The sequence below is a fragment of the Panthera pardus genome, unplaced genomic scaffold, assembly GCF_024362965.1.
Source record: "Panthera pardus isolate Hobbes unplaced genomic scaffold, ASM2436296v1 HiC_scaffold_11, whole genome shotgun sequence".
Classification (NCBI taxonomy): domain Eukaryota; kingdom Metazoa; phylum Chordata; class Mammalia; order Carnivora; family Felidae; genus Panthera; species Panthera pardus.
The window spans coordinates 10,980,171-11,267,327 of record NW_026526666.1 but is presented as its reverse complement, the minus strand read 5'-3'; the positions used below and the strand labels follow the sequence as shown (position 1 = coordinate 11,267,327).

The window sequence follows — 287,157 nt, the reverse complement described above, 5'->3', positions numbered from 1 at the left end:
TGCTGTTGACCACCTCAGCACAGTCTTGCTGTCCTTTTTTTTTTTTTTTTTTTAATTTTGTTTTTTTTAACATTTATTTATTTTTGAGACAGAGAGAGACAGAGCATGAACAGGGGAGGGGCAGAGAGAGGGAGACACAGAATCTGAAACAGGATGCAGGCTCTGAGCTGTCAGCACAGAGCCTGACGCGGGGCTCGAACTCACAAGCTGTGAGATCATGACCTGAGCTGAAGTCGGACGCTTAACCAACCAAGCCACCCAGGCGCCCCAGTCTTGCTGTCCTTTAAATAGAGATGACTTTCTCAGGCCTACAATCAATTGGGCAGGCAAGCATGGAGCCTTTTTCTAGCTCTGATGGTGGTTTTATAGTCTTTCAGGCCCATTCTCTGGACCAGTCCTGCTTGTAAGAGTCAGTGTGCGGGCAGCAGAATATGGCACAGGTTTGGAGTCCCTACATCCCTGTTGGAAGTTCTTTCTTTGCCATTTACTAGCTCTGTGACCTTATTTGATTTCTTTTAATTTCTATCTTCTCAGGGAGATAGGAAAGATTTATCATATAGTGGTGCAGATTAAGTAAGATATCATAGGAGAGTATCTGCCACTGTGATGACATGATAAATTCTGGCTTTCTTCTTTCAAACTTCTCTGTAACTGCACAGACTGACCACATCCTCCATCAGGCTGTAGACTGCATAAGAGCTGGACTGTATCTGTCTTAAGGACTAAGTCTGCCTACCCGAATACTGATGTGGGAAACAAAGGCAGAAGGAAATGGCAGATAAAATTAAATTTCCTTATAACCTGCAGCCCACTGACAAATACTGGAGGCAGGCAGAGCGAACTGTTTCTACAGGAACTCCCTGCTATCTTGATGCTAATACTTTGCTAGGGGGTGGGAAACAACCTTAGCTTGACAATGGCCAGGCCTCCAGTATCCTAAGAGTCTTCTTTAGCATATGAAAATCTCACCGGAAACTTCCCCTGGACTTTACCTCTCCGACTCCAGTGTATTACCAGCCTCTCCTCTTGGTCCCAGGGCAGTTCTTTCTGCCCACAGGTCCTGTCCCCGTGCTTTAATAAAATCACCTTTTTGCACCAAAGACGACTTCAAGAATTCTTTCTCGGCCGTTGGCTCTGGACCCCACGAGCCCCACTAGCACCCCAAAAAAACCTCATCAAATTCTATTTCCCTAATAGTTTCTTGCTTAATAATCGTTGTGAATAGGAATAATGTATTAAAAGCAATACAATATTCATGCATTGCAAATATTTAACTGTATCGTAAGTATTTATTATATTGTATTTTAAATAATGTGGTTATTATTAGGGCACCTGGGTGGCTCAGTTGATTAAATGACCAACTCTTGATTCCGGCTCAGGTCATGATCTCCTGGTCCCTGAGATCAAGCCCTGCATCCAGCTCTACACTGACAGCAAGGAGCCTTGCTTAGGATTCTCTTTCCATCTCTCTGACCCTCTCCCGCTCACTCAAAAATAAATAACCTTTAAAAATAATATGATTATTATTTTAGCCAGCTAAATCAACCTGTGAACTGGAGTGCAGTCTATGGAAAAGGAATCTGGAAACCTTCACCTCAGGGATGCATCCTATTCCTTCTCTGGGTTATTTGGTCCTAGGAGGGCTAGCTGCTACCAGCAAGATCTGCATTCCTGTGTTCACAAGAAGGGACAGACATTCCTTGCATCCTCTACACCGTCCTTTGTTCCAGCTTCACTGCAAACGCCATTGCCCCACAGTATAATGGGGCCAAGGACACAAAGATGTCCCCTCATCTGACAGGCACAACCTGGAGAGACTAAAAACCTCGACAGACTAATTTGCAATTACTCGACTTCTGCCTGGAAGGGAGGTCCCACTGGGTTTTGCTCTCCCAGGTGCTACCCAGTATCCCCGCGCCGGGGGCTCCAGTGCCAGTAGTTCTCTTCCAAACGTAATGTGGGAAAAGAAGGGCAGGGTGGGGCGGGGACTGTCTCCAGGTTTACCATCTTTGCGCTCTAGCTTCTAGCACCACACCCACAAGCTTGTCCAAGAGAAAGAAAAGCCACGTTACCGGCTTTTCAACAACTAATTCTAATGCAGACACCAAAAGGACACTTTATTGATTAACATTTTGGATAAAATGAAGCGTTAATATGCCCAATCAATCTGGGCACCCAAAGCCCGCCATTCCTAAGCTTCCCAGACCAGTAGGGTAAAGCACGAAACACTCGCCACCGCGCTGCCCTGAAGCCGCACGCAAGGTGGAAAGTTGCAGAAGCGGAGCCGGGAGGGGCGCGAGCCCACCCCGGAGCCCGGGCCGGAGGAGGGCGCTTCCTCCAGGAAGTGACGCGAGCTCAATCCCAGCCTGGCTCTCCCCAAACAAAAGGGATCTTGGGGCCCCGGGAGGAGCCAAAATGACATTGGAGAAGCCCCTCCTCCAGCCCGCGCGCATTGGTGCCTGGGCTGAGGAAGCGAGGTGACGATTGGCCCTGGCGAATGCCAGTGCCCCCGCCTGGCGGTTGAGGGGCGGGGTCTCCGGGGGCTGTGGATGGGAGCGGGTGGCGGAGGCGGCGGGGAGCGGAGCCCGGAGCGCCGGGAAGAGGTAGGAGCCGCCGGGGCTGGGGTTTGGGGGTGGCTGGGAGGCCGGGTTCCCGAGAGAAAAGCAAGGGTAGGACTACCGGTGTCGTCCCGCCACAGTCCCAACTGGCGCTCTCTCCCATCCCCTGAGGGGGCGGGGCCCTCTCCTCCGCCTCCCGGTATTCCCCGAGGAGGCGGCTCCTCATCCTCCGAGGGTCCTCGCAACTACTTATTGTCCCCGGTCAATCCCAGCTCCGCAGAAGGGGCTTCCCTCCTGACACCCCTCGCTTAAGGGATCCTCTCGCCCAGCGCCTCAGTCTTGGGGAGGGCGCAGAGGTTTCCATTCTCTAGGCTGCCGCCGCCCCCGCCCCCATTTTGTACCCCCGGGAGGCCAGACATCTCTCCCTACACTTGTCCCTGCTCGCTAGAGTGGGATCAGAGCTAGTTTCATGCGTAAAATAAAATCACTGTTTTCCAAAAAAGAGAAGTGAGCGAAGCAGAAATCAAGATCCGACCTAGACAACCAGCTCTGAGAGACGAAGCGGCCTTCCCCCACTTCAGTTCTTCCCATCCCCCATTCTCTGATCCTCAGCCCTCCTCCTGAAGCCCCTCGGATCCTCTGTTCCCGGGGTGGGGGTGGGGGGCGCAGGGGTCGAGAGCTCACCCGCTTTGGGACTGTTCTAGACTCTGGAGGAAGGAGAAATAGTAACTCCCCACTTCCCCATCACCCTTAAAGGTACCTTCCCTCAGTGGAAGGTTCCCTCAGTCGGTTCCTTGAGGGAGAACCTAACTTCCGAGGGTTTTTTAGGTTTGGGTTGCGTTTCATTTTTGCTTTCTATCCTGTATCTGCCCTAGGAACTTGAGGAAAAACCATCCTTTTATGTTTAACATTGAGGTGGGTGTGTTGGATATCTGCAGAGTTGGCCTTTCGTGGGTAGAATGCAGTGTATATTGTTTGACTGTCAGTGAATAGGAGCGTGTTTTCTGTTAAAACAGTGTCGATAAGTAAATAATGAGCATTGGATTAGGAATGAGTGTTTCCCACTCTAGGGTGGGCTGGTCCATTGCTCAGGGAGACTGCAGTTAACCTTGAAGGTGTAGTTCTGTTGAAACAAAAGACAGGAAGTGTTTGAGGAAAATTCAGGTTCAGCCATCTAGGTTTATGATTAATCCGGTCCCTAGGCCTTTGGTTACTCTCTAGCCCTTCTTTTATGGTGGGTTTTTCCCTCCAGGGGAAACTGATACATACATGATGTTGTTGATTGGTTTTACAAGACCAGTATCACCTACCAACATTTAGCGGATGAAAAGTAAGAGCAAGTTTTAAATCTCAGAGATCAGGATAAATAAAAGCAAGGTTAATTCCGGCTATTTACATACTTGTAACTACCAAGAAGTGTCTCTGTATTGTGCTGATAAAGCCTTTGTCAAGTTGACCTTCATTTCAGCAGGTGCAAAGTATTGATGATTTTAGCCTGATGTTAATGACCATGAATCCCCAGTAATCATCTATTGGTAGCACTTCCAGGTATTAATATTTGCTGTATTTTTTAACATTGTTTTGCTCTCATTCTGAAGTCCATCTTACTACTGTACTCTGTAGCCAGGCTCATAGCAATGAGATGCAAGGAGTTGGAATCATAGCAGGCAATTATAACGCCGTCTCTTACCTTCCTGATTAGACTTTCTGTAGGTAGACTTCCGGAAGATTATTAGTTTTCAATAGTTAGATTCGAAGTTTTCAGAGCCACTCTTAGTGCTCACAGATCTGTTCCGTGATTGTTTCCAGATCTCCAATAAAAAAGCACAAAGAAAAAACTGTGCGGTAGGTCTCCCCAGCAAACACAAAGTGTACTGCGATAGGAGGGTAAGACACGGGCCCCCAGCAATAGCAGCGGAAAAAGCTAAAAGCAGAACAGGAAATCCCAAAAAGATATATCTTATTACATGAGTGGAGAACAGAAAATAAACTAAGGTAAGAGACTAAAGAAACCAAAGCAGGGGTGATTACCAGGGCCTTAATGAGCAGAGAGAAAAGAGCAAATAATTCTCTTTGATTATTTGGCATAATAAGCAAGACCCGTTTGATACATGTTTGGGTCTTGGAAATCCTTCCTCTGCCTTTTTCAACAACTGTTTGGTCATTAGGTGAAGAAAAACATTGTATGCAGAGGATATTTATGTATATGTCCAATCTGTGTCACTAGATTATAAATTATTTGAGAGCAGGTAGTAGTAATTTTTTTAAAAGCTTTGAGTCTTTCCCTGTGCCTGGGACATAGTTTGACTTAATAAGTGTTTGTTGAATTTAGTTTGAAGCAGTCCCCTTATGGTAGACTAGAAAGACAAATTACTGATAAGGTATAAACTTAGTATAAGCAGCCCATTTCTTTTTGCCTTGATGTAACTTTATTTTCCCTATCTGATGTCTTATGAAACTCCAGTATCTTAAGTGACTTTAAAATGATGAATTTCCTGTACGAAAATGTCTGATGTTTACATGTATAATTTTGCTGTAATGAAATTTGAAGCAGACTTGCTAATGTAATCACTGCTAGTCATTTTAGGGTTTTATTTTTCTAAGAATCTGACCTGAGTGGAATGAGGTAAATTTAAGAGAGCACACTAGGAACTGATTGCTGTTTTTTAAGAACAGGTTCTGAGTGTTTGATTTTGACAAGTTACTGAGCTACTTTGGGAATTTTTTTAAGTGAATTTTTAGTTGATTTTGTGCTTTTCTGAACTAGCCCTAAATACATGAATAGGGACACAAATAGTATTGGGTTCCTGAATGGAAGCCTGCAGACTTGGGTGCCTGGGTGGGTGGCTCAGTCAGTTAAGCTAACCGGCTGGCTTCAGCGTAGGTCATGAACTTGCAGTTCGGGAGTTTAAGCCCCACATCAGGCTCTGCTCTGTCAGTGCAGAGCCTGCTTCGGATCCTCTGTCTCCCTCTCTCTGCCACACATGCGTGTGCTCTCTCTTAAAATAAATAAGTAAATAAATAAAAGAATCATGCAGGGGTGCCTGGGTGGCTCAGTCGGTTCAGCGTCCGACTTCGGCTCAGGTCATGATCTCGTGGTCTGTGAGTTCGAGCCCTGCGTCGGGCTCTGTGCTGACAGCTCAGAGCCTGGAGCCTGTTTCAGATTCTGTGTCTCCCTCTCTCTCTGACCCTCCCCTGTTCATGCTCTGTCTCTCTCTGTCTCAAAAATAAATAAACGTTAAAAAGAATCATGCAAACTGATTATGGTGGGCATAATGTGTTCAGTCTACAGTGGATTTTTGTCTTGGCAAAATCAGGTTTGCAGTGCTACCAGTTAATTTGCAGAACAGGATTGGAATTCTTGGCTTTTCTGAGTGGAGTAGAGTGGTGTTTCGAGGGATTGCCATTGAATTGGTGTTTGGTGGCATGATATGAGAAGCAGAGATTTATTTGTTTGTTTCTAGAGGAAATCTGTCCCGTCTGTGGTGGTTGACCCGGGAATGGCTTGTCAGCTTGTTTCTAAAGGCTATTTTTTCTTATTTCCTGAATGTTTGCTGCTAATAACTAAAGATCACATCTTCTAAGTTTCAGTTCAGAGCATTTCAGTGAGAAAATGGCTTATTTATTGTGAGGCCATGGAGTATGGAAATTGACAGCACAGACTCCAAAGGCAAACCTGGGTTCAAATCCCAACTCTTCGGCTCTTTTACTATGTGACCCAGGCAAAGGCAGAGTTTTCTATCTCACCATATCCCATTTTCCTCAACTGCGACATAGAAATAATTTTTAGAGGTGTTTTTTTAAGGTTTACATGAACTAATTATATATATATATCATATACATATGTATCATATGTATCATATATATATATGTATGATACATATGATATATATATATGATACATATGATATATATATATATATCATATGTATCATATATATATCACAGAGCAAGGTCCCTGGCATGTAGGAAGCACACAATATTAGTAGGTGTTATTGCTGTCGTTTTTAGCACTTTCCTGTGAGTTACAGAATTTAATATTAAACATTCTTTTACTCCCTTAGCATTTTAGCAAAGACGAAGAATTTGTGTATGGTTTTAGTTTTCATTCGGTTGGTTTTAAGTATTTCAATATATAGCTAAGATTCCTGAGTTGAGGAAAACAAAGCTTATACATGTCGTGATCTCAAACATCTGATGCAAGGATTTTTAGGAGAGTGTGTGTGTCTGTCTCATAGAGTGTGGGTTTCATAATTTTGTCACGCAAATTACCTTTCTTGAGTTTTTCTGGCCCGAGAAAAAGAAAGGCAAGGGATTCAACCATCTGGTGTCTTCTCTGAATTGTCCATTGTCACACTCCAAACTCTACAATCTTAAGTGCCTCCATCCTCAGAGTCATATACATGGTTTTGTGGACATTGTGACGATACAGGGTTGTACCTTCTGTGAGATTTAAAGGATTTTCAGTGGTAATTTTGATCAAAAGTGTTTTTTGCCTTCTGAAGACAACTTCCCCATTGTCCCCCAAAGTAAGGAGCAATCCTAGGAACAGGTGAGAAGAAACAATGGATGGCAGTTAAGAGTGGAGGTGGGGGGAATCCAGGACAGGGGTGTGTGGGTTGAGGAAAACAGGACTACAAGCAGGCATTGAAGTAGAGAATGCAGTAATATGGTTCCTCCCTGCCAAGTATTTCCAAAGTCTGTATTTCAGGTCCAAAGCCAGAGTTCCCAATCTAAATGTATCCCTTCTGCTCAATGAATCCTTTCTGACTTGCCGAGCCACAAAGAATGTTATCCTTAATTGTTACTGAGTTCAGTAGAAACTAGAAAGGAAAATAGGACAGCACAGGATGACAGGGTTTATACACACCACCCCCCCCCCCCCCCCTTCTGACCCTGAGCCTTGAGAGCATCTGCTTGGGTCCTTTGCATAAAGCTGCTTGGGGAGGGTGAGGCTGAAGAGTTCTATGGGTCTGCCATCCCAGGACTGGCGAAAGCCAGGAGGAGCCAGGAACTCTTTTAACAAGAGATAGGAACTGTAAGTTATAAAGGAGAGAAGAAGGAAGGGTAAGTGACAAGTAAGTTGCAGAAAGAAGAGAGAAGCACTAACTTTGTTGTGGGGAGGTGTGGAAGGTAGGGGTGCCCCATCTCTTAATTTCTGCTAACTAGTCCCTACTGTTGGGGTAGATGGTACAGGAGTAACGACAGAACCAATCTGGTTCTTCAGTGATCTAATATTTGGGGGTACAAAAATGATCAGGTCTAGTCTGATGTATCAGTTTCTTCCTATTGCCTCTTGTTCTTAAATTGAAGGCACAGAAGAAATTCTCTTAAAAGGCATTACCCCCTAAAGACTTCACTTCTAGACCTTTAGCTTTCACCACACTGACTCTTAACGCATTTGTTCCTCTTGGGAAGTTTACTGAGTAATTAACTTCTTATTCAGCATGCCTCATATCAGTCATCATTTTCCCCCAAAACCAGTTCCTTTTCTAACATCCCTGTTTGTGTTAATGGCGTCATTATTGGAGTCAGACAGTCTACAAGCTCAGCTGATCTGGGATTATTTCCCCTCTCAGCTCCTTAAATGGAGCCAGTACCAAGTTACTGTAAATTCTGCATGGAGTCTCTCGCATCGGTATTTCTCGTGCATCCTTACTGCTACCATCCTAGTTCACACATTTTAGCCTCATACCTATGCTGTTACAGTTTTCTCCTGCCTACTTTTCCTGTTTCCAGTTTCCCATACATCAAATCAGCTCTGTCCTTCAAGCCTTAACCTTCCTAAAACTATGCTTTCACTATGATGCTCACCTGGTTAAAAATGTTTACTGGCTTCTCGTTTGCTAAAAGAGAAACTCCAGTCTTGTTGGCTGTAATTCAAGGTACTATGCTGTACATTTCTTTTCCAACTAGCATTTTTTGAATACCCCTGAGAACCACACTGCTAGGTGCTAAGTTTCATCAAGTTGATTAGGACAGAGGATTTGTCTAAGAGAGCAAAGTCTTAAGAAGACAGATATATAAACAGAACAGCTGAATGTGATAACTGCTCCTGGACTATGGATATAGATACATATGCACTATGCATTTAATATAATGTAAAAAATAACTGTGATATGTTTAGAAAATCAGTTTCTCAGTCATTAAGTTAAAATTGTGACTTGGTTAGGGGAGCCTGGTTCAGTCAGTTAGGTATTGTCTGACTCTTGATTTCAGCTCAGGTCATGGTCTCATGGTTCATGAGTTTGAGCCCCACATCAGTTTGGGATTCTCTCTCCCTCTCTTTTTGCTCCTCCCTGCTTGCTCTCTCTGTCTCAAAAATAAATAAATAAATAAACTTTTAAGAATGTATTGTGACTTAATTAAAAGCTATACAGATTCTGTGGAAGCAAAGATATGGTTTTCACCTGTGTCTGGAAGTCACAAAAAGCTAGTGTAGGCAGAAGAATGTCCTTTTCTTTGCCCAAGTATGGAGATAACCATTGGCCTGAACCGTGTCTCTCCCAGACTTTCCCAGAAACTGGCCAGGCCATCTCCTTCCTGGAGCAAATCAACCTGCCAAGTCAGGAGTAAACTTGTTTTTGATTTCTAAATTAGACAACACGAATGATAGAAACTGGCAACTCATCGCAAAAGGAAAACTTCATTATCCTTGCTGATGAAACCAAATATGTACTCCAGGGATGAGAACTGACTAGTCACTCATTTTAACTGTTCAGTATCCTGTTAGAGTCGGTGGTGTCATCCCATTTTATAGATGAAGAACAAATTCAGAGGTTAAGTGGATCGAGGTACTATGAAGTAGCAGAGCCAGGATGTAAACCTGGGCGTGTCATATTCCAAAGCACATGCAGCTTTTCATTGACATGCTGCCTCTTAGGAGAATTACTGTCCCTGAAGAACTTTGGAGCAAAGAACAATTGCTCGGTCTGTTGTTGGTAATTTTCAGCTGATACCAAATTGTTAAATTTTTTAACCCCCCCCCCAAAACAAAACAAAAAACAAGCAAACAAAAAAATAAAATCAATGATCTCTGATTTAGAAGACACTTTAAGGGGTGCCTGAGTAGGTCAGTCAGTTGAGTGGTCAACCTCAATTCAGGTCATGATCTCGGGTTCATGGGTTCAGGCCCCACTTTGGGCTTTGCGCTGACAGTGCAGAGCCTGCTTTGGATTCTCTGCCTCCCTCTCTGCCCCCTCCCCTCTCTCTCTCTCTCTCTCAAAAATAAACATTAAAAAAATTTCGAAATCAGAATTTAAAAAGTAAAAAACCACCATCAGTTATAATATTCATTGTGGGATTTTTTGCAGTTCCCAGAGAGCCGGGTTATGAGCATGGCTACAACACAAATCCCTTGACTGTTTTCTGGTTCATCTTCCATACTATACATTCTGTTTCTTTCCAGTGTGGAATCCTGATGGAGTCCATAACTTCCTTCTACATTGACATATGAAGGGTTTTTGCATTTCAGGCTGCTCCTGGAATTGTGGCCCATGAATCATTTTACTGGGAAGAAAATCAATCTATATGTTATTTTTCCTTCATTGTGGTATTTTACGACTCAGGTGGCATTATTTCAGAAAAACAAAAATTTAGGGGAATGATGGACATAGATAATACAGACAGATACACATACATATGTCAATGAAATCATGTTATAATTTCATTTTAACTAAAGAAAGCCAACTGACATATACTTACAAATATACAAATATACTTCATGCTTCTGGTATTTTTCTAATGTTAAATGACATACTTTTTAATGCAAAATATTAACATAAAATCTATTATTCATTTTCATTAACATACATTCCAGTAGCTTAACTAATGTAGTTCTTCTGGTTTGGTCTTGTCTCAGACGAGAGTACTTGAAAGGGTGTAAACAGATATCCAGGTAGACAGACTTGTTTTTAATAGCCTTGTGCTAAATGTCCTCATTTTGGGGAAGAGATGTTTGAATGTTTGTTTATGGGCATGAGCCACTTCCTTCTTTTCCTCAATATACATATAAATCTTGTTGGCAACAAATAAGAGAGACAGTGAGAGAAACAGACATATACACATAGTGAGATAAAGAGACAGACATTCACACACAGAGAGATACAACTAGAGATGCCTAAGTCTTAGAGCTAAACAAAACAAAAACCTGATATCATCATGGTGTCCCAGAAAGTGGATTAGACTGGATCTTAAAAAGACGTAAGTGTTAGACCTAGTTTTACTGTGTAACTATAATCTTCAGTAAGTCACTTAACAACCCTGGCCTCAGTTTTCATCTGTAAAATGGAGAATGCTGAATTAGATTATTTCTCAGGTCCCTTCCAGCTTTGTGAATCTCGTTTTAGCTGAGGTTTTTCTACCACACAATTCCTAAAGCGGATAAAATGAGATCAGATGTGAATGATGGTTACCAAGTAGCAGTAGTTTACTAAGGAAGGCTTTGAAATCCAGTTACCTTGGTTCAAGTCCTATTTCTGCCACATACTAGATCTGAGACTTTGAGCAAGTTATTTAGCCTCTGTGCCTCACTTTTCCAATCTATAAAATGGGGGGGTTGGCGATGGTTATAGCATCTGTCATCCAAGCTTGTTGTGAGGATTGAATTAATTTGCATCAAGTACTTGCAACACTGCCTGGAACACATTAATGTTTATCTTTTCTGTTTTGTTTTTATTTAGCTCAATAAATGTTTGTCTTTTTTGTTATTACTATTCCTGCTTGAATTCTTCTTAGAAAACTATGCTATAAAACTCTGAGGTGGTGGTGATCAACATAATAGGCTCAATTATATCATTCATTTCTGTACCAAGCATAAATCCAGAAAATCTGGTATCCTAGAATCTGCTTTGAATAGAATGTGTTTGAATAGAGAACTGAAAGTATATTTAAATGTTGACCCAGAACTGGTTTCTTGAGGCCTGCCTCAAAGTCTATATTGACAGTATTGGATACACAAGCATCTTGATCCCTTAGCACTGTTGCAGTTTCTAAGTGCGTTATTCATATTACATTTCAGGATCCTGAAATTTGTAATTTCTGAAACTGTGTCAAAACCATCCTGTTTTATAGAATACTGTCTATAGTGTGGCTGGAAAAAGCAAATTGATAGCAATAGGACAAACAAAAGGCATTCTGAGCAATATGTTCCAGCACTCTCCCAGTAAGGGGAAGTCTTAGATCTAGCTGTTCTAATAGCGTTTAAAAGTGCATGTTGCAGTAGTGTGCTCAGGCCACCATAGCAAGGTCCCACAGACCAGCTGGCTTAAACAATAGAAATTTATTGTCTCACAATCCCAGAGGCTAGAAGTCAGAAATCAGTGTGTCAGCAGGATTGGTTTCTTCTGAGGCCTCTGTCTTTGACTCGGAGATGGCCATCTTCCACCTGCATCTTCACGTGGTCTTTCCCTGTCCCATGTTTGTGTCCAAATTTCCTCCTCTTATAAAGACACAGCCCTATTAGATTATGGCCCACCCTAATAACTTCATTTAAACTTAATTACTTCTTTAAGGACCCTATCTCCAAATGCATCACATTCGGAGGTGTCTGGAGATCAGGACTTCAATATATGAATGAGGGCAGGCACCCAATTTAGTCCAAGCATTTAAATTGTAACACATAGACACGTAAGGATCCAAATAGTCCAGAATATCGTTTATCTTCAACTGAAAGATTGATTTGACATATGTAGTAAAGCTTATATTGCTTAGTGCTATAGAATTCAATAAAATGAGATTTGTTTTTATGCCTTGGTTTTAGAATCTTTGTAAATAATAATAGCAAAAACAGCTCTCTTAGGTAAATGTACAAAAGATATGCTTTCTAGGTCAGAAAATTATCTTCTGATAGTATTTTGACATGTTTTTCTCCCCTAGCCTAATCCTAAAATGCCAAAAGTGGAATGAGAGGTATCACACTCTTATCCCCAGATGCATAACTAACGCTTCTAGAAAACCAGAAGCGCCAGAGGCTGGAGAAACCTCAATCTTTTTGAGATAGTCAAGGTAATATGTCAACGCCTTCCACCCCCAGATAATAGGATGCTTTGGATACATTTTTAAAAATAGCAGTGCATTTTTGTCCATATTTAGATTGAATGTTTATAAATAGGACATGTTTATTTGATTTTTTAAATTCCATATATTCTGGGTTTTTAAGGAAGTACATTATCTAGTGGAAAGCTGTCAAAAAAACACCCATTTTGTGTGGCGGTGTTGACTCTGAATTTTAAGAATTAATTGGCCTCCTTGGCCTAGCTGATATGTATGTGAAAATCCTTACATAATTGAAGCAAATTTGCTTTATATCTTTGCTCATATCTTATTGCTAATACTAAAAACTTACTAAATGGCCTGAATCCCAGTCAGTTGTAGCCCAAGTATAAATTTCTTCAATTTGACATCTGAGTATAAAATAAAGAAGTGATTTTTATCCAGTGTTGCAAGCATGATTTTCTGGGTAAAACAACTGATTTGTTTTTTATACTAGACAAGTTGACTTAAGGAAAAAAAAAAAAAGAAAACAGATCTGTGTAGATTTTTTTAGGTGTTTCTATATCCAGAAATATCTAAGACTCATCCAAAAATGTTGTTTTCCCTCTTTTATGCCCCATATCATTCACCATTTAGAAATCAAGTCTTCGGTTCCACATAAAGACATACACACGCCCTGATACTAGATAGACAAACATCCCTCTTGTGTTCCACTCCACCCTGCCCTACTGCTTACACAGCTATAGAGATTGTTTGGGGTGTTTCTTTTTCTGCCAACCAATCTCTGTGGTGAAGAGGCAACAACGCCTGCTCTCCTGGAGGATTCATTCAGAGTTCCAGAGCAAAAGCTGGGACCTCCTCAAGAAGGAGAAGGAACGACCAGAACTAGAATGAATGGAGCTTGAGCATTATCCAGGGAAGGGAAAAGGTCAGAATAAAATGAACAGAGCCTAAGCCACGGCAATGCACCTTCAGGGCAAAATTGGCAGTGCCATTTAGGAAGTTCAGTGGTGGATGAGGGTGCCCTTCTTGAGAGCCACAGCCCTTGTGACTGTTGGCACATAAAAGTTTGTGGAGAAGACTCCTGCACTCCTGTTGGCCCTTACTTGATGGAAAGTAGCATGTGAACAGACCGAATGGTCCTCTGGGCAAAACTGATGTTTGCAATCACTTATTGATAACCTAAAAATAAGTTTCGTACTTATCCCATGAATAGGCTTATTTTTCCAGGGTCTTAAAATATGTATCATTTATCTTTTTTTCTTATATATATATATATTTATATTTTTAAACTTATTTTATTTTATTATTTTTTTTAAGTAGGCTCCTCACCCAATGTGGGGCTTGAACCCACAACCTTGAGATCAAGAGTCAACCCTGAGATCAAGAGTCACATGCTGTATCAACTGAGCCAGCCAGTTGCCCCTGTATTTATTTTTTAATTGAGAAAACTATAAAGCTTAATATAATAGCTACAGCTAGTATGCTGTACCACAGCATATGATAATGTATCCAGACAACTTGTCCACCACTGGTTTTTATTTCAAGTTTATAGACTGTAGTGTTCCTTAGACAAACATATCTGCCACTAAACTCTAAGGAAAGTTGCATCTTGGAGAGATTCAAGTGGAAGGAATGAGCTGAGCATCTGGTTGAAATGATCTTGTCTTTCAAAGTCACTTAATGGATGATGACAGTGACAAGTAACAGCTCATTTAGAAAACAAGTAGAGAGCATGTCTGTAGACTACAATATGGCATGCCAAAAATCTGGCAATCATATTTCTGATGATTAGTTTGGAGCTAGCAGCAGCAGCCTTTTTCTGAAAGTCTCGGGCCACGTAATTTATATATTAGGCAGAAACTGGAGTTTCATTTAAGACTGAGTGCCGTAAAGTTCAAGACAAAAATTATGGTTTATCAAATAAAATTTAAAGCCTATCATTTTTTTTTAAAAGCTTGCTGGGTCTGATCTATTAGGAAAACATACACCAAAAGTTGGCATATAATTCAACACCTAATGTTGGAAAAAAGAAACGGGGAAAAGTAGGAGCTGGGATGAGTCATTAGCCTTACAGACAAAGTCCAGGTGGTGACAGGTTGATTTGTTTGTTCACTGATTAGCAGGAGGTGAGGGGATAAGCGTGTACCTTACACAAATTTAGCAGTTTGAAAAGTTGGGTTGTAATTATGTTATTTTTCTCTGAGCATATTGTGCATAAATCATGGTGATTTAAGCAAATAGGCTTTTGTCAATTCAGGGAGACTGTCTTTTCTCTTCTAGGACATTCATAAATTAGTCCTTGAAACAGCATTGGACATTTTAAAGTAAAAAAGATTTTGAGGGTGCCTGGGTGGCTCAGTCGGTTAAGTGTCTGACTCTTGATTTGGGCTCAGGTCATGAGCTCATGAGATTGAGTTCCCCCTCCCTGCGTCAGCAAAGAGCCCTCTTCGGATTCTCTCCCTCATTCTCTGCATCTCCCCCACTCGCGTGCACTCTCTCTCAAAATAAATAAACATAAAAAAAAGATTTTGAAAGCCCTCACCTTCCCTAATGATAATTGCAAAAGGGAAGTGAGATTCATGGTATGTTTCCTATATTACTCAGCCTCAACTTGAAGAAGTGGCTATTTTCTTCTTTCTGTGTCAACCTACACCTGTCAGGCCTTACCAGCTGCAATGACAGTTGACATTCATGGGATTTATCAAATCGTTTATAGTATGGTCACATAGACAATAAATTTCTTATTATTTTGCAGCATTGGACACTTTTCCACCATGCTGATGGCATTTTGAGTATATTTGTCAATTTTCCCAAATTTTAACTGAAGAAAACCTTGAGAATTTATACTTGAGGACTAAAGTGTGACTACCGATTATCAGGTCAGTATCACCCCCCCCCCCCACTCCCACTTCCGTCCCCACTCCCAGGAATATCACCATCATCCTGCAACAGTACGGTTTTACTATCTTTCATATATTAAATTTATCATGATGTCTTGTGTATTGAGATTAGATTCAAATAATAAAGAACAGCAAAGAACTGTTGAATTTTAATATTGATAAAGAAAGGTAATGGGAACATGTACAAACAGACCTATTGCTTTTCAGTCACATAGCTGTGGCCCTTTTCTTCCTCCTGTGTCAGATTTGCATTGTCTTCACTTCATGTAGACACTAAGCTGGGTGAATGGGCACATATTGGCAGGATGTGCCAGATATTGAAATTTGTGTGCAGAAGTGATTTATAAATGTAGATAACAAGAATATTATTCTTTATACCATTGACAAAGAATGGAATTTTTTCTTGTCAGGGCTGGACTCCTTTATAATTAAAGTGGCTCTAAAGAGTGTTTCAATTTTACTCCTTTATGAGGATGTGTGTTTATTACAGCAGATACAAGACTTTGATTTAGGTACAGTCGGTTTTAGTTCTTTGTATATTCACTTTAGTCTTAGTTCATTGGATTCTCTAACAATTCTTGATTTTTACCCATGAAAGCTTAAATGGAACCAAGAAGGACTTTAGAGATTATCTAGGCTGATTTTACCTGTGAGGAGGCTGCGTGCCAGTCTAACTGGGTACTTTTTGTCCTCAAAGTCACAGAGTTGCTTAGTAGCAGAGCTCAGACTAAAATTCTATACTCCTCACCCCCCCGTCTGTCATGCTTTACTCACATCACATTGCTTCCTTAAGCCCCAGTTTTAGATCTCTAAATAAGAGTATTTAAGGACTACAAAGATACTGAAGGAAAAAAGAATATGCCTGAACACCATCATCTTTACTTTGGTGCTTCTCCATCCAGTTGATTTACTCAGTATGGTTGGTATTTACAGAGTACCTTCATAGATGCCCATTATTCTGCTGAACATCATGGGAGGGAAGAGGATGGGCTTAAAATGATGAGATTTTCCCTCTGCTTTATAATTTCTGAGATATTAAAATATGAAACCTTCAGGAAGAGGGGGAAGGGTTTTATCTAAGAAACCAGTGTGACTCAACTGATTTTTGAGTTCGAGCCCCGCGTCGGGCTCTATGCTGACAACTCAGCCTGGATCCTGCTTTGGATTCTCTGTCTCCTTCTCTCTCTGCCCCTGCCCCACTTATGCTCTGTCTCTCTCTTGTCTCTCAAAAATAAATAAACGTAAAAAAAAAAAAAAAAGAAAAGAGAAAGAAATCCCACAACTAGAAGATGCAGACCTGAAGATGCAGACCTGACATCCATCTGTCTGCAAAGCTGCATGCTCTTTCCAACATATCTTTTTTTTTTTTAATTTTTTTTAATGTTTATTTATTTTTGAGAGAGACAGAGACAGAGTGTGAGCCAGGGAGGGGCAGAGAGAAAGGGAGACAGAATCCAGAGCAGGCTCCAGGCTCTGAGCAAGCTGTCAGCACGGAGCCTGACGTGAGGCTCGAACACACAAACCATGAGATCATGACCTGAACCAAAGTCGGACACTTAAACAACTGAGCCACCCAGGCGCCCCTCTTTCCAACATAGCTTAAATTAAGTGTAGCTTTATTAGGTGTGGGGTTTTGTTTTTGTTTTTATTTATTTGTAAAATACCTGTTGTGAGATGTCTTCTGTAATGCTGAAGTGAGGATCACTCACTAGTTGCTAAAACTCAGTAGTTAGAAAGTCAGCAGAGCTGAAGTTTGATTGAACATATTTTGCCATGTGGCAAAAGATTTGTACAGCATGTCCTGGAACATAATCTGACAACACAGTGAAGTGTGCCTTTTCTACATGCTTTCCTGCACTTAGAGGCAGTAGGTCTGGAAGGAATCAATGACTCTTTTGTGTGCCTCCTAAAATTTAATGTGCTCATAAGAGTTGGGAATTACGGGAGGGTGTGTGAACTTGTCATGTTGCAATTCCCTTTAAAGAAAACTATATGGAAGTGACAATTTGCAAGTACAATACAGGAGAAGGAAAGGAGTATTTACTCAGCTTTGGAAGTTCAAAAATGTATCTCACTGTGCACCCTGTCAGAAGACCCTTTGAAAATTGTCTGGCAATCTAACTTCTGTCTATATGTGGCTTTTGAAAAATTAATCTTGTGGAAAGGATTGAGTTTGTGCTATGCGGTTTGCCATTTAACATGTCTCAAAAGATGCAGGACTTCATAGAAACGGGAACTTGGGGAGTCAGATAAATTCAGTTAGTAGTAGCCTGTCCAATGAAGATGTTTAAACGACAATATATTTTTTAAGAAACTACGTAAAAGTATATTTGTATATGGTTGCATTGAGGTTCCCTGTGAAAGTAGACAGACAGTTTAAAAGAAAAATTTCTCCCATACTGCCACCAGACATTCTCTTTGCTTAAATTTCATTTCAACCAACTTCAGAGGGATGCCAGAATGTTTTATATACAGTTTAGGAATTCGGTTATCTAAAACTGAGAAATCTTTTCATGCTCTAACAATTTTTCGGTGAAATAGTGTTCACTGTAACACAATTTTACCTGCACTTCTGGTGAACAAAACTAGTGACTAATTCTTTCTGAGACCTCCCAGGATGTTTGTAAATATGCCTGGAGGAAAAATGATGGAAAATTAATCTTTGTGAGTGATGACGAAATTCATACTTAAGGTGAATTTTATTTTCTCTTACTGCTCAGTTTGTGATTAACATCAGAAAGCTCCCATTTTTTTTTAAACTTAATTCTAACCATTTGCTGCCTTAAGGCATTTTATGCTGTGATTGTGGCTCTTTCCTTGTGTGACTCACTTTATTTTTTTTCCTTAGCCGTATCAAACCAACTCTGTCTTCTGGAGATTGTCTGATCATTGTCTTTGTTTTAGGCTTTCAGGATGAATCTGGAAAAGCTCAGCAAGCCTGAACTCCTAACACTATTCAGTATTCTTGAAGGAGAGCTTGAAGCAAGGGACCTTGTGATAGAGGCTTTAAAGGTACGTTAAAAGAAAAAAAGAGGTCATCGTATGTTTTGAAAGTCGTTGCATTGGTTGTAATTTCTTTAACTAAGGTATTTCTATAGCCCCTGTTGAAGTTAGAGGCCTGGATATACACACTGATACTTGCTCCCGCAGCTACCTTGCGTGGTATGATTTTAGGGACACTGGTAAAGCCTTTCCGACTCCAAAATATTTCCTTTAGTCTGGATCTTGAACGTCATTTTTTTAGCTTAGAGGCCTTAGCCATTTTTGAATGCCAACTGCTTCAGAACCTGATGAAACCTGCTTCCTAAAAACATATATATACAGCCATATACCAAAATTCAGTATATAATATCTGGGAGATCAAGGACTCCATGAAGACCATCTCTGGATTTTCTAGACCCCTGTTGAAGGATTCGTTTGTTTTAGTGTGTGATATCTGCTAAGACACAAGGGGTGGGGGAAGTGGGTGTGTGTTATATGGAAACTCTACTTTCCACTCAATTTTTCTGTAAGCCTAAAACTGCTCTAAAAAACAAAGTCTAATTGAAAAAATACAAGGGAGTATAACTCAGGTATTGTGAATCCCTTACACCTCTGTAAGAGTGTTTCCCAGTCTGTCCTGAGATCAGACTTGGAGAGGCGAAGAAAAGACAGTAAGAGTATCTGAGCAGCAGGAAGAGGAGAAGGAGGACAAGTGACCAAAGGAGAGAGACTTGAGCATGCTGGAGAGAGCAGAGCCCCTGCAAAATACACCCGGTCTAAGGATCTAACAAGATTTTTGTAGTTTCCAGTTTTAGTTAGAGCTTGTATCGATATACATCTGGTTTTGTTTTGTTTTGTTTTTTCTTCTCAAGTTAGTTAACATACAGTGTAGTCCTGGCTTCAGGAGTAGAGCCCAGTGATTCATCACTTACATATGATACCCAGTGCTCATCCCAGCAAGTGCCCTCCTTCATGCCCATCACCCATTTGCCCCACCCCCACCAACCCTCAGTTTGTTCTCTGTTATCAGTGTACATTTTGAAGCTCACTGGTAAAAGGTTTATTAAGTACTTTGTTGTTTTCCCTTTTCAAAATTATCCTAGCTCCTTCTTAAATATTGCATTAGTATTTCGTATGTGTTCATATGACCCTCCATTGTTGAAGACATTTTTTATAGCAACAAAGATAATTTCCTCATTGCCATTCCAGGAGGCTCAGAGAATCAGTGATTTCCTGAGTAGCTAACAATAACCACTCAGTCGAGTTCATACAAAAAGCTATAGCTTTTCTCTTCTCTAGCTTGCCTTTTCCCTTCCTGCAGTGATAGAAGAGTAAATGTGTTCATTTAGTCAAACCTGGGTAGTCTTTTCTTGGATTACTCTGAAATTATAATTGTGATAAAAATAAAATCTAAACCGTTATTTCTATATGCTGTTAAATTTAAAGTGACGTGCTAGTTTGTCTTTCAAGGCTGACCGAAAAAGACTGACATTTCTGTCTAATAAATATGCCTTAGGGTAGTTTATCACTGAAAACTATTGGATTTTTGTTTGATGGCTTTCCCTCGTAGCTTTGTAACGTGTGATAAGTAATTTCCAGTGGTTTCCCTCTCCAGAGTGCATGAGGTGATTCCCTTCTGATGTGGGGGGATGGAGTCGGTCATATTTTCTTCCTTTCCCTGCTTACTTCAGTCTTGGTTTGCGTAGCTTCCCAGGGAATCACATGTTTATGGCTTCGACACGTGCCAAGGCACATACGTTAAAGGTCATTGCCTGAGTCTTTGCCTTCCATACCAGTAATTAGAACTATGACTTTGGTCAAGTCATTTAGTCTCTCTGGAGCAAAGCTTCCTTCTCTGAGATAAGAATAAATGATTAATAACTAGTATCTGTGTGTAACACTGCAAGTATTTGCCCGGCATTGCAAATACTCCCAACGGTGTAGGATTCATTTTTTTTCCCTTTATGTATATTCTTTCAGTGCATATAGTATATGCCATATCCAAGGAACGGTCATTGGTCGCTAATAATATGAATGGATGCCTCTAGTGTGCCCTCAACAGTGCCTAGTTTTTTAATGACTCCCCTGCCAGCACATATTGCATATAAATATTCACTCTGGCTGGTGATTCATTTTTGCCACCTCCACAGGCCTTCCCTTTTGTCACTATTGGTGAATTTTCTTTCTTTCCCTGTACATCGCTGGAAACTATTCTATTTTTCATAACCCTATCCCATTGTTACCAGTAGTCCTAACCTGGTTAAACCCAGGACACCCTCCCATTTTTTATCCCGGGTTTATCTGCTCAATGAAGAGAAGAGAAAAAAGAATCGGGGAAAATTTGAGATCGTTCCTCAATCCTCACTCCTATAGCCTGTTGTTTTCCCACTTCTTTCTCTTGGTTCTCATCTGTGACCCTGGCTCTCGTGTGGATAGGCGTCATCAGCTTAGAACCCGAAGAGTTCACTGCCTGGGCTGCACCAGGAAGCTCTTGGTTCATGGTGATGGCTCCTTTTAAAACCCAGAAAGCATTTTCTAGGAGCCATTATAAATAGCAATCAGATTTTAGAAAACTACAATAGTTTGGTAATGTGTTAAACAGACTCACCTGAGAATCTACTGCTATGGGCAGGAGGACTCCGGGAAGCGGTTCCCCCTACAGATTACAGTTGACTTTTACAGAAACTTGTGGACTTCAACCCTTCCACAACTGAGGTAGGGGTGGGGGGCTGGCTGCCTCTAATGGAAAAATCAGGCTGACCTTACCTTCTCTTTGCTTTTCAGCCTCAGAAACCACACAAACCTGTAGAGCTTTTGTGTGCCCATTTTGCTAATCATTATACCCTCAGCACCCAGCTTAGTGCCTAACATATAGACACTCAATAAATATTTGTTGAATAGAGGAAATGATGGTGCCATTGTGATTTGTTGCTTTAAAAGATTGCCATAAGGGGCTCCTGGGTGGCTCAGTCAGTTAAGTGTCCAACTCTCCATCTCAGGTCATGATATCAGGGTTTCCTGAGTTCGAGCCCCACATCAGGCTCTGTGCTGACAGTGCAGAGCCTGCTTGGGATTCTCTCTCTCTCTCTCTCTCTCTCTCTCTCTCTCTCTCTCTGTCTCTCTCCCTCTCCCTCTCCCTCTCCCTCCCCCCCTGCCCCTCCCCCACTCACACTATCTCTCTCAAAATAAATAAACTTAAAAAAATTATAAATAAATAAATAAATAAATAAATAAATAAAAGATTGCCATAACATTTTAAAGTGAATGTTGTGAATTGCTAAATTTTACAGCTTGTTCTCATGTGGCCGCAACACACTGCCTTCTGGTTTTAACGTCAACAGATGTGTCGGTCCTTGTTGCACATGTTTTCCTAAAATATATTTTTTCTGCATAGATCCAATGTTAGTGACTTTAGGCAGCTTCTGACAAGTTGAAAGAGCAGCTTGAGAAGGAAGAGCTATAATTAAGGGAACTTTTGGATATAAGATACCATTCAGAATCAGGCACAAGTGTTGTGTTTAGTCTGCATATGGCTTGGAGGTGATAAAGTTATCTTCTGAGGCTTGAGCTATATGCAGTTTAAGTTGAAATGAATAGCTTGGCCAGAAGTGATACGTCTTGAAGCAGTCTATTGTTAGATAAAGTAAGTAGCAGCTGGGGTCAAAACTGTTTCAGGCCTTCAAGAAAAGCAACTGCCATACAAGATTCTTAAAGTTCAAATGAACTCTCTTTTTACTTGTAGAGTAGCTTTTTGTTTTTTATTTTTGTTTATTTGTTTGGGTTCTGTAACCTATACAGATTTTACTGTTATAATTTCTATAATTCTTGTTTGACAACTTGTTGGACTTCTTGGACTAATAAGGCAGCTTACTAATTTTCTTCCTTTATTATTCTTTAGTAATTCATGCTTAGTGGGTTGAAAAGGTTTTGAAATAGTTATGATGGGTTTTTTTTTCTTTCTGTTTAAGTAAAAGAGCTTACCTTTGTCTTTCCCTCTTTACCTTCAAAATAGATTTTTTTTCCTGGACATAAAATCTGTTCTTCAACCTTGCATATCTGAATAAAACCATATGGTTCACTGTTGCTGCTAAATAAATAGTAGGTCACATTGGCAAGGGTTGCATTTATATAGGGTTATAGGGTTATATTTATTATAAAGTTCCCAGATCCTACATACAGAGTTATAATTATAAAGAGCTTCATTCATTTTCCAGAATTTCTGCTAAAGTGCCAGATTGCAGCTACACCCTTCTAGAGCCCCCACTGTGGTTATGTTCTTTTTCTCCCCAAGATATAAAAGCCTCCTCACTCTTCTGTTGCAGCCAAGACATGTTTGGCATGGAACCAGGAAAGTCAATAGAAAATAGTGTCATATTCAGCTCTTCTGTATTTCAAGTCTAATTGTTACAGAGGCCATTTATACTGTATTTGGTCCTAATTGAACTTTTATATAAAGTGATTTTCTGTTTTACAAGGGATTATGTCAGAGAAAAACATTCTTTATGAAAGTCTTTCTCTTTGACCAGTTTGTCTTCATGAATAAGAACACTATAGGAATCCCTTCCACATCAAAAGCAAATTACATTGCTCATGAACCAACTGTCTAGGGGAAGCTGGGGTAGAATCACACAGTTGAGCAAGAGAGCCTCAGCTCATTAATTCCAAGCAGATCTGGGAGATGGCTTCCCAGCAAGGACTGACTACTCCAGAAGAAGACAGAGGACATCATGGCCATTTAAAAATTTTGGAAAATAAGGGCACTTGGGTGGCTCAGTTGGTTGAGCATCCAAGCCCCATGTCGGGCTCTGGGCTGAGTGTAGAGTCTGCTTGGGATTCTCTCTCCCTCTTTCTCTGTTCCTCCCCCCCCACCAAAATAAATAAATAAACTTAGAAAGAAAAAGAAAGAAAGAAAGAAAGAAAGAAAGAAAGAAAGAAAGAAAGAAAGAAAGAAAGAAAGAAAAGAAAAGAAAGAAAAGAAAAGAAAGAAAGAAAAGAGAGAGAAAAGAAAGAGAGAGAGAAAAAGAAAGAAATCAGTGGGCTGTTTGGGACATATTTTATTATTTATTTATCTATTTATTTAGTGGATTGGCTGATATTTTTAATTCCTACTCTCTCTGAGTAAAGTATATAAGTGAAATCCTAGCTTTTTAAAAAAAGAAACATAAAGATAATTACTAGGCAGTCTACAAAGCTATCAATTAGAATATTCAGTTAAGTGTAGCTGTTAAGAGCATGAAGCTTTCAAATCAAAAGGTTAGCACACTACTATTTAATCGTGTACATTAAGCCAGTTATTTACCCTGTAAGCTTTATCAGTAAAATGATACGGGTTTGGGGAGGATTAAATGAGATACCAAATGCTATTTGAGGTGCCCAGTGTTCATTTACTCTTCTTATTATTAGAACATAGGTTTTACAGTCCACCCATTTTGGAACAAAAGTATATTCCATAAAGCAAGAAATACTGATAATAATGCTGTTCTTCATAAGAAAGATTAATCTTTAGATTAAGTCTTTGTTGTCAACAGGGCTTATACTTTAGCTTGTGTTTCTTTTAGGAATTGTTGGCTTTGAGATGATCTATCCCTACCCCCACCACCAAAAGTGTGTATTTTCAGACAGCAAGGGTTAAGGGTGTGTTCTGGGGCATTAAACAGATGTTATGTTATATCCCCCCTCACCCCTATAATGAAAACAGGAAATACAGGGACAATGTGGAAGCCTTTTTAGAATCGATTTTTTTCCCATTGATTTCTTTGTGTATTTTTCTATTGTTTGATTTGGCATACTGTTGTTATACTTTGTTGTTCTTTTTTTTTTTCATTTTTTTAATGTTTATTTTTGAGAGAGAGTGAGAGAGAGCCAGTGTGCGCACAAGCAGGGGAGGGGCAGAGAGAGGAGGAGACAGAATCCGAAGCAGGCTCCAGGCTCTGAACTGTCAGCACAGACCCCAACACAGTGCTCAAGCTCATGAACCATGAGATCATGATCTGAGCTGAAGTCAGACTGTCAACCAACTGAGTCACCCAGGCGCCCCTATATTTTGTTTTTCTAAACAGCTTATTGAGGTATAATTGACATACAGTAAGCTGCATATATTTAATGTATATAAATTGATACTTGTTAGATGTATTCCCTCATGAAACCATTACTACAATCAAGATAATGAATATATCCAATCTCCCCTTGCAAATATTCCTCTGTAACCCTTTTACCTAACCATCCCCACTCCTTCCTACATCCTCACCCAAACCACTAATCTACTAGAGATTAGTTTACATTTCCTAGAATTTTATATAAGTAGAATCCTATAAAATGTACCATTTTCTGTCCTGTTACTTCACTCAGTGTGATTATCTTGAGATTTATCCATGTTTTTTTTTTAATTTTTTTTTTTTTTTTTTACATTTTATTTATTTTTGAGAAACTGAGACAAAGCGTGAGCAGGGGAGGGGCAGAGAGAGAAGGAAACAGAATCTGAAGCAGGCTCCAGGCTCTGAGCAAGCAGTCAGCACAGAGCCTGATGCGGGGCTTGAACCCACAAACTGTGAGATCATGACCTGAGCCGAAGTCGGACACTCAACCGACTGAGCCACCGAGGCGCCCCAAGATTTATCCATGTTTTTATTGTATTAATAGTTCATTCCTTTTATTACTGAGTAGTGTTCTATTGTATGTATGCTCCACATCGGTTGATGAACATTTTCATTGTTTCCACTTTGGGACTTCTGCAAATAAAACCGCTTTGAACATTCACATACCAGGGTTTATATAGACATATGCTTTCATTTCTCTTGGATAAATACCTACGAATGGAATGGCTGTATTACCTAGTGGGTGTATGTCTATTGTTGCTGTTGCTGTTGTTGTTGTTGTTGTTGTTGTTGTTGTTGTTGTTGTTGTTGTTTTAAGAAACTGCCAAACTGTTTTCCAAAGTGGTCATGTCACTTTACATTCCCACCTGTCATGTATGTCATGTCTAAGTCTCGTTGCTCCACACCCTCATCAGCACCCTGTATGGCCACTCTTTTTAATCTTAGCCTTTCTCATAGGTATATAATATCTCACTGTAGTTTTATTTTGCATTTCCTTTTTGATTAATGATGTTGAGCATCTTTTCATGAGCTTTTTCACCGTCTATATTGTTCTCTGATTTGTTCAAAATTTTGGCCATTTTTAAAATTGAGTTGTTTTTTCATTATTGGGTTTTGAGGATTTCTGATCTATCTAGATCCAAGTCATTTATTAGATACATATCTTGCAAATATTTTCTCCTAGTTGGTGGCTTGTCATTTCATTCTCTTAACTATATCCTTTGAAGAGCAAAAGTTTTTCATTTTAATGAAATCCAATTTATCAATGTTTCTTTTATGGATTTTGCTTCTTTTCCTAAACCAAGGTCAGAAAGGTTTCCTCCTATGTTTTTTTTTCTGTAATTTTATAGTTTTAAGCTTTACACTTAGATCTATGATACAACTTCAATTAATTAATATATTATATAGTACAACATATGGATCAAAGTCTTTTCATATGGATGTCCAATTGTTCTAACACTATTTGTTGAAAAGACTGTCCTTCCTCTGTAGAATGGCCTTGGCATCTTTGTCACATCAGTTTTCCATATATTTGTAGGTTTGTTTCTGGACTCTGTTTCGTTCCATTGATTTACCTTGATGCCAGTACCATATTTTCTTGATTACTGTGGTAAATCTTAAAATAAGAGAGTGTTAATCTTCCAACTTGTGGGGTTTTTTTCAAAGTTGTTTTGGTTATTCATGCTCCTTGGCATTTCTATATGAATCTTAGAATCAGCTCATCAGTTTCTCCAAAAATCATATTGGGATTTTTATTGGGATTGCATTGAATCTATAGATAAATTTGGGGAGAATAGACATCTAACAATATTATATTTTCTAATCCATGACAATGGTATTTCTCTCTATTTATTTAGGTCTCTCAGCAGTGCTTTATAGTTTTTAGTGTATAGGTCTTTCCCATCTTTTGTCAGATTTATCCCTAACTATTTCCTATTTTTTATGATATTATAAATGGTGTTGTTTTTTAATTTTAATTTCTGACTATTATTGTTATACAAAAATAAAATTGATTTCATATAGATTCATTATCCTGCAGACTTGCTACACTCACTTAATAGTTCTAATAGCTTTTTTATAAAAAGCTATTTTATACAAATAGTTGGATTTTCTACAAATAATCATGACTGCAAGTAAAGACAGTTTTACTTTTTTTTTTTCTAATCTAAATGCTTTTTATTTTTCTTGCATTATTGCATTGGCTAGAACCCCCAGTACCATGTCAGAGTGGTGAGAATACCGTTGTCTTGTTCTTGACAAGGGGAAAGGGGGAAAATGCTCAGTTTTTCATCATTAAATATGATGTTGGCTGTAAGTTTTTCACAGATGTTCTTTATCAAGTTGAGGCTATTTCTTTCCATTCCTAATTTGCTGAGTTTTTATCAGGAATGAATATTGGATTTTGTCCTGTGCTTTTGCTGTATCAATTGAGAAGATAATTGGTTATGTCCTTGCTCTGTGTCTGAAATATTATCTGAGAAAGAGCTTCATCCCCTTATTGACCTTCTCTTGACCAAGTAGTGTGATGTGTAGTAGCTTTTTCAGCTTTGCTCTACTACTTTTTAGAAACTATAATTCTGTAATTTAATTTTTAAAATTAAATTTTAAAGTTCAGTAATTATTTTTCCAATGGCAAAACTTAATAGTAATTTAAAAATCATAAACATCTCAAAAAAAGAAACAGAATACTTCTGTTGCTTTATGCACTGTTCCCTTTAAAGCTGCTTTTGTCCTTTGTCTTTATTAGTTTTAATAGTCTATTACCTTCTTATTTTTTGATAAATAATTTTATTTATTATTTTGGATAAATAATTTTTCTAAAGAGGCAAAAACAAACATCATGTTCATTTTTCACCTTCTGATAGAATATTATTATCTCTTTCTTAGGAGTAACAGAAGTAATCTAATTGAAGATTAAAGATTATCTTTTCATGTTGAATGATTTAAATTGTATTTTAGTATGTCATATGACTAGTCAGGAAATAGACACCCAAGTATACTTGGGGTGCCTGGGTATCTCAGTCGGTTGAGCTTCCGACTCTTGATGTCGGCTCAGGTCATGATCTCATGGTTCATGTTCGTGAAATCCAGCCCCATGTAGGGCTCTGCACTGACAGCATCTGAGCCTGTTTAGTATTCTCTCTCTCCCTTTCTCTCTGCTCTAACCCCACTTGTACCTGCATGCATACACTCTCTTAAATCAACATTTAGAAAAAATATATATACCGTTTCTTTATTATTTCCTAATTATTTCTTAATTTGGACCACAGGAAGATAATTCATTTTAAAGAGGATTTATTTATAGGCAACAACCCTACATCTGAATGCTGCTCCAGAGTGAGTTATTGCAGAATAGGTAGACATAGTATTACTTCTCTGTTATGTTTTTGAGTTAAAAATTCAATACTGGTTTCTTTTATTAAATTTACTAATCTCAGAACACCTATTTATTGAGGAGAGTTGCTGTAGTCTAAATGGCTTTATGTAAAAATCTACTTACAGAAAAAAATTTCTATAAGTTACTTCCAATTACCTTCAAACAGCTCATGATAACATAGTTATATTGATCTAGTTCCAATTAATTCTTTATAAAAAGTAACCCTTGGTTAATGGCTACATGAATTAGTAATATATCCATGTGGTGAACTATTACACAGCTATTTTAAAACATGATGCATATGAAAAAGTTTTAATGACATAGTAATAATGTTCCTACAGTGTAATGCTAAATTTGCAAAGCAGGTCATAACATTAAATATATCCTTTAATCTTGATCATAACAATTACATGTGTGCATGTGTGTATACACAGAAAAAGGACTCAAACAAATAGATTGAAATTTGTAGTTGTGGTGTTAATAGTAGTTGTCCCTGGGTAGTGGAATCATATGCAAATTTTACTTTTTTTCCTTCAAACTTCTGTATTATATGTAAATTACTTTAGAATTAGAAATACTTGCTTTTAGGTAGCAATAGTTTTATACAACAGCTTCTTGTTTATTAATAGTTATGCCCTAAGAAAATAATTTAGTCACATATTATTCACTTTGTAGGGAAAGATACTAGAGCTAATTAGAACTACAGTTAAATTCTTCCCTGTTTGTTTTTCCTGATATTGTTGATATTATTCTTTTCCAACCCACTCTAAATAACTCAACTGTCTCTGCTTGAAAACCAACCTAAGCTCCCAAGCTATGCAATAAAAAGATCATAGAGTTTAAGGGAAGAAGAAAGGAGGCTATGATAAAAATACCTTTTCATCATACCAGAGTCTAAAGAGGTATCTTTTAAACATTTTGAAATACGTTCCATCATTTTGTCACAGTTCAGGACGTCCATACCCACCCACATATATGTATCGATTAAAACAAAAATTTCACTAAATATATAGTAACTCTATGTCTTACTATAATATTTATACCATGTCATACTATACTACACTATTTTCTTTTTTTTATACTTTATTTTTCATTAAAGGCAGATTGTGATCCTACTAACCTAGTTTCATTATCTACTTTTAGAAATGTATCCTACAGATGTACTTAGGCCTATATAATAAAGTGTATGTGTAAGGACATTTATTGCAATATTGGTCATAGCAACAAAATGCTGGAAATAACTTGTGTGTGTATTAGTAGGGTTCTGACCAAGTAAATTATGGTATGATTACACAACAGAATACTATGCAGTCATTAAAGAGAATGAGAAATCTTTATGTATAACATTCTCTAAGATATAGTAAGTGAAAAAATAATGCACAGAAAAGTGAGCATAGGGAAATACATCTCACAAAGCCTCTTCTTTGCTTCCCCTTGACTCGGTTCCTTTGAGAATGGTAGGAGCTCCCCAAAAATGTTCTGCCCCGGAAAGGGAATGAAATTACTAAAAGGCATGTATGTTACCAGGTTCAGTGGTGGGTACACTAGCAGAGAAGAGCCAAAAGAAGCAGGAAAGGCTGGTCATATATATGGGCTGTTTATGAGTCGGGTATTTATAAAAAAAAGTAGACTGCATTCTTAAGTGATTAAGTGTCTTTTCTTGCATCAGAAAAACATTGTGGGGTGCCTGGGTGGCTTGGTTAAACATCTGACTTCCGCTCAGGTCATGATCTCACGGCTCACTTATGAGTTCAAGCCCCGCATTAGACTCTCTGCTGACATTGCAGAGCCCACTTCGGATCCTCTGCCCCTCTTCCACTGGTGTGCTCTCTCTCTCTCTCTCTCTCTCTCTCTCTCTCTCTCTCTCTCTCAAAAATAAACATTAGAAAAAAAAAAAGAAAGGAAAAGAAAAGAAAGAAAGAAAGAGAGAAAGACATTGAGCCCCATGTATAACAGCTCTTAAGAATAATTATCTGATATCAGCTACTTGCTATACAACTTTTTAGCACATGCCATCATTCATATTACAAATTATGGCATTTAGCAGTTCAAGAGTGAAGGTTCCAAAAAATAAGCAAATTTCTCATTTAATTGACATCTTTCTGTGGCCTGGTTTTTGTATGACTTTGAGGAAAGAAAGGGGGAATTTAGCTTGGAAAATGCTACCTATTTAGAGAACACATCGTCTGTAGCCATTGGGGAGAGGCTTCAGAAAAGATTATAACAGTGGGGGATTTCATTGCATTTATTCAGCCTGAAACTAAAACAAGTAAAAAAGGGAAACAGCTTATTCCTGTTATTTCGACTTCCTCTTATTGTGTCTTCTTTGCATGTGTTAGCCTTGTGATTTGGGATTAATCAGAAGTTATTTCTAGTGGCTCCCCTTAAAGAGAAGAGAAAGAAAGACAAAGAGGTTGCTTGTAAAATTAAAGCCTGTGGTCCATCATTTAGTATTTCAGTATAGCTAGTTATAGGAAAAATTTGAAAGACAGAAGGAAACCGTCTTGTATGTTTGCCGAAAATCTTTATGGACAGGGAGCATATATAGAATGAAGCAGGAAATTTTATTATATGGGCATTTATTTCCTTAGAAAAGCAGAGTAATGTATCTGTTCTACCAAACTATTCGCATCTATGCACAAGGAGGCTCATTGCAGTATTGTTTAATGCAGGAATGGAAAATTATAAACAACCTAAATATCCGTCAGTAAAATATATCAATGTAAACTGTTACATCCTTACTATGCCATATTATGTAACTGCTTTATTTTTTATGAGAAGAAAACAAGCAGTGTACTGACTTATTAGATCTCTAGACACAATAAATGAAAAAAGTACACATATACACATTTATGGATATGCTTGGAAAAGGTCTGAGACGATACTGATTATACTGAGGACTCTTGAGGTAGAGACATTGGCTTGTATTCAGGAAGGAATTTGGCTTTATCTACATAATTAAATTTTTTTATGAGAAAATATTCATTTATGATGAAATTAAAATAAAAATTAGGGGCACCTGGGTAGCTCAGTTGGTTAAGTGTCCAACTTTTGATTTGGGCGCAGGTCATGTTCTCAACGTTCGTCAGATCGAGCCCCTCGGTGGGCTCTGTGCTGACAGTGCAGAGCCTGCTTGGGATTCTCTCTCTCCCTTTCTCTGCCCCTCCCCTCTCTCTTTCTCTCAAAGTAAAGAAATAAAATTTTTTAACTATATTTTTAAGAAATAGAGTATGAAAATAAGAACAACATCGGGGCTCCTGGGTGCCTCAGTCGGTTCAGCGTCCAACTTCAGCTCAGGTCATGATCTCACAGTCTGAGTTTGAGCCCTGCGTGGGGCTCTGTGCTGACAGCTCAGAGCCCGGCGCCTGTTTCAGATTCTGTGTCTCCCTCTCTCTCTCTGCCCCTCCCCTGCTCATGCTCTGTCTCTCTCTGTCTCAAAAATAAATAAAAATATTAAAAAAGAAAGAAAATAAGAACAACATTTACTTTGTAACTGTCTTTATTTCTAATTGGTTTATCCTCTCACATAAATCTATATTAATTCTAAAATACAGTTAAGGGGATAGAGACAAGCCTAGCATGCCTAGGTAAAGCATGAGCTTGTTAGCATCACATCCCTGATTGTCTCCCAAAAAAGCAAAAGTAGATTTCCCACGAATTTTCAGATTCTGCTTTTGAACAGGACACCTAAAAGTTCTTCCTTCAAAGCAGATTCTTTCACAGGTGATGGACTCAAATAGAGCTGACAGTGTATGCATGAGCAACTACGTGATGAAAATTTCAAGAAATGTTATTATCATAGCAGGAGACCTATAACCCTTCAAAGTATTTTTTCCTGGCTCTGTTTCATATCTGCACTTCATAATATTCCATTGTTTAACAACAACATAAAGTATTTTCTGCATCAGAAAGCCAACTCCACCTAGTGAGTTCTAAGATAACGCATAACTTCAAAAAATTGTTTTAATCTAATTCAATAGCTGTCTGTTCCACAAAAGACTGAACTCGTTGGTAGATAGGAGTATGTGACCGTGTTATTAAATTTGGAAGGTTTTGTTCTTATTGCCTCACATTATTTTACCAATAAAATTTTTGTAGAATTGAGTCAGACTTAATGTGATTTCTTTTTCTTTGCACTGGATTATTGATAATATGGAAATTTATGAATTCATGCTGCTACGCATCACAGATGATAGATTTTCACCTCTCTCTTCTTTAGGCCTAGTATTTCTCCTCATGGAGGGGTGGATACTTAATCCTCTTCAGCACTACATCCCAAATACCTAGAACCTCAGAAGTTCTTCAGAAATATTTGTTATATGACAGAATACGTTCAGGCTCTTTAAGTCTAACTTCAGTGTATTGAAGGTTCAAAATAGATTACCACTTACTAATTAATATTTTTGAGAAGAGAGCCTTAACTATAGTAATATAGTTTCATTACTTTTCCTGTTGATGATTTCCACTTGGTGACATTATTTACATTTCAGCCTGTACTGAGAAGGAACAATTTGTTCTTCAGACAGGAAATCATTGCTTATGTTTGTTTCTGTATTTGTAGTAAAGGATACCAAATAATTGGGATGTGTACCTTTGCTCACTATGCACATGTATTCATCTAAAAAAAAGACCATATTTTATTGGTTTGTTTTTTGAAAAACCATATTTTAGTTTTCAGCTGACATTTTACCGTGGTGTCCTTTCCTATCAAATTGAGATGTGGTCATCTGCATTCCCTGACTGATTAGTAACGGGAGCTTTGTGTGCCTCATTGAAAATAGTATTTTTTTTTTAAGAGTACAGCTTTGCTTGTCTTTCTTTATCTGTCTAGATATATACAAAAATATTGTTTACCAGACTTTCAGCTAAGGACCTCCATGGGCATCTGTCTAAATTACACATATCCTCTCTCTATCTTTCAGAATATATTCACTTATCTCCCATTTCTCCAGTGGGTTTTTGTTCTTGCTTTTGGCTCCCACAGAATCTCCCTCATCCCCCCTTCTCTGGTTGCTTTCCAAATGGATCACTTTTCCCTTTAAAAATCTTCCTTTCAGAGGCACCTGAGTGGCTCAGTCGGTTAAGTGACTCTTGATCTCAGCTCAGGTCCTGATCTCAGGGTCCTGATTTCAAGCCCCACGTTGGGCTGCAGGCTGGGTGTGGAACCTACTTAAAGTAAAAAATCTTCCTTTCAGTCCCTTATCCTTCCTTTCCTGGGACAAATGACTACCACATGAGGCCAAGAGAAGTCATTTAAGGAAGAGCACTGAAGCAGTCTTAGAGGCTTAGAATGGAGCCAGTTGTTCTATTCCCATTGGGATTAAAATGGTAAAGGGGTCTTGGTTATCCCATTCTTGTCCATGGTGACACTTAAAGTTCCTGAAAGGTGTTGCTACCCCATAGAGTAAAAAGGAAAAACTCTTGTATCTCCAAAGATAACTCCTGTTCTTCCCATCCATGCATAGTCTAAACCCCTCAGTAGACTTTTATTATGAAGACAAAGGCAGTCTCGGGTTAGGATTACTTGGAATTAGTAGTAATTAGTGGTCAACTTGAGCATGCTGGGTTTCACCATGTATTTATTCAATACCTTACTGTAGTGATGAGCATTGTCGGTTCACATTTAAAATTGTCATTAAACACCCATACCGCACTTAGAGCCCACCTTTTACTTCTCGGTCCTGGCTTCTTTACTCCTCTTCCCCTTCTGTTCTCTGAAGAAAAACCATCCTTCCCAACTGAATAGCTAGCTGCCTCCCTCCACATTAGTCTGCAGTGACAATAGAAGTTGCCACCCTTCCAGCCTCTGACTTGGGACATAGAGCTTGATCTCTCTTAATATGTCATCCTAGATACTCTGTTCTACCTTCTCACACTAGGATGTATAATTAGCACGGTCCCTGCTTCTGTTTGCCTGCCCTGACATCTTGCTCTCACTGTGTGTGGCTCTCAAACCACACCTAGTCCCCTTTTTCATTTGACCCTGTCTGTACACTCCCGCCACCCTCCTCTACCCCCACAAACTTCTTATTCCTGTTTACTTGCTACACTTCTCAATGTGAACACTCTGTACTTCTCAGCTAGGCTAATCAGGACCCTCTTCCTGCGACCTTTTCTCTGAGTAGCTTGTTTCTTGCCACGTTTCCTTGCAGTATCAGACTGTGTTTGTGATTTAAGAATCTCACCTCGAAAAAATGTTTAAAGTCTCATCCCACAATCATACAGCTCCCTCCATAGAATCCCCTAACTAGAAGAAGAAACCCTTTCAATCTTATTTATGAGCTCTTTTTAACTATGTTAGCCTTGAAGTAGTTTCTGCACTGTTAATACATTGTGAGTTAAAGAGGCTGAGCACACCTCGAATGAAGTTTTTCAAGTTCATAGTTACTTAAAGTATCACACTCAGGTTATAGTCTGCGGTCTGGGTCTCCTTATGCAATACTTCAGAGACAGTTTTTGGATTATATGCCCCCCTCAACCTCATGGTGTTTCCTGTGATTCATTAAGTTGCTGATGGTCCTATTGATCTGCCAGCACCCGCCCACTTCCAGGATTGGTCTTTTCCTTCCTGTTCCTTCTGAGTGTAAGGTCTGAGGCTTAGAAAGTCCTGATCAAATAAATTGTACTTGGTGTTCCTCTAAACATTAATGATACTGTTTAGAAAACATTTAAACAAGCAGAGGCAGTGTGTTTATTTCTGCTCTCAGGCCTTAAACTTGTCTGGCAAATTCTGAGCTCCTTAAGAGCAAAGGACTTCATCTTACTTAGTCAAATCTCTCTTCTCTTATCATTGCCCACATCACTTAGCATTTGTAGTACCCAGCAAACATTAAGTGTTCAATAAAAGCATTCAAAGCATGTGCTCTTGTGAATCAGCCATATGTCCAAAAATTTTCCCAGACTTCTCCAGTGCTGTTTTGGTTGTCTAACCCTAATAACACAGATTTTTTTTTTGTTAACATTTTTGTATATTTGATGTTAGGCCAAACATGTCGTGGTTTGTAGACATTTATAACATTCATTAGTTTAAAATAAAGCAGTAAGATTGATTTCTTATTACTTCTTTTAGAATTTATTTATGACAGTTTAAACTGTTTAAATTTTTTTTTTAAGGTTTATTTATTTTTGAGACAGAGAGAGACAGAGCATGAATGGGGGAGGGTCAGAGAGAAGGAGACACAGAATCTGAAACAGGCTCCAGGCTCCGAGCTGTCAGCACAGAGCCTGACGCAGGGCTCGAACTCACAAACCGCGAGATCATGACCTGAGCCAAAGTCTGCCGCTCAACCGACTGAGCCACCCAGGCGCCCCGAAACTGTTTAAAATCATAGCTTCAGGAGTCAGACTAATTGGATTCTTTATTTTAGTGTTTTTCATACTTTGACAGGGACACATAGTAAAAAATAGACTATATTGTGACCCAGGGAACGAACACACACATACACACACACACGTACATATGCATATACATATACACACCCCTATATTTTTAGATCAGAAGAAAAGTTTCTTGAAACATTACTCACAACATTCAATGCTCTACAATGTTTTCTGTTCTATTTTATTTTTAAGCTACTGACAGACCCCTACTAAATTGAAATTAATTCCTCCAAAGTCCTAGGGAATATCTGTTTATGTATTACTCATTCAGCTAACAAATGCAGTACTCACTATATACCATTTATTATACCTCTCCACTACTAACTTTGGCTTTGTGACCTTGGGACAGAGGTTCAGTTGTGTTCAGTTTCTTCTATAAAATGGAGATATAAGTGACGTACACCTCCAGAGGTATGTTGTTAGGATTAGATTAGATGTGTAAAACACTGAGTACAGTGCTTGGCAGGTAATAAGCACTATATAGTATTAGCACCTCCTTCATTGTTTCTGTTGTTATTAAAAATTACTTTGGTTGGAACATTCCATGTTTCTGAAATACTATATATAAAGCATATAATACTATAACTTCATTTTCCCTTTAACTCTCATTATGTGCTTTTATATTTTTGAACTAGAGATATAATTTAGGTATAGTGAAATGCACAGATCTTACGTGATGATACACAGATCAATAAGTTCCAACAAATGCGTACATCCTACATCCCCATCAAGAGACAAACATTCCCATCACACCAAAAAGTCATCTTGTGCCCCTTCCTGATTCCTTGTTCCCCTACACCCAGAGGCGACTGCTGCTGTGATTTTTTTCACCATGAAATTGTGGTCGTTTCCAGTTTGGGGCTGTTATGAATAAAGCTGCTTCAGACAGCTATGTGTAAATCTTTTTGTGGATTTATGTTTCCATTTCTTTTGGATAAATACTTAACTGCAGACAGGTGTTTTTCTACCATTATAATTAATTTCCAGATTAACGTCCAAAGTAATTACACCATTTATACTCCCACCAGCAATATGGTGAGCATTCTAGTTGCTCCATCTCCTTCCCAACATTTGATGTTGTCCGTCTTTAATTTTAGCCTTTCTAGTGGCTTTAAAAAAATTTTTTTTAGTGTTTATTTATTTTTGAGAGTAAGAGCACACATGTGCGCACGAGTGGGGAGGGGCAGAGTGAGGGGGAGACAGAGGATCCAAATTGGGCTCCTCGCTGACAGCAGGGCCTGATGAGCCCAGGGCTCAAACTCACAAACCCACGAGATCATAACCTGGGGTAAAGTCAGAGTTCAATCGACTGAGCCACCTAGGCACCCCTCTAGTGGTTTTCTAGTGTTATTATTGTTTTAATTTACATCTCTTTGATCACTAATGAGTTGAGCACTTTTTCATGTGCTTTTTGGCCATTTGCATTTTATCTTTGGGTCTGTGATCCATCCTGTATATGGTGAGATAGATGTCAACTCTCATTATACAGCATCCTGAATAAAAGAGATTAGGATCTAATGTGCCATTAGAGTTATATTCTAAAATTCTAATTTATGTTCAAGAGCATTAATTTGTTCAGTACTTATTGACTGTCTTTACACATTTTCTTCCCCAGCTCAGAAACTTATTTACATAGACCCAGTCCAGAATATAGATGTAATTTGTTCCAACCACACACATAGATTCCCCACACACACAAAAATAAAACAGAACAAAGACCACAAAACTGAATACATTTATTTCAATTTCACTAGGAGTTTTCATAAGACTCTTTGGAATTTGAATGTTGAAGCAGCTACATTAAGCTGTTTACCCATATTCTATCAACAAGCAGCCTACTAGCTAGAAGTATCACACTTAATATCTGTTTGTACTAAACTTACCATTTTTAGTCTTCAAAAGAATTTAGTGCACTTTAGTCAAATAATAATAAATGGTCATCTGTCCTTATGTAAATAGTTGATTTTATAAACATCTGCGGCTGCAAGCTGACTCCAAAGGGAATCTTTGAAGCTCATTCTACTTTAAAGTCAGTTTGCTAACTGTATAAATTAATATTACCTTAAATGATTACACTAAGTAAATCATAGATTTTCTTAACAGCGGAATAAAATATTGACCTCACTAACTATGATAAGAGTAAGGAGAAGCTGAGACATCAGGAAAAAGCTGGAAAGTGAACATCTGTTCAATGTTTTGGGCTTGAGTGGAAATATAGGATATAGGAAGAAGAAAGATGTATGAGGAATGCTTTTTCCTTTGAGTCATTACAGTCTAGGCAGGAAGAAAAAAAAGACAGAAAAATGAGAAATGTTTAATCATAATGCAGAAGATAAATACCAACTGACAATATTACATAAAATGTCACATAGCAGTTCAGGATTAATTACTAAATAAATACTGTTAATGGTTATTCAGGTTCCCAATATATTTTTGGTGATGTATTACTTTGGAGTTATCTGGGGATTGGTGAATTTTGTTTTGCTTTTAATGAAGATTTCCTGGCTTAGTCCAGTTTTACAGAATCTTAAATCTCCAGGATTTAAAACCTCCAGGAGTGGGTTTAGTCATTGGGTCTAAAAGGAAAATCTATACTCTAAACTTGGTTATTGAAAAATTAATTTCTATTTATAGTATTTACTATGTGCCAGGTACTTACAGGAAGCATTCTGTATTACTCATTTAATTTTTATAATAAACCTATAGGTAGAATGTTGCCCTTATTTTACAGATGAGGGATCTGAGGTACAGAGAAGTTAAGGGAATTGCTGAAGGTAAACAGATAGAAAGTAGTAGAGCCCGGATAACAATGCCAGTTATGTTAGACTCCAGAGCCAAACGTTATTAAAGAAAATAAATGTGTAGAAAGGCTAGATTTGAGAAAATAGCATTTATGGTTAAGTGGATTAATGGGTTTTCAATAATATGTCAGAAGTATTTTTTAAATCATGAAAGTTTTCATGTTAAATTCTGTACCATTTTCCAAAAATTAAAGTTTAATTCAAATGTGGCTAACTTCTCTTTTATTAATATTGTCAAACATTGAAATCCAGTTTTCTTTCAGTAAGTAAGAGGAACTTCTAAAACAAAGGGTGTACTTGTAATGTTATCATCTTTATCCAGAATGGTTTCTTTATTTCCAGTTATTCATGCAGCTACTTATAATTTATCAGGGACTCCAGAGTATAAATTATTTGAAAATTAGTAGATTCAACTTAAATGTGAAAAGGATAGCTTTTTAAAATATATTTTTAATGTTTATTTATTTATCTCTCTTTTTTTTTTTTTTTTTTTTTTTTTTTGAGAGAGCAAACAAGCAGAGAGGGGCAGAAGGAGAGGGCAGGGGAAAGAATCTCAAGCAGGCTCCACATTGTGAGTGCAGAGTCTGACATGGGTCTCAATCCCATGAACCATGAGACCATGACCTGAGCTAAATCAAGAGCCGGCTTAACTGACTGAAGTCACCCAGGCACCCCTGAAAAGGATAGTTTTAACATGCTTTTGTTGTAGCATTAATTAAAACCATCCTGGAATCATGTTCTTTGGTCTTTCTGGTCTCTGGCAATGGAGGTATTCAGATATTTTTAAAGGCACAAAGTTTATATTGCTGATCACTTCAGAATTGGCAATAAATTGCAAAGATGTATCCTAATCCATTTAGGGTTCCAGCCTGAGTCTTAAATAAAACTCATACTTGAATGTAAACCCCCAGTTAAGTAGGCCTTGTCTTCACTTTTCGATATGGAACCATCCTTTATGTTGGTGATTATCATCCAAAGAATAATGATTTCCTATTTTAACATTGGAAAAAAATGTATAGATAGATAGATATCCACATACACACTTATATATTACTATAATAGTATGCTATTATGCTATATATATAGTATTATTTTCATGTGTTATATTATACTATTTATGTACATTATTATATATGATAAAATGTATAATATATATATTTAAAATAGTATAAATAATCTTGGGGAGGGGAGAGGAGGTGACTGCTTCATATTTCTTTTTGAAGTTTATCATAGCAAAGCTGATAATTTTAGAGAGCAAGCATGGCAAGCTCCAAGGACATTATATGATTTTACTTTAAGCTTTCAGTATTGGTATGTTTCATTCCGCCTATGACAGGAAAAATGAGTAACAGATGACTGTATGTTTTGTCTGCTGTAGTAATACCTTTTATCAGTGAATCTGTCTAACCAGCCAATTATCTTCCTGTTGTCTGAAATTAAAGACCATTATGTTTTCTGAAAATGTAGAAATTTCTCTTCAGTTAAAATACATGTTGTCAGTGAAGTGAAAATAATGAAATTGCAGAAATTGATTGATTTTAGCTATATTACTGAATTCCTCCTGCAAAAACTCCAATCCAGATCATTTAAAATTTCTTATAAAATAGCTGACATATCATTAGAGTATTAAAACTCAGCCTTGACAGTTTTTAGTACTTAGTAGATACTTGGTCTCTAAATTTTGACTTGAGATATAAACAATAGAGGTAGCATATCTAGTCATTCCCCTTGTGGTAGCCAGCCTCCAAGAGGGCCCCCAATGACCCCACCTCCTGATATTCATACCCTTTGTGCAGTCTCCTCCCACGTGTACCAGGTGGGTCTGTGTGACCAATGGAATACATCAGAAGTGATGGTATGTCACTTCTGAGGTTAAGTTCTAAAAGATACTCGCATGTCCATCTCTGTCTCTCCGTCTCTCCCTCTCTCCCTCTCTCCCTCTCTCCCTCTCTCTCTGTCATGTCACTTGCTCTGTGGGAAGCCAGCACACTGCAAGGAACCAAAGCCTATGCCAACAGCTTGACTACAACCTCATGAGACACAGAGCCAGAACCACCCAGCTTAACCCCTTCCAGATTCCTGACCCTCAGAAACTGTGTGAGATTTAAAAACAACAACAACAACAACAACATTTACTATTTGAGTTGCTACATTTGGGAGTGGTTTGTTAGGCAGGAATAGATACCTAGTACACACCTCCAGTAAAGCTGTTTCATTCTTCAATTCTTAACATCTATTTTTGGTTAATTGTTCTATTAAACCTGTCATCCATACCACTTACCTGACTGAGGCATTGAGTTGGCTGAAAAAGACCGTATTCCCCCATTTTCTACTCCAGTGTTTGGTATAATAAATACAGACTTCGAATTCACTTTTCCCATATCTGGGCCCCATAGTAGAACTTGCCTACAAGAATTGTTTTGTGACAAGGAGGCTTTTTTAGATTATTCCACAGATTCTTTTCATTTATGTGCAAAGCCACCAATTTTGTATAACTTGTAATTACCATGCAAGCGATTATGGAATTACTGGGAAGTACTTCAAGAGAAAACAGACAGGGTAACAGCTGTTCTCAGAGAAGTCTGAGACCTTACTAAAGAAGCTCCTCGTCTAGGACTTGTAACTCAGTGATGCTTATTAATTATACTGGATAATAACAGTGTGGGTTTTTTAAAGTCATGTTTTCAGGGATTAGTTAACTATATACTCAAACCTGAGAGACAGCTTCTCAGCAAATCTGTCAAGGTCACGAATCGTACTCCCAGCTCTGCTCTCCCATCCCACTTTTTCTTCTCTGTGCTATTCTGAAAAGGAGAAAGCCATAGAAATATTCAGGTTTACGTTTGCCTTTCTGCCCTGCTAAACCAATTTCAGTACTAATAATCATTTCTTTACCATCACTAATCAGACAGAAATGGAAATCATGAATAAAACAATGTGCAATAAGAAGAGTGGAATTTCAACTTTTTAAAGGTTTTTTCCTCTTCTTTTGTCTAAATATTTTTCTGAACCTGGATTTGCCTTAGGACATTAATAGCTAGGTTGTCAATCTCAAGTTTGAGGTATAAAACTCAACACAGATATTCTTCTTTTTCATTTTTTTAATGTTTATTTATTTTTAATGTTTATTTTTGAGAGAAAGAGACAGACAGAGCATGAGTGGGGGAGGGGCAGGGAGCGAGAGGGAGACACAGAATCTGAAGCAGGCTCCAGGCTCTGAGCTGTCAGCACAGAGCCTGATACAGGGCTTGAACTCACGAACCTTGAGATCATGACCTGAGCCGAAGTTGGACGCTCAACCGACTGAGTCACCCAGGCGCCCAATGTTTATTTGTTTTTTTTAGAGAGAGATAGTGCGAGCAGGGGAGGGGCAGAGAGAAACAGAGACAGAGAATCCAAAGTGGGCTCCGTGCAGACAGCACGGAGCCTGATGCAAGGCTTAAACTCACGAACTGCAAGATCATGACCAGAGCCAAAGTCGGACACTTAACCAACCGAGCCACCCAAGCACCGCTCAACTTAAACAGATGTTCTTGGTGAAAGGAAAACATTGATGAGTCCCTGCTGTTTGACACTATTTCTTTTAAAAGTGTAACTAAAAACTAGCCTTTTCTGTTTTGTTCTCACCATGACTTAAAAAATAAAAATAGCCAGTTCAGGAATTGGTCTTGTCTTTCTCCATCCTAAAATGGTAGAGAGACTATTTCAAAATTTTACTGAGGATTTGCTTTTTAATTGGGAGCTGAAAAACTAGGATTCTGTCTCGGACTCAATCTTTCAAATCTTTACCCCTTTAATTCACATGCTTACACGCGCACACTCGTGCATGCACACAAACCTGTAGTATGGTCAGGAAGGTGGTTATGGTTATCTTGAGATGGTACCTTAAAGGAACAGGATTTATTTGGCTCTTCATATTTTCAGTATACCAGTATTATCCAAATACCCCAATAATGTCATCATTTAAAATGGTTGTAGTCAAGCTAGAAGTAAAATACAGGGCTTCTAACGCTGCTTTGAACAGTTGCCACGTGACACCAACACAATTTAGAGCATAAGGCTAAGTGATTCCTGGATCTTGATCTTGGATAGTCTAACGAAGGAAGCATCACCTTTTCAGCACTGAAACATTCTTCTGTATTAAACCCCGTTTTGCTTTATTGTCGGTGGGGGAGGGGGTTGTTCTCTGTTTTGTTTTGTTTTTTAAGCATAGCCATTGAATTGTGAATTTCCCTTTTTTTTTCAAATGATTTCCTCTTTGTGGATGATGGTGGTAAGAAAACCTAGCTCCTAAAAATAAAGAAGAAAAGAGAAAGAAAACCTGCTTCTGATGAAATAATTTCTAAACATTGATAAATGTCAGTCGTTTTTATGACTAGACTTCATTTGAAAGCTTAAATTATATAGTACTTTGCTGTGGTTTTTGAAAAGGTTTCCTCAATGCTGTATTAACACCTCATTTTTGCTTTTGGTTGTAAAATGTCCCAGGAAACGTTTCCAAGTCTGTGTAGTAAAGGAATTGTTAATGTCACTCTGTTACCTGCATGTAATCTATGATGCTCTTATGAAGTAATTACTTCAGGTCCCTCCTAGTAAAGCTGAGAGAATAGGGAAGCCAAAGACTTCTCTTTCTACTCCCTTCCTGATCCTTGGACCCAACTTGACAACCCAGGCCCTAAAGCGGATTTCAGCCCCCATTCCCTACGCACCTTCTCTCTCAAGCCTGAAGCCCACCAAGCCTGAGGGGCACAAAAAGGAAGGTGGCAGATAGCAGCTGAACAGAGACTAGAGGAAAGGGTAGAATTTGGCAGCAGGTAGAAGGGATTTTGTCTGCACCTGGTTGTGAGTGCCTCCACCCTCCTGACCCACCAATAACTGAGTGTTCAAATCACAAATAGTCATAATGCGAAAACACTTTTAGTGTCCTTTACTTATCTACAACTGCCTTGTTACATCCCTAAATATGTAAACTCATAAACTACCTGCTGGTAGTACAAGCATTCATAAGCAGAGGCAGTAGCGTGGTGGTTAAGGACATAGACGTTAGAGCCAGGCTGCCTGGGTTTAAATCCTACTGCTTTTAAAAAAAAAAAAAAAAATTTTTTTTAACATTTACTCATTTTTGAAAGACAGAGTGTGAATGGGGGAGGGCAGAGAGAGAGGGAGACACAGAACTCAAAGCAGGCTCCAGGCTCCAAGCTGTCAGCACAGAGCCCGACATGGGGCTCAAACTCACAGACCGTGAGACCATGACCCAAGCTGAAATCGGATGCTTAACCAACTGAGCCACGCAGGCGCCCCTAAATCCTACTTCTGACCACTTGCTAAATGAGTAACCTGGAACAGGTTACTTGGCCACTGTTTAATAATTTTCTCACCTGCAAATTGAAAATGATAGCCCTACCTTATAGGCTTATAAAATTTAAATAATCTAATGTGAATATAAATGCTTACAACAATGTCTAATACATAGTTAGCTCTACATAAGTAATTGTCCTTGTTAATGTTATACCGTGCTCCCTCTCCACTGTTGTTTCTACGTTCAGATGGCTCAAGCACCAATGAGATCTGTAGTCAGCAGGTTCCATTCATACTACCACCACCACCTTTAATGTGTAACAACTAGCAATTCTCCCTCCGCAATAGTTTTAAAAAGCAAAATGCTGATGTTTTTCTCTTTCCCAGGCCCAACACAGAGATACTTTCATTGAAGAACGCTATGGAAAATACAACATCAGTGATCCTTTAATGGCCCTGCAGAGAGACTTTGAAACACTGAAGGAGAAAAATGATGGCGAGAAGCAGCCGGTCTGCACAAACCCACTCTCTGTTCTTAAGGTGGTGATGAAGCAATGCAAGAACATGCAGGAACGCATGCTGTCCCAGCTGGCCGCGGCCGAGAGCAGGCACCGGAAGGTGGGTTCACCCAGCTGACCTGTGCCACATAAACTCTTAGGAAGACTTGATAAATAATACCAGATACTTTCTTGTCAGCTGCCAGTTTCCACAGTAAGTCAGCTGGGAGGTCTCCCCGGTGTCAAAAGCCCCGCAGCTTGCCCCGGAGCCAAGAGATCAGAAAGAAAACACAAGTTATTCAAAATGTTAAATTTAGGGAGGATGCCAGACACAGTACTAAAGACGGCATTCCTTCTCGATATGACACTCCAAAACACTGGCTATGTTTTTTCAGCTCTTGATCGTCCAGACTTTGGCAACAAACTGGGGTCTGACCAAGCTTGTAGGTGAACAGAGTGTTCCCTATTTGCTTACTTAAGTGATAAATAACAAGATGAGCAGGTATTTGGGGAATGCTGGATGAGGGAGAGAATTTACCTGACTATAAACATGGAAGCCAATAGATTATTTTCACGTGTTCCTACTTTTGAGTTTCATTGCATTTTACTTTTCGTAAAATGATAAACAGTCCCTAGGATTGTTTACTTTAAAGCTGTTCGAACCTATTAGGAAAGAGTGTGTGTGTGTGTGTGTGTTTGGCTCCCGGTCTTACAGCCCCGAGCTAGGAAGGCAGACCTGTGCTTTCCTCTACCTCATCTCATTGGAATTCTAATGCTTATGATTTTATTCCCTGACCTGTCATTTACCGCTGAAATCTGGCCTGTAAAAGGTGCTTGGCTAAAATCTACATTTTCTAAAAGTATTGGTTTAGATTTATACCAGCAAGGGAGACATCAACACATCTAGCAGGAAACATTTTATTCTGAAAAATGGGGTCAGTGGCTGCAAATTGATGAACTTTAGTTTACTTTTATGATTGCCTGCATTAGAGAGCCATCTGCTTAAAACGCACCTGACAGATTGCTTCAGCATGGGTCTTGCCCATGATTTTTCTTAACTCTTCACAGTGTCCAAATGAAAGGCCAGAGTAGAGATTCTTAACCATGGATGGGCCTCAGATGTTCCATGATCCTCCAGAAAATATACAGAATGCCAAAAGTTTATGCATTTTTGTAGAATGTGAATTTTTTCCCATATCTTTAATTGAATTCTCAGAATTGTCCGGGACACAGAAGAGTTTAACCTCTGGTCTAGAATGAAGTGAACTAAAGACATTTATGCCCAATTTAAAATGTATCAGTGGCGGGGGGTGGGGGGGAGCGCCTGGGTGGCTCAGTCGGTTGAGTGTCCGACTTCGGCTCAGGTCATGGTCTGTGAGTTTGAGCCCCGGTCGGGCTCTGTGCTGACAGCTGGGAGCCTGGAGCCTGCTTCGGATTCTGTCTCCCTCTCTCTCTCTCTGCGCCTCCCCCGCTCATGCTCTGTCTCTCTCTCTCTCTCTCTGTCAAAAATAAATAAACAGTAAAAAATTTTTTTTTTAAATGTATCAGTGCGTTTGGGTTAGTTGCCTAAATTTGGGGGGCTTTTACATAATCCTCTACGAAAGGCTTCACAGCATCCTTGTCTGATAGGCAGGCCTTTTTCCCCTTTCCTCCATGAAGCAGTTGAACTGTGCTGAATGGCTGGCTGGCCATGATGCCCATGAAAGGTGTAGTGTTGAGATGATTTGTGGCTCTAGGTGATTAGGGAGAGAAAGAAGTTAAAAATAATTCAAAATTGTTTAATACTATATTTCAACGTAAGTTCCTTTAAGTGAGTGTCAAATATTTTAAATCAACCACCTGTCTTTTTTAAGTGTTTTATCAAAGTAAAACACTGACTTTGTTACAAATTCAGTAGTACCTAGGGGCTTATAATTAGAGTGTTTATTGGCCCTGTTTGCCTGAGAGAGTCCCAGTTGTTGTCTATCGCCTTGGGATAGTCATTAAGAATACCCCCTTTGACTCTCAGAAGTGTTGTGGTTTGAACAGTAAATTATATGGTTACTCTGCTTATTATGAAACACAGAGTTCCCTGATCCACCTCTCCCCATTCCTTCTTCTCCTCAATATTCAGAGACAACCACTTTTTTCCTTTTGACCATTTATTTTGGTTGATAAATTCCATATTTCTAAATGGTATACCATTCCCCCCTTATCAATTCTTTTTTTTAATGTTTATTTATTTTTGAGAGAGTGAGAGAGAGAGAGAGAGAGACTGGGAGCGGGGCAGAGAGAGAGGGAGAGGGGGAATCCCAAGCAGGCTCCATGCTATCAGCACAGAGCCCAATGCTGGACGTGAACTCATGAACTGCAAGATCATGACCTGAGCCTAAATCAAGAGTTGGATGCTCAATCACTGAGCCACCCAGGCACCCCCACCCCCTTATCAATTCTTGACACTTAAATTGCTTCCTCTCATTATAGGTGCAGATTTATCTTGCATCTTGCCTCCCGTTCCACCCTACCACCTTCCCAAAACAAACAATGCCCTTTCCTTACTCACTCTCGGTCGTATCTGCTATTCCCAAATCCTGAGACTGTCACATTCAGTTTCCTCTGAGGATAAACGTCTGCCTAATGCCTGGTCAGTAGACACCTAATACTCTTTGTACAGGAATCAGGTGGAAGGGACAAATAAACTCCTGGAAAATACAGATTTTGAGCCAATCTTCTTGTTTCCTATCCTTCATCTGACCTCTCCTCAGCAGCACCTGCCGCCTCCAGGTTCCACACCTCTTTGGGGCCCTGCAGGGCGAATCAGCTTCCTCCCCCACACCAAAGGAGCCACCACCTCTTGCCTCCTTCCCTCCTTTAACATTTCTTGTCTGCTCCAGTCTGTCTTTGTGGGTGTTTATCTTTTCATTCCATTTCTATAATTTTAGAGGGCTCTCCAAAGGGAAAGGAGATGATCTACCACCCGTAGCCAAAAGCTTATCTTTTTACTAAATTGAAAAGTTAGAAGTTGTTTTTTAATTTTTTTTATTAATGTATATTTATTTTTGAGAGAGAGAGAGAGACATCAAATCTGAAGCAGGCTCCAGGCTCTGAGCTGTCAGCACAGAACCTGACGCAGGGCTCGAACTCACGAACTGTGAGATCATGACCTGAGCCAAAGTCGGACGCTTAACTGAGCCACCCAGGCGCCCCTGTTTTGTTTTGTTTTATTTTTAGGTAATCTCCACACCCACACCCAACATGGGGTTCGAACTTACAACCCCAAGGTCAAGAATCCAATGCTCTACTGACTGAGCCAGCCAGTTGCCCAAGTTAGGGTTTTTTTTAAATTGGAAGGAAGTATACTAAGATGTTTTCATTTTGGTAAACGAAAACATTTTGTGTTTAAAGAGGAGTTTCATGTGCCAGAAACTTTTCTCCCTCCATTAGTGAAGAGATAGGATGAGAAATGGTCGTGGGGAGGACAGTGCTCTGTCTTAGAGGAATGGGCCAAGGCACCTCTGAAGGAGGAGCAGAAGCTGCTAGGAAATCCCTTGCCTTTCAGAATATTGCAGTTATAGGTAGGATTATGTGGGAAATGTCCCTTTATTTTTTTTTTCCTCTGTACTTTATTTTTTTTTGTTAATATAGTTTATTGTCAAGTTAGCTAACATACAGTGTATACAGTGTGCTCTTGGCTTTGGGAGTAGATTCCCATGATTCATCGCTTACATACAACACCCAGTGCTCATCCCAACAAGTGCCTCCTCAATGCCCATCACCCATTTTCCCCTCTCCCCCAACCCCCTATCAACCCTCAGTTTGTTCTCTGTATTTAAGAGTCTCTTATGGTTCACCTCCCTCCCTCTCTGTTCGAAACTATTTTTCTCCTTCCCCTCCCCCATGGTCTTCTGTTAAGTTTCTCAGAGTCCACATATGAATGAAAACATATGGTATCTGTCCTTCTCTGGCTGACTTACTTCACTGAGCATAATACCCTCCATTCCATCCATGTTTTTGCAAATGGCAAGATTTCATTCCTTCTCATTGCTGAGTAGTATTCCATTGTATATATAAACCACCCACATCTTCTTTATCCATTCATCAGTTGATGGACACTTGGGCTCTTTCCAGAATTTGGCTATTGTTGAAAGTGCTGCTATAAACATTGGGGTACATGTGCCCCTACGAAACAACACTCCTGTATCCTTTGGATAAATTCCCTAGTAGTGCTATTACTGGATTGTAGCGTAATTCTATTTTTAATTTTTTGAAGAACCTCCATACTTTTCCAGAGCGGCTGTACCAGTTTGCATTCCCGCCAACAGTGCAAGAGGATTCCCGTTTCTCCACATCCTTGCCAACATCTGTTGTTTCCTGAGTCGTTAATTTTAGCCACTCTGACCAGTGTGAGGTGGTATCTCAATGTGGTTTTGATTTGTAGGGAAATGTCCCTTTAAATTTGTGCAGTATTTGCCTCCAAATTGGGCTTAATCCTTTGGTGCCAGGATAAGTGGAATGGGGTAGGCAGGTTAATCAGAGGCCTTGTGAAAAATCTACACATAAGATCCCAAGTGTTGAGCCTTTTTACATGCAGGAAGAACTCGGAGAGTCTTTCCACCTCTTAGCTAACTGCATACAAAATGTGTATTACTGACTAAGCAAGGCACAGTGATTTGAGCTTGAGGGAAAGATCTCAGCTTGCAGCTTGCAGCTTTCCATGGTCCTGCCTTGCTTTGTCACCCACACCCATCCCCTAATCAGAGCAAACTGCATCCTTGGAAACCTTCTCAATCCCTATAGCTAATTAGGTGCTCTCTTCTATTTACATGCCATTTTGTGCATGTTGAAGTAAAGCATAGATCTTACTGTTTTCTAGCACATAGCTTACATCTCTTTTACCCTGCTAGATAATGTGATCCTTGATGGCCCTGACTGGGATGGACTGATTGATCTCTAGAAGTATCTTAAGTGCTTAGATAGGCACTTAGTATTTAATTGTATTACAAGTGTGTTTCCCTGCTATTTGGATATTATTATTTTTTAATTCTTTAAAGGTGATCCTAGACCTTGAGGAAGAAAGGCAGAGGCACGCACAGGACACAGCTGAAGGAGATGATGTCACCTACATGCTGGAGAAGGAGAGAGAGCGGCTGACCCAGCAGGTAGTTAGGTGGAGGGGCTCACAACACCATTTGCCTGGAATAGCATTTCTCAAAGATCGTTCTGCAGGGTGGAAATTAGTGTTGCTCAAAAAGAAAGGGCTTTGTGGTCAAATCTGGGAATTACTGGATTAAACAAAGTTAAATAGATTTCTAATTCAATTTGTTGGACCCTGTAGTACAGAAAAGCACATTGTGAGTCTTAAGAACAAGATAGGGTATTCTGAGTTTAGCAAATCTATGTTTTCATAGAATCTTGTTTTGACATAGATCACTCACTGTGGGACTGTCATTCTATAAAATGTACTCTGGGAACACTAGCTTCAAACTCTCAAGTATTTTGACCTAGGAATCCTAGTAAGAAATACATTTTATATCACCGCCCAATATATATACATACATAAACACATGTCTAAAACAAAAATCTGATGAAATCCCATATAACCCTTACTGGTTACAATAACCATTCTTTTTTTTTTTTTTTTTTTTTTTAAATTTTGATCATGGCTCATGAGATTAGTTTCCTCATCCACTGGGTCTCAGAGTTTGAAAAACACTAATAGTGTTCCATCAACACTTTCCCTCTAGGTCAGAGTTTCTCTGCCTTAAATAGGGGGTTGGGATGATAATTAAAATAGACTGCATTTGCATAACAAGTAGCGTTTAAATGCAACTATTCATTTTTAAGACCAGAAAGAATGATTACCAAAGCTTTCAAAGTGATGAGCCCCGAGTAACATGTAGAAGTGTTGAATCGCTATGTTGTACACCTGAGACACACAGAACACCGTGTGTTCACTCTACCAGAGTTAAAATCAATAAATCGTTCTGTTTTCATCAGCATTCAGCACGAAACCTGGTGTATATGGCTTCCTGTTTTCTGTATCGGTGGGTTCCAATCTTCTGAGCGCTCCATAGACCTAAAACACAGATGATGGCTCATATTCCTGCTGATAACAGTACAGGAAGCAGAGGTGCCTCCTCGACCATCAGGGAAAGATTAAGCCGTAGCATGTCCATTTCCATGGGAGGGACTGTAAGACTTCAGAAATACTGGAGCTAAGCACATGGCATCCATGGCAGACCACGTGCCAGAGAAAAGCTAGCCAGGACACTCGCCTGGAGAGTAGTTTTGCAGTGTATCTCTTCATTTTCTTACTCTAATCACCATGTATGGCGGCCTTCTTTTCCAGCTGGAATTTGAGAAGTCCCAAGTGAAAAAGTTTGAGAAGGAGCAGAAGAAGCTGTCCAGTCAGCTGGAGGAGGAGCGCTCCCGCCACAAGCAGCTCTCGTCCGTGCTGGTGCTCGAATGCAAGAAAGCCACCAGCAAGGCAGCCGAGGAGGGGCAGAGGGCGGGAGAGCTGAGCCGGAAACTGGAGAAGGAGAAGAGCCGGGTGAGCCAGTTGGAGGAAGAGCTGGCCGCGGAGCGGAAGCGAGGCTTGCAGACAGAAGCCCAGGTGGAGAAGCAGCTGTCTGAGTTCGACATCGAAAGAGAGCAGCTGAGGGCAAAACTGAACCGAGAAGAGAACCGGACCAGAACTCTAAAAGAAGAGATGGAAAGTTTGAAGAAGATCGTGAAGGATCTGGAGGCTTCTCACCAGCATAGTAGCCCTACTGAGCAATCCAAGAAACCGGTAACCGTATCTAAGGGCACAGCGACTGAGTCTCCTGTGCTGGTGTCTGTATTTTGCCAAACGGAAGGTTTCCAGGCAGAAAGAACCCACGGGAGCAACGTAGCCAAGGTGCTGACCACTGGGCTGCCTGGCCCCACCACTCCTACTTACTCTTATGCAAAAACCAATGGCCATTTGGAGCCCGAGATACAAACTGCCAAGGAGTCGGTTACAGGCAGCAGTGTGGAAAACCAAGTGCCTCCACGAGAGAGGTCTGTGGGGTTGGCCCAAGAGAAAGCAGTGGAGAATGGCGGGTGTCCTGTGGGAATTGAGACTCCTGTCCCAGCACCTGGTCACCTCCCGTCCAGCGGGGGCTCGCTGTCTCCCAGCAGCACCGCCTCCTCCTCTCTCACATCCTCTCCTTGTTCTTCCCCAGTGCTAACTAAGCGCTTGTTGGGGTCCTCAGCCAGCAGCCCCGGCTACCAGTCATCCTACCAAGTAGGGATCAACCAGCGGTTCCATGCAGCGCGGCACAAATTTCAGTCCCAAGCAGATCAGGACCAACAGGCCAGTGGTCTGCAGAGCCCTCCATCCAGGGACCTGTCTCCCACACTCCTAGACAACTCCGCCGCCAAGCAGCAGGCCCGCAACACAGTCACTCAGGTGCTCTCCAGGTTCACTAGCCAGCAAGGGCCGATCAAGCCCGTCTCCCCCAACAGCTCTCCCTTTGGCACAGACTATCGGAATCTGGCCAGCACTGCCACCTCGAGAGGGGACACCAGCCATTCCCCTACTCCAGGGAAAGTGTCCAGTCCACTGAGCCCTCTGTCTCCAGGGATCAAGTCCCCCACCATCCCCAGAGCTGAGAGAGGACACCCGCCTCCCATCCCACCCAAAAAACCGGGCCTCACTCCCTCTCCATCCACTACCACTCCATTGACCAAAACCCCTTCCCAGGCCTCCTCCTTGGCTGCCGCAGAAGACCTAGCCGGCAGCTGCTGTTCAAATGCCGTTGTGGCTAACGGCAAGGACGTCGAGATCCTTCTGCCTACCAGCAGCTAGTCCCTAGCGGGAGGCTCCACGTCTGACATTCCACCAGATTTTGTCCAAGAGCTCAGAGTCAAACCGTTGAGTCAGATCATGTTATTTATTTTGATAGTAGCTGAAACCATCTGTATAATACATTTAGTGTGTTTCACCTTTTTGTATTTTTTTAAGTAGAAACCAAGTAGTTTGGATTTGTATGACTCACACCTTTGTACTAACGCGGGAAGGGCACCTCAAAGACATCTCCAGCTCGGCAGTCACCAACCTGTTGTGATGGAGAAAGCTAATTGAGTACCAGGTGGTGATTTGCTATTTTGGGACTAGAATCACTCAACACTCATTTTGAATTATGCAGAAAGTGGTTCGTGTAAATTTTTATTCCAGATGAACGTGTTTAAAAAGTGCCTGAAATAAGACTGCCATATGAATGTGATTCTGCAGCGAAAACACAAAATGGATCATCTAATTCCTCCGTGAATCCTGAATGTTAAAAACCAACACTGCTTTTAACCCTCTTTTGCTGTTTTTAATATAAGCTCTGTGTCCAGAAACAAGGCTGCATCAGTAGGATGGGAATCCTAAAGGTGGTTGTGGACTCCCCACAAAGCTGAGCTTTATAGAGCCCTTGAGAAACCCTCCTGAGCAGTAAGCAGCTGGGGTGCCGATTTTCTTGTACTTCTGAAAAATTAAGTCACTCCCAGTTTCCTGCATAAATTCTTGAATGGAATGAAATCACATCTCCTTTCAAAAAATGTCTTCGGGCATCTACTGTTGTGTAAGGAACTTCTGATTCCAATCGCTATTACTTGAATAGAAAATGGCTACTCATTCTGTATAAAAGTTTTTCAACAGAATGAGATCTTTATTCTGTAATCAAAAAGCAATAACTGAAAAGTCACTCTCTTTGTAATATTATAAGTCAGAATTATACAGGTTTTACCAATATTACACTTCTTCTCCGAGCTGCCAACACTTGGTGTCTATATCTGTGGAACCAAATTAACTTTTCCCTAAATGGAAGAATGTGTGTGTGTGTGTGTGTGTGTATACACACACACACACACACACACACACACACACACACATACATATATACATATATGTATAGATACACACCCCTTTACGTGTTTAACATACACACACTTAAACACATAAATATTAGCGTGATTATATCTTTGGAGTTTGCAATATAGCATAAAGGACGAGTAGACATGCACATTAAGATTACCTGTCACAGCAACTAGATGCAGCTGGGACCCAATCAGTCAAAGGAGGAATCTTGTCCACAGGGACATGGGGAAATTCCAAATGAAGTCAGGTCTTCAGCATCACGAAAAACCAGAGCCAAACTCACCCCAGCATCACAAAACTCCACTGGCCAAATGAATGAGTGAAACAGGTCACTCAATCAAGCGCTGTAAGACAGCCAGGAGAGGGGGAGCTGTAGCAAACGGAAGTGCCCAGGCCCCCTGTGAAAGGAAAGGGCCACCCCTGTTGAGCTCCAGCTGCTTGCTGCCGTGCGATAGTGTTAGCCCAGGGTTACCAGCTCCTCAAATTTGGGGGAAAGCCAGATTTTCATAGAAACATTCTCATTTTTAAATATCAAAACAGATTCAAAAACAATTTTAAACTTCTGGTTAAACACTTGTGCAGCTGGGTTTAGCTCAGAAGCTGACAAGTTGCAACCTCATTCATTCTAGAAACTTCCATCATTTGCATCGTTGTTAGTTTGTGAGGACAGACACCTCCACTCTCCAACTTGTAGGCTAGTACAGCTGACAGAGGCTATAGAATATAATGAGGATCCTCGTCTTCCAAACAAGACTTTGCAACCCAGCTCGAACAAGGTGGTTATATGATTTGTCCATGGATGGAGAGGCCTTGGTGTCCTCACATACATTCTCCCAAGCCAGTGTCTACCCAGAAGCCCTGCCCTGCTATAATTTAAATCTACTTCTTCCCAATCCAATATGAATTGATGGGGGGACAGGCAGGTGATGGAAATCAATGTATAAATCACAATTGGTGTCTCCAGGGCTTACGATTTGATTAAGGCCAATACAGAAAAAATTAAAATACTACTAATGGCCCAGGGCATCTACCAAATGATGAAGGTGGTATCTTAGAAATCGCCCAAAGCGATCATGCATGAAATTTTATTCCCACGCATAGCCAAATGAAGTGTTGATGATAAAATAGCTGAACTTTTTAAACAGGAGAGGGGGCTATAGCCCCAGAGTTTTATTACCTCTCTTGCTTTAAATGGTAATCTTAAAAGTTGCATTGTGCTCTTCCTTTGTTTTGGCATAGATATATATATAGAGAGAGAAATACTATAAGGAGGTTTATTTCTTAGGAAATGCACTGAATAATGTATTTCTTTTACAGTGTAATATGGGGGTGGGGGAAATGCAAAAGAAACGTGTATTTTTGCTAGTTGCCTATCTTCTAAGATAAATAAGCACAATATTGCAATGGATCCAATACTCCAGTTAGGTATTCTAGATTAGTATTTAAATTTGCTGTAGATTGTGTGTGTGCTAAGTAAAAGTTCCATGATTCACAATTTCGGTATTAACCCATGTTGTGAAAGCTGTGTTACTACTCAACAGATTATAATGGATGTGCGACACATAACACAAGCATTAACTAAATCATCGTTTGTAAAGCCAAATGTACCATGCAGAAGTCTTCATCCACTTTTATAGCAGACTACATTAAAACAAGTTAAATCATTCTGTCTGGGGAAAATCTAGTCTTGTTTGTACAAAGTGAAGGATGTTGCACAACAAGGCCTGTTTTGTTGGGGAAGGAGCAGGTGGTGTAGAGGAAGCACTCGTCTGTGGCTTTCAAAAACCCAAGTGAAGTCAGTGACCCATCCAGGTTAGACTCCAAAAGGAGCTGGCATATTGGTTTTCTTTAGAACGTTAGAGCTGGAAGAAGCCTTGGCAATAATCCAGTCTGTACTTTTCAAACCCTGGGGTGGGGGCGGGGGGGGGGGGGGGTTCTGGACCTGAGAATCTGAAAAAAGCTAGGCACCATCCCCAGACAAATGGATATACTAGTATGTAGAGTTTGGTTGATGGCTTCACAGGATCCAAAGACCCTGAAGCCATCCATGATTCACGTCCTCTAGCTTAAGAACGCCTGATCTTGTCGTGCCCTCTCATTTTACAGGTGACTATCAAATCCCTCATCGTTCCTCTTAGTCCAGTGCTGTTGTGCTACATCATTAGCAAGTGAGAGCTGTAGGCAGACAAAAGCACTTGAAAATCTTGTGACGTTCAAACAATATGGATGTTTACATATGTTAAGTTTCTAGCATTTAAGCCAATTAATGATCATTTCAACAAACACTGGGTATGTCTTCCCGGAACAGCCTCACTGTCAGTAATGCTGCCTTGTCTTCCCCAGGTGGTCCGTCATGCCTTGGGTGGGGTTTGCTCCTATCCCCTTTCTACACCTAGAGCATCCCTCCCTCCCACGGACAGTCCTGCAGATCCTGCAGGTCTGTTTGGCTCTAGACCGTGTCTCTACCTTTCCTACCCTCTTGGAGGTGGCCTCTTCTCTGCATTTAGCAGTGGAGAGTATTCTGCCAGTCTTTGGGTCCTTTTCTGGGTTATTTATACTGCTATGGGTGTTATCTAGGTGTATCTGTGGGACGAAGTGAGCCTTAGGACCGTCTTGCTCCGCCATGTTCCCCAGAAGTAGCAATGCTGCCTTGTCAATTTATAAGCAGCTCTTCTGATGCTTGGTCTTTGAAACAGAACTTTAAATGTCTTGAAATGCTGGCTTCAAAATAGGATCTGTTCTCATAATTCTGAGTCTGATGTAAGCAATGAGCATTGTTTCATGGGAGTAATTTTCATGTAATTGCTGTAAAGCCAGTTGACAAAACTTAAGAGCACCCATCTGCTGCTTGCACATCAATGGCCAATTCATTGGTAAAAGCAAAGGAGAAAGAAGACTGGGCTAGCGGTTCCCAAACCTTACTGTAACCTGTGAAACCTTCTAAGATAAGGACTCCTGAGGATTCAGCCTAGGGGCCTGCTAATGCAGGTGGTCTGAGGCTCGATCTTGAAAAACAGTGCCTCATTGCCCTTACCTGTTCTTTCACAAGAACTTTGCCTCTGACCTGAGGTGATGTCTTAAACTCCTGAATCTGGTTTGCCAGAATGTCAGTGATATTCAGAGCCAAGAGTACTTACTTGGGTCCCAGCACTGTGTTACCGCCCATGTGCAGATGAGGTCATTGAGTACCAGAGATTGGTATAAGGGCCCTTGGTGAGTGACAGCATGGATTAAGCCCCTGGTGCTTCCCACTTTCCACTACTTGTGTTTCCCAAATGAGTATCTCCTGAGGTGCTTGTTGGCCAGGCCCAGGCCCCGCCCGGGGAATTCTGATTCAGTAATCCAAGGTGGGGCTCTAAGATGAGTGCCTGGGCTGATTCTAAGGCTGGACCAGGTGGAACCCTGCAAGACACCACACAGCTCTTCCCACTGGCCCTAACAACCCCCACCCCCAGGAGTGGATTCTCAGACCTAACCAACGCCAGGAGACCTTTCTCAGGTCAGATATGCTGAACAAAAAGCATCTTTCTTGTTAATTCCCCTCAAGCAACCAATGTTTCTTAAATATTTAAGATGAGCCAGAAAGGTAGCTATTATGGAAAACACACGTTGAACTGTGTTTCCTGCCCTCAGGGTACTCATCTTCTAGTTGGGCAAAGCAAAACATTAACACATGAAATGTTAACAGAGACAACTGAATTATGTAAGTGGGGTTTAAATGCCATACAGGGTTATTGAAGGTAATTCTGGCAAAAGCGTTATGGTAGCACACAGAGCTCTTTGTGGGCAGATAAAAAGTTAACTAGAAAAGGAGCAAATGTCTTTTCTCCTCTCTCCAAAGCCCTGGTTTACCTAGGGTTCTGCAGTATCTCCCTGTGTTTGCATGATGCTTCAGTTGGCTTGTCTTAGTCTTAGGACGTGGTCACAGACAGAGGCACTGGAAGTCCCCAAGAACTGAGTCCTGTTTCAGGGAGACTGACAGACACCAGTGTGGTGTGCTTTCTGCAAGGACTTGGGGCTGGTGTAAGAAGGAGCCCCCAGGGCACAGCATCTGCAAAACATTCCCAAGTAACTTGTAGGGAAAACCTAGGAAAAGGCAAATAGAGAAAGGACCTCCTTGCAAAAATCCTGCATTACCCACAAGTGTTCCCTCTTACCCTCAAAATCTCCATAAGCAAAAGAGAGAAATGAAAACCAAACTTTGAAAAGAGCCAAATGACCTGTGCCTGGGTGGCTCAGTCAGTTAAACGTCCCGACTTCGGCTCAGGTCATGATCTCACGGTTCGAGGGTTCAAGCCCTGCGTCTGGCTCTGTGCTGAGAGCTCAGAGCCTGGAGCCTGCTTCTTATTCTGTATCTCTCCCTCTATGTCTCTGCCCCCTCGCAGCTCATGCTCTCTCTCTCTCTCTCTCTCTCTCAAAAATAAATAGGGGCGCCTGGGTGGCTCATTCGGTTGGGCGTCCGACTTCAGCTCAGGTCACGATCTCGCGGTCCGTGAGTTCATGCCCCGCGTCGGGCTCTGGGTTGATGGCTCAGAGCCTGGAGCCTGCTTCTAATTCTGTGTCTCCCTCTCTCTCTGCCCCTCCCCCGTTCATGCTCTGTCTCTATCTCAAAAATAAATAAACGTTAAAAAAAATTTTTTTTTTAAATAAACATTTGAAAAAAAAAATTTTTTTAAGTCAAATGAATCCTTCTGGGACACCTTGCAAGTGACTTCTTGCCTTGGAGGGATATAAAAGCAACTTCTCCTCTTCTCCCCATAGCGTGAATGTTCATGCTGCCATCACACCGGAGAGCACGTGGAGTATCATGTGGCTCTCTCCGCGCCGCTGTGAAATGGTTGCCTCTGAGAAATTACTGAGAAGGTTGGCCTTCTCCCCGGGGAATCAGTCCCCTACTTAATTTGCCAAGAGTCCAACTGACTAACTCAACATGGTAGCCACTCAGGTCCCCTTCAGAAATGAAGGATTTATTGCCTGAGCTGCAGGAAATGTCAGAAAAGAGCCCTCGGGTATAAGCCCCTCAGGAATTGCCTGAACTGAAAGGAATCGGCTTGACCAGGGTCACCTCTCCTGTAAGGGGCAGCTGCTGTCCAAAGACTGATTGGCATGGAGTATAAAGACCTGGCCCCCCCATCCCAAATCTAGACCACTCTGCCGGGTCGTTCCCTAGTTCAAAACCCCTGTAGGGTTGGCTGAGCCCTTTATTGAGACTAACGCAGCTCAGCCTTTCCTCCCTTCTTCCTCCCCCCTCTCCCTCTCTTCCCTTCCTGTGCATCCCAAAGGTGTGTAACCACCCCCCACCCAGCCTCCATCTCAGACTCTCCTCTGTCCCTTTAGGTCACGATCAAGTCCTCCAAAGAAGGGCAGGCACATTTTCTGAGTATTTTATTTGGTGCCAGGGCATCTCCTATGTTACCTGATTTAATCGAAGCAGGGATTCCTTCTTGACCCACAAGGTAATTAAGGCCGACTGAGGCCCAGTAAATTGCCTCCGGCCCTGCAGCAGAGCAGGGCTGAGATTCAACGACACAGGTGGGATTCAAACCTTCGCCTGTTTGGCCTTCGAGTCCACTCTCCTTCCACTGGCCACACAACAGTCAAAACAGTAATAATAGGGGCTCCTGGGTGCTTTAGTCAGTTAAGCATCTGACTCTTGGTTTCTGCTCAAGTCACGATCTCACAAGATTCATGAGTTCCAGCCCAGAACCAGGCTCCGCGCTGATGGCGTGGAGCCTGCTTGGTATTTTCTGTCTCCCTCTGTCTCTGCTCTTCCCCCTCTTGCACTGTCTCTGTCTCACTCAAAATAAATAAGTAAACTTAAAAAAACAAAACAAAACAATAATACATTTGGGGAGTTAAGAATACTAGCCTATTGTCAGTCACCCACCTAAGTATGAATCCACTGCTTAGCCAGCTTTTGAGACTTTCAGTAGGAACGAGATCCTGAAGGAATGAGCGTTTTGGTGAAGAGAAAGCAGAGGGATGATTTGCCTACACACATGAAGTCCTCAAATGTTAGAGCTGGCAGGAAGCTTAGAGACCCTTGATGCTAGCTAGCTCTGTCATATTACAGAGGAGAACGAGGCCCAGAAAGGTCAGGTGAGTTGCTCAGGTTTCCAGGTCTAGTTGATGGCAGAGCCCAGACTGTCTGTAGTCAGGCCCCCCACTCTGAGCCTGCACTGACTGCTCCTCCCTGAGCTGACCTGGAAGCAGGAATCCCTGGCCCAGCCCTGGCTGCTCCCTCCGGCACTCCCTCCTTCCTCTCACCTGCTTCTCCACAGTGTCTGGGCTTTGATCTTGTTCACCTGGGCTGCCCCATATTCCAAGCTTCATCCTCTGCCCACTGGCCTAGGGCTGCCTGCCATACCTGTTGCCACAGAAATCCCGTCCTCCTGCCCCTGAACCGGTTTGACAGCTGAGGTGAGGCCGGGAGTGGGGAGGATGGTAGAGCTTCTGTTCCCAGGCTGTGCTTCCATCTGTCCAGCATCAGTTCTGAGAAGCACTTGCTCACAAGGCATGTGCTCTCAGGTATGGACAAGAAGCCACTGAAGCCACAAGCATCTATCTCCTTGTACCTCCTGCCACGCCCGCTGGCAAAGGAGGGCAGCCGACTGCTAAGGGAGAGAGACGCCTCTTCCTCTAGGCCTCCTTCCCCACCTGAACTCAAAACCCACGGCTGGCTCTCCTGGGAAGGGCCTTTTGCGGGCTCAGAAGACTTGCCCATCTCCCTTCTCAGCCAGGCCCACTCTCCCGCTCCCCCAGTGCAGCCAGCCCAGAGCAGAGCCTTCCAGGACCGTTGGGGCCTCAGAGCAGACAGGGTGTCCTCAGGGTGGCAGGGTGGTTTAGAGTGGCGACCACAGCATACAGGCCCCTTCTTCATCCCTAGCGTGTTTTCCCTCTCCTGAGTCTTGGTGAGTCAGCAGCACCGGGCCACACACAAGGCTCCCATTCAGGCCTCATGTTCCTTCTGCTCTCACTCCCTTCCTCTCTCTCTCATTCTCTATGTGGGCCTTATTCTCACCATGGGAAAGTTCTGCTCCCTGCCCTGTGCCTTCTCCTCTCCACCCCAACACCGGGTGCACTGCCCACCCCCCCAACACACACGCCCACATTCCTTATCCCCACCTTCTGGGAGTTTGCAGTCCCTGCTGGATGCAAACATAAAGAAGGGAGAACAAAATGTAAATGTCAAACTATTAAGTCCTCAATCACATATTTTCAACCGGTGTTTGTTGCTGCTGGCTCTGTGCAGGCTCTGAGCTATGCTGATCACACACACACACACACACACACACACACACACACACACACTTGCTGTGTGTGTCAGCCATTTATTCACCGTATGTTTATTAAGAACCAACTCCGTGTCAAGCCTCATGCTAAGGGCTGGAATTTACACTCCGATGGGGGAACGAATCTAGCAGATGGGACATCTCAGGGCAGGGCTCGGAAGCATGCAGCAGGTGTCCCCGAGAGAGCGGGAGATGGGGCCCAACCCGCCAGAGAAGTTCAGCACAGCAGGGAAATTTGTGGGTCCAGAGGCACACAGAAGGGAGAAGGATCCCAGTTTGTAACGACAGGGGTGTGCGTACATTGTGTGCCTAAGATAAAGGGAGGCAAAGGCTTGACGGAGCAAGAAAGCAGCTTAGAACGAGAGCTTTGCCATTCTGGGGTAGCCTTGGGCAAGTCGATCAACCTCTGCTAGCCTCCGGGTCAGCATCAATACAATGAAGATCTGAGCACCTCCCTCTTAGAGTTTTGTGAGAATTCGGTGCGATGAAGCAGGCAAGTGCCCGGCACACAGTGAGTGCCCGGCGGAAGACTCGCTGCCTTTATGGCGAGAGGCAGCGGGTGGAAGGGCGGCCCGCGGACTGCGTGTCTGGAAGGGAAGCTGGGTGACTCCCACGCAAGGCGGCTCCGGGCGACGGGCAGGCCCGCCCTCGGTCCGAAAGCTGAATCGCTGGCGCCCCCTGGCGTTTCAGTCGCTGTGATTCTCGGGGCAAAGGCAGGGTCTACGGTCAGAAAGGGACCGCCTGGGAGACGCTGCGGGAACAGGGATACGTCCCCTCCCGGTGCTGGCGCTCAGCCGCCTCTCTGGGGGGACGTGCGCGGCACACAGCGGCAGTCCCCCTCGCGGGGCACGCGTGGAAGCCCGAAGTAGTAAAATGGGAGAGAATAATGGAAGCCACCCTGCACGACGGTTGTGAGCCTTAAATGAGCAAATCCAAGACTTCACACACTAGTCGGAGCAGAAGAAAACCCTCAGCAAGAGATAGCTGTTAGGATTATGTAAATCCTAGAACAGTGACTGGCACATAATAGGTGCTCCATAACTATTTGTTAAACAGGGGTCAGGATGACTCTATCAACATTTACTTATTCATCCATTCATCCATTTAATTATGCTTCCAAAATGTTTACTCCTCCTATACGGTCGATGCTATAAAAAACAAGTCCTTAATAAGGAGCCCAGTAAGTAAGCAAGAGCCAGCGATCGATGGAAGGAAAACAAAGACGTTTCATTCATTCAGACATCCTGCTAGGTACCACACTCGGATAGGCACTGGGATGAAGAAACCAGTGAGTTACAGGACTTTAGGGGGGTCGAATGCTGGCGAGAGAGACAAACGTAAAGTAACGTGTTATGTGGACTATGATAAAAACAGGAAGAATTTAGACTCTCGTTGGTGAGCCACTAGGAGCCTGAATTGAGGCATCATGAGTAAGAAGTAGATTGACCATGGAGCTAATGGTTTAAGCTTCAAGGACCATCGCTGGCATGGCACCTTTCCAACCCTGAAGGGCACAAGGAATGTGTTTGTATGGTCATACGTTTTTATAAAATTTGCAAAAGTAAGATATCTTCACTGCAATCGGTTAAGACTGCTGTCTCTCTTCATTCTGACTTCTCCTATATCATACTTTCCCCTATACTGGGTAACCTTGGAATGGTGGCCACAAGCATTTTTGGAATTCAGCTAAAGGGGACTATTTTTGAGTGAAATACATTTATGTGGTTTGCAATCGCTTGCATGTATGGTTGAGTTTTTGCCATCCCAGTGTCGGAACGACTTCCAGAAATGCTCCCGTTAGTCACCATGCTGCCTTGCTTTGCATAACGACATGAAGAAGTAGCACCAAAGGTTGTATTGCTATTGACATATTCTATAGCACCTGGCACTAAAAGTAAAGTGAGAAGTGGGGTGGAAACAAGGTTTTAAATGAATGGAGCTAGAAGCTGGTCTCTAGAAATTCAGTTATTCTGTGTGTAAAATCATAATGGGTAATTAATTTCTCATCAATCTCTAGTCAAAAGAAAAGTTTTCTCTTGCCAGGGAAATATTTAATAATGCAATGCACACAATTATAAATGCACCATAAATATGAAGATGTAATCAAAGAGTATGGAGTCAAAAGATATGTTTGGGTGTTTTTAAATGTTAAAGAGTCCTGCTTCTTTTTGTTTTAAGTTTATTTATTTATTTATTTATTTAGTAATCTCTGTACCCAATGTGGGGCTCAAACTCATGACCCCAAGATCAAGAGTCACGTGATATTCTGACTGAGCCAGCCAGGTGGGTGCTCTAAAAGTTCTGCTTCTGACCAAGATGGAAAAATGGGGAGTGGATTTAGTCTCTAACCTAAACCAACTAAACACTGAGCAAAACATATTGAACAACAATTTTCAAGACACTGGACTTTAGGCAAAAAAGGACTGAAACAGGAAACAAAGTGAATCCTATGATTGTCCCAGCAGTGAGGGGTAATCAAGGCATGGCCGGGCAATCTCCCTCAGTTGAGGTAAAGCTGGGAGTTGGGAGGGAAGAGTATTGGAGATAAGAAAGCTATAATGACAGACATCTCCAGAGATCTTCAGAGCTGGCCCCCACCCAGAATCTTCAACTGAATACTAATCAGCACATGCATGTGAGGAAACCACCCCAAAGGAGAAGATAGAACAGTACTCAGAGCTCACATGACACTAGTAGTTTCTGTCCTCCGCAGCCAGACTGACAAAGCTCATAATTCACAGAACATTGAATAGAGTGCCCAGAAGGTTTTTGTCTCTATGTGGGCCATAATTAACCCTAGACTTAAGTGCTGCTCTGCTCCCATCTAAAAAAAAAAAAAAAAAAAAAACAACAACAAACTTTAATAGCCAGGACTCCAGTGCAGCACATGTACTAAAAGCAAGACTCAAAAGAATCAGACTATTTCCCTGGGGCCTGGGTCGCTCAGTTGGTGTCCGACTCTCGATTTTGGCTCAGATCATGATCTCGGGGTTCATGAGTTGGAACCCTACATCGGGCTCTGTGCTGGCAGTGCACAGCCCGCTTTAGATTCTCTCTCTCTCCCTCTCTCTGCCCCTCCCCCTCCTGGTACACTTGTGCACGTGCACTCTAACACTCTCTCTCTCTCAAAATAAATAAATAAACTTAAAAAAAAATTGCATCCCAGAACAAAGCTTAAGAATTTGTATAGAAAATCGGGAGTGCCTAAGTGGCTCAGTTAAGCAGCCAACTCTTGACTTTGGCTCATGTCATGATCTCACAGTTTGTGAGTTTGAGCCCCACATCAGTGCTCTGCACTGACAGTGCAGAGCCTGCTTCGTATTCTCATTTTCTCCCTCTCTCTCTTCCCCTCCCCCGCCAAAATAAATAAATACATTTCAAAAAAAAAAAAAAAGAATTTGTATAGAAAAATAAAAATTTGTATACCCAAAAGTTAAAATTTGCAATGTGTAGCATCCAGTAAAAAATTGAGAGGCATGCAAAGCAGCAGAAAAATATGGCCCATAATTAGTAGAAAAATCAATCAACTGAAAATTAGCCAAAAATGACACAATACTAGAATTATTAGACAATTATATTAAAACAACTATGTTAGCTGCATTAAGTTTGTTAAAGATATTAAAGATATAGAAAAGATCCAAATCAAGCTTCTAGAAATTAAAGCCACACTATCTGAGATGAAAAAAAAAGTTGGATGGTATTAATAGCAGATTATACATTATAGCAGAAGCAATTGGTAAACTTGAAAAAATTAGCAATAAAAACCATCCATAGTGAAACATAAAAACAAGTTTTTTAACAATGAACAGAATACCATTTAAGACAAATTCAAGTACCTAATATAAGTTTAATTAGAGTTCCTGAAGGAAAAAGAGCATAAAGTTTACTCTCAGTGAAAATAATTTTTTTGGAATGTGGCTATTGTAATTACCCATCAGATTCAATGTCTGATGCCACTGGTTGTGTATAATCATGTCCCAGCATTTGGTTTTGAAAAAAATAAATTCAGAATTTTTGAGTGGAAAAAAAAAAGATTCAGAAAAAAACATCTGACAAAATTCAACATCCATTTCAGGTAAAAACTCAATAAACCAGGAATAGAAAGGAATTTCCTAAACCTGATAATGGACATCAAGAAGAAACCTACACCTTACATCAAATTTAATTATGAAAGACTAATGCTTTCCCCTAAGATTAGGAATAAGGCAATAATACTCATGTTCTATAATGTTCTATTCAAACATTACATTGGAGGTACTAGCCAGTGCAGTAAAATAAGAAAAAGAAACAAAAGCTATCCAGATTGGAAAGGGAGATATAAAACTGGCTTTATTTGCAGACATAATTTTCTAAGTATAAAATCTAATGGATTCTATTTTTTTATTCACTTTTTTTTTTATTTTAAGTAATCTCTATGCGTAACATGGGGCTCGAACTCACAACCCCAAGACCAAGGATCACATGCTCTACCAACTGAGGCAGCTAGGCACTCCTAATGGATTCTATTTTTTAAAAAAAGAAAAAGAGGGGCACCTTGGGGGCTCAATTGGTTGGGCATCCAAGTCTTGATTTGGGCTCAGGTCATGATCCCAGAGTCATGGGATCAAGCCCCACATGGGGCTCTGTCCTGAGCATTGAGCCTGCTTAGGATTCTCTCTCTCTCTCTCTCTCTCTCTCTCTCTCTCTCTCTCTCTCTCTCCCTCTTGCCTGCTCACATTGTCTCTCTTTCTAGAAAAAAAAAAAATACTAGAACTAATAAGTGAGTTTAGCAAGGTTGCAGAACAGAAGATATTCTTTATACTAGTAATGGGAATAGAAGTTAATAATCAATACCACTTATAATAGCATCAAAATTTTAAAATACTTAAAGATAAATTCAACAAAATATGTGCAATACTTGTATTCTGAGAACTACAAAACATTGCTGAATCTGAAGAAGACTTAAATAAATGGAGAGATATAGTATATTCATGGATCAGAAGACAATATTGCTAAGATGTTAATTCTCCCCAAATTGCTCAGTCGATTCACAATGCAATCCCAATCAAAATCTCAACAGCCTTCTTTTGTAGAAATAGATAATTCTAACTTTTTTTAAATGTGAAGAGCTTTATAGTCAAAATAACTTTGAACAATAAGAGCAAAATTGGAGAATGTCACTACTTGATTTTGAGACTTCTTATAAAGCTGCAGTAATTCAGATAGTGTGGTACTGGCATGAAATAAACAAATCAATGGAGCAGAAAATAAAGTCTAGAAATAGACCCTCAAATATGTAATCAGGTGATTTTTTTTTTTACAAAGATGTAAAAGCAATTCAGTGAAGTAAGGACAGTCTTTTCAACAAATGGTGCTGGAAAATTGGATATCTGTATGCAAAAACCAAACTTTGATCCATACTTCACACCATATACAAAAATTAGCTCGATATACTGAATACCTAAATGTAAAGCCTAAAACTATAAATTGTCTAGAAGAAAACACAAGAGAGGGGCACTTGGGTGGCTCAGTCAGTTAAGCATCCGACTCTTGATTTTGGCTCAGGTCATGATCTCACAGGTTTGTGGGATTGAGCCCCACGTCAGGCTCCCTGCTGACAGCATGGAGCCTGCTCCCATGCTGCTTCCCTCTCCCTGTCTCTCTGCCCCTCCCCTGCTCATGTGCATGCATGTATACTCTCTCTCAAAATAAACTTTAAAAAGGGGCGCCTGGGTGGCTCAGTCGGTTAAGCGTCCAACTTCAGCTCAGGCCACGATCCCACGGTCCGTGAGTTCAAGCTCCGCGTCGGGCTCTAGGCTGATGGCTCAGAGCCTGAAGCCTGCTTCCGATTCTGTGTCTCCCTCTCTCTCTGCCCCTCCCCTGTTCATGCTCTGTCTCTCTCTGTCTCAAAAATAAATAAACGTTAAAAAAAATTAAAAAAAAAACTTTAAAAAAAAAGTAGAAGAAAACATAAGAGAAATTCTTTATGCCCTTGGGTTAGGATAAGATTTCTTAATTTTTTTTAATTAATTAATTTATTTATTTTAAGAGAGAGCCCGAGAATGAGGGAGGGGCAGAGGGAGAGGGAGAGAGAGAGACTCCCAACAGGGATTAATGTGGGGCTCAAACTCATGAACCTTGAGATCATGACCTGAGTGGAAATCAAGAGTCTGAGCCACTCAGGCGCCCCAAGATTTCTTAATGTGATGCCAAAATCACTACCCATACAGAACAAATTGTTCCATACAGAACAATTAAAAGCTTCTGCTTTTTGAATGATATTTTTAAGAGAATGGAAGAGGGGCACCTGGGTGGCTCAGTTGGTTAAGCGTCCAACTTCAGCTCAGGTCATGATCTCATGGTTCATGGGTTTGAGCCCCGCATTGGCTCCGTGCTGACAGCTCAGAGCCTGGAGCCTTCTTCCAATTCTGTGTCTCCCTCTTTCTCTGCCCCTCTCCCACTCATGCTCTCAAGCATAAATAAATAAACGTTAAAAAATAAATAAAACGTTAAAAATAAATAAACGTTAAAAAAATAATTCTTTCTCTCAAAAATAAATAAACGTTAAAAAAAAAAGAGAGAGAGACTGGAACAATAAGTCATTGACTAGGAAAATATGTTTTCAAGTCTACATGTCTAATAAAGGACTTATATCCAAAATCTATAAAGAATTCTCAAAACCCAGTAGTAAGAAAACACAACCCAATAAAAGTGTGGAAAATATTTGACTAGATACTTCAAAAAAGGAGATATACAAGAGGCTAATAAATAAATGAAAAAATCTGCACACTTATTTTTTTTAAGTTTATTTATTTATTTTGAGAGAGACAGAGACAATGCGAGTGGAGGAGGGGCAAAGAGCTAAGGAGACAGAGAATCACAAGCAGGTTCTGCACTGTGAGCACAAAGCCCAGTGCGGGGCTCAAACTCACAAAACCAGTAGTCATTAGGGAGATGCAAATGACAACCACAGTGAGGTCCCCTACACACCTATTAGAATGGCTAAAATTAAAGTGAGTCTCCACTGGGCAACTGGAACCGCTCATAGGAATATAAATAGTACAACTACTTTAGAAAATAGTTTGGTAGTTTCTTTAAGACTTGAACTTACATGTGCCTGTCATATGATTCAGCCATCCACTCCTACATATTTACACAAAAGAAATGAAAGTATATGCCTGTACAGAGATAGTAAACTAATGTTCATGGCAATTTTATGTGTAGTAACCAAAAACTACAAATTACCCAAATATCTATCAACAAGTGAATGAAGAAACTGTGGTATATCCCAAAAATGAACTACTTCTCAGCAATTACAAAGAATGAAGAATCAATAAATGCAACAACAGGGATGAATTTCAAAATAATTATGTTGAACAAAAGAAGACAGGTAATAAAAGGGGGGTGGGGTAGAGACAGAGAGAGGAACGAAGTGGAAATAAGGTCCTGAGAGGCAGAGAAGGCAGAGCTTGTGAGGAAGTATGGGGCTTGCTTCAGTGGTGTAATAAACTATAGGAAGGTCAATCAAGGCAGATATGGAATGAAAATAGGCCATAAAACCTGGCAATTAGGAGGCATTTTGTGACGATACTGGGAACAATTCCAAATATACTTTAGGGTCCCGAAACCAGATTGTAGCAGATTAAGAAATAAACAGGAGTTACAAAAAATAAGATAGAAAAAGTATGGAGTTCTTAATGGAGAGTGTAGACTGTGTTTTCATGAATTTTGGAGGTGAAGGAAGGACAAGGAGAATTAGCTTTGAAAGAAAGTTTTAAAAAATAGAGTTTACTGGGCCACCTGGGTGGCTCAGTCAGTTAAGCATCTGACTTCGGCTCAGGTCATGATCTCACATTTGTGAGTTTGAGCCCCGCATCGGGCTCTGTGCTGACAGCTCAGAGCCTGGAGCCTGCTTTGGATTCTGTGTGTCTCTCTCTCTGCCCCTTCCCCACTCACACTCTGTCTCTCTCTCTCTCTCAACAATAAATAAACATTAAAAAAAAATTTTTTTTAATAGATTTTACTTATAGACCAGGAGTACTTGGATAAGGGATAGAGACAGGTTGACTCATGATACGGAATAAAGTAAAAGATCTTGAACCATTACATTCCAATCTAGATGGAATAAAAAACTGAAGTATAACATTAAACTATAATGCTATCTGAAGAAAATGTAAGAAAATACTTTCATGATCCTTGGATAATGAAGACTGCTCAAGTAAAACCCAAGATAAATAATAATAATAATAATAATAATAATAACAACAATAATAATAATAACATAAAATAAAAATAAAAATAAAAATAAATAAATAAATAAAAATTTAAAAAGGGGCTCCTGGGTGGCTCAGACAGTTGAGCATCTGACTTCAGCTCAGGTCATGATCTCGAGTCTGTTGAGTTCCAGCAGTACATTGAGCTCTGTGCTGACAGCTCAGAGCCTGGAGCCTGCTTCGGATTCTGTGTCTCCCTCTCTCTCTGCCCTTTCCCCACTCACAATCAGTCTTTCTCTCTCTCGAAAAATAAATAAACATTAAAAATTAAAAAAAAAAGTAAAACCCAAGAAGTACAAAACTATGAGGTAAAAAATGATAGGTCTGACTACATCAGAATTAAGGATTTCTGTTTGAGAAAGAACACAAGAGATAAAATTAGCAGACAGTTGCACTCAAAGGAGATAAATGCAACATCTAAAACTGTCATGGAGATATTAAAATATACAAAAAGCTTCTGCAAATCAATAAGAAGACAGCTGGAAGCCAAATACAAAAATGGACAAATGGGAAATTCACAGAAAAGAAACCCCAATTATGTATACAGTCACATTCACTGATAAGATGTATGCCCATTAAAACTATAATGAGATGCAACTTTATGAAGTAACTAATATCAAGCAGATGAAAAATATCACCTGTTGTCAAGAACAAAAGAAAATGGGAATTCTCATTCACCACTGGGAGAGTGTAAGTTGTATAAGCTACAATGTACAGCTGTAGTGAAATTAAGCATCCTGAAACCCAGCAATCCTAGATAGATCTGCACACTTGTTTTTTTTAAGTTTATTTATTTATTTTGAGAGAGACAGAGACAATGCGAGTGGGGGAGAGGCAAAGAGCTAAGGAGACAGAGAATCACAAGCAGGTTCTGCACTGTGAGCACAAAGCCCAGTGCGGGGCTCAAACTCACAAAACCATGAGATCGTGACCTGAGCCAAAACCAAGAATCGGATGCTTACCCGACTGAGCCACCCAGGATCCCCTAAATCTGCACACTTAAAAGTCATGTATGAAGATGTTTTAGAAGGCCGTCATTGTGATAGCATGGGCTCAAGGTACTTAGATGTTCATCACTGGGAGAATGGCTAAGTAAAATATGATGACTTCATTATGGAATATAATGCAATGCTTAAAAGCAATGAACTACATATGTCTATACAGCAACACAAATGATTTTTTTAACATAATAGGATAGAAATAAATAAAAACCAAAGAGGTCTAAGATTAGCTGTTCTCAGTAATTCACTTGCTTCACAGTAACAGGATTATACATCCCACTTATTGGATGAAACTTGCAGTGCTGATGTTCCCAACAGGAATACTTCTTCATCTCATTGTTAGGATTGGCTATGACTTGACAGATGCCAAGTCCAAGCTGAAGTTTTAAGAAGCATCACAATTTCTTCCAATTCTTTTGCCTTTTTCTTTTGCAAGAGAATAGCATGTCCGTCAAAAGGGTTCGTTCTTTCAGCCCAATCCTAGAGTGAGAATATGGAGGTGGAGAACTTCAATCTCCAACCCACAATTACTAACATGTAATGTGAGCAAGGAATAAATGTTGTCATAAGCCACTGAGATTTTTAAGATTGTTTGTTACGTCTCCTAACTGACTAATACAAGGTCTTTATTGTGTTACAATCTACAAAAATTAAAAACAAGGAACACATACACAAACAACACATAAGGATACTCATATGTGCAAGGGCATATTCCAATCACACTAGAGTGGATGCCTATAAAACAGGGGAAGGGAACAGGAGTGGGGAATGGGATAAACAAACAAAAAAGAACCTTTACACAGTTTGATGATGGTATTGTGATGTATTAAGAACTGAGGGGTAGTATCAACCCAACTCTGTGCATCTGAGGCCCAAGAGACAATAAGAGGCTCTGGTCCTGGGAGTAACTGTTGGAGGAAGGTCCCAGGGGGGTTGGGAGAGAAGGGAATCTAGAATGCAAGTAGAGAAGATCAGCCTTGGGATCACCAGCTTATTCTGAGAGAGATGCTGGAAAGAAAGCTTTCTAAGGGATTCTGTTCTCAAGGTACCTGTAGCAAAGGTGTTCTGCCAAGTGTGAGTGAGGAAGGGGGCTTCAAGAGAGAAATAAGAGAATAATAAATTCCTTTGTTCTCAAAGAATTTATATTCTAGTGAAAAGACAATATTGACATTCTCCAGGCCTGATATGTTCATTTCCCCATTTTTGTATATCCAATCCTACCCATTTCTTAAGGCCAAGGTCAAAATCTACCTCTTTCAGAAAGACCTTCTGATCTCTAATACCCCTCCCCTAAATAAACCTAGAAATCACTCTTCCATATGCTGAATATCCATAGCACACATGTTAAGTTGCATTTGTTTTTCTTCCTCCCAGTAGACTGAAGGATCCTTAAGACCAGTATTATCTGGCAGGTAAACTGCCTTACACACAAAGGGTATTCAAAAACTGTCTGTAGAGTAAGTGTAAATAGTAGTTAAAATGTCAGACAGCAAATTATATAAGTGATAAATCAATGAGCCAAATAACCAATGTGACAGAATTTCAGAAGAGGCCAAAACATTTTGAGCATATCAAGAAAGGCTACATGGAGGGGCACCTAGGTGGCTCAGTCGGTTGGGTGTCCGACTTCAGCTCAAGTCATGGTCTCACGGTTTGTGAGTTTGAGCCCCGTGTCAGGCTCTGTGCTGACAGCTCAGAGCCTGGAGCCTGCTTCAGATTCTGTGCCTCCCTCTCTCTGACCCTCCCTTGCTTGTGCTCTGTCTCTCTCTGTCTCTCTGTCTCTCTGTCTCTCTCTCTCTCTGTCTGTCTCTGTCTCTCTCAAAAACAAATAACCATTTAAAAAAATCTTCAAAAAAAAAAAAAAAAAAAAAGGAAATGCTACATGGAGCAGGGCCTTGAAAGATGAATAAGATTCTGCTAACTAGGTAAACACAGGAAGAGTATTCCAGGCTAAGGGAAAAGTGTAAGCAAGGGTGAAGAGTTAGGAAGATATGGGAAGATATTTAAGTTAGACTCCTAACTCACATAGCATACCAAAAATAAATTCCATATTATTAGAGATTTAAGTGAAAGAACATAAGAGTATTGGGGAAAAAATTAGGAGATTAGTTTCATAATTATAGGAGTAGACAATACCTTCCTGTGTAAGATAGTAACCTTGAAGTCACAACATAGTTTTATGACAAGTCACCATGAGCAAAATTGAGAGAAAAAGAAAAGAGTAGGGGAGAAATTTGCAACATATATGACAAAGATTTGTATTCCATAACATGTAAAGAAACTTTTATAAATCAATATGAAAAGGAACTCAAGACTTCTGGTTTCTGGTCTGGCATGCAAGAAGCTTGGAAGCTGTCGCTTGGTCCTAACAAGTAAAAAGTTGAACACATGGAAAAATCCACAAATCTTAAATCCATCAGAAAAGTGAGGTCACAGGGCAGACCAGTGCCCATGAAATTGGACAGGCAGGTGAATACAGATAATCAGATAATACAGATAATACAGATAATCAGACCTCCACAGGAAACAGTGCCAGGGAAACCTAAATAGGTAAGCTTAGACTATAATTGACAAATTGCTAGAGGTTGTCAGTATGACAAGTCTGAGACTTAAAAACTCCAGGAGAATCCAGTGATAGGGGAACCCTCCCCCACCCCCCACACTTTTGTGAGTTTTACCTTCAGGAGCTTGACCTGATTCTCAGAGTGAATATTAGAGAAAGATCCCCTCCAGTTTCCAGCAGGGAGAATGAGAAAGTAATCACTTTGAAATACACCAGAGCATTTTGTTCTTAAGAAAGCCTTCCCTAAGGAGAAACTATTTTACCAGAGCCTAAACTGCTGGTGTTTTCAGACCCTAACAAAACTGGGGAAAAGAAACTGAGGAAATGAAAAATTCTAGCCCACTCTACTTTTCCATGTGGAAGAAGGGAAATACCCCATTCCAACCCACTCTATCCATTCTTTCCCACCTAAGCAGAGGAAGAAAACCATGAGAAACACTTGTAAAGTTCACAGTCTAGAGGAAAAGGCTCATTAAAAGACTGCAACCTGATCAGAGGACTCTCAAATGTTTCTCCATACCCCACAACTCACCACAACCTTACTGAAGGCTTATTTACAGAAGTTCCTTTTACCTCATGTCCAGCTATTAAGAAAAAAATTACAACATAATAAAAGGGTAAGAAATACATTTTGAAGAGACAGAGATTCAAAGATTCATCCAAGACAGACTCAAGCATGGCAGAGATGTTGGCGGGGAATTTAAAACAACTAGGATTAATATGCCATGGGCTGAGGGGCACCTGAGTTTGTGAAGCATCCAACTCTTGACTCCGGCTCAGGTCATGATCTCACAGTTCTGAGATGGAGCTCCACATCTGGCTCCGTGCTAGGCATGGAGCCTGCTTAACATTCTCTTTCTCTCCCCTCTGGCCCTCTTCCACCCTCAAAAAATATCCTAAAGGCTCTAATGGATAAACAGTAGGCAATAATAGATGGGCAATGTAAGTACCTAGGTATATAATCTTCCAACTGCATAAAATCAACCATACAGAAAACATCTTGAGAGAAGTCAGAGGAAAAAACCACCTTACCAATTGAGGAGCAAAGATAAAAATTACATCTGACTTTTTTTTCAGAAACTATTCAAGCAAGAAGAGAACACAGTGAAATATTTAAAGTGTTGAAAGTAAACAACCCACCAACACAGAATTCTCTACCCTGTGAAATTATCCTTCAAAAATGAAGGAGAAATGAAGACTGTCTCACATAAACAAAAATTGAGAGAATTTGTTGCCAGTAGACTTGCCTTCTAAAAGAAGTTCTTCTTAAGCCTCCTGGGTGGCTCAGTTGGTTAAGCGTCCAACTTTGGCTCAGGTCATGATCTCATGATTCGTGGATTCAAGCCCCACGTCGGGCTCTGTGCTGACAGCTCAGAGCCCACTTCAGATCCTCTGTCCACCCCTCTTTCTGGCCCTCCCTGCTCTCTCTATATATATATAAAAAATAAAATAAACTTTAAAAATTTTAAAAATAAATAAAAGAAGTTCTTCTAAAAGAAATTCTTCAGAAAAGGGAAATGATATGAGTCAGAAACTCAGATCTACATAAAGAAGAGTATCAGAAAAGAAAATAGGTGAAAGTCAAAAATTTTTATTTTTCTTATACTTAATTGATCTAACAAAAGTTTGTTCAAAATAATAGCATTAATGTATTTGAGTATGTCTGCTTAAGTACATACATATGCTTATGTACGCTTAAATATAAGTGAAATGAATGACACAATGATGCAAAGGACAGGAGGGAAGAATGAGGATGATTGTGTTATTAAAAGATACTCATATTACCTGTGCAGCCAAATTGTGTTATTTGCAAGTGGGCCTGGATTAGTTGTAAGTGTATACTGCAAACTCTAGGGCAATCATAAAAAAAGTATAATTGATATGCTAAGAAAGGACAGAGAATGGAATCATATAAAATGCTCAATTAAAACCACAAAAGGCAAGGGGTGCCTGGGTGGCTCAGTTGGTTGAGTGTCCGACTCTTGATTTCGGCTCAGGTCGTGATCTCATGGTTTGTGAGTTTGAGCCCCACATCGGGCTCCACACTGACAGCACGAGCCTCTCTGGTATTCTCTCTCTCCCTCTCTCTCTGCCCCTCCTCCGCTCTCTCTGTATCTCAAAATAAATAACTTAAAAAAATATTTTTAAATAAATAAATAAAAATAAAACCACAAAAGGCATAAAAAGAGCAGAAGACAAAAATAAGAACAAAGAACAAGGCAACAAATAGAATACAGAAGCAAATATCCAATTATATCAATAGTCACTTTAAATGTCAGTGGTCTAAATATACCAATTAAAAGACAAAGATTGCCAGAATGGATAAAAAAAGAAGACCATCTGTATGTTGTCTACATGAAATCCATTTTAATTATAAAGACATAGATGAAAAGTAAATGGATAAAGGGTGTACCTGGGTGGCTCAGTCGGTTAAGCATCCGCCCTTGGCCCAGGTTATGATCTCACGGTTCATGGGTTCCCGCATCAGGCTATGTGCTGACAGCTTGGTGTCTGGAGCCTGCTTCAGATTCTGTGTGTGTGTGTCTCTCTCTCTGCCCTTCGCCTGCTCGTGCTCTGTCTCTCTCTATCCTAAAAACAAATAAACATTAAAAAAAAAAAAAGTAAATGGATAAAGAAAGCTATATCATGCTGACACTAATTTTAAAAAGCAGAAGTTGCTACATTGATTTCAAACAGAGCAGACATCAAAGTAAGAAAAATTACCAGGGATAAAGAGAGGTATTACATAATAATAAAGGAGCCAACTTTCCAAGAAGACTTAGAAATCCTTAATATGTGTGTGCCTAACAACACGGCATCAAACTACATCAGAAAAAATTGATAGAACTGCAAAGAGAAATAGATCTCAAATCACAGTTGGACATTTCAACACCAGACTATCAGAAATAGACTGATACAGCAAGCAGAAAATCAGTATGGACATAGTTTAATTCAACAGCAATATCAATCAATTGGTTATAATTGACATCTATTGACCACTTCATCCAACAACAGCAGAATATACATTCTTCTCAAGTTCACATGGAACATTCACCAAGACAGACTACATTCTTGGGCCATAAAACACACATCAAAAAAATTTTTTAGGGGCACCTGGGTGGCTCAGTAGGTTAAGAATCCAACTCTTGATCTTGGCTCAGGTCATGATCTTACGGTTCGTGAAATCGAACTGCACATGGGCTCTACACTGACAGTGCAGAGCCTGCTTGGGATTCTCTCTCTCCTCTCTCTCTCTGCCCCTCACCAATCCCTCTCTTTCTCTCAAAATAAATAAATAAACTTTAAAAAAATTTATTTATTTTTGAGAGAGAGAGAGAGAGAGCGTGGGCAAGGAAGGGGCAGCGAGTGAGACACAGAATCTGAAGCAGGCTCCAGGCTCTGCACTGTCAGCACAGAGCCCAACACGGGGCCTGAACTCATGACTACAAGATTGTGACATGAGCTAGGTCGGACACTTAACCAACTGAGCCACCCAGGTGCCCAAAATAAATTTTTTAAATATAAATCATGCCTGAAGCAGTTTTTTTTTCCTAGATATGTCTCCTGAGGCAAGGGAAACAAAATCAAAAATAAACTATTTGGACTACATCAAAATAAAAAGCTGCATAGTAAAGGAAACAATCAACAAAACTAAAAGGCAACCTACTTAATGGGAGAAGATATTTGCAAATGATATATCCAATAAAGGGTTAGTATCGAAAATACACAAAGAACTTATAAAACTCGGTTCCTAAAAAATGAATGATCCAATTAAAAATGGACAGAAGATATAAATAGACATTTCTCCAAATAAGACATCCAGATGGCCAATAGACATATAAAAAGATGTTCATCATCACTTATCATCAGGGAAATGTAAGTTGAAGCCAAAATATCATCTCACACCTGTTAGAATGGCTCTTATCAAAAAGACAAGAGATAGCAAGTGTTGGCAAGGACTCGGAGAAATAGGAACCCTCGTGCACTGTTGGTGGGAATGCAAACAGGTGCAACCACTGTAGAAAACAGTGGCGGTTCCTCAAAAAGTTAAAAATAGGACTACTCTATGACCCAGCAATCACACTACAGGGTATTTACCCAAAGAATACAAAAACACTAATTCAAAGAGATACCTGCACCCCTATGTTTATAAGCAATTTTATTTACAATGGCCAAGATACGGAAGCAGCCCAAGTGTCCAGTGATTGATGAATGGATAAAGAAGATGTGGTATATATACAATGGAATATTATTCAGGCATAAAAAGGAATGAAATCTTGCCATTTGCAATGATGTGGAAAGAACTAGAGAGAATAAGTCTAGCCAAATCTGTCAGTCAGAGAAAGACAAATACCATATGATTTCAATCATATGTAGAATTTAGGAAACAAAACAAATTAACATAGAGAAAGAAAGAAAGAAAGAAAGAAAGAAAAGAGAGGCAAACCAAGAAACAGACTTAACTATACAGAACAAACTATGGTTACTGGTGGGGAGGTGGGGGGGGGGGGGAATGCGTTAAATAGATGATGGATATTAAGGAGGGCACTAGTGATGAGCACTGGGTGTTGTATATAAGTGATGAATCACTAAGCGCTACACCTGAAACTAATATTATACTGTATATTAACAGACTGGAATTTAAATAAAAACTTGAAAAAAAAATTTAAAAATAAACCTAAGTGTAGATGCAAAACAAAAACAAAAACAAACAACAGAAAAAGCACAACCCTATGCCCACAAATCCAATAGCCTGGATGAAATGGACCAACTCCTTAAAAGATACAATCTGCCAAATTTACATTCAAAAAATAGATGTTCTGAATGGCCTATATCTATTAAAGAAATTTAGTCAATGATTAATAACCATCCAACATAGTAAATACCAGGCTTTGATGGGTTCACTGGTGAATTATACCAAACACTTCAGGACAAAATTATATCAGCTCTCTATAATCTCTTCCAGAAGAAAGAAACAGAGGGAATACTTCCTAAATCATTCTATGAGGCCAGTATTACCCTAATACCAAAACCAGAGAAAGACAGTACAAGAAAACTACAGACCATTATCTATCACGAACATGGATGCAAAAAACCGTAATGAAACTTTATCAAATCAACAATGTAGAAAAAGAATTACACACCATGACCAAGCGAGATTTATCCCAAGTATGTAAGGTTGGTTTAACATTGATAAATCAATGAGTATAATATGTCACATCAACAAGCTAAAGAAGAACGATCACATGATCATATTGATAGATGCAGAAAAAACACTTGTCAAAATCTAATACCCATTCATGATAAACAATACTTTCAGAAAATGAAGACTTCACCAAGACATATTATCATAAAATGGTCAAAAACCAAAGACAATGAAAAACTTTTAACAGAAGCAAGAAAAAAAACAACTTGACTCATACAAGTGTACCCCAATAAGGCTATCAGTGGATTTCTCAACAGAAATCTTGCAGACTAAAAAAGAGTGGGATGATATGTTCAAAGTACTAAAAGAAAAAAAAAAACTGCCAACCAAGAGTGCTCTACCCAGCAAAGCTGTCCTTCAGAAATGAAGGAGATAAGACTTTCCTAGACAAACAAAATCCGGGGGAATTTATCACCTCTAGACTTGCCTTATAAGAAATGATAATAGAAGCTTTTAAGCTGAAATGAAAGAATGCTAATTAGTAACATGAAAAACATCGAAGTGTAAAACTCACTGGCAGGGGCACCTGGGTGGCTCAGTCAGTTAAGTGTCTGACTCTTGATTTGCGCTCACATCATGATCTCATGGGTTCATGAGTTTGAGCCCTGCTTTGAACACAGAGCCTGCTTAAGATTCTCTGTCTCCCTCTATCTCTGCCCCTACCCCACATATGTGCATGTGCTCTCGCTCTCGCTCTCTCTCTCTCTCTCTCTCAAAATAAATAAATAAACATTAAAAAAACCTCACTGGTAAAAGTAAGTATAGAGTCAAGTTCACAATACTCTATTGTCTATTGCAATGGTGGTATGTAAAGCAATTAACTCTAGTATAAAGGTTAAAAGGTATATTATTAATAACTGTAGCTAAAATAATTTTTTAATGGATACATGTAAATTGTGACATCAAAAACATAAAATGAGGGGCACCTGGGTGGCTCAGTCAGTTGGGCGTCTGACTTTGGCTCAGGTCATGATGTCTTAGTTCATGAGTTTGAGCCCCATGTCTGTGCTGACAGCTCAGAGCCTGGAGCCTGCTTCAGATTCTTTGTCTCCCTCTCTTATGCCCCTCCCCCACTCGCATTCTCTATCTCCCTCTGTCTCTCTCTCTCTCTCTCTCTGTCTCAAAAATAAATAAATATTAAAAGAAAAAAGCATAAAATAAGGGGGCTATGAAAGGGTAGAATTTTTCTCTGTGATCAAAGTTATTAGTTTAAAATAGACTGTTACAACTATAAGATGTTTCATGTAATCCTAGTAATAATGAAGCAAAACCTACAGCAGATACATAGAAGATCAAGATACAGAAAACAAAGCATACCAGTATAACTATAAAATCACAGAGGAAGACATCAAGAGAGGATAAAATAAAGGAATGATAAATAGCCAGAAAACAATGAACAAGAAGTCAATAATAAGCCCTTACCTATCAATAATTACTTCAAGTGTAGGGGCGCCTGGGTGGCTCAGTTGGTTAAGCATCTGACTTCGGCTCAGGTCATGATCTCATAGTCTATGAGTTCGAGCCCCACATCAGGCTCTGTGCTGGCAGCTCAGAGCCTGGAGCCTGCTTCAGATTCTGTCTCCCTCTCTCTCTGCCCCTCCCCTGCTCACTCTGTGTCTGTCTGTCTGTCTCTCTCAAAAATAAATATACATTAAAAAAAATTTTTAAAAATTACTTTAAATGTAAATGGACAAATACTCAAATCAAAAGACAGAGTGGCTGAATGGATTTTTAAAAAACAAAAAAGACCCAACTATATGCTGCCTTCAAAAGATTTCAGCTTTAAATCTTTATATTGGCAGCAAGTAAAGGGATAGAATAAGATATTTTTGCAACTGGAAACCAAGAGAGAGTAAAGGTGGTTATACTTTTATCAGACAAGATAGACATTAAGTAAAAAACTAACAAGGCACAAAGAAGGTCATTATATAATGATAAAGGGAGCGACTCATCAAGAGGCTATAACAACTATAAATATATATGCACCCAACATCAAAGTGCATAAATATATTAAACAAATATCAACAGATCTGAAAGCAGAAATAGACAGCAATGCAAGAATGGAAGGTGACTTCAATGCTCCACTTATGTTAGTGGATATATCATCCAGACAAAAAATTGATAAGGAAATATAAGACTTGAAGTACGGTTTAGACCAAATGGATCTAACAGACATATATATATATATAACATTCCATCCAACAGCAGCAGAATGCTCATTCCTCTCAAGTGCACATAGAACATTCTCCAAGATAAATCATGTGTCAGGTCACAAAAAAAGTCTTAACAAACTTAAAGTTGAAATCTTAACAAGGAACTTTGATCACAGTGGTATAGCACAAGAAGAAAACTGAAAAAGTCACAGATATGTCGAAATAACATGCTCCTGATCAGTCAATGGATCAAAGAAGAAATCAACAGGGAAATCAAAAAATATTAAAAGACAAAAGAACATTGAAACACAATATACCAATATGGGATGCAGCAAAAGCAGTTCTGAGAGGAAAGTTTGTCACAATAAATGCCTACATTAAGAAAAAAAGAAAGACCTGAAATAAACAACCTGACTTGACACCTTAAGAAACCAGAGGAAGAAGAGGGAGAAGAAGGAAGATGAGGACGAGGAGGAGGGGGAGGGAGGGGAGGAGGAGAAGAAGAAGAGGAAAAGAACTAAGCCCCAGGTTAGCAGAAATAAATGAAATAGAGATTACAAACACAACAGAAAAGGTCAGCAAAACTAAAAGTTTTTATTTAAGATAAACAAAGTTGACAAATCTTTAGCTAGACTAATGGAAAAAGGAGAAAAGATTCAAATAAATAAAACTAGAAACTAAAGAGGAGACATTACAGGGGATACCATAGAAACACAAAGGATCAGAAGGGACAACTGTGAACAATTATATACCAAGAAATTGGATAACCTATAAATAATGCATAAATGCTTAGAAACATACAATCTACCAAGACTGAATCATGAAGAAACAGAAAATATGAATAGATCTATAACTAATAAGGAAGTGAAATCAGGAATCAAAAATCTCCCAACAAAGAAAAGTCCAGGACCAGATGGCTTTACTGGTGAATTGAACGAAACATTTAAAGAACTAAGGCCTTCTCAACTCTTCCAAAAAACTGATGAGGAAGAAACACTTCCAAATTCATTTTACAAGGTTATGATTACCCTGATACTAAAGCCAGACAAGGACACTGCATGGAAATTACAGGCCAATATTCCTGATGAATATAAATGCAAAAATCGTCAACAAAATCTCAGCAATCTGCATTCAATGGCACAATTAAAGGATCATATCTCATGGTCAAGTGGGATGTATCCCTTCGTGGCAAGAATGGTTCAACAGGTGTGAATCAGTGTAATCTCATGATTACACTGGCATTAAGGGGAGGGAAATCACAGAGGAGTAGTGTCATTCTCATCACATCATATCCAGGGTACATATTATCAACAGGACTTTTCGCTGTTGATGTTGACTGTGATCACCCAACTGAGGTTTGTCAGCTTTCTGCCCTGTGAAGTTACTCCCCACCACTCCTGCCCTTTTCTGTTCTGTACTCTTGGAGGGAGGTCACAACCTGGAGGCCACACTGGAGGAGTAGCTACATAGATTATTTGGAATTCTTCTGCATGCGGTATTTGTCTCTCCTCCCCTTGTATTTATTTATTCATTTATTTATATCAGTAGGGATCCGTGCATGTTTATTTATACTTTAGGTTATAATCCAAAACGATTTTGTTGCTCCAATTGTCCAGCTTTGGCCACTGGGAGCACTCTCTGCTGGCTCCTGTGTTCCTTGTCATTTTTCACACGGATGGCTATAACCTCCATAAATAAAAGGTCTGTGGGGTCCTTAATAATTTTTGAACGTAAAAGGGATCTGAGAACAAAGTTTGAGAACTGGAGCTCTAAGGGACCCTCCACTTGACCCCAACACCACGTGTGGGCGTGGCTCTGCAGGAAGGGTAGGAGCAGAGGCCACACTCGCGCACCCACGGGGACATCGACTTCCCCGTGCCACGCACTCCGTCCAAAGGTTTTCTCCCAGTCTGCAAACGCACGAGCGCCCACTCTGACGAAGCTCATCCTGCCGTGCCTTTCTAGAAAAGGCCACTGCGGGGCGCGCGGCCCACAGTGAGTCACGCACCAGCAAGTCGGGAAGGGACAGGCATGTTGGAGGACTCAGCGCTTTCCTCCGCGGAGCCGGGGCCCTGGCCCGGCCGGCCCATCGGTCTCACTCCCCTCCAGGCTCAGCCGGTTTGCGCTCCCGGGCCACCTAAGGCGTGCAGGTGTGACGGCCGCGGACAAGAGCGCTCCTGCGGCAGTGGCGGGGCGCGTGAGGAGAAGCCGCCGGGTTCCTCGTCCTCGCAAGGGCTCCCCAGTGCCCTCCACCTGCCGGTCCCTGCTGAAAGCAGCCGGACAGCTCCCGGGCCGTGGCCCCGCTTCTGCCCTTTCCTCTGGGGCCCGGCTGGCTGGGCCCGGCCGACCCTTTCTTCAGCGAGCGCCAGGCAGACAGAGATAACCGGCTGCAGCTGGAGACCCGGCTAATTGATACAATAAGTTCTGTAATTGCCTCGAAAATAAGGTAATGATTTGGCAGAGGGAATGCTTTGATCTTATCAGCCAAGAAAGACCTCTCCAAATGAAACTTCAGAGGGACTGGAGGCCTCCAACTTGGAGTGTGAAACCCAGGGACCGTCTACTCCCCACCCCCAACCCGCCCTTGCCCCTATGTCCCCTGTGCCCTGCCTTACACTCCAGGCTTTCCAGGCTTTTCAAGAAGGAATGGAAGAAGCAGACTTTTCCTAGACTAAAATATAACATTCGCACATATGCCAGGGGTTACGTATGGAGAAGGAAGGGGTGGCTTCCAGCCCTAGGGACGCTGTAAAAAGGATTGGGTAGGTGGGGCAGACTGGGATTATGAGAACCCTGATTTGGCTCAAGCCTGATGAGGTTTCTTATAGAGTGAGGGCTGCTGATTTTGAGCTTTTCAGGCAGGAGGGGGTACCCAGAGGGAGAAGAACCTTAGTCTTGCTTTCTCCAAGAATCTGCACACACACTCACACACACACACACACACACACACACACACACACACACACACCCTTGCTCTGCACTGTGGGTGTCCCTGTCTGGCAGGGGCCCCAGCACAAAGAGGATTAGAGAGATGAGCTAATCTGGTTTGTGTGCCAGACATGGCCCCAGAAAGGGCCCTTGTCTACCCTGATGTTTGAGGGGGTGAAGGAGTGAGGAGTCCTCCTCCTTTTGGGGCCTGCTGGCTGACAGTATCAAAGACTCCTTCCCACTGGGGGTCCAAAGGATGCTGGAGTCCTAACTTCAGGGTCAAATCTAGGGAGCAAAGCAGCAGAGGCCTTGGAGAACAGGGTGGGCTGTCCTACAAGAAACAAGAGAGAAAGAGAGAGACAGAAATTGGCCCCCACAGAGGGAACTAGATGTCCACCCCACTTGTCTTGCCAGTGAGGAAACTGAGGCCAGGAGTGCAAAAGTGACCTTCGGAATCATGGAAATCAAGAAAGCTCAGGAAAAGCGTCTCAGGGCTCCTTGTGCACGCAGCAGGCTCAGAATCATGCATGGCTGGGTTGAGGGAAAACGGTTTTTCTGATTTCTTTCAGTCCAGTGTGCTTTGCACCGTGTTGCAGGGCCTATGGGGGAAGGTGTGAGAAAGAGAAGAACAGAGACAAAGAGAAACAAAGATACACACAGAAAAATACAGAAGGGAACACAGACACACAGAGGGAGTCAGAAAAGACATGGAGAGTGAAAGACAAGAGAGAGACATAAAGAGAAAGAGAGATTCATAAAGAGAAAGATGGAGAGAAGTTCAGACAGCGGGCAAAAGGCCAGCAGACACAGACACACAGAGAAGACAAACGAAGACAGACAGAGAGACAAACATAGAAAGACAGGAATGGACACAGCATGATAGAAATAGGAGCCAGACGGAGACAGACCTAGAGAAACACAGAGAGGACATGGGGAGAGCAAGAAGCAGAGCAAAGTGAGGAAGGCAGAGTGGGAGGGAGGAAGATAGTGGGTTCCGCAGATTTGGGTCCGCTGGAAGCAAACCTCGCTTCCAGATCATTCTAGGACCCAGAACAGGTGGTGGGGAGAGAAAGAGAGCTCAGTGTTATTTGATACAGGCAGATTGGGAGAGGGTGGCTGGGGGCAAAGTGGGAACCACTCTCCCTTGGGGTTAGGCTGGTCAGTGACCACCCAGAATCCCAGCAGCACACCCACTGGCCTCACACAGAACCTGGGCCACCCGCCCAGGATGGCTGTGAGCCCGCCTACCGCCTGGCTCCAGTCTGATTACAGCCAAAACACTAAAAGGCTCCAGACCCCCTTGCCCCGCCCCCATGGTCCCGCCTCCCCAAGCCTCTGCCCTTCCTTCCCCTTCTCCCCTAGCTCCCTGTTTCTCCCAGGCCCCCTGGGGGAGGAATCTACTCTCCTGTTTGGCCACTGGCTGGGAGGAAGAGGGTCCCTGTCTCTGGCCTGCCCCACCAAGCCCCCTTCACTGGTTTGGGCTGGATGCTCCTTCCCTCCAAAGCCCTCTTGGCCTGGCCTCTTTGAGACACGTTCCATGCCTCGCCTGGGAGCTCATAAATACCAAGGAGAGGCCAGTCAGGCGGTGTGCAAAGTGTAGATTCCCCCACTCCACCCCCCTTAAAAGCCCCTGTGTTCTTCCCAAGCTCCCTCCTCTTCCCTAGACACCTGCATGGGGTGGCTGGGGAGGGAGAGACGAGGTGGGGGCACGGAGGCCTGTGTGAACCTGGCCCCATTTCAAATAAGACTTGCCTCGGTCTGCAAAGAAAGCTCAGGAAAAGCGTCTCAGGGCTCCTTGTGCAAGCAGCAGGCTCAGGAATTCCTTGACTCCCATCCAAACCTCCCCCCAGCCCCTTCTCGGCCTTTCTCTCTGCTCATTACCATCCACACCACCTCCCACCCACCAGGAAAGAGAGAAGGTCATCACCAAAGGGGTCCAGGGAAGGGGGAGCCTCCTCCTCGGGGGTCAACCAGGGTAGAGTAAGAGCTGTTTACCCACACCACCCGAACTCCCCTTAGCTCATCTCCACTCTCATCCAAGGGCCAGTAAAAACTCAAAATCATTCAGCCTCACGCAGCTGAGAAGAGAGTGAAGGAAGTCCCCATGGGGGAGCAGAGCGTGAGGTTAGATATCAAGGGTGAGGGGGGAGACCCTTCTCCTTTGGGCAGCCACTTTTGAGAAGGCAGGTGGCTACGGTGCCACCCTGAGGAAGAAGGGGGACTGGCTCTGCTGGTTGCCCCAGGGAATCCAGGATTCTCGGGGAGGTGGGATTCTTCCCTAAGGCCTCTGTTGTCACTGCCCACTAAATCTGCGGTATGCAGCCTCGAACAGCAAAGCCTAGTGAACCACTCCTCGGGTGGCTTTATTGTATTTGCAAGAAAACACCTTGGAGTAAGACCCTTTGTCTCCTTCTGTGTCATTTAGGATGCTCTGGCCAGTGCTGGGCATACAGCAGGTGTTCAATAAGTGCCAACCTGACTCTATGCAGTGCCCTCCAGACGAGAACTTGACTCCCAAATTAGTGACTCCTCCCCTGCCTCCCATTAGGGTGGAGTGAGGGTAGGGGTGGGAGGGAGGAGCAGGTCAGGCACTAGCCTGAGCCTCTGGCCTTGACCCTCGGCCTGGAAGCCCCACAACAGGCCCTCGCGTGAGGAGCTGAGCTCTCCAGTAGCGTCTAGGACCTTGAGACTGAAAGTTTATTTTGAGATATGAAGTCCAAAGTGGCAGATCCCAGAAAACCTCTTCTCTGGCTCCGTATTTGTTCTCTAGTTAAGTGGTTGAGTGCAGCTCTTGCAGGCAGCTGGCTCCTGCAGCCTGGGGTTCCTCCTGGGGAGCCAGGGGGCTCGGAGGGGAGGGGAGGAAGAAAAGGAAGGAGCAGAGCCTCATCTTGGGTTGTCCACTCTACAGCAAAGGTAGCCTGTAAGCACTAGGGAGAAGTCTTGTCCCCTCATCCACTGCCCTCCCTCTTCGAGCTGCTGATGTTTCTGGGGGCCTCCTTAGCTCAGCAACATGCTTTAATAGTTGAGCATCTATGTTGTGCCAAGACACGGTCCCACTTGACTGTGAAGACAGCTGAAGCCAAAGAAGGGGCCTCAGAAGTGAGTCTGGGGCCCAAGTGGGTGAGTCCGCACGGTTAGGGCTGATGTGATCATCTCCAGCCCACCCCACAACCTCGGGCCCATATGTAGAAACAAACACAGGGCCAGAGTCACACCCAGGCCTAAGCACACAGGGGAGTCTGGGAGAGGCTGTCCCAGCTTGCAGACCTTATAGACTGCTGCCCAGCACCAGGGTGGGGCTGGGCTGGGAGGAGGTGAAAGAGTGGTCCAAGGAGAGGGGCCCGGCCAGGAAGGAGCCTGGGCCCACTCCTTTCTCACCTGTCCCTCTCAGGGAAGCTCGGCAGAGAGTCTGCTTTTTGAGAGTCTTTTTGATGAAACACAAGGGCTGCTGGATACTTTCAGACTCAGGGAAAGGAGAGAAGGGGAGGGAAGGGTCAGCTGGTTGGTAGGGAGGGATGTGGCTACATGCTGGCCCTGCTTGGTCTCTGCAGTCAACCCTCTCCCACTCCTATGCAACTCCAGTCCAGCCCCCAATTTCAATTCCAGCCCCCACCCTGGCTACCTAGCTGAACTCCTCTCCTTCCCCCAGCTCCTTGCTGCCCCCATGCCACCCTTTGCACACCAGCGCATACCCACCATAGTGTCTCTGTGTTGGCTGTACCCTCTGCTGCGAATGCTCTCCACCAAAAATCTGCCCGGCTTGTTCCCTGGCCTCCTCAAGTCTTTGCTTGAATGTTGCCTTAGTGAGCCTACCTTCATCATCCTAGTTACAACTCTGTCCTTCCCACTGCTCTTACTCCTTTCTAACATACTATATGTTTTACTTATGATGTATACTGTGTATTGTCCATGTTATCCCAGTAGAAGGTAAACTCCATGAGGGCAGAAAGTGTTTTGTTTTGCCTTGTTCACTAGCAGACTGTTCTAGCACAGTCTGGCACTGGTAAGGAGTAGATAAATATTTGTTGAATTAATGAAGGCACTTTGGCCCCTGCCACAGAAAGTAAGGTAGAGAGGTAGGGAGAGGGGATAAAGGTCCTTCTGAGCCCTTCCCGCCCCCCCCCCCCATATCTGCCCCTGGGATGTCTGCAGCTGCGCGATGTCCACTCACACTCAGGCGGCTCTAACACCCCACCCCCAACCCCACCCCACCGGCAGGCCCCCCAACCAAGAACTGACAGTGAGTTTGGGGTTGAGGAGGATGGGCAGTTTCCAGAGCATTGTTTACACCAGGGCTTTACAGTTTAGATAAATCATGGGGACAGGCATAAAGACACTTGGGAATGAGGGGTTAGACAGGAGAAACTGAGGCTGGAGAAGAGGTCAGGCCACTTCCCAACTCTCCAAGTTGGAAGGCCGGGGCCACTCTGATCCCAAAGGTTCTACCAGCCTGCCTGGTAAGTGCGGGGAGAGAAGAGGAGTGTCACCGTCAGCAGTCAGCCCCTCCCCACCCCTTCCTGATTTACCACGCCCCGGGGCGGTGTGCAGGGGTGGGATGGGTGACGGAGGGGGTGAGGGAGCAGTAGGGAGGAGGAAAGGCGACGGAGAGAAATGGCTCCGGGTCTTCCACTCTCAGCAGGACCCCCACCCTGGCCTCTGGTTCGGGAAAGCCGCCCAGCTGTTTCTGATTCTTTCCTGCTTGCAGCCCCGCCCGAGGGGGTGGGGGACCGAAGCACTGGGGTAGCCGGGAGAGACTAAGTTCTGCTCAGCCGGGGCGGTAAAGGGCGGGGAGTCCTTGTCCGGTCCGCAGGTGTGCCCCCTCTGCTTCTGCCATCGATTCCCGGTCCACAGGCCAGAGGGGAGCATCGGGGCTGGCAGGCGGGCGTGAACCAGGTCTAAACATTGTTTGCGTGCAGGGGGTGCGGTGGGCAGTGGGTCGGAGGAACGAGGAGCGACAAGCCCTAGATGAGAGAAGCCTCTACCTGAAGCCGACTGTCCAAAGAGCCCCAGTTGGCAACGTTGAACGGGAGTTAAGATCCTCCCGCAACTCCCCGTGACAGAGGTTCTACCCATTTCCCAGAAGCGCAAGAACCGAGAGAGGACCGAGGAAATGAGTGCATGCTCAGTGGCTCAGCTCCGGTGTCACTGTAGGTTAGAGAACAGAGGGGAAGTGTCTGCGGCCCCCTCACTCTGCGCTCCTGGCCATCACCCACAGAAGTTAGGGTTGCCAATTGAAGGGCGCTAGGACCCGGTGGCGCTGCGTCGGCCAGGATTGGGCGCTACGGGTTCTGAAGGGCTCCCCCGCACCCCGTCGCGGCCCGCCGAAGCAGGTGAGGGCGCGGTGCGGTGCTCCGCGGAGAGCCGAGGGGCGGAGGGGGCCGCCACACCTAGGGCGCTGCGAAGCGCCCGGGGCTGGCGCGGGCGGAGCCGCCCAGAGGGCCGCGCGTGTCCCCGGCCTCGGCCCCGCCCCGCGCCGTCCAATGAGAGCCCGCGGCCGAGGGGCTGTCCGCACACACTCTGCCCGCAGCCCTACTCCGCGCCACCGACCCCCTGACACCGCGCCCAGCGCCGGGGCAGCGCGTCCCAGACCCGGGGCTCCGCGCGCCGCCGTCGGCTTCCGGAACCCGTTCCCTGAGCCCCTCTCCGGGGCCCTGCGCCCCGGCTCCCGGACTCCAGGTGCCCCTGGGTCCCCCGCCGCCGGGCCCTATGGCCCCCCAAGGGGGTGAGGTAGGAGCAGCCTGAGTACCCCGAGCCGGTGCCCCGTCCACGCCCCTCCGGGTCGCGCGGCGGGAGTCATCGGGGAGCTATGCTGAAGCCGGGTGGTGCGGAGGAAGCCGCACAGCTCCCCCCTCGGCGCGCCCGCGCCCCTGTCCCCGTGCTCCCGCCAGGACCCGCGGCCCCCGACGGCTCTCGGGCTTCGGCCCGCCTCGGTCTTGCCTGCCTGCTGCTGCTGCTGCTGCTGACGCTGCCGGCCCGCGTAGACACGTCCTGGTGGTGAGCATGGCTCTCGGGGTGGGGAGGGTGAGGCGCGGGGTCAGAGGCCGAAGGAGCCCAGAGGAATTACGCAGCTCCTGGCACCGGCTGCACAGGAGACCAGGCTTTTGCTTCGACGGAGTTAGAGACGATCCGAGCCGGACTGTCACTTAAGTCTCGGAGTAGGGGTGGGGGTGGATAGGTGTGCTGCTCACCCAGTGAGGTGGGCCCTGGGTGTTTGGAGCAAGGACGCCTGGTGGTCGAGGCTTTCCAGATTCCCTTGTGCTGTGCCCCATTTCAGCTCTGACTTAGGGGGAATGCTCCCTTCCAAGTTTTTCTCAGGGTGGATTCAAGAAACCAATCGTCCATCTGGGGCCTTCAGTGGCCCTCCAACAGAGCCCCCTGATCGCCTAACGTCGACCCCCCCACCCCCACCCCGGGAGGTGGAGAAAAGGGCATTTGGCGAGGGCGGACGAGGCTCGCGCTAGTCTACCCCACCGGGTAGGCAGTAAGACTTTGGTGTTCACGCTATAGCACCCAGCGCAAGGTTTAGAAATGGAATCAAAGCAAAAATACTCCATTAACTCTCACAATTAAAACAATTTTGCATAATTGCATAATTTAGTTGTTTGTCTTCAACTTCAGCTTTGAAGATGTCACTTCGAACCCAGACATCCCTCTCTCCTTCTTCTTCCCAGATGACCCTGTGTCTCCCATCTCTTTCCCGTCCAAGAACTAGAGGCTTCTGGAGGCGCAAAGCATTGAGACCCTCCCCTCAGGTTTCTTGCAGGCCTTAGGCTCCAGACACCTCACAAGAGGGCAGATGAGGCAAAAGGCATTAAAAACCCACTGGATATCTGCTCTTTTCTGAATCCCCCCCTGCACCACCCCCAAGCCCTGGATGGCATTCATCCTTTTCTCTCAGGAGAAAGCTGCTCTCCCTCCTCCCCCACCCTCTGGGGGGCAAAGGGGGGAACTGAACTGAGAAAAGACAGTCTTCTCATCTTTCCTCTTCACTGCGCCCCCCGATCAAACTGGCTTCAGACTGCACTCTTGCCCCTCCCTACCCAAGCAGTGCCTCCTTCCTTTCCTTACTTTGCTCCTTCCTCCCTCCCCCTTCCCACCACACAGAGTGGTCTCTCCTCCCCTTGCACCCTGTGGCTTTTCTCCTCTAGACTTGGAATCTTGGCTAGGAAGGGTGAGGGGTAGCTGGCTGAGGGGCCAGCAAGCTTGGGCTGCAGATTCCTATCATTTCAAGATGCGTCGCTCTCCATCCCCAATCCCCACCCCCCCCCCCCCCCATTTTCCTGTTTCAGAAAAATCTCTCTTTTGGATCTTTTTAATCTCTGCAGTGTTGGGGAAGGCAAGGGGGGGTGGTTTGTTCTGGATGGGGGAGAAGGGAGGCCCGTATCTTACATCTGGCTTGAAACATTCTTTTAGAAAGGGAAAGAGAAGAGGGGACAGAGGAGAAAAGCCTTTCAAAGTTCAGAGGGAGATCAAAGCCATCAGGGACTCAGTTTGGCTGGGGACTTGTGTGTTCAGTGGCCGGATGGAAAGACGATGAAGTGACCACAGTGGATCTTTACCCACCCCAGATAGCAATTTGCTTTTAGGGACTCTTGATTGCTTCTTACCAGTTTGGGAGGTAGTTTTGGGGACCACTTGGTGTTTAGGTGAAGAAGTGTCACTCTGATAATTGCAGCATCCTGGTAGTGCTTCCTAAAGACCCAACTAGGGTGTTTCCTGGTCCCCAATTTGTCCCTTGGCTACTCCCTCTTCTTTTCCTTTCTCCCTTCTACTGCTCTCACCCCCACGTGGTTCACATTTTGGAAAAACTCTGGGTAGAAGAGCCAGAGAGGGGGCAAGCCGGTGATACAGTGATAGGGAGGGACTCGGCAGTCGCTGTGAAAGGTGGCAGTGGAGCCAGGATGGGGAGTGGGTGCAGAGGTTAGTTCAATCTCTTTGCCTCACACCTGTCACAGCTGTAGTCCCCAGATGCCTGCCTCAGTGGTCATCACTTCTGAGATACAGTGGAAAGCTGCTTTCTAAAGGCAGGTCAGGCCCCCAAGGTATCTCTCTTTCCTTTAGGGAAAAAACCCAGCAAGACTGATACTCTGTCCAAACCCTGGAAGAGATGCCTGTTGACCCTGTGTGTGTCCGTGTTCCACTCTGGAGCAGAAGGTCATCACTATCACCAGCTAACAGTCTGATCGTCCCCCCAGCCCTTCCCTTACTCTCCAGTCACTCCTTCCCTCTCCCCACTTCTAACTGGAGGAGGAAACAGATGGTCTCTTCTTAATCTGTGACAAACAGAGCAAGAAATAGGGGGCTCCTCGCATGTGCTTCCCTGTTCCATTTTGCATTCTGCAGGGGGCTGGATGTAGGGAATCCTGTGAGCAGGACATCGTGCATGGATTCACGAAGGGAGAGGAACAGAGTTGATATCATAATAATAGCATTATTGTCACCACCACCAAGTGTCATTCAATGAATTTTTACTAAGCTTTGGACACTATAACTAAGTACTTTATGATCATCATCTTCTTCAATGCCCAAAGTAATCTGGTGAGGTAGATACTATTATTTTCTCCATTTCACACATGAAGACAGTGAGGGCTGGGAGGGGAGTGGTATGAAACTTGCCCAAGTTCACACCAATTTTGGAGCTAGATTGCTCTATTCCTGGTTAAGCATTGTATGCCTCTCTTGTTCTCGGAGTGAAAATGAGCTTGGACTTTGGAGTCAGATATCCTTGGTTCACCCTGGCTCTCCTCTGACTAGTCCTGATAGACAGAGTGGGTATTACCACTTAATCTCCCTGAACCTCAGTCTCTTCATCTGTAAAATGGAGACCTGTCTCATAGGATTTTTGTTTAGAAAAATGTTTCTAAACAAACATTTAAAGTGAACTGTAAAGTACCATATAAATGATGTTGTATTAAGAGATTCAGGGAAGGTAAATACTTTTATTCCTGTGTTCAAAGCCCTGTGTGGGCTGGGCTGAATTGTGTACACTAGGGACTGCAAGAGGGGAAATGAAAAGAGCATCTCTGGCCTCATTAAAAAGACACAAATATAAAACATCTGCAAATAGGCTGGCAATGTCAGCAGGAGTAAAGCTGTAATTGAAATGAAGTTTATGGCTGGCTAGGGGGAAAAGAGAGTTGGCGGTAAATCAGAGCGGTTAGGTGTTTATTCAACAAACAGTTATTAAGTATCTACTATGTGCCAGACACTGTTCTAGGTTCTGGGGGTAACCAAGTGAACAAAACAGACAAAAATCTCTGCCTTCATGGAACAGGGTGTCTGAATCACCTCGTGATGTTGGTGAAAATGCAGAATCTGATTCAGTACGCCTGGGGTGGGGCCCAAGGCTCTGCATTTCTAACAGATCCCTAGATGATGCCCATATGGCTGTTCTGGGGACCACACTTTGAGGAGCAAAGGGCTAGAGTAAGGTATGGGTCACTTTGTCAAAGGAAGGGATGTGAATTGGTCAAAAGCAGGTGAAGGGAGCATTCTGGGGCAGGAGGCTGGGAAGGAAAGGAAAACTTCTGAAAGGGAAAACAGAGCTGGAGTCAGGGGCATCTCTCCCCCTCTTACCAGCCAATGAGATGCAAGGTGCCTTAAACATCTCTGTGCCCTAACAGCTGAGCTCAGTGCTTGGCACATGTAGGCATTTTGCAGGTGTGTGTTGAATTGAGAGGGGGCTAAGGCTCAGTTGTATTGGAGCCCGCCTCCCCCACCAACTACAAGGGGCTGACCACTAGCCAGCAGGCAAGTGCCCTGCTCTTCAGAATCACACCAGTTGGGGCACTTAGTGCAGCTACTTAATGGGGTCTGGGTGGTAGTAGAGGAACGTAATTATCTTCCTGTCTTAGGTACTAAATGTTCCCACGCTCAGTGAGGATGTAACAAGAAGGACCAATGTGGGCTGCAGCAGAATGGATTTAAGTCATACCACAGGAAGGACTTATTGCCAGAGTTTGGCCTGCCTCACTCCAGACTGTCTCATGAGGGCTGGATTACTGGTCTCCCATTCCCATCCAACCCCCCTCTTTCCAAGCCCCAGTAAAAAAAACAAACACCCATTGCTTAGAGTAGTACTTGGGCCGAACTGGGGAAGCAAAACGGTGGTGAGACAGGGACGAGCTCCAACTGCAATGGTCTTGATTCTCCAAACAAAGCACCGCGGCAGTGGGTGTAACTCCAGGCTGTGCGTCAGGCGGCCTTTTCCGGCCTGGCCCAGCCCGGGGTGTTTATTTTGTTTGTTCCTGGAAGCTATTGCCCTGATGGACGGTGCTGCTGGGGACGCTGATTCCATGGGATTTGTCAGTGGTGGGCCAGCCCTCTCACCCCTCCCCCGGGGACAGATGGGCCCCATCAGCCCCGCTGAGCTCCAAAAGAGGCAAGCATCAGCCCTCCTTGAGTCTGTCTGACTTGGTGTCACCAGCGGTGATCTAGTTTGTGGGTGAGGGCCAGGCACAAGGATGTGGGCAGGGCACGGTGAGGGGACATAGAGCCCAGGGCGGTCCAGCTTTTCCTCTCTCCCCACTGGCTGCCTTCTGTTCCCCTCACCCACTTCTAGGCCCGTTTTGGGATCTCTCCCAAACCACAGGCTCATTCACAGCCCAAACCAAATCTTTTCAGCCCGTAGCAGCAACTGCCCCCTTTGACCCCCACCTGTTCAGAGAAAGAGAGAGAGGTATCCATTTGATGTGTTAGGATAGGAGAACAGAGAACTCCCAGAGGGCCAAGGAAGGTGCTAGGTGTTGGAGAGACAGCGAGGGAGTGCAAAGTGGATGAATGGGTCAGATCTCATTTAGTGACCTCATGGAGAGAAGAAGCTAAGAATGTTCGAGTGAAGAGAAAATACTGAGAAATTTGAGAGTGACTCTAGCAACCCAGCTAACTTTTAGTAGCCCACCCCAACTGATCTTCTTAAAATTGTTTGAATTGGGCAGAGTGGGGACTGGAATATGGGGAGTGTCACCCCCCTCGATTTATCTTGGCTTTGGCTTCCCACTGCTAACAGCCCTCTGCCCAAGCAGGTTCATCCAGGACATCATGCCTCCAAGACTCATTTGTTAAGAAAGGCTGTGGAGCCTGGAAATGAAGGGTATAGGGAGGAGATTTGGGGGTGGGGTCTTCCTCCCCAAGACCTCAAGTTTGGGAGTGAGGAATTTTAGCTACATGGGTCTGACTAGACCTGTAAACATGACTCCAAATTGCCCACTGAGTCTCTTCCCACTGGTCCCTCCCTGTCTCCATCCTTCCTCCCCCAAACTATGTCTTCATGGACCAGCTACGAAGGACGTGCCTCTTACATGTGGGTGTAAGAGTGTTGTCTCAGACTCTTGTTTTGTTAGTTTATTTTTCTCTGAGGCTCTTAATGTTTATTAAATAAACAGGGAATGGGTTTGTGTGACATGCCCAGGGCTTCTACGTATGTGACACATGCCTGGCCCGTGTTCTGGGAGTGTGTGTCACTTGGACCTTTGGCTGGGGAGCGGGTGATGGTGAGAGACCACTCAATTACTCTCTGCAACTGTGTAACCATTTCTCCAGGCTTGTGGGGAAAGCTGTACCCGTTGGCCTCAGGGAATGTGGGTTGGAGGAGGGGAAGGAACCTCTTCAAGTTCTGAAGGCCAAATCTCTCTCCTCCCCTTCCCCCTCCTTCTCCCCCTCCTGAGGCAGGAAAAGGGCCAGGATGCTCTGACAGGGCCATCTCCACCTTGCAGGTACATCGGGGCACTGGGGGCCCGAGTGATCTGTGACAATATCCCTGGTCTGGTGAGCCGGCAGCGGCAGCTGTGCCAGCGTTACCCAGACATCATGCGCTCGGTGGGCGAGGGTGCCCGAGAATGGATCCGAGAGTGTCAGCACCAGTTCCGCCACCACCGCTGGAACTGCACCACGCTGGACCGGGACCACACTGTCTTTGGCCGTGTCATGCTCAGAAGTAGGGAGCTCTTCCACCCTGCTCCAACTGCTTCCCTGTCTGTGCCTGGGGTGGCAAGTGGGTAGGGTAGGCATGATCCTCCTCCCCTCTCGGACACACTGCCTCATAATCAGATAGACAGTTGAGGGCAGTGCCCAGGATACAGTTGGGAACAGACCCTCAGTACCTGAGATATGTAGGCAGGGACCCCTCTAAATGCCAGTGTTGCTGGGATGATACACAAAGGTACAGTGTCCCCTGCCACCTCCATGTCTCGTCTTCCCTCCCCCTTTCCTCCCCAGCCCCAGCGTGAGGGTTTCCACGCACTGTAAGGCTGAGGACTAGAACGGCTGCTCTGTACTCACTGCCACCATCACTACCCTCACCCCAACACTCCCAACATCACAGTAATGGCAGCAAGGGATAAACAGAAAGGTGATATGTAAATATTTGGAGAGTTGGTGGCTTGGCCCCAGCTCAGCAAAAAAGCTAAGCAGAAGTGAGACAATAAACTAGGAGAAAGGGAAGGAGATGGGAATCGGGAGGTGTCTGGGGGACAGGGGTGATGAGTCATCAATCCCTGAGAGCAGGGTAAGAAGGAAGCAGGCCCTGGAAAGTAGCAGGTCTCCCCAAACAGGCTAACCCCTGGGCTGGGGTCTCTATTGTAGGGGAACTGTCCAGCAGAGTAGGTCTGAAAAGGCCTGGAATGTGGACTGAGGCAGGCTTAGCTGAGCTAGGATTGGCACTCGGTGGGAGGGGATGACTCACTGTGAAACTTTTCAATGGATGGATCCAGGGAGTTTGGAAGGAAGCAAGAGTACAGGTCAGCCCAAGAGGTCAGATGTACAAAGAAGCGGATAGAGAGTACTGAGGGCCAAGGGGAAGAGGTCAGATACTCTGGGGAATGCTTTTGGAAGAGAAGGCCACCTTGAAAAAAGCAGGTGCAGGAGTTGCTCTGGGAAAGACAAGAAGAGAGGAGGTTTCAGAGTGGGGGGTTGTGTGGACAGAAGACAGGGACAGACATAGGCCTCTTTGCAGAAATGTACTTCTACCTTTCTCTCTCCAGGTAGCCGGGAGGCAGCATTTGTATATGCCATCTCGTCTGCAGGGGTGGTCCATGCTATCACTCGTGCCTGCAGCCAGGGAGAACTGAGTGTGTGCAGCTGTGACCCCTACACCCGTGGCCGACACCATGACCAACGTGGGGATTTTGACTGGGGTGGCTGCAGTGACAACATCCATTATGGTGTTCGCTTTGCCAAGGCCTTTGTGGATGCCAAGGAAAAGAGGCTTAAGGATGCCCGGGCCCTCATGAACTTACATAACAACCGCTGTGGTCGCACGGTCAGTACTCATGTCTGTGCATGTACGTCCATATCTGCTGGGGGTGACCAGTACATGTGATCACAGAGTGAATATGAAGGTGGAAGTGCTGAAGGCTCCTGGATCACTTCCAGCAGCCCCAACCCCCACGGGATAGGAGTAGTGAATGCAAGGGAGCTTGGGAATGCCTAGATTCAACCAGGCGCATAAAGTGTCTTCACAGAGGTGGAAAGTAGGGAAAGAAAAGGGAAGTAACTTTTTAAGAAGGGGAAGGACCACTTCCATAAAGACTGAGGAGGATAAGAACCTGCTCTGGGCAGTTCACTGGTTTCTGAGCACTGCCAATGTGCCTAGTACTGTGCTGGGAAATGACATGCTAGAGAAGCAGAAGGCATGGCACCTTAAACTCTAAGAACATGTAAAAGTAGGGCATGTGATGGCAAACTGTAATCATGAACAGGATCCTGTGGCTCTGTGTTTGAACACACTATCGTGGAAAGAAAGCACTGGTGGTCTAGGGAGGATTCATGGAGGAAGAGGTTCTTGAATGGGTGGGTTCTGACGGGGAGAGAACCCACTGTCCAGCCTAGGCCAGATGTCAGAGCACTCATGCTTGTAGCCCTAAGGATGACTGAAAAGTGCCCTGACTGGCTGCCTCTCCCTCACCTCCCAGGCTGTGCGGCGGTTTCTGAAGCTCGAGTGTAAGTGCCATGGCGTTAGTGGCTCCTGTACTCTGCGCACCTGCTGGCGTGCACTCTCAGACTTCCGCCGCACAGGTGATTACCTGCGGCGGCGCTATGATGGGGCTGTGCAGGTGACAGCAACCCAGGATGGCGCCAACTTCACAGCAGCCCGCCAAGGTTATCGCCGTGCCACCCGGACTGACCTTGTCTACTTTGACAACTCCCCAGACTACTGTGTCTTAGACAAGGCTGCAGGTGAGTAAGGAAAGCAGGTAAGGACAAGGAGCTCCAGTTCTTGGTGCACGCACCCCTGGTCAATCATAGTCTGTTCAGCCACAGGAGTTAGGGAAGTGGTACTTTGCGAGGCATCAGTCTCCTCTCGACATGAGCGTCTTATAATAAGATTGATAATGAATGCCTCAAGCCACCAGTCCCAGTGCTACCCAAGCAGAGGAGAGGTCATTTCTCACTCTTTTATATCCCCAGCATCTGGGGTACAGTAGGTATTATTCAGGGATTGTTTAAATGAGTCACCCGTTTTCAATACCAAGCAATGTATGGGCTGTACACAAGCATGAGGTGGAGGAACCCTAAGTCTCGGACTCTTTATGATCTGGCTAAAGAAATAAGGTGTAATCAATCGGTGGACATAAGCAATTGCAGAAGACACAAAGCTGGAGAAACCAAGAAAAGCTTATTGGAAAATGTGGAATTTAAGCAATTTCTCGAAGTGTAGGGATCACCTGGACAACCTAGAGAAAAGAGAAGGGCAATAAGCAGAGTGGTAGGTGGGAAAGTACATGATTGTTCTAGGAACCGAGAGGTATGATGAATCTGACTGAGTGAAGGTTTGGGATGAGGAGACTAGAGGTAGAAAGAAAGGTGAGGATCAGACCATGAGTGGCTTTGAAAGACTATATCCAGTCTACCACTGGAGATTCTACAGTGGAGTTGGGAAAGCAAGGAAAGAGATCTCAGTAGGGCTAACCACTAGCAGAAAGCAGCAAATTGTTTTTCAATCTGGTCCAGATATTTGTGGTGGAATTCTTGGGGATGCTGGAAAGTGATATGTTATTGCCCCCAAAGAGTAGAAGTCACCATCTTGGCTTGGCTCATATTTCAGGTTCAGACAGGTTAGACTAGGAACAACCTTTAGTGCAAAAGAACTGCTCTTCCTCTGGTTACTATCATGGGCTTGCAGGCTCTTCTCTGCAGACTCAGCACTCAGGACTTGGGTGAGATAGAGCCAGGAACCACAGCTGTCTTTGGTTCTGTTTGTTTTCAGCCATCACTGTCATTCCTGGAGAGTCAAGTGGCTCGGAGCAAATCTGGGCATAGAAACAGGGTGGGGCTCCACCTAAGTAACACAGAAAGTAGTTTGTGCCCTTTGGAGGGTGCTAGGAGAAAAGCAGTTAAAAGAGCCCTTTCTGATTCTCTCAGTGATTTCCTGCCACTAGGTATGTTTTCTTCCCACGTGGTATAATTCAGAGGACTACTCTCTGAATGTCTTGAAATAATTCCATAGCAGCCGAGGTGTAAGCCTATGCTGTTATACCTAAAATGCACCTTTGGGGAAGGATCTTTGGAGTCAGAAGGAAGGGTGAGTCAGATGTGTTGGTTTTTCTTGGAGGCATAAAATTAAGTCTCATAAAACCCAAAGTGGGGCCTGGAATTCAAAGGGTGTAAGTCATCTCAGAATCGAGTATGGAGCCACAAATTTCCACCAAAGCAGTCCTGTCCGGTGGAGCTCTCTGTGATGACAGAACTGTTCTACATCTGTGTTTTCCAATAGATAGCCACTTAGCCACATGGGATTACTGAGCATTTGAAATATAGGTATTGTGCCTGAGAAATTAAGTCTTAAATTTTAGTTAATTTATAACTAAATGACCACGTGTGGCTGGTGGCTAAACCTGGACAGCTCAGCTCTAGAGTATAGAAGAGGCTTTCGGTGCACAAAAGGACTTAAGATCCAGCCCTTGGAGTTAGAGGAGAGTAACACAGATAGTAGAACTAGTTAGCCCACACTCTGGAAGAGTGGCCTCTAACAATTTTGGATTGCGTACTCTTTCATTAAAAAATTATTTGAGCATGTACTTCTAATATATGGATATTTACCTTAAAAAGATACCTATGTTCCACTGTATTGATATGTACTTTATAAAACATACAAAGTAGGGATTTTAAATTTATGAGATGAAAAACAAATGTAGAAGTTCTAAGATCTAGCATTTTTTTTAAAATTTTTTTTTTGAATGTTTATTTTTGAAAGAGAGAGAGAGAGAGGCAGAACGTGAATGGGGGAATGGCAGAGGAAGAGGGAGACACAGAATCTGAAGCAGGCCCCAGGCTCTGAGCTGTCAGCACAGAACCCAATGCAGGGCTCGAACCCACTAACCATGAGATCATGATGTGAGCTGAAGTCAGTCTCTTAACCGACTGAACCATCCAGGTGCCCCTAGCATTTTCTTTCCATATCGCAGTAGGGTGTACAGACTACTGCAAGAGAATCAGTCAATCTGTTCCCCTTCCTCAACCTCCAGGTCAGTCCCTGTCCCATCTCTGGGGAAGGGTTAGAATAGACAGATACTTTCTAGGGCCCATCCCATCCCAAATTCTGTGTTTTTATATCTGTCAGCAGGATCTTGCTAAAGTTGGTCAGGATGAAGTCCTAAGCATTCTCTGTGCAGGGGGATAATATCATCCCTACCCTTCAAGAGTTCCTACTGTAAAGGGTAAGGCAAGGGATATTCTGTAGCAATTCCACAGGGATATGCCTCTGGGCAGTCACACTAACCAGTTCACCTCCTCATCTGAACAGAGATGATAGATGTAACAATCCACTGAGTTACATGCTATTATTATGCCTATTTTCATATGAGAAGATTAAAGCCTAGAGAGATTAACTACCTTGTGAAATCACATAGCTAAGATGCGGCAGGCCTGGAACTGAAACTTGAACAATATGACAATAAGGCCCATGCTTTTAATGGCCATCCTATATTACTTCCCTGTATGGTACAACTTAAAATGTAAACTAAGGCCCAAAATACTAACAAATGGTAGCTGGATCAGAGTTGTGGCATGACTTCTTGGAAAAGATAAATTATAGGCTAAGTTGTTTTTTTTGTTTTTTTTTTAACTGTTTAGTATGGAAAATTTCTAACACAGAGAGCCCTTACCCAGCTTTAACAGCTAGCAGCATTTTAAGGCTAGGTTTTGAAGGAGACACAGAGATGTGTATTGGCAGGGACGGCATAGAAGGTGAAGTCAATGGTCTTTGGGGAGCCTTTATGGTGGGAAGAAGCCAGAGTGGTGCAAAGGGAAGTAAGGAGATGGTCATTTTGGCCAGTTGGGCATATTTTCAGGAAAAGGGATTCTTTATGGTTTCCTCATGAGGATGTGGGTAAGGGAACCCAGAGCAGCTGAAGTAAGAGGTAACTTGGTTCTCATTCTCTTCCCCAACCCAGGTTCCCTAGGCACTGCGGGCCGTGTCTGTAGCAAGACATCCAAAGGGACGGATGGTTGCGAAATCATGTGCTGTGGCCGAGGGTACGACACAACTCGAGTCACCCGTGTCACCCAGTGTGAGTGCAAATTCCACTGGTGCTGTGCAGTGCGGTGCAAGGAGTGCAGAAACACTGTGGACGTCCACACTTGCAAGGCCCCCAAGAAGGCAGAGTGGCTGGACCAGACCTGAATGTAGAAATACCTCACTCATCCCTCTACTTCAAAACTCCTGGCTCAAAAGCACAAGATCTTTGCATGCACGCCTTCCTCTACCCTCAGCTCTGGGCTGCTACAGTTTCTATTTAAGGACTTGGAAAGCAATCCAGAAGGACTCTGGTGTCCTGACTGGTTCCTTAGCCCTGGGAAGGAGTTGACAGGGGATGTAAGAAACTGAACAGCTCCCTGACTGCCCCCTCTGGAGGTTAGAAGGGAGAGGGGAAGAGGTGGGGTCTTCAGAGTGATATAAGTTGCACTAAAGCACATGGTCAAGGCTCATTTTTCCTTTCCTTTGCACTGGCTTCCTGACATTTCTTGTGTGTGCAAGAGGAAAGGTACCTGGAGAGAGCTTCTTTGTGTTCCTACCTGACTAAGGGTAGATGGGACAGAGATGGAACCACATCTCTTCCCTGGGTCAGTTTGAGCAGACTGCCTGGTACCCCAAAAGAAACTCTCAGGCTACAACCTTCTTCAATTATCCCAGAGCCTGGGATTCCTAGGTAAGAGTTAGCCGTAGTGGACAAGGTTCCATTCACATGCTCATAGGTTTATAAACTGCTGTATTTTGTAGGGGAAAAAATTATATAACTATACAAACATACATTCTCTTCCAACCTCCCTCTTCTTTTCAACCTATATCAGATAGCACTGCCCCTTGCTCACTTGCTGCCTGTTCAAACCAAGTGGCATGTAGTGGTTCTTATGCCTAATAGATCACTAGAATACCCTGGAACACTCCTGAGAAAGAATAATTTAGTAAGCCTGCCTAGGCCTTTGGGGTTTTATTTTATTTTTTTAAAGTTTCTATGCATTCTTCTGGAGGTCAACTAGGTTTGGGAAACACTTAGTAAAAGATATGTGACTCATGGAGGGTAGGAAAGGGTAGCAGGCCTGATCTCAAGGGCCCCACATGAGGCATCAGTGTATACTAGTCAGGTAGGGATCTCTGGCTTTGGCAATTTTTAGGAGAGAATCCTAGTCTTTGAAGTTGGGCATGGAAGCCAGTGGCTACAGAGGAAAAGAGAGCTGGGGCTTTGGGGCCAAAGTGGTAAACAACTTAAAAAACAGCCTTTCCCCATTTATTGAACAAATTTTTATTTAGTGGCTCTCTAAGTTCTGGGGATTATTACTGTTCACTCCATGTTTGGCTTAAACAGGGGAGTTCCTTCTATGCTACTACCTGCTGCCTAACTAAGCTTGCAGTAGTGGAGTCTCCAGAGATAGCAGGCTTTGTAAGCTACAAGCTAGGATATGGAGTCCCAAAAACTGTGATGTCCTATTTTTAGGTGACTTAGACAATGGCTATCTTTCGATAATTTAAGAGAGCAAAGTGGTATAGAAATTTGCAGTTATGACACACCTGGGTTGAAATCACAGTTGTGCCATTTACAGTTTTTGATATTTTGAGCAAGATACCCAAATTCTACAAGCCTCTATCATCTCGTCTGTAAAATGAGGTTATAAACCTATCTCAGATACTGAGTTTTAATTGTGCCCCCTAATTCCAGCCAACAGACACTCTTACCAAAGTTCCTAACTGGTCTAGCCCATCATGACTTCTCTTGAAACCTTCCGTTTACAATTGCAAAGTATTGACAGCAGGCTGTTGATTAAAGGGCCTACACAAGGAATTCTGAACATAGGCGCCCACCCCCCCCCCCAAGTTCCTCTCCAACATCCCTTGGGGTCCTCATGTGTTTGTAGAACAGCTTCACTCTGCACAGGCAGCAGAAGGATAGGGGAGCCAGAGCTCTGGGCCATGGGGGCAGATTTATTTGGATGATAGGACTAATATTTGTGTAACCTGCTGAGACCTGTGTGGGAGAGTTTAGGGTGGTTTTTCTTTTGGTGAGGGGTTTGCTCCGGTTTCACATCCATTAACACAAAACATGAGCTAGTCAGGGCCCTTGTGGTCTGCGGTGAGGGGATTCCTGTGGAGAAATGGGACTGAGTGAGTCAGGCCAGGGGAATGTCTTCCTTGCAGAGTGGAGTCAACTGGATAACTGATGAGCCAATGGTGGGATTAGGGAGGGGGAAATGGGAGGGAAAGAGAAGAGCTTCTGACATCTTGAGCTGGGATTAGGAGGAGGAGAGCCTTAGCATAGTGGGAAGGTAAGGGGGTCAAAGTCAGTCTGAATCAAGAATACAGCTGAAGGAATTTACATCAGGGTGTTTGGGTAGAGCCTCAGGTCCCAGTCAGCCCCTGCTCTCACAAGAATGCCCAGGTAACCACATAAATGATAGCTAGGCCTTCCTGGGACTTCAACCCAAGTTCAATCTGCCTGTGCTGTCACCTATTCCTTTTCAGTTCTTACCCTATGAAGGAAATTGAGCCTCTTCTGGCATCTCGTACTGCTCTGGACTTCCCCTGGGCTCCAAATTCTAGTTCATAAAGACCCAAGTTTTGTAATTTACTATAAATGGTTAAGAGAAAAGCAAGCTGTCCAGAGAGTGAAAAGTTTGAATAGTGGGGTGGATAGCGAAAGAAAAGAGGTCCATGTGAGCCCCACTACAGAGGCAATGTGGTCCCAAGAAGGGATGGATGATGGCCAAGCAATTAATTTTTCCTCGTATTTCTTAGCTTGCCTCTGCATTGTGACTGGCTTTGGACAACTGGCGTCTATTCTGCAATAAAACAAACAGAAACTAATTTATTTGGAACAAGCAGCAAAAGGAGAACTTTATTTGGTGCAGTCAGGGCTCCATTTAGTCCTGCTGCCACCCACTCACAGCGTCTAACCCCTCTCCAGACCCTCCTCTGGTCAGGAGAGTTCTGTGCCTCCAGCAGCGGTCTCTTAGCCCCTCTCTGACACTCCTTCCTGTCAGTCCTCATTTCTTCTAACTTTTAACATTTAGGTAGAATGCGTTGCAGAAAGTGCTATTTGGGTACAAAGTTAACTTCAAAGACACAATCTCTATCCTTTAAAGATCTTAGACTGTTTTAGAGAAGGCAGGTGACTGAAGTACCTCAGCTGCACAGCCCGTGGCCAGTTTTTCTCATGTAGAAGTAAGAATGCCAGCCTTAATCTAGTCCTGCAGATAAGAGCCAACTGCTATTATTGCTAGCCTTGAATAGTAGTGCTCGCCCTTATGCTTTCTTAGAATGATGCTGGAAAATGAAATCAGGGACTTCAGATTATTTTTTAAAAAATTAAACACTGCCTGGCCCTGAACGTCTGTTTGCAAAAAGTCTTGTAGGTCTGACTCGTGACCACTTACGGCCTCATTTCTTTTCCTCCCTGTTGCAGAGGGTAATCTCTTCTCCTTTTTCTCACCTCCCTTAGCAAGAACACCAACCACTAAGTCTTCTGCCAAATTCTCAGACCCACTCAGGACACTGGTTTCTACACAGTTTAATATATGAGAGTTAATCGGGATTTTTTTTCCCCCTCAGCCTGAGGTTTTTAAACACCCTCAGTGGTCACAGGGCAGAAACCCAAGGGAGGACGCCAGGGAGAGTATGTTTCTCATCCCTGGGAGGCCGTCAGCCTAGCTCCTGCAGCCAAATTACAGCACCAGAGAATAATGTGATGCATTCCTGGGCAGGTCGGTGGGACCCTGGGCGCCTGGGCCTTGTGGAGAGAGGTGCCAGACACAGAGCTCTCCGTAAGCAATCCTGCAGAGCCGCCCCCTGGGTGCAGAAATGAAATACGGGAGAGCTTCACATTACACGGAGACCTGTAGCTCACACCTGGTTATTGATGGCCTTGGTGGAAGCCTCTGCCCCCTCCCTCCACTTGGGAACTGCCTGCTACTACGGGGGTTGGGCACCTTTGAAGCAATGTTGGAAAACAAGAAAGAGATGCTTCCTTTCCACTCCTTGCTCTCCCTGCGAGCCTGTGCACAGCCATGAGGATACGCGTGCGTGCACGCGTGATATGTGTTTGCGTGGACATGCACGCAAGCTTCTCTCAGGCTGCAGCAGAGTTCTAGTCGTCCCCGGTCCCTAACAATAAAACAAACAACTGGATTTCAATCACATCCTTCAAAATTCCTGCCATTATCAGGGGTTCAGCCGTAACCAAGTAACATTAAACATTTCCATTCTCAATATGCAAGCAGCTGTGTGGTTTGGTGACTGGTATTCCCCCACGAGGTGGCAGGGAAAGGATGCAGAGAGTGCATGGAGAGGGGAGATACTACCACCCACGCCCAATGGCTAAGACCATGCTGGAGACAGTGCAATTTGTGCCCTGTGTGCTACGGATATGGCACACAGCCTCCAGGACTGCACCAGGTATAATCACCAAGCCTGCGGCCCATGACCTGTCGTTCTTAATTTCTATTAAGTTAGAAAACAGGATAGCTTTGGGTTCCAGGGATAATCTCCACAAGAGAGAGGCACTGGAGGGGAGCAAGCAGTGACTTTACTAAGGTAAATATGTCACAGTTGCTACAGTGAACTGAGCTTTCCCAGAAGCTGCTCTTCTCGTTGGGTGACTGGCAGGTTTCAGGTAATAGTCAGTGGGGTATCAGTAAATGCCTTCCCCTGACCCCAAAGGTCAAAGGGATTGAAGAGAGGGGGAGTTTACAAGTACATTTTTCCACTTCCCATTCATGGTTTAAATTATCCCTGAGCATCTTAGTGGCTCTTCCACTTACTTAAGACGTATCAGTCATCCTGGAGTAGAGACAGCAAGGAAAGCATTCTCCCCTTGGCCCCCTGACTCTGAACTACCCTTTGCTCACTTCCATTCTGCCTATGAGTCTATGCATGGAGCAGCTGGACATGGAAGTTCTCTTTCTTTGACCAAAAGGAGCTGAAATCTGGTGACTTTACTTCACTACTACCAGCCCCTCTAAGCAGGCCTGAGCAAACAGAAACGTTAAGCTGAGTGAAGAAAATGGGAAGACCATTTAATCCACAGCTGTCCTTTTTGACAACTCAAGGTAGGGCTTCCCTGAGAATAATTATGATGTCATAAGAAGCTTTTTCAGGTACAAAATGCTTTAACGCAGACTAATTTTCACACCAATTTTCCCTGTGAGACAGGAGACACTCTCACTGCACAGGTGCTATTCAGAAAGGCTCAGTCATTTGTCCCAGGTCATGTGATACTGAGTGGTTCAGACAGAACTCAAATCCAGGGCTTCTCACTTCAAACCCTGTGTGCTCTCCTCAAAGACTGACAATACACAAGCCTGCAGAGGCCAGAGTCCCAGCCCCTTTAGGACAGAAATTGATACAAAATATTCTAGGAGAGTATATCTGAGCAGAATTTTCAAAAGGAAAAGCCTAGGCCTTCCCTAACTACATCAGCACATCCCCTTTTGGTCATTTCTGCCACTATTTCCACCACCACAAAATGATCACTATGCCAAGTAGTCCACCTTCAATCAACTCTGGCTCCTAGAGCTTTCTATGCCTTTTTTTCTTCATCAGATTAACACTTTTAACATTTGCTTTAATTTTATCTATTTCTTTTAAAGTGATGCTAAGTGCATGGAATACAAGTAGTCCTGAGAATCCATGAGAAGAAATTATTAAGGCTTTGGGCTTCTAATGTATGTATTAGAATTTCCTTTGAGATTTCACTCTGTTTTTAAATGGCTGTCAACCCCTGGGCTAGGAAAGTAAGAACAGGGAATGAGAGTGCTAAAAAAAAAAAATGTCTTACCCCAGGCCAGATGCCTACTCATGGCCTGGTAAAAGTCCTGGGACCTCTAGCTGAGACAGGTAATTTATCTACACCAAGGCAAGGAGAATCCACCCTGCAGAGAAACCCCTACAAGATGAGGCAGACAACAGATTTTTACTTGATCAAAAACTTTTGCTCCTTTCAACCCCTCCTCCCACCCTCATTCAAAATCTGGACTTCTGTGTGGGTCCAAGACAGTGAGACAAAGCAGCTCTAAGAGAGGATGTGTGCAAGGGGAACCCTTCCCTGTTCAACCGTGGAATGCATTCCTTCAGAAACAGCATAAGCCTGCACATACCCTACCTATCCCACTCCCGCACCCCAACTGTGAAGGCAGAAGGGAAAACTGCAGGAACACAATGTTCATCCATCATAGACCCGGGCCCCCACTTGAATTAGGGGAAGGACACCTCATGAAAACAGCCTACCTATAGTTAGGATCTGTCCCAGAGCAAACCTTACTTTTTGGTCCATCGATCTTGGCTCTCACTGCTCTCCCTGCTCCCCACCCCCACTGCCTCCGCATGTGGGCTCAGAAGTCATCATCTAAAGAATTCCACTGCTCACCTCCTGCATAGCAGCACAGCCCCATGAGGCCGCACACCAGATGGAGGGGATAAAAGTACGAGGTCATGGCTTCTAGCAAGAGGCTTTTTCTTAAACTAACCCTGACTTCTGGAAAAGAGGCAGAGCAGGAGAGTGTCGGGTGAGCTGCTGACGACAGCAGCTTCATGGGTCTTATGTAAAAAGGAAGGAAAAAGCATTCATTAAAAATTTCCCTACTCCCATCCCCAGACCTATTTCTGATCCCACATCTACTTCGTGAAGGTGTCTGAGTAGAATGCAGAGACGTTGAAACCAAAGGGTTAGATCCTTCCTATTTGTAGGGACCTATTCAGCAGGCTGCCACACACATGCTGAGGTGGAGGCCAAGTCCTGAATGTGTCCTGTTTCTCCAGGAATTTAGCTCTGATGTCAAGGGAAAAGGTATGGAAGGTGGACTAGAACTCAGGGAAAACTGAGCAGGCTGTTAGCAGGCCTCCAAAATGTTTGTGTGTATTAAACAAAGACAAGAGGACAGAGGAAAATCGTCATTCCTAGTATCATCATGCTCGTTGGGTGACAATGTACACAAGCAACAATCACAAAGGAAAACCAGTCTGAGGAATAGACCGAGAAACAGAAGTCTCCGAATAAAGCAATCAGGTGGAAGAGATTAATCAGACTTTCTCCAGGACTCACTTTTGAGTTGGAGTCTTAAAAGATAAGGTATGGACTGGTGGAGGGCAGTCAGAGAAGGCGTTCTAAAGCAAAGGCCCTGGTATGTGCTGAAACTTAGAAGCAAGAATGTGCAAGCAATATATAAGGAATTTCAAGCAAGTACATATTATATACACTGGGGACTACAGAGAAATCAGAACGCTGAGATAAGGGCTTAAATAATGTGAGCTAGCGGCATATGCCTAGACTGTCAGATGGTGCAGAGCCCCTTAGGGCCACACAGCATCTTGCTCTAGGTCAGTAAACACGGGGGTACCTATGGGAAAGCACAAGGATGAGGCCATTTGTTACACATACAGGGACAAAAAGAGAGCTCCGCTGTAAAGCCTCACAAATGCTAAGTGTTAACTACAACTCACTACCATTTGAGATTCTAGGCTAAATAAGAGACATGAAGTATTCTATCCAGAACTGTGATGCATTCATGTAGGCTTCCAAGCCCAGAATCTGACATAAATCAAGCCAAATGCTTAAGAAATTAAAATTTAAAAAAGAAATAATATGAAATTAAAAATATGTGTTTCTTTCCCTCATTCCCAACCTTAGAGCTTGACTGGCCCCTATGTACCATTTGACATACTGGACTTTTTGTGGCTAGCGGATTCATCACCTCCAAGGCCACAGCGAATAGAAGGAGAGCGAAGAAAGAACTTTAGGAACTACAAAACCAGCTAACTGATAAGTGAGAAGATAGTTCTTGTGTGCTACAAGCTGCCAGATAAAGAGGCTGCCAGACAAGAGACAAATTCCAATTTCCTGACTTTCAGTTAGGTCTCTGGCTTCTTGCATTTGTGAAGGTAAAAACAGAGCTATTTACCAAGCTCCTGTCATACTTCCTAACTGAGCTTTCTCAACTTCTGGGGACAAAAATCACAAGGGCAACCTGTTCTTCCACAGCATTTTCCTTGTGCTTTTTTCAGAAAAAGAATAAGCTGACCCTTGAACAACACTGGTTTGAACTGCATGGGTGCAGTTATATGCAGATTTTTAAAATAAATACAGTCCAGTACTGTAAATGTATTTTTTTCTACCTTATGATTTTCTTAATTATAAGAATACAGAATATATATACAATATATGTGTTAACTGTTATTTCTTAATATATATTTTTTTTAAATGTTTATTTATTTTTGAGAGAGAGAGAGAGAGAGAGCACAAGAGGGGGAGGGGCAGAGAGAGAGGGGGGACAGAGGAGCCAAAGTGGGCTCCGTGCTGACAGCAGAGAGTCTGATATGGGGCTCAAACTCACGAACTGTGAGATCACGTCCTGAGCCAAAGTCGGATGCTCAACCAACTGAGCCACCCAAGGTACCCCCATTTATGTTATTGATGTGGGTTCCGGTAAGCAGTAAGTTTTTGGAGAGTCAAAAGATGGATTTTCGACTGCACAGCAGGTCAGTGCCCATAACTCCTGTGTTGTTCAAGGGTCAGCTGCATTAGAATACACACACACATGTATGTACACATACACATACACTGAATAAGCCCACAGGCGAGCAGTATCCTATGTTTTTGCTTTACTTAACTGGCACAATTTGGTGCTGGGAGGCAGCCACTTAACAGTGTCGGCATTTTTTGGTATCATCTTAGTTTTTTCCTCCTACCCTAGGCAATTTATAAAAAGTGATTTCTGAAACCCTTCACGACAGAAAAAAGCTCAAGGGTTTCATTCAACTGTGACACCACTATGAATTCATTAAGAAGTGTGTTTCAGGTTGCACTATAATTTCCCTATGTAACATAAACCCACGGAATCTGCCATAAGCTGATTGCTCATGCTGCTTATTTTATTTACATTTCTGAATGGAAGGGATTTCAGTACTCATAAAATATCTAACTGACTTATTATTTTTCATCTGCTCTCTCAGGGCAGCTATTATAAAATAGACATAGAGATAGAAGTCTTAACTTGTACGACCGGTTAAGCAACCAAAGAAAAAGTTATTGCTCAAAAGCAATTAAAAAAATAATAATTCAAGGCACCTGGGTGGCTCAGTCAGTTAAGAGTCCAACTTCAGCTCAGGTCATGATCTCATGGTCTGTGAGTTTGAGCCCTGTTTCGGGCTCTGTGCTGACAGCTCGGAGCCTGGAGCCTCCTTTGGATTCTGTATCTCCCTCTCTCTCTGCCCCTCCCCCACTCCCACTCTGTCTCTCTCTCTCTCAAAAATAAAAATAAACGTTAAAAAAAATAATTCAATAGGGAGCTTGACACCAAACAAAAGATACGGTTACTCTCAATGCCATCTGAAAGATCGAAGTTAAAAAAATTTTTTTAAGTAACTCTATTCATTATCTTTGTCCAAGTCCTAAGGGAATTGGTGGCGGTGGGAACTCAGGGGGCCTGGAATCGACTTAACTCTTTCTCTAGAGACCTAGCATTAGCAGACACGGTCTAGGATAAACGAGAACACAGGTGAATGGATGAGAGTGGGCTCCTTACAACCCAGAAATATGAATGTGACTCCTTATTAGCAGGTTACAAATCAGACTTCTGAACTGGAAGATCCTGTCATGCATCTAACTCACTATCCAGAGATACATTTTCTGTTAACCTACCCAAACACTAATAATTTCTACTTATTCCATCAGATAGAGCAAGCTCAGATGGACTCTTAGAGAACAGTCACCAGTAAATTCTGAAGCCTGATCTGCAGTCTTCTGCCTCTAAAGTCATTGTTCAAATCATCCCACTTCCTTTCTTCTGCTGCCACACTGAGTTAAATCAGTATATTCTTTGACCCCTAGTACAACCTTAGGCCTACTCTTCCACTCCATATACTTCCATCATATTATCATATTTATTGATTACACGCCTAATTAGTATAAGCTCCCCAAGGCATAGCTCCCCTGTGCCTATTCTGAAATATGTATTCCAAGGTCATCCCTAATGACCTAGCCAGCACATATATTTGATTGAGCCCAATGAAGATTGGAAATATTTTTTAGTTACTTGGAAAATCTTGGTGGCTCTCCTTATAAAAAGACAGAATTGTCAGGATGCAGAATTGATTGGCAAAATTCAGCTTGGGGAATTTTGGAACCTTATTTCAGTGCCTACCCCAATATCCTTTTATGATTTTTTAAAATTAACATGTGCCTATGTTCAGAATCAGTCACTGCAGGATGCAGCTTTAACATTAATGGTAGGCTCTGGGAAATTTGGAGTGGCTCTTTCCCATCTTTCCCACATGGCCACAGACCCAACTAATTTTAGTCCTAACTCTTGTTCTCCCATTTTGCTTCACAATGACATCATACTGTTTCATATTCTAAACCAGAATGGCCTTTAACCCTTATCAGTCTGTCATTATTAGCAATGAGAGGTTATAAAAGAGGATGATGGAAGTGTAAGTATGAGAGAGGTCTCTGTCTTATGCTACTATGGCGACTACTATGTGACTCTTGAGGCAAGACCTTTCTTATTTCAATTTTGAATTGTGGAGCACTTCACTTTTTGATGAAGTTTAAACTATTCAGATAGACATAATGAGTACCACAGTTTATAAAGACATGAACTTCATCAGTTAGATGTAAAGATGAAAGTCCTATGTGTCTCCTGTTTGAAAGAAAATAAAATAGAGACTCCCTTATCTGCCTTGTTTGACTGAAAGGACCCCTGACTAAACAAAGCCTAGATCTAAAGGGAAAACTCCTCTCTGAGTCTCAAATGACTTTTTAGGTCACTACATCTTATGTGAGGCACGTGAAAATAATTCCTCAGCCACTTCCAGTCAGATGAATAAACATGCAAGGGTGAGCTAATCTATCGCTGTGGCAGCAGCCTCTGTCTTACACGAATGCATCCCTTGCCGGTCTCAAACCCCCTACGGCTAGACTACGAGTTACTTGTGAACAAGTTGTGTTTTATATTTCATAAAGGTACCTGATAACACATTTGTTGACTGAATGAAGAAACAAGTTCATTAGTAGTAACATCTTAAAATAATGAAATTGAATGTGGAAAACTTGGGAGTATAGTACAGAATAATCACTACCATACTATAGCATGTTATAGGACAACAGTTAGCATGTTTTTAAATGCTGAGGCTCTTTAAAAACTAAACTTTGAAAACAAACTAAGATGAGCCCTATTGGAGTCCTTCCAGTCAATAAGCCAATACTGAAAGAAGAATCTTCTCAGAGTATCCAGGACTCTGAACTGCATGTTCTTAGTACAGCTGTTGTTGCTGTTGTTGTTAAAGGCGGTCTTAACAATAGCTAAAATACAGCAAGAGCAAATTAATAAGAAAAGTCTACACAGCTAGGACTTAGCTGAATTACAATCCCTAGGCTCCCATAAAGGGCTAAATCCAAAGGGATCAGAGTCAAGTAAATAAAAAATCCAGCTGAATTTTATCAGAGGGCAAAGTTTCAACTCTGAGTACCTCAGCAACCAAAGATGAATTATGCATAAGATTAGTAAAGTGCCTTCATCTACACCCCAGCCAGAAAACATTTTTCTATCTCATTGTGACTGAAGGAAAAACAGCAATGTCTTTGCTTGCCAAGAATAGTCGTCGCTATACTCTAGATAAGAGTCTAACAAACACTAAGGGATTAAAATTTAATTGTAAAGCTCCTGCTACCTGGGCATAAAAGCTTGAACTCTGGCTTCAGAAAGAAACTGGGACTCTGGCATATTGAACACATGAAAACAAGAGCTGGCGTGTTCCTAACAAAGGGTGTGAGAATATGCTCCCTTTTAAATTCTTCCCCAAACTGCTTCTCTCTCTGTATATCCTATTGGTAATATACAAGTACTCAATAAGAATATAGCCTTTTCGACACTTTGAATAACACATTTACATTTCATTTTCAGAATGCCTGAAATTACAGGATGAGATTGAGAGGGTAATTATGTGGTCTGAACTCTCTGAATATCAGTTCTCTTAATTTTGTTGAGCATCACCTAAAGCCAAAATAATTTCTTTTCTTGAGGCTGGCTTCAATCTAATGCCACTATAGAACTAAGGCAGATAATTTTATTTTTTCCTCTAATTTGGAAAGAGCACCATTAACACCCAATCTTGTATTGAGGCCTTATCAGCATTAAAGAACACACCCAAGTTCCCTATTTATTTTTAAATGTTTTTTTAATCTTTATTTATTCTTGAGAGAGAGAGAGAGACATACAGACAGAGTGCAAGCAGGGGAGAAACAGAGACAGAGGGAGGCACAGAATCCGAAGCAGGCTCCAGGCTCTGAGCTGTCAGCACATAGTTTCTGAGCCATAGTTTCATGCTTAACCAACTGAGCCACCCAGACACCTCCCAAGTTCCCTACCTATTGATAACAGCTCCTAGAAGTACCTTTACTATCTAAAATCCCCATGTTAGCCAAAAAATACCCACAAGTTAAATTTTAGACCAAAAGTTTATTCTGCTCAGTTAAACTTCCCTCCCTAATCCTTCACAAACTTATTTGATTTTGAAAGAACAGTGATATTGAAACATAGCGTATATATTTGTACTTTGTATTAAAACTTTTTTTTTTTTTTTTACCATTTCAGAGAGTCAAATTCCCTCTGAATCATTACAAACCAGCATCTACTGTTTCTTTAGTATTACTGCACATTTCCAAAAGTTAGAAAGACTTAAGTTCTTTATACGGTTGTCTGAGTATGTGATGTAAATAACCAGTGTTCTTCTTTCTTAAGTGACTTACTAGCAAGAAAAGGAATGAAATGAAAATGAACCAGTTTGAAGACAGAAAAGCAAATGGGCATTCTTTATTTTAAAGCATCAGAGTTCATCAAATAGACTAATACTGTGATGAGTGAAGAGTTCCCCAGGCAGTTTGTATACTTATATTTTTATTTTTGCAGGAAGCATTTTTGCAACCTAAGTGTCCTTTCTATTTTCTGAAAATCAGTATCAGCCTTTTCATTTAAAACTCTGTTTCACTATATGCTAATTTGGATGTAAATTTTAAAAAATAAAAAATAAAATTAAAAAAATGCTGCAATAAAAAAAAAAAAACACCTCCAAATTCATCTCCTATAGGAAGACTTCTCTAGCAAAACCACATTACTATCACCATTCTATCATTCTATATCCCATTACCATTACTATATTTAGTTTGAAATTTATTCTTTTGTACTTGCTTTGGTGTGAGTTGTGAACTGACATATTATTGAAACCAAGCATATATATCATGACTAAAGGGCTATCTACTGTATGACTTCAAGCAAATTGCTTAACTTGAATGACTCAAACTTCCCCATCTATAAAGCTAGAAAACCACAGTCTGTCTTGCAATGGCTCAGGTAAGAATAAATGAGAATATGTGTACACACTATTGAGAGAAGAGATAACAACTAACAGAAATCTAAATTACTCCTGGTTTAAAATCATAATATATTATGTAGTAGTACAAATTTATTTCCTTTGAGTATTAGTAATTTGATTGGTGGGAGAAGGAGCAAAGTTCGACTCAAGAAACAAGCCAATAAAAACTATTCCTCAAGATTATAATTTTATTCTGCATTACCATTATTCTCTCCATTTAGAGGACTATGCTGGGTCTGCAAAAAACAAAGATGTTTTCTGAAAGAAAAATCAGTAGGTTTCCTAACATGAATTTTAATATCACTCATGTAATGGGTTTGGAGTGAGCAATTTACATCAATATTTAGGCGCAGCTCTTCCAAAAACTGTTATGCAGTCCACTTTGCCCCAAGTGCTAATGATTAAGCAATCAATAGATCAGCAACAGTTAGTGACAGGATGTTCTAAACTTTGGCATTGAGATGTTCACTTTCAGGGGGAAAGGATGATTAAATATACTGCCAAATAAATTCAGGGTGAGCTTTTGTGAACTTCATACTTGACAGGCACATGTTAATTGGGAAAGAGAGTGCTTTCCATAAACTTCAAAACTGAATTAAACCCTGGAGAAAGGAATACAGACATGCATTAAAAAGCACATTGCCAGGGCACCTGGGTAGCTCAGTTGGTTGGGCATCCAACTTTGGCTCAGGTAATGATCTTGCAGTTTGTGAGTTCAAGCCCCGCGTTGGGCTCTGTGATGACAGCTCAGAGCCTGAAGCCTGCTTCAGATTCTGTGTCTCCCTCTCTGTCCCTCCCCCACTCACGCTCTGTCTCTCTCTCTCTCTCTCTTAAAAATAAATAAGCATTTAAAAAAAAAAGTACATTAACTTTTATTCTTTTTTTTCCTGCCTTTGAAAAGAAGAATTTAGTACTCAGAAAATATGGATAAAGAAGAACATCAGTGATTTCACAAACTTCTCAGTCTGGTTCTTTTTGAAGGGGAGCAATGAGAATGAAGCATGAGAAATGCCGTTAGTGGAAGTAGAGAACATCTTTTCCCTTGCTAGAAATACCCCTATTTATTAAGAAAATCAAAATTGGAACATGCTAGATTGCCCAAATAAAGACTTCAGTGGCACTAGCAAAGAAACAAAAATATAAACATTTAACATTTTTTGACCTGTCACACAATGGGCTCCTTTATTATCAGTATAATCTCTGGGAAATACCTCAGATATATTACTGTAGAAATAGCATGGTTACAGAACAATATTTTATGCGAATATAAGCTTGGTTACAATTCAAAAATGTTTTAAAAGCTATGTCAGTTCTTAGGAACGAAAGAAGTCTCAAAGCTTTGAAAAATAATCCATTTTCAAACAAAGTAAAGAGACTTATTTTCCTTGTCGGTTGAATTTCTGAATGTGACCCTACTTAAGAAAGAGGGATGTAACTATCATAGGTTTTCATTATGAATGAAGTCAGATGGAGAATATAAAAAATTACTTTCACCTATGAACAGATTTCATGTCCCTTGTTATGACAATGGAGAATTAGGAACCTTTAAAAATAATATATTTTTTTCTACCAGTATGTTTCTCAATATAAAGTTATAATTATCTACCAACTTCCCTAGTTACGAAGATGATCTTTGCCCTGGAAAAAAACATGAGAATAGTGTACAAACCTCCAAAGTTTTGATCACTATTCAGTAAAACACACTTGGCCATTTATTTCTGCTTATTATTCTTAAAAATGTAATTTGGGGAGAAAAATATTAATTATTTTTGGGAAGGGGCTGAAGAAATCCCAGTGAGACATTCTGTAGAAAGGTCTTTTGTTAGTATAACATCTGACCTTCTATATCTTTGGAAATCATGCAACTTGGCTAATGTAGTCCTTAAAGAATTAATCAAGCAGATTGTTAGGCCCTAGTTACAGTGGAGCCAGCCAATTATGAGTTGCTCAGAAATTCATCACTGGCATGTCCAACCACATTTTCCCACATAAAGATTAGTAAAAATATGTGGAAACAGGGCCCATTCCCACCTCAGCACAGCTACAATATGTGTTCAGTGAAACAGATTTCAACAGAGGTTTGCTTTAGTGAAACAAACAATTTATTTGGGAATCTTTTTTATTCCTGTCTTTACCCACTAACACCTTTTTCTGCCAAGTTGCAAAGGCTATCCTATTTAGTTAAAACCCAACTAGGGATTTTTATATTCAAACACACTTCTGAATTCAAAGTACTAAAGTCACATGCCACAAGCCTGAATTCATCAGCAAGTTAGTGAAATCCCCAAAGACCATCTTTAGTCTTCACTGCTGTGATAACGCCCTCCCAAGGCTTACTAAGAAGAAAGCTTTTCTTGCAAGAGAGAAATGAAAGGGGCCAGAGTAGATGAAGATTGGTTCTCTAAGGAGAGGGCAGTGCTGCTCTTAAATAAAGAAGCTCCTTTCAGATAAGCAGAATCAGATTCCAGTTCATTTGGTTTGCTGGCTACCCTTACTTTGAACTCTCATATTTAACCCAGCAGGCTTCAAAGCAGGTGAGAAAATGACCTACCACTTAAAAGCAATTTTTCCTTTTTCAGGAATTCTGGCCTTGGAGAATATCAGCTCTGATATCAGCACATTCCACATCTCCAGGGACTTATGCATTTTTTTATTATTATTATTGCTCTATGTCGAATGTCAGGCTTGGTTTTCATCTCAGCCAGGAAAAAAAAACAAGAAAAAAGTCCTAACTTGCTGACACTGAAGTCTTATTCCGTATAGCTTTATACCATGCAAAAAAAAAAAACAAAAACAAAAAACAAAAAACAAAACAACAACAACCAGGCACTAAAACCACTAACCATTCTAGTTCATTCCCTTCCATTTATCTCAATCTGATGTACAGTGGGGTTATTAAAAATCATTAATCCGTAGTGCCTTGCTTCACAAAAAAAGCAATTTTTGTAACAAATGTATTTTAACAAATTCAAAGTAAATTACTCTAGCATGTGAGCTAAAACAAAAATATATATTAGATGAGGAGGGGACCATGACAACAATAGAAGAAATTTAGGAAATTTTCTTAAATTGTTTTGCCTTCCTAAATAGATTGAGTTCCACTATATTTGGCTATCAAATATGTGACTTAATTGAAAACCCTAACATAGGCAGTTTGCAATTGACCAATAGTTTCTGTTCTACGAGGCAGTTTGCGAGCTCCTAGAATCTGAAACATTTCTCCCCTTTTGGTGGTACAAATACACATAGTGTACCAGCAGTATGGTACTGACAGTCTTGTTTAAATGACATATAACCACCATTTATACTACAATTTCTGTGGGAAACACATTTTGAATGTACTATTGGGACATGGCTCCCACAGCGTGAAGGGGGTAGTATTCTTCACTACAGCTGCACTTTGGTGATAATGATGACCATGACGGGTGACAACAACAGTAACACTCCCCTTTAACCCTCACAAAAACCCATGAGGTAGTACTACTCTCATTTCACGATGAGGGGGAGAAATGGTTAAGTAACTTATCTGAAGTTGCACAGACAGTAAATGTCAGGCTGGAACTCAAAGCAAAGCAGTTTGGCTCCAGAACCTATGCTCATCACCATTCTGCAATGCTGCCCCCCTTCTCTACCTCAAAAAAGTGGCACTATCCAAGCAATCTACGTTCCTCCTATGGGGGTAGAGGAGAGCAGGGCTTCTTAGATTTTAAATGTGCATATAGGATCACCTGGGGGTCATGTTAAAAAGCAGATTCAGGACGTGTGGAGTGGTGCCTGAGGCTATATCTTTCTAACAAGCTCCTGGGTGATGGTGATGTTCCTACCACATAGACTACTCTGGGTGATGGTGACGTTCCTACTCCATAGACCACACTATATTAAGAGGTGAAGAAGTAGAATTTGAGCCTCCAGCTCCGTTGCTGGCTGATTGGCTGTTCGGCATTTATACGTTGTGTTCATAAGATGGGGATGGCCCTTATATAATAATTTTCCATAAAGTCTTCAATGAAACCTGACTTTGATACTGCAGCATACCAAATATTGATTTCCAGGTACTTTCAGTAAATAGTTAGCTTTTAGGAACTTAAAATGTGCATGTAAAGGCCAGAGGATAAAATGTGGCTATAAAAGTTTGCTGTGAGGCACATTTTTCACTATATACCACCAACCATACAAATATCAAAAGATAGTAAATAAATGCCTGTTTATTGTTCACTAACTAGAATCACAGTAAATTAATAACTTTTGGTCTAAAAAAAAGTGTCCACTTTAAAATACATAATTATTCATTCTCAGACTCTTCTAGAAGAGTGCTAAGGAGCTTGTGCTATGTAATCTTAAAGGCTCTTCCGGTGCCATCAGCAATGTCTCAGGTAAAGACAGACACTATATACTAACATGAATGGACAGAACAGATAGTGAGTACACTCCACATTATTTTTAGCTGGAAGTATACTACTAACAATTGCTACCTATCGATTCCAGATTCTAGATCTTGCTCCTCACTCAATTTTATCTTTTCCCCACTGCCCTGAGAGAAACCCAAGGAGTTTTCCACTGCTCGCCTGTGATCTCAAATACACAGCTGCATATATTTTTCCAGTTGTTAAATGGACAGGATTCCTTTTCTAGTCAACTTTTTCCATGCCAGATTACACAGTAAGGTCATTTCAGTTTGAGATGCACTCACTCCCTAGGCAGCACCACTGCGAATAACAGTTATGGTATGATCACTACACTTCCCTTTTACACTAAAAGGAAATAGTCCGTTTCCAACCCAAATATCTATACTCCCTGAACAACAGTGGGGAGTCATTCCCCTTGAAGACTGACCCAGAATCAAGTGCAGTCGCAGACTCCTAGGCCTACAGCCAGTGGCAAGTTAACACATTATACAGTTGACCTTCAGGGAAAAAGGGAAACCAGTGCTTTTACTACTGGTGCCAAAAGAAAACCAACTGATCTTTAAGGCACAAAATAAACTGTTCTTAAGGCAGAAAAAGAAATTGTGAGGAAACAGAGAGTCAAAATGGAGGCATATAGAGAAAAATATAGAAATTACATTACCGAGTAAGGGCCAGTGTTTCTACAGTTCTCAATGCTTTTTGATCTGGGACTAGAATGAATTAGCATTTTCCTTTTGGGTTTGAACTATTATTACCTGGTAAAAATGCCAAGATGTACAAGAGAGACACATTTTTTTAAAGGCTCAGAGACTCAAAGGGACTTATCTTTGGTAATTTTACTTTAAGCCAGTGCCACTAATTACTAACTTTATGTAGAAGAGTAAATAATCATGGGATACTCTCTCTAATATCAAGTACTTTCTGGACCTGGGTCAGGAAATGGGGAAGTAGTTCAAAATTGAAGGACAAAAATGAAACTAAAGGTCTATACACGGTTTTACACCCAAGATTGGGGAAAGTCAATAAGAACATGAAGATACAACAGGGAGAAGCTTTGAGTAAAGAAGCGTATTCTGTACTCAGGGCAAATGTCGCATCTGTACCATCTTACCTACTTATTCTCCATCAGCAAAGCTTACAACTGATGATTTCATTTAAATGGAAAAATCAAAATTTGTTTACAAAATAGGGAATTTTTTTAAATGCCAAAAAGAAAGCATTTAAAAGAGTTGGATTATTCCTCAGCTAGTAACAAGTGCTGTGTCTACCACCAAAAGTGATCTACAAAGACCAACTGTATAATGTTACACCATTGTAGTCTTTAAATTTTTAAGCAACAAAAATATAGCTCAAGTCACCAAGAAACTTATGTTTGACATATTTATGGCAGCAACTTTACAAATCAGTTCCTGTAATTTACTATAACAAACATCTTCCACTGATCAACTGGCTTAGCACAAACAGATCAGAGATGGTTTCTTGTGTGTTTTACAAATACTCTACACAAGTCCTTGAGATCATACTTACAGCTTTAGCAAAAACACCCATGATTTCAGGAAACTGGTGTGTGAGAAGAGCTATCATTGCTGTAGAAGAACACAGTCCTGCTGTGAAATGGATGAAAAAAGGAAGCTCCTTCTTTGGGTAAACAGAAACATGATGAAAGGCTGCAAGGGAGAAAAGGTTGAAATGGATTTTATTTAAGAATACAGTGTAAGCCAGTTTTAATGTTTTCAAACAAAGTTTATTTTTTAAAACTAAAAAGGAAAATCATTTTTTTTTTAAAAGAACAAGGCATCTCGGGGTAGCAAGATAGAAGAGAGTTATTCATTATTTATTCCAGCATCAACAGCCTATCTACGGAGCCAGATGACTGTGCTGGGGACTAAGAATAGGATGGCATCGTGGGAAAGAACATTAATTGTAAAGTCATGCTGAGGTGCTTTTGAAAAAGAGCTTTGTCACTTATTAGCTGTGTGATCTTGAATAAGTTGCTAAACCCTCTCATAGTTGCTATGGAGTTGTTATGATGAACACTGTAAGTCCTTACTAAATGTGAGTTGTTATAATTCTTGTTCTTTAGGAGCTCAGAGACAAGTACAGAATCGAGAGACAGATGTGTGGTTGTAGATTTCCCAGAACCACAATTTTACCCAGTTATTAATAAATGTTCTATCTGTAGCATTTCATAGAGCACTATAAAACCTGAACTAGAACACCAAAGCCCTAGGATTCTGATCATAAACCAAGTACCCTGTCTTCTTTTACCACATTCACAGATTAAATCAGGGATTATTTTTCTAAAGACTGGATATTTCATTACTAACAGTATTCAAGCATTTATATCTTATTTGAAATTTGATTGAAAATACCTGCATACCAATGCTGATGAGCCTATTACCATGCTTGGCACATAGTAGGTGCTCAATAAACGTCTGTTAAACTGAGAGCTATTCTGGGACTTCATTAGTCCAGTAAGTTGACTGCTCAGGGCTGGACACAAACCCAGGAATTCCTGATGTAATATCCTACATAAGTAAGGGATGACTAATTCAGTGCTGAATCAAGGTCAGCTATAAATTTCACTTTTTTAAACATAATGATTCACAGAGAAGATTACACCTAAGTTTCCTTTGGTAGCCATATTTTTTATGTCTTATACTATACTCTGAAAGAATATGCCAAAAACCAAACTCATTAAAAATCCAGAAAATTTCCAGAGGCTTGAATCACTTTTAAAGTAGAAGCACACCAAATCTGAACTTTTTAAAAACGTTAGAAACATTAGAAGCTACGGACAACATTGAACTTTCAGCACCCAAAAAACCAGCAGTCCCTTTTGCCCTGTCCCTCAGCCATGAGAAGACAACTTCTTCCAGCAAACCAAGAGAGGCAAACCATCATACTTGCAAAGACAGGGAACACTTAAATATACCAATGGTCACTAATACTCTTATTATGTGACAGATGGCAACATTAATAAAGTTAATTAAACTGTATGGCATTTTATGGCTCACAAAGTGCTTTAATTTACATTAGTTTGATTTTTTCCCAATTTCCCTAAGAGATAGATATTATTTCCACTTTATAAGGCAGAAAACTATATAGCTTTAGTAAGATAATCTCCTAAAATATGAAATTTTTATACTATAGGAGAGACTTAAGTTTTTCTTTTTGGATGGCTTTCTGTAGATTCACTTGTCAGTCAATGTTTGGCTAATACATCAATATAATGGATGACTAGTACAGAAACACTCCCTTGGAAGTAAAGTTCAAATTTCATCACTGGCTTGTAGAGAAGAATTTATCAGGAGGCATAAAAGACAACTAAATAGCTATGTGAACTAAGGGAATAGTTCAAGTCTGAGCTTATGAGGTTCATAAGCAAATTCCAGAATGTTGTAAGTCATATCAAGGTTGAAGGAGAATTGAAAACAAAAAAACATTAAGTACTCCTGGGTATTAGAACTCCACATTATTAAAAATTTGTTCATTCTACCACAGTCAGACACAGACAAATATTCTCAGAACAAACAATATAATCAAACAAAGACCCCAGCATATCCCTCTTCTCCTACCTCCTGGAATTTGCAAATGTCTAAGTACCCTAGAAATAATCAAGGCCTGCCAAAAAGCAAACTCTCTGTTCTTATAAGCTGGGACTCTGGCAACACGTGCGAAAAACCCTGACTTTATTCATATTACTATGTAAAATTGGCCTTATATCAGGCAACCTTTATAATTTTGGGGAGGGGTATTTCAGGCTAAATGTATTAACCTAATATAATATACTATTGCATATTGATGTTCCATAATCAAAGATTTATTCTTTTGCCTTATTTCTGTTAAAATGGAAAACAACAAGAACAACTACTACCAGCACCATCCTAGGAAAGAAAATAAAATTTCTCTCACTAATGACATTCTAATTGCTGAAGTCAATGGATTCTTCTCAGTAATCACCTTCCTTGGTATCAGATACTCCTCCTCACTTGGATTTTTTCCCCTCTTTTTAGTTCCTAGCCTATCTAGTTCTGGTTCTTGTCCTGTCCCTGACCACTACTTCACTGAATCTTCCAGACTCCTTATCAGCCACCCATTCCTTCAACATTTTTGTGCCCCCATGGTTCTGCTCTTAGCTTACTTCTCACTCTACAGTTTCCCTTAGTGATCTCATTCATAGCTAGGAAATGATGACTACCAAGTTGGTTTGGTGAGGTAGAGAGATGTCAAGAGAAAGGTATCAGAACCCCTGGCAATTTTGTTTACACAACCTGACCCTGTCCCTAGCCCACAGCTAAATGAACCAGGAATAAACACATGGATTCTGATTCTGTCAGCATCTGATTCTGTCTCCCAGAAGTTTTACAGGCAGGATTGAGTTATTATTCATACTGTACTATTTGCCTGAACTGATGACATGTAAACTAGAGCGATGTAGGGGCATCAAGTTTGGCTACATGAGTGTCTAAGAAGGGAAAGCCAAACTACAAAGAGAAAGATATAAAAATGAAGCAGACACACTGAGAGAAGCAGAAAGGAGAGCTCATACAAAAAGGAGATGGCATTGGGGAAGGAAAAAAAAGAAAAGTGAGAATAGGAGAGCCTGAAAAAGGCAGCCTGAGATAAAGATATACAGATTACTGACTCCTGGAAATCTTTATAGCCTTCTAGTTTCTGGTTCTAGTCCCTTCTGAGGTCCAACTGTAATTGCTGCCTTGGGATTCTTTGAGATAATCCAGTCTTCTAACAAATTCCCTTTAAGTTTAAAACAGCTCTCTATTACTTTTATCTAAAGAATACCTACAACATTTACTATTTATATAATATATATTTACTATATGTATATTTCTTATAAACATATCTTAGAACCATATATTTAGAAATATAAATATGTATATATATAATGTATGTGTGAAACAGATTATGTAATAAGATATTTAAGCATGCATACACATATGCACACACACGTGTGTGTGGGCATGGGTGAAAGGTTACACATACAACATATTCAAAGCCTGAATTTATTTACTTTCCCGACTCTTGTTCCCAAACTTGCTCCTTGTGCTGTATGTTGGATTTACCATTCTTCAAGTCATTCAAGTCAGATTTAGGAATCATCCCTGACCTTAGAGAGATAGGCACTCCCCATTCCAGCTTCCTTAAAATCTATTCCATACCCACAGCACTAAACACATTGTTTATCAGTCTTTGTATTAACTCGTAAGCAGTTCAGGAGTTTGGAGTAGGATAAAGAGGAAAAGGTGCTAATATTTAATATTTTTGTTGAGTACTTACAATATACTTAGCATGTTTATAAGAATGCATTAACAAATTTGACTAATTAAAATATTTACACAATTTTCACGATGAACATTATAGAAATACCCAAAGAGATGATAAAGAGAATCCTGGCCTTCAAGTTTACAATCTAGAAGGGGGAGGTTAAGAAGTTCACAAAATACTTTGAGAGTTCAAAGAAAAGACAGGTAAATTATCTCAGAGGACAGAAGAAAATAAAAGACCCTGGGAGAAAAATATCAGCATACTCAACTTCTATAATCTCTCCTAAATTTTCATCTATTTGTTTGAACTTTTCAGTTCCCTAAATTTGGCGTTTGTAAAACTGCAACTTTCCTTGTTAGACTTGAGCTCTAACAGCCCCAGAACTGTAAAAACTATGGCACAGGTTTATATCACATAAGGAAACATGGTGCTAGTGTTTACACCCTTCAGCATGCTTATTTATTGGTTAAATCATAAAAAGAAAAGTTAAACAGAAATTTACCAGTTCACAGAAAAAAAGTACAACTCAGACAAATAAATATAGACCATTCTTTTGAGAAGTTTGGCTTCCTGAAAGCAGGGACTCAGTGGGACTTTCAGCAATCATAACCCTACATATTTCTGGTTCTCTTCCTAAGTCTATGACTGCTCTTCTTAAAACTGCAAAGTGTAGTCTCTCCAATTTCATTCTTTGTAAAGACTGTTTTGACAATTCTGAGTCTTTTACCTTCCCATATAAATTTTGGGATCAGCTTGTCAATTTCTGCAAAAATCTCTCCTGGAATTTTGATAGGGATTGTATTGAATCTATAGATCAATTTGGAGAGAACTGTCATATAAATAATATCGAGTCTTCCAATCAATAAACATGGAACGCCTCTCCATTTACTTAGATTTGTCTTTAATTTCTCTCAGCAAATTATGTAGGTTTTTTTTTTTAGTATACAAGCTTTGCACTTCTTTCATCAAATTATTCCTAAATTGTTTCTTCTTTTTGATGCCACTATGATTAGAAATGTTTTCTAAATTTCATTTCTGGATTGCTTATTCACTGCCAGTATTTAAATATGCAACTGAGTTTTATATTCTGATATTATATCCTGCAACTTTGCTGAACTTATTAGTTCTAATAGTATTTTTATGAATTTCTTAGGATTTCCTACATAGACGATGATGTCATCTATGAATAAAGATTGTTTTTCTTCTTCCTTTCCAATATGAATGCCTTTTATTTATTTTTCTTGCTTGATTGCACTGACTAGGACCCCTAGTACAATGCTGAAGAGAAGTGGGAGGGGCAGACATCCTTGCCTTATTCCTAACTTAGGGAGAAAGCATTCAGTCTTTCACCACTTAAGTATGACGTCAGTTGTGGGTTTTTTGTAGATGTTCTTTATCAGGTTGAGGAAATTTTCTTTTATTCCTAATTTTTTCAAAATTTTTATCATGAATGGGCATTGGATTTTTATCAGACCCTTTCTCTGTATCCACTGTCATTTATTCTAATAACATGATGCATTGCCTTTTCAAATGTTAAACCACTTGCATTTGTGAGGTAAATCCCACTTGGTCATGGAGTATAATCCTTTTTATATGTGGCTGGATTCAGTTTGCTAATATTTGTTGAACATGTTTGTATCTGTATTCATGAGGGATATTGTTCTAGAGTTTTCTTTTCTTGTAATGTCTTTGGTTTTGGTATCAGGGTCATACTGGTCTCGCAGAATAAGCTGAGCAGTGTTCCCTCCTCCTTTATTTTCTGAAAAGAGTTTGTGAATGAATGGTATTATTTCTTCTTTAAATGCTTATTAGTTGACTGTTCTTTTAAATATCTTCAATTTTTGTGTTCTTTATCACATCTAACACAGAATTTTACCCCCAAAATACATGGGAATGAACTGAATTTTGCAACTACATCCAAGAAATGGCTAAAATAGTATTTTAAACAGTATCCTGAATTTCAACCAAAGGCACTTTTATCATGAGAAAATACTATGAAAAACAATCTCACAACTACTTTTAAGTTTAGGAAAACTAGAATATTTACTTACTAGGTAATAGCTCTCTATCAGCAGTCTCTGTGCAGCTGGGATAAGGGTAAAATAGATGGCCTTTCTCTAAAGGGTATGGAATCATTCTAAAAGCTGAGGAAAAAAAATATATAGTTTGACATTTAATTCAGACTCACTTCCATCCCATACTACAGATCAAAGCTACTGTGGATACATATTTTTATAAAATTTTCATACAGCATTTATTAATTCCTTTAGAGATATCTTTTAGATGAAAGACACAAAGGAAGCAAAAGAAGGAATAAGGGGAAGAATAAGATTTATTCAGAGCATAGTGAATGGTCTGGTTGAAATAAAACTAAAGGGAGTAGTGGATAACAAGGTTGCTGAGTCCCTCTTGCCTCTGTCTTCTCACTACAAACACAACAGACTTAACTCTGTGGGTGTAACTTCCTTTTCTTCCAGGAACCTTCATAAAATTGCAACATGTATCACTGTTGTTACCATGACTGTTGGCAACCCAGAAAGAGTTCCCAATGGCTACTAACTTCATGTGTTAGATGTCACCAAAGTTTTCTACAAGCAGAATTTAATTTAGTTCTGAGGTCACCAAAGTATGGCCCTTTGGCCAGATCTGGACCACTATTTATGTTTGTAAATAAAATTTTGTTAGAATACAGATGTTAAAACTGCTTGTTAATTTATATATTATGTTAGGCTGCTTTCATGCTACAAGAGTTGGGTAGCTGTGACAGAGACTATGGCTCACAAAGACTAAAGATTTACCATCTGCCTTTTTACAGAAAAAATTTACCTATCCCTGATCTAGATTATCACCAACTCTTGAAGACTTCTTAAAGGGGGAATCTTTGTTTACCTACTTAACTAGCTAAGTATTCATCAAAACTGTGATTAAGTTTTGTTTTTCCTTTAGTGCTTAGCTCTATAAACTTTTGTCAAGGGGTGCATAGGTGGCTCAGCTGGTTAAGTGTCCGACTCTTAATTTCAGCTGAGGTCACAATCTCACAGTTCGTGAGATACCAGGATCAAACCCGGTATCGGGCTCTGTGCTGACAGCATGGAGCCTGCTTGGCATTCTCTCTCCCTCTCTCGCTGCCCCTCCCCTGCTCACACTCTGTCTCTCTCTCTCTCAAAATAAATAAATAAACATTTAAAAAAACTTTTGTCAAAATATGAATTTTGTTCTGCCACAATAAAAAGTGGGGATTTGTCCAAAGTCACAAAGCAAATCAGTGGTAACACTAGAAAAATCATTCATAAAGAAGACTATTTATGAAATTCAGTGTAAGTCACATCCTTATTCAAAACCTCTTATGTGCCAGGCAGACCATTAGGCACTGAAGACACATACAGGATCAATGAGATAGAGTACCAGGCTTTGAGGAGCTTATAGACTACTAGAGAGACAGCAAAAAGAAGCCTAATGACACAAAGACATTGTGCTCCTCAGTTTTATTAGTCCCAATTTCATTAATCTGCATATTGTCAGAGGTAAGCATAGTGTCTGACTCTTAGCAAGTAGTTAATGCATAGATTCCCAAATTCTCTTTGCCTCAAGGATACATGGTGCCCTTCATATCTCAGTAATTTTTTATGATGCCCCTAGGCTGAAAGAAACATAACAATTCCACTTAAGTAGTGGATCCAAACAACTTTAAAGGTTTGTGTGCTAACAACTTAACAGTGAATTTAAAAAAAAAAATTTTTTTAATTAAAGGAAAAAATAATTATTCATTTTTAAAAAATATTTTAATTTTTTAAAGTAATCTCTACCCCCATGTGGGGCTTGAAACTACAACCCCAAGATCAAGAGTCACATGTTCTACTCACTGGGCCAGCCAGGTGCCCCCAATTATTTCATTTTTAAACAACCATCTTTTCTTACTAGTGGGATGTATGTCCCTGTTGGGCGCTGCATACCTTTTCAAACCTTGGAATCAGATTGGACACTGCCATCGTACTTTCCTGTTCCACACTGATTTTTGTGTGTGTGTGTGGTACTTCTTTTAATCACAGCAGCTAATAAAAAACCAAGCTTTGCAAAGCTATGACAGCATTAAAAGAAAGAGACAATGGAGAGCCACCTAATGGTGAAACCTTGAACTACATGGAACTAACAATGATGCCTGACACATATTGAGTATTACTGTTGTTTCCCCTGAAATTTTTAACTACGCCATGGCACTCTTATGAATTTGCCACAACGCCCCCAAGGTGCCTCAGTGCAAAGTTTGGGAACTGAGGGGGATCAACCAACTCTAGTTAATGAGTATTGAATTTATTTTTGAATTTTTAATGGTAGCAGAAATGCACTTTCCAAGACAATTATTATAAAAATTCAACTGATAAAACATTTTGATCAAGCTTTTTCATTTTCTAAATGATTTTAAGAAGTTACAAATAAGAGATCTGGTAGTTCACTGAAAAACAACCTAGTTCTCCAAAGAAGATATACAAATGGCCAATTAGCACATTAAAAAATGTTCAACAGCGCTAATTATAAGGAAAATACAAATCAAAACCACAATGATATACCACTTCACACCCATCAGTGTGGCTATTAAAAAAAAAAAAAAAAGGCAAGTGTTGACAAGGATATAGGGAAAGTGAAAACCTATGCATTGCTGGTGGAACGTAAATGGGTGTAGCTGCCATAGAAAATAGTATGACAGTTCCTCAAAACATTGAACATAGAATTATATAATCTACCAGTTCCACTTCTAGGTATATACCCCAAAAAACTGAAAGTAGGAACTTAAACAGATATTCGTATACCCATGTTCATAGCAGCATCATTCATAATAGCCAAAAGGTGGAAACAACCCAAATATCCACTGACAGATGACTATATAAACAAAGTATGGTGTATATATACAATGGAAGATTACTCAGCCCTAAGAAATAATGATTTTTTGACACATGCTACAACATTATGCTCAGTGAGGTAAGCCTGATTTAATGAGACAAAAATTGTACAATTTCACTACAGAAGATACCTAGACTAGTCAAACTTATAGAGACAGAAAGCAGAATAGTTACCAAGGGCTGGAGAGGAAGGAAGAATGGGGAGTCATTATCTAATGGGTATAGAATTTCAGTCTGGGATGATGAAAATGCTCTGGGAATAGAAGATGGTAATGGTTGCACAACAATGTGAATGTATATAATGTCACTGAACTATACATTTTAAAATGGCTAAAATGGGGGCACCTGGCTGGTTCAGTGGGTGGAGCATGTGATTCTTGATTTCGGGGTTGTATGTTTGAGCCCCACGCTGGGTGTAGAGATTAATTAAGAAAAATCTTGCCGGGGGGGCGGGGGGGCGCCTGGGTGGCTCAGTCAGTTGAGCGTCCGACTTCGGCTCAGGTCATGATCTCACAGTCCATGAGTTCGAGCCCTGCATCGGGCTCTGTGCTGACAGCCTGGAACCTGCTTCGGATTCTGTGTCTCCCTCTCTCTGACCCTACCCCGTTCATGCTCTGTCTCTCTCTGTCTCAAAAATAAATAAACATTAAAAAAAAAAAAAAAAAAGAATAAAATCTTGGGGCATCTGGGTGGCTCAGTCGGTTAAGCATCTGACTCTTGATTTTGTTTCAGGTCATGATCTCACAGTTTGTGAATTCGAGCCCCACGTCAGGCTCTGCACTAACAGTGAGGAGCCTGCTTGGAATTCTCTCTCCTCTCTCTGTCCCTATCCCACTCACTCTCTCTCTCTCAAAATAAATAAATGAGCTTAAAAATAAAATAACATCTTTAAAAATTTTTTTAAATTAAAAAAATAAAATGGTTAAAACAGTAACTTCTATGTTATGTGTACTTTACCACAATAAAAAAAATAGATTGAAAAAAAGAATAGATTTGATATTAGTTGTGAGGAAAATAGTTTCATGATGTATACATCTGAAAATAAAAGTCTAACTTAAAAAATATTAGAACAATAACTCAACCACATTAAAAAGCTTATAAACCAAGGGATGTAAGTTTTCATTTTCTTTCCTTACAAATATGTAATTTAAATGAACATGACAATACCATAACGACTTCTCATTCTGCTTTTCCTAAATATGGCAACAGTATAAGTACATTATGCATTTCTCCTACAAATAAACCAAATAAACACCTCTGAGTTCACTTTGAAACCAATCCTTAGGGAAACGCAGAAATCTCATTTAAAAGGGCTGCCTGTGGATGCAATGAATAGTCTGAGAGATTAGTGGGACATTTGGAGAATACTTACTGCCTTCCCACGTACACTGTAACAGATTCAGAGCACCTTCTATTCTCTTCCAATGCTGAAGATGGAAGAAAGCATAGGCAATTGCTTCACTATCACCTCGTTTCAGAATGTGTTCTGGAGGTAAAATTAGACTCTTCATCTCTAGTAAATACTAGAAAAATGACACACAGAGAAACATACCACAGAAAAGAGAAAAATTAAATTATGTTACATTCAAACAAAAAATGTAGACTCAAATTTTATAAAGTCCATTTGGTTAAAAAAAAACACACATTAAGCTAGTTGAGATGACAAGAAGGTCATACTGATAGTATGTGTATAAAAAATGCTTGTATATGCAAATTCCAAAAATCAGAATATCCCTAAAGGCATAAATAAGGAGATAAATGGCTTATGTATGACCTTGCTAAATACAAAATAGAAACTCAAGCTGAGGAAATAATGTGAAAGCAAATATCTATTTTTCCAAAAGAAAATTAAGTATAAAAATGATAAAATACAATTTTGGAAACATTTTGTGGTGACACTGAATTCTTTTTTCTCTTATTCCCATTTTACAAGTGAGGAACTTAATTGTGAATAAGTTCAATTAAATTAATATTTACTGAGTGCAAGCACTATATCTATTAGGAAACACTATATTCTCTGGAATTTCCTAATGTAATGAGAAAGACAGATTTTTTTAAGTTAATAACTATAACAAGACTATGCTTTATTAGAGATATAAACAGTGTATACAGGAATTTGGATTGAAGGTATTCATGTTTTTTAGTTTTTCTTTAACAGCTTTATTGAGACATAATTTACATACTTTACACTTCACCCATTTAAAGTGTACAACTCAATGGTTTTTAGTATATTCACAGATATATATAACCATTACCACAATTTTAGAACATTTTCATCACTTCAAAAAGAACCCACATCCTCTTTAGTTATTACCCTCTAATCAAGCAATCATTAATCTGCTTTGAATCTCTATACATTTGCCTGTTCTGGTTATTTCATACAAAAAGAACTGCATAATATATGGTCTATTGTAATTGGTTTCTTTCACTTAGTATAATGTTTTCATGGTACATCCATGTCGTATCATATACCAGTACCTCATTCCTTTTTGCAGCTGAATGATATTCCATTACATGGATATACCACACTTGTTTATCCATTCATTATTTGATGGACATTTGGTTGTTTTCACCTTTTGGCTATTATGAATAATGCTGCAGTAAACATTCACATACAAGGTTTTATGTGAACAGAAGTTTTCACCTCTCTTGGGTATATACCTAGCAGTGAAAGTGCTGGATCATATGATAACTCTGTTTAGGAGGTATTGGTTATGATTTAGGTGGTGAAAATAAACCACTTGATGGCATTTGGGATTTGAGCTTATAGATAAAGATGGGTAAAATATGGATGAACAGATTGGGCAGTGGGGTGGGAAAACACAGGGGCTGGAGTACAGGCCAACCTGAACAAGGCCAAGAAAGTACAGTGCAAGACACATTTAAGGAATTAGTGGATGTGCCTATTAAAGAAGTTATAACCTACCAGTTCTTATTCACACATTAAAATTAAATGCTACCTTAAATTCTTAAAGAAAATACTTGCCTTAATATTGCAATCCACAACAAAAGCAGTATAATCAAATGTACTAATTACATAAAGGTGCAAATTTAACCACCTGTTTATCATCTTTACTATTAAAGTGGTCAACTTAAAACAAAACCTTCAAAAATATTTAGTTAGCTAAATACTTCCTCCAAAGACTAAGACCAGAGTATACTTCCCCTACGAAAACAGTTCGAAACAACCTCTTTGGTTCTATATAATTTGATAGCAAATTATGTGTCATAACGTCTAAACCACATTAACTTCTGTTATAAAAAGAGAAACACTCCTGAGATGTGTCATAAATGATACATTCTCACACTTGGGCTGTTATACAAACTAAGGAGATGAACAACACAAAGAGCTGAATTTGTGGAACATGTTTCAAAACTGCTATAAGCAGGAAGCAACAAAAAGGTGTAGTGACTTCAAAATTTAAGCCTTAGGCTATTAATCAACATATATGTATACATTGTATCAATATATCTAAAATAATTTTTTTTTGTTTATGAAATGTGCCTTTCCAATACTAAGTTTAATGCCCATCTTTAATTACTCTTACTCCTATACCTCAATAAAGCTGGGGGGAAAAAAAGCTCCTCTTAATCTTGATGTCTCTGGCTCTCTCCTAAAAGTGTAAGAATGCAGTCTGCTCATCAATTTATTTTAGCAGATGTCACAAGCTATGAGATTATTTACTAATCCAGTTTGGGGACTTAACATTTCCCATTCAGTTTCTTAAAGGAATGCAGCAGAGGTTGTGTCTTGGTCAAGCAAAGCCCATTTGCTGCCTGGTTGGGTTCTCTCCCCTTAGTGCCTTGGGCCTATATTCAGGAGGGTAATATTCTTTCTAATCCCCTCTAATCCTTGCCCATTTTTTTAAAACACAGTAAAAGATCACTCGCACCAGGCGGCTGTGGGAAAATGGACTCAAATAGCTGACCTCTGACATGACTCCTTATGTTCTTAGCAAGTGCGCTAAGAGCTTCTTCAGTAGGAAGCAAAAAAAATGCAACAATCACAGTGGAATCTCCATCATAAAAAGAGTATCTCATTTTCAGAAGAAAACTGTTTTAATAAATAAACCAAGCCCTTTCTATTAAAACTCCGCTTCACTTCACAGGTAGAGGAGATAAAATATCCCAAATTATTTTCAATGAGTTTTAGAACCCTGAAGTTTTAAAGCTTTACACTAAACCCTATCTTGGTAGTCACATAGCAAGTGGTAAGCAAAAGATATTCAGTTGACAATTATCCAGGAGATATCAATTTAAAACGTTAAGAAAATACTTGAACAGCAACTATATATCTGTATTTTCACTGTTTAATAATCTAAGTGACAATTCTGATAGTAATCAAACACATATGGCACATATATTAGGAAATGATACTTAAGTTTATATTTTAAAATCTTTGCTATTTAATCATGAAAAAAATCTCTTTTGCTATCTTATTTTTCATTATCATGTCTTACCTACCACCAAAGGTCCTTTCCAATTTGACTTTAAGGCAAAGCAATTTTTATTTTTCAGCTTCTAATAAACTACTGAATTAAAACTGCACCCTCAAAATATAAGGGAAAATTTTCAGTTTAAGGAAAATATATTTAAAATATGTTAAAGGATTATTACTTATTTTATATCCTTCACAAACTGCTACTCAGCAATTCCTGCCCCCCAGTATAAGCTGTAAGTTACTACACAACGGAAATTACATCTTTCGTATTCTACTATAGCACCTAGCACACTACACTAACCAAAGTAGGCATTTAAACACTAACTGACTGACTTGATCTCATATATATAGTTAAAATGTCTTCACACTCATACTTCTATTTCAGTTTTTACTTAAAGATATTGTTTAACTCTCTAGCCAAACTAAAAACAAAACAAAACAAACTTCTACCTAGACTTTACTTTTCCATGAATAAAAATAGGAGAGGTTGAAAACTGAAGAGTGGTTGGTTTGGTTTGGTGTTGGTCTTTTTTTATGCTTCTGAAAGTACATGCTTAGTGTTCTAAAGTTCAAACATTGCAGAGTTACATAGGAGAAATAATATATTAATAGATTAGAGGATAAAAGAGTAAAGAAAAAAAGATAATCCAAGTTATATTTGTCTGGATTTCTTTAAGCGTAACATCCTTAAAAACAGGATCAAACTTTTATATAACTCGCTTTTTACTTCACAATACATCTTTACATCTCATCCTGTCTCTAACAGATCTAACTCATTATTTTTAATTGTTGTATAGTATTCCATTAAAAACTGAGTTATTTTATAAGTTAAGAAATAAGGTCATGCTGAAATTGTACTATCATTCTTAAAAGGTCAAAAATAATAACATTAAGCAAAGCTTATAAAAATATTAAGTAAAATGGCTTAAAAATTCCAAAAAATGATGGGATCTAAAATTTCACTTTCTTTAACTTAGACAGGTCTTTATAGCAATGTAGGTCTAAAACACAGACATGTCTACTTACCAAACATTTACTGCATGTCCGTTATGTTCTAAGCAGCATTTCAGACATAAAATGGTAAGTAAAACAAGAATTCTGTTTAAAAAGCTCATAGGGAACTAAGGAAGAGACATACAAATAGACCAAAAAACAAGGAAAACAAAACCCAAGACATGATTAAAGCATTGAAGGAACAGAGAAAAGAGAGTCATTATCTCTGCTTAGGAAAAATGATAAAAGATACTTCTATACAGGAGGCAACAGATGAGCAGAATCCTGAAGAATGAGTAGGAAAGTTGCCATGTAGAGAAGAGACTGAGCATATATACAAAGGTAGGGAGACATGATGAGACCAATCTCAGGAATAACAAGATAAGGAGCAAAGCAGAAGTAGCAAGGAGTAATGTTGGAGACAGATATCCGGCCCAGACTGGGAAAGGCTTCTGTATATGCAATACTAAGGGATTGGTCCTTATCTGAGAGATGATAGGGAATAAGAAGGGCTCTTCAAGCAGAGCAAGTTTTGCTATTTAGGTAGATAACTATGGCAATGGCCAGAGTGGAGATGGGTTTATAGCAGGGAAACCAGTAAGAAGTATGTTTTAGTCATCCAAGTAAAAGATGGAAAGTATTTGAAATAATTTCTATATCTTTATCTGTATGTTTAGAAATGCATAGAAAGGGCACCTGCGTGGCTCAGTTGGTTGAACATCTAACGTGGGCTCAGGTCATGATCTCATGGTTCCTGAGTTCAAGCCCTGCATCGGGCTGAGTTCGAGCACTGCATCAGGCTTGCACACGGTCAGTATAGAGCCCACTTCAGATTCTCTGTTCCCCCCTCTCTTTCTGTCCCTCCCCTACCTGCACCCTCTCTCAAAAATAAAGAAATGCATATAATATGTCTGGCCATCACAGAACCAAACAGAAACAGTGGTTGCGTGAGAGAAGTAGAATTGGGAGAGAAAGAACAGGAATTTTTATTCTATAAACTCCTAAAGGGTCTGATTTCTTTTTTAAAAAGCACTCATTACTTTTATAACAACAATGATAATGTTTTAAAGAACAGGTAGTGAAGACAAACACTGGTCAGTGACAAAGGGAATGGAGTAGGTGACTAGATCTGAAAGACATTTCAAAGGTTATAATATGAGTTAGTAATGTGGAAAGGGCAGAAGTAAAGATTAATGATGAGAAGATGATAATGAAGCCATAAACCAAATTATAATAATAAGTTAGGACAGGCAAGTTGGAGAAGAAACTTATAAATAAAATTTTAAAAATTCAGTTTGAGACATATTGAAGAGGCTGACGTACCAACCAGATATCCAGGTAAAAATTTCCACAACCAGATAGAAACACAAGTTTATAGACAAGGAAGGAAGCCAGATTTATAAGATACAGGTTTGGAAATTATCAGCAAATAAAATATAATAAAAGACATAAACCAAGGCCGGTACCTACTATACTATGCTGCAGGACCTTCCATATTACCTTGGAGTCACCTTACTGTTCTATCTGGAACAAATCAGAAATTGTAGGAACAATTTGTATTCAACTATTGACAATATACTCAGATGACTATTCAAGTCTCTTGCTTTTTCCTAAAAATGAAAATAAAAAATTAAAGCTACTTTGGAAAATAGCTTATAAATAGCTATAAATAGTTAAAAAAAAGACATAATAATGTATGGTTTTTTTAAATCTAAAACCATACCTATGCTTACACTCAAATTCACTTTAACTTTGAATTGCTTTGATCTTTATAATTTATCTTTAGATTACTTTGTTTCTATTACTTTGTAAATCTTACAACAGCTTTTGACCAAAGCAATATAATTCTGACCTGAAGTAATGATAATGCTTTATAATCTTCTTCTTAAAAGCAGAGGTTAAAGAAAAATCTCTCTGAAGGCATCTGAAATTAAGGTACTTTGCTCTTGATCAGTCATGCACATCAAGAACCAATTTATCTCTGCAATTAGTTTTCTCAGTGCACATTCTATGAGATTGGACAGGCAGGCTGAATGCAAAGAGTCCACATTGATGTGTATCGGGGGAAGACTAAAGACAGTTCCCAGATAGAAAGTAAACAGAACAGCTGTATGAATAAACTGAAAGAAAATATAACACTCCTAGCAGTCTCAGGAGCAAAGGCAAAGTGATATTCTATTGAAAGGAGAGGGAAGGGAGACTAGAGAGGGCATTTGCCATGGGAAAACTTCTTTCCACATCATCCTACAGAGCAGTACCTCTAGAGAGAAGTGTTTTCTAGATCAACTCTTCCACCTAGACCACACCATAACATAACAGAAAGGCAAAGCCTTCACTGTGCCCTAACTTTGGGTCATGGACTTCAACACCACTTCCCCATTTCTCCCTTTACTACCGCTATGCCACTCAGTCTCAATCAAGTGCCTGTTTCCCTCTCATCTTTTGTATATGCTGCTATAATATAGGTAATCTGACCAATGAAATGTAAGCTTGAGGGGCGCCTGGGTTCAGTTGGCTCAGCGTCCGACTCTTGATTTCAGCTCAGGTCCTGATCCCAGCTTCATGGGATTGAGCCCCACATCACACTTCACCCTGAGCATGGAGCCTGCTTGAGATTCTCTCTCTTTCTCTCTCTCTCTCTCTCTCTCTCTCTCCCTCCCTCCCTCTGTCCCTCTCCCCTGTTCATGCTCTATCAAATTAAAAAGAAGAAGCAGGAGGAGGAGGAGGAGGAGGAGAAGAAAGAGGAGGAGGAGAAGAAGAAAAAAGAAAAAAGAAATGTGAGCTTGCTGCTAAAGAGCTGGTATCTTCTATTAGTGGATGGGACTCAGAACATCCTACATGCTTCAATTTCTGATCAACCAAAATGAATTTTACCTTTTCTGTATCAATTTATTTTTAAAATTCCCCTTGCACTTAAAGAAGCCTCCAGGCATGGTCTGGTTTCTTGAAAACACAAAACAGCTTTTGTTATAAAATAAGAACTAATAACTTTTCAAAGCTACAGATAACATATTCTGAAACATGTACTCAAATTGTTATTGTTTTGTTTTTAAATGTTCTCTTCCCCCAAGAGCTTCTACTACAAGATGCAAATTATCTTCAGGGTATTAACTAATTCAAATTAGTTAATGCTGTCTCAATATCTTCACTTTTACCTCATCTCAACAAAAGAATCCCCAAATCTGACACATGCTAAGGCCATGAGCACTAAAGTAATACTCCTAAGAAAAAGAGTTCATAGAGGAACAGCTTAAACAGGAAGCAAAAATGGTAATGGAGGTGTAATAAAGCAATAATCACCATGATCAGTACTGTTGCCTGACACTCAGACATTGTGTTAAGTGCTTCATATATATCAACGCATTTAATCAGAAGGCATGATACTTTGACAGTGCTTTCCATGCTGAGTCAGATTCTTTTACCTTTACTGATGTACCATAAAATGCACGTATCTTAAGCATGCAATTTGATGAGTTTTGACAAATGTAGACAAGCCACACACCAATGAAGACACAGAACATTTCCATCACCCCAGAAAGTTCTCCTTTCCAGTTAATTCCCTACCTTGACTACCTGAGGCAACAACTGTTCTAATTTCGACACCACATAAGTAGAATCATTCAGTATGTACTCTTTTGTACACATTATATTCTTGAGATTTATCCATAGTTTACTTGTATCAGTTCTTTCTTTTTGTTGCTGAAAAGTATCCCAGTGAATAAATATATCACAATTTGTCCATTTACTTGTTAATGCACATCTGGGTTGTTTCCAGTTTGGGGCTATCATGAATAATCAGAAGGTATGAAACGTGTTCCATCCTTAAAAAAAGAAAAAAAAAAGCCTGACATTTTCTTTTTTCTTTTTTTTAATGTTTATTTATTTTTTGAGAGAGAGAGAGAGACACAGAGTGCAAGGTAGGGAGGAGCAGAGAGAGAGAGGGAGACACAGAAACCGAAGCAGACTCCAGGCTCTGAGCTGTTAGCACAGAGCCCGACACAGGGCTTGAACTCACAGACCATGAGATCATAACCTGAGCTGAAGTCAGACACTTCACCAACTGAGCCACCCGAGCGCCCTTGACAATTTCTATAGTAGCTGAAAGATACACAATCTTTTTCTTGTTTGGTAACTAAAAAAAATTTTGAACCAAAACCATAGCTAAGTAATAAAGAACAAGTCAAAAACCATGAAAACACATTGTTTTAATTTTTTGCTATTACTATCATAGTTACTGTACACAGAAATTCATTCAGTAGATTAAAAAAATCTGTACAATCAATATTAATGAGATATCTAAAGCAAATGCGTAGCCTGAAGAGATTTATGTGATCTCTTTCTACTGCGTTTCTAATAGTTTCCAGCTTTAACAAACTGCACACTCCGAGACCTACAGTCATTTCTGTTGTAGTTCTGTGGAAAGTTGCCCAAAAATCTTTCCTGCTAAAACAGCTTCATCCTATGTCGTCTTACTGGTAAAAGTCATATAACATTTGGCAAATTTGCATAACAAATTTTTAAGAATAAAAGATTAATTAATTTACTTAGTTACTTACAGGTCATTGTTCATTAGGGTAAATAAGTTATTACAACCCACAGCTTAAGTTTGAGGAAGAAAATTAAAAAAAAAATTTTTTTTAATGTTTATTTATTTTTTTGAGACAGAGAGAGAGCATGAACGGGGGAGGGTCAGAGAGAGGGAGACACAGAATCTGAAACAGGCTCCAGGCTCTGAGCTGTCAGCACAGAGCCCAACGCGGGGCTCGAACTCACGGACTGCAAGATCATGACCTGAGCCGAAGTCCGACGCTTAACTGACGGAGCCACCCAGGTGCCCTGAGGAAGAAAATTTCTAAAGCCTTTATTTTTTTTTTTGGCTTCAGGCTGAGAGGCAGGGATAGAGAGCATAAGTGGGGGTGGAAGAAAATCTGAATCTGTACATACTTCATAACTTGTAAATCCCTCACAAAAACAGCCTTAAATACCAGAGCTCTTCTAGTTCATATAATACTAATGTTATTTAAGTGGGATATTATCCAAGTTGTTGGACCTTAAAATTTCTCTAAAAAAAAAAATAATAATTATCCTGTTTGAAAATATCCAGGTTAAAGTGTATATCCACAAACAGTAATGTAAGGTTATAGCACCACTCTACTTAGGTGGATTTTTTTTAAGTTTATTTATTTCTAAAAAATTTTTAACGTTTATTCATTTTGAGAGATGGAGGGAGACAGAGCGTGAGTGGGGGAGGGGCAGAGAGAAAGGGAGACACAGAATCCGAAGCAGGCTCGAACTCACAAACCATGAGATCATGACCTGAGCTGAAGTCGGGCACCTAACGGACTGAGCCACCCAGGCGCCCCATTTATTTATTTATTTTGAGAGAGACAGGACAGTGCAAGCAGGGGAGGGGTATGAGAGTGAGAGAGAGAGAGAGAGAGAGAGAGAGAGAGAGGGAGAATCTCAAGGAGGTTCCACAATGTCAGCACACAGCCTGATGTGGGGCTCAAACTCCTGAACCGTGAGATAGTTGGATATTTTGATAGAGTTGGCTTTGACATTTAGTTGAGGGGACATATGTAAATTTCTACCTACAGATAAAAATGACTTAATGTTAAAGTATAGGGGCATCTGGGTGGCTCAGTCGGTTAAGCAGCTGACTTCAGCTCAGGTCAGGATCTTGTCATTCATAAGTTCAAGCCCCATGTCGGGGTCTGTGCTGACAGCTCAGAGCCTGGAGCCTGCTTCAGGTTCTGTGTCTCCCTCTCTATCCCTTCCCCACTTGCACTCTGTTTCTCTCTTTCTCTCTCTCAAAAATAAATAAACATTGAAAAAAAATTTTTTAAAGGTTAAAGTATATACACAATATATACTAGTTGAATATGGTTATATTTAAATTATACATTGTAGTTTTATTGAGACACAAAATTCATCATTGTAAGTATACAGTTCAAAGATTTTTAGTAACTTTGTATGGTTGTGCAATCATCACCACCAAAAGTTTCCTCATGTCTGTGTGCAGTCAATCCATACTTCTACTTCAGCTCCAGGGAAATACTGATATGCTTTTCTGTCTACAGTCTTCCCTGCTTGAGAAATTTCATATTAATGAAATCATATATGTTGTCTTTTGTGTCTGGTTTCTTTCACTTAGCATGAAGCACTTGAGGTCCATCTATGTTGTTATATGTACTTATAGTTTGCTCCTTTTTAGTACTAAGAAGTGTTCCATTACATGGAGATACTACAATTTACTTGTTCATTTACTTGTGTTTGACTGTTTCATGTTTTTGGCTATTGTGCATAATACTACGATTAACACTTGCACACAAGTCTTTGTGTAGACCTAGGTTTTCCTTTCTCTTGGGTAGATACCTAGGAATGAAATGGATGGGTCATATGGCAAGTGTATGTTTAACTGCAAAATTGTTTCCAAAGTAGCTATACTATTTTATATACCTAGAAGGAATGTACACAGTTTCTTCATATTCTTGCCAACAGTTGATTTTGTTGGTCTTTGTGAGTATAGCCATTTGAGTGGGTATAAAGTAGTACCATATTGTGCTTTTAATTTGCATTTCCCCAATGACCCATGATGCTATCTTCTGATGTGATTATTAGGTATACATATATCTTCTTTGGTGAAGTGACTATTCAATCCTTTACCCATTTTTTTTTCCTTTACTCATGTTTTAAATAAGTTTTTTGTCCTCTTATTGAGTTGTAAGAGTTCTTTCTGAGTTCTGGATACAGAACTTCAACAGTATATGACTTGCAAATGTTTTCCCCCAGTCTTTGGCTTTCCATTTTCTTAATGATGTCTTTTGAAGAGCAAATGTTTTAAGAAGTCCAATTTATCAATTTTTTCTTTTATGGAGCATGATTTTGAAGAAATCTTTGCCTAACCTAAGGTCACAAAGCTCGAAGTTTTATAATTTTACCTCTTATATTTAGATCTATGATCCATATTGAGTTCCTTTTTATATTTGGTATGAAGGAAGGGTCTGGGTCCTTTTTTTCCTCCATATTGATTGTTCCAGCACCATAGAAAATACTATCCTTTCCCACTGAATTGCTTGGGAACTCTCGTTGAAAATCAACTGATCATTATGTGAGTTTGTTTCAGGATTCTCTATTGTCTTCTATTGACCTACATTTCAATATTTATGCCAATATTATACTATTTTAATTACTGTAGCTTTAAAAATGTCTTAAAATTGGGGCACCTGGGTTGGGCATCCAACTTCAGCTCAGGTCATGATCTCACAGTTCATGAGTTCAAGCCCTGCCTCTGGCTCTGTGCTGACAGCTCAGAGCCTGGAGCCTGCTTCAGATTCTGTGTCTCCCTCTCTCTCTGCCCCTCCCCTGCTTGTGCTCTGTCTCTCTCTCAGAAATAAATAAACATTAAAACAAATTTTTTTAATGTCTTAAAATTGGATAAATTTGGGTGAATTCCAACTTTTTTCTCCTTTCTCAAAACTGTTTTGCCTATTTTAGGTCTTTTGAATTTTCATATCAATTTTAGGATGAGTTTGTGAATTTCTACAAACAAGCCTGATAAGATTTTAATAGGAATTAGATTGAATCCATAGATCGATTTGGAGACAACTGTGGTCTTAACAATACTGAGTCTTCTAATCCATAAACATGGAACATATCTCCATTTATTTAGGTCTTCTTTAATTTCTTGTGTGTGTGTTCAAGATAAAAAAAAAAAAGTATCCCCTAAAAGCATTATAGATTATCTAGAGCAGATTCAATCTGGATATATTATCTATCCAACAATTTAATTTAACTAGGGCAATGCCTAGGATTTCTACTACCCTCCCTTGTACCCAAGTGCCTCCAGCAGTAGTTTTGAAGACCAATGCACAATGCACATCATCAGAATTGTTACTGCTGAGAATACACTTTGTATGAGAGGATTTGTGAAACAGAAACCAAGTCCACAACTACAGGGTATACATGGTCCATATTTTGTTATTCTTAGTGAGAATTAAATAAAATTTTTATACATCTTAGTGATGTATTTAATTTGAATAGTTCGGTTAATAACAATTGCTTATCTTCTCACACAGGAAGATTTCCATTCCATCCTGGATAATAACGATACAAATCACTTCTGAAATGTTTACTGTGTGTCAGGCCTTCTTCTAAGCTCTTGAAGGATATGAACTCATTTAATCTCAATTAATAACTCTGAGGGATAAGAAATATTATTCCCATTTTACACATGAGGTCACTCGAGAGAAGCTGAGTAACTTGTCCAAGGTTATACAGCTAGGAAGTAGTGGAGCCAGAATTCAAACATAGGCAGTTTAGTTGCAGAATCCATGCTCTTAACCACTCTGCAGCATGAGAGAACAGAGCATTTCATTTGGAGTTATTTTCAGACCTCTGCTTCCAGTAATGGAACACTGGGTAATTCAAATCAACCCTCTCAGACAACTAGAAAAGCTGAACAAAATATTTTTAAAAATCCAATCAAATGCATCAGAGAATTCACAAAGGGTAAGGAATTAGCAGCCCACAGTCTAAAGAAGGCAAAAATTGGAGAAGTAAACCACATTTGGGGCTTCTTTTACCATAGAGACATTTGCCAATTTTGGACAAGATGGCAAAGAGGCTGTTCAAACTTTCTGCCAGTTTTATAAGGCTAAAGGAACAAAAGTCAGGAGTTCAAGGTATGTCAAGAGTGAAGGCCCTGGTAAAACTCTCAGGGTTGGATTGGCATCCAGAACGGCTGCATCCTAGGAATAGGGGTGAACCAGATACAAACCCAAACTTTCACGGGCTACAGCCCAGTTTCTAGTCATCTAGGTAGACCAGAAAATATCAATCCCTGAAACTGAATTAAGGTGATTCTGTCCTGCTAATTACTTCTCCTAGGCATCTAAGAGCAAATAAAATCCTCTCCAAAGGAAAATATTATTATCTGAGGTTTCAAGTTATTTCTACAATTTTTTCAGGTAAAATATCAGATACATAGTCAAAGAAAATCAGGCATAAGAGAAGACAAGAAGAACATAATGTAGCAGAACAAAAAAAACACATTATAGAAACAGACACAGAAGTTCCAGATATGGGGATTATCAGAAAAAGACTTTAAGATAACTACTTTAAACTATTTTCACAGAGATAAAAGACTATACTTTAAATTTTGGCAGAGAATTAGAAACTATAAATAGCAAAGGAGATGTGAAAAATAAACAGAAATTCAAGAACTGAAAAATGTTTCAAAGGAGTGAAATCATACAGAGTATATTCTCTGGACACAATGCAGTCATGCTAGAAATCATTGATAAAAAGATAATCTTCGCATGTTTGGAAATTAAGAAATAGCCAAATGGAATAAATGTATCTCTAAATCAAAGAGGAAATCAAGATGGAAATTAGAAAATATGTTGAATTAAATTATACACAAAATATTACTATAGTATGCAGTTAAAATTGTACTTAGAGGTTTATAGACTTGAACAAATATATTAGAAGGAAGAAAGACTGAAACTAATGAGTTAACTTAAGTACCTATATAAAAAGATACAGGAAATAAAAAATAATAAAATAGAGCCAAAGTAAGTTGAAGAAAGGCCATAAAGAGCAGAAATGAATGAACCAGAAAATAAACAGTAGAGCAGATTGTCAAAGCCAGAGCTTGGTTCTTTGCAGAGACTAATAAAATTCATAGATCCCTGGGGAATCTGGTCAAGAAAAAAAAAATGGTAGCCAGTGTTAAGAACTAAATAGTAGATATCACAACTGATCCTGCAAACATTAACAAGATAATAAAAGGATTTTATGAAATCTTTATGCCAATAAATTATAATGAAATAAATTCCTAGAAAAATACAACTTAACAAAAACCAACACAAGAAGAATGAAGAAATTTGAATAGTTATGGAATACAGAAACTAAATTTATAATTCACCTATTAAAGAAATGAAATTTGTAATGAAAATCCTTCTCACAAAGGAAACTCCAGAATCAGATGGCTCTATCAACAAATTCTCTCGATTATTTAAGACAGAAATAATTCTAATTTTACACAAATTATTCCAGAGAATTTAAAAACACAGAGACCACTCCTAACTTATTTTATAAAGCCAACAATGAAAAGTATAGGCCAAAAACATAAGAAAAAAAGAAAGTGAACATAATTAATGTCACAACAGTGGTTACCTTTAAGCAGGAGGGAAGGAAGCATAGTTTCTGGGGGATGGCAAGGTGGTTCTTGACCTCAATGGTAGTTTTCACTCATTTGCTTTATAATAAATCATTAAGATCCACATTTCTGCTTTTTACACTTTGATATATATGTAATACAATTAAAAATAAAATTTAAATTTATGGGACCAGTGTCACTTAATAAGAGAATGGTATGAATACTTGTTGACTGTCATTCTTAAATTTCAGTAATTTTCTTAACTCTATACTTACTCTAAGAGACTTACAACTTCAATTTCTTGGAGATTATCTTTTAGAGATTAATCTCTTTAATGTTTACTTGCTTCCAAATTCCATTAACGTACATTATACTGGAATCAACAGTTATAATTACATTTGGCAACAGATGCATATATTCTTGAATATTCTATAGTTCCTAACATGGAGCATTGCTTTTAAAACCCCAAATTTAATCTCGGGTGATAAGACACAAAGATTAACCAATAATCTGTATGTCTGCAAGGTGTATAATATAAAGACAAACGAGATGGGTATAGTTTCATCTGGGACTAAATAAACATCAACTCAGCAGTTTTTCTGGGAACTTCCACATCTGTTTCCTATCATTGATTATTTTAATCTATTTGTCTTCAGTCTTTGTCTATCCCTAGTTCAAAAACCCAGGCATCTGTCTAGAAGTAAAAAGCTTTTACAGTAACAGGAAATTTGATTTAATGATCTGAAAAATGAATGATCTTTTATTAAGACCATGCCATTTTATTTCTTCTCTATAACTAAAGTAAAAGGAACAGCTAGGTGAATACATTTCAAATTTTATTTTGAAAGCAATTACAAAGCCTAGAGTGAACTCCTGCTCCTATTCACCTTGCTAAATGCCTTTTAACATCCCCCTTATAGTGACTATCAAAATATAACAGACTAAAACAATTCTGACTCAAATTATGGAGACCCAAATTTGGTCTACATACTTTCATGAATTTGATAAACTTAAATAAAAGTAGTAGTTTCATCATAAAATTTCTCACTTTTGGAACATGAGGATTAAATTCCACAGCTCTATGAATTGCTTCCACAGCATTAATTTCTGCCATGCTTAGCCCTCTTCTGGAGGCTGTTTCAGGACAGAATCTATAAGAAAACCACGAAATGAACAAATGAATGTAAAAATCCATGATTTTGATCATAATCTAACTTCCTGGATCAGGGGTTTCTGGTGATGGCCAAAGACAAAGCCAAATAACTAGTAAACGTGAAAGTAAAGCCTTTATTTAGTTTAACATATAAAGAAAAGCAGCATAAGCAATGGAAATCCTCAAATTTAGGTAAGGAAAGCCTTCGAAGTCCATTGAAGGCACACTCTGGGAAAGGCAGTAAATATAAAATGCTACACAGGGACATCCAGAGAGTTTCATGAAATGGAAGTACATTGTTATTAAATTTTCACTGAGAGGAAAGAGTAATATTCCATTCTAATTTATATCAAGGCATAGTAATCTAAGGTGAAAAAAATGGTTGCCATTTGGTTGGTTTCTGAAAATTTTATCTGTGGAATAAAGAAGGGCAGCCCAAAGGATAAAGATAAACAGAATAACTTGAAATTATAATCTCAGAACAGATAGTATGAAACTATTTCCCCACCACACACCTTATCAGTACCATTATAACTACTCTCTGTACTTTCTAGCATTGCTTTAAGCATTTAACACACACAATCCTCACATACCCATGCTTTATTCTCACTTTACAGAGAGGAAGAGACTCAAACTGATTAACATGCCCAAAGTTCCACAGCTGGTATGCAGTAGACTTTGAATTGGAATCCAGGTTTAGTATAGCTCTAAAAACCTTGCTTTTTCCACTACACTAGTAAGAAGCCTCATAAGATCAAGGGTTATTCAAAAGGAAGTAGAGAGGAAAAAGCATTGTTTAAAGTCGGTGGTGAAAACATAACACAGTTTCCCCTGCTATCTGCGAGTGTTTCTATCAAATCTTTCCTTAAGCTGGAATGGCATAAAGTGAAGAAGCAATTACCTTTTCATAAAAGTGAGAATCCTGTTTGGATTTCTTTCGGTTAGTGAACACATATATTAATGCAGGTCTCTTGTAAAAGGGAGGTGGCATAAAGTAAACTTTCAGACAGCAGGAGAACCCATGTTGAGTTTAGCAGTCTTTCTAAATTACTGTAGTTTTCATTACTTACTTATCTGAAACAGTCCTTGTCTTCAATAGTGCTGCTGTGTAACAGATTGCTGCTGACTTTGGAAGGCTTATATCTGTAATTGTAATTTTCAACTCAGGTAAGAATTATAAAACATATCTTAAGACAATTTTTAATAAGAATAATTCATGATACAAAATCAACAGATGCAACATAGTAGTAGGAGCATGTGGACATGTAGTTAGACATGCAGACCTGAGTTTTAATCCTGATTCTAGTATTTACTAGCTATGCATCCTTGAACTAGTAGCAACTTCTTTAACCTTTAACCTTAGTTTTCTCTTCTCAGAATAGAGAAGTAATACTTTTCCGGCAGAGAGTAAATTAAATTATGTCTGTGAAAGCCCTCACACAATGGTGAAAAGCACTCAACAAATGTTTATGTTATGCTTACATAGGAGTATTCAGGGAAAAAGATTTAGTTATAGCTGGAAATACTGAAAATTCCACCTTTCACAGAGAAAAACTAAGATTAAAAAAATAGAAATACTTAATAGTAGTTAAATCCAGGTAATACAACAGATGATTTTAATTCTTTCTCCTTACAATATTTCTGTATTTTCTACATTTTCTTAAATGACTTTTTAAAAAAAATTTTTTAAATTAATCAGGAATTATAATATAATTAGTTATATAAATCCTTTCTTAAAGAATGCACACAATAATGTTATCAGGGAAGTAGGACTTGAGGACCTTGAGTTTTATTTTATTTTATTTTAATTTTTTAAAAATTTTTTTAGCATTTTTTTAAATTTATTTTTGACAGAGAGAGACAGAGCATGAACGGAGGAGGGGCAGAGAGAGAGGGAGACACAGAATCCGAAGCAGGCTCCAGGCTCTGAGCCATCAGCCCAGAGCGCAACGTGGGGCTTGAACTCACAGACCGCGAGATGGCGACCTGAGCTGAAGTCGGACGCTTAGCCGACTGAGCCACCCAGGCGCCCCAAGGACCTTGAGTTTTAGATTCCAGAATTATACCAGCAAATAGAGAACTAAAGAAATAAATCTGTAGAGTGCCTGGGTAGCTCAGTTGGTTGAGCGTCCAACTTTGGCTCAGGTCATGATCTCATGGCTTGTGAATTCAAGCCCTGCATCAGGCTTGACAGCTCAGAGCCTAGAGCCTGCTTCCGATTCTGTCGCCTCAATCTCTGCCTCTCCCCTGCTTGCACTCTCCCTCTCTCAAAAATGAATAAACATTAAAAAAAGAAAGAAAGAAAGAAATTTGCCTTTAACTTCTACAAGATTCTAGAACAGTAAAAACTCCGGAATCATAAAATCAACTGAAAACACAGAAGCATATCTAAGTTGTTAGTTTTATTTTGAATGAATCAGGTCCTATCTGATTTTTAGTATTTGGTTCCTAAGCTTGGTCATGTAAGTATCAAAAGCAGGCCATGTACCCGATAAATTACATATGGAAAGAATTTCTCACAAATTTCTTCATGAGCCTACACTATTGTGAAGCACTTCCTAAGAATTCCAGATGTTTTAAAGAAATAAATTTCTCTTTCCAAGGGTAACACATTTCAAACTTTCCAAGTCATGGGGATTCTCAAACTAATGGATAGGAACTTATAACAGAACAAGGATGAATAAGTGACTTGTACATGCTCTGTTACAGTAAAAGATATGACCAGAAACATTATGCTATGCTTCTTAAAAATTCTCCCAACTCCATTTGTGGTGAACTGGCACTGTTTAGTATAATAATAAATAGCCAATACATACTGACTTTTTACTGTTGGAAGACTAGTAAACAAAGAAATGGAACACCCGGATTTAAGTGCAGGCTTACCACTTGCTGGCTGGGAGACCTTACCCAATTACTTACCTTCTTCAACTCCAGTTTCCTTGTTTCACTAACAAGAGTAAAAAAAAAAAAAAAAAAAAAAAAAAAAAAAAAAAAAAAAACTTGTCCTACCACCTCACAAGAGTATTATACAGATATGAAATAAATTACACTTTGTAATCAAAAAGCATTTTAAAAATGTTATTCTGAATTACTCATACAACTTGTTAACGGTCTCTGATACTCCAAAACAAATAAGGCACCATCCTATGTCTATGGCACCCCATACTTTTCCAATTATCTCACCTAACACACTATGCTTCAATACAACTACTATTCATTTGTCTGTATGTTCCTTTGCTAAACTGTAAATCCTACAAGGACTAAGTCCATGTCTTCTCATTCACCACTGTATTCCAAGTGCCTCACTCCTATTGGATGCTGAATAAACAAATGACTAAATCTTTACAGAAGAAAAGTTCCTCCCTGCAGGCTTTTGCTCCCAAAAGTCCTGATAAAGAAAGTACTTAATATAACTGTATCCATGGATTCTAAATACTGACTGTTTAGAATAGGAAGAGAAAATCAAAGAAATACCAGAACAGAATCATATTTATGATTACATAATTGAAAAAATATTTTAACCATGCTATCAACTAAGTCAATTATCACTCACCATCATATTTTGCTAGGACAGCCTGAACATCTGCATATGCCTGTAATTCTAAAAGTGATTCTAGGAGATTCTCATGGATGTTCAACATGGTAAGAGGAGGAAATTCTTTCATCAGCTGTACATTAAAAGGAAAAAAAGATTAAACTTATAGCAAAGGAACTCAACAGAGCTGAATCTGATTCATTAAAGTAGAAATTCTTTAGTGTCTTAACAAAACTGTGAAGACTCAAGCCTTAAGAAATGTACGTATACTAAATAAATATCTTGTTATAAAGACTACCATTTAAAAAATAATGATTTTGCATTAAAATAACTGGCAACTTAAACCACATTTTCAGTTTTTCAAGGAAAAATTATAAACATCCAATCATCAAATTTACTTACATCTCTCATTATTTTTACTGCTTCTCTTATTCTTCCTAATTTTCTTGCACACATCGCTAATCTTCTTTTAATATATACCAGTACATTCGTATCTCTTCCTATTTAAAAAAAAAATGACACAACTATCACTTTGTATTATGACCTACTATTTCATTAACATATTATCCATTAATTTTATTGGCTTACCCTGGAAGCTTCAATTAAAATTAAATTGTTTCCGAATGGAATGATTATTGAATTTGGGTGATGAACATTGAATGAGAGTTCATTATGCTATTTTTGTGTATGTGTGAAGTTTTTTTATGGTAAAAGCTTAAAATCTTTCTATATATACAGAATTACTTTTGCCTCTAACAGTAAGGAATCTGAGTACATTATAAATTAATTTGTGTATACTCGACAAGTATATTTTAATATTAACATAGAAGAAATATATACATTAAATAGAAAAAATAAATCTAACCTATTGAGTTTCTGCATAAACAACCTATTATTTTAACATTCTCTATTGTTTTAACTGATAAAATATGTTCAAAACAAAATTTCCATGGCTAGAGTGAACTTTTGCTCAACAGCTAGTAACTAACAAACTATAAAACTATTTCTAGAAAGAGCTAACAAATATTTCTGTAAGTACCTCATAATCATATTTGAGATTATACAAAGACAAATGGCATGGCTTTTTCACAGATGTAGTTTCATTAGTTCCAGACTGCAAAATTATATATTCCCACAGTTGTGTGCCATAACAACATACATTAATGAAACATACTGTATACATCAATATTTAGTTTGGAGAGAAAACATTATCCAAATTTTAATTTCCACAAACAAAAGATTTAGAACTTAACTGCTAGCAGATAATACATTATGTAAACATATTTCAATTTATTGCCCATAATCTGCCAAAATCATTAAACTAAAATGCTCTGGCCACAAAAAATAGCAGGAAGCAACAGCACTACAGATTCTAACATCTTTGGTGGAAGTATCTCAATCACAGCTGAGAGAGTATCCCTAAGAGTGGAAAGAATTTCAGTTGCTATGGCCCATATGCTCTCAAACACATCATAGAGAAAAGTCAAAGAAAGAATCAATGCCAAGGGTAAGGCTGAATTTTTATACCAAAGGGGTGACTCCCTGGCACTCTGTGGAGATACATACAGTCTGAAGAGCAAACCAAATGATGTACTTTCACCATTGCTTGGGGTAAGGGTGAGGATAAAGGTAATACCTGCTTATCGTTACTAGAATGGTCTCCTGAATCTTGAATATTTTTGAGCTGTATTTCTCCAATGACCAACCCAGTTTTCACATGAAATAAATTACTGTTAAGTCTAAGAGCAGCACATCTCTCAATAACCAGAGCACATCTGTTCCCTTCTGTAAGCATTCTCTAGCTAATGCATATTTGTCTTGCTGGCTTGTAGACATTATGAATACATTAGCTATCTCTTCTGAAAAGAAGCTAACCTCGAAATAGTAAGGATTTTTTTGTGTGTGTTTTTGTTTTTGTTTTTTTACTTATTGTTGTTTGTGTCTTAAACATAAATGAGCCAATTTCAGGAACTAAAAGGTAAAATCAGTTCAGATTTGCTTACTCAGTTGAGCTTCGTGCTGAGGACTTTGGTGCTGGCACTGCTGTGACCGCCTGTAAATTGTCTCTCCTGCCTTGAGTGCCTGTTTAAATAACCTTTCAGCATCCACAATAGTTGTTGCTTCTTCCTCAGCCAGTAGAACATATGCAGTGGCACAGCTATGAAGAAAGCAAGTAAGGCAATTTTAAGTAAAATGGTTAAGGCAAGTATTTTCTCTTGGATATGTCCCTTTGTTCTGCATCACATTTCCCTACCTTTACCTAGACTTTCCATCTCTTGGAGGAAAAAAAGAAAACTTCACTCAGTACTTTATAATTTATTAGGGGTATATTGGTATATTTTTTGTGTGTTTCTGCAATTTTTCTCCTTTCCTACCTTTCTCCTCTTTATTTTCTATTTTACTTCTATATCCATTCTCTGTTTGTCCCATATTTTTCTTTTGGGAAAGGGGTAAGAAAGTAAGATATATAAAGAATTATGTAGAAAGCAGTTCAAGGGACTATGCATTCTAGTGGTCATGCCTACTCTTAGCCACTCTATACTGTTAATATCGATCTAATGAGGGCAGGTATGGAAGATGGTGAAGATTGAGAAGAAAGTCCCACAGTCAACTAGGCACTTTTAACATATGATTTAGAAACCGATCATTCCAGAAATAGCCCTTTTTCCCAACCCTGAGCCTTCCTTCTGCATGCTACCCCCATCCTCTCTTAGACTTAACCACAATCATGTTGTGGCAAAACTCCCTTGGTCTGAATTCTAGTCTTTCCTCCTGCACTGTTGCTCATACTTGTCACACCCACACTCACTCTAAGTTTCTTCACCCTACTGAAACACAAAGATTTCTCTTTCTATCAATTAAGTCAAAAGCTGGCTAATAAAGAGAAATTAACTTGTTTGGGGGCAAAAAAAGAGAAAAAGTTTCCATTTCCAGAAACAGCAAGTACATCTCTCCTGGAGACAATATGCTAGTTATCTAAGCCTGCACTGTCAAGTACTGTAGTCATTACCACATGTAGTTACTGACCACTTGAAGTGTGTCTAATCTGAACTGAGATGGGAGGTCAGTGCAAAGTGCACAATGGCTTTTGAAGACTTGGAAGAATATAAAATACTTTAAAAGTTTAAAAAATATATTGATTATACATTAAAATAATATTTTAATATTTTGAATACAGCTTAAGAAGATATATTATTTAGGTTAATTTCACTTATTTCTTTTTACTTTTTAAATCTGGCTACCAGAAAATTTAAAGTTACTTATATGGATCATGTTATGTTTCTATTGAACAGTATTTAGGAAGAGAAGAGAAATTGTTGGTAAAACTACAAGACCAGGCATAAAACAAAAATGATGGCAAGGTAACTATCAAACAACTGGGGACAAGAAGGATCTTTTGAACGTATCAAATGGAAATTGGACTATTTCAGCATCCTTCAAATACTACACTAAATTGACTATATGATAATTTCACTCATCAACAGACATTTTGCTATTACATTATATTAGATTTCTCTGAAGCGTTAGATATATTGCTGCTTTAAACGCTAGGCTCCCAAACTGCCATTCTAAACATAATTCAAATGCTTTTAAATAACAAAATAAAAGCACTTTTAAAAGATCTAGATAGGTATAAATTGATGGAGTAGAATCAAAATATGAATATAATTTTAAATTATAGCATAGCTATATGATAAAAAGAAGTTCTTTCCTCTCAGAGCTTTCTTGTATTTGTTCAAAAATATTTTTAATGGACATGTTAATACAGAAATTAACTTTATGAATATTGAAAGAATTATTAGGAGTGTTGCTTTTTTTTTAAATTAATGTAAAATTCACATCACAAAATTAGCCATTTTAAAGTATGTCATCCACAGACTTTCAATATATTTACAAGATTCATTCATGTAGCATGTGGCTGTATTTCACTACTTTTTGTGACTGAATAATATTCCATTGTATAGATACACCACATTCTGTTTATCCATTCATCATCACCTGATGGCCATCTGGGTTGGTTCCAGTTTGAGGCTATTATACTGCTGGGAACATCTGTTTAAAAGTTTCTGTTTGAACACCTGCTTTCAGTACTCTTCAGCGTATGCCTAGCTGTGGAACTGCTGGGCATATGATGGTTCTAGTTTTATCTTTTTGACAAACTGCCAAACTGTTTTCCACAGTGGCTATACCATTTTACATTCCTACCTGCAATGTATGAGGGTTCTGATTTCTCCACATTTTTGCAAACATTTGGTATTTTCTGGAGGTTTTTGTTATACCCATCTTGTGAAAGGACATCTCATTGTTGCTTTCATTTTAATTTCCCTAGTGATGAATGATGTCAACCACCTTTACATGTGCTTATTGGTCATTTATATATCTTCTTTGAAGGAATGTCTATTCAAATCCTTTGTTCATTTTTAATTGGGTTATCTTTTTGTTATTGAGTTGTTAACAGCTCTTGATATATTCTGAATGCCAGACTCATCAAATATGGCTTGCAAACATTTTCTCTCATTCTGTGGGTTGTCTTTTCACTTTCTTGATAGTATCCTTCAATGCACAAAAGCTTTTAATTTTGATGAAGTCTAATTTATCTAATTTTTTTTTGTTTTTGTTTTTGTTGCTTGCGCTTTTGGTGTCATATCTAAGAAACCATTGCCAAATCCAGTCTTAAAATTTGCCCCTGTCTTCTTCTAGGAGTTTATAGTTTTAGCTCATAAATTTAGGTTTTTGATTAATTTTTAATTGTTTACGATGTGATGTAAGGGTTGCTTTTTTACGTAGTTATCCATTTGCCCAGTATCACTTAATGAAAAGACTATTCTTTCCCCCACGCAATGGTCTTGGCAACCTTGTCAGGGGCACTGGGTTACTCAACTGGTTAAGTGTCAGACTCTTGATTTTGGCTCAGGTCATGATCTCATGGTTTGTGAGAGTGAGCCCCACATTGGGCTCTAGGCTGACAGCATGGAGCCTGCTTGGGATTCTCTCTCTCCCTTCTCTCTGCCCTTCCCTGCTCACTCTCTCTCTTTCTCTCTCAAAATAAATAAATAAACATTTTTAAAAAATGGTCCTGGCACAAAAATCAATTGGCCATAAATGCATGGGTTTATTTCTGGACTCACAATTTGATTCCATCAACCTAGATGTCTATCTTTATTTAATTACTGCAGCTTCATAGTAAGTTTTGAAATCAGGAAGTGAGTTCTCCAACTTTATTCTTTTTCAAGATTGTTTTGGCTCTTTGAGGGCTCTTACAATTCCATGTGAATTTTAGGATTGGCTGGTCCATTTCATAATCATGGCTACTGAAATCCTGACAGGAATTGTACTGAATTTGAAGATCAGCTTGAGGAGTGCTGTTATCTTAACAATATTAAGTACTCCAATTCATGAACATGGGATGTCTTTCCATTTACTTAAGTCTTCTTTAACTTTTTCAAAAATACTTCATCATTTTTAGTGTACAAATCTTGCACTCCTTGGTTAAATTTAATCCTTAAATATTTTACCATTTTTGATGCTATTATAAATGGAATTGTTTTTCAAATTTCTTTTACAGACTATCTACTATTAGTGTATAGATATATGACAGACATTAAGAAGGACTTGTTTCTGCCATTTCCTATTTGTTTTCTTTATGTCCTATAGACAATAACTTTGTTGAACTCTTTTGTTAGCTCTACCAGTTTTTTTGTGTGTGGATTCTTTGGGATTTCTATGCATAAGATCATGTAATCTGTGAATAAAGTTTTACTTTTTCCTTTATGATTTGGAAGCCATTTCTCCCCCATTCTTACCAAATTGCACTGGCTAACCCTTCCAGTCCAGTCCAGACCTTAAATAGAAGTGGCAGGAAGTGGCAGTTTAAGGAAGTTTCCTTCCATTTCTGTCCTTTTTTTTTAGTGTTTTTACCATAAAATGGTGTTGGATTTTGTCAAATACCTTTTCTGCATCAACAGAGATGACCATGTGGTTCTCATTCTTTTTTCTATTAATGTGGTATCTTACATTGACTGATTTTCATATTTTTTAAAAAAGTTTATTTATTTTGAGAGAAAGAGAGAGGGAGAACAGGGGAGGGGCAGAGAGAGAGGGAGAAAGAATCTCCAGCAGGCTGTACACCATCAGCATGGAGACTGACATGGGCTCAAACTCAGGAACTGTGAGATCACGACCTGAACTGAAATCAAGAGTTGGATGCTTAACTAATTGAACCACCCATGTACCCCCATATTTTTTTAAGTTTTATTTACTTAGGTAATCGCTACACCCCACAAGGGGCTCAAATGCATCATGAGATCAAGAGTCACGTGCACTGCTGACTGAGCCAGCCAGGAGCTCCTGATCTTCATATTTTAAACCACCCTTGCCTTCTTGGGATAAATCCCATTTGTTCATGGTATATAATTCTTCTGACATGCTGCTGGATTTTCCGTGCTAGTATTTTGGTGAGGATTTCTGCATCTGTATTCATAATGGACATTAACCTATAGTTTTTGTTTCTTGTGATGTCTTTGTTTGATTTTGGTATGAGGGCAATACTGCCTACACAGAATGAGTTAGGAAGAGTTACTTCCCTTCTATTTCTTTGAAGAGTTTAAGAACTGGTGTTATTTCTTCTTCAAGTGCTTGGTAGCATTTGCCAGTGAAGGGATCTAGTCCTGGTTGCCTTTGTTTGGAAGTTTTTAAATTATCGATTCCATCTCTTCACTTGTTACAGGTCTATTCAGATTTTCCATTTCATCTTGGGTCAGTCTTGGTACTGTGTTGCTAGAAATGTGTCCATTTACCTAATTTGTATGCATATAATTGTTCACTGAATTCTCTTATGTTTTTCATTTCTATAAGGTCAGTAGTAATGTTCTCAGTTTCATTCTTAGTTTTAGTAATCTGAGTCTTATCTCTTTTTTAGTCTAGCTAAAAAGTTTGTCAATTTTGTTGATCTTTTAAAAAACCAACCTCTGGCTTCATTCTTTTTTTCTACTCTATTTTGTTTATCTCACTCTAATCTTTGTTACTGCCTTCTGTTTGTTGTTTAGTTAGCTCTTCATTTTCTCATTTCTTTTTTTCATTTTTTAAATTTTTATTTATTTTTTAAATTTACACCCAAGTTAGTTAGCATACAGTGCAACAATGATTTCAGGAGTAGATTCCTTAATGCCCCTTACCCATTTAGCCCATCCCCCATCCCATTTAAAAAATTTTTTTTAATGTTTATTTAATTTTCAGAGAGACAGAGGAGTGGGGAAGGGGCAGAGAGAGAGGGAGACACAGAATCCAAAGCAGGTTCCAGGCTCTAAGCTTTCAGCACAGGGCCCCACACAGGGCTTGAACCCACGAACTGTGAGATCATGCCCTGAGCCGAAGTCGGTTGCTGAACCAACTGAGCCACCTAGGCGCCCCCATCTTCTCATTTGTTACGGAAGGTATAAAGTTTAAGTTATTAATTTGAGATCTTTTTTCTTTATTAATGCAAGTGTTTACAGCTATAAATTTTTCTCTGAGCACTGCTTTCTCTGTGTCTCATAAGTTTTGGTATGTTGTGCTTTCATTTTCACTCATCACAAAGTATTTTCTGATTTTTTTCCTTGTGATTTATTCTTTGACTCATTGGTTAAAACTTGTCTAACTTCCACATATTCCAATATTGTGGAATTTCCAGATTTCCTTGTTATTGATTTCTAATTTTATTAGAAAATATGGTTGCAGTGAATAGTTTATATAATTTCAATGTTTTGAAATTTATTGAGAATTGTTTATATCATAATATGTGATGCATCTTGGAGAATGTTCCATGTACACTTGAGATGAACATGTATTCCACTGCTGTTGGGTAGAGTACTTACTATACAGATGTCTGTTAGGTCTAATTAGTTTATAGTGTTCTTCAAGTCTTTCATTTCATTGTGTATCTTTTGTCTAATTATTCTATCCATTATTGAAATTGCATGTTGAAGTTTCCAACTATTATTGTTGAACTGTCTATTACCTTCCTTCAATTCTGTCAGTTTTTGCTTCATATATTTTGGGGCTTTGTTATTAGATGCATGTAAGTTTAAAATTGTTGTGTATTCTTAATAAACTGAACCTCTTTTATCATTAGATAATGTAATTGTCTCATAAAAATTTTGTCTTGGGGCATCTCAGTTGGTTAATTGTCCGACTTTGCCTCAGGTCACTCATGGTTCATGAGTTCAAGCCCCACATCGGGTTCTCCGTGTAAGCACAGAGCCTGCTTTGGATCCTCTGGCCTCCTCCCTCTCTGTCCATCCCCTCCACTCTCAAAAATAACATTAAAAAATTAAAAAAAATATTTTTTGTCTTAAACTCTATTTTGTCTGATATTGGTTTAGCCATTGCAGCTCTCTTTTGGTTACTATTTGCATGAAAATCTTTTTCCATAATTTTACTTTCTACTTCTCTGTGTCTGTCTAAAATGAGTCTCTTATAGACAGCATATGATTTAACTATTTTTTAAATCCATTCTGCCAAAAAATGCCTTTAACTGGAGAGTTTCATCTATTTACATGTAAGTAGTTAATGGAAAGGAAGGACTTGTTTCTACTATTTTCCTATTTGTTTTCTATATGTCCTTTTTTGTCCTTATTTCCTGAAGTAATTGTGTTAGGTATTTTCTAGCATACCATTTTGATTTCCTTGTCACTTCTTTTACTATGTTTTTTAGTTACTTTTAGGTGATTAACAATTAACAATTATATTTAACTTTTTTTTTTTTAATTTTTTTTTTTAACGTTTATTTATTTTTGAGACAGAGAGAGACAGAGCATGAACAGGGGACGGGCAGAGACAGAGGGAGACACAGAATCGGAAGCAGGCTCCAGGCTCTGAGCCGTCAGCCCAGAGCCCGACGCGGGGCTCGAACCCGCGGACCGCGAGATCGTGACCTGAGCTGAAGTCGGACGCTTAACCGACTGAGCTACCCAGGCGCCCCTATATTTAACTTCTTAATTTACAGCAATCTAGTTTCAATTAATACTAACCTAGTTTCTATAGTATACAAAATTTTGCTCCTTCCCCCCACCTTATGCTGTTATTGTCACAAATGACATTTTTATATACTGTACGTCCATTAACATAAATTTATAATTATTTACATTGTTGTCTTTTAAGTCATATTGAAAAAAAAAAAGAATTGCAAACCCAAAATATATTAACTTTTATATTTGCCTATGAAATTATTTTTACTGGTGTTCTTTGTTGCTTTGTGTAGAGTCAAGACTGTCTAATGTCCTTTAAGTTCAGCCTGAAAAACTCCTTTTAGCATTTTGCATAATTACAGGTCTACTAGCAATGAACTCTCAGTTTCTGTTCATCTGGGATTGTCTTAATTTCCCCTTCATTTTTGAAGGACAGGTTTGTTGGATATAGAGTCTGTAGTTAGCAGTTTTCTTTCTTTCAGAATTTTGACTTTGTCATCCCACTGCCTTCTGGCTTCTATGGTTTCTGATGAGAAATCAGCTGTTAATCTTATTGAGGATCCCTCATACATGATGAGTCACTTCTTTTTTGCTGCTTTCAGTAATCTCCCCTTGTCTATGGTCTCAATGTGAATGTCTCTGATTATATCTTACTTGGGGTTCACTGAGTTTCTTGGTCTTTGTTTCTAGATTTATTTCTACTTTTGTCCCTAGATTTCTTTCTAGATTTCGGGATCTTTATTGATATTCTCTAATGGTGAAACATTCTTCTCATGATTTCCTTTTGTTCTTTGTACATGGCTTTCTCTACCTCTTTGAGCATATTGAAAATATTTGATTTAAAGTTTTTATCTAGAAAGTCCAAAGTCTGGGTTTCCTCAAGAACAGTCTCCATTCCTTTCCTTTCTTTTCTTTGTATGGGATATATTTTGTTTCTTTCTATGTCTGGTAATTTTTCTGTTGAAAACTACAAATTTTGAATATCATAATCTAGCAACTCTAGAAATCAGATTTCCCCCTCCTCCCCGTGGCTTGCTGTTGTTGCCTGTTGCAGTTGTTTACTTGCTTAGTGACTTTTCTGAATTTTATGAAATTTGTATTCTTTATCATATATGACCAGTGAAGCCTCTGCTCTGTTGCCTGATTTATCAGCCAGTGATGTGATAGAGACTGCCTTAAATACCTGGAACCAAAAACAAAACAAGAAAACCAAGTCTTTGCAGATTGGTTCTGTGTGTTGGGGCACACCTTCAACATTCAGTCAGGCATACAATTCTGCCTTAGCCTTTACTTTCTGTTTGTGCAGAACCTGAAATTTAGACAGAGCTTAGGGCCTTCTTAAGTCTTTTCTGAGCATATGCCCAACCTTAGGTATATGTGGGACGTTTGAGATTCCCAGGAATATGTGAGAGCTTTTGAAAGCCTTTACTTCCTAAAGTATCTAATTCCCCAACCTTTCCTCACAAGCTTTCTGATTTGTCTATTGTTTGCCCCAGCTGTTATCCCTTGCCCCCAGGGCAGCAGGGACTAATGCATTTGCCTTTAAACGTTTTCAACAAATGCCCCCCAGTGTAGCTGTGTCAATGCTGGGAGAGTTCAGAATTAACCCAAATAAAGACAAGCCTTTTAAGTTGGTCCTTCAGGGAACACCAGACAGGTCAAAATAAACAACCACAATTTTTTAAGAATAAAATCCATTCCACTTCCTCTGGTAGTTGGAACCTATACCCAAAATGAAGACTTTTTGTCTTCAAGGCTGCCCCACTGAGCTACGGAGTGGGGGATGGGGTCAGTGTAAGTTAAAACACCACAATGCTCTCTTATAGAAATTCGGCTGTTTTTTTAAATTGATTATGCATTCTCCAGGATGTTATAAACTTTTGATTAGTTTCTAGGGTTTCAATAAAGCTGATTCACTGCTTTTGGAGTTCCCCACACTGTGATTTTGCTCCACCTTGGAAAGGTCTTCTTAATAAGGATAATATATCTTGTTGCAGGATACAGGGGACAATGTTAAATTCACGTTATTCAGGAAGCATTTCTTGATTAACCCTGACTAGGGCTGTATTTTTATTCCTGGCATTTATTCAGTATCAGATTAACACTTACTGATCTGCCCCACTTAAATATTATGATTTTACATTTTGCCTTTTCAAAATGTAGAGTTGATACAAAGAGCTATAAAAAATAAATGTTCTTAACATGAAAAAAAGTTAGAGCTACATATCATTTATTTTGAATCCTCTTCTCATGCCTCCAATCCCATTAGCAACTAAAGTTCTCAGGACTGAATGAATGCTTTAAATGAATGACTTAAATGAAAAACAAAATTAATACAGGTGGCATAAGTATTTTAGTACTCTTTAACTATCAAGTATTATAACCAATTAGTTCAGCATTCTCCATTTAAAAAGTATTTCTAGGATAATTTCTATTCAAAAGCATAGATAAGCTTGTAATTTAGGAAGCAAAGTACAGATGTGAACACTGCAAAATTTCTCTCTAGTATGCAAAATAAGGGGACTGGTAATGACTCCAAGTGTTTTAGGAACAGACAAAAGATAACATAAAATCATTTGCCTGGGTTTCCTTCAAAACAAACTTACTTTCCATATATTTCAAACTTACTCATTGTTTAATTCTAAAGCTTGATAGGCTGCTTTGATTCGAGCTGGAGGATTTCTTTCCCTCCATGCCTTCTGCATAACTGTAGGAAAAATATTTCAAAAAGCAGATGAGATGGTAAACATAAATAATCTTACTCAAAACATATGAAGAATGAGCTATGAAAGTAAACAGAACTTTAAATAACATGTTCTTAAACATAAGAAACAAGAAATTGGGGTGTTAGTTCACATTAATCTTATGAGAAATTCGCATTAAATTTGGAAGCTTCACATACAATAAAAATATATTCTTTCTCTGATTTAAGTAACAACATATAAAGTGTTTAATCCATTTGATTGCATCATTATTATACATGAACATTTATATTTCTAAATGCATATTGAGTCTGAGTGACATCAAATTATAATCAATATGAAATATTCTACTTTTTAAATCACTTTGCAAAGAGTCTATGGAACTGTTAAAATATACAAAACACTTAAAAAAAGGCTTTGTCTAACCAATGACTCAATGCAGGAACAATGTTTGAATTTGCATTTTGTATAAAAAGGTGGAAAAAGTAATTAATTTAGAATATTGTCCATTTGTGGAAAATGTCAGTCTCTACCAAGATTCAACAAAGCCTAAATGAAGATCTTTCTAGAATAACAATATTAGTTTTGCTACCAATTACTGTACCAAAATGAAAATTTCATAGTAATAAATACCAAATAAGATTTCATGCTAAAAAAATAAGTTTCCTAAAAATTAAATAAACAAATAAACAAAGTAGATTCATGAAACTATCTGGCCTATTTCAAGTTTGATAAGAAAAATAGAGAATCTATGAATGTTGCTTTTGGAACAAAACCTACAACTGTCCAGAAAGAATAATGTGGAAAATGTTTGAGTTTTCCTTTGGAAACAAAATATTAGTCTTGGCTTAGAAAAGAAGACAATATATTCTACTTGTGTAACAAAAATACATTTCTCATATCAAATATGTCACCATCTGGCTGACAGCTAATGTTTCCTGAACTTGACAAATTGATGCAAGTCAGCACCCATCTGATAATAACCAGGTAAAGAATAGCATTTTGTTGGGGGGCCAGGGTGGCTCAGTCAGTTGAGTGACCGACTTCGTCTCAGGTCATGATCTCATGGTCCGTGAGTTCAAGACCCATGTCGGACTCGGTGCTGTCAGTTCAGAGCTTGGAGCCTGGAGCCTGGAGCCTGGAGCCTGGAGCCTGGAGCCTGCATCGGATTCTGTGTCTCCCTCTCTCTCTGCCCCTCCCCCACTCATGCTCTGTCTCTGTCTCAGAAATAAACATTAAGAAAAAAAAAATTTAAAAAAAGAGAGAATAGCATTTTGTTGAAACATTAAAATATTACATAAAAATAAAAATAAAGACTAATATTAGACTTGCCAGTTTTAATGATGGGGCTTTCTTCTTTAAGTTACATGATATTTACAAGTCAAATTTTGATGCTGAATCTTTATTAACATTTTAAATGGTTATTTGATATTCTAGTATACTGGAACTATTTAAGCAATTCTTTTGATTATAATTATAGAAATGTTGTAATAACCATCTTTCAACATCTACTTTTGCATACCTGACCAAATATCTCCTTTCTAGAAGTGGAATGGTTGGTTAAATGGTTGGATATACACTCCGAAACTCTTCTCAATAAGATTGTATTAAATTACATTCTTTCAGGCAGTGGATGAGAGAGAGAGAGAGAGAGAGAGAGAGAGACAGTTTCCCTGCTTAGCAACACTGAGTAGTAACAATTTTGCTAATTTAATATGTGGAAACTATCTCATCTTCATTTGCATTTCTTTGCAGGGGGAGGGGCAGAGAGACAGGGGGCCAGCAGATCTTAAGTGGGCTCTGGTGCCGACAGCAGGAAGCACAACCCGGGGCTCAAACTCATGAACTGTGAGATCAGGACCTGAGCTGAAGTTGCTTACCCGAATGAGCCACCCAGGCGCCCCTGCATTTCTTTTATTTCTAGTAAGGTCATATGATCCACCTTTAAGCATTTGTTCTTATTCTTATTATGTTTTAAACTGCTCTACCCAGCCTTTCAAGATTAATCCTCACAACCAATGCAGTTCCAAGCTAAAAGGGAAAGGGGAAATAAAGCATAAGAAGAAAAATGTGTATTTCTTTCTTTAAAAAAGGCTTAGGAATAATTTAAAGGAAAATATTGATTTAGTATTCAACTGTTCTCTTTAAGAGATCTTGACATGCTCAAAAAAATAACACAAGCAATTAGCAATTCAATCAATTTAATCTATTTTTTTAAGTTAAATAACATTCCAGTATACTATCAAGCAGAAAAGAGAAGAGCCAATCTCAAGATCAGGAGTCATAAATGTAGATGCCTACAAAGACCAGGCAGAAAAAAATATGTAAACTAAAAGGTCTAACTGATTATTGCCAAGTGGACATGCAGGTCCAGTTTTGCCATGTTTTCCAACTTGTAACAAGTGTACACCTGGGTTTTAATATCAAATCTCCTGATTGTTAAGTGTTGAAAATACCATGAAAACAAATTATTCAAAAAACACTGCTAGCCAGGCTCAGTCAGTGCAGCATGCAACTCATGATCTCAGGATTGTGAGTTTAAGCCTATACTGGGTGTAGAGATCACTTAAAAATAAAATCTTTTCAAAAACCAAAACAGTGCTGGCTGGCCCTGAGAATATATTTGTTTTCTGCCTTAAGTAAACAAGTCAATAGGAAGAGAACAGAATCTACTAACTTAGTAACTGATGACAATAGTCAAGAGAAATTTGTCACATCACATATGTACATGTTTTTTTAATGTAAAACTACAGATATAAATCATTACCTTTATGTGAATGTCTGAAAAGATCAATATGGATCAATTCACAGATAAAAGTCTGTCCTTGAGCTCAGCATTTAGCTGGGAGTATGCATACCTCTAGAAGTACATGAAACTTTGCAAGGACCAAAATAGGATGCATGGTTTTAAGAGAATCAATTTATAAAGTCTCAACTTTATATGACTCTTTTCTAGAACTGATCTACTTGAAGAATGTTTCTGAGTGGTCTGTACATCATGCTGGTTTTCCTTTCCTACCCAACATCTGCTTCCCCACTCCCCAAAAGATGTATTTATTCTCTTCTCTTTTACAAAAGAAAGGCTTTTTTCACCCATCCTGAATTTTTCTAAGGTGCATTCTCTAGAGTATAAACATCTGCAAGTGCCAAAAAGGACAATTCAAAGCTTGGGTTTAGGGGCAGCCATTTTTTGTCAGGGGATTCCTTCTACTTAACAATGAAGTTAGGCATTAGAAATAAGTGTACCCCTGGGGCACCTGGGTGGCTCAGTCAGTTAAGCATCCCACTTCAGCTCAGGTCGTGATCTCACCATTCGTGAGCTTGAGCCCCGCATCAGGCTCTGTGCTGACAGTGCAGGGCCTGGAGCCTGCCTCAGATTCTGTGTCTCCCTCTCTCTCTGCCCCTCCCCTGCTCACACTCAGTCCCTCTCCCCCTCAAAAATAAATAAACATTAAAACAATTAAAAAAAAAAAAGAACTAAGTGTAGTCTGGCCCCTGGATGCTCTGAATTCAAGTATATTGTAGTGGGGAGAGAGTGAAAACAATTTTTATCAATTCCATTTATCAGCACTGCTCTCCCCTTACTATCAAAGAATGTGCTGCTCCTAAGGGGAGGTCTCCTCACAGCAAGCAAAGGGGGCACTAGTAAAGGATACTAAAGGCACTGGAATCTTATTTTGGCCAAGTGATAGGCTCTAGGCAAAGCTCCAAGACTTATCTATCTTTCTATCTTAGAATCTAAATTCAGAAGAGAGATGGCTGTCATAGGGATGCATGTTAGCATGTTTATTTGACTTGAAAAATGAAGTCAGACTTCTCTGTCAGAAAGTCAGTCTGGTTTGGTTGATAGAATTGATAATGAGAACTCACCCAGCCAATTAGGTTATATGGAGGACATTTTCCAAAGTTAAAAAAGCCAAATATGTAGCTCTAAGGATTTGACAAAAAATATAATTAAAGTACATGCTATCATTTAGAACTTAGGATCAAAGGAAATTTAAATTTTAAGAAACTTATGCAAATAATTTTTATGGTGGAAAAGCATGTGTGATAAATAAAAGATTCTCAAATATATAATAATTATAAGAAAATTATATTAGAGGTGTAAAATGGATGAGTTCAAGAAGAAAATGGACTTTACAAAATTTTCTACTGCTAAAGAGTATTAATTCATGTCTTTTTCAATGGATAATGGTGGGTATCAAGTCATTAGATTACTTGAGATATATCCAAATATAGGGTAATCTCGTTTTATTTTTAACTGTCTGTAACATGTCAAAAATTATATTCTTTACAATTATTTAATCTTATGATATCAAGTTAAAAATGTGTGAAAGGATACATAGTTTCTCAAAATTCCTTTAGGAGGTATGTGAGCAAAAATGTCCTAAGAGCACAGCTTTAGTGGATAGCCATGGTTGCTATTTGCAAAGCCCACCAATGTCTATAATTCTTCTTGTGAGAAGGAGGTGAAGCCTTCATTTCTCGAAGTCTTTAAAGTTAACATAAAATACTAGTTTCCATTTCTGTTATTCCCCCAATATGACACTTTTGCCATTAGTGTAAACACTAAGCATATAAACATAAAGCAATTTCTTTTTCTTCTATTTGCAATTAAACCACTTTATGTAACCATTCCAAAGATGCTTGGCTTTCCTGCTATTATCTACCCTTAGTATATTTAACCCAGCAGATATAGATCACAAAGAACTCACTTTAATGCTGGAAAACTGGCTATTTTTCAGACCCTTGTTGTTGTTGATTTTCATCTGCCTATCACTGTGGTGAATAGAAGCAGCAGTAGTATAGTGGTTAAGAGTCAGATATGCATTTGAAACCCAACTTTACCATTCATTAGTTAGGTTACTTAGAGCATGTTACTTGATTCCCTTTGCCTCCATTCCTTTATTTCTGAGGCTGATAAAAGTACCTAACTCATAAAATGATTGGGAAGATTAAGTGAGAACATTTATACAAATTGCTTAGAACAGTGCTTGGTGCAAAATAAGTGCTGTACGAGTGTTAGCTATTACTAGTGAAATTGCTTAAGACGTCTGTGACACCAAGGTCATTCATTCATATTTTCATCAAAGAATAAATATTAATATTTACAGTATGCCAGGCAATGTGCTAGATAATAAGGATTCAAAGATGATGAGAATATAGTCCCTGCTTTCCAAAGTTTCATACCCTATTAGGGAAGATAAACATTGAAGCAACATGACAAAATTAACAAGTAAATGTTTGTGGTTGAATAAATTCACTAGAATTGTTTCAGTGAGGCATGGACTATAGAACTACAGAGATTAAAGTGTTTAACTTTGGAGTTGCCAGAGAAGGGTTCTTCTAGAATGTGACTTTTAACTGGATCTTGAAGGATAAAAGCAGGAAGCATAAACGTAGGAGGATAGATAAGAAGGGAGAGAGCATTTGAAGTAAAAGAATAGTTGTGATAAAGGTCCCTGTCTTTAACCATGCATTTAAGAATCTCAATACTGTCTTCTATAGAGAAGACTGAGACACCTAAATATAGACATTTCTATGATCTTCCACTACTTTATATGCACCCCTAACTAATGACTAGAGTAAAATATACTCCATTCTAATCCACATGCCATGCCCCAGTGTTTGCACTTTGTCTTACTCTTCCTTTATGTATATAATTTCATGTGTTAATTTCCCATGAGCAGTTGCTGTATTTGATCTGAAATGTTTTTTAGGTAACAAAAGAAGCAATTTCATATTTTTATAAAATATTTTAAATTCTTTATAAGAAGGATAGGTAGTGTAACAAGTTAATGTACACTCATAATTCGTTTCAATTTAATCTGGGTCTCTTATCAATGATGCAAACAACCCAAGCCAAATAAATTTGTATACTCTAATAAGTAACTCTAAAGGGCTTTTAAAACAATTTTCATTACCACTGTTTACCCCATGAACAGATATGACACATACCTGTGTCTGAAGGACGTAAAAAGTCCGTGTCACAGGTGAAAAAGGTCTGATGGTCCTGAGCTGACAAATTCATGTCATAGTAGGTAAGTGGCTCTTTACCAGTCACCCAAGTGTATCTTTACCAAAATACAAGAAAATATGTAAATTGAACATGAGAGAGCCTCTATCTGCTACAACAAACACTATTTAAAATGCAAAAATATATTGCTACAAATTCTATTGCAGAATGTTTTAAAAGTTTATTATAATCAGAAAAATAAGAGAAAACTTATACAAACTACTTTGATTATGATAATAAAACATCAAAAACCAAGAGGGGGCAATCAAAAAGAATGAAATCTTGCCATCTGCAACTACGTGGATGGAACTAGAGGGTATTATGCTAAGTGAAATTAGTCAGAGAAAGACAAATATCATATGACTTCACTCATACGAGAACTTTAAGATACAGAACAGATGAACACAAGAGAAGGGAAGCAAAAATAATATAAAAACAGGGAAGGGGACAAAACATAAGAGACTCTTAAATACGAAGAACAAACAGAGGGTTACTGGAGGGGTTGTGGGAGAGGGGATGGGCTAAGTGGGTAAGGGCATTAAGGGGTCTACTCCTGAAATCATTGTTGCACTATATGCTAATTTGGATGTGGATTAAAAACAAAACAAACAAAAAAAAATGGAAAAGGCTAGACTATTAGTGCTTCTAAATTAGATTTGAAGGGATAAAACAACTTGACTTAAGATACATACCTTACTAAATATACTTAAATTTTCAGTGAATTAGAATTATTAAAAGTAAAACTACAAAGAAACTAGAAGAAAACATAGGTGGATTTTTACGAGATTATCAGAACAGCAAAGGACTTGAAAAGGATAAAATAAATAGAAACTTTTTCCAGATTTTACTAAATTAGAAACTTAAACTTTCCTATCCCCCTGAAACCCACAATAATTAATAGCAAGTTACCAAACTGGCTAATAAATATATTTTTAAGGGTCCAATCTCCTTAGTAATGAACAAATAGTGAATTAAATTTACAAATTTTTATTTTTCACCTGTTAAAATAAATCGGAAAATACACATTGTCAAGGATGAGATGGAACATGGACTCACACATATTCTGCTAGTATAAATATAAATTGGCATATACATTTCTCTTTCCAAAAATGAATTAGGTAATATCTATTAAGAGTCTTAAAAATATTCACATCTAGCTAGGAAATGGGCATATGGAATTCTATCATACCATTCTTTACTTTTTTGTTTTTGAAAATCTCCATAATTAAAAAAAGAAAATACTAAAGAAGAGACAGGAAGACAACCTGTTCACACCCTTTGATTCAGGAACCCCAGTACTACAAATCAACTCTAAGGAAATAATCATAGGTGTTTAATTATCATAGGTTAAATATTTATATATACAGATATCCTTCTAATGTAAATGTTGATAGTGAAACATAATCTGTGACCCAGATAGGGAGCAGTAGGTAAGGTATGGTACCTCCATGTAACAAAATAGAATAAAATCATGTTTTTGAAGAAATTCCTGTATAAAAAGGTTCTGTGAGAAATTCATATGCTAGAAAAAAAGGATGTAAAATTATATACACATTGTGATGTTCAAGTTTTGTTTCTATACATGCATATAGAAGAGAGACTGAATGGAAATACTAATTGCATTTATCATTTAGTGATAGGAAAAGGTGATTTTTACTTTCTTTTTTATGCATCTCTTTATTTTCCAATTTTCTACAGTGAATATGCATACATTTTAAAATGTAAAAAAAAAACAGTTTAAAAGTACATTATAAGTGTTATTTATGTGTAGATGATCAAAGGTTTTAAGTAATTTAATAGTATAAATTACATTGCTATTTAAAGTTTTTAGCTATTTTTTGAGAAATTATCATAAAGGAAAAAGAAAAAGTAGATCCTTGTTCACTTAGCAAAGTTGTTTTTGTTTGTTTGTTTGTTTTTCAGAGAGTGCACGTGCCCAAGCAAGGAAATGGCAAAGGGAGAGAGAAAAAGAATCTCAAGCAGGCTCTGCAACCAGCACAACGTCCAATGCAGGGCTCGATCTCACCACCATGAGATCATGACCTGAGCTGAAATCAAGAGTCAGACACTTTAACTGACTGAGTCACCCAGGCACCCCAGCAAAGTTTTGCTACTTATTGTAAAATCATAAAAAAATATTTATTAATGATCTACATTATTCCCAAAATGATTTAAAGCAGTTAAAATATAATGTACAATATTAATAGCCCTAATTAGAAGCACATAAAAAAGACTCAGTAAAAGCAAAAATTGGGCCATACAGTGGATTCTGGAATGAAGCTAATTGAAATACATACCAGACTTTTGTACCTTTGCTAACGGTTGGCTACAATAGGACTTTAAGCTTTCTAAATTCACACAATGATCATCAATACAGTTTAGACTTTAAGAGAAACTAATCATTCAAAAAGAAGCACAATGGGGCACCTGGGTGGCTCAGTCAGTTAAGCATCCAACTCTTGATTTTGGCTCAGGTCATGATCTCACAGTTTGTAGGATCAAGCCCCACATTGGGCTCTACACTGATGGTGCAGAGCCTGTTTGGGATTCTCTATCTGCCCCTCCTCTGCTCATGCTCTCTTCCTCTCAAAATAAATAAATACACTTTAAAAAAAAAAAAAAAGCAGCAGCATGGAGTGCTTGGGTGGCTCAGTCAGTTGAGCACCTGACTCTTGATTTTGGCTCAGGTTATAGTCTCATGGTTCGTGGGTTCAAGCCCTGCATCATGCTCTGCGCTGATAGTGTGGAGCCTGCTTGGGATTCTGTCCCCCTCTCTCTCCTCCCTTCCCCTGCTTGTGCTCTCTCTCTCAAATAAATAAATAAACAAATAAACAAACACTAAAAAAAAAAAAAAAAAAAAGGGAAGCATAAGTGTTCCTGATACTAAGATAAGAAATTTCTTGGGGTGACTGCTGGCTCAGTTGGATGAGCATGCGATTCTTGATCTCAGGGTCACGAGTTCGAGCCCCATGTTAGGTGTAAAAATTACTTAAATTAATAAAAAAAATCTTTAGGGGCACCTGGGTGGCTCAGTCGGTTAAGTGTCTAACTCTTGATTTCGGCTCAGGTCATGATCTCATGGTTGGTGAGATCCAGCCTTGTGTTGGGCTCTGTGCTGACAGTGCAGAGCCTGCTTGGGAGTCTGAGTCTCTCTCTCTCTCTTTTCTCTCTCTCTCTCTCTCTCTCTCTCTCTGCCCTTCCCCTGCTCACATTCTCTCTCAAAATAAATAAATAAACTAAAAAAATGTAAATACAGTGAAGATGCTGCCAACTAAACCTTGGGCTCATCATTTTACCTTTTTATGTATCAATGTCTCCAACTAGAAGAGCTGTGATATATTTATAAAACAAATGTTTCCATAATACTTTTTAGTCTAAGACTAATGCCATAATTCTACTGAAAGCAAAATGTAATACCTCCTATATTCTGCTCCTCTGAAAAGATTTAGAGGGTTCCTCCATACTTTGCATTCTAAAAAACAAAGGTAAAGAAAAGGGAAGTTAGGTTAATCAAATGCAGTTAAATCTTACTTTCACCAATATTAATTGTATAGTCATTGTGTGCTATGCACAGTGCTAGCCAGTTAGCACAAAGATGAACACGGCCTGGATCACCCCTGCTGTCATGCAGCATACATGACATAGTTCATAGTTCATAGTTCATACATGACATTAGTTCATAATTCAATTATGGCATTTACCATATTACAATGTGATTATCCATTTGGTTTTCAGTTTTTTTTCATTTTAAAATATGAACTCTGGGGCGCCTGGTTGGCTCAGTCGGTTAAGAGTCCGACTTCGGCTCAGGTCATGATCTCACAGTCCATGAGTTCGAGCCCCACGTCAGTCTCTGTGCTGACAGCTCAGAGCCTGGAGCCTGCTTCAGAGTCTGTGTCTCATTCTCTCTCTGCCCCTCCCCTGCTCATACTCTGTCTCTCTCTGTCTCAAAAATAAATAAAAACACTTAAAAAAAATAAAGAAAAAAAATAAAATAAAATATGAACTCTTACAACTTTATTCATTTTTGTATTCTTGGAGCCTAGCGCAACATTTGGAACTAACTTGTTTAAATGAATTGAATGTCACATCAGAGTCCAGTCATGTAAACTACCGTCTAAACTGTGTGATAAGTGCTATAGTAAAGATATGTTTTGTTCTAAGAGAAGAAAAAAAGAAAGTAATTAAATTTTTCTAATAAATTAAAAAAGGCTTTAGAAAGGAGGTGACATTTGAACTGACATTGAATTATGGTAAAAGATGAGTAGAAGGCTGCTGGATGAAGAACGTTCTAAGAAGAGGAAATATCATAAAACCACACAGAGTGCAAGGTAGGGAGTGTCTTCACTCTCCATATGTAAAGATATACTCAATCCTACAACAGGGAGTAAGACTATATAATATATTATTGTTCTAATTATTTACATACTAGACTTAGCTTCTTGAGGACAGATCTATGTCATATTCATCTCAATATATCTCATTCTTAGGAGTTCTGTAATTATTTTACGAAAGAGGAAAAAAGGGGTCAACACCCACCCACCCACTATATGAATTTTACTGATACCAAATTAAAGGAACAATAATCCAAAAAATATTATTTCTATCTGGCCCTCAAATTTTTACTTTAATAATTGTATATCATTAATGATATTTACTTTGTATTACTGGTTACATATAAAAGAACAGCCTACAATTAAAGTATGACAATGGGGTATCCATATGTGAATAACTGAGATTTTGATGTCTTTTTTTCTTTAATTTTTTTTTTTAACGTTTATTTATTTTTGACACAGAGAGAGACAGAACATGAATGGGGGAGGGTCAGAGAGAGAGGGAGACACAGAATTGAAACACACTCCATCCAGGCTCTGAGCTGTCAGCACAGAGCCCGATGCAGGGCTCGAACTCACGGACCATGAGATCATGACCTGAGCCAAAGTCAGACGCTTAACCGACAGAGCCACCCAGGCGCCCCTGATGTCTTTATAAATATATCAAGAAGAAAAAGTATTTTTCTAACTCTGCTATGTTGGCAGAGATGGCTAATTGTTCTTTCCTTTATGTCATAAAATCTCCTAATTATTAGTTGAGCATATGTACACTGAGAAAACGTTTAACAATTTCTCACTTGCCTTATATAGCTACTTGTGGCCAGCCATTTGGCAAAGGTCTGACCAATAGGAAGTAAGTTGAAATAGTATGTAACACTCTGAAGAGTATCCTTGGCTGCTGTGGGGTTGAATAGGGGGAAAAGGTGGCCTACTGGCCTAGTCTCCTTTCTGCTGATTGGAATGTGGATATGATGGTAGAAACCAGAGCAACAGTCTTGGACCACAAGGAAAAACTTCATTTGGAGATGGCAGGCTAACAAGATGGGAGACTGAGTATCTGATCATTGTTCTCCATATCAGACACAGATGACCTATATTTTCATGAAAGATAAATTTCTCTCTGTTGTGAGTTTTCTGTCTCCCATAGACAAACACAATCTTAACCATACGGTTCTGAAAACATATTAAATAGTTACCTGACAAATTCTGTCTGCTGGTTTCACTTTCTCTGTTGCTAGAAGGAGAACCTGGCTCTGAAATGCTGCTCTCCGTTCCTCCCATCAGAGGTCGCAAATGGCTCACAGATACTTGCTCAATAAAAGACGTGCCATGCTTATGGAAGTACCACCATTCAAACATCTATAACAAACAAAAAAATCCTTAAAGTAGAACTGATCACCAGAAATATGAGCTCAAATTAAAATATCTTTCAAGATGTTCCCATTTAATTCAGCACACTAAATGCACTCTCCCTCCAAAAAATAAGCCAAACACAAGATTCTCCAATAATATATGTCAGGTAAAAGTACAACTTCGCCATGAAATTTAGACAAGCTTAGGCAAAACTATAAGAAATATATCTATAAATGAAACATTAAAAAATAAGAAACAAGGGTGCTGGCTCAGTTGGCAGAGCATATGACTCTTGGTCTCCAGGTCATGAGTTTAAGACCATGTTAGCTATAGACATTACTTAAAACACACACACACACACACACACACACACACACACACACACACAAGCAAGAAGCATTTAATCTGTAAGTAATCTAATTCTGATATGTCACATTGTCATTTTATTCTATCTGTAGCATAATGAAAAGAAAAACAATTTTGAAACAATTAGCATGGTGGATTAAGCATTGGACTAAGGTTAGAGAGACCACATTGGACTCCCAGTCAACCTGTGTGCTTTGGGCAAGTCACTTAACCTCTAGCCCCTCAGAACCTCAATATCCTATCTATTAAATATGGTTAACAAGAATTTTAAGTGCCTTTTGAACAATGAAGTACTACTCAGTATTTGGCAGTATAATTAATGTAGGTTGAGGTTGATTCTCCTGTTGAACCATTTGAAAATCAGGATATTCACTTCTTTCTGTTTTCATGGTTTATCACTGTTATAAAAAGAGTAATCAAGGGGTGCCTGGGTGGGTCAGTCAGTTAAGCGTCTGACTCTTGGTCTCGGCTCAGGTCATAATCTCACGGTTTGTGAGTTCGAGCCCGCATTGGGCTCCGTTGCTGACAGCGTGGAGCCTGCTTGGGATTCTCTGTCTCCCTCTCTCTCTGCTCCTCCTCCACTGTGCTGTCTCTGTCTCTCTCAAAATAAATAAATAAACTTAAAAAAAAAAAAGAGTAATCAAAAGAAGCTCTCTGTGGGGAGGGGTGCCTGGCTGACTCAGTCAGTAGAGCATGTGGTTCCTCATCTCAGGGTTGTGAGTTCAAGCCCCACGTTGGGCTAGAGATTACTTAAAAAAAAAAAAAAAAAGCTCTCTGTGCTGAATTAACAGAATGTTTCATATTTGGACACTCTAGCGTTCTCAACTACCTTTGCCTGGTTCTTCTGGGTTTCAGCTTAAATGACAGGTCCTCAAGGAACTTTCCTTGATTCCACAGAACAGAAAGCAGTATTATATGCACTCTTACTGGGTTTTGTGTTTTACTTTAAGAGTAATCTTTACACTTGTAAGAATTTGTTAAACAACCGGCTTCATTGCTATTCTTCAAGTTCCCAAGCACATGACCTCCTACCTCCTCAGGTGGAAGTAACACAAACAGCATAGCTAGCTTCCTCATTTCAGTGGGTAAGAGAAATTATAAACCTAATAATCTTTGCTGATAAAAACTCATCAATATTATAAGGGTAATGACAAAGTTTAACCTTGAAAATGTTACTTGAATTTCCTATTTTTTTAAAAGTATATTGTTATAACCACTCTATTTTACTATTAGTTACTGTTGTTAATCTCTTACTGCACCTAATTCATTTATTTAAAATTTTTTATTTGAGCATAGTTGATATACAATGTTTTATTAGTTTCAGGTATACAACTTAGTGATTTGACTTCTCTATACTATGCTATGCTCACAAGTGTACATCTGTCACCATACAATGCTATTATGATATGAATTTCTTAATTTTTGTAAATTTAAAACTCTTCAAAATAACAAATTTTAAGAACTACTATATATATAATATATATGTTAATTTATGTGTTTCATGCTTATATAATATATATATAAGTTTCCCCCCTCTTATACATGAGGAAATTAAGACTTAGAGAATTTATGTGCCTTGTCCAAAGTTATTAGCTAGTAAGTGGCAGAGCCGAGACTTAAAATTACATCTTCTAGTTCCAAGACTAATGCTTTTCCCACTCATCAGTTATTTAAAGACCGTTCATTTCCTTTATTTAGACTTTTATATGCTACTGACTAAATATGTTAAAACATGCTTAACAACGAGTCAGCTTTATAATCAGTAAATTTTAACTAATTTACCTATATTAACACATAGTTTTCATCCTTAAATTCCTCAGTAATTTTTTTAAGTCAAGATACAAAAGTCCCTTTCTTGGCCAGCATTTCACTTAAACAAAATGGCCAAGTATCAGTTCCTATTAAAACAAAACAGAAAACACTCCAATACACATGCCATTATTTCTACTATAATAGAAGAGCACCATCTAGAGATGAGAAAAAAGCATAGAAAAATTCATTGGTTATGCATGCCATACTTCCTAAGATTTTAATCTGTAGCAGTGTTTTTCCAAAGTTTATTCTAGGAAACTCTAGTTCCCAGGGATGTTTAATAGAGATTATACACACAGATTTTAATTTCTTAATTGAAAATGATAGCTCAGTCAAATAAAACAAGGGAAAGCTGAATTAAAATTAAATATGTTTCTTTATCATGACACTTTTCTGAATAATAATGGTCAAAATTCATTAAGTGCTTACTGTGAGCTAGATACCATGTTATTGCAAGCTTTTACACACTTTATCTTATTTAGTCTTCATGATCCTATGAAGTTGATATTATCATTCCCAGTTATTAGATGAGGAAATTAAAGCTTAGAAAAGTTAATTAACTTGCTCAAAGTCACACAACTAAAGAGATCGTTATGAAAACTAATATAATATTGTATGTCAGCTGTTTACTCCAATTAAAATCTCCTGGGGCTCCTGGGTAGCTAGGTTGGTTAAGTGTCCAACTCTTGATCTGAGCTCAGGTCACGATCTCAGGGTTTGTGAGATTGAGCCTGCCATCCAGCTCCATGCTGAGTGTGGAACCTACTTAGGATTCATTCTCTCTCTCTCTCTCTCTCTCTCTCTCTCTCTCTCTCTCTCTCTGCCCCTCCTCCCCTCAAAAAAAAAAATCTCCTCTCAGTTAAAAAATAAAAAAAGTGATGGTTAGCTTGGCTCCAATACTCTGCCCTTAAACACTCCAGAGAAGATAATTGACAACCTATAGGCTGAATTCAAGACACACATTTTTAGTCTGTCCAACATTGCCAAGATTAAAGTATTGGGAGATACACTTGTTGCATCCAGATGTTTTTGAAATCATATGAAAAATTGGAAGATCTCTTAATGGTGGTCTGCAAACCTATATGGCAGCAACTAGCTTTATCCCCTTTAGAAGGGGCATGCATTGTCCAAATTACCCAGTCCTAAAATAAATAAGGAATTTAATTTTTACACTCTGCCCATTTCATTCATTTTTGTTACTAAACTGAGCCCTGCAAGGATTTAGTTGGCAACCCACCTCTAACCAATGCCCCTTACAGTATACAATACTGTTTCATATGCAAATGAATACTATGAATACTGCCAATCTCTAAAAGTGGAGAGGAAGATGCAGTGTTTTATCAAATGCTGAACACATGTTGAGAATCCTGATTCTATAAGTATTTACAATTATTGTAACCATATAAAGAGATTTGATCTTTAGATAAATACCAAAACATGAAGGAAATGGAAACTACTTACAAATATTAGTCCTGATATCAAAGAAGATGTTCCTGTAAGTGCCACATAGAATTTGGGCGTCAATGAATTTAAAAATACTGTCACTGCCAAAAGGAAAACAAAATACCAAAGTTTAAAAAAATGTAAATTCAAAGTATTCAAGTTACAAATAGGCAGGTGTCTTTATGAGTGGAGGAATATAAATAGTATTGATATCTAGTATCAGATTCATTTGAGAAAGTTGTAGTTTTTAAAAAGCTACTTTAAATTCCCATTCTATCGTAACTTAAAAATTCTATTGGGTGCTTAGGTGGCTCAGTTCATTAAGCATCACTATTGATTTCGGTTCAGATCCCGATCCCACAGTTCAGTTTGTGAGATAAAGCCCAGAGTCTGCAGTACAGAACCTGCTTGGGATTCTTTCTCTCTCTCTCTCTCCCTGCCCTTCCCCTACTTGTGTGCGCGCACACACTCGCGCGCGCGCACACACACACACACACACTCTCTCTTTCAAAATAAATAAACATTAAAAAAATGCCTTAGAACATGTCAGGGTAGCGTAAAAAAATTTTTTTTTACATTTATTTATTTTTGAGAGGCAGAGACAGAAAGAAAGCACACACAAGTGGGGATGGGGCAGAGAGAGAGGGAGACACAGAACCCGAAGCAGGCTCCAGGCTCTGAGCTGTCAGTACAGAGCTCAACATGGGGCTTGAACCCACAAACCCTGAGATCATGACCTGAGCTGAAGTCAGACGCTTAACCGACTGAGCCACCCAGGCACCTCTGTAAGGGTAGCATTTTAAACTGATGATTTGTTAAATAAGCAAATCAAAATGAGATAATTTAGTTTACTTTTGAGAATAAAATTAAGAACTTATAAATCATAACTTCGACAAGAAGTTTTACAAATCTTTAAGGATTAACTAAACACTCTGTTACAAATGAGGTTTAAAACCACTCCCTAATTATTTTGGTGAGATACAAACCAGTGTTTCAAATTAGAGGGAAGGAAACAGCATGTAGACGTGTTTGGTATGTCAGCTAGAGAGGCAAAATAAACCAAAAAGAATAACAGCAAACTGAGAGCTCCTTGCACCTGACTCACTGAAAGCCTGGACCAGACTCTTCACTTCAAATAACTGTCTCATAAATAAATAAAAAATAAATGGGTTTCAGAAATAAATAAAAATCTATCATAGTTAACTACTCTCACCTACGTGGTGTATCTCGTTAATATGTAGAAAAATAATTTTTCTATGTTGACAAAGTCAAATTCAATTAGCTCTTTCAAACAGTCTAGGAAGGCCATTTTTTTTTTTGTTTTAGTGTGTTAGTTATATCTGACTGAACTTACATAAAACCTAAGTTCGGAAAAGTCCAAAATATTTCAGAACATTATCTCACAGTATTTCATGTCATCTGGTGAAATAGAAAAGGGGACATTTGCTTTGCTACAGAAAATAAACCACAAGTGCTGCTAGCCACAGTCATCACACAACAGAAATACTTTCATCTTACTCATAGTTTGAGTGAAAATATTGTAATGACATGGTAAGAGGGCCTGGCTCCCATCCACTTTGTCCTGGCTACAGGTAAAGGACAGTATTTGCAGCATCCACGGGGATCATCACTTCTTCCATGTCTGTATCTTCAGCTCAGACTACATAGCAAGCTCTCTACAAATGTTTAAAGCAAGAACTAAGAACCCACTACTGTTTGTGGCTCCCTTTCCCTTTACTTCCTGGACTATTCTATTACTCAAGCCTAAAGCAAAGAACAGACAAAAATACCACGAAAAGTATTTCTTGACAGAACTATCTTAAAACATGATAATGGTCGGCTAAGATCATGGCATTTTCCCCCTTTTAGGCCTTTGAATAGAGAGCGCTCATCTTTGTTGTCTAGGTGTGGGAACGCTCAGCTAATCGGCGAGACTCAAAGGAATGGTTTTCAAGGGATCCTACCAATGGTGGGGTGTATATAAATTCTGCAGCCAATCTGGAGACGCTCTCATCTGTTTCACTACCTGAAGCTTACAGCTTGTCAGGTGGCTTTTCATCGGTAAACGAAGACAGAAGAGAAAGGGCGGGTCTTAAGAGCTCAAGGGAGGAGCCCGTATCTGCAGCTCAGGTTTGACAATCAGCTGGGGAGTTGCGGCCCAAGAGAAAAAGAACCCACTAGGTCGCGCACCACCGTCTCAATCTCCGAAGCCCTCCAGTGACTGCAGAGAATCTCTGCCCTTCGCCCCTTGTCCCCGGCCCCTCTCCTGGTTCCCCCGCCCATCCCCAGGGAGGTCTGGGCCTCTCACCCGCTGCCAAATTCTCACACAGCCTCAGCGGGACCCTCAGAACGTAAAGCAGTCCCAGCCCCGCCACGAACCACAGCGAGGCCCCAGTCCCAGCCAGCCCAGCCCGTAGCCGCTCCCTCCAGCCCAGGGACAGGCTTTGGCCGGGAGCAGGTGCGGGAGGAGATGCCGCAGCAGTCGCTGCTTCACCTAAGCCGTCACCGTCCGCCATCTTGCTGCACCCGCAGGCTCTGGGAGCTGGGAGGGGAGAAGGGCAGGAAACCGGGAGGCGGGAATCCTGGGATAGTGGCGGACCTGAAGTTGGCCTCTGTGAAGGCTGTCTCAGGGAACGCGGACCAAGAAAATTTGGAAGGTGGAGGAGCATCCCAGGGCTGCCTCTTCCTTCGAAAGGCGGGAAGGGGTGGTTAGCGGCACGTTTTCTGGAGGAACTGGACTGAAATGTGATCTCGGAGTGAAATGTTTTTGCTTCCATACGAGTGAGGGTCACCTTTCACCCTATTCTTGGGTTTGGAAAAGCCACCGACCGTTCCAGGGCCCGAGCAGCACTTAGCCCTTTGGACTCGGCTGCCACGGAGATCACTGGTACTGGGAAAACCTACAGTAACAATTGCTATTTGGTCGGATGGAGCTTGGGCGTCAGGAATAGTCGAATCACGCTCCCATCGTCTCATAGATGAATGGGGAAATGAATGTAACTCCGTGAGAAAGTTATTAGACTTAAAATCATTTAAAGCAAAGCCTTGAGGCAGCCGGAGACTTCTGGAGTACCCGCGCTCGGAGCCACCACCCCCGCCCGTAACTGACATGGCGCCCTCTCGGTCGGCGTTTCCGGGCGGGTCCTTCCGACGGCCCCCGCGGTGATTCCATCATTCGGCTTCCTTCCCGGCTTGCCTCGCGCCCGGGCCGGGCTGGGCCAGAGCAGCCCAAGATGGCCGACTTCGAGGATCGGGTGTCGGATGAGGAGAAGGTAAGGGGTCCGCCTCTCTCTCTTGCCTCCTTCCGCGACAGGGAACAGGGGCCCGACCTGGCTGTGGTGGGAACCCCGGCAGTGTCCTCAGGAAAAAGAAGCTTCTTGGCCCGTGCTGGCATACGCTCTGCAGTTGGGACGCTTCGCTCTTGAGGGGCTTTCCTCTGCCTCACGGTGGCCCCAGTTCCCCATTCCTTAACTCTCTTTTTCTCCTGCGGGGCCTGAGGCACAGCCCAGTGACCTTCCTGCAAGAGACGAGATTTTGCCTTATTGAATCATGACTGTGGACTCTTTTCTGTAATTAAGAGAGGGGGCGATGGTGATGTCTGGACGTGTCAGGAAGCAGTTATTTTACCGCCTTTAGCTGTCGGGGCTCTCCCCATCCCCCCATTTTTAGATATGATTGAGGCTAGTTTAGGGCGAGTCACTTCCTGGTCAGAGTGGCCTCTTAACTTCCCTTTTGCTCCTCCTTCCTCAGGAAGTGATTTTGCTGTCACGACTCTTCGACAGGGAGAGGTCCCCATGTGTTGTCCGTCCCTCCACTCTTTTCTCGCTTACGATCTTCTGAACTAATTCTCAGTTAATAATTGTGTAAGCCTCAGGACATTTGCTTCAGAATTTGAACACCACTCTTCTCTGTAGACAGTCCCTTGATTGATCGTGTGCATGTATGTAAGCCCGCGATGACTCCATCCCTTGCGCCTTACATCCTATTAACGGTAATTTTTGAAAAACAGTTTTCTGTTTCTTAACAAATCGAGAATAGCCAGAGGATTTTTTTTTTTTTAACTCTGTAAAGGTTTAATATAGCACATAAACTTCATGTTAACACATTCAAGTTTGGACAAAGCATCGTGCCTTCTTCGATGCTCCACTGTGTGGTCTTTGATTATAGTTAAATTTATCAGCGTGTTAAGTGCTTATTTACTTCTTAAAAAGTATTTGAAACATAAGAGCATATTCTGCGTTAGGTAGAATAACTTTTTGTTGACAACTGCACACATTTCTTAACACTTTTCAGGCTTTTCAGTAAATACTTGATTTTAGGGTCTGTAGAAATTAGAATGATTTCACTAGGTGACTTGTTATAGGACAAGAATTATGTCTTTTGTTTCCCACATTGGCTGTTACAAAATGTGCACTCTTGCATGCTCTGTAAATATATCTGGGCTCTTTATTTTTTTAATAAGAGAGATGGGGATGACAGAGGGGTGACTGTTTATGATCCAGGAGTACTCTGTACAGAATAATTTGATATGTCATACCTACGTATAGCATGTCATTTTGAAATACTGGAGAATGTGGTAAACGTTCACAAGCCATTGAACAATACTTTAGCATTAAATTTTCTCGTTCTTGAAAATTCTCGTGTAAAACTTAGAGAAGAAAAGAGCATCTTACATATGAATTAACGCTGAAGAGAAGTCTATGATAAAATGTCTTGGCTAAGGTAAATAGTTACGATTCGGATGAAATTATAGTAAAAATCGGGAATAACGAAACATTGTTAGCCCAACTGATGGCCCACTTATTTTAAGGAAAAATATTGTTACAGCAAAATTTCACTAAAAATTTAAATAACAATAAACTTCAAGGTTTATGGTGTCCAAACAATACTACATTTACCAGTATTGTGGGTTTTTGTCTTTGAGGCTAAGTTAGAATGCCCTTTTAATTAAACTTGGGAAAATATACCTGTATTTTAAAGTGCAAATCGAGATGCCTTTGGATGTTGACAATGTTTAATAACATCAATAGTCTTAATTTTGTAACAGCAAATTTGTGAAGTGTCATCTTATCTCCCAGCATACTTCTTTTGTTGCTTAATATTAATTAATAATGAGACAGCAAGCAAATCAAAATTAGTACTGTAAATCTGCCCAAAAATGCTGATAAATTTCATATTTCATGAACAGTTTTTAGATTAGCCACGTCTCTTTATTATTGTGAACAACTAAGAATAGCTGATACTTAGAAGTCTCATATAATCCATACGATTTGAAATTACTGAAATTTTGTTAGGTTCTTATTCCCAGACAGAACTTGATCTTTATTTCTCTGTTGTGAATCTCTAAGTAAAAAGAAAGGGCCTTGATATCTAAGATTACCTCAGTTTTCCTTTAGCTTCGTACCTACACCGAGCCCTTTTCCTCCAGGCTTCTAATTCCTTTTAACTGAATTCAGGAATTGAAGTATTTTTTCAACAAGGCTTGTTGCTATGAATATCTTAGCATTCATAAACAGTAAGTAACCCTTAAGTGAGATCTTGTCCTATAAAATTTTCACAACCAAGGCACTATTACAAATTTTTAAAATCAAGATATTTTCAGCCATAATTTGTATAGATTCTTCCTTGAAGGAACTCTAAAGTTTCCATTTTTTCCTCTTTTTAACTAAGATCTCAACTGCGTTTTATTTGAGTTTTTTTTTCAGGCGTATATGTCATCACATGGAATATATTTTAATATCACTTTTTATCTTTGTTGCATTTCCTGAAAGCAGTGAACCCAGAGATGAATTTGGTGTTGATAGTCTCTGATTTCCTTGCAAGTATTTCTATAAAAGCTAGTAAGATCAGCCATTCTCATAAGTAACTGCTTAGGTTTTTATCACTTTACAAAGAGGAAGTTGGGTTTTTTAACTTCTACATTGTTACCTGAAATGGTCATGATGAGCTGCCTAAATAAAACAGGAAGCTGAAAGTGTAATAACTTGCAGAAATAAATGCTTTTAGTTTTGTCCTCAAGTTCAGTTTCTGAGAATGAGCTACACTCTTCTAGTCACTGACTCTTCAGTTCCAAACGCTTAACAGGACCAAAGTGACAAGATACCATAATTAGGAAATTTGAAATATGAGAAGAATTACTTGTTTGGGCTCATTGCACTGACTGTTTCCTTTATTTCATGATTCAGCATTTAAAAAAAATAATTGCAGAGAGAATTTTAAGGCTGAAAAAAGTGCAATTAGCATATTTTCCCCTTCAGCTTAACTATTAGAATATTTGTGAACAGCCTCAAAAATGCCATAAGAGAGAAATGAATGCTTAAAGCTTAGGCAACTATGTCATCTTTAAGGCACTTTTTGGAACAGGTTTATCAAAATTGTTGAGGAAAGATGTGAAAAAATGGTGATTTGAGGGCTCAGAACTTATGAAAAATACACCTTTTTAAAAAATTAATTAGTTAATTAATTTTGAGGAGGTGGGGTGGAGAGAGAGGAGCCCAGTGCAGGGCTGGAACTCATGAACCGTGAGATCCTGACCTGAGCCGAAATCAGGAGTCCAGCACTCAACCAACTGAGCTACCTAGCTGCTGCATGAAAAATATACTTCTAAACTGTATTTTTTTGATTATCTATTACATCCTTAATTTACTAGATGAGTTATTATCCTTACAGGATAAACTCTAGAGCTTATTTGCTATAGGTATTTTCTAAAAGTCATTAATTAGTATTAATACTACTGTTCTTTTATGTTCTCTTTTTTTCAGTTAGCTTTGCTGAGTAGTATTTATAGAATCTGTCACAAAATCCTTGGACAGGAGCATAAAGCCTAAACAGGTGCAAACTCAGATGCCCAATCTTTGGTGTAGGTTTATAATTTCTTCCAGAGTATCTAGCTCTTTTATTAGGACCAGCCTTAATACTAAGCGAAGTAGCGTAATTTGTCAAAAAATCAGGCCCCAGGTTTGTCTGATTCAGAAGCCGTGCTTTTTTCACTTTACTATTTTTCCCATTTAACCATGAGTGAAAAAAACAAAATAGAGGTATCCATTTAATGAATTATAACTGAAATATTGTGATGTAATGGGAAAGAATGATTCTGAATGTTAGGAGATTTGGCCTCTCTTTGCTGAGCTTATAGCCACCAGTGTGATTCTAGAAACATCACTTATCTCTGTGGGCCTCAGTTTTCTTGTAAAATAGGTAAGGAGAAATGGATCAAGGTAACCCAACAAAGTTTAATGAACTTCTACAAACTGTAATAAAAAAAAATCTTTGTTTTAAAAATTGAAACGTTAAAATGTTTCAGGACTTTCTGTCATTGTCTGCTTTTGCACATTTGCCCTGATAACAGAACTGTGAATTCTTTGGTAACTGAAAGCATATCTTCTTATGCTAGTACCTAGGATAGGACCAGGTACATAGTGTAGGGACAACGTTTTGATACAAAGGAGACCAATCACACCTTTCTTCATTCTCATATTTCCCCAGCTCGTGCTCCCTCATCCCACCTCCCAATTATTTCTGGTAATCTCTAGGTATTTCTTAAGTTCAGGAACGTGTCCACACTCTGGGTTTTTCTTTGGGCATTCATTGTGTCTAAGTATCTGCTGCCATTACTGATGATCTGCCATGCCACTGCTGGGAACATTAGATCCCTCTGGAGCCGTTTTAGTAGTAAATCCCATAAAGCTACAAAGCATTATGCATACCAAAATGACTATGAATATATACATCTAGCCTTGCAGAACCCCTAATAGAAGTGTTTCCTTCATCTGCTTTAAGTTCTCTCCTTTAGAGCTCAGAAAAACACACGCTATAAGGTTAGGTATCATTTGTGCTTTTCTCCTCAGGTGCATGAGTTTTTCTCATTTTCTTGCATGTCAAAAAAAGAAAAAAACTTCTTATGTGGATCAGCTCCTGAAAATAAAAACCCTGGGTAGGAAAAATCAGTCATGATACTGAAGACAATTTAACTACTTGGGGATTTCTGAACTAGGTGATGATTTTAATATGCACTTAACTGTTATTTTCCCTTTTCCCTTTATCAGAACCTCCTGCAGATCCTTTGCATTTCAGTTCATCTCATCATTGTTCCCTTGTAGTCACACAGGCTCAGAACATTAGCATCATTTTTTTCCTTCTTAGCCTCTTCTCTCGTGTTCAATTAGTATTCCAGTTCTGTAAATTCTTCCTGTCATTAGATTCTGTTCCTCCAATTCCATTAGTATTTTTGAGAAAAATTATTTTTTGGTGTATAGGAACTATAATCAGATTACATGCTTAAAATTAAAATGTAGGACAAAGCATGAGTAAAAAGCCCCACCACCCCTGTTTTCCAGCCACCTAGTTCCTGAGAGGCAGCCAGTATTCTTTTGTATATTTTCTATTCTATGCGTATACAAATATACTTCTTACTTAACATTACATCCAGTCAGTCCACATTCCTTCTGTTAATCTTCATTTACGACCTTTTCTGATGCTTGAATTATTTCTAACAACATTCTTAATTGTTCTCTTTGCCTCTTACTCTCTACATTTTTCATTGATTTACCACAGTTCTTCACACTATTAAGTTTTGAAGTATGTGTAAAATTTGTTATTGCTATAACTGCACTTACATATTGTTAAGCAGTGTCTATGAGATGGAATATTCATTTGAATGGATCATATGATGTAGTGTAGGTCAATTATAACATAAGCAAGAAGACTGCATAATGCCAGACTTCACCAAAGAAAGGTGGTAGGTTCATTGGAACATATGAGAACTTTGTCTTGTGAATTCTTTGTTTTGCATCTAAGTAACATTTAAGTGCTTATTATGTGTTAAGTATTTCACGTATTAATGTGTATTTGTCTCAAAACATTCCAACAGGATAGATATTTGTATTATCCACATTTTACAGTTGACTAAACTGAGGCACATTTGACATTAAACAAAACTATGCACCAGTGTCCACAATTAGTCGAGCAGATTCGGTGTTGATAATCTGCTTCCACACCTGTGGTCTTACCCACTTTAATCCCTTTGAATAGACAGTAGGTAGTAAATTAAGGTAGCAAACAATTCTGAAATAATGACACAGCCCTAAACAGCAATCAAGTTTAATGGTATAGTGACATGGATAGTTCTACAGATACTAAAATACTGATGTTCTTTGGTTGTGACTACATTGTAATTACTGCTAAATTAGCTGGGTGCTCTTTTGAGTTTCTTCAAGTGTGCTACCAGTAGTATTTGAAATGTCTTATAAACTCAGAGTGTTAAGATACTTGATTTTAGAAGTTTAATGGTCATAATAGTCCTCATGACAAGGTGAAGAGCATCATCCTCTTAAGAATGTTATCATATAGGGGCGCCTGGGTGGCTCAGTCGGTTAAGTGTCCGACTTCGGCTCAGGTCATGATCTCGCGGTCTGTGGGTTCGAGCCCCGTGTCAGGCTCTGTGCTGACAGCTCAGAACCTGGAGCCTGTTTCAGATTCTGTGTCTCCCTCTTTCTCTGACTCTCCCCTGTTCATGCGCTCTCTCTCTCTCTCTCTGTCTCAAAAATAAATAAATTGTTTAAAAAAAAAAAAAAGAATGTTATCATATAGCAGTACCTTGGAACATTATTGCCTACAGTAGAGTTGCTGGTGTGCTGCTTTCTTTTTCTTTCTTTTTTTTTTTTTAATGTTTATTTTTGAGAGGGAGAGAGAGAGAGAGAGAGAGAGAGAGACAGCGTGTGAGTGGGGGAAGGGCAGAGAGAGAGACACACACACACAGAATCCGAAGCAGACTCCAGGCTTTGAGCTGTCAGCACAGAGCCCAACACAGGGCTCAAACCCATGAGCCATGAGATCATGGCCAGAGCTGAAGTCAGATGCTTAACCAGCTGAGCCACCAAGGTGCCCCTGGTGTGCTGCTTTCAAAAGCAGATTTCTAGGTTCTATCCTAGACCAACTGAATCAGAATCTGGGAGGATCACTGCTCAGGATCTTTCTTTTTTCCCCTAAATGTTTATTTTTGAGAGAGAAGCACAGAGCATGAGTGGGGGAGGGGCAGAGAGCGAGGGAGACACAGAATCAGAAGCAGGCTCCAGGCTCCAAGCTGTCAGCACGCAGCCCAACATGGGGCTCGAACTCAGGAATGGTGAGATCAGACCTGAGCTGAAGTCAGATGCTTAACTGACTGAGCCACCCAGGCGCCCCAGGTATCTATTTTTAAATAAGTTTCCCAGTAATTCCACTGCAACTCCGGAACCACTATCCAAATCTTAGTCTTCTGCCTTTTAGCTCAGAAACTTGATTCATCAGGATATTAAAACTAAATCTCTCAGGAACAAACTTATATTAGCTAGGCCGATGAAACTAATGTATAAAAGTAGCAGAACAACTAATTTAACAAATATAGAAAGGGGGCGCCTGGGTGGCTCAGTTAAGTGTCCGACTTCTGCTCAAGTCATGATCTCACTGCTCATGAGTTTGAGCCCCACATCGGGCTCTGTGCTGATAGCTCAGAGCCTGGAGCCTGCTTCGAATTCTGTGTCTACCTCTCTGCTCCTTGCCCACTCATGCTCTGTCTTTCTCAAAAAATAAATAAACATTAAAAAAATAAATATAGAAAGGACTAGAAACTTTCTTTCAGGTAGGTCAGGGACATGGGAGATCAAATTATAGTTCTTTCACACTTGAAGTGTGGAGTTGGAACGAGGGAAGTTAACGATACAGGTTAATATTTTAACTATATAGGTGAACATTTTAATGGCATTTTCCTCCTTAATAGGGATATATAGCCAACACAAGACCATGTAGGATCTTTGGGCAGAGCACCCTCTAACTTTTAACAGCAGCAGACATTGTTTTTACATAGCTGGAAGGAAACCCTTAAGTATCAAAAATTTGCGTATTACAACTTCTCCTGCAGTCTTTCCCCTCTTAATGACATACTCATCCTTTAGTTGTTCAGGCCAAAAAGTTTAGTGTCATCTTTGACTCCTGTTTCTTTCACAATACATATAGTCTTGTAGCAAATCTTGTAGGCTCTGCCTTTGAACTATACCCAGAAAAAGACGGTTTCTCACCACCCCCTTATTCCAACCACTCTGGAAGAAGCCACTGTGATTTCTCCTAGGTTATTGCAGTAGTCTTCTCTCTGGTGTCCCTGCTGGTACTCTTGCCTCCTCCTCCTCCCTGCCCAGCAGGCTGTCTGCAGTGCAGCACCCAGAATACACTGGTTGGAGAATGTAAGTTGGAACATGTCACTTCTTTGCTCAGAATCCTCCATTGGCTTCCCATCTTCTTCAGAATAAAAGTTCTTACTGACAACAAGTCCCTCTGTCTTTACCGCTTACCTCTCTCACCTCATCTCCTTCCTATTCTCCCCTGGTCCTCTCTGTTCTAGCCACACATTCTCACCTAAATGGTCTTTGTGTTTGCTCTGTTGTCTGGAGTTCTCTTCCTTCTTCCCTTAATTCCTCCAGCTATTTCATCAAAAGTCATTTTCTCAGTGAAGTCTTCTCTGGTTACCCTATATATTGCCAAATCCTAACATTTCATTATCCCCTTAAGTTCCTTTATTTTTTAGCATTTATCACTGGCTATTTAATGTAGTTTATTTAATGTTATCTCTGTCTGTTATTTAATGTTGTCTCTCTACCCATTAGAATGTAAGCTCCACAAGAACCATACACTGGTGCATCACCATTGCCTAAAACAGTGCCTGACACGTAGTGCACTATCAGATATTTGTTGAATGAGTGAATAAATCTCACTTTAATAGCATCTGACTTGATTTCATAGCTAACTCTTAGAGGACAGACTGATTTCCAGGTTTTGTGAGGCCGTATTAAGGATTCCAGTACTTCCGTATTACTAACAGTTTAATTTTATTAATGGCGCTTCCCACTCAGAAAGCTTCAGCACTTCTCCATTACCTACAGATACAACCAGACTTGATATTAGCATAACTACTGCCATCTGACTCATCTTATTCTACCCTTCTCTTTTATTATCTCCAAATAAATCCTCTGTTTCTACCAAACTGGTCTGCCTGCAAAAGACTGTTTTCCCCCCACCTCTTTTCATTTTACTATTCCCTCATTTGTAACACCCACCTCCCTCTCTCCCCCCTCCCCAACCCCGCCTCCTAATCTAAAGCACTCTGTAGAGCTCAGTTTAGATCTCACCTGCCCCTTCCTTAAAGTGTCTTTCCCCAACCCAGCCCACATCTATCCCATCCTTCCTCTTAAGTAAGTTGTTTTGTTTTGAGTGAATGGACAAATTGGTAAACACAAAGATCTGAACTTTAAAGAAAACATATTACTCAAAATTCAGTAACATGTAGGCATTTGCTTAGGGAAAGAAAGTTAAGTATCTGCTATGTATTAAGTCCGTCTCCTGTTACCTCACTGGATCCTTAAAACAGTCTGATATGAGCAGGTATTATATCCACAAATGAAGAAACTAAGACCCAAGCAATGAAATATTAAAGCTGGCTTGTGAAACCAAGTCTGACTTCAAAAGTTTTTGAAGATAAAATTGGTAAAAAGACATACCTTTGAATTAGAATGCCATAACATGCCAGATATGCAGTGGATCTTGAAGGCTGAAGCTTCCTGTTTCCCAGTACTTTTGTTTCTATGTGGCATAGGTTCTCACCACCAAACTCTACCCTTTTGGACTTCAGTCATTGCTCTCAAGCATCTGAATCTCAAAGTGTATGGTGTGAATTTTTCCCGAGTTTCTTAAATTGGTCTTTTTGTTTCCAAAATGATGTCCATTGTATATCTGGCACTTGGAACCCTTTACCTGTCTGCCCAGTAACCTAGAATAAGGGATGAGAGTGTGTGTGTTTTAACACATTTAAGCTTCTAAACAACAAGTTGCTTATGTGATTTTTTTCACACATTTTTATCTTTTTTTCTGACTCATTAGAACATTATATCTCAGACTTTTCTACTTCCTCAGTTCTTGATCTAGACATTTTGATCCTATAATTAAAATGAATAGGGCCTTTTGGGGCACCTGGGTTACTCAGTCGGTTGAGCATCTGACTTGATTTCAAGCTCAGGTCATGATCCCAGGGTCATGGAATCGAGCCCTCGTCGGCCTCGCACTGAATGTGGAGACTGCTTGAGGTTCTCTCTCTCTTCCTCTGCTCCTCTCCCCAGCTTGCACTCCCTCTCTCTCTTTCAAATAAAAAAAAATGAAAACAAAAAACAAGTATTGTCTTTTACCTCCTTCCATATGAATATCAGTGCAATTTTGGATTTAAGGTAATTCAAATTTTTAAATCTTCACTGAGAATGAGTCAGTACTTAAAATTTTTTCCTGTTCAGTAGTTAATGTCTTAAGGCTTACCACTGACTTTGAACTTCTAAGTGGACACTAAGATGTATACTTGGAAATCTTTTTACCAGCATTCTGATGTTTTATATTAGAAGAGTCCAGAATAAGAACTAATGGATGATTTCCTTGTAACTTGGTGCATAGAGGGAATGGTTGGGAAAGATTAACTATAAAATAGATAAGAGCTGGTTTTTGGTTCTTGTCTGTTGTAAATTTTATGCTTAAGTTTGTCATATTTATATACCATTATACTAGGTGACATAAAATATAATGATGACCCTGTTAAAGAAAAAATTCTTCTGATACTTGTTAAAATGACTTGGGGTGTCTGAGTGGCTCAGTTGGTTGAGCGTCCAACTTTGGCTCAAGTCATGATCTCGCAGTTTGTGAGCCCCATGTGGGGCTCTATGCTGACAGCTCAGAGCCTGGAGCCTGCTTCGGATTCTGTGTTTCCCTCTCTTTCTGCTCCTCCCCTGCTCAAACTCTGTCTCCCTCTCTCTCAAAAATAAATAAACATTAAAAAAAATAATAAGACGATTTTATTCAATAGTTTTGTGTTAGGGGAGAGAGCTAGAGCTCAGCTCCAGATGAAGCAAAGACAACTGGGGATCTATAGCCAGCAAGCAGAATGAGGGGGTCAGTGGATGGAAAATTACTAAGAGGACACATAAGGGTAGAGGGATTCTTACTTAACTGATTTAACAGGATCCTTACTAAAGACAGATTGAGGACTTCTGCATCAAAGGTGGGGGATAAGGAACTTGATCAGATACCTAAAGTGGGGGTATTCTCACTAAAATGACAACAGGTTCTTGCTAGGATTAGGTTAGACAGGACATAGGATGGAGCCAAGATCAAGGCCTAGCTGAGAAGAGAGGGCTCAGAGGAGCCTGACTAAAGTTTGGTTAAGGAGAGACTTTGACATTAAATGTATGTTATATAATTACTTTAATAAGTTTTCGAGCAATTATTCCTTAGAGTTGATAAAATTTTTAAAATGTAATTGCTGGAAGCTCCTTTCTATTTGCATGGGATGCTGCCCAATTCATGAATCATTTAATAAAGCTAATTAGATCTTCCATGAGAATGAATGTGAGTGAATGAAATTGCTGTACTTAAAAAAGCAAACTTGCCTGCTTTTCCCACCTATTGTCTATATCTGACCAAATTTGTAATTGGTTACTAATACAGAAAACAGTTTCTTTTTTTTTTTTTTAATGTTTATTTATTTTTGAGACAGAGAGAGACAAAGCATGAACGGGGGAGGGTCAGAGAGAGAGGCAGACACAGAATCTGAAACAGGCTCCAGGCTCTGAGCTGTCAGCACAGAGCCTGACGCGGGGCTTGAACTCACGAACCGCGAGATCATGACCTGAGCAGAAGTCAGATGCTTAACTGACTGAGCCACCCAGGCGCCCCTAGAGAAAACAGTTTCTAAGAGCTACTTTAAAATAACTTTTAAAAGAGTAAACAAAGCAAAATATTCGGAAGTGCCATCTTTTGTTTTATATAATATTGATCCTAATTTAAAACATATCTTTATGCTTTTAAGCCTTAGCTATTACTGAAAATGATAGAATATAAACTGTATACAGCTAAGTTTTTAAGTATATTCTGAGTCTTTGTAGTGTCTCTAGGTCAAAAACTGGGAAACTGGGAAAACAATAGTTTATTTGGAATTTTAAAAAGCTACTGGGGTGCCTGGATGGATCAGTTGGTTAAGCGCCTCAGGTCATGATCTCACTGCTGTCAGCACTGCAGAGCCCTCTTCAGATCCTCTGTCCCCCTTTCTCTCTGCTCCTCCTCCATTCGTTCTCTCTCTCTCCCTCTCTCTCTCCCTCAAAAGTAAATAAACATTTAAAAAGTAAAAAAGCAGCTAACAATAAGTTTTAGTTAATGAAACCAATATTCCATTTGGTCCTAGACATCACTAAGAATATATTTTTCTTTTAGAATTGCAGCCCCAAATTAAATTCTCACTAGCCTCTGAGAACCCTCAGCCAGGACGGGTTTTGTTTATTTGATAAGGGCACTGCAACTGAAATTCCAGGGCTTTGATACTATTATATATGCATGTCAACAGCTTGGAACTTGTACCTATTAAATTATTGCCCCAGATAGTTTATTGTTAGTTCACTGAAAGCTTTAGAACCAGATGAAAAAATGAACCACACTGAGGCAAGATGCATTTTTAAAAAAATTCTTCCTTTTTAAAATAACATACTAGGGGGAGGGAAGAAAGAGTAGGCAGAGAACAGTAAATTGTTAGGGCGGTGAAAATACTCTCTATGATACTATTAATGGTGGATACATATTGTGCATATGTCCAAATCCATCAAATGTACAACACAAAGAGTGAACCGTAATGTAAACCATGAGCTTTGGATGATAATGATGTGTCAGTGTACGTTCATGAAATGAACAAGGAACCACTCTGGTGGGGGTGTTAATGGAGGAAGTATGCATGTTGGAGGGCACAGACCCTATGGGAAATTTCTGTACCTTCACAGTTTTGCTGTGAACTTAAAACTGCTCTTAAAAAAAAGTAAAGTCTTAAAAAAATAACAATATCTAAATGTCTTCAAACAGCAAACAACCTGTTAGGAAACAGTATTGAATTCCATGCAAATAGAACTTACTGTCTTAACAGGGTAAGAATAAGGTAAATCTCTTTAGGAAGAAAAATGTAGCTATTTATCCTTGAATACTTCTGTAATGACGCAGGATAAAAGTAAGGAAAATAAACATATACAAAAGTACAATTGGTTACTATGCTTTTTTTAAGTATAGCCTAGTTGAAAACATAGGTAAACTTTGGAAGATGTGTTTAAAAAGGGAAGTGAAGCAGTGATATTTTGGAGAACTTTTGGTCAGCACAAAAGTTGCCACTATTTATAGTTCACGATAAAGACTGTAATGATGGGGAATATAAGGTTACTAAGACCCAAAGAATTTCTAGAAAAGGGAAATTATTTTCTTAATAATATGAGGGGGTTGTTTAGTTTAATAATTTAAAGCAGCAGTTGTCTTGCTAGGACCAGCTAACAGTAGCTGACATTTATTGCACCTATTTTATTTTATTTATGTATTTATTTTTAAGATTTTATTTTCAAGTAATATTTACACCCAGCATGAGGCTCAAACCCACAACCCTGAGATCAAGAGTCACATGCTCTACCAATGGAGTCAGCCAGGCACCCCTATATTTTAAATATACTGTGAAATTTAATCTTCACAACAATTTAATCTTCACAACAATTCTAAGAAGTAGATACTGCCCCACTTTAGGCTGAGGATATGATTTAAAGACCTTAAGTGATTAAAATTCAAATCCAGATCTGTCCCAACTCCAGAGCCTATATCTTTCCATTTTGCCATAGTATCTCATAATCTGAAAAACTAAGAACACTTCCATATTGTCATTTTATGTAGAAGGGGTTTTGTAAACCTTTAACTAATTGCCAGCTATGTGCCATTTACTTTGCTAGACCCTGTATAATAAGGAAAAGGAAAGCAAGGCAGTTTGCCCAAAGAAAACTAGTTTTTAGGGACAAAATGGTATCTATAGAACTAATTATCAATAGCAGTTATATTTTAGGTGCTATAATAAATGGTCAAAGTATGGTAAAGTAAGGTTTAATGTGGTAAAGGATTCTTGCAATTACAAGTACTGGGAATACTTTTTGGAAAGAAACAGAAGAACCCAACCTTAAAAGACAGGCAGAGTTTAGACAGGTAAAGATAAGGAGAGAGGCAAAACTTTCAAGGACAGTGTAAGTCAAGCCCAGAAGCAAAGTCTTTAATACAGGCAGTAGTCTAATGAGGGAGGTAAAGATTTCGGTAGACACCAGGGAGACAAGCTGGCGGAGATTTGACTCCTGAAGTATACAAAGTTTGGGCAGTATAAACTGACCTGGGCCTTGCTGATAAGTAGAATGTGGCTATTATCTAGCCCAGAATTTCTTCCCTGCTTGTTTAGAGTTATCCACTGACATTCAAACAGAGCTGCAGTTGTTAAATACTCAACTTGAATCCTGTTGTATGTGATTGTCAAGAAAATCATTTAAAAAGGTAGTTATGAAGAGATGTAATGTTGAAATGTGTGACATCTGTTATTAAAAGATTATTTAATAAATAAAAACCTAAGTTTTATAAATTTTCCAAGTGTCTTTTAATACATTTTCTAAAGTTTCTTACTAAAATACAGTATATCAAAATTAACAAAATTAAGCAGCTTCTGGGGAACAATAAGGTATATTACTTTCTCAGTTTGATGTTTAAACTTTCAGTACAGGTATTACTAATAATGAAATTTTGAGTCTTTCAAGGATTAGGTTTTTTTTTTTTTATTTCCCTCTTGAAGAGGTGAGAAGATACGGAGAAGGGGAAGAAATTGAAATCTAGGAAAATTATCTTTAACTGATGCTTATAAGGTCCTAAATTCCACCTTTTTAGGTCAGAAACGTAATACAGTGGGTTCCATGAAATTAACATTATTGGAATATTTAAATCTATGAAGGATTGGAATTGTGTATAAGGCCTGAGGTATTCTCCCTTTAAAATATACATGGAGTTATACCCTTCAGATACTATCTGATGAATGTTATGTGCAGTGAAACTATTACTTTATGGAATAGGGATGTTTTTTAAAAGCCTTTTTTGTTGTTGTTTTTAAAGCAGCAATTAAGTTTTTGTTACACCAAAACCTCCATATCAGTGATTCTCAGTTACACTGGAGATGGCATGCCTCTCCTCTATGGGACATACTTGCTTTCAACTTTGTTTCCCCACCCCATTCTAAAGAATGACTAAATCACTGTTTTTAAAAACGTCATCCCTCATTTGTATTGCAGCAAAAATATTTTTGCTGTCGCTACTTAGCCATCTCTCTCCCCTTTTACTTCTGCCACCAATTCTTACCTCTACCAAATTTCATCTTGTTTTGACCCAGTTTTGAAGCTAGATGAGAAAATACTGACTTTTAACATTACTATTTATCATTGTATTTATTCCTTCCAACTTTGTTTCAACTGTAGCTTTCATAAGCAAGGTTTTGACTCAATTCCTGGATAAAAGAAAAAAAAATTCTAAAAGGACTAAGCTAAATCTATGTGACACCACACTAAAGATAATCCTCCTGAATTTAAATACCTGTTACTAATGCACAGTATAGTTGATTGAATAGTTCTAGGCCCACCTCTGTATAAGTTTGTGACCTTTGACAAAGCACTTTCTCTGAATCTATTCCTTTTTTAGTGGGGATACTAGTCTCGCCTACTTATTAAGCTGTTTCAAGATCAGAAGAGAAACAGGTTATGAAAAAGTTTTGTAGACAATAAAATAGTCGTCATTCATTTACATTGCTAGCATGTGCCAGGTCTCAGTTCTGGGTGTACAGCAGTGAACAAACGTTCTATTCCAGGGTTTGGCAAATCTGGTCTACCGCATGTTTGTATGTAGCCTACAAGCTAATGTTTTTTGAATGGCTGGGGGAAAAAATCAGAAGAAGATTATTTTGTGACATGTGAAAATTACATGAAATACAAATTAGAGAATCCAAAATAATGTTTTAATTAACTTAGTGGGGCTAATACTTTTACAACGTATATCAAATCACGTTGTACACTTTAATATCTTACGAGTTTATTTACCAATAATACCTTAATGGTAAAAAAAAAAAAATAAGGGGTGCCTGGGTGCCTCAGTCAGTTGAGCATCCGACTCTTGATTTCAGCTCGGGTCATGATCTCAGGTTCATGAGATCAAGCCCCACATTGGGCTCTGCACTGATAGCACGGAGTCTGCTTGAGATTCTTTCTCTCCTTCTTTCTCTGCCTCCCCCCCCCCCCACACTCTCTCTCTCTCTCTCAAATAAGCATTCAAAATAAATAAACAATTAAAATCTTATTAGAACACAATTGTGCTAATTTGTTTTCATTTGGGACCGAGACCATGTGGCCCATGTAGCCCTAAAATGTTCACTGTCTGGCCTTTTGTATTAGCAATTTGCTCACCCGAGCTCTATGCTCTTGGACTTCTTTTGGAGTGTTGAGCAGGAAACATAAATATCATTCAGTGGTGACAAGTTCCTTGAAGAAAAAGCGAGTAAATGGGCTAGAATTGTGAAGGATGCAGACTGTATCATGGCTAATTTGTAGATAGGAGTCAGGAAGTCAGAAAGTGACATCAGGAACTTGAATGAAGAGAGATGCTCTGATAGAAAGCGTTTCTGGCAAAAAGGAATGAGAAATGCAATAGCCCTGAGGCAGGAATTTAGCCGTGAAGTCTAGCAGCTAGGCAGTAGGAGGTGAGGGTGAGGGAACCAAATTTTGAAGGACCTTGGAGTCCATAGAGTAGACTTTAGATTTTTATAGAGAATGTGTAAATGTAGCATTAAGATTTCAACTACTGTCTCAAGGAATTTTTATGGTATTGTTATAGTGACAAATCAACTTATCACTTCAAAATCTGTTGTCAAAGATTGCCAAATATTTAATACTGAGTGGTCCACTTTTTTAGTACCTCTCAGAAAATAACATGGAGATTGTTGACAATGACCATGTTTTGGGATCTACCTTTGGCATCTAATGATGACTACATTCTTTTTAATCACTCATTTAGAATTTCACCCTTGCTGTTGCATATATATGTCTTCACCTCTTACCAGCTTTCATTTAAAAACTGGGAGATGTTTTTGTTTCTTTAATTGGACATTTCTCCTGTTCTTGATATTCTTAGATTTACGGGTATCACTCATTTGTTTTTCCAGCACTTTAATTAGAATTCTTCTGCACTTAAGCCTGAATTCAAATATTGCTTACTTGTTATTCCTCCCTCTCTGACTTATGTGTACTTTGTGTGGTTTTTTTCCCCCCTTTAGGAAGTGGAAGCAGTCTTTTAGTTTAGCTCATTTTTTTTCCTATATAATCCCTTCATTTAACCAATTAACTATCCCATACATTCCAGCATAAGGCACTATGCAGCCAGGAGGTAAATAAGGCTAAGCTTCTGGTCAAGAAGCATATGCAAAGTGTAACTTTAAAAAGTTTCCTTGGGGTGCCCAGGTGGCTCAGTCAGTTAAACGTCCAAATCTTGGTTTTAACTCAGGTCATGATCTCACGGTTTGTGAGATAGAGCCCTGCATTGGGCTCTGTACTGACAGTGCAGAGCTTGCTTGATGTTCTGTCTCTCAGCCCCATCCTCACTTGCTCTCTATATCTCTCTCAATATAAATAAAAATAAAAATAAACTTTAAAAAAATCTTCCTTGTTGCCTTTGCCAACCTCCCTTTTTACTCTGTCCTTTAGCTTCCTTGACCTGTAGTTTCCTTGATCCATCGCTTTCAGTTTTGATGTCACTCCATAGCCTTTATCTTGTTAATGTCCTTTTTTATCTTTAACAAAATTAATTTATTAGATGGTAGATGTTGTCATGATCCTCTTTGATTTTTAAAAATTTAAAAATTATCTTTAACATACAAGTAATAAAGTAGTGGATGAAGTAGAATAAAGGGGATTAAGAGGTACTAACTCCCAGAAAAAAATTACAAGTAATTTATATTCCTTATACAACTTTTTGAACAGAGATAAGCCAAAAAAGGAAAGAAAAACTTTTTAATAACTACCACCAGAAGAGTCCTAATTAAAATTAGTAGCTATACATATATGTAAGTGTATTTACTTTTAATAAAACAGGAATATATCATTGTGTGAACTTTTGCACTCAATGGCATATGATAAAACATCAACCTGTATCAACAGAGCACTTCTCAGACGTTTTTGTTTTTTTGTTTTTTTTTTTTAAATTTTTTTTTTCAACGTTTTTTATTTATTTTTGGGACAGAGAGAGACAGAGCATGAACGGGGGAGGGGCAGAGAGAGAGGGAGACACAGAATCGGAAACAGGCTCCAGGCTCCGAGCCATCAGCCCAGAGCCTGACGCGGGGCTCGAACTCACGGACCGCGAGATCGTGACCTGGCTGAAGTCGAACGCTTAACCGACTGCGCCACCCAGGCGCCCCTCAGACGTTTTTGTTTTCAGGACCCCTTTATACTCTTAGGAGTCAACTTTTTATGTAGTTTATAGCTATTGTACTAGATATTAAAACTTAAGAGTTCTTAAAGTATTAATTCATTTAAAAACATACTTAAAAACATTTATATGTTAACAAATAATTGGAATTTTGTTTCTTGTTGTTTTGTAGTTTATTTATTTTGGAATAGAGAGAGGGCACGAGTGAGCCAGGGAAGGGGCAGAGAGAGAGGAAGAGAGAATCCCAAGCAGGCTCCAGGCTGTCAGCCCGTTGGAGGGCTCCATCTCACGAACTCTGAGATCATGACCTGAGCCAAAATCAAGTGTCTTCGGACGCTTAACTGACTGAGCCACCCAGGCGCCCTGGTATTTTGTTTTGAGGAAAAAAAGAAAAAAAAAAAAATACCCAAACTTTATTTTCTAAAACAAAAGAATTAGTGGGAAAAATAGCACTGTTTTACATTCTGCAAATCTTTTAAATATCTACATTCAATTTGTTGTGTTATAATGTCTTAGTTTGTGCATACTGTTTCCTCTGACTGGATGCGCTCCTTGGTATTTACTCATTCTTCAATCCAACTCAAACATCACTGTATCTAAAGGCCACTCCACCACTCCTTATATACATATATAAAGTTGACTGCATCTTCCTTGTGCCTCACCGTGGCCTTTAATACTTGCTTGCTGTATTACTATCTGTGTGTCAGGTCCTTGAAGACAGTGACCAAATCTTACTCAGTGTTTAATCTTTATTTACTCTTCTTTTCGTATGTGCTCAGCAAATGTTTGCTGAATGAATGAACTATTACTTTTTTAATATGCATTGTCAGTTCATTGATTATCCAAATACTTGTTTTAATTATGCCAGATCCATCAGATTTTATGACTTTTAAAACCTCAGGGATAACTTCAGGAATACTAGTATCTTGAATTTTCATTTTGGTAGCCTTTACTATTGCATATTCAAACATTATGTTATATATGTAGTATGTAAAATATATAGCTTTATTCTTTTTAGGGAATATGCTTTTTGGGTTGTATATTTTTGAACCACACACACTTAAATTTGTTTGACTAAAGGGACTTTCACAATGATGTAAGGATTATGGGAGATGCACATTGACAAGTGGGATAGATCATAGCCCCTCAGCAGATTTGAACAGACTAAGAAATAGGTTTACTATCAAAGTAGGTTTACTAATTTCTTAAATAAATGATTGACAGCAACAGTTGATGAGGAAAGAAATATGATTAACTGCACATGCCAAGGCAAATATAAATATACCGAGTTGTAAATCTATATGGGAACTGTTAAGTCCTGTGTAGTGTAATTTTCATGAGTTGAGCAGCATTTCTTACTTCCTAATTATTTTCTTTTTATTGTTGTTGCTTGTTAATATAAGAGTTTTATGGTGTATTCCTCTTAGTCTCCAGCAGCTTTTATTCCAGAAAAGTAATGTATTATCTATAATTATCCTGTCATGACAGATGGATTCCTCATCTCTGCTTCCAGGTAATCCACATACAGGTTTTGTATTCTAAGGTTAAAAAATCAGGTAGAGCTTTACAACTCAAAGAAATTTTGCAGAACTTCTCATCTCTTTTAGGAGTTGGCTTATAATGAGGAAACTCAGGACCAAAACAGGTTAGTCATGCTTCTAGAATTACAAACCTAGTTAGTTTATGGACCAATAGAGCCAGTAATTAGAATTCAGGTTTTCCAATCTACCTTGCTCCATCAATCAGTAGGCCTTTCTTGACTGAAGATGTAAAATTTGTCCATGGAGCTTTTCTTTTATTCTTTTTAGAATGAGTGAAGTCATATATAAGATCTTCTGTATAAACCTGAAGTTGTAAAGTATTTTTTGTCTTTCTAATTCTCTTCTCAGTGCCCAGTTGTATTTTCAAAGGACTCTTGAAAGTCTTTTTTCTGCTTAAGAATGGTTTGGCTTTGATGATAGCCTTGATTTGAGTGGGTCAACAAGAACTTAACGTTGTTTGAAGGAAATGAAGAGGTTAATGGAGGATGCCTACTTGGAAAGCAGGGCTCAGTTTATTGGTAGATCTACTGTGTTCCTCTTTGCCCCTCATCAGTGAGTTGAATCATCTTCGTACTCATTATCACATCAAATATTAGGGAATTTTCAACATTCTTTCTGTCATAGTGTTAGAATTATACTGTGAGGGGCGCCTGGGTGGCTCAGTCGGTTAAATGTCCAACTCTTGATTTTGGTTCAGGTCATGGTCTCACAGGTTTGTGAGAACGAGCCCCATGTCCAGCTCTGCACTGACAGCATGGAGCCTGCTTGAGATTCTCTCTCTCCCTCTTTCTCCACACCTCCCCTGCTCACACTCTCTCTCAAAATAAATAAACTTTATAAAAAAAAAGAATTGTACTGTGAGACTGTCAGAGGTCAGTCCTATTATCGTTGCTAGCATCATAATTATATATGTATATTGCCAAATGATACTCGAAATTATTTTTTCTTTTACATAGATTTTTACATTCTTTGTATTTCACATCTTACTTGATAAAAGCGAAGAGATTAAATTATATGGCAGACTGAGCACATGGTTTCACCTCATCTTTTATGCCAAACCTTAGTAGAATGAAAAGAGTAGGGAAAACACATTGAGAAGAGAACTGAATTAGTAACAGGGGTGCTTGGGTGGCTAGGGCAGTTGAATGTCTGACTCCATGGTTTTGACTCAGGTCATGATTGCATGGTATGTGTGATCAAGCCCCATGTCAGGCTCTGCACTGACAGCACAGAGCCTGCTTGGGATTTTCTCTCTCCTTGCCCCTCCCCCTGCTCTATTTTCTCTCTCTCAAATAAGCTTTTTTTTTTTTTTTAAGTGAGAGTGCCATTGTTGGACCAATGTTTTGTAGCAATTCTTTTGATAGAAAGCAGAATGGTAAATACACGAGGGAAAAAAAGTGAGATCAGAAGATAACTGTTGTGGAAGTAGGAGCCACTTGGAGGAGCTCAACTTAAGGAGCAAGAAGGAAAGGACTCAGAACAGTCTTGGAGTAGATTAATTGCAGAATTAAGCTAACTGTAAGCTAATTGCGGTAAGCTAACTGTACCATTGGCTCCTCTTTTCTCTTCCATTGGGGCTGAACTGCAGACAGAAATGCATTTGTCCTCAGAATATAGCATTGAGAATGAGCACTAAGAGCAGAGAGGCAGGGCGATGCCCCAGGTAGCCTCTGGCCCTTATGAGGGTTACTCAGAAATTAATTGGCTCATATCCACTTCACAGCAGCAAGTCTCCTCTCTCCCTCCCCTACAATCACTAGAGACAAACTGCTGGTAAACAGAACAGGCAAGCTAAATTAAATTCAAGGAGGAATACCAAATATTTGTGGAAAATGGGTACTATGAAAGAAAAGCATCAAACTCAACAAACAAGTAGATCTAAATTCTTAGGGAACAGTCAATAGAGCAATACTTTAAAGTAAGTATAGTTAATACCCTCAAGGAGACTCAATAATTCTTACACACACACAAATAAAAGTCTTGGAAATGAAAAATAGGTTTTAAAATAACTATCTGAATAGCAAAATAGACATAAATGAAGAGCATTTTAAGTGAATTGAAAAATGGAGCTCTGAGGCCTTCTCCCCAAATAAACTACCAAATGACAAAAAGAAGATAAAAATACAGGAGAAAAAGGGATATGCAAGTTAGATCTAAGACTTCAGTGTCTGTCTATAAAAGGAGATCCAGAAAAGTAGAATGGCAGTAGGGGGCAGGAGAGGGAGTTAGAAGGAAGAACAGAAGAAGTACTGTCTATAGCATTCTTTAGAACCTTTAGTACAGTGTTTAATAGTAGGTGATAGCAGTCATCTTTGTCTTGTTTTTAAAATTAGGGACACTGCTTGCAATGTTGCATCATTATTAAGTATGTTGTAGAATTTTGGTAGATAATCCTTTATCAAGTTAAAGAAGTTTATTCCTACCAAAAATTAGTAGTTTTGTTGTTTTATGATACTTGAATGTTGAATTTTATCTTTTTTTCCCAGCATGAGTTAAGAGAATCACAAGGGTTTGCTCCTTTAATTTGTAAATTACACTGATTTATTAATACTGAACCACCTTTGCATTGGGATAAACGCTATAAACACAAATTGGTATCCTACCAGTTTACTACTCTTTCATTTAGTTTTGCTTAAATGTTCATAAGTGATTAGGATCATAACTTTCTCTGTTTGTGCCTGTAGTATACTTTGACCAAAAATTGATTATTCAAATTTTTTTTTAAATTTTTTTTAATGTTTATTTATTTTTGAGACAGAGAGAGACAGAGCATGAACGGGGGAGGGCTAGAGAGAGAGGGAGACACAGAATCGGAAGCAGGCTCCAGGCTCTGAGCCGTCAGCCCAGAGCCCGATGTGGGGCTCGAAATCACGGACCACGAGATCGTGACCTGAGCTGAAGTCAGACGCTCAACTGACTGAGCCACCCAGGCGCCCCTCAACTTTTTAAAGAAGAATTAAAACTTAAAGCCACATGTAGATCTCAAAATCAGGACAAACCTCTATTGATGATAAAAGCTTTGGGATAGTTTGTGAAAAAAATCTGAAGTCTCCTAAATAGTAAAGGTTTGAATAGGAAGTTTTGTCTCCATGAATGTGATGAAAATTTTGTAATCTGTTAATTGCTTCTTCCTTTATATATTACTCTTCTCTTATTTTATTTCTTTCTCTTTAGGTACGCATAGCTGCTAAATTCATCACTCATGCACCCCCAGGGGAATTTAATGAAGTGTTCAATGGTGAGTAAACATTAGTATTTTAAGCCCTCCATAGTTATGTATAAGTATTTATTGAGTGTTTCTTATCTCTTCTAATCCTTACAGCACATTATAGCTATAGCTAAGGAAATCAAGATTAAAAGAGGTTAAAATAATTTATTTAATGTCATCTAGCAAGTAAGTGTCAGAACAAGGATTCAAACCCAGGTCTGAGTTAAAAGCATACTCTTAACCCATAAATTAGGATACCTATCTTATGTGAGAAAAGATTTAAAGTAGCTTAATATGAATATGGAAACAATATTAAATTATTTTCATAGTTTTGTATCACTATAAATCATAGCTTCAGCTTCTTCTGTGCTTTCACTCAACACATGCTTGTAGTATATACAGGACACTTTCAAGAGCCATTGGGGCTGAACTAACTACATCTGGGAAGCTTATTACATACACAGATTCCAGCCTTACCATCCTCAAGTTCTCCCAGGTGATTCTGAGTCACAGCCAGTTTGGGAACCGCTATTCCAATACATTTATAAATTTCTATTCACTGGCTTAACATATAGAATGAAAAATGTAGATGAGGCATCTTAAGCTTTATGATAAAATCAATCATTATAATCCCATTTTAAGTTGTTAAATTCATCTTTAAGTCCTTTGTGTATCTTGGTTCATTTTAGCAAGCATTTATTTTGAAATTCGAGTTTTACATTAGAGGGCTATGTACTTGAGAGGAGCTATGTGATACTCATCTGCAGTTGGCCCAGAGCCCCACACATCATAGAACAATCACTAATCTCCAGTGATAAAAATAATTAATGATGCAGAGAAAGAGTAACCAGGAGAACATATAATAATTTAAGGAGTAAATAATACAATAGAAATAAATCAGAACATGTATCCTTATAGACTTGTTTGTGGATTTTGAGCACTAACAGCAAGAGAAACAAATAAACAAATGCAGCCTTATTTTCCTAGTCTTTTTTGCATTTTTACCAAATGTAAATTTTCAACAACTGAGCTTTTAGGAAATTTTCCTTCGACCTGAACTTTATCAAGGTGATTAGCTCAAATAAATTCTTTTTTTTTTAATATATTTTTTTTAATGTTTATTTATTTTTGAGAGAGAGAGTGAGACAGAGCATGAGCTGGGGAGGGCCAGAGAGAGGGAGACACAGTATTGGAAGCAAGCTCCAGGCTCTGGGCTGTCAGCACAGAGCCCGACGTGGGGCTCAAACCATGAACCATGAGAACATGACCTGAGCCGAAGTCGGACGCCTAACCGACTGAGCCACCCAGGCACCCCAGCTCAGATAAATTCTTAACAAAATTAATGGCCTTTGTAGTTAGAAGTCCCTGTTTGATTTCTGACAACTGAATGGACTTTACAGGAATATCATGAGAATAATTGATATGAAAGAATTAGATTAAGAATTGGCAAGCTACTTATGGCATGAGGACTAGTTTTTATTGGCATGCTACACATTGGCCTCTGCCAGCCTCTTTCAGAAGCTCTAAGAGTCAATGGCCTTTGGCTTATAATTAAATTAGTCTTTCCTCTTGGAGTTAATGAATGCTTAATAGTTTCTTCTATAACAAGGACCCTCCTCTTATAAAAGAAGAATGACTATAGGGGTGCCTGGATAGTTCAGTAGGTTAAGGGTCCAACTCTTGATTTCGGCTCAGGTCATGATCTCACGGTTTGTGAGTTTGAGCCCCCCACTGGACTCCGTGCTGACAGTGCAGAACCTGCTTGGGATTCTGTCTCCCTCTCTGCCCCTGCTCTGCTCACTCTCTATCTCTCTCTTTCAAAATAAATAAGTAAACATTAAAAAATAATAATTAAAATTTAAAAAATAAGAGTGACTAGACTCTTGACATACAGCTTTTTAAAAGCACGTAGGCCCCACGTTCGATCCTTCGTGGAAAAATATGTTTGGCAGTTTCACTGCCACTGGCTGAATTTTGCCCAGCTTTCTTGGTCTGATGTTATAGAAAAGCCTCCAGTTCTTAATCTTATTTTAAAGGATTCTTTAGATACAAAATTAACAGTTCTAATTGTAACTTTCTTTAAACCATGCTTTTTATTTGCTATGAAATTCCTTGAGAAGTTGTTTGATTATTGTACTGCAAATAATTACATGAAAATCTATGAACGTGAGCATCTGTTCATTTGCATATAGGATATCTGAAGATCAACTTTGCAAAGCCTGACTTGTTAAACATTTCTGAAGCTTATCCTTTACTGAACATTTGAATTTTAACATCTTTTAAAGGTGTGGTTTATTAAAATGTTTATTTTGAGAGGGGTGAGAAAGTGTGCGCACAAGCAGTGGAGGGGTAGAGAGAGGGAGACAGAATCCCAAACATGCTGCACACGCTGTCAGGGCAGAGCCCAGTGTAAGACTTGATTGACCCCACAAACTGTGAGATCATGACCTGAGCCGAAATCTAGAGTCGGATGCTTAACTGACTGAGCCATCCAGGCGCTCTATTTTTAACGTCTTTTAACATTTTTTTTCCTCTTCAGATGTCCGGCTACTACTTAACAATGACAATCTCCTCAGGGAAGGGGCAGCACAGTAAGTATCTTTCAAAATCCACTTACATATATTTTTTTCACTTCTATATTATTTTAATTTTGGATGAACTATATTGATAGTAAATTTGTGCCCTGGAAACTAAGTCTAAAATACTTCAATATAAAGCAGTTGGTTTTAGCAGTTTTAGTTGTTTTTTTTTTTTCTTGGAGAAAACATGTTCCCCCCAATGTTGTTTATTCCCATAAAGCTTATTATATATGACCTTATTTTTTATTTTTTATTTTTCCAGATTTCCCCTGTAAAAGCAGAGTTTAATACGAGTGGTTAGGGTTTCTTCTATACTCCTTTTAGTTCACATTGAATTTTTTTAAATTGCTAGCTATAGAAAGATAAGGCTGCTATTGAGGAGTGTTTCTTAAACTGCCACAAAATAGTAGATATTCATAAAAGTGCCCTAATAGAATTAACCATAGAATAATAGCATCATTGTTCAACCCAGTCATGGATTCCTTATCACCACCATGCTAATTAATCTTTCTAAAATACCATTTTCCTTTTATCCTTGTCCTCAAAAACATGAGAGTGATGTGTGTTTTGTTTTCTTCAAATCTAAATACTGTCAGCTTTCAAGGCCCTCTGTTATCTGGCTTTATCACTACTCTCCTTTACATACAAAATTCTATTTCAATCACTGTCTGTCTAACTGACCCAGAGTTCCTTTGTAAAGAGGAAACCAGAAAAGGATAATGACTGGGTAAAGGTGGGGTAGAGAGGATGGAACAAGGATTTTGACATAGAGCAACAAATAATTGTCATAAAGGCATTTGGTATGGTATACAGTTGGTTTAGATTTTAGCTATAGAAAACTTTTAAGAGTTGCTGCCTGAGAAGCAATCATCTTCTTCTGCCCTGTCGATGCTGCTGTTTTGGAACTCATTCTGGGACCAAATTCTACAAACCCTATAATTGTCATCATGATTGATATTCTCATTATACATTGATTTAGGCACACACTGAAGATACATTCTAATGCTGGTTTCTCTTAGTTGCATAAAATGCCATAGAAAAAGGCATTCATGATTTGCTAATTCAACCCCTGTCTATCCTCTGCCCTGTCATTGAAAGAATTTCATCTATATTTTGTCAACAGATGATTATCCAGTCTGAATGCTCCTAATAATAAGGAATTCACCATCTAACAAGGCAGGTTCTTCAACTTGCCTGACATATATTGGTCTTAGTTTTATCCCTGAGAGCTACTCACAATAAATCTAGTCAGTACTTCATTTGATAATGTACTGCTGAAGAGGAGATGGGGAGTGGAATGCCAAGATCCAAGAGTGACTACATCCTAAGCCTGTTGTCACGTTTTTAATTAGGAGTAACAGTAGAATTTGGTATTTAATAGTTCAGATGCTTTAATTGCACTGACAATAAAGCTTTGTTTTTATAAATATTCTGGTTCTTATAGACTGTAGCTTTTCAGAGAACATTCTTCCTAAAGGACAGCTGTCTTATGCCCAAATATTTGCTTTTCTAAAGGGATAAAAAATTCTGTTTTTCTTCCTGTAATAAGATGCTTCAGTCCCTTGGCTGCAGATCTCATAGTAAGGGCTCAGTGAATGTTGTTTCAGTAATCATCATTATTGCCTTCTATATAAAATGAAGGAGGACTGAACAACCGAGAATTTAACCCTATTTCCTGGATTTTCACCTATGCTTCTTGACCACTGTAACCATTCTCTGTTAATTCCCAGTACTTCCAGACTAAGTAGGGAGATGTAGGCCATGTTAAAGAGAGGATTTTATTTCTGAAAGAGAGGGGAAATTATTAGTATTATGAGCAGAGAATGACTCGATGAGATTATATTTTAGAATAATTACTGGCTACCATGCAGGGGGGCAAATATTGAAGTAAGAGGAGTAGTTAGAAGGCTTATTGCAGTAGTTCAGAGATAAATGGCGGTGGTTTGGACTAGTGTAAGGGTGGTGGGAAGAAGTCAGATTCTGAATATGTATTCAAGGTAGAACCCATATGATTTACTGATGGATTGGATGTGAAATGTGAGAGAAAGAAGAATCAAGAAGGATCTCAAGTTTTTGGTCCACACTGCTGGTAGAATGAAAATACCATTTTCTTGAGATGGGATTAAATATTAACCATCTTTGGTATTTGTGTTTGTAATCTGTAATCTTAGGACGTATCGTAGAATGGAATACTTACTACTCTCCTTAAGCTTTTCTAAAATAATAATAATAATAATAATAATAATAATAATAATAATATTTAATCCACTTTGCATGAACATTTAATTTATCTTCCTATCTGAAGAACCACCATGTTTAAGACTCATTTTGCTAATGGGGATGTATAATGATTTATAACACCATAGAAATGATTTATCTAAAAACATAACAATAACCTAAAATGAAAAGACTGAGGATTAGCTTTAAATGTCTGTTACTTTGGTTTCTTTTGAAGAAAAGTTTGATACTTTGCTTAAAAACAGTGTCTAGCAGGCGTTTTAGCAGGTTAAACTTGGGCAGAAGAGGTGTTTAACTCTTCCCTTGGCCAGTGGGTGAGAATACTGATATTTTGTGTGTTACGCGTTTCTTACACTGCAGTTTACCTCAGGCTTCTTTCCCTTTACCTTTTTGCTTACTTAGATGTACTAGGGAGCCATTGAAAATGCAGTTTCACAAATCTAGCACTGGACAAGTAAATGGTAGTTAATAGGCATGTACTTTGATTATTCATATCTCCTTTTTAAAATAATCTCTTCTGGGGCGCCTGGGTGGATCATTCAGTTGGGCGGCCAACTTCGGCTCAGGTCATGATCTCGTGGTCTGTGAGTTTGAGCCCCACATCGGGCTCTGTGCTGACAGCTCAGAGCCTAGAGACTGTTTTGGATTCTGTTTCTCCCTCTCTCTGACCCTAACCAGCTGATGCTCTATCTGTCTGTCTCTCTCTCTGTCTGTCAAAATAAACATTAAAAAAAAAAAAAAATCTCTTCTGCCTTAAGCTCTCCTCTGAGACTTGACTCATGCTCCGCTCTTGCCTCACCCTCTCCCCATGTCAAATGCCTTCCAGTACATTTAATTATGATCTCTCCTGCCTGCCCTGCCTCAGAAAGTCCAGAATAAAGAAGGCAGCATTGCTAAAATAGTGCATCAACTGAAGGGTTTTTTGTTTTTTCTTTAAACTACTGAAAGCCTCTATCTAAAAGTTGGTAATTCACAAAAATCAGATTACTTAAAACTTCGGAATTGTCTAAGGGGAGTTCTGTTGGAGCTTAGAAGTGGAGACAAAAAGGTAATTTCAGAGTTTAGGGCACATCTGAGATCACTGTGAAGAGTTCCTTCAGAAAGTGGGAAGGCATTAGGATAACACTAGTTGCCTGGAGAGAGAAAGGGAAGAGCACTGGGGAGTGTTTTCACATTCTCTTTCACTATTATGTGAATTACCTTTGGTGTTTCTTTATGTATAATTCTCTCCCCCCCAACCCCCCCCCCTTTTTTTCCACTTGTTAAAATACAGTGCTTTTGCCCAGTATAACATGGATCAGTTCACGCCTGTGAAGATAGAAGGATATGAAGATCAGGTAATGACTGTTCTTTTTAGTAGGCTGTGCCTGGGTGGTAGTAGAAATCCTATAAACCAAAGCAAATGTCTGAAGATAAGATGCTGAATAAATTCATGCTGTAGTTATCATAGCTTTTGTAAATGTTCTATATAAGAAAATTCTTCCCCTCTCTGATAATACCAGGAGTTTCTTGGACAGGAAAAAAGAGCTGCCCCTAACAAGAATAGTGAAAATTAAAGAATTGAGTTTTATACAGATTTTATAGCTGTATGTAATTCTCCTTGGTAAGAATAATAGGAGACATTATATTTGATATTCTATAGAAAAACAGACATTTCTATTCAAACAGAGGAACAAAGCAAATATTTCCATTATTGTCATAGTTATAAACATTGTCTGGCAGGACTTTGCAAATTCATTAATTGCACTTCAAAAGCAGTATGTCACTAAATACCAAATCCTTGTTAAAAAAGTCTGAGGGACACCTGGGTGGTTCAGTTGGTTGAGTATCCAACTCTTGATTTTGGCTCAGGTCATGATCTCATGGTCGCGATATCAAGCCCCATGTAGTGTGGAGCCTGCTTGGGATTCTCTCTCCTTTCCTCTCTGTCCCTCCCCCACTCTCAATGTCTGCACTCTCTCTCTGTCTCTCAAAATAAACTTAAAGAAAAAAGTCTGAATCTTCTTTGAACCCACAAATCCGTAAGATTTATCCTAGGAAAATAAGTATATAAATGTATTAAAAAGATTATAGCAAGGTTTATGACAGTGAAACAAGGTTTATAATAGTGAAAAATTGGGAACAATCTAAATGCCCAACCAACATTAAATTAATTATCTATAGACCAAAATACTATGACTACATTGAAAAGTGATATAAAAACTGATCTGGGAATATACTCCCTTTAGTAACACATATGCTAAAGTATTGATCTAGAAAGATTTTTGTGATATATTAAGCTAAAACATAAAAGAACATATGTAGAATTGTACTAGTTTATTTTTCAAATAGATATTTAAATGAGCTGTATTAGAATTAATGCATTTTAAATTCTTTAAAAGATGCACCATTTTATGTACCACTAAGAAAAAACACTGCCAATTTTAATTGGCAAAGTCCTAAGATGCCATCAAGTATAAGATGTATCCCATTTTATGAAATGTTAAGTGATGGGGGGACATATGCATCTTTTTTTTTTTAATGTTTGTTTATTTTTGAGAGAGAGAGAGCACCTAAGGGACAGAGAGAGAGGGGACAGAGGATCGGAAGAGGGCTCTGTGCTGACAGCAGAGAGCCTGATGTGGGGTTTGAATTCACGAACCGTGAGATCATGACCTAAGCCTAAGTCAGATGCTTAACTGAGCCACCCAGGTGCCCCTGGAGGGACATACACATCTTAGGAGTCAAAGGTATAAAGTATATAGATGTGCATAGGAAAGGAAATGTAGGAAAATATACACCAAAATGTTAACTCTGTCTTGGAATTACAGGTTTTTTGGAATTTGTTTTGCTTGTTTTCTGTTTGTTTTGGTTTATATTTTTGCTTAATTTTCTTAATGAAAATAGATTAATTACAAGTATAAACAATAAACAATACTGGAAAAAAATGATAAATATTGCTTGCAATTGATATTGTATAATTTAATGTAATATAGACAAGTTATTGAAATAATAAGATCTGTGTCCAGATACATGTTATAAGACCATTCCCATATACCAGTAGTAGCCAGCTTAAAAATGTAGTCAGTGGCGTTCTTAGCCGTAACAACAGCAACAAAAAGCTATTACCTGGACATTAAAATAAGGAAAGATACATGAGTTATTAAAGAAGATGCCATAGGGGAGCCTGGCTGGCTCAGTTGGTAGAGCATGCGACTCTTGATCTCAGGGTTAGAAGTGTGAGCCCCACATTGGGTGTAGAGATTACTTAAAAATAAAATGTTTTGAAAAATAAATAAAGTAGATGCCATAAAACGTCACACACACAAAGGAAAAAAATTAAAAAGACAAAACCAAAGTAGATGCCACCCCTGCATATAATAAAAATCAACTACAGTGGGTTAACTACGTAGAGATTTTTGTCATGTAAGAAATCCGGAGGTAATATTTAGAGCTGTTATGAGCTGTTACATGGTAGCTCCATGATGTCTTCAGAGACCCACGTTGCTTCCAGCTCTCTATTCTGCCTTCCAGGTGTTGTTTTCATTATCATGCTCTTAAGAGAGCCGCTCTATTTCAGGGCACTAAATCCATAGTTGTAGGAAGGAAGAAGGAGGAAGTTGGAAAAGGTGCTGGCCATTCCAGAAGTAACTTTCACTGATAAGTTATTGCCAGAACTCCTATCACTTTGTCATTCCTACTGGGGAAGTATCATTTTTGTATTTGTATACACAGTATTTTTGGAAACTTTTGGGGTTCTGTTAGTAAGGGAAAAGGAAAGAATGGATATTGGATTGGAAACTAGCAGGAGTCTGCTATACAGTTCATACACACACTTTAATCTGGGAAGTAAATGGGAAATTAGATTTAAATACAGTGTTTCTGAATAAGAAATATAAATAATATGGAAAGCTTATCTGAATAAGAAATATAAATGAGGGGCACTTGGGTGGCTCAGTTGGCTAGGCATCCGACTTCAGCTCAGGTCATGATCTCACAGTCTGTGGGTTCAAGCCCCACTTCAGGCTCTGTACTGACAGTTCAGAACCCAGAGCCTGCTTCTGTGTCTCCCTCTCTCTCTGCCCCTCCCCACCTTACGCTCTGTCTCTGTCTCTGAAAAATGAATAAACTGTAAAAAAAAATAGAATAAAAAAGGAAATATAAATGGTATGGAAATTTTGTTTTTCAAATAGATTTCATACAATTCCTATGAAAAATAGACCATACAGGATTATTCTGATCAGGAACAACAATGAAAAAAGACCAATGCTAGCAAACAAAGACACAAGGCAAGAATCAGAAAGCCCTTAAACTAAGTATCATAAAACAGAAAGGAAAAGGAAACAATTGATAAAATTTATGAGATTACTCTAACTTTGATTTCCAGTGCCAACTATACACTTAGATTAATTCCAGGTGGAGATTAAAGGTTAAATATTTTTTAAAACATAAAAATTTAGTAGGAAATGGAAAGAGAATCATAACTTTTAAGTAATGATGAAACATTAGAAAAGTTTATAAAAGAAAGTGACCTTTGTATAATGGGCTTAAAATAAGATTTTAAAAGAAGAAAATATGTGCCTCAAGCATAGTAAAGATGTTATTCAAATACCTAAGGATGATGCCAAGAGTTCAGTGAATAAATGAGCAACAGAAATGAACCATTTGCACCCAACTGCAAAATACAAAGCAAACTTGGAAAAGTGTTACATCGCCCAGAAATAATAATTAAGGTAGTGCAGATTAAAATTTTAATGTGAACATATTTACTTTTTAATTACAAAAGTTGCAGGATTGTGATGAGAAAGCTTTATGAGAGTAAGACTAAGGAAATAATCAAGCTTTTAAAGGGTAGTCTGATGATAAGGACATGAATCTCAAAACTAGGAATTCTTTCCAAAGAATTATTTTTAAGCAGAAGACTTTTTGTGGGAGAATTTATAGTGGCTTTCGATAGTGGAAATGGTAAGTAACTTAAACCTGCTTCAATTCAGGAGTGATTAAATATATTATGGTATGTCAATATTGTGAAATTATATGTAATTATTAAAAATGGTAAATGTGTCAAAAGACAAATGGCAAATTAGGGAAAAAATTGTGAAACTCAACACATGCAGAGTTTTATCTGCCTAATTAATAAAAAGACTTCAACTAGAAAAAGACCAAATACCCAATAGAAAAGTGGGCAAAAGGTAAGAATAGACTGTTCACAGAAGGGGAAATACAGTAAATGACTTTTTAAAAGGTGAAAAGAAATTGCAGTTAAAATTTCTACTGATAGTGTGTTTGTAACTTGGTACCACACCCTATCTCTGATATAGGGCAGTTTGTCAGTCTCTAACAAAATTATGAATACGTTTACGCTTTGATCCAGTTGTCCCCTTTCAGAGAATTTACCTCACATGAGTACATGGCACATGTACATAATTGATACATAATGAATGTACAAGGACATTTATTGCAATATTGTTCATAATAGTAAGAGATTGAAAACAACCCAACTATCCATTAATAGAGGACTGGTTGAATAAATTTTTGTATAGCCATACAATGGAGCAGTATACAATTATAAAGCAAAAAACAAGGAAGTTCTCTGAGTATTCCTATGGAAAGATTTTCTAGGTATATTAAATTTAAAAAGTAAAAAGTGAAACACAGTATAGTATGCTAGTTTTTGTGTAAAATAAAAGGGTGGGTGGGTGCCTGGGTGGCTTAGTTGAGTGTGCGCGACTCTTGATCTCAGCTCAGGTCTTGATCTCAGGGTCGTGAATCTGTTGGGTCTGTGCTGGGGGTGAAGCCTACTTAAACAAACAAGTAAATAAATAGAATAAGTAATACATTCACATGGTTCAAAAATGGAAAAAAATACATATATATATATGTATATATATATATATATATATATATATATATAGTGAGATCTTTTTCTCATCTTTTTCTCATATCCACCAAATTCCTAACAAATGTCCCTTTCCTCATAAGGCAACTGATTTTTATTAATTTAGAGCAAGAGTCAGCAAGCTATGCATGGCAGGTACCACTTATTTTTGTAAATAAAGTTTTATTGAACACAGCCCTGCTTGTTTGTTTTTTGTATTGTCTCTGGCTGCTTTCCTGCTAACAGAGTTGAGTAGGCACAACTGATTCTATGTCCAGAAAAGCTGAAAATATTTACTATCTGGCCCTTTACAGAAAAAATTTGCCAATCCCTGATATATTCTTCCAGGGTTTCTATTTTACAAATATTACCTATTTTAAATGCTAAGTATAATGACTAGAAAAGGTTTATGAAATATGTGAAAAAAAGGATATTAAAATGTATAGAGAAGTTACTGTTGCAGCTATGTATAAAGTATATACATTGGCAAAACATTAGACAGAAACCAAGAAATTAAGGATAGGTTGGAGAAATGTGGTTTTAGAGCTGATTTAACCCTAAACATAATATTTTTATAAGAGTAAAAATGTGACTTAAGGGGTAGCTGGCTGGCTCAGTTGGTAGAGCATGCTGCTCTTAACCTTAGAGTCATGAATTCAAGCCCCACCTTGGGGGTGGAGTTTACTTAAAAAGTTAAGTTTTTTTAAAATGTGACTTGATTGAAAAATCAGTATGAAAGAGAAATCTGAGTAAATGAAAAGTTAACTGTCTTCAGAATTTTTATTTGTTTTGTTAAATTTGACAAGAACTTTTTTTTACAGAGTTACTCATATTTATAATTATTCTTTGGAAGGTCTTAATTACAGAACATGGTGACCTGGGTAATAGCAGATTTTTAGATCCAAGAAACAAAATTTCCTTTAAGTTTGACCATCTACGGAAAGAAGCAAGTGACCCCCAGCCAGAGGATGTAGATGGAGGTCTGAAGTCTTGGAGAGAATCCTGTGACAGTGCTTTAAGGGCCTATGTGAAAGATCATTATTCCAACGGCTTCTGTACTGTTAAGTATCTGCCTGCTTCATTATTAGAGATGTTTTATTTTCTACATTTACCTTATCCTTTGTGGGCTTTGGCTAGCCAAACATCACTTCTTCTTAGAGTCTCCTCTGCATTTTATTCTCCTCTGCATTTTTGAAGGGGTATAAATGGACAATTTTATATGGAAAAATCTTTAACATCTTTAGTTTAGACATAAGTAAATAAATTTAGATTGTCAAGACAGCTATTGCCACATTCATGACTTTTTAGTATAGGCCTTTTTACAGAAAGCTACTTACATAGTTTAGATGCTTTCACTGGATCATCAAAACTATTTGAATTTTTTTTAATCAAGAGTAATTTGACTTTTTTTTTTTTTACTAATGTTAAAATTTGGCTCTATCATGATTTTTCCTTTGTAAGGTTGTGAATACGATTAAGAAAAATGTCTGTTAGAATATTTTCAATATTTAACGATGATGAGTTAAATGGCGATAATAGAATATTGGGTAAGAGCCCTTATTTTGAAGCCATACTAACTGGTTTGATCCTAGTCTTGCCACTTAATTAGTTCTGTGACTTTGTTAACATGTCTGCCTCAATTCTTTTCACCTATAAAATGGAAATAATAGTTCTTACCTCATAGGATGTTGTGAGGATTGAATGAAGTAATTACTCATATAAAATGCCTAGAAAATGTCTGGCACAAAGGAAGTTCTGCAGAAGTGTTGAATATCATTATTATTACATGTTTTTTATTTTTTAAATGATGGAGAAAACCCATTATGGTGGATAATTACAGTTGATATTACAAAGGAAGACATGGCATACTCTTTTAGAAATTGGCTTTGCAATCCTAAATATACTTTCAACTTCTCATTTGTTATGTATTTAAAGTTTGACACTACTCATTCTTATTTTGGAGAGCCTCCACACCAAGTAACCTCACGTGCCATTTTCTCACTGTCTCTGCCAATAAATGAGCTACAGAAAGCCATCAAATTGTTCTGACAGTGTCTGTTGTACCCCAAATGTCCTATATCCTCAGAGCTGTCCTGCTTGGTGGTAATTCTTGATTTCATCTCAATATTTCCCATAATGTTTTCAATATAGTATGTTCCAATTCATTCCCATTGTCCTTAGGCATCTGTCTGATCCCCCACATATTAGTAAGACTGACATGAAATCTTTCTCTGCTTTCCACACTCAGCAGTGTTCCCTCTCTTCCACTGTACTTGAATCTTAGAAAGGGGGATCCTTATTCTTGATCTTATACTATCCTATCTGATACATATCTCTTTAAATATTTTTATTTCTCTTCTTAAGGAGAACAAACTTTTCCTCAGTCATAATTTCTATCAGTTACTTTTCTTCTTCTCTTTCTACCTTGCTCTTCCTCCCTCTTCTTCACTTCCTTTCTTCCCTCATCTCTCTCTACTATGTAACCAAACCTGGGAGCATTCTGCTCCTACTAGTGTCATTTCCTCATTATGTATCTACTTCTTAACCCTGTGAATTTTGGCTTCAGTCTTTAGTCTATAGAAACTGTTCTCTGAGTTTACTAATGGTTCCTGAATTGCCTCAGTATCTTTTTCTTCGTCCTTGACTTCTTTATGGCATTTCACACTGAGACCATCCAACTACTTACTTTTGCTTAGACTGCTCTGTCAGCACCCTCTACTCGTTCTCAGTTTGTCTCTATTTCTTTTCTTCTCCCCTACCTTTGTAAATGTAGGCATTCCCCACTGCTCTACTTCTCTTTCTTGAAAACTCATGGTTTATTTAATATAGGGAAAGTAAACATGTGGAAATATTTTGTGGACTATAAAGTTCTTCTATTTATTTTTTTTCCTTTTCCTTGGGATTGCATTTCTGTTCACCTCTCCTACATTAAGGAACAGTTGGGGCTTCTGACTACTAGCTACACATCTCTATCTGAATTTCCCAATTTGTTAATGATACTACTGTCTATCTGGTCATCCCAGTATGCAAGCACTTTGGCTCTTTCCCCTTTTCTGTCCTTCACTTGCAGTGTATTGTTAGACTTGATTATGCTTTTGCACCCTGATACCCACTGATACTACCCTGACTTATTGCCTAGATTAATGCTCTGGCCTCCTAACCAACTTTAGCTTTTCCTCTACTTTAGCCTGTATACCAGTATTAATTATTCTCCCAAAACAATAGTGCCTGGTATGTTGTTTTGGTGTCTGTCCTGTAGAATAATGTCCATACTTCTTACCTTCTATCTATTACTGTGGGATTTATATCTTCTGTCCTGTATTGTCACCCACTTCAGTTAGTCCACTTCACATGTACTGTCTAACCTGAAAGCACTAATTGCCATTCACTGAACAAGCCCCCAGTTTCCTGTCTGAAGAGTTTACTCATCTTTCCTCTCAGTCTCTGCCTATGAGAATCTCACCTGTCTTGTAAGGCCCAGTCCAACTGTCACCTCCCTTGTACCCCAAATCAGGAGCAGTACTGCCTTCTGCAGTCATTGTACCAGTGTCTCCTGTGGAACTAAACATGTTCTGCTCTGTGTTTGTATCCCATGAAGTCTTGTGAGTTACCTGATTCTTTGTCTCCTCCGAGGATTTAGCATGCTGTTTTTGTACGGTGTTTGGCATTTAGGTTAAATGTGTTTTCAGAGGCTAACTTTTTTTTTTTTTGTTTAACAATAGGTTTATGCTAAAACTATAGATGGGCAACAGACCATTATTGCGTGTATTGAAAGCCACCAGTTTCAGCCTAAAAACTTCTGGTAAGAAAGTAGATGTTCTCTTCTATTTGTGTCTTAACTTCTGTTGGGAAGAAAACAAACCAGTAGTTGAAACTTGGTTTTTAATCTAACTAGTTTAGAATAAGTTATTTGACTGAAAAGCTTCAGTTCCCCATCTGCAAAATGAGGGGTTTAGACGTGAACATTTAGATTCCTTTCAATTCCAAGATTTTATAATCTTGTCTTTTTAAAAAATGCTCTTCTATTGAGTGAGAGTAAGTGATTGGTTAAGAAAGTGCCCAGTGGAAAATCTGAGTTTTACTTGGGTTTAGTTAATAATACTTGAGTTAATTGCAAAACTCAGCAGCCCATCTAGCTGTTTGTGGAAGAGCCTACCATGAATAGTATAAGCATGGTTTTCTGTTCCATGATTGAAAAATGAAAGAATAACTTTAAAAAACTTATGTTTAGGGGCGCCTGGGTGGCGCAGTCGGTTAAGCGTCCGACTTCAGCCAGGTCACGATCTCACGGTCCGTGAGTTCGAGCCCCGCGTCAGGCTCTGGGCTGATGGCTCAGAGCCTGGAGCCTGTTTCCGATTCTGTGTCTCCCTCTCTCTCTGTCCCTCCCCCGTTCATGCTCTGTCTCTCTCTGTCCCACAAATAAAATAAAAAAACGTTAAAAAAAAAAAAAAAAACAAAAACAAAAACTTATGTTTAGACACTTGGATACAAACTTGTATTTGAGTAGACAGAGCCTTGGATTTGTCGAACTAGAAATGATTTGTTTCTTTTTGGTTTTGTTTTTGTTTTGTTTTCTCTTTCCCAAATTCTCTCCCTCAGCAGCAAATCACCTCTTTGTTGTGCTTATTGCTAACTCTTCAGCCTTGTGTGTGTTTTAATAGGAATGGTCGTTGGAGATCAGAGTGGAAGTTCACCATCACACCACCTACAGCCCAGGTGGTTGGAGTACTTAAGATTCAGGTGAGATCCCCATGTGTTAATAGGCCATGTTAAAATGTCACATCTTCAAAACAAACATGCAAGTTGGTATTTGTTCTGGTATTCGAAATAAGGAACAACTATATGTAGATGCAACCTGATGGTAGTAAATAGAAATAGAAGCCTCCTTCATGGGGAAATGGTTAAGCAGAGCTATTCTGGGTTGATAAAGGATAGTCATATGGCATGTACTGCTTGCTTATTATTTTTCTCTTTCAAAGATAACAAGATTTTTCCAGGAATTATCAAATAGTAGTTCTAGGAAAGAAGAAAATAAATGATTATTAAGAAGTGACTAAATAGCATCTGCTGTGACTTACTTAGGGTCTCTCGTATATGTTAGCCCATGTAAGTGTGTATGTACGTGTATATATAAAACATAATTCTTAACTTTGAAGACAGCTACATGAATGGGATTGTTTTGTTTTTTTACAATAATGACAGAAGGTTGTATTATCAAGTAAATAAAACAGAGGAACTAGAGTGAATGACCAAGTGTCATCGTGTATGGAATATAAGTAACCAAGCAGAGTAGATTTCTAGTGCTGGTGTCAGAACAGATAGGCAGGTGAATAAGGAGCTTGTGGATGCCTGTCTCGATCGGAGTCTTCTGATATCCTAGCAGAGGTTTGAAATTCAAATTCAGGGTGATTGAATTCTTAAGCCCAGCCAACTCTCAGGTAGGATTAAACAGTTACTGATACCTGAGATCAGTACCTAATCATACTTCTATTATATTGTGTTAAGTCTTACTTTCAAAACAATTAGCAAGAGCTGCCTTTCTTAATGATATAATTTAATCAAAATATATATGGTACATGTCATCTGTACCCACTCTTTTCAGGATAGCTTCCTGCTACAAGTAACAGTAACTTGTTTCCTGGGAGCTTTTCCTAGCCACAGGAGCATGCCCAACTCAGATGAGGCAAGCTGAAAATGTTAAGTTCACAGCTCTGGAGCAGCCCTTAGTGCCATACAAGAGTTGGTAGATAAATATGTCAGTTTCCTCACCCATCAGGTGGGACAACTCTGAAGTATGTTCTCCTTAGTCTTCCAGAGTCCAGGACCCACAGCTGTCTGTGGGTCATTAATGGTCATCTCTGGGTTCATTAATGCACCCATAACACTTTCCTCCCTTCTGTGTCTTACTACCTCAGCCCTTACTAGCCTTTCTTGAGATTACCTCCCAAGTAAACCACCTCCTCTTAAATCTTAATCATGGGGTCTGCTTCTGGGGGAGCCCAAGCTAAGACAACATATATTGTTCTATATATATATGAGTAGCCTAATGCTTTAGATCTCCTGTAACTATGGCATCAGCATTAACTTGGCAGCTTACTATAAATTTATGTAGGTAACTTGATTTTTCTTCCAGAAGGAGATAATTACTTGTGTTTCAGCTTTGCCAATGCAAACCTAAATTAAGAGTACATATCATAAAGGGTAATAGTTTCTGATAAGGCTTAAAACAAGGGCCACTACCCGGACCTCATGTATACCTTTTAACCAGATTGTCTGATCACACCTTGGAGAAGGGCTTGCTTCTTCTACAGATCTTTTAAAAATCAGAGTGAGAATTACTTGGAAGAGTCACTAAGATATGTAGACCTTTGGTTATTCTGTAGGCAAAAGGGTAGTTCTGGGAAGTTAACAGTTTCTGAGGATTTATGTTGATGATAGTCATGTTGAAATTTTTATTAGCAGCTGAGACCTAGAAAGGTTTTTGTTGCTTTTGGCAACTTTGAAGCTGGGGAGATCCTGGCCAAGGCAAGGAAATCCGATCTCATTGTCCTCCCAGCCCTTGACTTCTCCCCCAAGCACCCCAGTAAAATGGTTTGTTCCCTTGCCTGCCCCCTCCCCCACCACAAAAAGAGTTTTTGTTTTAAAACAGAGTTTGGGGCACCTGGCTGGCCCAGTCAAGTGGAGCACACAACTCTTGATCCTGGGGTTGTAATTGAAGCCCTGCATTAGGTATAGAGATTTATTTAAAAATAAAATCTTAAAAAAATTTTTAAATTAAAAAAGATAAACAGAGCTTAAGTTTATCATTTATGTATTAGATAATGAAATCAATATTTTTAGAATTTTCAATTGAGTTTATAAACAGCAAGACTTAGTGGTATTCCTATTCATGTCCTGGTTCTTAAGAAACATGATAAGGGGGCGCCTTGGTGGCTCAGTGGTTAAGCCTCCGACTCTTGATTTCAGCTCAGGTCACTGTCTGATGGTTTGTGATTTCAAGCCCCAAGTTGGGTTCTATGTAGGCATCATGGAGCCTGCTTGAGATTCTCTCCTTCCCTCTCTCTTTCTGCCCCTCCTCTGCTCGCGTGCTCTCTCTTTCAAAATAAATAAACATTTTAAAAAATTTTCAAAAAAACTATGATAGAAATTCAAACCAATTGCATAGTCTTTATTCTTGGACAAAAAAGATGTGCCCTGCATAATTCCTTCCTTCAAATGGGTTCTGAGATGCCTGTCTCAAATATATAAGTCCTTGTTTCTTTTCTGGACAGAGCTTTGTTTTGTTTAAAAAAAAAATTTTTTTTAATGTTTATTTATTTCTGAGAGAGAGAGCATAAGCAGGGGAGGGGCAGAGAGAGAGGGAGACACAGAATCTGAAGCAGGCTCCAGGCTCTGAGCTGTCAGCACAGAGCCTGATGCGAGGCTCAAACTCACAAACCATGAGATCATGACCTGAGCCAAAGTTGGACGCTTAACTGACTGAGCCACCCAGGTGCCTCCCCATAGAGCTCTGTTTTTTAAATATCCCCCATCTTGTTCATATTCACTGCTCTTCCTAGTGTTCCTTTCAGCCTCTGGACTTTTCAGTTTCTTAGTTTAAAATGATCAAACAAAATAGTGTTTGGGTGTGACCCACTTGTGTTTTGAACATCCTTGTCCAGGTATTGTGGGCAGGCCAGTACTAGAGACCCTGAGGGGGTCCCACAGGACCAAGAGAGTTCTTGGCTTCCCATAGGACAAAAATCAAACTCTAGCCAGGAGAAAGTGAGAGCAGAGTTTATTGAATGACATAAGTGATACAGTATAGCAGATGGAATGTCTGGGAGACTCAGAAAAGGAAAAGTGAGTCTCCCTATCACTTGGGGTTAGGGATTTACATTGGAAAGGGATCACGTTCCCGGGTACATGTTCCATCAGGAATCCAGGGTAGGGTCCAATCAAAGGTGAGTGCCAGGTGAACAAGAGGTGTTAGTCCATAAATCACCGAAGGTAAGAGTGTATTGATGCCAGTGTTGACCAGAGTTTGTTCAAAGGTAACGTTCTGGAACATGCTTCAAATCTGGTTCTTCTTAGATGTTAGTAGCTGTTTGGGGGCCTACGATGGAACTTAGAGAATGATTAACTGTCTTGTTTCCCCCTCGGAGTGGGAACAAAGCTTCTTTGGTTTACTCAGATGCAAAATACAGAACATGAGTGAGTGGAACTTAAAGAAACAGCAGAAATGGAGCCTTTCAAGAGTGGAATCCCTTCAGTTTCCCTATCTCACTTGTCTATTGGAACTTTAACCTTTATATGTCATTATTAATTAGCCAGGTCTTTTTTTCCTCAGATCTTTGCTGTTGTGATTCTTGTGTGTAGGTATTATAGGCATTTATCAACTCCCTGCTTCTCCAGTGTATTCTTAAATTGTCTTTTTCTCTTCAACCTCCTTTAGAAAGCCAAAAGATGAAATTTAAGAGTTTGGAGAGGGTATGGAAAGTCTGTGGTTTCTCTTGCCCATCTGGACAGAGCCAGCTATTTTTGTTCCCTTAAACAAGTTTCTGTAGTCGATTCATGTTGCCCAGGGAAGTCCTTTTGTTGCTAATAGGATCATGGTTTCTGCCTCGATGAAGGCTTGGCTGTTTTAATCCCCCTCTAATGATATTTTAGAAGAGTTAAGTCCCTAATGAGATACTTTATTTCTCCCTGGATGAGGGAATTTCTAATTTTTTGACAAAACTTAACAGTGGGAGGTATTAGGCATGTTAGATATGGTTTTAGTTCTGGAATTCGACCTAATTCATATTCTAGCTCCTTTTTTTACTAGATATGTGAACATGGATAAGTTATTAAACTGCCTCAATGGGAATGCAAGCTGGTGCAGCCACTCTGAAAAACAGTATGGAGGTTCCTCAAAAAACTAAAAATACCCTATGATGCAGCAATTGCACTACTAGGCATTTATCCAAGGGATACAGGTGTGCTGTTTCGAAGGGACACATGCATCCCCATGTTTATAGCAGCACTATCAACAATAGCCAAATTATGGAAAGAGCCCAAATGTCCCATCAATGGATGAATGGATAAAGATGTGGTGTATATATATACAATGGAGTATTACTCGGCAATCAAAGTGAATGAAATCTTGCCATTTGCAACTGCGTGGATGGAACTGGAGGGTATTATGCTAAGTGAAATTAGAGAAAGACAAAAATCGTATGACTTCACTCATATGAAGACTTTAAGAGACAAAACAGATGAACATAAGGGAAGGGAAACAAAAATAATAAAAAAACAGGGAGGGGGACAAAGCAGAAGAGACTCATAAATATGGAGAACAAACTGAGGGTTGCTGGAGGGTTTGTGGGAATGGGGATGGACTAAATGGGTAAGGGGCATTAAGGAATCTACTCCTGAAATCATTGTTGCACTATATGCTAACTAATTTGGATGTAAATTAAAAAAATAACAAAACAAGTTTAAAAAATTAATTAAAAAAAATAAAGACATTCTTTCAGATTGAAAAAATATATATATTAGGAAAGAAGGAAACAGTTAAAAGTTTTACTTTTAGAGATACTCTAGGTGCTACTGGATTTCATCTTTCAGACTTGCTTTCCTTTATGGATTTGTTAGTTATTCAGTAAATCCCATCAGTCTATGTAATATTTTAATTGTATAAAATTCCTTTGTGACTTTAAAAAAAAAAATCTTCTTCTAAAAATAATAATAATCAGGGCACCTGGGTGGCTCAGTCGGTTAAGCAGCCGACTTCGGCTCAGGTCATGATCTCGCGGTCCATGAGTTCGAGCCCCGCGTCGGGCTCTGTGCTGACAGCTCAGAGCCTGGAGCCTGTTTCAGATTCTGTGTCTCCCTCTCTCTGACCCTCCCCCGTTCATGCTCTGTCTCTCTCTGTCTCAAAAATAAACGTTAAAAAAAAAAAGTTTTTTAAAATAATAATCTATTTTTTTCTTTCCAGTCTGCTATGTTCTGAATGTTTGTGTTTCCCTACAATTCATTATGTTGAAATTATAACCCCTACAGATGATGATATTAGTAGGTGGGATCTTTGGGAGGTGCTCAAGTCATGAGGGTGGAAACCTCATCAGTAGGAATGGTGCCTTATAAAAGAAGTTCCAGAAAGATCCCTAGCCCCTTCCATCATGTAAAGATACAGAGAAAAGAAGCCTGCAATGAACCACCTGATCATGCTGGCACTTTGATATCAGACTTTCCATCCCCAGAACTATGAGTATTAAGTTTCTGGTATGTATTAAAAAAAAAACAACAAAACTGTCTCAAGCTTCAGTTTTCTCATCTGTAAAATAGGAATAACAATGGTCCCTATTTCAGAGTTTTTGTAAAGATTGAATAAGATAATGTAAGTAATAACTAAAACATTTTGCATAGTGTTTAACATGAAGTAAGGACTCAATAAATAATAGTCATAGTAGTGCAGGGTATATAGTTCCTTTCTTCTTTACTTCTGCTTTATCTCTAAAAACATTCCTTTTTATCCACATTATCTCCTGTTATGGGTGCCTGGCTGGCTCAGTAGGTAGCACATGCGACTCTTGATCTTGGGGACTCTTGAACATGGGTTCAAGTCCCATGTTGGGTGTAGAGATTACTGAAAAAAATAAATAAAATCTTTAAAAACAAAAACAAAGCAAAACCAAAATAGCTCCTGGTAGCCTGGACTAGATGAAGGAAACAGGCAGTACCTGGACTACTGTTCTAGCATTATGCCCCCAGTTTCGGCTCCCTCCGCTTTATTTTCTTCATAGCACAAATGGTAATCTTTTTAAAACATTTCCTTTTCCCTGAGTCCCAGTCACCTTTAAATAGGATAAAGTCTGGACTCTTAACATGGTTTATAAGGCAGTTTGCTTCACAGTCTGTCTCCAGCTGGCTTCATAGCACTGTCTCTTGCCACATTCCCCTCCACACTTAAGTCATTTGCAGTGAGTTCTTTGTTCTTTCCTAAACCATTCTCTTGTACTTCTCTTATCCCCTTGCTAGATGCCCTTCTCTACTTGTCCATTTAGGTGACAACTCCTATTTTCAAAACCTTGTTCAAATGCACTTAACAAAAGGAAACCCTCATCCTATTTTATATGACCAGTTTGTAGCCTTGTTAAGGTGACTGGAGCTATCTTGTAAGTTGCCAAAACTTCCTGAGTCTTAACATCTTTGCTTAGTCTGTCTCTTATGTATCCCTCCTTCTTGCTAATTGGTCTCATAATTGTAGCACCCCACTTTACCTTATATCCTCAGAACTGCTTTTGTCTTGCTTTTTTGTAAGCTAATTTACTAGTAGGATATTTGTTTTTTCAATTTGTCTTTAACTGTCAAGTAAGTTTTTCCTGCACTTGGTCAGATCTGCTTACCAGTATTGATGATTATATATATGGAGAGATGTGTAAGGAATTAGGATCCATTAAAATTCCTTGGTTTTCACAGAGAAAAACTAATGTCCAGTGATTTTATTTGAATTCTTTTAATCTTTTAATACTGCTAAGAGTGGAATCTTATTTAAGATCTTTGTATTTACAATACTTAGCACAATGCCTGGAATGCAATACGCACAAAATAAATGTTTGTTGAACTTAATAATCAGTTTCCCCTGCTTAAAAAAAAAAAGGGGGAGAATTCTTAAAATTTAGTGTTCTGTGAATTTTAAGCAACATTGTAAGTTACAGTTGATCATACTAATATTTTTTTCGGTGTTGGTAAAGATTGGTGATGACGTAAAAAAAAAAAAAAAAGATTGGGAGTGGCTTAAGGCATGGATATGTACCTTAGCAGTGGGTTTTTATATGAACTACACATAAACTTGCTCAACCATTGTCTCACACAGGTTCACTATTATGAAGATGGCAATGTTCAGTTGGTTAGTCATAAAGATGTACAGGATTCAGTAACTGTTTCGGTGAGTGTGGAGTATTTAATGTGTCTCACTTGTGTCTTTTCTTTAAAAAATTGATTTTGATCCTGAGATACCTGGGTGGCTCAGTTGGTTATGTGTCTGACTTCAGCTCAGGTCATGATCTCATGGTTCCTGAGTTCAAGCCCCATATCTGGTTCTGTGCTGAGAGCTCAGAGCCTGGAGCCTACTTCAGATTCTGTGTCTCCCTCTCTCTCTGCTCTCCCCCACTTATGCTCTGTCTCCCTCTCTCAAAAATAAACAAACATTAAAAAAAAAATTTTTTATTTTGATCCTGAGTACTGATTCTGCCACTAGAAATTCAGTTTGTTTTCAGTGCTTTGATTTTGGCAGCTTATAAAAGCATGTAATCAACCAGCTATATTAGTTCACAGTCTTTGACTAAATGTAATAGAGTAAATAATTACATAATATAAAACACAGTGTAACATAACATGATATAATGCCAAATAGTGATAATGGCTTTATTCAAACATCTTTCACTTTCTCTGTTTCTCAATTGTGAGATTTACTCAAGGACAACAATGTCTTCAGTCAGTAAATACTATGAGGAAGGAAAGTTTGCCAACAAATCTTATAGGGCTACATTTATATCACTAGAGAAGCCAAACATTTTTAGGAATATTCAACTAAAACGTGTTGTTCTGGAGTGCCTGGTTGGCTCAGTCAGTTAAGCATCCGACTTTGGCTCAGGCCATGATCTCCAGGTTCGTGAGTTCGAGCCCCACGTCAGGCTCTGTGGTGACAGCTCCAGCAGTCTGGAGCCTGCTTCGGATTTTGTGTCTCCCTATCTCTCTGCCCCTTCCCCCCACCTCTTTTGCTCTCTCTCTCAAAATTATAAACATTAAAAACATAGATATTATATTATATATTTGTGTATATTTATATATATACACACACACACATATATGTATAATTTGTTCAGATAATAATACTATATGTATATATATATAGTGTTCTATACCTGGAAAGAAGGGACATAATTTTTTTGCATTCTCAGTGCTTCTTTTTATTCCTAGAAATTATTGAGCACCTTCAAATAGCTTTTGTTTGAGGTGCCTGGCTGGCTTAGTATGGCATGCGATGCCTGATCTTGGGGTTGTGAGTTCAAGCCCCACATTGGGTGTGGACCTTCTAATAAAAAAAAAAAAAAATCATAAAAACAAACAAACTAGCTAGCTATGTTTATGTATGTTGTATCTACATTTACTTTATTAGAAATTAAAACTGAGAGGGGAGCCTGGGTGGCGCAGTCGGTTAAGCGTCCGACTTCAGCCAGGTCACGATCTCGCGGTCTGTGAGTTCGAGCCCCGCGTCAGGCTCTGGGCTGATGGCTCGGAGCCTGGAGCCTGTTTCCGATTCTGTGTCTCCCTCTCTCTCTGCCCCTCCCCCGTTCATGCTCTGTCTCTCTCTGTCCCAAAAATAAATAAAAAACGTTGAAAAAAAATTAAAAAAAAAAAAAGAAATTAAAACTGAGAAATGTTAAATATATTTGTTAATTTAAAATAACAGTAACAAACCCATTACTTGTTGGCCTAAATAGCATTTTCATGAAAAAAGAACTATATTTTCCAAACCAAAAAAAAAATAGTGCAAAGAATGGCATTCACTTACAGTTTTACAAATTGTATAGTGTCTGGCTTAATAAAAGACCACTGGATTCCCATATGTGCCCACACATTCCATTAGCCCTCAGAGTGATGAAGCCATCACACATCTTGTAGCTTCTGTGGACCTGCATTATGCACACTCAAGAGTGTGAGTGGGAAAGCAAATGACTTGTCTTAGCATTGCTGTGAAAACAAGATAGTTTTTACCATTTGAAAGAGTCTGGGAACTGCTGCCCTAGGCAGTAAATCTTAGCTTTTACCTATATTTTTGTTGTACCTAATGATGAAAGGAAGAGAGAATGAGAAATGAACCAAAGTGAAAAGGATACGTTTAGTTAATATGGTACCTGAATCATGTAAAGCAAAATGTATTGGTTGATTTAACATCACAAGTGGCAGATAGAGGAGTATATGAGTTTAACATATATGGCTGATATTGGTGAGGGCATTGTTTATATCATCTTAAACCAGAGATATTTTCAAGGCATAAACATTTCAAGATGTCGTGATGATGTCTTTGGGGCATACTGTGGTAGATTGAAAAGAGCGTGGGGTCTTTTGGCAGAAGACTTGGATTCAGATCCCATCTTTCAAGAAGTGTGTAATTTTGGTCTAGTCACTTATGAGGATTCTGTTTTCTCATCTGGAAAATGGAGGTAATGATAACAGATCAACCTCACAGGGCTGTTGGGAGAATCAAAGAAGGTGATGTGCATGGAAACACTTGATAAACTGTAAGTTGTTATACAAATGTTAGTCAAGATGATCTTTTCAGTATGTTTTTATTTATTGTTTATACTTTTTAAAAAATTCCTATTTCCCCTTTTCCTCTGTTAGAATGAAGTCCAAACTGCCAAGGAGTTTATTAAAATCATAGAGCATGCAGAAAATGAATATCAGGTAAGAAGATTTGGAACTAATTTCTCTAGATCTCTAGAACATTATTATTTTGCTGTTAACACATTTTGTTAGAACTTCTCTTTGTCCTTTCAACATAAATGTATGTGTTGTTCATTGTAACTAAGTGTGGAAGCTGCAGACCTTGCAACTTGGCATTGTGCTTACTGTCAAGGTTTTGACACTGGAAGGGATTATAGCTCTAGTTGTAGAAATAATATAAGTGGGCTTCTTAACTTCAGAGATGGGAGAGGAGCTTACTAGGAATGTTATATCCTGTTGTCCTTCTTAGAAGACTCAAACATGTCCTTTGACTACAGAGTTACTTTCCTAATCACAACTATCCATTTCTGTTCAAGCAACTTATCTTCAATTATCTGTTGCAGACAGCAATTAGTGAAAACTATCAAACAATGTCAGACACCACATTCAAGGCCTTGCGCCGGCAGCTTCCGGTTACCCGCACCAAAATCGACTGGAACAAGATACTCAGCTACAAGATTGGCAAAGAAATGCAAAATGCTTAAAGGCTGAATGTAGGATTCTTCAGTATGTGGAAAGAAAGGATTCAACATGCGGTCATATGATAAATAAGTGATTTATAAACAAGAGTGATATTTTGCTAGGGCTTTCAAAGTTAACAGGTTTTCTAGCCTCATGGAATACTGTTGAACCTATAGCATCATCTTGATTCTTTTGTGTTCTCTGCCTTGTAATTTTCTGTTTTCACTATCTCTACTTGTAAATTTTTTTTTTTTTTTTTTAATTCTGCCACATTTAATGATGGAGAGAGATCTATCCTGGAGTCATTTTACTGTTTAGAAAATTTTCCTAGCCATGAAGCCCTGTTATTGATACAGACAGGTAATATGCCCAGTACTTTTCTACCCCTATCCTTCAAAGCACTTCTGGTACTTTAGTGGTTTTTACTGATCCACCAACAGGTAAAGAGGCTATGCTACAAACTAGCTGAATGGAAGACACATTCATCCTTCTCCCTCTGACTGCTTTGATTATCATTTATAACATCTCATAACTGTAGTGTTCAAAAGTTTGGATTGGGCTTTTCAGGTCCTTTTGTGGGGGCAAAGGAAGTTTTCTGGAAATTCCATTATAGCCAGCTTCTCTGGCGAAGTTGTTTTTAAATCCAAAGACTTGAACCACATTCCCTGCACATGAACGTGTTTGCTTTTTTTCTCTTCCCTCATTGTCTCCTTCCCATCTAGTACCGTTATAGTTATAGACATCTGCATTTTTAGAAGAGTTTTACCCATTTATTATTATTTTGTATTATTCAAGAACTGCTGACGTACTAGGGATGTAGTAGAGTATAAAACTTGAAAAATGCAGATGTTGAAGGAATAATAGTATCTCGTGCTTTAATACTTTGTGGCAGGATTATACTATAAGCAGATGATTCAAACAACTATGTAAATCACAAACACAAACAAAAAATGAACCAAAGTGAAAAGGATACGTTCCAGGCAGTATCTTTCTATTGTAACCTGTTATTTAAGGGAATACTAGTGATTTGTTCTAAATAGGATGTAAAACTTGTTCCAAATTACTTTTCCTCAGTCCTGCCTGCCAAGAACTTAAATGTAACTGTGATTCAGCAACCCTTCCCAGGTATATTGGCAGGTATATGTATGATCTCAGAATACACAGGTGACATAGATATGATATGACAGCTGGTAATGGTGGATTCATTTACATTGTTTACACTTCTATGACCAGGCCTTAAGGGAAGGTCAGTTTTTAAAAAACCAAGTAGTGTCTTCCTACCTATCCAAATACATGTCAAAAAAGAAGGGTGTTTGTGCTTCAGCTTTGTTTTTGCTCAGTAATACAGTCAAGCAAGTTTGTTTCCAAGTGACCAGTTGAACTGTGTAAGCATTTTTGTTTATTTCAAATAAAATATATTTGTATTATGTGTCATTCATACTATCCATTCATACCACACTATCCTCTGTATCAGGTAGTCCAATAGAAATATACCTGTTTTGTTCTTAAATTGTCTGAGTCTTTCCTTTTCGATCCATGTCTTCAGTTTTTGTTCTCAAGTAAGAGAACTGTGCTTGGTCTTAATTGATGAAGATGTTCAGGGTTTCTGAACTATTACAGATTCAGTGATTATCCAAAAACTTGGAAAGGACAGCGCCTTTTTTTTTTTTTTTTTTTTTTTTTTTAGTTTGAGCAATGTCCCTGTGGATAACATTGCTCCTCACTCAGAGGCTGCGGGTGGTTCAAAGATTTTGCTTTGGTTTTCCATTTCTAGTTATCTTCTCTGTCTGACATTGAGAAAGCAAGGCCCAAGTATGGTTCTAGTCACTAGACAAGAAGTAGAAATGAAAGAATCCCTGTACCTTGAACTTGGGTGGTATTTCACATTGACTTAACTCTAAATGCGGCTTTACTTCCTTGCAAATTGGACTTAGCTACAGACATGAGGGAAAGGCTTTTATCCTGGTTCCTAAGAACCAGAGGAGTTTCAGTGGTTCACACTCCCATCTAAGGCCAGTTAAAGTCCCACCTTTTGAGGGAATATTTGTTGTACTATACTCTGTGCTTGTAGCACAAACAGATTCAAACATTCTTGTCTTTGCCTTTAACTTATTAACTGTCAGCCTGCCCCTAGCCTATCCCATCCACTTCCCTAGCCCATATAGACTTTTGTAAAAACTTACTAATCTTTTGGCTATCTAAAGCCCTTGGTTAGTTGTATAATCGGGAGGAAGTCAGCCCTCCTTGCCAAGTCCTGCAGAGACCTTTACTTCCTTAACCTCCTTCAGGATATTTGCTTGAATTGTGTCTTATTTTGTCACATGCTGCTGAAATCTGCCTGTGGTATCCTAGGGTAAAGGTTTCTCAGCCAGATGGAAAGGAGTTTTCTGGGAGGCCTCACTCCTATATTTGGATTTGAAATTACACTGCTGAAAACTATTGGTTTCATTTGAGCCTGGGTAGTTGTGCTGCTGTTACAAGCTGCCTTGTTCCAGTGCCTGTTCTCTTCTGTAATGTAGAACTTTGATGCTGGACCCATCTGTGTCCATGAGATACTTGGCAAACCTTGGCACATTTTCTCCAGACTCACAAAAGACTGATACATTACTGAATGTCAATTTATAAATGTATAATCTCATATAGAATGAAGCTACCTACTGCTTGGGAAATCAAAGAAAGAAAAGAGGGTTGGTAAATACAGAACAAAACTGGATGGTCCTATAAGTTGAGCTAACAAAAATTTTCCCTTGAACAGAGAATGTATAAAAAGACACGGTAGATCTTAGCCCACCGAGAGCAGTAACCAATATCATACCTTGTCAAATCCAATACATTGAAAAGCACTGTTACACATATGAATATACTGTTGATTCTCATTATTCACAGTAGTTCATTGCCAGCAAACACTGAGTTGGCAAATAGGAAATACTGCTTCTCAGGGAATACAGGGTTAGGTGCTTGGGAACTAATGGCCACATTTTTGTCAACAGGTCAATACATGATCTTATTTTATACGTGTGTTTCTATTTAAATCACCTCATTTAACATATTGTTTATTCATTAATCTTGAACTCCCAGCCAATAGCACTATAACTCCTGCTTATCTAATAGGAATATTCTCTATAAAGCACATCACAGCATTGTGCTTAGGAACACCAGATAGAACTTAAGCACTACACAGGTGTGGGGGCCATTTTAAGCAGTGAAGTCACCACCAACAACAAAAAACGTGACCATAATATGGACCACGAAAAGGATGCTTGTTTATAATATGAGCTGAAACAAGAAGGCAGAATATGACCTTGCTCGTTGCAGCTGGGAACATACATATTGGGCAACTCAGGGTTTTTTTGCTGCTCTGCACAGTTCCATGAATGACTACAAAGGTACCGCAAGTATTGATTTGGGGGTTAGAAGTGAATTTAAGGGAGTAGGTGAATTTGCAAATAACACAATCTGCAAATAATGAGGATCAGCTGTACCTGCCACAGCCTCTAACCAATTTCAGCATTCAGTTTAAGGGCTATTTCTAGTTGTATTCAGGACTATGGTCTACATGAACTTAACATTCAGATGTTTAATTGTGAAGCCCAAGTAACTATGGAGTCATGAGAAGTAATGAAGAAAATACAGAGCTTTTAATATGCTTCTCCAAAGTTACCTTGGGAGGCTATAGGTTTATTCTAGTAACGTCATTGGCCAAAGTTAACTTTCAGATTGCCTTCAGTGATATTTGGACCCGTACTAAAATCAGCCACTTTAAAGTCAGATTCTTTACAAGTGCAGATGGTTTTAGAGAAAGTTTCAAGGAAGTGAGACTGGGAAGGAAGACCATTCTAGACATCTAGACAGCCATATGTGGTAACAATTACAACTCCATGTGAAATGTATTTTTCTAGACGAAACTGGTTTAGAGAGGTTCCATTGTAACCAAGGCCACATAACATATTTTTACTCAGGTTGGTACTATACTACAGCTGTTTGCATGTTTTGATAACATCTAGGAGATTGGTCTAAGGTTTGAGGGGGGGGTGGTGTGTGGAGAGGGGCAGTGGTGTTAGAAATCCAGGAATAATGGGGACTTAGATTTACTCATCAGCATGGAACCAAACATCAGTGTGGGTGTGGTGGATGGGAGGTTTTTGAAATGGTAAGTTAACATGGTGATTTTAAGAGGTTCACTCTTGGCTACCGTCAGACCTCACCAGGTAATTGTGGAGAAAAAAGGTGGAGAAATCAGCGATTTTACTAGTGTTTCCCTCTACTTTGCACAATTTCTAAGACATAAATTCTTAGGCAATGTCCCCTGCCCAGTTTTTCCTCTTCCTCTTAGCTTTGGTTCCCACCAACTTTGCATTTCCTGTTGCTAAAATCTGTTATTCCTGGCGATAGTTGGTTATTGGCCTGGGGGCAGGTACAAGAGTAGCCCAGCTGGAGCATGACCTGGGTTCTGGACTTTCCTCACACTAGGTTATGTTGAATGCGTGGCCTCCTACAGGGAATTACTTTGCAGAAAAACACTACCTTTAATATTTTTGTAACTGGTATATTTTTTTGAAGAATTTTTTTTACATAACTTTTTATGTTCTTTGCCCCATTCTAGTTGGTGTGTTTTTGTTATTAGGGAGCATAAATAGATGCAGAGGCTTGTTTTATGTTTGTTGTGGGAGCCCCACCCCCTTTAGTTTGTCTTAATTGTCTTCAGAAGCACGCTAGTCTATTACTTCTCTTCCTGGTACTGATGCTGTAGCTATTAACCATTTATTGCGTAAGAGACCAGTCTCTTGCTCTCAGGCTGATATTTTGATGAGTGGGGCAACCCTTGCTTATATACGAGTAACAATTAAAGAGCAATACAGACTGGAATGCAATTAAGTGCCCAAATATGTGTGGCTCAAGGGCAGGGATCACCAGCCTTTCCCCTAAAACGAAACCTGTGTGGCTGAGAAAAGTAATGACTGTTCCGTGCTGGCGGAGCCCCTTGTCCCTCCCTCCCACACGTACACACCTTTATCTCAGAGACACTTGGTTCTTCCCCACCACCCCCCCCCACCCCCCCGAACTTCTTTGGCTCTTATGCCTTCCTCCCTGCGTCTGAAAGCTCGAGGAGGGAGAATGGGGGAGGGGGGCGTGCCGCTCGCTTCCGTACTGATTTCTGTCCCTAGCAGTCTGGGGGAGGTGCTGGGTGAGCTGCCCCAGTCCAGCTGCAACCAACCCAGGTCCCAGTCCCTGCCCTTTGCTCTCCTGCTTTTCAATAAGTCCCGAGGCTCTGGGGGGGGTGGGCGTGGGAGTAGCCCTAGCTGAGGCTCGGAAGTCTCCCTGGGCTGCTCAGGGGGCCCCAGGCGGTAGCCACGTTCAGATTCTGGCTCGAAGCCAGGGGAGGGAGCTTGGGGTAAGGGGAGGGCCCTGAGGGAGGGGTCAGACTCCTTAGGAAAGAGTTAATGGGAGGAGGGGGAGGGGATTGGACGGAGAGACCGAAGGGAAGACTCAGGTAGGAAAAGAACCGAGGAGGGAAGCCTGGTGGGGAGAAGGGAGCCTGCAAGATCAGAGGGTCAGAGTTAGGGGGCTTCCCCCTGCTGCACCCTCATCCTAGGGCCGCCAACTTACATCCGCGGCGGCGACTTTCAGTTTCATTTCCACGGACCCTCCTGCCTGGGCCGCAGCCGCAGCCGCCGCCGCGATGCCCAGTAAGTTCAGCTGCCGGCAGCTTCGGGAGACGGGCCAGTGCTTCGAGAGTTTCCTGGTCGTTCGGGGACTGGACATGGAGACAGATCGCGAACGGCTGCGGACCGTTTATAACTGGGATTTCAAGATCAGGTACGGGCCGGCCCAGTCCCCGGCCCAGATTCGCGGGCCCAGCTCGCCGCCACGACCCCTCGCCGCGGGGCCACCCTTCCCGCCCCGGGGCGCGGAGGGACGCAGCTCCCCCAGTGGCGCAAGCCGGTCCCGGGGCGGCGCAGACCTCCCCTCCCGCGCCGTGCCCACGCCCCGCCAGCGCCGCCCGGAGCCCGCCCGCTCTACCCGGCCGGGCCCCTGCGCCCAGTCCCGGCGCAGAACCGCCCGCGCAGCCCGCGCCCCCCGCGGCCCGGGCCCTGGCGGGGAGCGGGGTCCCGCGCCCACGCGCCGCTCGCGGGGCCGGGGGAGGGGGGGCGCTCGGCCTGGGGGAGGGGAGCGCGAGAGGGGGCCCAGGCATCGCGGGACCGCGGGAGGGAGCTGCTTGCGGCTGGCGGCCGGCCCTGGCGCGGGCTCTGCGGGGACCCCCGCCCCGCCGCCGAGGGGCTGCTTGCCGAGGGGGTCCGCTATCCCGGGGAGCCGAGGAGACCCAGTGTGGGAGGGAGAATCTCCGGCAGCTCGGCAAAGAAGAAAAGGGCTCAAACTATATACGCACCAAACCTCCATTAGCACCTGTGGCTTCTCCATGGAGACCCAGGGCCAGCCTCCTGGAGGCCTTTCTCACCCTGTAGCTGCAGGCTGTTTGGGCCCCCTTGTTGCTATCGAAGTGAAAACCAGACGCTTCGTTCTGGCAGACCACAGAATTGTGCTTCAGAAACACCTATCAACAGGCTGCAGCCTTGGGCCGGAACACAGTTTAACAGGGATAAATGTGAAGACTTACACAAATACATGCGGGGTGGTGGGGATTTCGGCTTCCTAACACACCTCCTGAAAAAGGCTGTGGGTTTCAACAGACCAAAAGGCCGGTATGGCTGCCAAAAGAGTCCAAGAAGTGTTAGACTGTGTTAAGAGAAGTGTGGTTTTGGGGGGGGGGGGGGGGACGAAATAGTGACTCTCCAGATCACATCTGGGTTGTTTGTTTAAATCAATAATGAAATGTCCCATTTTAAGAGGGACATGAACAGGCTCCAGCAACATCTGAGGAAGGGTCAGTGGTTATGACCCGTTTTATGCCCTCACCCCGTGCTGGGCTTTGGGGAATGGAAAGGTGAACAGTACAAGATGCCAGGGAACGAGAGGCTTTGATAGGCCTGCAGTATGCATCATACAGAATACTAGCATAGATGGTAAAATAACGCGCGGAGTATAATAGAACTAGGAAACATGTCAAAGAGAAGTAAGCAAAGAGCAGGTACTATTGAGAGGCATTATCAACAAGCCACATCCGTGCTTTCACCTGTGTTCCCCAACACAAGTACAGGTGCCTTTGAACACAAGCCAGCTACTTTGGGCTCTGAAGGAATGTATTTGGATGCTTGTTAGACCGGTAGGAAAGACTTTATGGAGGACTATTGCAGTAGAGTTACTGTAGTAGAGGAGAGAGTGCTCTACTCCCAACACGGCAAAGACAGCTGGGAATTGGTAGTTGTCAGCCGAGTGAGGGGGTCAGTGGACGGAAAACTACTAAAGACATATTAAGAGGTGGGGGGCAAGGTAGAGGCCTAATTGAGAATAGGGTTCAGAGGAGCCCGACTGAAGTTTGGTCAAGGAGAGGGGTCTCTGTCAGCTCTCAACGAAAGCTACACAGTATGTTCCAGTACTGGGGAAGATGTTCTGTCAGACTGCATACAGAAAACCACATATAAAGTACATTATGGGTGAATTTAAGGGATTTCAAAAGTAATTTTATTATGTGCACTTGTTTTTTATGCAAATAAGATACCATTCCCCTGGAATTATTAGGGAATTTGGTGTTTTCTTATGCAAATAAGAATACTCCTGTAGTTAGTAGGGAATTCAATGGAGAAGGACACTGACCTTGGCCTTGAAGGATTGACAGTGAGGAGGGGGAGGGAAACAGCTTACGTGCTGATTCGTATTCTGTCACGAAACCCAGTCAAAGACTGAGGGGGGGCCTGGCTGGCTCATTCAGCGGAGGATGGCACTCTTGATCTCAGGGTCGTGAGTTCGAGCCCCACATTGGGAGTAGAGATTACTTAAAAAAAAAAAAAAAAAGACAAAAACAAAAAACCTGAGAAATGTTTGCCTTGAAAAGAGAAACATTGGAGAGAACAAGGCAGTAATCCTTGAATATTTTGAAGTCTGTCGTGGTGGAGAGGATTATGCTTCCCTGTCACTTCAGAAGGCTGGGCTAGCTTCATTCAACATGTTCCCCTCACCCTCTCCATACCAGGTGGAGATTTCTATTACGATTATAGAGAACTTTCTTACACATCCTTTAAACCCAGACAGGAATGCTGTGACATCAGCCCTCATCTTCCCAGTGGGAATTCATGGCTTCTTCCTTTGGGCTCTCAGAGCTCATTGTTCACAGCCAGGTTATAGCCCCATTGCACTGCCTTGCGTTGGAGCTAGTGTGCGACCAGCTTCCCTGATCTGAAGGCGGGGATAGGCTTTTCCTCACGTTTGCACCTTCCTCAGTCCCCAGCATAGAGCCAGGGATGTAACAGATGCTCTGTAAGTGCTGGCGGAATGGAATTGAATTAGTAAGTACAGTTGATCTACAAGAGAATGGGCCACCAGAGAGCTATTGCAAGTCACACACACACACACACACACACACACACACACACACACGGAATTCTAGGGAGCCTTCCTACACTGGGAGGGGTGCATCCCTTCCAGCTAGGGTATTTCAGGATGTTGCATCCTCTACTGCTAACTTTGGCCTTTTCCCATCATTCGTTATTTAGCAAAACATACTTAACGAGGCTCTGCTTGTGCCTGTGCCTCGGTTCCTGCCTGTAATCACAGTCTAGTGGGGGTGGCAGATGTGTAGACAAACATGTAATACAGTACCTTAGGGGCTGGGAGAGTGTTTGGATAGCTGGAGTTCAAATCCTGGTTGGCCATTCACGAGTTTGCATTTTTTTTTAATGTTTATTTTTGAGAGAGAGAGACACAGAGTGGGAGTGGGAGAGGGGCAGAGGGGGGGGGGGGGGGGAAACAGGGCTCCATACTCTGAACTCTCAGCACAGAGCCTGACGCGGGGCTCGAACCCATGGACTGTGAGATCATGGGCTGAGCTGATGTCAGATGCTTAACTGACTGACTGAGCCACCCAGGCGCCCGGAGTTGCATTGAATTTTGAGCAACTATCTAAATTTTCCTGTAACGCATGTAAAAGAATGCCTTTCTCTCAGGGCTGTGTGTGAGGCCAGAATGAGCTATCACAGGTAAAGCCCTTACCATGTGTAGCATGTTGCATGGGCTTTGGAAGTGGTAGCTGTCATTAGTACAGTGATGGTTAGGAGGAACGACTGATGTCAGGAAAAGTTTCAAGAGAAGACTGCTCTTGCCTTAGGCAGGAGACTCATTCTTTTCTTCAACAAATTTCGGCCGAATGCTTCCTGTGAGCAAAGCAAAACAGTGTGAGTCGCTGTGGATGCAGAAGGAGCCTAAGGAAGGAGGTGGCAATGAAACATAATTATTTAATTACTTTTGTGATAAGTGCTTAGAACAAAAGGTCCAGTACTCTGAGAGTATGTAACTTGGACACCCAACCTCGGAATCAGAGGTTTCTGGGAGAAAGTCATGTTTAAACAGAATCTTGAAAGATAAACGGGAGTTCACAGATGTTAAGGGGCAAGGGGACAGCATTCCAGACCCAGAGGGAGTAGCACCCTAAGGGCTTAGGGTGAACTCAGTGGCCCTGATGGGAGGCCAGAGGGAGGCAGGGACTAGATGGGGCAGGACCTTGCCAGCTGCAGAGAGTCTTTTGTTTGTTTGTTTACTTTTTAATCTTAACAGAAATAGGAAAGCACAGATCGTTTCCAAGTAGGAGACTGATGGATTAGGGGTTTTGGAAAGATCGTTCTGTCTCTGGCATGGAGAAAGGCTGTGTGTTTAGACTTCTATCCACAGTAAAGAATACATTTTAGTTGGAAGCCTGGGACACAGCTTTCATGGAACAATGCATACCCTAGAAACCATATATAGCCTCACTCCCTGCCCTCTGATGTTTTTATTCTGTTCCACTCCAATTTTCTAAAAATCCTGGTCTTGACCCACTAATGAGAGTTGCAACCCACAGTTTGTAAAACACAGAACTAGATGTCCCTTTAAGATGGCTGCCAAATTTGATAGTATGTTCTGAAATACCATTCTTCTAGCCATGAGACTTTCCTGCACTGCATCTGAAAAGATTAGTTATTGTTCACTGAACAAACAGCAGGGGCCAAGGTCAGGGCGTTACAGACCAAAGATGTCCACAGTGGCAGGAAAGTCTAGAGAGGAGTGACAGTGATACAGTGGGAAGGGCTGACGTACACTTAAAGAGGGATTGACGTCAGAACCTGTGCCTCAGTTTCTTCTCTAAAATGGGATGATGATAGTTACTACGTTGTTGTGAGGATTAAATGAGATAATGCTTACGGGTACTTCAAACAGCACACAGGAAGTGCTCAGTAAACTTTTCCTGTTGTTGATGGTGTTAATTAACTGTGTTTGCATTATCCCAGTTATACAGAAGATCCGTGTGTGCCTTGTTAAAAGATTAGACTTCATCTTGTAGACTGTGGAGTCATAAAGGGGGGCTGTGATCCGACTTGTGTTTGGTAATGACTCCTGCTGGTTTAGGGGAAGAAACACAAATGACTAATAAACAGAAGGAAAGATCCTTGACTGTGTTAGTGATGAGGGGAATGCTATTTAAGCAAGATATCATTTTTTTGTTTATCAGATTGTCAGTGATCGAAAAGATTGAAGATTTCTGATGTCAGGGTCTGGAAAAAGGGTATTCTCAAATTTTTAGTGATTAACATTAAGTTTGTACAACCTGTTTAGAGGACAACTTGGGGCACCTGGGTGGCTCGGTCGGTTAAGCATCGGGCTTTTGATTTCGGCTCAGGTCACGATCTCATCGTTGTGAGATCAAGCCCCGCATTGGACTTTGCACTGACAGCTGCTTGGGATTCTCTCTCTCCCTCTCTCTCTGCCCCTCTACCTGCCCTCTCGCTCCCGCCCCTGCCACTCGCGTGTGCGCGCACTTTCTCTCTCTCTCAAAACAAATAAATAAACTTAAAAAAAAAAATAGAGGACAATTTGGCAGAACTTGCCAAAGTTGTGAAGAGTCATTCTGTTTGACCCAGAAGTTTATTTGAAGGCATTTGTCCCATAAATCACCGACTAGTACAAGAATTTTTGTGCATGGGTGGTTACTGTATGTAACCTTTGAAAAAGCCAAGCATTATAGGCACCGAACTATCGCTGGACAAACAGTTAAACACGCCCCCTGCATTCCTACTATGCAATCCTTTGCAGCCATCCAAAAGAGGGAGGTGACTTGGTAAAATGTCCTGGAAGGAAGTCCATGGTGGTGAAGAGGTCTGTTGCAGGAGAGTATGTGCAGCAAACAAAACACTTGAGTGCTTAAAAAGTTTTCGTATGTATAGAAAAAAGTCTGAAAAAATACACATCAAGCAGTTAAGCTGATAGGGGGGAGTGAGGGCCCTTAATGTTCTATGTTGGATATTTGTGTTTGAAAGTTTTTTTATGCTTTGGATGACCACCCTTTCACTTACCTCTGTATGCACCCATACTTCCATCCCACCTATGTCAGTTGGCCCCCATGGGATCGTTACACTATATCCTTGTTTATTGTGGGTCCCTCTCCATATCACCATCCCAACTCCCTTCCACATTCTGCCCCACACTCAGGACACTCAGCTATCAACTGGGGTGTTTTTTGGGTTGTTTTATTTTAAAAGGATCATGTTTTATGCGTTTTCAACATCCTGCTTTCTTACTCAACAAAACATCACGGAAGTCATTCCCGATCATGGTGTTCCCAACATTTTATTATGACAGACAGACTTCAAACACAAAAGTTGAAATAATTGTACAGTGAATACCCATATACCCTCACCTAGTTTTTTGTTTGTTTGTTTGTTTTTTGTTTTTTTGTTTTTAGAGAGAGAGAGTGTGTGAGCAGGGGAGAGGGACAGAGGGGGTGAGAGAGAATCTTAAGCAGGCTCTGTGCTCAGCGCATAGCAGACACGGGACTCGATCCCATAACCCTAGGATCATGACTTGAGCCGAAATGAAGAGTCAGAGTCTCAACTGACTGAGCCACCCAGGCACCCCCTAGATTTCTTAGTTAGTATTTTGTACATCTGCCCATTGGTCCGTCTTAGTGTTTTCGATGCATTTCAAAGTAAGTTACAGACTTCAGTGCAACTTACACCAAACACGTCTGCATGATTATTACTAACTGTAGGTGTTCAAAAATTAAGTGTAACTTCTAGATAGAAGTGGACACATTGGGGGCACCTGAGTGGGTCAGTTGGTTAAGCGTCTGACTTTGGCTCAGGTCATGACCTCATGACTCTTGAGTTCTCTGACAGCTCAGAGCCTGGATCCTGCTTCAGATTCTGTGTCTCCCTCTCTCTCTGCCCCTGCTCTATGCACACTCTGTCTCTCTCTCTCTCTCTGACTCTCTCTCTCTCTCTCTCTCTCTCTCTCAAAAATAAATAACCATTAAAAAAATTTTTTTTAAGTAGACACATTTTAATTCTACCTTTCCATACACTGTGTGTAGTCCCTATCGAGACACAGAACATGACATCACCCCAAATTTCCTCCATCTTTCCTAGTTCGTCCTCACCCTTACCCCACCCAGAGGTACCCACCACTCTGATGTTTTTTGAGACTGTGCCTGTCTGGAACTTCATTTAAGGGAATCAGGAGGTATGCACTCTTCTGAACGCCATGTTTCACTCAGCATAATGTTTTGTTTGTTTGTTTTAAGTAAACTGTACCCGAAATGTGGCGCACGAACTCACAACCCCGAGATAGTCTACTGCTCTACCAACTGAGCCAGCCAGACGCCCTTCAGCATAATGTTTTTGAGATTCATCCATGCCTTGTGTATGGCAGCTTTTTATCACTGAGTGATATTTAAAAAAATTTTTTTTTTTTACATTTATTTATTTTTGAGAGACAGAGCACAAGTGGGGGAGAGGCAGAGAGAGAATGAGACACAGAATCCAAAGCAGGCTTCAGGCTCCGCGCTGTCAGCACAGAGCCCAACGCGGGGCTCAAACCCACAAACCGTGAGATCGTAACCCAAGCAGAAGTCAGACGCCTAACCGACTGAGCCACCCAGGCGCCCCTGAGTAGTATTCTTCATCTGAATACAAATCAGTTTGTTTATCCATTCTCCTGTTCATGGATGTTGTTTTCAGTTTGGGGCTATTTCTTTTTTTTTTTAATTTTGTATTTAAGTAATCTCTGCCCCCAACACAGGGCACAAACTCACGACCCCGAGATCAAGAACAGTCACATGCTCTTTCATCCGAGCCAGCCAGGTGCCCCTGTTTGGGGCTATTTTGAATAAAATTGCTGGGAACATCCTTGTACCTTTGGCTTGGGGATATACCTAGGAGGAGCATTGCTGGGACACAGGGTAAATATACGTTTATTGTTATTTTTAAATCTTAGGCAAGTTGCTTAACTTCCTTTTTTGGTGGTTGGCAGCAAAGTCTTCTGGACTGGTCCTCTGTTGTGACCTTGTCTGGGGTTAGGCTGCTCCGCCTTCCCTAGTTCCTGTCTGTTTCCTGAGCCCGTTTCTCACCTTCCCAGCAATTTATTGGTAACTAGCTTTTATCACTTAAATCAGCCATAATTTATTCTTTTTGCTTACAACTAATAACTCCAAATATACACAGCCATCTGACTTCAGCTTAGATCATGATCTCACAGTTCGTGGGGCCACACTGAAGGTGCGGAGCCTGCTTGAGGTTCTCTCTCTCTCTCTCTCTCTCTTCCTCTGCCCCTCTCCCACTCTAGTGCTCTCTCTCAAAAGTAAACAAACACTAGTGAATGAATGGATGATTAAATGAATAAATAAAAGTGGTGTGACCAGGTCTTCATGCATTTTACTTCCTTGCCACTATCTACCTTCCTTTATATATGTTTATTTCTATGTGTATTTATTACATGTATATATATGTATATTTATATATTATTACATGTGTCTCCAGGTTTGGACAGTATGTATAAAATATGTAAACGTTTATATAAATTATATATATATATTAGACCTATAATAATATATATCATTATATAATTATACATGTCCACGTGTGGACCGTGTATGCAACCTGACATGTAATGTTACAGGCCCCTGCACAGCAGTGCTGTGTGCCAGCCAGCAGTTTAGTGCAATGTCCCCTCCTTCGTTTTTTAATAAAAGAATAGTCTGGAATTATTTGATATTTCTTTCACTCATTCTCCCAGCAAGTATTTTTTAATAAATACCAGTGCTAGGTCTATACTAGATATTATATAGTTCCTTTTTTTTTTTTTTTTAAGTTTATTTATTTATTTTGAGAGAGCCAGAGACAGCGTGAGCAGGGGAGGGGCAGAGAGAGAAGCCCAAGCAGCACACAGCCCGATGTCGGGCTCGAACTCATGAAACCACAAGACCGTGATCTGAGCTGAAACTGAGAGTCAGATGCTTAACCGACCCAGCCACCCAGGCGCCCCTATACTTGCATTTTTAAATTAAGTTTAATCTTTTTAAATGTTTGTTTATTTTGAGAGAGCAAGCAAGCGAGTGTGCGAGTGGAGGGAGTGGCACAGAGAAACAAGAGAAAATCGCAAGCACGCTTCCCACTGTCAGCACAGAGCCTGATGCAGGGCTTGAACTCAAACCTTGAGATCATGACCTGAGCCAAAATCAAGAGTCGCATGCTTAACCACCTGAGCCAGCCAGGTGCCCCTATAGTTGCATTTTTTTTAGTGCATTTTTTTTGCACACATAATATTCTTTTCATTTGAAATCAGAATATTGCAGCATATGTTTAGTTTTTTGCAAAACAGACCTTTTTCTGAAGTGATCGTACCAGTTCATACTCCAGCTGACAATGCATGAGTGTTCTGGTCTGTCCTTATCCTTGTCAACACTTGGTGTTGTCAGCCTTTTAAATTGTAGCCGTCTGTGTGGGTGTGGTGCGTTCTTTTTCATTGCTGCCTAGTATTTTCCATGCTGTGGGTGTTGACAATGTGTTAACATCTCCCTATTGATGGGCATGTTTTTGTTTCCAGTTCTCGGCCCCTGTGAATACCTCTGCAGTAAGCATCCTTGCACATGTCTTTAAACACAGGTACTTTCCTTTCCATGGGATACTTTCCCAGAACTGCAGTTGCTGAGTTAAATACCTGTGTTTCAGAGATGTTAGGAGTCCTCACCAGATTGTTTTTCCAAAAGGTTGTCATATTTCACCTTTCCAGGAGCACTGTGTGAGAGTCCCCTTCTCCACATACACACAACAGCGATCCATGTTATGGCTGTTTTCCACTGTTGTCAGTCTGATCGAAATAAAACAGTCCTTCGTTTTGACTTTAATCTGCAATTTCTCTGCTTTTGGAACATCTTTTCATCTGGTTATCTCGATGTGTTCTGTAAGGTGACTATTCAGTTTTTCTACTGAAGTCTTGATCTTTTTTCCTAGAAATCTAGGTGACTTAGATGCATAATATAAGAACTAGGACTTTTTTCCAACAGCTACGTACTAAGTTTCTGGTTAGAAAAAAATTATTTTCATTATGGCTGTCACCTTAGACCAGGGAGAGGTGAGTTTGGGTAGTGGTAATAGTCACGGGGCATAATGTGAGAAAACACTTAGGTGGTAGTACCCATGGCAGAAGTTGTGAAACTTGCAGAGTTGAGTTCCTTCTGCCAATGTGCCCAGGCAGAAGTTTCCAAAAATAGATTCCATGTGAAAATTTTGATCTGGCTTCTTTTAAAGGTCAGATGCTGGCCATCTTGGGCCTCTGTCCCCTGCTGGCCACATCTGTCTGGAAACGATGGAGATTAACAGTTACCCCCTCTGGACAGGGCATGCACTCTTGGGTTTGTTCGGCTCTCTGAGAGCCCTGTTTCCTCCCCAGCACTACCCTGAGAGCTGGCTGCATTTCAAGGCATCTCCACTGTTGTCTTCCTTTTTTTTTTTTTTTTTTTTTTAAAATTTTTTTTTTAATTTTTTTTGTTTTTAATTTTTAAGAGAGAGAGAGACAGAGAGTGAGCAGGGGAGGGACAGAGAGAGAGGGAGACAAGGAATCTGAAGCAGGCTCCAGGCCCTGAGCTGTCAGCACAGAGCCCGACGAGGGGCTCCAACTCACAAACTGCGAGATCATGACCTGAGCCAGAGTCGGATGCTTTAACGACTGAGCCACCCAGGTGCCCCTCCACTGTTGTCTTCTTAAGTGGAGTTATGAGGGACGTGAGTCCTTAACACTGATGGCTCAAAAATGGTACTATTCAGGTGCTCGGGTATCAAAGATGCCTGGGGAGCCTGGCTTCTGTTGGCATTTGAGTCAGTGCTCGATCTGTGGAACCTACCAAGCAAGGGGCCCTGGCGGATGACAGTGACTCCTCCTGATTTCGGTCCCTTTATGACTGGACCTCCCGGCAGTGTTTGAGCCTGATGCCTGGTTTTGAGACTTCTTCTGATTCTCCTCCCTCTCTCGGGGCTTCCTTCTCTGTTTTGTCCTCCTCCCTGGGTTGTCCTGGTCTCAGCTCTTCTCAGACTAGTCACACTCCCTGGGGAGATTCCAGACACTTCCATGGTTATAACTACCACCTGAGGACTCCAGAATATCAGGCTAGACTCAGGCTTGACTTTGGCCTGAGTTCTCAGTTTCCAACTCATGGAGCCAGCTGCCTCTGGACCACAGGAATCTCGAACTGAACATACCAAATACAAATGTCATGGTCCTCCCTCCAACCTCCTCCTCCTCCTCCTCCTCCTGCCTTTACCTCCTATCTCAGAAATGGTTCTGGAAGCCAAGCCATTGATCTGAGTTTTGTCCTGGACTCCTCCCTCTTCCCAGCTTCCATTCCCCCTCCTGTCCGCCACCAGATTCTGCTAATTTTACATTCTAAGTATTATCAGATCTGGCCCCCTCTTCCGTCCTTTCCACCACCTCATTCAGGCCCTTGTCATCTTTTAATTAGACTGTTACAATGGCCTTTTTCTAACTGGTGTCCCTGCCTACAGTCTTGCCTCCAGCAAATCCATCCTCCAATCCTGATGCCAGAGTCATCTGAAATGCAAATATGATCTTGCCACTCCCCTGCTTAAAACCCACCAGCCTCGGGGCTTCTGTAACCACAGTGTAGCCTCTGCTGTGGGCTGAAAGTAAGTTGTTACTACTCCTACTACCACTGCTACTGTTAGTCCTACTATTACTACTAATACGAATACTAATAATAGTAGGTGGCATTTACTGAGCATTTTCTGTTATGTTCTCAAATGATTTATTACCTTTTTAAAACAAATCAGAGCTGATTCACAGTCTTCTGAATAGTATCACTCTCATTTGCTTGGGGTGAGGAGGGAAAGGGGCAGAGTGACAGGCAGGGGGCACCAGGGAATTGTCCAGACCATAAATGATCTTGTTACACGCCAGTGAGTGACCGTGCTGATCCAGCCGTAATAGTTAAATAGGGATTACCATGGTTCTTATGAGCTAGGATTTGCTTTCATTCCCTACGACGCATTGAGGGAGGGTGGTCAGCCGTCCAGATCTGGAGTATGTCACGTGTGGGGGTGTCCCCGGCTCCTGGGTGCCACTAGAGGAAGACCGCTAGCCTTCAGGGTCAAGTCTAGGCTTCCTGGCCTGGCATGCAACACTGCGTGACCTGGTGCCTGTCCATCTCTGCTGCCTCCCATCACCCCTGTCCCACACTTCACTGTAGCACAACCAGACTGTGTGTGATACTAATCATAGCACACCTTACGGAGATCTCCTTATGTGCCAAGCACTGGGCTAAGTGGACACTGCAGTGCCCGTCTCCATGTAACCCTCATAACAACCCCCCCGAGGTAAGTTTTCATTGCCCCCATTTTGTAGGGGAGGAAAGTGAGGCTCCAAGAAGTGGAGACCCAGCTGGTGGCCGAGTGGGAGGTTGCCCTGTGCCCCCAGCTCTTGTCCTTGCACGCCCCTCCACCTTGGCTTACCCTTTGGCTCCCTGTTGTGTCTGGTAGACACCCGTTCACTCTCCAGGACTCCGTTCTGTCCTGGGACAGCCTGGCTCGGTGCCCCTCCTTGGCCCCAGGCTGCCCTGGAAACCTCCTTGGCCGCGCCCCCGGCAGGACGCCAGGATTGAAGCGTTCAGTCTGTGCCGGGCTCTTACCTCATTGAACCCCCGGCTTCTAGCGCAGTGTGTGGCACATAACAGGTCTCTGTAAGTGTTGAGTTGACTAAACTGAATTCCAGGCACTGGACTTTGAGGTTATTGACCTTCTGACCAGTTTTCCCTGTCTTCACCTTCTCTAGGCGCAAAACCAAGCTATTTGATCTCTGGAGAAGGATCCTTTCCCTTCCTGCTTGGGTTCCATCCACCTGCACCCTTTGACTTCGGGTGGAAACTGCTGTCTGATCAGCCACATTGCCCACACACCCTGGACACCTGTGCTCTCTCTGACCCCTCTCTCCTTCCTCACCATCAGGCAGGACCCCAGGTCCACCCCCTCTGAATCAACTTATTTGGCTTCCCCTTAACCTTAGCTCTTTCTGCCACGTCATTTGTATCTCTTTTTCTGTCCCAAATAGTTTTTCCCCCCAAAAAATCTTCGTTCCTTTCTCTCTCTTCCCTTAGTCCTCCAAATCACCAGCCCATGACTGGGCTGTTCTCCTCCGAAACACACAGTCCACAACTTGCTGTTTAAAACAGTCGTATTTTGTCTTGGGAAGTCCTATTGAATTCCCTTAAAACATTAACAATTCCTGTGACCCCCCCCCCCCCAGCCTGAGTCTCTGTCCCTGGGTCCTGTCCTGTTGCGCAGCAGGGCTGGTGTGTCCCACATAGAGCGACCCACAGACACCCTGCCCTCCCGCCTTCCCCGTTGAGCTGCCTTCCCTCACTTCCCAGTCTCCTCTGCTTCCGGCAGCTTTGGGACCCCTGCCCCTGGCTTCTCCTCCATGCTGTATGGAATGAAGATTGCAAATCTGGCCTACGTCACCAAGACTCGGGTCAGGTTCTTCAGACTCGACCGCTGGGCCGACGTGTGGTTCCCAGAAAAAAGGAGAGTGAAGGTGGGGTCAGACATCAGCAAACACCACAAGTCACTGCTAGCCAAGATCTTTTACGACAGGTGTGTGTCTGTATGTGTGCATGCACGTGCATGTGAAAGAGGGTGCAAGGACACAGGGGTCAGGGTGTCGGGGAAGCCATCTGGCTGAGAGAAGAGGGGGTTGCCTCAGGTTGGGGTAAGGCCCCCTCCTTCAAGGAGTGGGGGAAGGGTAGGGAAGGAGCTAGTTGGTCTGGGGAGAGGCGGTGGGATTCCTGAGCTCCACTGGCACTTCGCCAGCCTCCCCTGTCTAGGCCCTTCCTGTCCCAGCCCCCCCTTGACTCCCACTCTCCCCAGGGCTGAGTATCTTCACGGGAAACATGGGGTGGACGTGGAAGTCCAGGGGCCCCATGAAGCCCGAGATGGGCAGCTCCTTATCCGCCTGGATTTGAACCGCAAGGAGGTGCTGACCCTGAGGCTTCGGAATGGAGGAACCCAGCCTGTCACCCTCACTCATCTCTTCCCACTCTGCCGGACCCCCCAGTTTGCCTTCTACAATGGAGACCAGGAGCTGCCCTGCCCACTGGGCCCTGGTGAGCGGGTTTCCACGGGAAAGAGCCTTTAGTGGACGGGGGCTTGCCCTGGTAAGGGTTGCTGTGTCAGGGCTCCTGCCCCGGGGTGTGGCTGCTGGGGGAGTGTGCAGGCAGGGTACTGGTGGGAAGGTCCCTCCCTGTCCTCTCTCACTCATCCGTCCTCCTGCAGGCGAGTGCTACGAGCTCCAGGTCCACTGCAAGACTAGCTTTGTGGGCTACTTCCCGGCCACGGTGCTCTGGGAGCTGCTGGGACCTGGGGAGTCAGGTTCGGAAGGAGCCGGCACTTTCTACATTGCCCGCTTCTTGGCTGCCGTTGCCCACAGTCCCCTGGCTGCACAGCTGAAGCCCACGACTCCCTTCAAGCGGACCCGGATCACTGGAAACCCTGTAGTGACCAGCCGGATAGAGGAAGGAGAGAGACCTGACCGGTAACTCCTTTCCTCTCCAACCCGGTCCAGTTTGGGGTGCCCCGCATGAGGGTGGGCACCTTGGGGAAGAGCACAGAGCCAGAACCAGGGCCCCCTTTCCTAACTGAGTTCGTAACTCCTCTGGGCCTCAGAGATTTTTTTCTGTTCGGGAAGGAAGTTGCAGGTGAGCCTGAAAAAATGTTAAACATTTTTGATTGTATGATAGATTGTCAGGCAGCCTGTGTAGACCTTTCTCTCTGTCTTTTTTACAGCTTTTTTTGAGATAATTCACATACCGTACTATTCAGGTTCTCAGTATATTCACAGATATGGGCAACCACCACCACGATCCGGTTAGAACACTTCATTACCCAAAAAGGAGCCCATACCCTTTTGCTCCTCATTTCCTCCCAGCCTTTTTTTTTTTAATGTTTGTATTTGAGGGACAGAGAGAGGGAGAGTGAATGCGTGAGCAGGGGAGGAGCAGAGAGACAGAGACAGAATCTGAAACAGGCTCCAGGCTCTGAGCTGTCAGCACAGAGCCAGACACAGAGCTCAAACTCACAAGCAGTGAGTTCATGACCTGGGCCAAAGTTGGACACTCAACCGACTGAGCCACCCAGGTGACCCCTAGCCTTTTTTTTTTTTTTTTTTAAGTTTATTTGAGAGAGAGAATAAGAGTGTGTGCAAGCAGAAGAGGGGCAGAGAGAAAGGGAGAGAGAAAATCCCAAGCAGGCTCCATGCTGTCAGCACAAAGCCCAACTCGGGGCCCCATCTCACAAACCGTGAGATCATGACCTGAGCCGAAATCAAGTCGGATGCTTAACCTACTGAGCCACCTGGACATCCCTCCCTCCCAGCCTTAACCACTCTGCTTTCTGTCTCTATAGATTTCCCTATTCAGATATTTCATATGAATAGAATTTTTTTTTAATGTTTATTTATTTTTGAGAGAGAGGGTGCAAGCAGGGGAGGGGCAGAGAGAGGAGGACAGAGGATCCAAAGCAGGCTTTGCACTGATAGCAGAGAGCCTGATGTGGGACTCGATCCCACGAACTGTGAGATCATGACCTGAGCCGAAGTCCGACACTTAACCGACTGAGCCACCCAGGCGCCCCTCATATGAATAGAATCGTATATTCTGTGTGGCATGGCTAGGTGTTTATGAAATACTGAGCTAGAAAAGTGAACGATAGGCAATTGTGCTCTTTTTGTTAAAACTGTATGTATGTAATACAAATTGACAGAAACCTGGAAGTTTAGCTATCAAAAAGTTATTGGTTATCCCCGGATGGGGAGAATGTTATGTATTTACCCACTTATTTTTCTCTAATGAGCATGTATTTTTTTATATCCATATTATTTACACATATGGGTGTTAAATATGTGACTTTTGGAAGTTTCCATGAATAGTACTTTCCAGAAATGAGAATTGGGGTGAGCATCCTCATGGAGTAGTGAGTTCTGCCTCCTTGTACAAAATCTGCCGACCCCCTTCAGCAATAGTTTGTGGAAGGGCTTCGGGCATCTTCCAGGGAGGAGCCTTCTCCACCTCTCTGAAGGGGAGGGATCTCTGAGTTTGTGACCACTCTTCTTCCCTGGCTCCTGCAGCGCTAAGGGCTATGACCTGGAGCTGAGCATGGCGCTGGGGACATACTACCCACCCCCTCGCCTCCGGCAGCTGCTCCCCATCCTTCTTCAGGGGACAAGTATCTTCACTGCCCCAAAGGAGATTGCTGAGATCAAGTAAGAGACACCCTTCTGCCCCACCTCATGCTGCTTTCTGTGTCTCTCCACCCCCATCCCCCGCCCCATCCCTCTGTCCTCAGCCTCCCATGCCCCTTCCCTTCCTTCCCGTACAGAGCACGCACCTCGTGCTGCGCACCATTCAAGGTGAATTCTTCACATGAGGGCCTTGCTCATTGCAGTAGGGAGAAATGAGCATTTATCTTATAGTTTCATGTAGCGACGAGTGCTGTGAAGAACTCTACCAAAGCTAAACTTTCGGGGAAGGGGAAGGGTTGTGCTGTCTTGCAGAGGGCAGTTAGTGCTGCCCTCTTTGAGAAGGTGACATTTGAGCAGACAATGACACATGAATGAAGTGAGGGTGTAAGCATAGGAGTTATCTTAGCGAGGAGAATGTTCCAGGCCCCAGAATCCATGGTATAAATGCCACGTCAGATCTGAGGTGGGGGCAGGGGCGTCGGAAGGACGGAGAGCCAGGATTCCATTCTCTGAGGCCTCTGACCCCCCACCCACTTCTCTGCCCTTCTGGTCCTCCCTGATTCCTGGTGCTTTCATAGTCCCAGAGCCACGGATGGGAGAGGGTGGATGCTCCTGGGTGCAGGGGTTGCCTGACCCATCCTGTCCCTGCCCCCTCCTGCCTGCCCAACCATCACCGCCAGGGCCCAGCTCGAGACAGCCCTGCAGTGGAGAAATTACGAGGTGAAGCTCCGGCTGCTGCTGCACCTGGAGGAGCTGCAGATGGAGCATGACATCCGGCACTACGACCTGGAGTCGGTGCCCATGACCTGGGACCCCGTAGACCAGAACCCCAGACTGCTCACACTGGAGGTCAGGGCTCGGATCCTGGGTGGGGAGGGTGGGCTCGAGTCAGCCAGCCTGAGAGTAGAATGCTGTTCCTGCCCCCAGGGGGCTCAGCAAGGAGCAGAGAGCCCAAAACAGGTGTCAGAGCAGGCTGATGGGGAGGACCTGGGTTTTAGTCTAGACATTGCTACCACTAGTTGTGTGGCCTTGGGCAAGTCCCTTGCTCTCTCTGGGCCTTTGTTGCCTTATCTGAAAAGCACAGAGCTGGCCTAGATCCCTTTCCAGATGTCAGATGCTGAGTGTTGTACGCATAAGCCCAGAGTTCCTGCACGCAAGTGCTGAGGAGGGCAGCTGGTGAGAGAGAAGGGGGTGGGGGGCAATCAAGGAACGATTCCTGCAGGAACTGAGTTTTGAACAAGGATTCAAGGGCAGAGCGGGAACTGAGCTGGCCAAGAGGGCACACGGATGGGCTGAGAATCGTGTCCTGGAGAGTTTCCAGGACTGCTGGGCTCAGCTCTCTCTGTGCAGCTCGGGCAGACTGTCTCCTTGCTCATCCCAACTTTTGCCCTGTCAGGCGGGAGAGGAAAGAAGCAAAGCTCCCTGGGTCTTGGGATAGAAGGACAACGCTCAATCCTTGTCCCTCACAGGCGGTCTGGAGACCTAGGGGTCCTCCAGTAGCCATCCCTGGGGATAGAAGCTTGCTTATGTCCACCCCCCATAGGTTCCCGGAGTGACCGAGAGCCGCCCCTCAGTGCTGCGGGGTGACCACCTGTTTGCACTTTTGTCCTCTGAGACACATCAGGAGGACCCCGTCACCTACAAGGGCTTTGTACACAAGGTGGAATTGGACCGTGTCAAGCTGAGCTTTTCCATGAGGTGGGTGTTGGGGGAACCATGAGCTGCTAGAAGGGTCTACAAATGTTTCTTAGGCCAGAGGAGCTGATTTGTTTCTCCCTGAGACCAGTGGGACCCCAGGGATTGAGCAGGAAGCTTTTCTTCAGGGGGACCCTGAGATGTCTCAGTAGCTTCTTCTGGAGGGATTGCATGACTGTCTTGAAAAGAGAGTGGAGCCAGAGTAGATGCAGAGAGATGCCCTCTTACTGGAGCTTTTCCTTCCTCCTCCCTTCCTAAAGCCTCCTGAGCCGCTTTGTAGATGGGCTGACCTTCAAGGTGAACTTCACCTTCAACCGCCAGCCCCTGCGGGTGCAACACCGTGCCCTGGAGCTGACGGGGCGCTGGCTGCTGTGGCCCATGCTCTTTCCTGTGGCCTCCCGTGGGGTCCCGCTGCTGCCCTCAGATGTGAAGCTCAAGTGAGACTGGGCATGGGTGTAAGGGGGGCCACTTGGGGTGTGGGGCGTGGGCGCTGGAGTCAGGGAGGCCTCCGGGACACCAGGTGACGTCATGTTTCTGGTTCATCTGCCAGGCTGTATGACCGCAGTCTGGAGTCAAACCCTGAGCAGCTGCAGGCCATGAAGAACATCGTTATGGGCACCACCCGTCCAGCCCCCTACATTATCTTTGGGCCTCCAGGCACTGGCAAGACTGTCACCCTGGTGGAAGCCATTAAGCAGGTGGGGCCTGAGCATAGACCTGGGGCCGGTGCTGACTCCCCCAGGGACCAAGCAGTGCCCAGATTCTGGGTGCCTCCAGCTTCCTGATCGCCCCTGGGCTGGCGTCAATGGTCTGTGTGGCATTTGAACATCGTTGTGCAGGGTGTGGGGTCCCACGTGACTCTTGGAGTCACCAATCATGTTTCAGCCACCGTAGATTCTGAATGTTTACTGTGCCAGTTTTCCAGCAGTGAAGTGCTTACTTGGACTAGCAGAGGGTTGGGGGGGTCAAAACTCGCCTTTTGTGTCCCTGCTTCCCTCAGGTCCGGGAGACAAATGCCACCCTGTGCCAACCTGAGTCACAACCGAGTCTCTCCCCCATCCCTCCCCCTGGAGCCAGAGAAGCTGCTTCCCACACTGTGCTTGTCCCCACCCCAGGTGGTGAAGCACTTGCCCAAAGCCCACATCCTGGCCTGCGCTCCGTCCAACTCAGGAGCTGACCTTCTCTGCCAGCGGCTCCGGGTCCACCTGCCCAGCTCCATCTACCGCCTCCTGGCCCCCAGCAGGGACATTCGCATGGTGCCCGAGGACATCAAGGTACCTGGAGAAGTGTGGAGAGCCAGGGGAGGGCAGGTGCTGGGCTGCTCAGGGTAGATGCTCAGGGCCAGGAAACTAGACCTGGATTCGGATACTCGCTGTGTGAGCTTGGATGGGTCAGAACCCCTGTTTGGTTGTCTGTTTCCCTGTGTGGGAAGTGAGAGAGAGAAAGAAAACTGCCTGGGGGGCCCAGAGCCAGAGTGAGGGTGAGGATGGACAGAGCCAGCTGATTTCTTCCTCTCTCTTCACACCCCGCAGCCCTGCTGCAACTGGGATGCGAAGAAAGGGGATTATGTGTTTCCCGCCAAGAAGAAGCTGCAGGAGTATCGTGTCTTAATTACCACCCTCATCACGGCCAGCAGGTGGGAAGTGTGTGTCTCTTAATCATGTGTATAAGTAAGGAAGTAGCGGGCTGGAGAGATGGGGAAGAGTGGTGCCTGGCAGTGGGGTGAGGGGCCAGTTTGGGTGGGCTTTCAGGTTTGCCAGTTGGGTACCCAGATATGACCCCTGCTTGGCCTGACGCCTCCCAGGTTGGTCTCAGCTCAGTTTCCCATCGATCACTTCACACACATCTTCATCGATGAGGCCGGCCACTCCATGGAGCCTGAGAGCCTGGTGGCCATAGCAGGTGAGGGGTTCAGGGTGGGCTGTGTGCATGCCACCCTGCATGGGGTTGGGGGGTCCCACCGCTCACCTTTCTCCCACGGCACCCTGCCTCTCAGGGCTGATGGAAGTCAAGGAAACAGACAATCCAGGAGGGCAGCTGGTGCTGGCAGGAGACCCTAGGCAGCTGGGGCCCGTGCTGCGCTCCCCGCTGACCCAGAAGCATGGCCTGGGGTACTCCCTGCTGGAGCGGCTGCTGACCTACAACGCCCTGTACAAGAAGGGCTCCAATGGCTATAACCCCCAGTTCATAACCAAGCTGCTGCGCAACTACAGGTACTCCCGCACCTTCACCTCGCCTGCAATCTGTGCCTTCACCCACTCTGTGCAGCCCCCGCTGGAGGCTCCATCCTGCAGTCCTGTTGCTCAGAGGCTGTGTGATGCAGGAAGACTATGATCTGGAAGGTCGGTGATCTCCATTCCAGCCCCATCACCGCTACTCATTGGCTCTGACTTTGCAACTGACTTCGCTCTTGAGCATTTTGCTTATCTGTGTATCGGGGGATTGTCCATGGTTCCCAGACACTGGGATGTGTCTGGTGTGGGTCCCAGATGAAGGGTCGAGGCAGTCCAAGGAGAAATGAGAAAAATAGAGACGATACAGTTTTTCAAAAAGCTAATTGTTACTCAAATCAAAAAGTATACTTGCTTTACTCAATGAATTCATGTACCTAATGATGAATTCCTAAGTTCTTAGGAGTTCCTTAGATAAGTCCACTGGGAGTTCAATCTATTATTACTTCTGTTTTTAGATTTAACACATTATCTCATCAAATAATGGCAGTAGTAGGTGATGGTTGTTTTTGTACCATCCTTCCTTGGCAAAATTGAAACTTGAGAACCTCCCCATTTCTTGCGTGTTTTTTTTTTTTTTTCCTTTTAAATCTGCCTGGCCTACGGACCACATGTGCTCAGGAAGCACATTTGGTTCTGTGCACATTTGGTGCAGTGAACAGTGCCTAGCAACACGCTGTAGATCAATGAGTCCACCGTCCACTTGGGCGGGTGGCAAGAGGATGTGTGGACCCAGAGCAGGTGGAGCAGGGGACCCCAAGGTCAGGGCAGAACTAACCTGGCCCCTGGTCTTGCTCTTCCTTCCTCCTCTTGCCTCCCAGGTCTCACCCCACCATACTGGACATTCCCAACCGACTCTATTATGATGGGGAATTGCAGGCCTGTGCCGACGTCGTGGACCGAGAGCGCTTCTGCCGATGGGAGGGTCTGCCTCGACAGGTGAGGCTGAACCCGGCAGGGTCAGGCTGCCACCCCTGTACCCCAGCTTCCCTCCTACCGAAGGTGCAAGGTAGGAGGAGCCTCTGAGTGGAAGCCACAGGCTTTCACCTTGGCCTGGGATCCCGCATTCCCTGGGTGGGTTTGGGGTGGGAGGGAAGGGAGGCCTGGCTGAAGGTTTCCCCCGAACCCGTATCCAGGGCTTTCCCATCATCTTTCACGGCGTAATGGGCAAGGACGAGCGTGAGGGTAACAGCCCATCATTCTTCAACCCTGAAGAGGCTGCCACAGTGACCTCCTACCTGAAGCTGCTCCTGGCCCCCTCCTCGAAGAAGGGCAAAGCCCGCCTGAGCCCCCGAAGCGTGGGCGTCATCTCTCCCTACCGGAAGCAGGTCAGGCCCTCAGTTCCTCTCAAGGATGGGACCCCCCCCCCCCCCGAAGGTACCCCCTTCATAGCCAGACGATTAGGTGGAGGTTCTAGAAGCTCAGGTCTCTGCTAGCCCTGTCAGACGAGCTCAGAGGTCAGCTGTCCCTCCCTCTCTGCCCCCCAGCTCCCCGGTCTTCTGCCTGGCTCCCTCTTACACTGGGGTAATGGCATGAGAGAAAGGCACCTGTCCTCATCTTCCAGGTGGAAAAAATCCGTTATTGCATCACCAAACTTGACAAGGAGCTTCGGGGACTGGATGACATCAAAGACTTAAAGGTGACACCACCGTTTCACATTTGCTCCCTGCCTTCGGTGCCCCTGCACTTCCCCTGCTTCCAGAGAGCTCTTCTGGCACTCCAGCCTGTGTTACTGCCCCGCCCTGCCTTCGCTGCCTAAGACCCAGTGGGGCTCCCCCCAGGCCTCACTCCTGCAGATCCTGGCTTGTCTATCTGGGGCGGGACCAGGAAACACCACACCGGATTCTTGATGCTTTTGATCAGGCTGGTTTGAGGCCTATGCCCTACGGATAAAGTCCAAACTCCCTGCCTGCCTGACCTGTCATGTGATAGTGTCACAGCTCACCATTCCCACCCTCTGAGTCAGACAGTGCTTTGACTCAGGTGGTGGTTCTCAACACTGGCTGCAGATAAGAATCACCTGGAAAGCTTCTAGCACCACCGGTGCCAGAGCCCCACCCGGCCAGTGAACACAGCTATCTGGGGGCAGAGCCAGGGCATCGGTATTTTTTATGGCTCCTCAGGTGATCTAACGTGCAGCCGCGGTTGAAAACCAGTGCTCTAAGATTTAAAGGCTTCTCCCTTGGAGATTCCAATTTAGGAAGTCTGGGTTGTATATCTTTAACAAGTGTTTAGTGACTGTCTTTAGGGAAGTTTGAGAACCACTGCTCGGAGTTCCTGTGTCCTTGCAAGCGCGTTTTCTTTGCTTAGAAGAATTTTAGCCCACACCCCTTTAACTGGATCCACCCTTAAGCTTCCAGGGCATCCTCCCGTTCTCTCCTATCAGGACGCTCACTCCCTCCCCTGTGACAAATGCCCGGTGCCGGCATCGGCCTTGCCTTGGAGCTCGCTGGATCGGGAGCTCCATAAGGCAGGGTGTGTGTCTGCTTCCCGAGCCCTGCAGGCCCTGTGTCTCGCCCTCCAGGTGGGCTCCGTAGAAGAGTTCCAAGGCCAAGAGCGCAGCGTCATTCTCATCTCCACCGTGCGGAGCAGCCAGAGCTTTGTGCAGCTGGATCTGGACTTCAACCTGGGTTTCCTTAAGAACCCCAAGGTTTGAGACCTGGCGGGTGGAAGGAATGCTTCCTTCCTTAAGGCCCTTCCCTCCCGTGACCCTACCACTCCTTCCTTTCAGAGGTTCAACGTGGCTGTGACCCGGGCCAAGGCTTTGCTCATCGTGGTGGGCAACCCGCTGCTCCTGGGCCATGACCCTGACTGGAAAGTGTGAGCATTCCTACCCCATGATCCCTCTTGGTGGCCACAACCCCCATCCTGGGGCAGGTGTAGCTCTATTGAGCACCTTCTTGTGGCTCAATTAATTCACAGGTCTGTTCTTCCTCATAATTCCCCACTTAAATTACCCGACAGAGGATAAGCAACTCGCCCAAAGGCGCAGGCCCACATGGTAGGACCAAGGCTTAGCCTCGAGCCTCTGCTGGCACTCCTCAGCCAGGCCTGTGCAGCTGTGTGTGTGAATGTCCCTGTACCCTACAGATTCCTGGAGTTCTGTAAAGAAAACGGGGGGTATACCGGGTGCCCCTTCCCTGCCAAACTGGATCTGCAGCAGGGACAGAACTTACTCCAAGGTCTGAGCAAGCTCAGGCCCTCTACCTCAGGTATGGCTGGGCCAGGCAGGGGACAGCGCTAGGGGATGAGGTAAGGAAGACAGGCTCACCTCTTTTCTTTCTAGGGCCCCAAAGTCACGACTACCTCCCCCAGGAACGGGAGGGAGAAGACGGCCTGTCCCTGCAGGTAGAGCCAGAGTGGAGAAATGAGCTCTGAAGACACAGCAGACAGCCTTCGCACACCAGCCAAGCCTTAACCGCCCACCTGACCCTGAACCGGAACCCAGCTTGAACCAGAGCCCAGCTGAGCTGCCCCTCCAGAAGGACAGGAAGGCTGGGGGAGAGAGTTTACAACCCAAGCCATTCACCCCCTCCCCTGCTGGGGAGAATGACACATCAAGCTGCTAACAATTGGGGGAAGGGGGAGGAAGAAAAACTGAAAACAAAATATTGTTCTATGCAAAAGCCTCCTTGTCTCCTCAGCCTGGCCCCCTCTGGCCTTGTGGCCTTCCCAAGCTCTCCAAAGCGACCCCAGAGGGGAGGGTGGGACCATCACACCCTGCCCAGGGCCCTACTCCTCCCAGCCAGAGAGGAACCCAGCCCCCAGGTCCAGGGGAGGAAACCCAGTGGGAGGCCACAAGGAAGCCACCCACAGGCTTCTAAGTTTAGCCCCTGCTCCAGACCACTCCCCTCACCCGCCTCCGAGGCCCAGAGCCAGGCATGACCTCATCCTTTGCTCCAAGACTCCGCCCTGCCTGCCCGGGAGTCCTGCCTTTGCAGACCGGGGGCCAGCCTGGCAAACAACTTGGGAGAGATGGGACTCTCGGCTCACAGCCAAGGCAGGGACCAGGAGAGAAAGACAGGAAGCTGCCACACACATGTTGGAGCCTGTGGCCTTTATTCATGTCCCCCCACCAAGAAGAGCCAGAGTCTAGGCCCCAGTCCAAAGCAGAACCGTCAGGGGCCCGGGGCTCTGGGTTACACCCTCCAAGTCCCCTACCCCAGACACTCCCGTGAGCCAGAAGTATATAAAGTGCTGGTGTGTGATGATCTTATGGGGAAGGCTGAAGGGATCAAGAGCCCCACCCCTGGACCAAGGCAGCAGGAGGAGGAACTCTGCTCTTGGAAGGGCAGGGAATTGCCCTAGGTTCCAGAGTATAGGGAGGGAGGGCTGGGCCGGGCCGCCGCCACCACCACCACGGGGTTGCTGGAGGGGGGCTGGCAAAATTCAGAAATTCAGATGCAGTCCTGGGCTGGGAGGAACTGAAAAGGGAGCCTTCGGCAAGGAGCCCTAAGAGGATGGGGCCAGGAGGTGGGCAGCTCTGCAACCCTATGAAGGGAGGGGGGGGAACAGGGGAGGCCTTGGGGGTCTCAGAGAATGGGACAACCCCTCCGGCGCTTATTCTTGCGAACCTGGAGGCCAGCCCGAGTGGCCATCTCAAATACCTCCCTCACCCCCTCCTTGGTCTTGGCCGAGCACTCGAGGTAGCCAAAGGCACTGATCCGGTTTGCCATGTCCCGGCCCTCCTCAGATCGCACGGGCTCCTGGGAAGACAGAAGTCGAGAGGTTAAAGGAAGCTGGTGGCTAAGTGCACCTCTCCCCACTTTAGCCATGAGTGTAGTGACTAGGACAAATGCATCTTCCAGCCCCAGCCACCCTGGGCAGTTTCTGGGCCAGGACCCAAGACTCTTAATGTTTACATCAGATGTCTCCATCAGCCCTATATCCCATGACACACCCTTCTCTGGCCTCAGCATCCAGCACCTCCTAACCAGTCTCCTGCCCATTCTCGCTTTTTTCCAATAAGTGCCCTACGGCTGCTAAAATTTTTCTAACGCACAGACGTGACCATATCTGCCCCCCGGTTGAAAGTTTTGCCATAACTATCCTTGTAGGAGAGTCCATATTCTTTATCCTGGCCTCTGGCTAGAGAGCCACCTACCAGGTAAACCAGCTCCCTCACTCTGGGCCTTCCGGCCATGCGGGCCCACTGGCATTGGAGTCAGCCCATACCTCAAGCAAAAGATCTATTATAAGAAGCTGCCTCTGAAGACAGGGATGTTCCTCTTCTTAATAGCCCCAACCCCCAAAGAATGGAAGCAAATAAAACGCCAAGTGACCCTGGACAAGTCACTGCATTCTCTGACAATTTCATCAGGTATGGTAGCGGAGAGCAAGAGCCCTTCTGGTTCTTCCTCGCCAGGGAGTAGGAGGTGGGCCTCCACTGCCTCACTGGGAAGTCCACTGGAGAGAAGACCCTAAGGAGGTCATCTGTCCCAGGGGCTCCAGGCCTGGCAGCCCCACCCACCTGCTTCATCTTGGCCAGCTCTCTCCTCGTATGCTCATCTTGCCTCAGGTCCTTCTTGTTCCCCACTAGGATGATGGGCACGTTGGGGCAGAAGTGCTTCACCTCCGGGGTCCACTTCTCAGGAATGTTTTCTGCACAGACATGTCCCGACAGATGTTGGTGCCTCCACTTAGGCTAGAAAGCTCCCCCCAGGGTCCCCTTCTTTCCCCCCAGCAGTGTTAGAGGCTCTTCAGCACAACAGTCCCTTTCACAGCTCAAAGCCCCTCTGCCCCCACAGTACACCCTTGGAGCCCTCCCCAGGGCCAGAGTCACCACAGTGCAGGAGGCTGACAGGGCCCTGTCACAAGCCCCCCCGGCCTCGGCCTCTGATGGTGGCTGACAGGAGCTGAGGTGAGAGCTACCTCTGGTTGGCTGACTCCAAGGGGTTCTCAGTACCTTTTCTCCGACGCCCTCACCCCCACCTCACCCAGGCTGTCGGGGCTGTCGATGGAGAAGCACATGAGGATGACGTCAGTGTCCGGGTAGGAGAGAGGCCGCAGGCGATCGTAGTCTTCCTGCCCGGCCGTGTCCCACAGAGCCAGCTCCACCTGATGCATAGGCCCAGTGAGTAGCTGGCCTGAGGGCCCCAGTTACACCCCTCCCCTGCCACCCAGAGGTCCTCTTCTGAAACCACTGGTCCTTGTGGCTCACTCAACATTTACTGAGCACTTGCTACATGCCAGGGACAGCGCTAATCACCATCACACAATGTAAATAAGGTGAGGTCTTAGAAATCCTGAGACACGGGTGCTTGATCTCTTTGTAGTTTATGAGCTCCCTCGTGAGCACCGCTATCTGATTTAAGTGACAAAAGCCTTTGAAGGAGGCCTGACCACTATCCCCACTTTGCCATCAAAGGAGCTTAAGCTCAGAGGCAAAAGGACTGGGCCTGGGTTATAGAGCCAGGGCGTAGAGAAGAAGGAGGTGTATCTAGATTTCCTAAAACTAAAGTTTCACTTAAACTTGTACTGGCTCCAGCAGGGAGAGTGGAGCAGGGACATGGGTGGTGAGGCAGGACATCCAAGGTCCAAAGGGAGGGGGCGGGGTTCCCAGGGGGAGACGGGGAAGGTTCTTGGCCTTCACCTGCTTGCCGTCCACCTCTATGTCTGCGATGTAGTTCTCAAAGACAGTGGGGACGTAGACCTCTGGGAACTGGTCCTTGCTGAAGACGATGAGGAGGCAGGTCTTCCCACAGGCCCCATCTCCGACAATCACCAGCTTCTTTCTGATTGCAGCCATGGCTGGGGCTGGCAGGGAAGAGGCAGTGAGAATGTAGGGAAAAGCCAATATATCCAAAAACACTTCGCTGGGGCCCCCCAAGACCTGGAAACCAAGGCTTCCAGCAAAGAGAGGGAAGGGAGGGATAGGGGCTTGCCCAGGCACATTCTTGCCGAGAACCAATCGTTCAGTCAACTGAGCTTGAAATTCCTAATCTGAGGGTCAGGGACAGGTCTCCCTAGACGGATTAGAATACAGAAGTGGGAGGTGGAAGAATCAGGGAGCCAGAAAACAGGAGTTCTGATCTAATCCACCAACTGTAGGACCCTAGACACTTAAGAGGGGGGATCAGGGACATGTCTGGAAGGGCCAACTTTTATCTGCTATACATATCAGGGCTTCAAGTCAGACTTTGTTACCAGGATTCTGATACTTCTAAAGTTTAATAATCGCTAGGGTCCAATCAAGAACACATTGTCCCTCACTCAGGACAAGTCCTGCCTGCCCAGTCACAAATGAGGCATCCTCTCCAAGTCCACAGGCTAGTAGAACCAGCTACGAGGTGGCAGGTGGATAAGGGAAACTATGCTGAGCATTTCCACAAAAATCATCTCCTTCAGTTCCCAGAAGCCTGCAAGATCGATGGTGTGCTTCCCATTTTGCCAAACTAGGAAACAGGCTCTGTGAGGTTATAATGTGTGTTCAGAGCTGTGGCAGGGATGGCACTCAAAGCAGGGCTGTGTGACTCGAGACTCTGTTAGAGCCTTTTCTACGTATTACTCCAGAGATGGGAAAGAGAGCAGAGAGAAGGAAACCCAGAGGGCAGTGGCAGCGGCCAACCGGCTTCCCTGGCCCACCCCATCCCAGTCCCTAAAGCCAGCCCCGAGTCACACAAAGAAGGCTCAGTCCCGGCAGTGCCCACAGCCCACATTCGGGCAGTCTGCCTTCCTCCCCCCTTCCTTCTGGGCCTGGCAGCAACACTGGGTCACTCAGCCCCAGGCAGGGGACAATGACCACACTGTAGGGAGCCACACATCCACCACAGCAGAGTGACTGAGAATAATCCACTAGGGAATCACCTCCACCCACCCCGCGGACCAGCCCCTTCCTCTCCTCTGTCCAGCTCACCCCAAGGCCCTGCCCACCCCTCCCTGTGACTCAGGGCGAGGAGTCAGCTTCCCGAGGTTTCCATATGTCCCCGGCCCCTAACACACAAGAGCAAGCATCTGCACAGTTCATCACACCTACCCAGCCTCCCTGCCCCTGAGCTGAGCCTCACTTCCTCCCTCCCTGGGGAGAGGAGCTGACCTCCAGCCGGCTGAGGTTCCCAGGCCTCCAGCCTTGGAGGAAGAGAGGGCGGGCTCTGAGAGCTGAGAGGCGGTCGAGGCTGTAGGGAAGGGGGAGGGGGCTAGAGCCTGAGCTGGGAGGAGCTCCCAAAAAAAAGAGCTGAACAAGGACCAGTCCCAGCACCAGCCAGGCAAGGAGTAGTTAAGAGAGAAGGGGATGGTAACCTGATCTCTGCCCCAGACCTGGCTTTTTCTCTCCGTCCCACATCCTGTCAAACTGGGCTGAACTCTTGTACTCCCCACATACCACCACCTCACAGCCTGGCTTTGGTCTGCCTTTTAGGAAAGCGAATTCTCCAAGCCCAAAGCTAGTTCTCTTCAACAGTAGGATCCTGGGTGGCCTCCCGCTCCTACACACACACACACACACACACACACACACAAGTACAAAACTGGGATGAGAGGAAGTGGATATGAGTCAGAGAGAATTTATAGGAGTTCAGAGGATACAGCCACACTCTCCCCACCACAAAAGGGGCTCTCTCTCTGATACCCCAAGACAGGCAAGAAGGCATTCACCCTGCCAGCCGATCTCCTCCAAAACTGGAAACCACCTTCAAAAAGGGGGTTCCCCGGAAATTCTGCCCAGGTGATCAACTCCCCCCACCCACTCCCACTGGTTCCATTGGTCCAGCTGTGTGAAAAACAAAACAAAACAAAACAAAACAAAACAGGCTGGGGTAGCCCCGCCTGGGATGGGCAGTGTTGATGAAAGACAGTCACCACCAGGGTGAGTACCAGTTGTTTAGGTGTGAGGATGCCACTACCTGCCTGCAGCAGGACAGTTTAGATGACACCCCATGGTGGGAGCCACAGGCCAGAACTCAGGGGCAAGGGCATGCATTAAGTACCCTGAAGCCCCCAGCTCAATTAGAAGACTTTCCCTTCAGGCTCTCAGTTGGGCAAGAAGGGCAGCTGGCCTAGGCCAAGCCAGGACACCAGGCCCAAGGCCAGCATGGCAAGGACAACAGCTCCCTATTAGAGGCAGCCCCAGAAGAACTGCCCCGCTGACCCTAAGATGGGCAACCAAACACCACACAGAGGCTGTAATGGAGCCTGAAGCTCCTGGAGCCTTCCCTGAGACCAGACATCCCGCCCTCTCCTCAATCATTCTCTAGACTTCCAGAGGAACCAGAGGTAGGCTGTACAAAGCGGATCAGCTCTAAGGTCTAGGAAAGGAATCAGATACCACCTCAACTTTAAAACCAGAAGTAAGAACAGGACGCAGCCTTGCATCCTCCCAGCCCAAAGCCCCAGGATAATCCTGGGTTGGGGAGTATAAGGGAGGGGTCTGGAAGGGAGGAGATTCTTACTTACACAAAAAGGAGCTGGATGCTTCCCAATCTCCCCTACCTCCCGCCCCAGGCACACTCCAGGAAGCTTCTGGGGAGGTGTCCAGACCTCTCCGAGCAGTGGCAGCCCCCACTGGCCACACCACGCCCCTATTCCCGCCATTCCACCGGCCTGGCCTGGGGGAATTCCCACCTCCACCCGGATTTGTGCCCGGACCCACACCCCACCCCAGGTCCACATCGGGCCGCCCAGCTTGGGAGCTACAGCGTCTGGAATTGGGCTCCCTCGCGGAGACCCAAGTTGCCTCCTGGCTTCTCGCCCGGCGGGGCAGGTTCCGGGAAGCCGGGAGGGGAAAGGCAGGGACCCAGGCTCGGACACAGGAGCCGAGAGGCCCTGAGGGGCAGTTCCCGGAACAGGGGGGGGGTGGGGAGGAGCCCTCGCTGCAGCCCAGGGAGGGGCCGAGAGGGCCCGACCCCCGCACAGCCCAGACGCCGCGTCCCGAGGGAAGGAGGGCGGCCCGCGCTCTGTCCAAAGCCCCCTCCCCGGCCGGCGCCCGGAGCTCCGGCCCAGAGGAGGGGAGCGAAAGTGCTCTCCCGGGGTCGAGTTCCCGGGACGCCCCGCCACCCTAGCCCCCGGCCCGGGTACCTTCGGCTCCGCTGCCTCCAGCTGCGCGGCCAATGCGGGAGGCTGAGACTGACCCGGGGGGCCGGGGCCCCGCCCCGCCCTCCTTCAGCGCAGCGGCGGGGAGGGGCGGACCCGGCTGGGGGAGGGACCGGCCGGGGGCGGCCCTTGGCTCTGCCCGCCCACCGCCCAGCCGGGGGCCACAGCTGCTGGCCCCCGCCGCTGGCCGGGGGTCGAGGGTGGGATGCCGGGCGGGTTGGGGAGTGGGCGGCGGGTGGGCCCCCTCGAGGACTCAGTCTCTGCTCCGCCTTCCAGCCCCCGGGGGTGGACCGGCGTCGGGAAAGTTGCGAGGCACTCGGGGTGGGGTCGGAAAGGGCCGCTGCTGCCCTCCCGTGGCCAACCGGCCACCGGCGCCTACACGCCCCGGGACCTCGCGGGAGGGGGGCTGCGGAAGACGCCCGCCCTCCTCTCGTAAAATCCTGCGGAGTAAGTACCGCTCAACATCACGCCCCAACCTTGAGGACCTTTCACATCCTTTGAGACCCAGGTCACCTTTCCACTTCACAATGCCCGTCCTTCCCCCAGCCTGGAGTTTCCATGAGTCCAATTACTGTGGACCCCTCAAAGGGCGCTCCTTGAAACCTTTTCTGATCCCCAGCTGGGAAGTCAGCTTCCATCCCCAATGCGTTATTTCGGTGCCGCTAGGGACACTGCCCCGGTCCATTATGTCGCCTTGGGTATTTACCTGCACGGGTATCTCTTTTCCTGTTGAAGTGGCTGAGAAGGTTGGAAGGTGAGGAAGCCTACCAATATATTTCATTAGCTTGTGACCTATACGCTATATAGCTCGGCCCTTTTAATACTCATCATGGATCTTTGGGTTAAGTATACCCATCTCCGTTTGCCTGTAAGGATATTGAGGCTCAGAGAAGTGGCTTGCCCAAATTTTTGCTATTAGTATGTACCTGAGAATTCAGACAGGCTTGTCTGGCTCCTGAGTTGGTGCTCTCTCCCTGCTGTCCTTTATGCTCTCCCCACCCCCCATCCCTCACCACTGCCTAGCACACTGCCTGGCACACAACAGGTTTTCAAGACATAATCGCTGAATGAATGAATGTCAGCAATCACGCAGATTTTAAAGATCTGAAGTGCAACCCACACATTTGATAAATGAGTAAACTGAGGTCCAGAGAAGTTTGGTCCCCAGACCTCTTAACTGGTTCAGTAAACACGCTGTGTGTGAATGGAGACCTATGTGCTCAGTTCAAATTGATTTCTGTCTTCAAAGAACTTACAGTCTAAATTTGGAATACATACAACTTAAAGATAGCAAGTTATTGAGCCCTTATTACATGCACCTGGGTCTACATAAACACATGGACTACTTTAGTCTTACAACAATTCTAGAAGGTAGCACTGCTATCTCCATTTTGCTGAGAAGCAAACTGAGGCTCAGAGAGGTTGCAGAGCTCGTGGTAGGTCTGGCACCAGAACCCAAACAGCTGGACTCTAGAGCCTCTGCCCTTAACTGCTACTCCATACCCACTACTTTTTTTTTTTAATGTATATTTATTTATTTTGAGAGAGAGAAAGAGTGGGGAAGGAGCAGAGAGATAGAGACAGACAGAGAGAGAGAGAGAGAGAGAGAGAGAGAGAGAATCCCAAGCAGGCTCCTCACTGTCAGCACAGAGCCCCACGTGGGGCTCCATCTCATGAACCACGAGATCATGACCTGAGCCAAAATCAAGAGTAGGTCGCTTAACCAACTGAGCCACCCAGGCGCCCCCATACCCACTCCTAGTGTAGACAGTTACATTACAGCCGGCAGTGGCTGTAGTGGGGGCATGCATGGGCTGTGGGATACCTAGCCCCGAAGGACAGGTGAAGTGTTCCAGATAAGGTGATGTGTAGACGTTAAATGAGTTGGAGCCACAACAGGCCCAAAGAATTATGGAACCCCCAGGAGGGTGGGGGTGGGGCTGAAAGATGGGGCTGGAGAAGGAAGCAGTGGCTAGATTATGAATGTCCTTGTATGCCATACTCAAGAGTTGAGTGTTGATTTTGGTCTAGGTGCACTAGGAAGCCACCGAAATGTTCTCTCAAGGGAATAACCAATCAGATCCACACTGTGGAAAGGTCACATTGGGGCATACAGGGGCATGGAGTTAGGAGGCTAATGTACTAGTAACAGTAGGGGTGGGGACAAATATGAAATATATTTTGTAACATATAATCAACAGTATGTAGTGATTGATTCACTTGCTGAGTAAAGACAGACGCCAAAGGTGACCAACTCCAAGATTTCTAACTTGAGCCGATGAGCTGGTGCCCACTGGCATGGTGAACCAGAAGGCACGCGTTTGTAGGAAAATGGTGGATTCTGACATTCGTTGAGTTGAAGTGCCTGTGGGATGTCGAGGAGATGTTCAGGAGACAAGCTATATGAACATCAAGTTCAGGAAAGACCTGGGCTGGAAATACTGACTTGGAAAACGCCAGGAGGTGGATGAAGCCATGGACATGGATAAGAGCACGTGGAGTGGGAAGAGCAGAGGGTGGAAGAAGGAGCCTGGGAGCACTACATATTTAGGACGGCTTCGGGGGGTTCTTTCCACCACCTGAAAGGGCCTTTCAGTTTCTAATCAAAGTAAATAAAGACACACGTTTTATCCATGTGGTTTATTTGCCATTAGCTGTAATTCTGGATCTAACTGACACCCCTTCTTCAGTTAAGTTGGCACTAAAGAAGGTCAGGGAGACAACTTCTGATTTGGGTTGGCAGAGGGTAAGCAGGGAGAGGCTAGGATGTTGGGGGCAGGGTCAGGGCTGAGCCCCTCAGGAGTAACTGCCTGGCCCTCCCAGGGGGATGACGAAGACCGAGATGTCATCCCCGGAACCCAGCTTGTTGTTGGGGAGACGCCAGCCACGGTCCCGGGGGGTGCCCCGGGCCCCCAGGACCAGAGCTTGGGCCAGAGCCGTGTACCTGCCAGGAGCACACGTGCACATTCATGTACCAACATGTAAATGGGAAGATCGATACACAGGCCCTCATGTGGGTCCCCAAGCATTGCTTCCCTTTGCCCCTACCTTCCCCACTGTCATCCCCCCACTGCCCTACAACTCCTACCTGCTGGGGTCATTGGGCTCATAGGCCGACAGCACCCTGTCCACAGTGGCAGCTACCTCACAGTCACTGGTGACATCCCACAGCCCATCTGTTCCCAGGACTAGCACATCATCCGGGCAGTGTTCATACTGTGTCAGGTCATACACTCGTACCTGGTGGGAGAAGAGAGTGAAGAAGGAGCTTGGGGACAAAAGGACCCTGGTAAGAAGCCAGCCTGAGGCCCCCAGAGGAGGGAAGGAATGGTTGAGGTAGCCCCCATTCGGCTCACCTCAGGGAAGCAGGAGAGGAAGGGCTTGATGGGCAGAGTGGAGCTGCAGACCTTGAGGTTGTGGTCTCCCAAGCCCCGGGTCACCCCAATGGTGGCCATCACTCGAGCCTAAAGGGAATGAGTATGGGTGCTGCCACAGCCCTCTCCCAGGCTCCAAAGCTGTGGGCCCTCCCACCCCTACCCTCAGGTAGAACCTCCACCTCCCTAGACAAGTTGTGGTGGGTCCTCCTGCCCTCTCCCACCTCTACCATGGAGTTTACCTTTTTGCCCTCCCCACAGACCAGAGGAAACCTGAGATCCTCCAGCTCGATCTTTTTGTAGGCCCTGGGGAGGGGGGAGTACAGGAGGCATCACCCAGGCATCAAAGCCCCCCCTCCCCTAGGAGCCATGCCCCTCACACAAACCCCTAAGAAGGACCACATCCCCCCAACCCCCAGCCTGGCCCAGCCTCCAGCTTCCACCTTGCTGCTGGTGAGGGACTGGTTGTGTTGCCATGGGAACGTGCCCCAGCTCTGAGGGAAGTGTTACCAGCCGGTCATGTTCTGGTCCCGGTACAGCATCCTCTGCCCCAGCTCCTTGGGCTGAATTCTGCGGGGGAACTCAAGGTGGGTGAATTCACCACCTAGCAGCTCTGGTTTCAGGAAGCCCTGAGGTTGGGAGTGGCCGGACAAGAGCAGAGGCCAGGGAGCATTAGGCTTACAGCACACCCTGGTGTATAGATGTTAATTACAGTAGGGCCTTAAATGGAGTTTACCATGCACCACGCGCTGTTCTAATACTAATGTATAGGAGCTCATTTTAACCCTCACAACAACCCTTAAGGCAGGAACTAGTGTTGCAAGGGAACCGTCTGATGATCAGTTAGCAAAGTACTCGAACTGGGATTCAAACCCAGGCAGTCCAGCTCCAGAGTTAGGACTTTAAAGCACTAAGCCACACTGCCTCTCATGGGCCTTTGCTATTTCCTTTCCCCACTTCTGACTCCACTTCCTTCCTCAGCTGGGGCCACAGTGGGAGCACTGGAGTAACCCACATTCCTTCCTCCTACATGTTCCACCAGGTCAGCCATAGTCTGCAGAATAGCCTTCCCAGTGAGCAGGTGAGGAGCTGTCTGTGCAGTAGGGATGGGGACATAGGCTACAGAGAGCCACAGAGTCCACAAAGAATGGGAGTAGAGCGTTTAGTTCCTACTTACAAGCAGCTGAAGACGCTGGCGCTCAGTCTCCGGGGTGAACTCCCGGGACATTGGAATGATTTCACCATTCCGGACAATGATGGCTCTGCCCAGAGAAAGAAAAGGTTTGGGCTTGGCTCTCCTCAGCCCCCTTGTGGAGAATTCCAGAAAGACCAGGCTTTCCCCATAATGACCCTTAGGGTTCCTCACCCAGACCCCCATCTTTCCTCCCCTTGTGGTCCTTCCTTATGTCTGTAACTGCTCCTGACCCCATCCCTCCCTCCAGTTTTTGATTTTTAAAACCCACCACCTCACTGTCTTCTATGCCCCCATCCCAGAGAGTGGGACCCCTTGTAGGCATTTGCAACCCCCCCCACCATACCTGCTGTCACCTGCATTGGCCACATACACCTTGCCTAGCAAGTAGACTACAACCAGTGCACAGCAGCCCCCCTCCACTTGGTGGCCACGCCGCTCCCGGGCCATCTGCTCATCCTGCCACGTGAAGGAGGGTCAAAGGGGTGAATGAAGAGGTTCCAGGCACACAACCACCGCCCCCATCTGCAGAAATAAACTGGCCCAGCCAAGCCACACTGGAGGAGAGGAGGGAAGACATGGGTATAGCTAACTACTCCTTCCCTCCCTACTGAACCAAGCTCTGCTCAGGCCCTCAAAGGTGTTGTGGGTTCTCAGGGTCACCCACTTAGGCCACTTGATCCCCATCCAGAGTTGACCAGAGTGACTGCCTAGCAGGCTCTTGCCAGGACCACCCACTCACCATAAACTGGAAGGCATTCTCAATCGCCCCCACTACCAGGCTCTCATGGGTCACTTCCTTCTGCGAAGACCAGCAGGACTGAGGACCAACCAAGTGAGAAGGATCAGAGGAACCTGCGGCCCCTGGAGTAGACGGGAGGCAGAGGGGAGGTGGCGAGGGGTCCTGGAGTATCTCTACCAGGTCTTTTAGCTGCTCCCGGATGTGGCGATGAAGGAGCCTGGAGGCCATTTCGGCAGCTCCGCCCCCTGCATGCCCATCAAACAGGCCCCAGTAGTAGAAGCAGAGTCCCTGGTGGAGGAAAAGTTGGAGGTGAGTGAGGAGAGAGAGAGAGAGAGAGAGAGAGAGAGAGAGAGAGAGAGAGAGAGTGTGTGTGTGTGTGTGTGTGTGTGTGGCTTGTATTATGTAAGACTCTGGGGCATCCATATAAACATCCGAGAGGAGGTCAGAGTTTGGCATTAAAGGCAAATTAGATTTGTTCACTCATTTACCAAGGGCCTATTATGTGTCAGAAAGAAAAGCATCAAAAAAGCCAAACTCCAAGGATAAAATATGCAAAAATAAATATTGGTAATTAATTAATTACCATCCATAAATACAGTAGTACCTATATTCTAAGTGGAAAACTGAACATTTATACTGACATTCTAACTGTTCAAATGCCACATAAAGGTTCTGTGTCAGAGGTAGAAAGCTAGTGAGTTAGGAGTTAGGTCTTCCACATGTCTCGGATTTAAAACCAGATGCCTAGAATCCCCCGGAAGAGATGTGACCAGGTTTCTGGAGGCTAGGGGCTGGGGTGGGGGCTTACCTGGCCTCGGCTAGGCTCCCTAGGTACCCCTGAAACACTCCTCCGACCTTCCACATACACCACTTCACAGCAAGCCTGGTCCTCATTGTGCCGGCTTTTGCCAGCATTGATGACCCTGCCAGGCCAGAGTGACCACATCAGGTTGGACACCAGACCAGGTCCTGGAATAACCCCCACCTTAGACACACACACCCTCTCTAGCCTGCTGGCCAAACTGAGAAAGGTCACAGCCACCTGGGATCCAGGCCAGAAAGAGGAGGGGAAGGGAGGCAGGGCAAGGCACGAGGAGTACTGTCTGGGTGTCAGGCCCCACCACCTCACAGAAAAGCCAGCAGCAGCACCTGCCTGCCTCAGTTCCCCCATCCCCTGCAAAGGGGGCACCCCTGTGGGCTGCCGGGGAAAGGGTTGGACAGGGGCAGCAGGAGGTCTTACTATCCTGCTTGCCAAGACCCTACATCCCGCCCTGAAGCCTAGTCAACTTTTCTAGTGCCTGGTCCACAGCACCCCACCCTCACGGGCACACCCACCTTTATCTTAAAATCTTCCAGTGAAAGTTTCTGCTGCTTTGGCAGTGAGGCAGTGCTCCAGCCCAGATAGGGAAAGAGGAATTGAAATAGGGCAGGGGTGGAAGCCCACCTGGACTGCGCAGAAGCCACATAAGCCACCAACTCTTCTCAGATAGAAAGCTAAAGGAGCTGGCGGTGGGGCCACGGGTCTACCAGCCACCACCCTCAGCGACCTCAGCGCCCCCGTCTCCCTCAAAGCTCTGCTTTCCCAGTAGATGCATTAAAAATACACCCGGCCTGGGAGCAAGCCGGCTGCTCCCGCCACTCCGACCGGGGGTCCGCGTCTTTGCCTGGCCAGCGCAATGCCCCCCGCCAAGGGGCGTTCAAAGGGGACCCTCCTGCTTCCCGGGCGGCCCCCTCCCCCGCCCCTGGGGAAGCCGGAGGCCGCCTGGTGTCGCGGGCTATTTCTGGGTGTGGAGGGGGAGGGGAACGGTAAGAGGGACAGGGAACTGGGGCGCCGGGGTCGGGAAGCCCGGGAGCGAATCTTTCTGGCTGTCATCTCCTCTATGAAAAGCGCCCCGGGCCTCCTTGAAGCCCCGCCTCCCCTAGCCATTAAACTGCCGGGCTCCAACAGAGAACTGGCCAACTCATCCTTCACGGGGCCCTCCGCTCTCCGGGCTCCGGGCTCTGGAAGGGAACAAGGTCCTGAGGCGGCGCGGGTGAGGGAAGTCAACGAGCTGGAAGATCCTGAGGAAGACTGCACCGACTTGAGAAGCGGCTGGGAGGGGGTGCAGCCCGAAGCCCAGAGGATAGCAAAGGTCCTGGGAGAAGGGAGTTCCCAGCGCCGAGCGCCGCCAGGGGCACGCATCCCAGCGCCGGGGATGCCCAGCTGGGGAAGGGTCTAAGTAAGGGCTGGGGGTCCCATCCTGGCTAGGGTGTTCCCGGGGACGCTCACTCGGCGTAGCCCGTGCTCCAGGGCAGGCGACGGCCGGTGTCCGGGGGGCTTTGCACAGCCCGGCCAGCGTGGTCGTCAGCGCGTCGCAGCCCCCCTGGGCTCAGCTGCAGAAAGGTCGGTCGGGAGAAGCTCGCTCGAGCCTCTACTGTCTTCGCGGGCGCCGAGCTCCCGCTCCCAGCCCTCGCTGGAGGGCTCCTGGGCGCTTCTGGAGGGACGGCAGGCTGCGCGGAGGGCGCGTTGGACAGGTCTGGGGACTTGGGGCGCGGAGGCGGGGCGCCCCCGGAGCTCACCAGGTGCGCCACGGCCGAGCGCACCCGGTTTAGCATGCTGCCTCCCTGCCCCGCCCTCGGCGTGGCCCCGCCCCGAGTCAGGCCCCGCCCCCCTAGGGCGCGCGGTGGGCGGTGCTCGCTCCTGCGGGCTCTCCACGGCCATTGGCTCCGCGAGGGCAGGGCGGGTCCCGGGAAAACTTCCTCCTGCTCTGGGCCGCCCCTGCACCGCCCTGCTGGTTCGCGGCCTCTTCCCTCCTAGTTCCGGCTACGCTCCGCCTCAGTTCCTTTGGGGAAGAAGGGTCTGCTGTTGTGGGAAGGGGAGGGAAGGACACCCTCCAGCTTAGACATCAGCTAGAACTTCCCCATTGTGACGGGGTGGGTGGTGTCTCCTCGCCTTCCGTTCCTAGCAGCTACCCCGGAGGATGATGGAGCTGATGACCTCAGAGCGAAACCAGCAGCTTCGGCGACCCGCTGGGTGTGAGGCACCTGGTGTGACAACACCTCTGGCTGGGGCTGCCGGAGTGAGAGTGAAGGCGAGCCAGCTGGTGCTGGGTGTGCTGTGGGGGTGTGAACGAGGCGGGCTGGAGTCGACCATCCTGAATTAGGGAGCTGGGGGTAACTTCTTGGGCTCCTGAGAGGGCCCTGCTCCCCATGACCTCTAGATCTGGGAGAGCGGTTACCACTCCGACTTCACTTTCTTTCTCAGGATCCAATTCCCTGTTCCCCCCCTTCCCCCAGCCCCATTTAGACCTCCCCTGACCACATCAGGGCTAGAGGAATATTTAGTAAGGATAACTACAATAACTGCTATTTATGGCGGACTTTCTATATAGTAAGCCCGCTACAAAGCACTTTCTATATAGTAGGCCATCTATACTGCACAGCAACACTTCAAAGTAGATTTTATTACGTTCTTTTTACCGATGACGCACCTGTCATTTTACAGAACTTGCCTCAAGAGGTCACGCAGTCAGTGAGAGACTCACACCCGTGCCAGTCCCCAGACGCCCAAACTCGATTCTGTCTGATGAACCAAGCTAATTTGTCGGGATGGTGGAGGAAGGGTTAAGGAGGAGGTGAATGGCAAAGAGTGGGGCTTCTTCCTCTTCCACCTTCAACTCAAGACAGAGGCCGAACCTGCAGGCCGAACAAGTTCTGTACGTACCGCCAGGGGGAGACAGAGGCCAGGCTAAGCACCTATCTGAAAGGAAAAGGTGGCACTAACTTGATGTTCAAAGAGCCCTGTTCCCAAACCTGGTTTCAGGGAATTAATCAGTAGACCTCCAGAGAACCTCCTACCCCATGCACTGTCCAAATGAGGACAAGGCCCTTGTGGCCCTAATGCAAGACAGGAGTAGCCCTCAGGAATCACTGGCACCAAGTCTGTGGTTGGGATGCCATCTCTGTGCTCTGTGGGCGGAATGCTTCCTGAAGGTAAGGCTCTCTCTTCCTGAGCTGAAGTGAGTCCCCAGAAGGGGTGGCTTTCCTGGCAGCTTCCAAATAAAAATCTCATAATGATCATTCAGGTCTTTATATTTGCTGTAATTATACCTGCACTCTGGGCAGAGGCAGCCAGAAAAGTAGAAGTCACACACACAAAAAAGAAAAATCAGACCCAAAGGCACATAGAGTAGCAAACGCAAAGGGGGGTAAACAGCATGGTGCTGCTATGGGTATTTCCCTCCTGTTTGAGAAAAACAGGAACCAGCTGTCAGATAAATGGCATAAACAACAGCACAAGCAAAGACTGATGGAAAAATATAACATCCTGTCTATTTTTATTATTCAGTGTTTCTGGGGCAGTTTGCTTACCACTTCTCTGTGTCACCCTGCTCCCTAATCCCTGCTCTTCACAGCACCCATCATGGTGTGGCTGCAAATAGGCCACAGAGCCAGGACAGAGAGACCCCTAGCTCTAGCACCAGATGGTCATCAGGGATGTCAGCAGCACTCTTGGGCTCCAGAGCAGCACCCCCCACCCCCCGACTAAATCCTAAGGCTCTCCTGTCTCTGAACATCTTACCTCTGATCCCTGGCATCATCACACCTCCTCCCTCCTCAGACTGCCCCAGAACCTGGTAAGAAGGTCATCACTTCTACTCATCCCTGAGGCAGCAGAAAGTGAGAGGGAAAAGTGGGTGGGGTAGGAAGGCAGACTTGGGAGATATTTTTCTCTGCTGAGAGCTGAGACTGCTCAGTGCCTGGTCCTGCCAGGAATGTGTGTGGCCCTAGCCAGTGAGGGCAACTGGGCATCCTCAAGACAGGCCCCTTTATCCTAAGCCATGTGCAATGGCTCAGAGTTCAGAACTAGGCTTTTCTCCTCTTACCTCTCCCCACCCCATTACTCCAATCCCAAAGCCCTCTTAAAGTAGAAGAGTGTTCCTCCTGTTAAGAGAAAAATTCACAGACCACTTCCTTCTTCCATTTGTCTAAGCCTTTCACATCTAAAATCTTACCCTGTAAAGAATTAGAAATTGCAATTATATTGTAGCCTATATAATGAACATACCGGCTCAAGTTTGGCTATCAAGTTGGGGTTCACAGCCATCAACCATAGAGACCAATTATCAGCCCTCTTGCCTGCTCAGCCTCTACCTCATACCTCACTAGTCCTTCCTGCCCCTGACCACACCATTCCTCCTGCTCTGGGCTGCCCTCCCCCACCCCCCGGTACTGCCCCGCTGGCTTGCGGCCTCTTCCCACCTGGTTCTAGCTCCACTCTGCCTCAGTTTCTTTGGGGAAGAAGGGTCTGCTGTTGTGGGAAGGGGACAGAGGGAAGGACACCCTCTAGATTAGACATCAGCTAGAACTTTCCCATTGTGACGGGGTGGGTGGAGCAAAGATCATTTGCTCTTCCCAGCTGGATTTTAACATTTTCACAGTGGAGGGCTAACATATCAATCTAGAAGTGCATTGTCTAATAGAATTTGGTGCAATGCTGGGGATGTTCTGTATCTTTTCAGTACATTAGTCCCTAGTTTCATGTAGCTATTGAGCACTTGAAATGTGGTGAGTGCAAATAAAGTGTTTAGGGGCACCTGGGTAGCTCAGTCTGTTAAGCCTCTGATTCTTGATTTGTGCTCAGGTCAAGATCTCACGGTTTGTAAGTTCTAACCGGCATAGAGCTCTGGGCTTACAGTGCAGGGCCCACTTGGGATTCTCTCTCCCTCTCTCTCTGCCCCTCCCCCACTCATGCGCAGGTACCCATTCACACGCACTCTCTCTCTCTCTCTCTCTCAAAATAAATAAATTTAAAAAAAGAAACAATGTTTAGATTTTATTTAGTTTATCTGTAAATTTAAATTAAAAATTTTTTTGATGTTTATTTTTGAGAGAGAGACAGAGTGACAGTGGGGGAGGGGCAGAGAGAGAGGGAGACACAGGATCGAGGCAGGCTCCAGGCTCTGAACTGTCAGCACAGAGCCCCATGCAGGCTGGAACTCACAAACGGTAAGGTCATGACCTGAGCAGAAGTCCCATGCTTAACCACCTGAGCCACCCAAGCGCCCCAACTTATATGTAAATTTATTATTTTTTTTTTTTTAGTTTTTCAAGTTTATTTATTTTGAGAGAGAGAGAGAGAGTGAGAGAGACAGAGCATGAGCAGGGAAAGGGCAGACAGAACCAGAGGGGGAGAATCCCAAGCAGTCTTCAGGCTGTCAGCACAGAGCCAGATGCAGGGCTTGAACTCAGCTGTGAGATCGTGACCTAAGCGGAAATCAAGAGTTGGAGGCTTAACCGACTGAGCCACCCAGGCACTTCCATATGTAAATTTCAATAACTACTTGTGGTTAGTGGCCATCATTCTGGATAGTGCACTTCTAGAATCTTCAAGACTCAACCCCCCTGGAGATCTTGGCAATCCCTCCTTATACTCAGCCCCCCCCCCCCCAGAAGCCACAAGAAGGAGAGTTTTCGGGGACCTCTCTGGCTTACCCGGCCTGCACCGGGGAGATGTTCACCCAGACTGCTGCGGCGGGGGCCTGCCGGGCCCTCCTCGCTCTTCTTCCGTCGGCCGCCAGGGGCCGCTGCGCCCGCCTGTGCCCGCCCGCTCGCCCGCCGGGAGCTGTCCGAGAGGAGGCGGTGGCGCCCGCAGAGGGGCTGGCGGAGCGGGGGTGGCCCCCGGCGACCGGGAGGCGGCGGCAGCTGCGCGCGCCCTGGCCTGCCGGCGGGAGCCTCGGAAGGACCCCGCCTGAGCCTTGCGGAGCGGCGCCGGGCACGACCGTGATGCCAGTTTGGCCGGAGCCCCGTCGCCTGCCGGACGCCGCAACTTGGTGAGGGACACAGGGCTCCAGACTCGACACGCACCCAAGCCGGCCGCTCCGGCCCGAAGTCCGCCTTTCGGAGTCTTGGTGCCGGACTCAGAGGCAAGTGGGCACCGCCGTGGGGCAGATAGATCCGGAGGGTGGGGGCTCAGAATTTGGAGGAGTGGGCGAGCGCTGGAGGAGGCCGGGAGAAGGCAGTGCAAGCTTAAAGGCTCTTGTGGTCCACATCCTCGACTCCATGCTGGTATGCGGGCTGCTAACTCAGCCTCCCCATAGCCTGCATCTTGGGTTTGGGAAAAACAGCCTGGCAAACTGAGGCAGGAGAGTGGAAGCCCAGGAAAATCTCAGAAGCTTCCCTTCCCCGCCCCCTCCACCGTCTCTCTGAAGGAGGGAATAGAATTCCAGAGAGCTCAGCCCAAATGCACACTGCCCATCTTTTGGGTCTTAGGGCTCATGGGAGAGTTGGCTTGGAGGGTGTGGCAGCTCAGAGAGAAAAGGGATGAGGACTGCCTGAGAGAAGACAAAGCTGGATTTGTAATGATGGGAATGAAGGTTCCTGAGGGCGACGGGGAGAGGAGATACCTACTCAGAAAAGAGATAAACCTTCTGGGAAGCTCTTGCCCGCGAAGCACACTCCTGGGGTATTGGCACCACTTCCTCCATCCGTCCCCATAGTCCTCTCTGGGCCCCACCTTCCCACCTGCCTCCGCTCCACCTCCCCTCAGAGGCTGAGGGATGAGAGGCCATAGGGAGAAATGGAGAAGCTGTTGAGCTGGGGCCCCTGAGGCTAGAGACTGAGAGGAACCCCATTCTAGCCCTCTGGAAGGGAAATGGGGGTGAGGGTGGCAGAGCTGAGCCAGCTCTGTGTGAGTCCAGGACAGGGGTGCCGTGAGGGTCGGGGGTAGAGACAAAAGGATTCAAGACCTTGGGGTCTTTTCCAGGTGTCTCTTGGAGCAGAATTCTGTCAGAGCCTGCTCAGGAATCCTTCACTGGCCTTCAGCTCCCCCCACCCCCCCACCCCAAGGCCAGAGCGGAGATAACTTTGATTCCTAGACCCCTCCCTACCATCCACCCCGCTTTACCCCCCACCCCCATCCCCCCCATGGGGCAGAGGAACCCTTAGGTTGCTCAGGCTAGCTGCCCTACCTGTTCCCACAGTCTGCAAGGATCCCTGCAAATTCCTAAGGCAGAGGAGAGACTCTGTGTCCTGCCTGCACCTTGGGGAAGCATCAGAATTGGCCTCTACTTCAGTGCCACCCCTTGTCCTTACCCGGGCCCTCCCTCACCCCTACAGGACCATGGGCTCCTTCTAACCCTTGCAGACCCCAAAGAGTCTTTCTTACTTGTTCAGGTAGAGTGAGCCTGAGGCCAGTGGATGAACAGACAGAAGCTGAAAGATCCCCAAAAAGGTGAGTGAGAAGACAGTTGACATGGGAGAGAGTTGAAGTGGGGATGGGGGTTGGGGGGGGGGGTTGTTCAGAAATCAAGCACTCTGTCCAAAGTTCTGGCATTTGGCTTGGCCTCTGGTGTTCCCAGGATGGTGCTGACACCTGAGGGACCCCAATAATGTCCCAAGGGGCCAGCAGTGCAGCAGAGAGGATGGTCCAGGCTCCTTCTATGCCTGGGCAGCTCCCTGCTGCTCTATGCCTCTGCTTCCTTGGGATCCCCTCCATTTCCGGTTCCTCCTCTGGGATAGATGGGAGGCGGGACCCATCAAGGATGGCGGAAGAGGAGAAGCAAAGTGGTGCAGGAGGAATAGGGCAGGCTTCTGCGCTCTGGGCCTCTGCCACCCAACATGCTGCCTGGCCTTGGACAGTCATTTGACTTCTATTAACTATTAGCCCTAGTTTCATTTCATTTCTTTTTTTTTTTTTTTAATTTGAATCTGTTTAAATTGAATTGCTACCACATTCCCACAGTTCAAAACCCGAAAAAATAAAAAAGCAATAGATAAGTCTCCCTTCTACCTCCATCTCTCAGCCAACCAGTTCTCCTTTTTGGTGGCAATCAATGTTACTATGTTTCGTTGGTACATTTTCCAGGGCTAGCTTATGCATATTTAAGCAACATATATAATCTTTCCCTTTTATGCATTTAATACACACCATCCTGCACTTTGCTTTTTTCCCCTTAATGGTGGATTATCGTTAGAGATCATTGCATGGCTCAGTACCTAAAGCATTTCCTCAGTCTATTTTATAGCTGCCTGGATGTAACTGCATTTGTACAGATGCTCCACAATGTATTTAGCCCATGCTTTATTGATGGCTGTTTAGGTTGCGTCCAGCCTTTCGAGTATCAGTTTGCTCATCTGTCAAATAGGTACAAATAATCCTACTTTGTAGGACAGTTGTGAAGGCTGCAAAAGCATGTATGTGAAGTGCTTGGGTCAAGGGCTCAAAAACTGGGAGTCAGCAGTATGGTTCCTTCTGTGTCACAGCCCTCCAAGGGACCATGTCTGGTTCATCCTTCAACACCCTCTTAAATGTTATCTCCCCCACAAAGCTGTCCGTGCTTTTCCCAGCAGGACAGTCTCCCTGCTCCCTTTCCCTACTGTAGAGCTCACCACTTTGTATGGTTTGTGCCAGGCCGGGAGTTGCCTGGGGACAAGGTGTGCATGTCCTGCCCACCTCTGTGCCTCCCAGAGCACGTGGCATGGAGGTGCTGGGGCTGGACTGCGGGGAGCTCCTGCCCAGAGTTGAGCAGGGTGTGTGCTTCGCTCCGCAGGATGCGTGAGAGGACCTCTCAGAACTGGAGCACGGGCCCCTGGCTGCTGGCACTTTACCTGGCCTGGCTGTGGACCCTCCTTGCCTCAGCTTCCTTGCAGCCGCCAACTCCCACAGGTTTGGGGGAGGTGGCAGAGCCTGGGACAGGGTTTCTCAGGATGCCTGGAGAGCTGGACACCACCCCACCCTATTCCACACAGGCAGATCTCCGAGGCTGAGGGTGCAGATTCTAGGGGCTCTGACTCCTTCTCTGGTTTTCGCCCAGGAATATCCACCCCACCCTCTGCTATCCCAGCCCAGAGAAGGTGTGGGCAAACCCCTTGCTCACCTTTCCTTCCAGGCCAGAAGGTGTTCTGCAGGGAGAGAGGCCCTGGGGTGGAGGCTTAAGTCTTGCCTCCTGGCCTAATTCTGTGGTTTTCCTTCTGGGATGGCTAAAGCCTGTGTAAGCGGATGATCCTCTTCACGATCCTCTCCACGCATTGTAAGCCCCCAGGGCCCTTGCCCTCAACCGGACAAAACCAGAGGAAGTGGGGGCTGGTGGGGAATCCTACCTCTCTTCCACCCAAGGGCCAGGCTCTGCCAAAGAGGGCTGAGTGTGGCCTGACTGGGGAAGAAGGAAGGATAGGAACACTGAAGCAGCAGGAGGATTTCCTGTGTTTCCTCCTCCCCTGCAGTTGGAAATCTCTGAACACCCCTCCCCTCGGCGGGGAGGAGGGCCTGGAGGATGTGCAGGGCAGGTGGGAGGGGAGCAGGGTTGCAGGCCTGGGCTGGGCACCTCATCTTGTCTGGCCACTTCAGTCCTTGTGAAGCAGGGCACCTGCGAGGTGATTGCCGCTCATCGCTGCTGCAACCGGAACCGCATTGAGGAGCGCTCCCAGACTGTCAAATGCTCTTGCTTTCCCGGCCAGGTGGCCGGCACCACGCGGGCAAAGCCCTCCTGCGTGGACGGTGAGTGAGAGGCCGGGACCCGGCAGGGAGGGCCCGATCACAGAGATGAGGAGGTCTGTCTAGGCCACACCATCTGCTCGGGATATGGTTTCATACCATCCCAGGGCTTTGGCAATCAGTCTCAAATGCTGGGTACCTCTGGGGGGAGGAGGGCAGACGGACCATCCCCACATCGTCCCTCCCTCTCATCCACATTCACTGCCAGGCGCTACGCAGACGCATTCTGTCACATGAATCCTCTCACATATCCTGCCAGACTCACACTTAACTCCCCCAGACCTTGACCTCTCCTCCTGCGCCTCCGAGGTCTCTTACACACACACACACACACACACACACACACACCCCTGCCCATTCTCCTGTGGCCTTGACCTTCCCCTCACATGGACACAGATGTTTCACTCACCCCTCCCCCCCATGATTGCACCCATGCTCGTATGCTCACACTCACGTGACCATGTTGTAAACGTGCCCACTTGTGCTCACATGCACGCCTGCTTTGCACTCCTGGTCTGTGGAGCCCTTTCACACTTGCTCACATACACCAAGTGGGTATGTTGAAGACCATGCCTCTCTGCTAATGCCATGGTGACTCAACTGAAGGGTTCCTTGGAGAACTTCCCCTGCCTTCGCCCCGTGCTGTCTTGGCGACACGTAGGGGTCAGTGGGATTGACTTTGATACGGTTGTGTGCCCCAGCCTCAGCCTGAGTACTGCCTTTCTGAGCAGCCCGGAGTAGGGGAAAGACAGGGGAAGGCAGGGCTCACAGCCAGCAGTGTGCAAACTTGCACTTCATTCCGCACAGACTCCCCACCCTTGACTGCACGCTGTACTCCAGGACAGCTTAGAGCTGCCCTCACTGCCTCCTGCTCCCACAGCCTCCATCGTCCTGCAGAAGTGGTGGTGTCAGATGGAGCCCTGCCTGCCGGGGGAGGAGTGTAAAGTGCTCCCGGACCTGTCGGGATGGAGCTGCAGCAGCGGACACAAAGTCAAAACCACCAAGGTATCCAGCGACGGCCACTTCACCCCACCCTACGTTTCCCCTTTCACGTGGGCTGGAACCGGGGGCACAGGAGCCTGGGAGTCTAGGCTGTCGGCATCCCAAGGGGAGATCCGTGAAACATGTGGGCACATCCCTGGTCAGTCCCCTGGACTGTCTCGACTCCAGGGACTGGAGTTAGGGCCTCTGGATTTGAAATCTTATGTGTCCTGGGCAAATCCCTAATGCTCCATATGCCTTTGTTTCCTCTTCTTCCCAGAGTGAGTCTGACTCCCAGAAAATGTCAGGTCCTTAAGAACGAAGTAGAGAATTAGGAAATTGTTCAGATAATTCTGAGGGGAATCTCTGCCCACCCACCCCTGCTGCAGACCCACCCCACCCCCGGGATTAACTCCCTGCAGCTCACACCTGTCCTCCTCTCATCTTACTGCAACAGCACCCAAGAGGATTATTACTTTCATGGTTTGCTGCCTGCCCCGCAGAACAAGGGGTAATTAAAATGTTATCAAACTCATTAGCAATTCCATGTGTGTCATAACTAATCAGTTGCATGGCTCTGCCATCAGCATTTGTGCAGATCAGTGACACTTGGGGCAAGCCAGAAGCCTGCCTTCTGCCTTCCCTTCCCACCACCACACACAGCAGACAAGCAGACATGTAAACAGAGAGGAGAAGGTGGCCTTCAGGGTTCTGAAGAGAGCAACATATTCGTAGGACACAGAACAGGAGGAGTTACGGCAAGAAAAAGTGTGACTAGATGTAAAGCAGAGCATCCTGTCTGCAAGCAGGCAAGGGAGACGCCATCCTGAGTATAGTCAAGACCGGAAGATGGCGAGACCCGCCAGAGAGCTCGTGACATTTGTCACTGTTTTATAGGTTTGGGTTTATAGCCTATAGATTGCGGTGTTTGCAGTTTGGTTAGCTACTCCGAAGCAAGCAGTGGTGAGGGGTGCTTGATTTATGTTTGTGTGGGCCACGCCAGCCATGCTCTCCCAGCCTGCACTGCTTTAGGGAGAAGGGATCAACAGCAATGACCTTTATATGACCTACATCTCCTGGGGAGTCTTGGGCATTCCCTTCTCTAACCTTCCCCCATCACCCGCTCTCTAGGTCACAAGATAGCTCCTGGGGTCACGGCCTGGACAAGACAGCTTGACTGAGCCCTGGACTGAAGAATGGTATCGTTATCAGCCAGCAAACATGGAGATTCACTTACCTGGACACACGCCCTGTGCCAAGTGCAAGATCACTTTTTCCAGGGACATTTCAACTGAGTCAGCCGATAAGGACGGATCTCCGGCCACATACCTAGTGTTGTGCTGGGTTCTCCTGGGGGACCCAGAAGAAGGTCAAGATACCGTCCCTGCCCTTGAGGGATGTCCAGTCAAATTGGAGAGTTGTGAAAGACAATTGAGCTAATTTAGGTTAAGACACTGTGTGCGGCTTCCGGGTCACATGCTGTGGGCCTGTTGGGGGTGCGAGGGTGAGACTCCCACAGCCCTTCAGCCACCTCCTCACCACAAGGCATGAAGACAAGAGGTCACATCCACCCCCCTCCACTTCCCTCCCTCACATGGGTCTGAACACCCAGCAAGCTGCCAACATGCTGAGGGGAAACCCCCTCCCCTTGATGAGAGACCAGCTGTATCTCATTTGCATGGGACCGGGTTGACTTGGGGAAGGAAAGCTGAGATGAAGCCAGTCAACTTTCCAGCAAAGCTTCTGCAGAGGTGTGGCCTGGTTTGGGCTATTCATTGGGTATGGGACGGACAGGACCTTAAAATTACCACCATCCAAGCACCTCAGGTTTTTTTTGTTTGCTTATTTCAACAGATGAGGAAGCTGAGTCCCCGAGACTAAGATGAATTGGTCAAGATCTCCCAATTTGGGCTCCCAAATCTCTCAGACCTTTCACTTAGCCCGGATGTGGGATTCCAACCTGGGCCTTCCATGTTTGCAGGAACAGGAGCCTGCAAAGGACTGGCAGGAGAGCAGCACCATTTTTCTTGGGAGACGCCAGAACAGGTCCTTGTTATTTGAAGTAATCCAGAATACCTAGATGCTAGGATGTGGGACCACTGGATCTCCACTCTGCCTTCAGCCTCCAAAATTACTAACAGCCCCCATGACAGCCCAGAGGTCACTTGGCCCAGTTACACCTGAGACACTCTGAGCTGGCAGCCCTATTGTCTAGGCTGACGCATCCCTCCCTGAATGCTTAGGCTTGTATGTAACTCCCAGAGGCTCTGGCTTCAGGAGAGGCTCTGGGTGGAGTCCAGAGATGGTCACAGTCCTCTCCCTTCAAAGGCCCTGCTGGGCAGTAGAGGAGCCCTTGCAGGGCTGGATGGAGACTCTGTCCAGGATTGAGGTTTGTCAGAGTCAGAATGACACGCAGGCTTCAGAGACTCAGAGACACGGGCTAGTTGGATATCTCATCAGTAAAAGAATTACAGGCTCAGTGACTGTGAAGATGAGCTGGGATCAGCTGGGATCACCAGGATCACAGGGCGTGTGTGGAAGGGAGTGGAGCTCGAGGGGAGGGGTGTCAGCAGAGACCAATGTTGAATTCTCCCCCCCAGAGGATGGGTTGAGGCTGAATCTCAGCCTCTCCCTGCTTCTTTCCCTTCTTCCCCAAGCAGCCAAACCAAGACTGTTCACCCTACTCGAGGGTTTATCTTCGTGTTTGTATTTAGTTCTGCTTTTGGTAATGGAGTGGGAAATGATGCCAGCTTCTCACTAGACTGTAAATATCAGAACTCTGCCAACTTTGAATCTCTGCACCTAGTGGTGTCAGGGAGTGGGGTAAGTGAAGGAATAGGTCAGAGGTTGTCATCACTTCCTTCAAGACCAGGGAATGGATTAAGGAACTGGCAAGTCTTCTGGAAAGGGCCAGATAGCAATTATTTTAGGCTTTGCAGGCCACTGGAAGTCTCTGACCTATTTTTCTTTGCTGCTGTTTTTTTTGTTTTGTTTTGTCTTTTTAAAAAGCCTTTAAAAAATGTAAAAACCATTCTTAGCTCAAAAAGCTGTCCAAAACCAGACCCCAGGCCATTTTTGGAAGGGTGCCTATCCGATGAAACTTTGAAGGCAGGCCATCTCTGCAGCTTGGGATTGCCTGCCAGCCTCCTGGCCTGCCTTGCCTGCAGTGGGAACCTGAGCATGAGGGCTGAGTTGGGTTTTGTTTTTCTTCTAATGTTCCTTGAGAGATTGGTGAGTGAATTATTTAGGCTACAAATGAGGCAGCTTTAGCAGAGTCAGACAATAAGAGCCTGCTCTCCTGGAGACCAGGAGGGCTTCTCCACTCCCTCCCCATCCCTTGAGACTGTGTCCAGGAGGCAAAGGGAGGGCGCCAGCCCCCTGCCCATCTGCTGCATCCACAAACGACTGGACTATGAACCAAGAGAATGTTAAAGAGAATGGGGACTATGAACCAAGAGAATGTTAAATTCCCCCACTGCCCCCACCTCCACTGCCAACTTCCACCTGCTCCCGCCTCACCCAAGGTCCTGGTTCCCTGACCCTCCCTGATGTCCCTCATCTCTGCTTACAGAAAAAGCCTCTTTCCTTTGGCATATGCTGGAATTTGCCTCCATTTCCTCAAGACCTACTCATATATTTATTTGGTGGGCTTTGAGGGGTGTCCCTTACACAGCCAGGGGAGCTCCACACAACACAAGAGGGTGTGGTGGAGAAAAGAAAGCCTCCCACTTCCAACAGTAGCTCCCTAGGGTCATGTTTCCAACTAAGTCAATATTAGTGCACGTTTTGTAGCAACTTCAAAGGCAGTTTAGGAATGCAAACTAATTTTCCTGGAGCATAGGGGTCCTGGAGTCATTTGTCGGTGGGCTGGACTCTCCAGATTCTCTCACATTATCTGGTATCCTCACCTCCTCAGCTGTGAGGCCTTAGGAAGGTTGCTGACTACCAGAGATCATGTGGCTAATTTCTGTGACCTCCTGGCAGTCTCATTAAGATCTGAGAGTGACATCATAATTAATGGTCCCAGACAGTTGCCTCAGGTTGAGGCTGAAGCTTCCTAAAATCATAAGCTTAGAGCTAGAAGGAATTTTAGAGATCAATGAGGCAACTTTTCCATTTGACAGATTTGGAAAGGGAGGCTCAGAGAGGTTAGGTGATTAGCTCAAAGTCACACAGTATGTCCTACCCAGTGATCCAGACAAGTGTTCTTTACATGCCTCTGTACTCCAGTACAGATGAGGAACCTGAAAAGAAGCCAGGATTGTAGCAAGGATGGATGTGAAGGGGTCTTATTCTAAAGTCTCCAAACCCTGTGAGTGCAAGGGGACAGAATGAAGAATGGGAAGCCTTTAGAGAAACATACACAGAAAGAGAGAAGTAAAGACAAAAAGGAGGGACTGGGATAACTCATTCAGACGAACATCAAAATATCAAGGCACAGCACGTAATAGAAGAAAACTGATGCCACACCCAAAATAGTTGATTTTTGTCCTTTTTGGAGGACATAGTGTGAAGGCCCTATCAACCTTTGGAATACCTGTGAAGCCAGTCTTGATGACTTCTGGCTTCTTTAGATTCTAGTGTGGGAGACTGCAAAACTAAGGCCCGTGGGCTGAATTTGGCCCACTGACTCCTTTTGCAAATAAAATTTCATTGGAACATCACTGCTCTCACTTGTTTGTTTTGTCTATGACTACTTTCCTGCTAGGACAGCAGAACTGAGACATTGCAAAGAGACCATATGTCCCAGAAGGCCTAAAATATTTACTGTCGGACCCTATATAGAAAACTTTTGCCAATCCCAGCCCTAGTGTTTTAATTGAATCTTTCTCAGTACGTGCCTGCAATCTGGAAAATGACAACTCTGGGTTGTGTATTTCTGGGTTTGGGATTTCTTGGAGGCTGTGCTTGTGTCTCCTTTAACCCTTTCCGGTGCCACTTGCGAGACCTAACAACGGAAGAAATGAAGTCACAAAGGCTAAGAGGCCAAGAGAAAGACTTTGAAATAGAAGAATGCTTCCTTAGCATGTTATCACACCCCAGGTCAGTCAGCTCAGTTTATATTTTCCAAATTCATGTAGCTTCTGCTTTTAAACTTAAGGAAAGTAACTGCATGTGCTGTGTATATACATATGCTGCTGGTGTTTCTGTGCATCTGTGGATTGGAGTATCTCCATGCCCACAAACAAGGCTGCTACTCAAAAATATATAAAAACTAGATTAGCACAGAGACTGACTAATGAAGGCAGATGCCAGCCTGCATGTCAGACCAGGGCATGCTGGCTACACATGGCTCAGCACACGACTGCATGTTCCCACTCCACCTTCTGTGCCTGAAATGTGACTTCAGAACAGGACAAAGCTCATTTCTCTCTTCCCCCAGTGTGAGCAGCTAAGCTGCTTCCTGACTTCCTTGGGCTTGCGATTCGTCCCTGAGTGTGGGTTGTGGATCTGGGTGTGTGCACGGGTACAGGAGCTACTGGACTCAGGTGGCTCTAGACATTGTATTTGTAATAGTCACGTAGACTGGGCATAAGGAGGACCAGGCAACTACCTCTTAAGCCTTACGTGAGGCTACAAGCTCCTTTTTAGACTGGTTTAGGGGGAGAGGGTTCCAGCCGTTTAGAAGTCTGGATCGATCCACGTGTTTGGCAATCCATCATCGCCTCTATTAGTGAATGTCTACCATGTGTTAAGCATCATGCTAGGCTCTTTATATAGGTAACAGTATGTTAAATGGGACTTTCCCCATCTCAAAATGTGGACAGAGGCTCCAAAGTTTGGAAAAGAAAGCTAGGTATCAACTATTCTTAACTACCCCCACATTCTAATCAAGATGGTAGAGTATTTCTACAGATTTGTAAAAGGAGTGATCAATAGTCCATTACCCACCCCCAGAATATATAAGAGAGGGCTAAGAGTTCAAGTAGAAAGGCAGGTGGTAGTGATGATCTATCTGGAGAGGATTGCCACTTCCTCCCTTCCCCAGCCAAGGGGAAGATTTAGCTGTTGATCCTTACTATACCCTACTTAGGGGGATTGCAGAAAAGAACTCAAAAGAGCTTGACTTAAATCAATTGGACAGCGGGAGACAGAGGGACTCAGGCCTGAAAATGATCTAAAGGTCAGTGGCTATGGTCGGCTTGCGGTCCTGGACAGTAAGCCCAGAGAACTCTCTTGGGAGCAAGCTGCACATCCAGAGCTCAGCAGACCACAGATGTTTGTATGTTTTCCAAGGGCCTATGCGGACTGCCCAAGAGGGCTGCCTGGAAGGGTGAGGTAACCCCAGCTAGGGAAAGGCCACCACAAATCCTAGGGCTGAGAGGGAGTCATAGGTGGCCAGTGAGAGGAGGTAGTGCCCCTGTCAAGAGACCTGTAAGTGGGACATACGCAGCAACAGGGCATATTCCAGAAAACCCGAGACAATGTTCCAGAAGACAATGTCCAAATCCTGAGATGGAAAAGAGACTTAGAGAAACTCACAGACATGAAACAACTTGCTCAACATCAGGCAGCTAATACATGGCATGTGGCGGTTTTGTACTGTGGTGGTTTGGGTAGGTTGAAACAATATTTCCCAGAATTCTCTTCCCTGCATAGTTCCAGATTAGAGTTGCTGAATTTGGAAGGCAGAGAAGTGCAGCAATAGCAATTACTCTCTGAAGGCTGTCATGATTACAGGTACCAGCAGGTTCCAGGCTGTACTCATTTTCCCTCATTCCACATCAAGCTTTTCTCAGCAAATCTAGCCCTTCTGACCCACAGCAACCCCGAGCCAACCCCCAGATGGAGAAGAAACAGTGTCCCACATAAACTTCTCCACCAGCTCTTTAGATCCTGCTCTAACAGTTGGATATGCCTGATTTGAGAAGGTTGATTAGTGACTTTTCTCTGATCTTCCAACTTTTCCATTCATATGCTTATTTCCCTAGTTTCTCCAAAAATGTTTAAAGCTTTGTTCCTCTACTAAATCCCTGATTACACAATTACTGTTACTATTTCTCCCTTCCTGACGGAGCCCTGACTAACACCATTAGTATCATTATCAAATTGATAGCAAATGCCTTATAGGTAGTAGAAATAGTTCCAGAGAATAGAACCTTGAGGATGGGAATCTTGAGTTAATATGATTAGATTTAAAGGCATTAATGACCCTATTGCTCATGGTAAAGGAGACACCGGTAGACCATGGCATGTGGTGGCAAGACAGGTACATTAGTTACCACCTGAACTCAGCTAGAATTAGATACCTACAGTAGGCAGGGCTCTGGGTGACCAAGTAGTTGCTACCACTGAACAATGTAATGGAAATAAAGAGTACAATAAGGTTAGTTAGTTGCTTCTGAGTGCACTCAAGAACTTGGAGAAAGAAAACGATAAGCAAAGGGCTGTAAGTTCCCAACTCAAGACATACATAAGGGAGCAGGACTGTTCTGTGATTGCCGTAAAATAAACCTTTATTTCCTGTAGCTGCAGGATTGAAATTTCTGAAAACCAAACTCAAAGTAGCCAGGTGGCAGTCTCTACATAGCCAGGTGGCATATGTTAGTCCCTATGTTAATAGGATCATTTTTTGTCTCCCCCGGGGGAGACATCTTTCTCTTGGAAACTAATACCTCTAAATCAGCAGTGCCCTAAGTTTTAGGAATGAGAAGTAGCATTTTGCTAGTGAATCGTTAGGGATAGGAATGAGAAGAACCACTTCTATTTCCACTCCATATTGGTTCACTAACACATACAATGAGGCTATTATGGTGGGAAATGTCAAGCAGAAGCGTCTAGAATGGCCTGTACCTACCAGAATGGTAAGTGGTATCATTCCCAGAGAGACTGCAGACATGAGTGTCACCAGCAGGACTTGAAGGATGTGGTGGTGGCGATTATCCTCTCTCAGTTTGCCTGTTTACTCTGTGTAGAATACAAATAAATGGGTTTTGGAGAATAACAGTGCATGATCATAAACTTAATCAGGCTGACTCCAGTGTCAGCTTCTGTTCCAGACATGGTTTCTCTACTGGAGCAAAGACATCCCTTGCACCTGTTATTCAGGTATTGATCTGGAAAATGTCTTTTCTTTGCACCTGTTCGTAAAGATCACCAGAAACAGTTTACTTTCAATTGGCAAGGCCAGCAATACACTTTCACTCTCTTTCCTCAGGGCTCTGTCAACCACACGGATACCATGATGTTGGATGGACCTGTTGAGTAGGAAGCAGTAAGTGCTCTAGA

The 287,157-nt window shown here is 41.9% G+C and overlaps 9 protein-coding genes and 2 long non-coding RNA genes across 24 annotated transcripts in view; 6 read left to right on the top strand and 5 right to left on the bottom strand.

Annotated features, from left to right (window-relative positions):
• Positions 1-5,184, bottom strand: part of LOC109272058 (uncharacterized) — a 112,503-nt gene extending 107,319 nt beyond the window's left edge. For both annotated transcript variants that reach the window (XR_002082240.2, XR_002082241.2), the window contains exon 1: positions 4,249-5,184. This is a non-coding gene — a long non-coding RNA (uncharacterized LOC109272058). The remainder of the gene's footprint in view (positions 1-4,248) is intronic.
• CTTNBP2NL (CTTNBP2 N-terminal like) lies at positions 2,481-51,869 on the top strand. Of its 2 annotated transcripts, none has more exons than XM_019457846.2 (6): positions 2,481-2,603; positions 15,310-15,433; positions 18,359-18,466; positions 43,774-44,004; positions 48,914-49,021; positions 50,212-51,869. In XM_019457846.2, exons 3-6 carry the CDS (start codon positions 18,368-18,370, stop codon positions 51,691-51,693), a joined length of 1,920 nt encoding a protein of 639 aa, XP_019313391.1. In that variant the 5' UTR covers positions 2,481-2,603; positions 15,310-15,433; positions 18,359-18,367; the 3' UTR covers positions 51,694-51,869. The 2 variants fall into 2 exon arrangements, with proteins under 2 accessions (XP_019313391.1, XP_019313392.1); XM_019457847.2 differs by lacking the exon at positions 2,481-2,603 and adding an exon at positions 12,438-12,563.
• A 22,335-nt stretch (positions 51,870-74,204) lies between these two features.
• On the bottom strand, positions 74,205-177,910 carry ST7L (suppression of tumorigenicity 7 like). 6 transcript variants are annotated; one of them, XM_053891135.1, is made up of 15 exons: positions 177,747-177,910; positions 174,861-174,943; positions 171,065-171,227; positions 168,952-169,006; positions 165,477-165,592; positions 159,445-159,523; positions 149,875-150,029; positions 148,274-148,371; positions 147,890-148,004; positions 145,407-145,479; positions 144,232-144,334; positions 128,960-129,110; positions 124,741-124,833; positions 118,931-119,070; positions 74,205-74,446 (listed from the first exon to the last, which is right to left on the bottom strand). In XM_053891135.1, the coding sequence occupies exons 3-15, from the start codon at positions 171,225-171,227 to the stop codon at positions 74,381-74,383; spliced, it is 1,407 nt and encodes a 468-aa protein (XP_053747110.1). In that variant the 5' UTR covers positions 174,861-174,943; positions 177,747-177,910; the 3' UTR covers positions 74,205-74,380. The 6 variants fall into 6 exon arrangements, with proteins under 6 accessions (XP_053747110.1, XP_053747107.1, XP_053747100.1 ...); XM_053891132.1 differs by lacking the exon at positions 177,747-177,910 and adding an exon at positions 177,337-177,376; XM_053891125.1 differs by lacking the exon at positions 177,747-177,910 and adding an exon at positions 177,151-177,373.
• On the top strand, positions 86,723-103,848 carry WNT2B (Wnt family member 2B). The gene is made up of 5 exons (XM_019457866.2): positions 86,723-88,138; positions 93,859-94,079; positions 95,125-95,402; positions 96,055-96,319; positions 99,535-103,848. The coding sequence occupies exons 1-5, from the start codon at positions 87,951-87,953 to the stop codon at positions 99,762-99,764; spliced, it is 1,182 nt and encodes a 393-aa protein (XP_019313411.1). The 5' UTR covers positions 86,723-87,950; the 3' UTR covers positions 99,765-103,848.
• A 43-nt stretch (positions 177,911-177,953) lies between the features above and the next one.
• Positions 177,954-228,063, top strand: CAPZA1 (capping actin protein of muscle Z-line subunit alpha 1). 3 transcript variants are annotated; one of them, XM_053891148.1, is made up of 11 exons: positions 177,954-178,114; positions 178,593-178,833; positions 200,909-200,972; positions 203,482-203,533; positions 207,033-207,096; positions 212,470-212,676; positions 215,339-215,418; positions 216,278-216,356; positions 223,456-223,527; positions 225,990-226,052; positions 226,436-228,063. In XM_053891148.1, the coding sequence occupies exons 2-11, from the start codon at positions 178,798-178,800 to the stop codon at positions 226,574-226,576; spliced, it is 858 nt and encodes a 285-aa protein (XP_053747123.1). In that variant the 5' UTR covers positions 177,954-178,114; positions 178,593-178,797; the 3' UTR covers positions 226,577-228,063. The 3 variants fall into 3 exon arrangements, with proteins under 3 accessions (XP_053747123.1, XP_053747119.1, XP_053747125.1); XM_053891144.1 differs by lacking the exon at positions 178,593-178,833; XM_053891150.1 differs by lacking the exons at positions 178,593-178,833; positions 223,456-223,527.
• Positions 228,064-231,845: 3,782 nt separating this feature from the next.
• On the top strand, positions 231,846-255,765 carry MOV10 (Mov10 RISC complex RNA helicase). 3 transcript variants are annotated; one of them, XM_019457852.2, is made up of 21 exons: positions 231,846-231,945; positions 232,147-232,370; positions 245,369-245,572; positions 245,846-246,081; positions 246,251-246,509; positions 248,100-248,234; positions 248,894-249,062; positions 249,757-249,911; positions 250,169-250,345; positions 250,459-250,606; positions 251,024-251,182; positions 251,441-251,544; positions 251,713-251,810; positions 251,905-252,121; positions 252,961-253,078; positions 253,276-253,467; positions 253,704-253,778; positions 254,664-254,789; positions 254,871-254,959; positions 255,230-255,351; positions 255,426-255,765. In XM_019457852.2, the coding sequence occupies exons 2-21, from the start codon at positions 232,234-232,236 to the stop codon at positions 255,515-255,517; spliced, it is 3,012 nt and encodes a 1,003-aa protein (XP_019313397.1). In that variant the 5' UTR covers positions 231,846-231,945; positions 232,147-232,233; the 3' UTR covers positions 255,518-255,765. The 3 variants fall into 3 exon arrangements, with proteins under 3 accessions (XP_019313397.1, XP_019313396.1, XP_019313393.2); XM_019457851.2 differs by lacking the exon at positions 231,846-231,945 and adding an exon at positions 231,950-232,044; XM_019457848.2 differs by lacking the exon at positions 231,846-231,945 and adding an exon at positions 231,980-232,044 and having other exon boundaries at positions 232,182-232,370.
• Positions 255,766-256,181: 416 nt separating this feature from the next.
• Positions 256,182-262,281, bottom strand: RHOC (ras homolog family member C). Of its 2 annotated transcripts, none has more exons than XM_019457870.2 (5): positions 262,151-262,281; positions 258,732-258,895; positions 258,076-258,196; positions 257,610-257,740; positions 256,182-256,845 (listed from the first exon to the last, which is right to left on the bottom strand). In XM_019457870.2, the coding sequence occupies exons 2-5, from the start codon at positions 258,885-258,887 to the stop codon at positions 256,672-256,674; spliced, it is 582 nt and encodes a 193-aa protein (XP_019313415.1). In that variant the 5' UTR covers positions 258,888-258,895; positions 262,151-262,281; the 3' UTR covers positions 256,182-256,671. The 2 variants fall into 2 exon arrangements, with proteins under 2 accessions (XP_019313415.1, XP_019313416.1); XM_019457871.2 differs by lacking the exon at positions 262,151-262,281 and adding an exon at positions 260,115-260,136.
• Positions 262,282-264,790: 2,509 nt separating this feature from the next.
• On the bottom strand, positions 264,791-270,119 carry PPM1J (protein phosphatase, Mg2+/Mn2+ dependent 1J). 2 transcript variants are annotated; one of them, XM_019457865.2, is made up of 11 exons: positions 269,743-270,119; positions 268,282-268,396; positions 267,651-267,761; positions 267,474-267,551; positions 267,078-267,190; positions 266,717-266,801; positions 266,050-266,168; positions 265,782-265,845; positions 265,522-265,629; positions 265,254-265,405; positions 264,791-265,109 (listed from the first exon to the last, which is right to left on the bottom strand). In XM_019457865.2, exons 1-11 carry the CDS (start codon positions 270,066-270,068, stop codon positions 264,962-264,964), a joined length of 1,419 nt encoding a protein of 472 aa, XP_019313410.1. In that variant the 5' UTR covers positions 270,069-270,119; the 3' UTR covers positions 264,791-264,961. The 2 variants fall into 2 exon arrangements, with proteins under 2 accessions (XP_019313410.1, XP_019313409.1); XM_019457864.2 differs by having other exon boundaries at positions 267,474-267,761.
• On the top strand, positions 265,386-271,532 carry LOC109272066 (uncharacterized). Its single transcript, XR_002082247.2, has 3 exons — positions 265,386-265,454; positions 266,521-266,620; positions 270,958-271,532. It is a non-coding gene; the product is annotated as an uncharacterized LOC109272066 (long non-coding RNA).
• A 1,856-nt stretch (positions 271,533-273,388) lies between these two features.
• LOC128773000 (translation initiation factor IF-2-like) lies at positions 273,389-274,949 on the bottom strand. Its single transcript, XM_053889338.1, has 3 exons — positions 274,880-274,949; positions 273,948-274,619; positions 273,389-273,719 (listed from the first exon to the last, which is right to left on the bottom strand). Exons 1-2 carry the CDS (start codon positions 274,947-274,949, stop codon positions 273,970-273,972), a joined length of 720 nt encoding a protein of 239 aa, XP_053745313.1. The 3' UTR covers positions 273,389-273,719; positions 273,948-273,969.
• Positions 274,287-280,749, top strand: TAFA3 (TAFA chemokine like family member 3). The gene is given in 8 exon segments (XM_053891088.1): positions 274,287-274,382; positions 275,632-275,685; positions 277,004-277,119; positions 277,801-277,950; positions 278,755-278,810; positions 278,813-278,952; positions 280,060-280,079; positions 280,082-280,749. Coding segments are annotated over 6 exon segments (768 nt in total). The 5' UTR covers positions 274,287-274,382; positions 275,632-275,685; position 277,004; the 3' UTR covers positions 280,369-280,749.
• The last annotated feature ends 6,408 nt before the right edge of the window (positions 280,750-287,157 follow it).

Excerpts from the sequence above, each read along its gene's own strand:
- CTTNBP2NL (XM_019457846.2), top strand. The coding sequence starts at position 18,368 with ATGAATCTGGAAAAGCTCAGCAAGCCTGAACTCCTAACACTATTCAGT. Across the intron at positions 18,467-43,773 it reads TTGTGATAGAGGCTTTAAAG|GCCCAACACAGAGATACTTT; the intron begins GTACGTTAAAAG and ends TCTCTTTCCCAG. Across the intron at positions 44,005-48,913 it reads CCGAGAGCAGGCACCGGAAG|GTGATCCTAGACCTTGAGGA; the intron begins GTGGGTTCACCC and ends AATTCTTTAAAG.
- WNT2B (XM_019457866.2), top strand. The coding sequence starts at position 87,951 with ATGCTGAAGCCGGGTGGTGCGGAGGAAGCCGCACAGCTCCCCCCTCGG. Across the intron at positions 94,080-95,124 it reads TGGCCGTGTCATGCTCAGAA|GTAGCCGGGAGGCAGCATTT; the intron begins GTAGGGAGCTCT and ends TTCTCTCTCCAG. Across the intron at positions 96,320-99,534 it reads TGTCTTAGACAAGGCTGCAG|GTTCCCTAGGCACTGCGGGC; the intron begins GTGAGTAAGGAA and ends TCCCCAACCCAG.
- ST7L (XM_019457863.2), bottom strand. The coding sequence starts at position 177,358 with ATGGCGGACGGTGACGGCTTAGGTGAAGCAGCGACTGCTGCGGCATCT. Across the intron at positions 148,372-149,874 it reads TCAGCACGAAGCTCAACTGA|GAAGAGATACGAATGTACTG; the intron begins GTAAGCAAATCT and ends TTTTTTAAATAG. Across the intron at positions 129,111-144,231 it reads TTAATCCTCATGTTCCAAAA|TATTTACTAGAGATGAAGAG; the intron begins GTGAGAAATTTT and ends TCATTTTTCTAG.
- CAPZA1 (XM_053891144.1), top strand. The coding sequence starts at position 178,076 with ATGGCCGACTTCGAGGATCGGGTGTCGGATGAGGAGAAG. Across the intron at positions 207,097-212,469 it reads TAGAAGGATATGAAGATCAG|GTCTTAATTACAGAACATGG; the intron begins GTAATGACTGTT and ends ATTCTTTGGAAG. Across the intron at positions 226,053-226,435 it reads ATGCAGAAAATGAATATCAG|ACAGCAATTAGTGAAAACTA; the intron begins GTAAGAAGATTT and ends TATCTGTTGCAG.
- MOV10 (XM_019457848.2), top strand. The coding sequence starts at position 231,995 with ATGGGAGGAGGGGGAGGGGATTGGACGGAGAGACCGAAGGGAAGACTC. Across the intron at positions 249,063-249,756 it reads CCAGACTGCTCACACTGGAG|GTTCCCGGAGTGACCGAGAG; the intron begins GTCAGGGCTCGG and ends CACCCCCCATAG. Across the intron at positions 249,912-250,168 it reads AAGCTGAGCTTTTCCATGAG|CCTCCTGAGCCGCTTTGTAG; the intron begins GTGGGTGTTGGG and ends CCCTTCCTAAAG.
- RHOC (XM_019457870.2), bottom strand. The coding sequence starts at position 258,887 with ATGGCTGCAATCAGAAAGAAGCTGGTGATTGTCGGAGATGGGGCCTGT. Across the intron at positions 257,741-258,075 it reads CGACAGCCCCGACAGCCTGG|AAAACATTCCTGAGAAGTGG; the intron begins GTGAGGTGGGGG and ends ATGTCTGTGCAG. Across the intron at positions 256,846-257,609 it reads AGCTGGCCAAGATGAAGCAG|GAGCCCGTGCGATCTGAGGA; the intron begins GTGGGTGGGGCT and ends CTGTCTTCCCAG.
- PPM1J (XM_019457864.2), bottom strand. The coding sequence starts at position 270,068 with ATGCTAAACCGGGTGCGCTCGGCCGTGGCGCACCTGGTGAGCTCCGGG. Across the intron at positions 267,191-267,473 it reads AGAATGCCTTCCAGTTTATG|GATGAGCAGATGGCCCGGGA; the intron begins GTGAGTGGGTGG and ends TTCACGTGGCAG. Across the intron at positions 265,110-265,253 it reads GAGCCCAATGACCCCAGCAG|GTACACGGCTCTGGCCCAAG; the intron begins GTAGGAGTTGTA and ends TGCTCCTGGCAG.
- LOC128773000 (XM_053889338.1), bottom strand. The coding sequence starts at position 274,949 with ATGGGGACGGATGGAGGAAGTGGTGCCAATACCCCAGGAGTGTGCTTC. Across the intron at positions 274,620-274,879 it reads GGGCAAGAGCTTCCCAGAAG|ATTTTCCTGGGCTTCCACTC; the intron begins GTTTATCTCTTT and ends GAAGCTTCTGAG.